At 42.9% G+C, this 267,816-nt stretch overlaps 3 protein-coding genes and 1 pseudogene across 10 annotated transcripts; 3 read left to right on the top strand and 1 right to left on the bottom strand.

Moving 5' to 3' along the window:
• The first annotated feature begins 36,587 nt into the window (after positions 1-36,587).
• Positions 36,588-164,676, top strand: LOC139538988 (heparan-sulfate 6-O-sulfotransferase 3-B-like). Its single transcript, XM_071341620.1, has 2 exons — positions 36,588-38,221; positions 162,013-164,676. Exons 1-2 carry the CDS (start codon positions 37,683-37,685, stop codon positions 162,746-162,748), a joined length of 1,275 nt encoding a protein of 424 aa, XP_071197721.1. The 5' UTR covers positions 36,588-37,682; the 3' UTR covers positions 162,749-164,676.
• A 5,302-nt stretch (positions 164,677-169,978) lies between these two features.
• Positions 169,979-176,997, bottom strand: LOC139538268 (2-oxoglutarate receptor 1-like; annotated as a pseudogene).
• A 3,804-nt stretch (positions 176,998-180,801) lies between these two features.
• On the top strand, positions 180,802-229,182 carry LOC139538987 (muscleblind-like protein 2a). Of its 8 annotated transcripts, none has more exons than XR_011667842.1 (10): positions 180,802-180,973; positions 188,695-189,484; positions 210,526-210,690; positions 211,515-211,739; positions 212,672-212,926; positions 217,055-217,108; positions 217,518-217,671; positions 219,129-219,164; positions 220,358-220,492; positions 223,906-223,955. XR_011667842.1 is itself a non-coding variant. In XM_071341612.1 (10 exons), the coding sequence occupies exons 2-9, from the start codon at positions 189,311-189,313 to the stop codon at positions 224,028-224,030; spliced, it is 1,188 nt and encodes a 395-aa protein (XP_071197713.1). In that variant the 5' UTR covers positions 180,802-180,973; positions 188,695-189,310; the 3' UTR covers positions 224,031-224,067; positions 226,109-229,182. The 8 variants fall into 8 exon arrangements, 7 of the variants coding, with proteins under 7 accessions (XP_071197713.1, XP_071197715.1, XP_071197718.1 ...); XM_071341612.1 differs by lacking the exon at positions 220,358-220,492 and adding an exon at positions 226,109-229,182 and having other exon boundaries at positions 223,906-224,067; XM_071341614.1 differs by having other exon boundaries at positions 220,398-220,492; positions 223,906-224,050.
• Positions 229,183-229,668: 486 nt separating this feature from the next.
• Positions 229,669-255,159, top strand: LOC139538986 (ras-related protein Rap-2a-like). The gene is made up of 2 exons (XM_071341611.1): positions 229,669-230,848; positions 252,486-255,159. The coding sequence occupies exons 1-2, from the start codon at positions 230,535-230,537 to the stop codon at positions 252,721-252,723; spliced, it is 552 nt and encodes a 183-aa protein (XP_071197712.1). The 5' UTR covers positions 229,669-230,534; the 3' UTR covers positions 252,724-255,159.
• Positions 255,160-267,816: the final 12,657 nt, after the last annotated feature.

The following is a 267,816-nucleotide window of genomic DNA, read 5'->3' as shown; positions in this document are numbered from 1 at the left end:
ACATTTATTTATATAGCCCTTCGTACATCAGCTGATATCTCAAAGTACTGTACAGAAACCCAGCCTAAAACCCCAAACAGCAAGCAATGCAGGTGTAGAAGCACGGTGGCTAGGAAAAACTCCCTAGAAAGGCTATGTATTATGTTGTTTCCTGTCACTGTTTTGCTGTCGGTTGTTGACTCTCACTGTGTGCACTGAGGAGGGAGAGATGCATTCTGAGAAGCAAAAGCATATGAGCATTACTCAAAGTGCTATTGCGGGAAAAATACAGTTTTCAAAGTGTTTCCACTAGGCACATACAGTACGTCAATTCAACATATATTCCACGTTGGTTCAACACTAACTTAATTGAAATGACTTGGAAACAACGTTGATTCAACCAGTGTGTGCCCAGTGGGACTACAGTTGTTCTAGTTACAGAGAGGAGGGTCACAGCTTTCTGTGAAAATACCATGAAGTTTTCACCTTATGGCTGCAGAGCAGTATTGAGTAGCTTGGATGAAAAGGTGCCCAGAGGTGCCCAGAGTAAACTGCCTGCTCCTCAGGCCCAGTTGTTAGTATATGCATATTATTAGTATATCTGGATAGAAAACACTCTTAAGTTTCTAAAACTGTTTGAATGATGTCTGTGAGTAAAACAGAACTCATATGGCAGGCAAAAACCTGAGAAGAAAATCCAACCAGGAAGTGGGAAATATGAGGTTTGTAGGTTTTCAACTCATCGCCTATCGAATACACAGTGGGATATGGGTCCTTCTGCACTTCCTGAGGCTTCCACTAGATGTCAACAGTCTTTAGAACCTTGTCTGATGCTTCTACTGTGAAGTGGGGCCGAATTAGAGGGGATTGAGTAAGGTCTACCATGACCTGAACATGCGCTGACCATGCGCATGTTCTGTTCTATTGCATTTCTGAAGACAAAGGAATTCTCCAGTTGGAACATTATTGAAGATTTATGTTAAAAACATCCTAAAGATTGATTCAATACATCGTTTGACATGTTTCTACTGACTGTTACGGAACTTTTTGACATTTCGTCTGCTTTTAGTGAACGCGCTTCGTGACTTTGGATTTGTTTCCCAAACGCGCTAACAAAAGTAGCTATTTGGACATAAATGATGGACATTACCGAACAAATCAAACATTTATTGTGGAACTGGGATTCCTGGGAGTGCATTCTGATGATGTTATTTCTGACTTCTGTTGACTGCACAATATGGCGGATATATTTTTGTCTTGATTGGGCTCTGAGCGCCGACCTCAGATTATTGCATGGTTTGCTTTTTCCGTAAAGCTTTTTTGAAATCTGACACAGCGGTTGCATTAAGGAAAAGTGGATCTAAAATTCCATGTATAACACTTGATCTTTGATCAACGTTTATTATGAGTATTTCTGGAAATTGATGTGAATCTCTGCAAAATCACCGGATGTTTTTGGAACTACTGAACATAACGCGCCAATGTATACAGAGATTTTTTTATATAAATATTAACTTTACCGAACAAAACATATATGTATTGTGTAACATGAAGTCCTATGAGTGTCATCTGATGAAGATCATCAAAGGTTAGTGATTCATTTTATCTCTATTTCTGCTTTTTGTGACTCCTGTCTTTGGCTGGGAAAATGGCTGTGTTTTTCTGTGGTTTGGCGGTGACCTAACATACTCGTTGGTGGTGCTTTCGCTGTAAAGCCTTTTTTAAATCGGACACTGTGGTGGGATTAACAACAAGATTACCTCTAAAATGGTATAAGATACTTGTATGTTTGAGGAATTTTAATTATGAGATTTCTGTTGTTTGAATTTGGCACCCTGCATTTTCACTGGCTGTTGTCATATCGATCACGTTAACGTGATTGCAGCCATAACAAGTTATACTTCGGGATTTTGGTATTTAGGGTAATTTCCTACGTATCCAGAGTCAGACGAACTCATGGGTGCAGTTTGAAGGAAATTGAAGGTATCATATCGTTAGCTTAGCACCAATTGCTGGAAATCTATGGGTATCTACTAGCCAACTCCTCTCAAAAGCAGGGAAATAGACATTATATACTCCTTCCTACTCCAATGCATGGGAGGTCAGGACATTGCACTCTAAGTATTCTTTACAAAAATGGAATTATAATATTTTGATTATAGTTGTTTGAAAAACAAACTATGCATTTCATTAATCCGCTGTGACCGTGGATGCAAGGATAGGCTATGCGTGAGTGTCAACTCAGCTGGCCAGTTTTTAACAAGTTTGGTAGATATCAAGTAAGCAAAGTGTGAGAAGAGCAGGAGAGGGGTAAGGCTTGTTTGAAAAATTAGACTGCATTTAGAAGAGGTGCGATGATGAGAAAGCGTAAGAATGTCACTAAACTTAGACCTTCGTCTCCCGAGTACACACTTTCAACTCCTAGTACATACCTTCCTCTCCTGAATACAAACCAAGTAATCTTACCCTTAGGTCTTCTTGCTCTCTTGATAATCTTGAGGATCTCGAAATTGAGTTGGTTGGCAGTTTTGAGTGCTCTGAAATTGAGCCAGACCAGGGTGAATTGGGCCTACCTGCGGCAAAAGGTGCGGTAGAGACTTCCAGTGTTTTCCCTGTGAATCCTACAGAGAAGATTTTGGACCGGTGGGCGTGAGATTTTTGGAAAGAGTGGAATCCTGCTTTTTTGGCCGACCCATACTTTGTGTCAAGCTGGGTAAAGGGCAAACTGGGAATGGTTACATCTGTTAAATTTTCGAGAAGTGGAATTGTCTTGATTTTATTGTGCATCCTCTGCCCAGAGGAAGCAGATTCTTTGCTCTCCGGAACAAGGCACCTCTCAAAGGAGGGATCAGTGGGGTAGCATTGAGTGTAGAGGTGGATCAATTGAAACATTATATTCCTGGTGTTCTGGTGAGATGTAGACCCGGTGGCAATGGCGAGACGGAGAATTCCCTGTCTGTCTTGTTGAGTTTTAACACCTGATAAGGTCAGGTTAGGTTATATTTGTTATTCTGTGAGGGCCTATGTTCTGAACCCGCTACGATGCTTTAAGTGCCAATGATTTGGACATTTGGTTGCGGCAGTGTGTAGAAGTGAGATCCCATGATGTGAGAAATGTGCAGGAGGGCATAGTCAGAGGGAGTCTACAGTTGGGATAGAGAAAGCACTGTGTCAACTGTTGGGGGTGGCCATTCAAGTGGGGATTCGAAGTGCCCTGTGAGAGAGAGACAGGTTGAGATTGCCAGAGTTCGAATGGGGCAGAAAGTTTCCTATCTTGATGCAGTAAAGACAGTAGAGGATAGTCCAAGGGTGAGTGATTCGACTGTGAGCCCCTCAGTGAGTAGGCCTGAAAAGAGAGATCCAGAGAGGATGAGTTTTAGTAAGGTTGGATTTCTTTGTGTTTATAGCCATGGTGATAGTCACGCTGGTATAAAGGATTCGGAGACAGGCGCATGAATACATCATCTGGGTTTTTAATACACCCAAAACAAACACGTAGTTTAGTTTATACCTGATAAGGTCAGGTTAGGTTATATTTGTTATTCTGTGAGGGCCTATGTTCTGAACCCGCTACGGTGCTTTAAGTGCCAATGATTTGGACATTTGGTTGCGGCAGTGTGTAGAAGTGAGATCCCATGATGTGAGAAATGTGCAGGAGGGCATAGTCAGAGGGAGTCTACAGTTGGGATAGAGAAAGCACTGTGTCAACTGTTGGGGGTGGCCATTCAAGTGGGGATTCGAAGTGCCCTGTGAGAGAGAGACAGGTTGAGATTGCCAGAGTTCGAATGGGGCAGAAAGTTTCCTATCTTGATGCAGTAAAGACAGTAGAGGATAGTCCAAGGGTGAGTGATTCGACTGTGAGCCCCTCAGTGAGTAGGCCTGAAAAGAGAGATCCAGAGAGGATGAGTTTTAGTAAGGTTGGATTTCTTTGTGTTTATAGCCATGGTGATAGTCACGCTGGTATAAAGGATTCGGAGACAGGCGCATGAATACATCATCTGGGTTTTTAATACACCCAAAACAAACACGTATACAAAACACTGGGATGTACCCAAACAAAAGAGTGGGGGTAAACCTCGTAGAACGACACGGGACGAGACCCGTAATACACAATGCACAAAACACGCAGCACAGGCTGAGACAACGCGTAGGTACTCACACGACCTGGGAACAATAATCCACAGCTTAATGGGGAAACAAAGGCCACATTTATACAAACACATTCAGTGAGGAATTGGAACGAGGTGTGTGTAATGACACAGTTCAGTGCAGCCTAGAAGGCCAGTGACGTCAACCTCCGGAACTGGTGAACAGAATGAGCAGCAGCACCGGGGCGATCCGTGACAGTGATCAACTGCACTGCGCTGATGGAGCGGAAATCACAGAAGATAGATGTGGTAGATGTAAATATTTTGCGGTGAGATTTTAGTGTAGAAGATCAACAGGAAGTTTGTAGAGAAGGGTTCCATCCTCCCAGGCCGACGGCCTGGTGTAGGTTATTTTAGAACCAAAGTAGTGGTACGGTGGGGGTGGGTTTTTGGGGATACTGTATAGATGCAAGATTAGATGGTGGTGCAATTGAAGAGTTTCTAATCCCCCTTTTCCAGTTTGTGATCAAAATATGCCATCCACACTCAACACAGTGTCTAGTCTGCCGGAAAGCCACACGAAGAAGAAGTGAGATGAGAACATGAATGACTAACCCCACAGAAGAAGAAGAGTATATATATATATATAAGAGTATATTGCTCGTCCAAAGCAATATTTTTAGCTCACAGATATAACTGTGAAGATTGTTGACATTGCTGGAAGTATTTTCAAGCTATTAGCTAGCTCTCCCCCTGAACAAGGCAGCTAACCCACTGTTCCTAGGTCGTCATTGAAAATAAGAATTTGTCCTTAACTGACTTGCCTAGTTAAATAAAGGTTAAAAAAAAGTGTAGTGAGACTTGTGTTACATCGACAGACTACCATCACAAACTTCCATTGAATGATCCAGACCGATTGAAATAATTGGCTAGTTCCATGAGCATACCAAACATTAGGAACACCTTCCTAATATTACATTGGCTGGATGTTCTTTGGTTGGTGGACCAAATCTTGATACACACAGAAGACTGTACACTCAGTGTAAATGACACCACCATTGACCTCAGAAAGTTAGTAGTTTGCTCTGAATATGTTTTACCAGGGGACTATTATGAGAGGATGGAACTGACAAGCCAAGATGAGATGTTGAGATGTTTCCTGAGGGATACAGCATTCTACGCATGCCAGAACAAAGTGGAATGGGGGTAAGTGTGCTGATGATCTAACATTATCTGACTGATTGAATTGTAGCTAGCTGTTAACTCTGTTTATTGTCTATGCATAATCACTTTAACTCTACCTACATGTACATATTACCTCAATTACCTCGACTAACCTGTACCCCCCCCACATTGACTCTGTACCAGGACCTCCTGTATATAGCCCCGCCACTGTTATTTTACTGCTGCTCTTTAATTATTTGTTATTTTTACTTAACTATTTTTTACTTAACACTTATTTTTCTTAAAACTGCATTGTTGGCTAAGGGCTTGGCTTGTAAGTAAGCATTTCACTGTAAGGTCTACACCTGTTGTATTTGGCGCATGTGTCAAATACAATTTGATTTGATAAAATGTGATAGGCTTGTCAATTTTCTGGTGGATAGGCTGTCCATGTCATTCGTTACATGTTTGTGAATGCCCTCCTTTCAAAGCCAAAGAATAGCCGAGTACAACAACACGACGAAGAATGCTCATAACTATATGCTGTCCTTTCAAATTGAGTAGTGACATTATTTTTGTATTTATTCAACTTGAATCAAATACTTCCAACTAATTATACAATTTCCACATCCTTCTTCAAGTGTGTTCTCCTTTGTTTACTTCAAATGAATACCAGCATTTCCTGTTTGCTTGTCCTTTATTTCTCACTCAGGTTGAGATAAGATACGTGCCCGCTGTGGACAGTCCGCAAGGAACGGACTCCATGCCTACTGGAGTATCACATTCAGAACCAGAATAGAGGACAAGCCTCAACCGTTGCTGATAAGTACTCAATGTTCTGGTTTACACTTTAGCACTTGTTTTGTCATATTGGAATGGTAATGAAATCATTGGCCGATCCAGACAGAGCTCTTCTAAAAGAAAAAGGACAGGGGAATGGCCCATCTGAGATAGTTTGGTCAACATGTTTTGTCATGGGATGGTATTGCAATCATTGGCCTGTCCAGACAGATCTGTTCTAACCAAAGGACAGGTAGCCTAATTGCCCTTCCAGGATAGTTTGTTTGAATTGGGGAAAGTGTGTGTGGGGGGGGGGGGGGGGGTTGTGTTCTTTGGGGGATGGTGCTCCTTTTCAAGTGTGATCAGAGGCACCCTTTTTCTCATGTGGCACCTGACTATATCCACTACACCAGGGATGGGTAACTCCGGTCCTCAGGGGCTGGAGTGATGTCACACTTTCCCCCCCATCTCTAGCTAACACAGCTGATTAAACTAATTACATTCTAAACTGAACATGATTAGCTCATTATTGGAGTCAGGTGTACTGGCTGGGGCCAAAGTGTCACACCAATCAGCCCCTGGGGACAGGAGTTGCTCATCCCTGCACTACACTAATTAATGTACACTATTGTACATTAATCTGACCAACTGCATCCAGCCTGAGTGCAATGTAGCAAACAAATAAGTGTCCCATATGTTCATTCAATATGTATGTCAACGTCATAACAATAAAAACAGTGTATATATCAGCCCACCACTCAATGATTCAGGAATGACCTGTTGAAGCGCGTCATAAAGAGATGCATGGACAAATACTTGGAGCCCAAATCCTGTGGAAGAGGCCATCTTCTGGCTGCAAACAGTATTTTAGGACTCTGCTGTCCTAGCTTCAGGGGGAAGCTGGTTCCACCATTGGGGTATTTGTATTTGTACTTGTAGGCAGCATCTACTCTTCCTGGGGTCCGGCAAAATTAAGGCAGTTATACAGTTTTAAAGTGCTCGGGTTGGGGTGTAGGATTTGAGCATAGCCTGAAGGTAGAGAGGGGCCGTTCCTCTTGCTGCTCTGTAGGCAAGTACCATGGTCTTGTAGTGGATGCAAGCTTCGACTGGAAGCCAGTGAAGTGTGCAGAGGAGCAGGGTTACATGGGAGAACTTGGTAAGGTTGAACACCTTACCAGACGGGCTGCAGCATTCTGGATACGTTGCATGGGGGTTGATGGCACAAGCGGGGAGTCCAGCCAACAGTTGCAGTTATCCAGACCGGATATGAAGTGCCTGAATTTGGACCTGCGCTGCTTCCTCTGTGAGTTAGGGTGGTATTCTACAGATGTTGTAGAGTATCAACATATCAGCTTGTCACTGCTTTGATATTTGCAGAGAATGACAGGGTGTTGTCCAGGGTCACGACAAGGTTCTTTACACTCTGGGAGGGGGAGTTGTCAACCGTGATGGAGATGTCTTGGAGTGGACAGGCTTTCCCCGGGAGGTAGAGCAGCTCTGTCTTGTCGAGGTTGAGCTTGAGGTGGTGGGCCGACATCCAAGCTGAGATATCTGCCAGGCATACAGAAATGAGTGTCGCCACCTGGATGTCAGAGGGGGGAAGGAGAAAAGTAGTTGAGTGTCATAAGCATAGCAATGATAGGAGACCAGTAGTGAGAGTACATGGTGCAGACACAGATCCTCTACCACGTCACCTGGTAAGAGCGGCCTGCCAGGTAGGATGCAATTCAATAGTGTGCAGAGCCTGAGACGCAGAGCCCTGAGAGGGTGGTGAGGAGGATCTGATGCTTCACGGTGTTGAAGGCAGCAGATAGATCTAGGAGGATGAGAATAGAGGAGAGAGAGTCAGCTTTGGCAGTGTGGAGAGCCTCCGGGACACAGAGAAGAGCAGTCTTGGTTGAGAGACCAGTCTTGATGCCTGACTGGTTAGGGTCAAGAAGATTATTCTAAGAGAGATACAGAGAGAGTTGGTCAGAGACAGCATGCTCAAGTGTTTTGGAAAGAGTAGAAAAAAGGATACTGGTATGTCGTTTTTTATTTCAGAGGAATCAAGTGTTGGTTTCTTGAGGAGGGGAGCGACTCGGGACATTTTGAAGTAAAAGGGGACGCAGCCAGTGGTCAGGGATGAGTTGATGAAGGAAGTGAGGAGTGGGAGAAAGTCTCCGAAGATGGTCTGGAGAAGGGAGGAGGGGATTGGGTCGAGTTGGCAGGTTGTTGGGCGGCCGGACCTCACTAGCTGCAGGATTTCATCTGGAGAGAGAGGGAAGAAAGAGGTCAAGGTGTAGGGTAGTTCTGTGTGAGTGAGACCAGTGGACTCAATAGGGTGAGTGAATTTGGAGCGGATGTCATCAACCTTCTTTTCAAAGTGGTTGACAAAGTCATCTGCAGAGAGGGAGGGGGGGGGGGGGTTGAGGATGGAAGAGAAGGTGGCAAAGAGTTTCCTAGGGTTAGAGGCAGAAGCTTGACATTTAGAGTGATAGAAAGTGGCTTTAGCAGTAGATGCAGACGAAGAGAAGGTAGAGAGGAGGGAGTGAAATTTTTGCTAATCTGCCCGCAACCCTGTCCTGTAAACTCGCAATGTCACTCAGCCACGGTAAAGGAGGGGAGTGCCGAGCCGGCCGGGAGGAAAGGGGACAGTGCGAATCATAGGATGCGGAAAGGGAGGAGAGTAGTGTCAAAGAGGCAGAATCAGGAGACTAAAGGGAGAAGGATTTAGCAGAAGGGAGTGATGGTATAGAAATGGAGAGAGTAGCAGTGGAGAGCGAAGATTGTGACAGTGCATGACCATCTGGGTAGGGGCTGAGTGGATAAGGTTGGAGGACAGGGAAGAAACTAAGTAGTGATCAGAGAGGATGGAGGAGGATTGCAGTGAAATTTGGTCCCTGTTTTTCCGGATTTGAACATTCTGCTTGCCCTGACCCTGAGCCTATCTGCCGTTCTGTACCTTGTGACACTGCCCTGGATTACTGACCTCTGCCTGCCCTGACCCGGGGCCTACCTGCCGTTCTGTACCTTTCGGACTACTGCTCTGGATTACTGACCTCTGCCTGCCCTTGACCTGTCGTTTGCCTGCCCCCTGTTTTTGTAATAAACTTTTGTTACTTCGAACCGTCTGCATCTGGGTCTTATCCTGAGGTTTGATGTAGACTTCCAGTCATTGTGCTAACACTAGTTAGCATTGGCTCAATAAACAACCTCTAACGTCCTCCATACTGGACACAGAGACATACAAATGGTATCCACAAGTTCATCTGACTCTGGGGAAGTAGATAAAGGGCCTCAATGCAAAAATCCCAGTATCCCTTTAACACAGTGTTGGGGTTAAGTGGGTTAAAATATTCCTAGAAGTCACAGAGGATGATAGAGGGACATGTCAAAATACTGAAATGTGGCACTTTAGCAAGTCTACATTCATGTTAAAAATCAGATTTATTAAATGTTATATACTGTATATTAACCCTCATACTACCAACTGGGGTATATTTTTCATTAATTCTATTAAATTCTTCATGCCTTTGTCAATTAACTTGTTCCTAATAAATCAAAATTGTTTAGTGTTTCTGTATCAATATGGACTTTTAAAAAATTTAAGTCTTTTGGCATCATTTTGACCCCAGCCTAATTCTGCCTATAGTAATTTGATAGTTAGGATTTTTATTTGAATCTAGTTCGGATTGGTGTGCCATGTACTGTAGCACGCTTCTGTCTATAACATGAGCTGGTCATTATGTGTAGGTAATCGTTTCTAATGCAGCTTTTTTGAAAGATATAATGTCGTAGAAGTGCAAAGGTGTTGCTCTCCACTTCTGGAGGACCGAGTTTTGAAATCAGTGGAATGCTTGGTGGAATATGAGTATGACAGCTAAGGAGATGGAGAAAATGCTGGCGTTTGATTGCAAATACGCAGACGGAGTTGAAAACAGAACACACAGAAGGCTGTTGTATAAAACACCTGTCTCCGGATTACATCTTCAAACTAAGGGCAACCATTGCATCCGTGACAGAGAGGGAGAAGCGTCTATCCATGTACTGTATACGGGTAAGATAGCCTAGCTAGCTACATTTTCAGATATTACACGTTTCTAATTTTGTCAGAAAGTTTTCATTTCAAGTTAAAGCGTACTTGTCACGTTCTGACCATAGTTCTTTTGTGTTTTCTTTGTTTTAGTGTTGGTCAGGACGTGAGCTGAGTGGGCATTCTATGTTGTGTGTCTAGTTTTCCCGTTTCTGTGTTTGGCCTGATATGGTTCTCAATCAGAGGCAGGTGTTAGTCATTGTCTCTGATTGGGAACCATATTTAGGTAGCCTGTTTTGTGTTGGGTTTTGTGGGTGGTTGTCTTCAGTCTTCGTGTGTCTGCACCAGACAGAACTGTTTCGGTTTTTCACATTTGTTGTTTTGTATTTTGTAGTGTTCACGTTTATTGTCTTTAATTAAACATTATGGACAATTACCATGCTGCGCTTTGGTCCTCTCCTTCGTCCACAGAAGAAAGCCTTTACAGTACTGTTAGCTAGCTAACGTTAGCTGGCCGGCTCGCTAGCTAATGTTATTTGTATGATCTGTGTATTAATATTATTCATATCTCAGAAACATTTCCATTGCTAGTTATAGCCTAATGTTATCTAGCTAACTAACATTGAACCTGGTTGGTTAGCTACCTGCAGATTCATGCAGGGTAGTAACGTTATGAGTTGGGATTATGGTTCATTGTTTAGCTATGTACATCTCTAAACAAAAGACTCCACTATGCAAGTAACCATTTTAATAGAATGTTCATGATGTCACTACAACAACTGTCGATAGACGTAGCTGTTGAATATGGCCGGTGTCAATAAACGTTGGCAAAAAAAACGTAATGAAATTGTTTCCAGATACACAGTTGCAGTCACCAACGCTCTGGATAACATAACAACAGCCTAACCAGCTCTGCTAGGGCGAGTAAAATGATCAGAGTGAGCTGTTCCCTCATTTGTGTCTGGAAGTAGCTAGCCAACGTTAGCCAGTTAGCTTGGGTGCTTGATTGCTATTGTTAGGGTCAGAACGCTCGAATCAACCCTACTCCTCGGCCAGAGCGTCCAGTGTGTGCTTTGAGCGCTCCGAGAGCGAAACGCTGTGAATTTATGAACTGACAATCTGACAACGCTCTGAAATTACAAAATGTATAAAAAACGGTTTTTGCTATGTCATTATGGGGTATTGTGTGTAGATTGATGAGGGAAAAAAACTATTTCATCCATCTTAGAATAAGGCTGTAACGTAACAAAAAAGTTAAGGGGGCTGAAAACTTTCTGAAAGCACTGTATCTTTAAGCATGGTCAAGTTAATTATTATGCTGTTGATGATGTATTAAACCACCCAGACACATCAAGATGCAGTCGTCCTTCTGAACTGAGCTGCAGGACAAGAAGGAAACTGCTTAGGGATGTCACCATGAGGCCATTGGTGATTTTAAAATAGCTACAGAGTTCAATGGCTGTGGTGGGAGAAAACTAAGGATGGATCTTTAACATTGTAGTGACTCCACAATAATGACCTAAATGATAGGGTGAAAAGAAGAAAAATATACAGAAGGCAAATCCAACACAACAAATCACTGAGTAACTGCCTCCTTATTTTCAATCATGGTTGTGGCTGCATCATGTTATGGGTATGCTTGACATCAGCAAAGACTAGGGAGTTTTTCAGGATGAAAAATAAATGTGATGGAGCTAAGCACAGGCAAAATCCTAGAGGAAGATCTGCTTCAGTCTATTTTGCACCAGACACTGGGAGAGGTATTCACCTTTCAGCAGGACTATAACCTACAACACAAAGCCAAATCTACACTGGACTTGCTTACCAAAAAGACAGTGAATTATCCTAAGTGGCCAAGTTGTGGCAAGACTTGTATCTATGGCAAGACTTGGAAATTGCTGTCTAGCCATGATTCCCAACACCTTGACAGAGCTTGAAGAATTTTTAAAAGAATAATGGGCAAATATTGCATAATACAGGTGTGTGAAGACTCACAGCTGTAATCGCTGCCAAAGGTGTTTCTAAACATGTATTGACTCAGCGGGGTGAATACTTACAGTATCTAATCAAGGTATATTAGTGTTTCATTTTCATTAATCCCCCCCAAATAAAAAATATTCCACTTTGACATTACACAGTACTTTGTGTAGATCGTTAAAAAAAAGACAATTAAAACATGTTAATCCCACCTTGTAACACAATAACATTTAAAGAAATCCAAGGGGTGTATAGACTTTCTATAGGCACTGTAAATATGACAAAATTCATATTTAGTTCAAAATTCTAAAAACTAAATGATACTACAACCAAATGATAGAGAATCAGCTCTTTAGTGGTAATGTGGAATGTACTTTGGAAAAAAGCTGCACATAATTTAAGGGAAAGTGTATACATGCATTTTAGTTTTACAGAATATGAAATAACATTTTGTCTTTTTTATTATTCAAATAACATTATTTACATGTTTAATTATGTTTTGGTACGAATTAAGTTGATTGTTGCTCTTTCCAAAAGTTTCTTCCTAGGGTCAAATTGACCCAGCTGTTAATCCATTTATGTAAAATATGTTGGTAGTATGCGGGTTAAAGGGCAATTCATTTAATACAAGAGGCTTTTAAAATGCTATTTTTGAGCACTATTTCTACTTAAAATATCAAAGTTTTGCAAAAGGCACTAATTACGTGGAACGACGCAACTATGCCTATACAGACAATGTTGTGGATGTCCTTGAAATGACTGTGCAGACAGGAGATTTGTTTTGGGAGTACGAGAGTCCACTAACTTTATAATATTCGTGTCTCATTGACAACTGTCTCAGTAGATTAGGTCATAATAACTGTACCTTCATAATAGTCTCAATAGCTTGCAATGGCCAGACCTTCACGACTCTGTTAATGGTCTTTCTCTTCTTATCTGCAGAAGTGAGTGAGGTATAACCTCTGGCTGGGTTTTTAAAACCACCATAGAATATTTATGTGGGTATTTATCAGAGAACAACAACTGCAGCCTGTGTTTGTTTGTTTCAGGCTGAGATGAAATGTGTCCCATGCAAGTTTGACATTTTAATTCCAGAAAAGTTTCTTCATACCTACTTTGTTCAACTACAGTTGAAGTCGGAACATTACATACCATCTTAGTCAAATATATTTAAACTCTGTTTTTCACAATCCCTGACATTTAATCCTAGTAAACATTCCCTGTCTTAGGTCAGTTAGAATCACCACTTTATTTTAAGAATGTGAAATGTCAGAATAATAGTATAGAGAATGATTTATTTCAGATTTTATTTCTTTCATCACATTCCCAGTGGGTCAGAAGTTTACATACACTCAATTAGTATTTGGTAGCATTGCCTTTAAATTGTTTAACTTGGGTCAAACGTTTCAGGTAGCCTTCCACAAGCTTCCCACAATAAGTTGGGTGAATTTTGGCCCATTCCTCCTGACAGAGCTGGTGTAACCGAGTCAGGTTTGTAGGCCTCCTTGCTCGCACATGCTTTTTCAGTTCTGCCCACAAATATCTATAGGATTGAGGTCAGGGCTTTGTGATGGCCACTCCAATACCTTGACTTTGTTGTCCTTAAGCCATTTTGCCACAACTATGGAAGGATTCCTGAGCGTTATGACGGCTGTGTGGTCCCATGGTGTTCATACTTGTACTATTGTTTGTACAGATGAACGTGGTACCTTCAGGCGTTTGGAAATTGCTCCGAAGGATGAACCAGACTCATGGAGGTCTTACATTTTTTTTTGAGGTCTTGGCTGATTTCTTTTGATTTTCCCATGATGTCAAGCAAAGAGGCACTGTGTTTGAAGGTAGGCCTTGAAATACATCCACCGGTACACCTCCAATTGACTCAAATTATGTCATTTAGCCTATCAGAACCTTCTAAAGCCATGACATAATTTTCTGGAATTTTCCAAGCTGTTTAAATGCACAGTCAACTTAGTGTATGTGAACTTCTGACCCACTGGAATTGTGATACAGTGAGTTATAATTTAAATAATTTGTCTGTAAACAGTTGTTGGAAAAATGATGTGTGTCATGCACAAAGTAGATGTCCTAACCGACTTGCCAAAACTATAGTTTGTTAATAACAAGAAATTTGTGGAGTGGTTGAAAACGAGTTTTAATGACTCCAACCTAAGTGTATGTAAATGTCCGACTTCAACTGTACATAAGAAACCACATTTGCATTGGTGTGGGGCAAGCCACTGCAGTGTAATTAATTTGAATTCCTAAATCAAATTGACATGACCGATCGGTAATACTGAGCAAAAACATTGGATTCTATTTTTTAGAATACATTATTATTTATGCATAGCTTAATTCATTGCTCAAAACTTTGCCAGTGAAAAAGCTTTCCTTTTTGTGTGCATTGTGTGGATAAGGGGAAGGAGGAGATGTGCAGTAGAGTACAGCAGCAGAATCTCACCACGTTTCAATGCGTTCAGCAGCAGTCTTCTCCCTGAGGCCTTTTCAAAATCTCCAATGATCCATGCTGTCACTCCATTAATTTCATCTTCATCTGCCGAGAAACATCCATTACTGTAGGGGAGAGTGGGGTAAGTTGAGGGGGGTGGGGTAAGTTGAGCAGAGTTTTTACATTCAGCATCACTCCGTCAAGGGAAATATAGTGTTCTTTCTAACAAAGATATCTACATACAGTATATTTCAGGATGTTGTGTATCCCTGGAAATAATCAGAATTCATGTCAACATTACAGTTCTAAAAACATAACTTGTCCGAAAAAGTGGTCTCTTGCCACAATTTACCCCGGGTTTTGGTTAAGTTGAGCTGCCTACAAAATATGTATACAGTATACTGTATTGTATTCTATACTACACCATTGACTGATAAACAGCCATCTCCAGCACATCAGAGGCTGATGCCTATAGACATAGATTAGGAATCACTGGCCACTATAAGGAAATGAATCACTAGCCACTTTAATAATGGTCTCTGTATCTTGCATTACTCATCTCATATGTATAAACTGTACTCTATACTATTCTACGGTATCTTAGACCAATGCCGCTCTGACATATATGTATAAATATTCTTCATCCATTCCTTACTTAGATTTACGTGTATTTTGGGTATATGTTGTGAAACTGTTAGACATTTTTGTTAGATATTACTGCACTGTCGGAGCTAGAAGCACAAGCATTTCGCTACACCCGCAATAACATCTGCTAAACACGTGAATGTAACCAATAGAATTTTATTTTATTTTTGATTTGAATTTCTGTATTGAATGAAATATTACCACTACCTTTTTAAAACCATGTCTTGTTGTATTTCCCACACACGTAGCTCACTGAGTGTACAAACATTAGGAACACCTTCCTAATATTGATATGCACCCCCATTTTCCCTCAGAATGGCCTCAATTTGTTGGGGGAATGGACTTTACAAGGAGTCAAGTGTTCCACAGGGATGCTGGCCTATGTTGACTCCAATGCTTCCCATAGTTGTGTCAAGTTAGCTGGATGTCCTTTGGGTGGTGGACCTTTCTTGATACACATGAGAAACTGTTAAACGTGAAAAACCCAGCAGTGTTTCAGTTCTTGACACAAATCATTGCACCTGGCACCTACCACCATACCCTGTTCAAAGGCACTTAAAAAATGTGTCTTTCCCAATCACTCTCTTAATGGCACACATACACAATCCATCTCTCAATTGTGTCAAGATTTAAAAATCCTAAAAAACCTGTCTTCTCCCCTTCATTTACACTGATTTGAAGTGGATTTATCAATTGATATCAATAAGGGATCATAGCTTTCACCTGGATTCACCTGGTCAGTCTATGTCATGGAAGGGGCAGGTGTTCTTAATGTTTTGTATACTCAGTATATATTCCGGACTCTGACATTGCATGTTCTGATATTATTTTATTTATTATTACGTGTGTATTGTTTTACATTGCTGGATATTACTGCACTGTAGCTCAAAACACAGGCATTTCTGTGCAAATCTGTGTACGTGACCAATTAACCTTGATTTGATTTGATGAGCTCTTCCTAAATATTTGGTCAAATTATACATTTTGTTTATGGTTTACTATAAATAATTTTTTTGTAATAAACCTTTATTTAACTAGGCAAGTAAGTTAAGAACAAGTACTCCAGCCAAACGACTCTGGGTCAATTGTGCGCCACCCTATGGGACTCCCAATCACAGCTAGATGTGATGCAGCCTGGATTTGAACCAGGTACTGCAGTTACACCTCTTGCACTGAGATGCAGTTGTGCCACTGTGCCACTCGGGAGACCAGTTAAGGTGGCTCAACTAACCCCACTCTCCTCTATAATGAAAAATTATAAATAGGTTGACTTTTCTGACAGCAGAAAAACGGCCATTGTCAAAATGCCCTGAATCACTTCAAATACTCAACTACACAGTGACTCAGCCAGTCTTGACATCATATGAAAAGCAAAAAGATGAAAGTATTTCTGACAAGGGGGATCTCAATCTAAAAGCTCCAGCTTGCCTTATAGGGGAATATTGTTAATCCCTTAAAAGGGTCTTGACACAGATCACCTACTAACAGTGGAAACAGGCAGTGAGAAGGGAAATTAAATCTGTCTCAAGTTTTGAGAGAGAGAGAGAGAGAGAGAGAGAGAGAGAGAGAGAAATTAACTCAGACAACTTCCCTAAAGGGCAATTTTACACATCCCTGGCCCCATACTAATATGTCAATATTATATCCATGTGTATAGAGTGAAGATCCACCTGGCGAGATGTTTAAGGAACAAACACTCCTCAGTTGTTCCCTGTCTCGTTTGAACTGCTCCGCTTTGTTGGAACAAAATTGTCTACATGTTCAAGTATACTGAACCATAAAACATTACAGCATGTACACTCAAGGGGAAAAAAATTACAAATAAAAAAAATTGTGAAAGAAATGATTTCTTGACTCTCACCATTTTGGGGAAATACTTCATTCACTTTCACATCAGTCTTGTGTATGAGAACATGGTGGTGTCCTCCCACTCATCTACATCTGAAAGGAAGCAGGGAAACAATCCATCATGTTAACAAACGTTGTGTAAGACGTATTTAAAGAACTGTATTTGTAAATATACACATCAACAGAGGATATCAAATTGTTTGTGTTACCTGGAGAAGCTGTGAGGTCCAGATGTGTTCTGTCTATGCTGAGAATGAGAGGGTTGATGCGTGGCACCACGTTGGCCTGGTCCATCAGATGTGTCACCATATCTGCCCTTTGAGCCAGCTGGACCTGGTCAGGTGAGTTAATCATATTCAGTCTATCCAGAGCCAGTTCTAGCATATTCAACAACAAAGAAAATCTATTTCCACAAATAGATCAAGTATTATTGCTCTTCTTCCACAAATGGACAATAAATGGACACACATTGACATAGTGTCCTTGTTCTTCTGCAAGAGTCATTAAATAAAAAATTACTACAATTTCCCCCAACATTCCCTTACCATACAGACGGCTCTCTGGGAGAAGTTGGTGGTGTCCATGATGAGCTGCAGGGTGACAGACGCAGATGAGCTGCAGGGTGACAGACCCAGATGAGCTGCAGGGTGACAGACCCAGATGAGCTGCAGGGTGACAGACCCAGATGAGCTGCAGGGTGACAGACCCAGATGAGCTGCAGGGTGACAGACCCAGATGAGCTGCAGGGTGACAGACCCAGATGAGCTGGAGACTCTCTCTTCAGCACTGAGTGGGACTCCGTTGAACAGAGGCAGGGGGCCCAAGGCACTCTTCTTGTACAACACTGCACCGGTATGCTCCCCCCAACACAGACCAGAGCCAGGGTTGATGGATGTGCATGCTATTTGATTAGATGTGTAACATGTTGTATCATATGTTTCATGCAGTGGAGGCTGCTGAGGAGAGAACGGCTCGTAATAATGGCTGGAATGGAGTAAATGGAATTGTATCGAAAACATGGTTTTCATATGTTTGATAACATTCCATTCACTCCCTTCCAGACATTATTACGAGCCGTCCTTCCCTCAGCAGCCTCCACTCGTTTCATGAGTTATGTATGTAGGCATCATGAACCAACCTTTAGAGGCATCAAATGTATTTTGAAACAACTGCATAATATCATTGTTTACATTTGAAAGTATACAGTGGCTTGCGAAAGTATTAACCCCCCTTGACATTTTTCCTATTTTATTGCCTTAAAACCTGGAATTAAAATTGAGTTTTTGGGGGTTTGTATCATTTGATGTACGCAACATGCCTACCACTTTGAAGATGCAAAATATTTTTTATTGTGAAACGACAAGAAATAAAACTTGAGCGTGCATAACTATTCACCCCCCAATGTCAATACTTTGTAGATCCACCATATGCAGCAATTCTATTGCGGCATGTCTCTATAAGCTTGGCACATCTAGCCACTGGGATTTTTGCCCATTCTTCAAGGCAAAACTGCTCCAGCTCCTTCAAGTTGGTGGGGTAATGCTGGTGTACAGCAATCTTTAAGTCATACAAATTCTCAATTGGATTGAGGTCTGGGCTTTGACTAGGCCATTCCAAGACATTTAAATGTTTCCCCTTAAACCACTCGAGTGTTGCTATAGCAATATGCTTAGGGTCATTGTCCTGCCGGAAGGTGAACCTCTGTCCCAGCTTAAATCTCTGGAAGAAAAATAGGTTTTCCTCAATAATTTCCCTGTATTTAGCACCATCCATCATGCCTTCCATTCTGACCAGTTTCCCAGTCCCTGCCAATGAAAAACATCTCCCCAGCATGATGCTGCCACCACCATGCTTCACTGTGGGGATGGTGTTCTCAGGGTGATGGGATGTGTTGGGTTTGCGCCTGACATAGCGTTTTCCTTGATGGCCAAAAAGCTAAATTTTAGTCTCATCTGACCAGAGTACCTTCTTCCATATGTTTGGGAAGTATCCCACATGCCTTTTGGCAAACACCAAACATGTTTGCTTAATTTTTTTCTTAAGCAATGGCTTTTTTCTAGCCACTCTTCCGTAAAGCCCAGATCTGTGGAGTGTACGGCTTAAAATGGTCCTATGGACAGATACTCCAATCTCCGCTGTGGGGGTTATATTTGGTCTCTTTGTTGCCTCTCTGATTAATGCCGTCCTTGCCTGGTCCGTGAGATTTGGTGGGCTGCCCTCTCTTGGCAAGTTTGTTGTGGTGCCATATTCTTTCCATTTTTTTATTATGGATTTAATGGTGCTCCATGGAATGTTCAAAGTTTCAGATATTTTTTTATTACCCAACCCTGATCTGTACATCTTCACAACTTTGTCCCTGACCTGTTTTGAGAGCTTCTTGGTCTTCATGGTGCTGCTTGCTTGGTGGTGTCCCTTGCTTAGTGGTGCTGCAGACTCTGGGGCCTTTCAGAACAGGTATATATAGTATATACACTGAGATCATGTGACAGATAACGTGACACTTAGATTGCAGACAGGTGGACTTTATTTAACTGATTATGTGACTTCTGAAGGTAATTGGTTGCACCAGATCTTATTTAGTGTCTTCATAGCAAAGGGGGTGAATACATATGCACAAGTATTTTTTTTCATTTCACTTCATTTCCCCAACAAAATAGGAAAAACGCCAAAGGGGATGTAACATTTGTCGTCGGAAGGAGACCAAGGTGCAGCGTGGTAGGCATACATTCTTTTATTTAAATGTTCCACCAAGAAAAACAGTAAACAATACAACGAACGAAAAAGCTTCGTCGTGCAAACTACATGCACTCAAACAAAGACAAGATCCCACACTGAAGGAGGGCAAAAGGGCTGCCTAAGTATGATCCCCAATCAGAGACAATGAAAGACAGCTGCCTCTGATTGGGAACCACACTCGGCCAAACACAAAGAAATAGAGAACATAGAATGCCCACCCAAATCACACCCTGACCTAACCAAACATAGAAAATAACAAGGATCTCTAAGGTCAGGGCGTGACAGGGGATGAATACTTTTGCAAGACACTGTATGCACCAGTGAAACATACTGTACATATCTTTCTTTTGTTATCAGAATCAGAATCCTCCCCAAGAATCCTTGCAGCACTGGCTTTGTGGAATTTCTTCTGGAGACATGCAGACACCGTATCGACAGATAATATCTCGCCGATCTGCACTGTTGTACTCTACATCTGCAAGTGCACAAAAAAGTTCAGTGAGACTTAACCATCAATCTCCTTTACATCACAGGCACTGTGGTTAAAACCTCTAACAACTATCCCCCCCCCCCCCCCTTCTTTCAATTTCCGCCTGAAGACATACCCAAATCTAACTGCCTCTAGCTCAGGCCCAGGAGCAAGGATATTCATATTCGTGGTACCATTTGAAAGAAAACACAATAGATCTGGTTTAGATAATACAATGAAGAAAAACATATGTTTTTTCTTTTTAATTGTTGTATCATCATCTTTAAAATGAACAAGATAAAACAAACATTCAGATATGAATATGGGGACAATTTCAGTGAAACACATAAGAGGGCAACAGTACTTGTGCAAAGTTTCAGAATGATAACTTCCAAAATGAGTGTGCTACATGACATTTATCATGAAGTCACCCAGGTGTCCCACACAAGTAGCCCAAATGTACCCAAGTGGCCAATTTGGTGAAGGTATACATTTTGAAACAAATAACTACATACAAAATACCAAAATGGTATTCTAACACACCCCCCCAAAAAATGGAGAGAAAAAAATGGGGGGGAAAAAATTGGAAAATAAATATAAAGAAAATAAATATATACATTTACAAAATAACATGGGTAACTATTTACACACTTTCAATATTTGGAAGACCCTCAGTCCTCTATCAAATCAAATCTATTTATATAGCCCTCAAGAGTAAATATGAACAGTTTACCTCTAGATGGCCCGGGAGGTGTGGAGCCAGAGACAGCAGGGGTCCAGCTGGATGAACCAGCTTCAGAGGGGGATGGACACACGTTGGGGATGGACACGTTGGCGGCAGACACATGCATCTCGACCATGCTCCCTCTAATCCATAATATGTAGACTGAGTTGAGGAAGCATGCGCTGGAGGAAGTATAGCCAATGTGTACTTTACACATTTCATTACATTTTTATATATTGCAAATAAAATGTAAAAACAATCACAAATAATATTTTATATTATTAATTTCAAACAACGGCATTAGCATGAGAAGAACTTACCAGTCCAAAACAATGTCCTCTCCGTTCAAAAAATATGCTTCCATTTGAGTCATGGTCGCTAACTGAGTCGTCTTCTAAAAGCATATGTTTCACTTTCACGATCAATTCCCTCTATAATTTTGTCTACATTCGTATATCTAGTCTTAGATTTAGCTTTCCCTGACTTATTCGCCATGCTTTTCGATATATAAACATCTGAAGATGCTTGTTACCGAAACAGTGCTGTGCGTAATGAGTTTGGCTACTTCCAGTATGAAACTTCAATGGCGAATGACGATCTTTACGGCGGAGTTTACTACATGGGTTGGTCTTCCAAAACACAAACATTAGATATTGCCGTTTACCTCTGCTCATTGGCTATCTACCCAGCTAGATTTCAAGACGATCAGTGGTCATTGGGTTAAAATACAGTCAATCAACGAAACAGCGGTCATATAATTGGTGCACAATGAGGTCGTTACTTGTTGTCTTCCAATCGTTTTTTTCGGGTCAATACGTCCCGCGAAATGACCCATCACGTTTGGTTGTTACAAACAAACAGTTGATTGCAAGGAAACCAAACATGACTGAATAAAGTCAGGTTTAGTCTGTGTATTTCCATCGAATGTTTCGTCGAAAATTGAATGACACGAAATTCAACGAGATAAGCGTTCGTGTTAGGCTATAAAAATGGATTTAACCAAACAAAAGACCATTCATTGTGTAACAATGATCCTTGGGATTGCAAACAGAGCAAGATCTTCAAAGGTAAACGATTTATTTCATTGCTATCTGTGATTTTGTTACGCCTGTGCTGGTTGAAAAAGTAGTTTGGTATGGGGCTCTGTGCTCAGATAATCGCATCGTATTCTTTCGCAGTAAATCCTTTTTTAAATCTGACAACGCAGTTGGATTAGCAAGATTCTAGGCTTTTGAAGCATGTGAGACACTTGTGTTTTCAGGAATGTTTAATATGACTATTTGTGGCGATCACCGTATGTTGTCGAATTCAAACCCGTATCCGGGATCCGTAGATCAGAGAAGTTAACTTCCAGCCCTGCCTAGAGAGGCTGATGCCTCAGGCAAACCCTCACTCGTCTAGTCCAATATTGGCTGAGACAGCGGCCCAACGGGACTAAGGGTACCATTATACAAGTGATAAACATCAAAGGTTGCATGAAGTTGCAAAAGATTGTGCTTAAATATTTCCACAAGAAAGTGCTCGCTGGAAATGGCAGAGATGTAAATGCAAAAGATACTCACAGAGACCATAGACATGACAGCCTGTGAATCATACTTGTCGGCGATGTAATTCAGAATCCGGAAAAATGCAACTCCAGCATCCGTAATGCCATCGACTTTCACTACTGACGACAAACACACATCCGATTCATAAATAAGCAGAAAAATTCATTGTTTCAGTTTGTAGAAAATGTATGATTCACCTTCTGGTGGAGTTGACAGGTGTGAAGATAAACATGTAGTTCTCTGCAGCCTATAAAGTAGCCGAGAGGAATATTGTGTTTGCAGAAGAGCTCTGACATTTTCACCAGCTCAATACTCTCTTCCTGAACTGGGTCCAGAAACAGCACCTGCACACAACAAAAAGGAAGTCCCAATGACTACTCTGCTAGAACAAACAACCTTTTATAATCTGATTGCTTTGACATGTAGTATCCACAAGTGCAAATTCACCTGACCTGGTCGCTACGCATTATACATGACTTCCTCTAAAAACCAGAACCAACTGTTCCAGTGGCTTTGTTTCACAAGCCCTCCCAGCTGTCCTCTCCTCTCCTCTGCTCTGCTCTGCTATCCTCCAGGGACTCACCAGATCTGGTGGATGACTCCAGGGAACATACCCCTGAACACTTGTGGGCCAGCTGCGGCACATAGTTAATCCTCTGAGAAAGACAAAGCAAGAGGAAAGCAGGTTTAGAGTATTAGGTTGTGAGAATGTTTCATTCGTTTTGTCTTAAACTGAGTAAAAGTGTCCTTAGGCTGACTTCAGAGTAATCAGTACAGTGAAAGCATTGGTAGAATAGCTGCATTTAATTAGAATGCAGTACTAAATACAAAAAAAAGCAACACTCACATCAGCCAGAAATGGGGTGGCAGGTAGCCTAGCGCTTAGCGCAATGGGGTGGCAGGTAGCCTAGTGATTTGAGAGTTAGGGTGGCAGGTAGCCTAACAGTTAGAGTAACAGTTAGTGTTAGGGTGGCATGTAGCCTAGCAGTTAGAGCAATGGGGTGGCAGATAGCCTTGCGCTTAGAGCAGGGCTGCCCAACCCTCTTCCTGGAGATCTACTGTCCTGTAGGTTTTCAGTCCAACCCTAATTTAGCATATCTGATTCAGCTAGTTAAGGTCTTGTTGAGCAGCTAATAATTAGAATCAGGTGTGTTAAATTAGGGTTGGACTGAAAACCCACAGGACGGTAGATCTCCAGGAAGAGGGTTAGGCAGCCCTGGCAGGTAGCCTAGCAGTTAGTGTTGGGCCAGTAACCGAAAGGTCACACGTTTGAATCCCCGAGCCAACAAGTTGAAAAGTCTGTTGATGTGCCCTTGAGCAAGGCACTTAACCCTAATTGCTCCAGAGTTGCCATTAATTTAGTTTTATATATATTTTTTAGCCTTTATAACCTCTTGGCGCACCGATCCCTTTAGCGGGATCATTTTCGTCAACATCCGCAGAATTGCAGAGTGCCAAATTCTTAAACAATTACAAAAAATATATAATTTCATGAAATCACAAGTGCAATATACCAAAACACAGCTTAGCTTGTTGTTAATCCACCTGGCGTGTCAGATTTCAAAAAAGCTTTACAGCGAAAGCAAACCAAGCATTTATGTGAGGACAGCTCTCAGTAGACAAAACATTACAAACAGCTAGCAGCAAAGTAGATTGGTCACGAAAATCAGAAAAGCAATAAAATGAATCGCTTACCTTTGATGATCTTCGGATGTTTGCACTCACGAGACTCCCAGTTACATAATAAATGTTAGATTTGTTCGATAAAGATTATTTTTATATCTAAAAACATCCATTTGGTTGGCGTGTTTTGTTGAGTAATCCACAGGCTCATGCAGGGCACGACGGGCAGACGAAAATTCCAAATAGTATCCGTAAAGTTCGTAAAAACATGTCAAACGTTTTTTATAATCAATCATCAGGTTGTTTTTACAATAAATAATCGATAATATTTACACCGGACGGTAAACTTTTCAATACAAGAGAGAAAGAATAGGTCTCGTTCCTGTGTCGCACGCATGAACAAATCTAAGGACATCTGGCTATCCACTGACGCGATGTGATCATTCTCGCAAATTTTTTCAGAATAAAAGCTTGAAACTATGTCTAAAGACTGTTCACACCCTGTGGAAGCCATAGGGAAAGGAATCTGGTTGATATCCCTTTAAATGGAGGATAGGCTTGCAATGGAACAGAGTAGTTTCAGAAAAACAGCACTTCCTGGTTGGATTTTCCTCAGGTTTTTGCCTGCAATATCAGTTCTGTTATACTCACCTACAATATTTTGACAGTTTTGGAAACTTTAAAGTGTTTTCTATCCTAATCTGAGCATTACAGAACATCCCACCACAAACGGACCAAGCAGCGTGGTAAGGAGGACTGGACATGGGAGGACATCCTGGACGGCAAAGGATCCTGGACGTGGGAGGAGATCCTGGCGGGGAATGATCGCCTTCCATGGGAACAGGTGGAAGCAGCTAGGAAGGCGGAGGAAGCTAGAAAGGGGGCCCAGCATTACGAGGGGACATGGCTAGCACGGAAGCCCGAGAAGCCACTCCCCAAATTGTTTTGGGGGGGCACACGAGTAGATTGGCTGAGTCAGGTTGGAGACCTGAGCCAACTCCTCGTGCTTACCGTGGGGAGAGTGTGACTAGTCAGGCCCCATGTTATGCGGCTCTGTGCAGTGTGTCTCCAGTACGCACTCATAGCCCAGTGCGCTATATTCCAGCTCCCCGCATCGGCCGGGCTAGAGTGGGCATCCAGCCAGGACGGATGGTGCCAGCTCAGCGCATCTGGCCTCCAGTGCGTCTCTTCGGTCCAGGATATCCTGCGCCGGCTCTGCGCACTGTGTCTCCGGTGCGCTCTCACAGCCCAGTGCGTCCTGTGCCAACACCCCGCAATTGCCAGGCTAGGGTGAGCATCCAGCCAGGACGGGTTGTGCCAGCTCTGCTCTCCAAACCTCCAGTGCATCTCCACGGCCCAGTGATGATCCATGGCACGAAGCCTCCAGTGATGATCCATGGCACGAAGCCTCCAGTGATGATCCATGGCACGAAGCCTCCCGTGATGATCAATGGCACGAAGCCTCCAGTGATGATCCATGGCACGAAGCCTCCAACGACGGCCTTTAGTCCAGAGCCTCCAGCGACGGCCTCCAGTCCGGAGCCTCCAGCGACGGTCCTCAGTCCGGAGCCTGCAGCGACGGCCTCCAGTCCGGAGCCTCCAGCGACGGTCTCCAGTCCGGAGCCTGCAGCGACGGCCTCCAGTCCGGAGCCTGCAGCGACGGTCCTCAGTCCGGAGCCTGCAGCGACGGCCTCCAGTCCGGAGCCTCCAGCGACGGTCTCCAGTCCGGAGCCTGCAGCGACGGCCTCCAGTCCGGAGCCTTCAGCGACGGCCTCCAGTCCGGAGCCCCCAGCGACGGCATCCAGTCCGGGGCCCGCAACGAGGGTTCCCAGTCCGGGGCCCGCAACGAGGGTCCCCAGTTCGGGGCCCGCGGCTAGGGTCCCCAGTCCGGAGCCTGCGGAGAGGGCCTCCAGTCCGGAGCCTCCAGCGAATGTTTCCAGTCCGGAGCTTGCAGCGACGGTCTCCAGTCCGGGGCCCGCAACGAGGGTTCCCAGTCCGGGGCCCGCAACGAGGGTTCCCAGTCCGGGGCCCGCAACGAGGGTCCCCAGTTCGGGGCCCGCGGCTAGGGTCCCCAGTCCGGGGCCTGCGGAGAGGGTCCCCAGTCCGGGGTCGGCGACGAGGGTCCCCGTACCAGAGGCGTCACCAAAGTGGGGTGAGCCAGAGGTGGAGCGGGGTCTACGTCCTGCACCAGAGCCGCCACCGCAGATAGATGCCCACCCAGACCCTCCCCTATAGGTTCAGGTTTTGCGGCCGGAGTCCGCACCTTTGGGGGTGGGTACTGTCACGCCCTGACCTTTGAGAGCCTTTATATATCTATTTGGTTTGGTCAGGGTGTAATTTGGATGGGCATTCTCTGTTCTTTTTTTCTAGGTTTTGTGATGCTATGTTTTGGCGAGAGGTTATGAGAGGTTAACTACATGTATACAGTAGACTCCATTGTTAGGAAGTAGAGAAGCAGACGTCTACTGTAGCTAAATAAATCCATTACAAGCCAAACTGGCACTTTCAGCACTCTCGACCTCAGAAGGCTGAGAAACCTCCCTGAGAAATCATAGATCCACCCTGGCATACTACTGTAACACTCCTTCCTGTCTATCTCTGCCCAGAGCAGACAAGCCAGAAGTAAACATTCTACGTGACAGACAGACAGCAAGCCTGGCTAGAAAAACACAACTACAGTATATTTAAATATGTCATACCATTTGTTGTTATTTTTTTCAATGTAATTTACATAATAATATGGCAAAGGGGCCTCATATTAAATTAAGGCTGGGCGATATGGCCAAAATATCATATCACAATATTTGTCCTTTTTTTGACAGTTTAATTGTATCTGATATTTGTGAATATTACCATTTCTACATATTCTTCATGACCCTAGGGTGGCCAGACATACATTCTACATTGTTTTAATGTTGTTTACCTTTATTAAACTAGACAAGTCAGTTAAGAACAACTTCTTAGTTACAATGACGGCCTACCGGGGAACAGTGGGTTAACTGCCTTGTTCAGGGGCAGAACGACAGATCTTTACCTTGTCAGCTCAGGGATTCGATCCAGCAACCTTTCTGGTTACTGGCCTAATGCTCAAACCACTAGGCTACCTGATGCTTTTCTCTCTTCTGATTGTTTTATATTATTCAAACAAACTTTTTCTGCATTTCTTCACTCATTTGTTATAATTTCCACACCGTACCACATTTGTTTTGTATTTGTACACCTCTATTTTGTGAAAAAGTATATTTTCCTTAATCAGAATCTTTGTCTATGACCATGTACATTATTTTCAATGGATTCAATGACAGTTCTTACTTTTGCCACTAGGGGCATTGTGACAATTTGTAGGGAGCTTTTGGCACCAGTATTGCCTCACAAGTAAGATTTATGGGAAAAAATATATCTGTGCACCTTTGCACCAGTGCTGCCTCACAAGCACTATTCATGGCAAAAAAACGACAAAGATTGTCTATTATATTGACAAGATAGTCAAGTGACCACTCTAACAATGGGAATACATGTCCTCAAAGATGGAAGACAGGCGAGACCAGGTGGAACCATTATGGTCATTGAGAGGGCAGATACGTGTGTGAACAACAAGCCATGAAGATTAATAGAGGACTCATCTTTATCTGTGTCATTATAGCATCTGTAACAGCGTGGGCAGTGCCATTGAGGCTATCTCTTAAAGTAGTCAGTTTAATTTTTCTTCATTGGCAGATTGCTCCCAACTCATAGGAATCCCCACTCAGTTGACAACTTTAAAATGGGGGAAGTCCTCAGTGGCAATGTCCATGCTGAAATGTGTTATATCCATGAGGTAGGCCTGATTACCAACAACGACGAGACAGCCTACAGGGAGGAGGTGAGGGCCCTGGTGGAGTGCTGTCAAGACAATAACCTCTGCCTCAACGTCAACAAAATGAAGGAGCTGATGGTGGTCTTCAGGAGACAGCAGAGGGAGCACGCCCCCATCCACATCGATGGTGCCGCAGTGGAGAGGGTGAAAAGTTCCACAGCATGCACATCACTGACAACCTGAAATGATCTATCCACACAGACAGTGTGGTGAAGAATGCTCAACAGCTCCTCTTTAACCTCAGTAGGCTGATGAATTGTGGCGTTGCCCCTAAAGCCACCGGAGCCAGGGCATGTTCACCCCGCTACCATATAGAAGGTGGAAACAGTACAGGTGCATCAAAGCTGGGGCCGAGAGACTGAAAAACAAGTCATGGACTTCTGCCCCATTTAAGCATGTGCATCGTTCTCGGGACGTTGTCAGTTAACCCATCTATATTATAGCTTTCCTTGGCTGGCTACCCAGTGCATAATTGAGGTTTTGGGCAGACTTGGACACGTGCAATTAGGGTTGCAAAGCTACTGGTAATTTACCAAAGTTATCAAAATCTTCTGTAATGTTGGTAATTATGTTGGTAATCCATGGAAAAATATGGTAACTTTGGTAATTTATACTTGAATACATTTGTTTTTTTTATTTTTATATCCGTGTCCATATTATCCATAGGTTTCTACTGTATAGACCATGTGGTTCAAGAGAAAATAGCCTAATTAATGAAAAAAAGCATCTAATTAACAATGGCTTAATTTTCTCTGCGACTCTTCCAACTATTGTCGTACTTCATAACTGCCACCTGTTTGTCCCCAAGACATTACCAACCAAGACATATTGACATATAAAGAATATTCATTGTTGAAACCCTCATATTAAGTACCAAATGTTTTCACTAAGTTGATGCTTTTTTTTCAGTATAATGTATCACAGCTTTGTCATTCTATTTTTTTATTTAAAAACTTCTTATTAGATTTTGTGTGCATTTTACATGTGATAAAGCCACTCGAAGCACCTGTGAAAATCTGAAGTGCCCAAAAAGGACACTAGACGCAATCTGATAAAATTCCATATATTCCTTGAAAGTTACCAAAATGATGTTAGTTTACTGGTAAACTTCAAAAGTTTCCAGTAATATACCCTTCCTTTGCAACCCAAACGTGCAATAGTTTAATCCACACCCCAATGCCAGCACTCAAGACAAAGCACCTGCAATGCTGGTCTGAGCCAGGCGAGATAAAAAAATAATTCACTTCCACAGGACTGTGTTGTTGGCACGGATTCATCTCTGACTCTCACCATTATACAGTGCGTTCCTTAGCTATTGGGACAATGGCCCATTTTGTGTTGTTTTTGGCTCTGTACTCCTTTGGAATTAAAATGAGTTTAAAGTGCAGACTTTGAGCTTTAATTTGAAGGTATTTTCATCCACAACTGTTTAGAAATTACAGCACTTTTTGTACATAGTCCCCCCATTTTAGGGGACCAAAAGTATTGGGACAAATTCACCTATACTGTATGTGTATTAAAGTAGTCAAAAGTTGTATATTTTCATAGTACGTAATGACTACATAAACCTTCTGACAAACGTGTTGGATGCATTTGCTGTTTGTTTTGGTTGTGTTTCAGATTATTATAATGTCTTGTGTCATTTTGGAGTCACTTTTATTGTAATTAAGAATATAATATGTTTCTAAACTCTTCTACATTGATGTGGATGCTACCATGATTATGGATAGTCCTGAATAAATCACAAATAATGATGAGTGAGAAAGTTACAGATGCACAAATATAATACCCCCAAGACATGCTAACCTCGCATCATTACAATAACAGGGGAGGTTAGCATTTTATATCATACCCCCAAGACATGCTAACCTCGCGTCATTACAATAACAGGGGAGGTTAGCATTTTTGAGGGGGTATGATATTTATGTTGTCTAACTTTCTCACAAAAAAGAAATGCTTCACTGTCCCAATACTTACAGAGGGCACTGTAGCTGGATGGTGGATGTTTAAGGTATAGTTTTCATGGGCAGTCTCGCTAGCTTGCCCAGGTTTACTCCCTTAGTTGCCAGGGTATGGAGGCCCTCTAGAATCTTGGCTTCTCCTCTGATGGTGGCACTCCCATCTGTAACCCTGAAATGCTTTGAAAGGCTGGTCATGGCTCACATCAATAGCATCATTCCAGACACCCTGGACCCACTCCAATTCACATTCTGCCCTAAAAGTGCCGTCAGTGCCGTTTAAGATGAGGATATTGGATGACTGTCATTCATATTCCATTCACCCAGTTCAAAGTAACAGCGATAGGTTTAGGCTACTACGTGATACTCAAATCTTCCCTATACCATCATGAAGTTGCTACAACCTAGTCTATGAATGAACGTTTACAACATAGGGGCAGACAGGTCGAGAGACAAATTTGAGACATGGACAGACAATGACATTCAATACCGCCTTGCACACTCTTGCCTGCATCAAGCTGATATAGGATGTAATTAGTAGTCCAACAGTTGCAAACTAGAGTTTTTATTGGACAAATTCAAGTATGTTTATCCCCATTTTGTTCCGTTTGCTTCCATTTAAGTAATGTTTTTCATCAGAATCGGCGGAATGAATACACCCCTGATCAAGCGTAAACACACAGGCACGTTGTATTCCTTCTGACATCCATGCACTCCAATGCACAACACATCAGCTGTATGTGACCAGGCAAAAAAACATTTCCAAGACAAAATGCCACACACTACATTGTTGTCACCATATTAGCTGGTGGGCCCCGGTGGCAAAAAAACCAAAAGCGTACCTTGACTTGGAAGTTCCAGTGTTGTGTTGGATAATCATAGCCAGCTAGCTAACATAGCATCCCTCTGTTTGAGCAGGGTGTTTCAGTAGGCTAAACTAGCTAGCTGCATTTGCTAGCTAAGTAAGTGAAACTGAAAAAAAATGACAATCTCTCTCTTGCTTCACCTTCATTTTGGAAGAAATACATTTGTTCAACTATTGTCTTTCTCTCTCACTTTGAGTCAACTACTCACAACATTTTATACACTGCAGTCCTAGCTAGCTGTATCTTATGCTTTCAGTACTAGATTCATTCTCTGATTCTTTGATTGTTTGGACAGCATTTCAGTTCATGCTGCAAGAGCTCTGATAGACTGGAGGACGTCCTTCAGAAGTTGTCATAATTACTGTAAGTCTATGGAAGGGGGTGAGAACCATGAGCCTCTTAGGTTTTCTATTTAAGTCAATGTACCCAGAGGAGGATGAAAGCTACCTGTCCTCCGGCTACACCATGGTGCTACTCTACAGAGTGCTGTTGAGGCTACTGTAGGCCTTCTTTGTAAAATAGTGTGTTTTAATGAAATATTTGGTGACGTGATTATATTTATTATACTTTTTAAATGTTTTACCATTTTTATTTTTATGAAATTCACTGAGCAGGATGGTCCTCTACTTTCTATTATTTCTCAATTTTCTTTCTCTCTGCATGGTAAGTAATTATTTCACTGTTAGTTTACACCTGTACAAAGCATGTGACAAATTAATATTTGTCACATGCCAAAGACAGAGAATCTAAGAAATCACAGGTCAGCTTTCATCTTCCCTGAACAGGGGAGCTGTCTGTTGATGGTGCGCTAAGCCAGCTCTGATCCTGCAGCCCTGGATCACTGAGCTGTGGGCAGCCAGCCAGCTCTGATCCTGCAGCCCTGGATCACTGAGCTGTGGGCAGCCAGCTAGCTCTGATCCTGCAGCCCTGGATCACTGAGCTGTGGGCAGCCAGCCAGCTCTGATCCTGCAGCCCTGGATCACTGAGCTGTGGGCAGCCAGCTAGCTCTGATCCTGCAGTCCTGGATCACTGAGCTGTGGGCAGCCAGCTAGCTCTGATCCTGCAGCCCTGGATCACTGAGCTGTGGGCAGCCAGCTAGCTCTGATCCTGCAGCCCTGGATCACTGAGCTGTGGGCAGCCAGCTAGCTCTGATCCTGCAGCCCTGGATCACTGAGCTGTGGGCAGCCAGCAGTGTTGCGGAGTAGTGAACTACGAACTACGTGTAAACTACCTTTTGCACACCGGAGGTTGCTGGCACCTTAATTGGGGAGAATGGGCTCGTGATAATGACTGGAGAGGAATAGGTGGAAGGGTATCACATGCTTTCCAAGTGTTTGATGCCATTCCATTTGCTCTGTTCCAGCCATTTAAGCCGTTCTCCCTTCAGCAGCTTCCTGTGCTTTTGCAGTAGCTCGGTGGTGGTTGAAATACATTCAAATCTTGGTAGTGTTTTTAGTAGTTAATAACTGTAGTGGGGTAGCTAACTACTGGAAACTACTTTTCAGTAGGAAAGAATTTCCTTTCTTTTTTGGTTACTTTAGTTCAGTAAACTATATTGTTCTTAAGGGTAGCTTAAGCGTAGCTTCACTTAATCCAGAGTGAAGTAATTGGTAGCTTCATACACTATATTTTCAGAGTAGCTTCCTCAACGGTGGGAGCCCGGGCTAAGGCTGAGGTGACCCAGCGAGAGAGAGAATAGAGCAGGAGAACTTGACTGCAGAGCTGAGCTGAGCAGAGCTGATCTCCTACTGTATCTGAAGAGGTTGTTGACGTCCAGATCGTTGTGCAGGCCATTAATGTACAGGAATCCTTCTCCTGGGTGGATCCCCATGGTCTCACTCACTCACTCGCTGCAACAGAGAACAACTCACTGCTGTTAGTCAGCCTCTGCAACAGAGAACAACTCACTGCTGTTAGTCAGCCTCTGCAACAGAGAACAACTCACTGCTGTTAGTCAGCCTCTGCAACAGAGAACAACTCACTGCTGTTAGTCAGCCTCTGCAACAGAGAACAACTCACTGCTGTTAGTCAGCCTCTGCAACAGAGAACAACTCACTGCTGTTAGTCAGCCTCTGCAACAGAGAACAACTCACTGCTGTTAGTCAGCCTCTGCAACAGAGAACAACTCACTGCTGTTAGTCAGCCTCTGCAACAGAGAACAACTCACTGCTGTTAGTCAGCCTCTGCAACAGAGAACAACTCACTGCTGTTAGTCAGCCGCTGCAACAGAGAACAACTCACTGCTGTTAGTCAGCCTCTGCAACAGAGAACAACTCACTGCTGTTAGTCAGCCGCTGCAACAGAGAACAACTCACTGCTGTTAGTCGAATACTATCCAAAACCTAGTATGCACTGAGTATACAAAACATTAAGGACACCTGCTCTTTCTATTAAATAAACTGACAAGTTGAATCCAGGTGAAATCTATGATCCCTTATTGATGTAATTTGTTAAATCCACCTCAATCAGTGTAGTTGAAGGGGGAGAGACAGGATTTTTAAGCCTTGAGACAATTGAGACATGGATTATGTATGCGTGCCTTTCAGAGGGTGAATGGGAAAAACGAAATATTTAAGTGCCTTTGAACAGGGTATGGTAGTAGACGCCAGGTGCACCTGTTTGTGTCAAGAACTGCAACGCTGCTGGGTTTTCACGCTCAACAGTTTCCCCACGTGTATCAAGAATGGTCCACCACCCAAACGACATTCAGCCAACTTGACACAACTCTGGGAAGCATTGGAGTTATCATGGGCCAGCATCCCTGTGAAACTCTTTCGACACCTTGTAGAGTCCATTCACCAATTTAATTAAGGTTGTTCTAAGTGCAAAAGGGGATGATAAGTGCACAGTTTTAGGGACAAACTGTCAGGGATCTATGGGAACAGTAAAACATGTACAGTCACCATCAGCTTTTTCTCCCCCATACCTGGAGTTGCCAGGACAAAATGGACAAGTTCCTTAGGATGTCCACATTATACAGTGAGTAAGCTAGTATCAAATATGAAGTTAACAACCTAATAACGTAGTTACTTATTTCTTCACAATGCCGAGTAACTTTCCAGTTTTATTTTTGCTAGCTTAACATCAGAGTAACTTTATAATGATGTGGCTTAGACAGAAGCAGTCTAGGCGTAGTCTGCTTTTGGCGATAAAACCCATTTTTAATCTCTAAAATCTGAGGGGCCCTCAGACGGTAGTATATCTTCAGCTGACTCTGTGAACATGAGCCACACCGCTGATTCAGCACTAGTGGGTTGTTGCTCATAACCGCTGTCTAAAACAAGTTACATCCTAGGATTGGATTCAAGTCTACAAACTGGGAGTACTTCTTAATTCATTTCAACAGGAATATTTATTCCTGTAGAATGTGCGAGGGGTTTGAAATAGAAAGAGTGTGAGGCGGTGTAAAGGTTTACCTTGGCTCTGCTGGAGAAATTCGGACTTAGGTATGCTACAGAGAATCAATCTTTGGTACAGACAATGGTGGAAGCAGCTGCCTGGAAGCTTAGATCTACAGAATGAAACATTTAGCATTTTCATAAAAAGAAAAAATTATTTTAAATTGAGCCAGTTGATTATTTTTCTTGGGAATGTACATCACCTTGGCATGCCTATAGTGCTTGTTGAAAATGTTCCATGCATAAACACAAATAATCGTACAGATTAAATAAAATATTATATAATATAATTATATACAATAAATCATATATTATTTGTTTTATTCAGAAGTACTCTGTGAAACTCTGTGTACTGCAAAGTCTGTACATATATCATTGGCTCAATGTCAAAAAATGTTCAAATAGAATCATACCATGCTGTGTTGAACTGATTGGGATTAAGGGTTATTGAGAGCTCCCTTTTCCTTTCCATTCATACAATCAAAGGCATAACACATGGGTGGTTGGAGCAACATGTGGCCAAGCCCGGTCCATTGATCGTGTGCTTGGCAATCTCTCTATTGTACAGAATAATATTGTCCATAATAACATGATTGATTGCTTTAGTAAACTCTATAGTAAGTATAGTGCTATGATTTCCATTTCATTCCCATTAATCAAACTGTTACCACAGCGATCCTCACAGTCACGGATTCAGTCGGTAGCCCTTTGCTAATGGGTAGGGCCATGGGTTTTACTGTCTAGTTTTAACTAGGGCCCTGAGTTTTTCCTCGTCAGGTCATGTGGTCAGGAAAAACTTGTAGCATAAATAATGGTTGTTCCAGTACTTTGAAGTTCCCACACTTTGAGAAGGGCCATGTCGTTGGAGCTCTCCAACAGATGCTTGCGGAGAGCCCCCAGCTGCTCCTCCAAATCTGGGTGTGATTTTCTGGGATGGAAGGAGGGAGAAGGTGATTATATTGTTCCGATCCTCATTATACAAATACATTGACTTACATATACATTGACTTACGTCAATTTCCCGACGAGAAAGCCCTGGACTTCATCAATGTCATCCTGTTCACTGTTCCTTTCTGTATAGAAAAGTAATAGAGTTGCCATTAATGTTCTTCAATTAGCATCTGTTGAATATATTTTAATACAGATATATTTTAATACAGAATAGACATGGACAAACACACTGTTTACTTGTGTGTCATTCACAGCTTTGTATTCAGTGCTTTCAACACCATATCCAGACAAAAGCATATTTTGAGACTTTGGCTCCTGTAGTGGAAATAAACAATGGAAAAATAATCTTAACCATAAAAAACATTTGTTTTAATCCAAAAATAAGAACCAATGATCCTGATGTTTCTGGAATACCGACACTGAATACGTGGGAAGAAAAACATTTACTTCTAGGACTTCAAGGCCTATAGGAAATCATATTTTTTCTTTGTGAGTGGACTGACCCTTTTCATTTCCATGACCCTTTGATTCTTAACATTTTCTCCACATCTCAGAGACTCTCTGAATGTGGCTCGGTGAACTCTGTGGTACATCTCTGAAAAGAACACATTAGTGGTGATCCTCACAGTGTCAGACCATCCGTTAGTCAGGCCTCAGCTAACTTCCTCTGCTTTTTCCGTGTTCTTCTGCTGAACACTGGCAGCTAATGCAATCCATGTGTAGTACAGTCCTGATGACTTTGTCCTTTTGTGGGTGTTGTTCTTAAAGCCGGCCTTCTGGCCACCCCTCCCATTCCATCTTCCCACAGGAGCTCAAGGTTGGGACCAGTGACCGCGTACCGTAAAGCACGAGCTTGCTGTCCATTGTCACTTCTAAGCCTTAATACCAACAACATCCGTCTAATATGGGTTTGAAATCACAATCAGATTTTCACATGTACAACAGCACAACCAACCATTATGAGGTGTAGCAGTTGCTGTGTGTGAAGTAGGCCTATTTAAAACTCATTTTGACTTGGAACTAGGCTGAATTTGGTTAATGTAATGTCCCCTATAGTTAGCCCACATAATGTGATTCCTGAAACAAAATAAGTAGACTGCAATATACATATAGTCTATTTGGATCTCGGATGTCTCTTTTAGAGGGATTCTAAAACATAGGCTATAACACAGCAAATAACAGGATTCACTAACAATGTCCTGTAGGCTATAGGCTATTTTCCCACAAAGTGTTCAGCGTGGGAATCAATCATCCTCACTACTACTGTCAGAACCATGAGTCAACAATTTATAGTAGACTCCATGCGTCAACAATTTGCAGTAGATTGCTTGCGTCAACAACTTAGAAAAGCCTAATGTATTGTTACGCGATACCTGGGATCTGTCCATGGTGCCTGAATTCGAAAGTGATGATGGTTCATTCCCACGAATGGTGATACTTAAAAAATAAATTTTTTCACGTCTATATTAATTTTTTCATTAATGTATTAATATCGTGCAAACTGTGTTTCAATTGCTTTTGGCTCTCATGAGACCATATGTCTATGCATGAAACATGCTGCATGAAGTTAGTAGCCTACAGTATTTGGATTGGACTGGATACATTTTCCCACCTTCGATTGGCCGTCGTTTTTTATTTTATTATTCTAACCACTGACTTTCGTAGAAAATTTTCAGCGTGCTGTTGGTTAAATTTTGTTGGTAAAAAAAATCTACTATTTGCTAATTGCCCAGCACTAAACTCACATTCCGTTCTCAATTGCTCATAGATTATTTTACGAACATCGACTTTCGGTTGTCCAGTCACTTGTGTGTGCTGACTGATCCGCAAGAGCTGAATGCAGGCTATCTGTTCTACGACTACGAGATAAGATTATGAGCCCTTTCTCCTATGCTAGCCTATAGCCAAGGTAGCCTACAATATGTCCACATAAATCGATAGATAGGATATGACAACGAAAAGTGCGTAACATGATCACCGAGTCTTGGATACAGAATATTCAAGTAGTAGCCTACAATATTTGAAACAAACTAAACCGCGCGATGTATGAGGAAGCTTCAGGACCCATCCCACTGTAGTCGGAGCTGCAGTCACTTGCCTCCTTTTGCGCACGCCTTGGACATAAGGAAAACGTCTGACGTTTCTCCAGTAACCTACAGCCTACATGCATGTTTGTGGTGCTGAATTTAAACATACGGGACTGTTTCACGAGACGTAAATTGTCATTTTGTGGGATCAGAATGAAACATTTTGAATGGCTCGTTTCCACTTGAAATTCAAGTACGAGGGACGTTAGTATGCAGCGCCGTCTGTGAAGTTCGGACAACCAACAGGGATATGTAACCGAAATATGACGTTTTTTTTTTGCAAACCTGCCTTGTTTTAAATGATCTGCGTTGAGGAATATGAATGCCGTATCATTAAAACATAAAGGTAGGCTACGTGCTTAGACCAGAATACCCTTTTTGATAGCCTAAATATATACTAAGTCTTGTCCATCAACATGTGGCACTTTGAAGGTCCGTAGACATTATTATGATGAATCAAGAAGAAACTAATGAAAGGATCATGTGTAATAATTCACACTAATATGAAAACACCTTATTGTTATAATGGATGAGAAATCCAATAAGCTGATCTTAGTTCCTATTTTAGCTGTTCTTTTTGTAATGATAGGCTATCAATATATCTGTCCAGCTGGCAGCAACTCTTGCCACTTTAATAGTGGGGAAAAATTGAGAGGGGCCAGTCTACTTTCTACTCAATATCGGGCAACCGAAGACTTTTACACAGAACTGGAGGATGACAGCCCACCGAAATTGCTGTCAAAATTCAACTTTACTGAACGAGACCTTCAGCGGCACGTGGATTTCAACATCAAAGGAGACGATGTGATAGTGTTTTTACACATTCAAAAGACTGGTGGAACCACGTTTGGAAGGCACTTAGTTAGGAATATTCGTTTGGAGCAACCATGCGACTGTAAGTCAGGGCAGAAGAAATGTACTTGCCACCGACCAGGCAAAGACGAGTCCTGGCTGTTCTCTCGGTTCTCTACGGGCTGGAGCTGTGGTTTGCATGCCGACTGGACAGAGCTCACCAACTGTGTACCTGTCATAATGGACAAGAAGAAAGCTCAAAAGAACAGAAGGTACTGTATAACATTCTATGTGATCTATGTGTGTGTGTATACACATTTTACTATACTCGAGAAATACCTTTACATTGACAATCACACCACTTTCAGTAGCATTGCCTTCAAGAAAAAGTGCTTCAACTTCTGAAATTGCTTCATAGCTACTTATAGTTAAACGTTGAACTTCGAGACTATGAACTGTAATGCAAAACAGATCTTTTAAGTTACCTGAAACAACACTGAGTTGTCGGTGATGCTTTACAGGTCTCAGGGTTAGAGACATCCAAATCAAATCCAAATCATATTTTATTGGTCACATACACATGGTTAGCAGATGTTAATGCGAGTGTAGCGAAATGCTTGTGCTTCTAGTTCCGACAGTGGCAGTAATATCTAACAAGTAATCTAACAATTCCACAACAACTACCTAATACACACAAATCTAAAGGGATGGAATAAGAATATGTACATATAAATATATGGATGAGCGATGGCCGAGCGGCATAGGCAAGATGCAGTAGATCAGTGGTCACCGACCTTTTCTGAGTCCAGATCACTTCTGCAGTGGAAAAGCAAGCTGAGATCTACTGCTCAGATTTGTATTTTTTTACATTAACCTCACACCAACAGTTTTGTAGGAATAATACGGTTTGGGCAGTAGGCCTAATACATTATCACAGCATATTGGCTATATGATTGGCCTGCCAATATTGTTAATCAGACCATATTATATTTCAAAACTCGAGATTTGATAACAAAATAGATCAGTTGTTTTAGCACTTGTGAGGCACTGTGGGGCATGAATTTAAATCATTCGCTTTTTTATTTTACTGGACTGATGGTACCTGCATCTGATGGTCAACGAGGTCAAATCATGATGTCAGTGATCTTCAGGTCGAAAAGTCGGTGCGACCACTGCAATAGATGGTATAAGATACAGTATATACATATGAGATGAGTAATGTTAGATATGTAAACATGATTAAAGTGGCATTATTTAAAGTGACTAGTGATCCATTTATTAAAGTGGCCAATGATGTGAGTCTGTATGTAGGCAGCAGCCTCTGAGTTAGTGATTGCTGTTTAACAGTCTGATGGCATTGAGATAGAAGCTGTTTTTCAGTCTCTTGGTCCCAGCTTTAATGCACCTGTACTGACCTCGCCCACTGGATAGTAGTGGGGTGAACAGGCAGTGGCTCGGGTGGTTGTTGTCCTTGATGATCTTTTTGGCCTTCCTGTGACATCGGGTGCTTTAGGTGTCCTGGAGTGCAGGTAGTTTGTCCCCGGTGATGCATTGTGCAGACCGCACCACCCTCTGGAGAGCCTTGCAGTTGAGGGTGGTGCAGTTGCCGTACCTGGCGGTGATACAGCCCGACAGGATGCTCTCAATTGTGCATCTGTAAAAGTTTGGTCAGAGTTTTAGGTGACAAGCCACATTTCTTCAGCCTCCTGAGGGTGAAGAGGCGCTGTTGCGCCTTTTTCACCACACTGTCTGTGTGGGTGGACCATTTCAGTTTTTCTGTGATGTGTACGCCGAGGAAGTTACATTTTTCCACCTTCTCCACTATGTCCCGTCGATGTGGATAGGGGGTGCTCTGTTGTTTCCTAAAGTTCACCATCATGTCCTTTGTTTTGTTGACGTTGAGTGAGAGGTTGTTTTCCTGACACCACACTCTGAGTGTCCTCACCTCCTCCCTGTAGACTGTCTTGTCGTTGTTTGGGAATCAAGCCCACTACTATTGTGTCGTCTGCGAACTTGATGATTGAGTTGGAGGCATGCATGGCCATGCAGTCATGGGTGAACAGGGAGTACAGGAGTGGGCTCAGCCCGCACCCTTGTGGTGCCCCAGTGTTGAGGATCAGCGGGGTGGAGATGTTGTTTCCTACCTTCACCACCTGGGGGCGGCCGGTCAGAAAGTCTAGAACCCAATTGCATAGGGCGGGGTTGAGACCCAGGGCCTCAAGCTTAATGATGAGCTTGGAGTGTACTATGGTGTTGAATGCTGAGCTGTAGTCAATTAACAGCACTCTTACATAGGTATTCTAGATGGCGCAGACAGAGATCTTCGCCTCGCTTCAAGTCCTTTGGAAACTATGCAGTATTTGGTTTTTCATGTATTATTGCTTACATTGTTACCCCAGGAAATCTTAAGTCTTATTACATTCAGCCGGGAAGAACTATTGGATATAAGAGCGACTTCAACTTGCCAACATTACGACCAGGAATACGACTTCCCCGAAGCGGATCCTCTGTTTGGACCACCACCCAGGACAATGAATCTAATCCCAGAAGCCGACCCAAAACAACGGAGCCGCAGAAAGGGCAGAGGGAGCGGCCTCCTGGTCAGGCTCCATAGACATGCACATCGCCCACCGCTCCCGAGTATACTACTTGCCAATGTCCAGTCTCTTGACAACAAGGTAGATGAAATTTGAGCAAGGGTTGCTTTCCAGAGAGACATCAGAGATTGAAACATTCTCTGTTTCATGGAAACATGGCTCTCTCGGGATATGTTGTCGGAATCGGTTCAGCCAACGGGCTTCTCCATGCATCGTGCCGACAGAGATAAACACCTCTCTGGGAAGAGGAAGGGAGGGGTGTATGCTTCATGATTAATGACTCATGGTGTAATCATAACAACATACAGGAACTCAAGTCCTTCTGCTCACCCGACCTAGAATTCCTTACAATCAAATGCCGGCCATATTACCTCCCAAGAGAATTCTCGTCAGTTATCGTCACAGCTGTGTACATTCCCCCTAAGCAGACACCAAGATGGCCCTCAAGGAACTTCACTGGACTCTATGTAAACTGGAAACCATATATCCTGAGGCTACATTTATTGTAGCTGGGAATTTTAACAAAGCAAATTTGAGAACAAGGCTACCTAAATTCTATCAGAATATTGATTGCACGACGTGCGGGGGTAATACACTCGATCACTGCTACTCTAACTTCCGCAATGCATACAAAGCCCTCCCCCACCCTCCCTTGGGCAAATCCTACCACAACGCTATCTTGCTCCTACCATCTTAAAGGCAGAAACTCAAACAGGGTGTACCAGTGACAAGAACCATTCAACACTGGTCTGACCAATCAGAATCCACGCCTCAAGATTTTTTCTATCATGCGTACTGGGATATGTTCCGGTTAGCCTCAGAGAACCACATCGATCTATACGCTGACTCGGTGAGTGAGTTTATAAATAAGTGCATTGGAGATGTCGTACCCACTGTGACTATTAAAACCTACCCTAACCAGAAACTGTGCATGGCTGGTGGCATTCGCTCAAAACTGAAAGCACGAACCATCGCTTTTAACCATGGAAAGAGGTCTGGGAATATCGCTGAATATAAACAGTGTAGTTATTCCCTCCGCAAGGCAATCAAACAAGCGAAATGCCAGTACAGGAACAAAGAGTCGCAATTCAACAGCTCAGACACGAGACGTATTTGGCAGGGTCTACAGAAAATCACAGACTATAAAAAGAAAACCAGCCCGTTCATGGACACCTACGTCACGCTTCTAGACAAACTAAACACCTTCCTTGCCCGCTTTGAGGATAATACAGTGCCACCTTCGCAGCCCGCTAACAAGGACTCTGCCCCCCCCCCCCCCCCCCTCCATGTGTATTTGACCAATACCATTTGATTTGATTTGATTCCTCTTATCCAGATGGGATAGGGCAGTGTGCAGTGTGATGGCGATGGTGGACCAGTTAACCGGGAGATTTTAAATGCAGCTGGTGGCAATCAATCAATCTCTGCACAGAGAGATAGTGCTGCAGAAGACAGTGGATGGATGTGATAGAAACCGGAAATATCATAAAGGTTTGGTTACAGTGATGAGTTGTGTAAGGCGGAGTGGAATGTGTAAGTCAATAAGATGTTACCAATAAAATGGACATCTCTGCAATAACAATTAACTGAACCATAAAATGTTGCCACTGCTAGGAATTGGCGATGCTTGCTATATGCCAAGAAGTGTTAAGTACGTGCTTTTTGTTTGATCTGCTTGTCACTTTCCCTTGAACTCGCCTGAAAACAAGGTAAGGAAGCGTGGGAAAAGTCACATGAAGTTCATCTGTCTTTAGTGTGAAGAGGGTTCTCTCTCCTTCACCACTATGAAAAGATAGCATGGAAATTGATGTAGAACATAAGGGATGTTGGCCAGTCACAAGGTTCAGAGCTTCCCTGGAGGATTATGAACGCAGCTCTGTTTCCTCAGAAACATTTCCACCACTATCGACCTCTTGAGCTGTAGTGAACACACACAAGCTGCCATTTACACTTCTGGCTTGTCTACAGCCAAGCCTTTCAAGTCGACATCTACAGTGTAGCCTATTCATTTTGCTATTCGTGTTCAAACATGATGTGGTCAGTGTATACACCATTGAGAAACTCTTCAATTTTATATTTACATTTTTTTTTCGGGGGGTGGATTACAGGAGGGCTATTCAAGAGGACTATCTGAAAGGCATGCCAGTTCATAGTGTGGGTTGTGTGAGTTTTACTCTTTTGTCTGGTATCTGTTTCTGTGCAAACGCTCTCTATAATCTTCAAGTCAACCATGTAATCTCTAATCTAATCCATTATAGCTTCCTTTTAAGAATTGTATCTCCGCTCCTCACTGTCTGTGGCATGAATTGTAATGTGTCCTCCAGACATGATGTTCATTTTCTTAAATAGTTCAGTGAAAATCTCACTTTATAAGTTCATATTATTTTAACTCATACCCAAATAATGTTGTTGACTAATCCTAAACTCGTTTTTGTGGCCTAAGCATAAATTGGAGAAAAAACACATAAAAAACCCTACCTCAAAAACTTGTATCTCGAACAGACCGTTTTAAAAATTCTTGCTATTTCCTCATACATTACCAGTCAAAAGTTTTAGAACACCTACTCGTTCAATGTTTTTTCTTTATTTTTAATATTTTCTCGATTGTAGAATAATAGTGAAGACATTAAGACTATTAAATAACACATATGGAACCCTGTAGTAACCAAAAAAGTGTTAAACAAATCGAAATATATTTTATATTTGAGATTCTTCAAAGTAGCCACCCTTTGCCTTGATGACAGCTTTGCACACGTTTGGCATTCTCTCAACCAGCTTCATGAGGAATGCTTTTCCAACAGTCTTGAAGGAGTTCCCACATATGCTGGACACTTGTTGGCTGCTTTTCCTTCACTCTGCGGTCCAACTCATCCCAAACCATCTCAAATGGGTTGAGGTTGTGTGATTGTGGAGGCCAGGTCATCTGATGCAGCACTCCGTCACTCTCCTTGGTTAAATAGCCCTTACACAACTTGGAGGTGTTTTTGTCATTGTCCTGTTAAAAACAATTGATAGGCCCACTAAGCCCAAACCAGATGGGATGGCGTATCGCTGTAGAATGCTGTGGTAGCCATGCTGGTTAAGTGTGCCTTGAATTCTAAATAATTCCTAGACAATGTCACCAGCAAAGCACCCCCACACCATCACACCTCCTCCTCCATGCTTCACGGTGGGAACCACACATGCAGAGATGCAAATGCGTTCACCTACTACTAGTTGATGTTAAGATGTGTCTATTACTTGAACTCTGTGAAGCATTTATTTGGGCTGGAATTTCTGAGGCTGGTAACTTGAATGAACTTATTCTCTGCAGCAGAGGTAACTCTGGGTCTTCCTTTCCTGTGGCGGTCCTCATGAAAGCCAGTTGCATCATGACGCTTAATGGTTTTTGCGACTGGACTTGAAGAAAGTTTAAAAGTTCTTGACATTTTCCGTATTGACTGACCTTCATGTCTTAATGTAATGATGACTGTTGTTTCTCTCTTTTTTAGCTGTTTTTGCCATAATATGGACTTGGTCTTTTACCAAATAGGGCTGTATTCTGTATACCACCTCTACCTTGTCACATCACAACTGATTATCTCAAACGCATTAAGAAGGAAAGAAATTCCAAAAATGTACTTTTAACAAGGCACACCTGTTAATTGAAATGCATTCCAGGTGGCTTTGGGATGGAGATGCAATATGGCAGTCGTGCCACCTGATAGAAGGGACTTTGTGGATCAGAGGCTCTTTCCCCTGTTGCCTCCGTCATCCTCCAAATCCCACCAACATCAGCCGCCTCAGAGTGCAACTGGTCCTTGTTTGGGAACACACACACCAAAGCACGCAACAGGCTGACGAATACAAGGGTTGAAAAATGGGTGGCTATCCGGGAAAATTTGAGGCTTTTTGAGCCTGACAACGAGCCATCCTCAACAAGGTTGGAAAGTGACAGTGAAGATGAGGCCTCAGTCTGATGTTCAAGAGGTGGACATTGAGGAGGTCCAGGGAGAATACATGGAAGCCTGAGAGGAAGACAACCAAAGCTTTAGTTTCTAGACTATCATTTTATAGATGTATGTTGAAAATGTTTTTGGGAGATGCGATGGATCATTGGGGATCATTCAATCTTCCCTTTCTTTTGTTGTTCCGTGAAATCATCACCTGTGAAGAGTCAACTCATTTAATTAAAGTTCAATTTGTAACTAAATCGTTTTTTAACATTTCTATTGGAAGGTTTTAATAATTTGCAATTATGTCTACTTATGATAAGGTCATGTTTATGTTTCTGTCTCCAATATGATTTGGTAAATATATCCAATGCAAAAAACATCTCCATTTAACTGGTATTAATATTCATTTGCATATATTTCCGTTAATTCCCATATATTCCCTTTAATTCCCACAGAAAGTTTCCACCTCTGAATATTCCCCAAAATGTGCAACCCTACTCAGAATCATATTTTTCAAGGAACTTGAAGAGACCCCACATCATTATATTATCGCTCTCAGAACAGTGTCAGATGGTGTTCTATTCAGCTGGAATGGAGCATGGTGTGATTTCCACACACCACCCCTGAAAGCTGAGAGTGTGTGAGCGCAAGGTGCTCAAGTCACCTTAGTTACTAACCAGAGAGTGGGAGAGTGAGAGCGAAAGAGAGTGAGAGCGAAAGAGAGAGAGAGAGAGAGAAACAGAGTGAGAGAGAGAAACAGAGTGAGAGAGAGAGAGAGAGAGAGAAACAGAGTGAGAGAGAGAGAGAGAGAGAGAAACAGAGAGTGAGAGAGAAAAAGAGAGTGAGAGAGACAGATAGAGAGAGAAACAGAGAGAAAGAGAGTGAGAGTGAGAGTGAAAGAGACAGAGAGAGACAGAGAGATAAACAGCGAGAGAAACAGAGAGAGAAAGCGAGAAACAGAGAAAGAGAGATTGAAAAACAGAGAGAGAGAGAGAAACAAAGGGGTGACTGTTGTTTGTGCCACTGCTACTGATTATCCAGCAGTCTCTCTGTCTTTGCTTAAATTATTGACAACATTGCTGCAAACTTTGGCGAAATGGCAAATCAAAGCCCCGCTCTGCCAGATGACTTTGTCATGCAAAGTAACAAGGTTCATGCTGTCTCATTGATTTACCAAATTAATACAAAGTTAATTATGGTCTTTAATGATTGTTTTCATCTCATTTAATGGAATGACATTCAATGTTTGACTTTGTCAGCATCTTCATTGGCTTGTTGCAGCCTGCAGTTGTTACACACAACTATAAATGTCAGCAAGAACCATTCATTTTAAAATGAAAAACTCTGTTTAGCAGTTGTCTTGACATTTAACAAATCACTGGCATAGCTGTGGGAAAATAAGTAGATTGACGTTCTATATCCCCATCTTAAATCTGCTTAAGATTCAATTATTAAAGTATTTGTATATTTGATATTAGCTACAGTGCTTCTTCTCATCTGTTGTCTTTTCAAAGTTTTCACATGTGATTGAGCTTAAATTTCACATGTATAAAATGTAGAGTTCACATTTTCACCTCATATATAGCATCTTTTCACCTCATGTGGAATTGCAAGTTCACATTTGAAACACATTAACATGTGAAAATCATTTTTGCAGTTTCACATCTAAAAAAAACTCCACGTGTAAATCTCACTTTCACATGTGGAATTGCAAGTTCACATGAGGGGTTAAAATGGTGTTATTCTCCTCACATGAAAAGGTGGTTTCAATATATTGCTGTAGCAATGTTTCCACATGTGGAATTGCAATGGCTGTAATGCCATTCTGTAAAATTAAAAGGTTACTTAGCCTACCTGAGTATAATAATTCAAGTGTGTTAAAAATGTCTTATTTCTGTGCCATCCACTCCACTATTACTGTCGTCATCCATGGTGTTGCATTGATACACATGTGTACTTAACACTACCACTAGGCGGAGGCATTCGGAGTGTTACTGCTGCAGGCGCATGCCTCTCTTCTTCGCACATTGGTCCGTGACTGTTGGAAGAAGTCTGGTGAAAAGAACAGAGAAGCTAGCTCTCCGTGTTTCCTTTTTTAAAATCCTGTTTTACGGTTTGTACGCGTAGATACGTATTCAACGTGTTTAAAACCTCTTGTTAATAGGGGGCGCTGTTTTCACTTTGGGAAAAAATTGTGCCCAAATTAAACGGCCTCGTACTCTGTTCTAGATCATACGATATGCATATTATTATAACTATTGGATAGAAAACACTCTGACGTTTCTAAAACTGTTTGAATCATATCTGTGTGTAAAACAGAACACATTTGGCAGCAAACTTCCAAATAGGAAGTGAAAATTCTGAAAATGGGTCTCTGTGTAAGGCCTTGCCTATTCAATTGCCTTTTATTTATGGATCTGTATGCACTTCATACGCCTTCCACTAGATGTCAACAGGCAGTAGAATGTTGAATGGGGTGTCTAGCTTGATGTGAGACCGAATGAGAGCTTTTTGAGTGACAGGTCCGCCATATTGGCAGTATTTTGCTGCGCACCAGAGAGCACCATATTGTTTTCTGCAATGCGTTAGGTAGACACGATGAAATGCTCCGTCTTGGACGTTATTGGATACATATGAGAAAAACATCATCAAGATGGATTTTCAACTGAGTTTGACCAGTTTATTCGACATTTATTATGACTTTTGGAATTTTTCGTTCCATGCGCCTAGCGTTCATGGACATGTGCGCTCCACCATGCTAGCCAAAGTTGCTAATTCGACAGAAGAAATGGACATTCTAAAACAAAACAACGATTTATTGTGGAACTAGGACTCCTTGCACTGAATTCTGATGGAAGATCATCAAAGGTAAGAGAATATTTATAATGTTATTTCGTATTTTTGTGGAATATGTTGGCTCCAACATGGCGGAGAATGGCTGGGCGCTGTCTCAGATTATTGCATGCTGTGCTTTGTACTAAAGTTATTTTTTTAAATCTAACACAGCGGTTGCATTAAGAACAAGTGTATCTTTCATTTGCTGTACAACATGTATTTTTCAGCAAAGTTTATGATGAGTTTTTTGGTTAGATTACGTCGCTGTGTGAAATTTCTCCGGACAATTTGGTGTTATTTGTGACGATGGCTGCGTTGTAAAACCCAGATTTGTAGCTATAAATATGCACATTTTCGAACAAAACATAAATGTATTGTATAACATGATGTTATAAGACTGTCATCTGATGAAGTTGTTCAAAGGTTAGTGATTAATTTTATCTCTATTTGTGGGTTTTGTGAAAGCTATGTTTGCGGTGAAAAAATGGCGTTGTGTGTTTGGTATTGTGGTGAGCTAACATAAATATATATTGTGTTTTCGCTGTAAAACACTTAAAAAATCTGAAATATTGGCTGGATTCACAAGATGTTTATCTTTCATTTTCTGTACAACATGTATTTTTCATAAAAGTTTTATGATGAGTATTTATGCATTTCACGTTGCTCTCTGTAATTATTCTGGCTGTTTTGGTGCTATTTGTGACGATGGCTGCAATGTAAAACTACGATTTATACCTATAAATATGCACATTTTCGAACAAAACATAAATGTATTGTATAACATGATGTTATAAGACTGTCATCTGATGAAGTTGTTCAACGGTTAGTGATTAATTTTATCTCTATTTTTGTGGGTTTTGTGAAAGCTATGTTTGCTGTGAAAAAATGGCGTTGTGTGTTTGGCTATTGTGGTGAGCTAACATAAATATATATTGTGTTTTCGCTGTAAAACATTTTAAAAATCGGAAATGTTGGCTGGATTCACAAGATGTTTATCTTTCATTTGCTGTATTGGACTTGTGATTTCATGAAATTATATTATATGATATCCCTGTGGCGCTAGGCTAGGCTATGCTAGTCAGCTTTTTTGATGAGGATGATCCCGGATCCGGGAGGGGGGGTCCATAGAGGTTTTAAGTAAACTGTGTTGAGTTGTCTGGTAATTTTGAGTGAGTGAAAAACGAGTGAGATTGACCCAGAGTAGCCAAGTAGCTAGCTAGCTCACTTTTGTATGCAAGTCAATGAGAAAATATATAACAGGAAATAAATGTGTGTGTATGTACAGTTGAGCTCCATGGTGCGTACAGCATGGTGATAAATGCCCCAACAATTTAGAAAATAATAGATTCACAACCTCACCATTTCCAGGACAATCAGAGTAATGAGCAACCTGCAGCAGCAGTAATGGTCTGTTATTACTCACATGGCACAGCGATGACACGCTTCTGCCCCACTCCTGGCTGAATAATACACCACATCATATTTGATTAATTATAGCCAATGCAGAGAGAGCTGCAATTACTGATTACACCTTGCCACTTAGATCAGATCACCCAGCCATGGCTGCCTGCCTCCACCTGTCCCTGGTATCACTGAGCCATGTCTGGCTGCCTGTCCCTGGTTTCACTCAGCCATGTCTGCCTGCCTCCACCTGTCCCTGGTATCACCCAGTCATGTCTGCCTGCCTCCACCTGTCCCTGGTATCACCCAGTCATGTCTGGCTGCCTGTCCCTGGTATCACTGAGCCATGTCTGGCTGCCTGTCCCTGGTTTCACTCAGCCATGTCTGGCTGCCTGTCCCTGGTATCACCCAGTCATGTCTGCCTGCCTCCCCCTGTCCTTGGTATCACCCAGTCATGTCTGCCTGCCTCCCCCTGTCCCTGGTATCACCCAGTCATGTCTGCCTGCCTCCCCCTGTCCCTGGTATCACCCAGTCATGTCTGCCTGCCTCCCCCTGTCCTTGGTATCACCCAGCCATGTCTGCCTGCCTCCACCTGTCCCTGGTATCACCCAGTCATGTCTGCCTGCCTCCCCCTGTCCCTGGTATCACCCAGTCATGTCTGCCTGCCTCCCCCTGTCCTTGGTATCACCCAGTCATGTCTGCCTGCCTCCCCCTGTCCTTGGTATCACCCAGTCATGTCTGCCTGCCTCCCCCTGTCCCTGGTATCACCCAGTCATGTCTGCCTGCCTCCCCCTGTCCTTGGTATCACCCAGTCATGTCTGCCTGCCTCCCCCTGTCCTTGGTATCACCCAGTCATGTCTGCCTGCCTCCCCCTGTCCCTGGTATCACCCAGTCATGTCTGCCTGCCCCCACCTGTCCTTGGTATCACCCAGTCATGTCTGCCTGCCTCCTCCTGGTATCACCCAGTCATGTCTGCCTGCCTCACCCTGTCCCTGGTATCACTCAGTCATGTCTGCCTGTCTCCACTTGTCCCCCAGTGCCTGGGCCTTAGCTAGTTAGTCTTAGACATGTCCCAGCATTTCGACATGTGGGTGGGGATGGACTGTCAGGATGAAGTCTGGTTGTGGCTATACAGTAGGTTGTGTTTTTTAGAATACTACACAGTACTGTGACCTAACTTAAAGCCAACAAAACATGGTTTGTCATTAACATATTGGTGGATTAGTAAAGGCAAGAAAACAGGGTTGACCGTTAACATATTGGTGGATTAGTAAAGGCAAGAAAACAGGGTTGACCATTAACATATTGGTGGATTAGTAAAGGCAAGAAAACAGGGTTGACCATTAACATATTGGTGGATTAGTAAAGGCAAGAAAACAGGGTTGACCATTAACATATTGGTGGATTAGTAAAGGCAAGAAAACATGGTTTGTCATTAACATATTGGTGGATTAGTAAAGGCAAGAAAACAGGGTTGACCATTAACATATTGGTGGATTAGTAAAGGCAAGAAAACAGGGTTGACCGTTAACATATTGGTGGATTAGTAAAGGCAAGAAAACAGGGTTGACCATTGACATATTGGTGGATTAGTAAAGGCAAGAAAACAGGGTTGACCATTAACATATTGGTGGATTAGTAAAGGCAAGAAAACAGGGTTGACCATTAACATATTGGTGGATTAGTAAAGGCAAGAAAACATGGTTTGTCATTAACATATTGGTGGATTAGTAAAGGCAAGAAAACAGGGTTGACCATTAACATATTGGTGGATTAGTAAAGGCAAGAAAACAGGGTTGACCATTAACATATTGGTGGATTAGTAAAGGCAAGAAAACAGGGTTGACCATTAACATATTGGTGGATTAGTAAAGGCAAGAAAACAGGGTTGACCATTAACATATTGGTGGATTAGTAAAGGCAAGAAAACAGGGTTGACCATTAACATATTGGTGGATTAGTAAAGGCAAGAAAACAGGGTTGACCATTAACATATTGGTGGATTAGTAAAGGCAAGAAAACAGGGTTGACCGTTAACATATTGGTGGATTAGTAAAGGTAAGAAAACAGGGTTGACCGTTGACATATTGGTGGATTAGTAAAGGCAAGAAAACAGGGTTGACCGTTAACATATTGGTGGATTAGTAAAGGCAAGAAAACAGGGTTGACCATTAACATATTGGTGGATTAGTAAAGGCAAGAAAACAGGGTTGACCGTTAACATATTGGTGGATTAGTAAAGGCAAGAAAACAGGGTTGACCATTAACATATTGGTGTATTAGTAAAGGCAAGAAAACAGGGTTGACCATTAAGATATTGGTGGATTAGTAAAGGCAAGAAAACATGGTTGACCGTTAACATATTGGTGGATTAGTAAAGGCAAGAAAACAGGGTTGACCATTAACATATTGGTGGATTAGTAAAGGCAAGAAAACAGGGTTGACCATTAACATATTGGTGGATTAGTAAAGGCAAGAAAACAGGGTTGACCATTAACATATTGGTGGATTAGTAAAGGCAAGAAAACAGGGTTGACCATTAAGATATTGGTGGATTAGTAAAGGCAAGAAAACAGGGTTGACCATTAACATATTGGTGGATTAGTAAAGACAAGAAAACAGGGTTGAGTAGTCAATAGGAAGACTTATGTAAATAAATAATTACTGTCGTGGAAGTTCAAAATGGATACGTTCCCTTCATAAGAAATACATTACTCTACACATTTAGCAAACACTCTTATATGTTTTACAGGAGACATTAGGGTTAAGTGCCTTGCACAAGGAGACCTTCTCAGATTTTTTTCAACTAGTCGGCTCGGAAACGGATACCTTGCAGTTACTGGCCCAACGCTCTTTACCACTAGGCTACATGCAACCATGCAACCATCAGCGAAACAAGAGCAACTGAAAAGGCCCCGGCGATGGTCTGACCAAACACATTACAGGAAGAGCAGCAGGCTATGGGCCAGAAGCCCAGGGACCACAGATAAACCTGCAGAAGTAAAGTCTTACAGATTTACGGCCCTGGCCGCATCAGCAGGCCTGCGAGGCGAGCGCTCCCGATTATGGGATGTTTATTATGTGTGGAGCTGAGTGTGCCCTTGTGGGCCCGGTCCTCTCGGGTGTGGAGATTGCTTTTCATGTGTCATTAATCCAAGCCGTCATCGCTGGCAGGGCAGAGCTGTAATCCAGTTGGTTCCAGTGGTGGGTTTACCATTAGGCAGAAGAGACAATTGCCTCAGGCCTCATATCATCAAGGGGCCCCATGAGCTGGGCATAATTTAAGAAAATAATAATAGTAAAATAATCATAAAATAAATATAAAAAGGTGCTTTCAGAGAAAATGTTAAGGCATTTATTTTGTAATAAACAGCTGCTGCTGACAAGACTGCCTTCGTCGTTGAGGTGGCTTCTCCACATGTTGTTGTGTTGCACCCATCTACACACAATACCCCATAATGAGAAAGTGAAAATGTTTTTTTTATTTTTTTACATTTCTGCAAATGTATTGAAAATGAAATACAGAAATATCTAATTTAAATGAGTACATATGTAAGTGTAATAATGGCCGCCGTTTTATGGCCCTCTAACCAGTTGTGCTATTGTGTGTTTTTGTTGCATTATTTGTATATTATTTTGAACATAATGTTTCTGCCACCGTGTCTTATAACCGAAAAGAGCTTCTAGATATCAGGACAGAGATTACGCACCCCGTCTTGGAGGATTACTTTTTCTTTAACGAGTCGGACGCAAAGGATTTACTTCAGACACCCGACAAGGCCCTCATCCCCGTCATTCGCAGGAGAAAGAGACGGAGGTATCGGGACGAAGGTCTGGATCCGACGGCGAGTGGCTAATCTCCTTTTACCATTTGTCCTATTAGACAACGTACAATCAATGGATAATAAAATAGACTGACTGCGATCACGTATATCCTACCAACGGGACATAAAAAACTGTAAAGAATTTTCATCTATATTTTTCGTAGCTGTCAATTTACCACCGCAAACCGATGCTGGCACTAAGACCGCACTCAATGAGCTGTACACGGCCATAAACAAACAGGAAAACGCTCTCCGTAGCCGATGTGAATAAGATCTTTTAACAGGTCAACATTCACAAGGCAGCAGGGCCAGACGGATTGCGAAGATGTGTACTCCGAGCATGCGCTGACCAAATGGCAAGTGTCTTCACTGACATGTTCAACCTCTCCCTGTCTGAGACTGTAATACCAACATGTTTCAAGTAGACCACCATTGTCCCTGTGCCCAAGAACACCAAGGAAACCTGCCTAAATGACTACCGACCCATAGCACTCACATCTGTAGCCATGAAGTGCTTTGAAATGGTGGTCATGGCTCACATCAACATCATCATCCCAGAAACCCTAGACCCACTCCAGTTTGCATATCTCCCCCAACAGATCCACAGAAAATACAATCTCTATTGCACTCAACACTGCCCTTTCCCACCTAGACAAAAGGAACACCTATGTGAGAATGCTATTCATTGACTCCAGCTCAGCGTTCAACACCATAGTGCCCTGAAAGCTCATCACTGAGCTAAAGACCCTGGAACTAAACACCTCCCTCTGCAACTGGATCCTGGACTTCCTGACTATCCGCCCCCAGGTGGTAAGGGTAGGTAACAACACATCCGCCACGCTGATCCTCAACACGGAGGCGCCTCAGGGCTGCTTACTCAGTCCCCTCCTTTACTCTCTGTTCACTCATTACTGCATGGCAAGGCACGACTCCAACACCATCATTAAGTTTGCTGATGACACAACAGTGGTAGGATTGATCACCGACAACGATGAGACAGCCTATAGAGAGGAGGTCAGAGACCTGGCCGTGTGGTGCCAGGACAACAACATCTCCCTCAACGTGATCAAGACAAAGGAAGATGATTGTGGACTACAGGAAAAGGAGGACCGAGCACACCCCCATTCTCGTTGATGGGGCTGTAGTGGAGCAGGTCGAGAGCTTCAAGTTCCTTGGTGTCCACATCACCAACAAACTATCATGATCCAAACACACTAAGACAGTTGTGAAGAGGGCATGACAAAGCCTATTCCCCCTCAGGAGACTGAAAATATTTGGAATGGGTCCTCAGATCCTCAAAAGGTTCTACAGCTGCACCATCGAGAGCATCCTAACTGTTTGCATCACTGCATGCTATGGCAACTTCTCAGCCTCCGACTGCAAGGCATTACAGAGGGTAGTGCATACGGCCCAGTACATCACTGGGGCAAAGCTTCCTGCTATCCAGGACCTCTATACCAGGTGGTGTCAGAGGAAGGCCTTAAAAATTGTCAAAGACTCCAGCCAACCTAATCATAGACTGTTCTCTCTGCTACCGCACGGCAAGCGGTACCAGAGCACCAAGTCTAGGTCCAAATGGCTTCTTAACAGCTTCTACCCCCAAGCCATAAGACTCCTGAACAGCTAATCAAATGGCTACCCAGACTATTTGCATTGCCCCCCCCCCCCCCCCCACTCTTTTACACTGCTGCTACTCTCTGTTCATTTTCTATCTAGCAAAATGTCCTGAGCCTGACAAACTACAAGGTTTCCTCCGAGGCATTGAACTTCCTGAGTTGACGAGCTCAGCAGTGACAGAACTAGATAGACCCATATCAGAAGTTCTCAAAAACTCAAAAATAATGAAAGTCTCGGTTCTGATGGGCATATTAATGAATTCTTTAAAACCTTCCCGGACCATGTCACTCCAATATTAGTGGAAGTGTTTTCAAATGTATTAGAAACCAGAGATCTACCTCACTGTATACTTGGAGATAATCTCTGATCAGTGGTTTAAAGAAGGCAAAGATGCTACTGATTGTAATTCATTTTGACCTATCGCTTTGCACCAAAACAATTACCAACTGCTTACTTCCATCTTGGCAAAGCGACTAGGAGAAGTCATAACAGATATTTTAAACCCTGATCAAACGGGGTTCGTTGCTGGTCGTCAACTATAAGAAGATGCCTAAATGTTACATCATCTGCCCAGACTCAGGGTGGGGAAAATGTGGCTCTGGCTTTGGATCCACAGAAGGCTTTTGATCAGGTATCATGGCCTTGTCTGTTTCAAGTGCTGCATGAATTTGGATTTGGTCCCAAGGTCATTAGATGAGTCCAAATCCTTTATTCAACTCCCCACCCTAGAGTCAGAGTAAATGGACATTTATCTGCAGATTTCATAATTTAAAGAGGGGTCTGGCAAGGATGCCCACTGAGTGCACCCCTTTTTGCCATTAGTAGTGAACCTCTTGCCCAGACAGTTAGATCCAGTACGGATATCAAAGGCATAGAAATTGTTGAGGAAGAGCATAAGATCTCTCTGTATCCTGATGATGTATTACAGTGCCTTGCAAAACTATTCCTCCCCCATGGTGTTTTTCCTATTTTGTTGCATTACAACCTGTAATTTAAATGAATTTTTATTTGGATTTCATGTAATGGACATACACAATAGTCAAGTAAAATGAAAAAAATAACTTGTTTCAAAAAAAAAATATATATATATATTTAAAAGTGGTGCGTGCATATGTATTCACCCCCTTTGCTATGAAGCCCCTAAATAAGATCTGGTGCAACCAATTACCTTCAGAAGTCACATAGTTAGTTAAATAAAGTTCACTTGCTGCATGATTTGTTACATGATCTCAGTATATGTACTCCTGTTCTGAAAGGCCCCAGAGTCTGCAACATCACTAAGCAAGGGGCATCACCAAGCAAGCAGCGCCATGAAGACCAAGGAGCTCTCCAAACAGGTCAGGGACAAAGTTGTGGAGAAGTACAGATCAGGGTTGGGTTATAAAATAATATCAGAAACTTTGAACATACCACTGAGCACCATTAAATCCATTATTAAAAAATTGAAAGAATATGGCACCACAACAAACCTGCCAAGAGAGGGCCACCCACCAAAATTCACGGACCAGGCAAGGTTGGCATTAATCAGAGAGGCAACAAAGAGACCAAAGATAACCCTGAAGGAGCTGCAAATCTCCACAGCGGAGATTGGAGTATCTGTCCATAGCACCACTTTAAGCCGTACACTCCACAGAGCTGGGCTTTACGGAAGAGTGTCCAGAAAAAAACATTGCTTAAAGAAATAAATAGGCAAACACATTTGGTGTTCGCCGAAAGACATGTGGGAGACTCCCCAAACATATGGAAGAAGGTACTCTGGTCAGATGAGACTAAAATTTAGCTTTTTGGCCATCAAGGAAAATGCTATGTCTGGCGCAAACCCAACACCTCTCATCAACACCTCTCATTTGGTCTTATTTCTTGTCTGTTTCACAATGAAACATATTTTGCATCTTCAATGTGGTAGGCATGTTGTGTACATCAAATGATACAAACCCCCCAAAAATCTATTTAAATTCCAGGTTGTAAGGCAACAAAATAGGAAAAATGCCAATTGGGGTGAATACTTTCACAAGCCACTGTACTGTTTATGTCTGATCTAACTCTGTGCCATGCTTGATGACATGGATAAAAACATGGGATTTACTCAGGATATGAACTGAATGTAAGTAAGACTGAAGCCTACGCTATGAATTGATTCACCCCCTATCAGGTACCCTGTCTGTCTCTCTTGACGATCTGTATAAAACGAACTATACCAAATTAATTGATGCGATAACCACAGGTCTTAGAAGATGGATGATTTTACCTCTCACTTTATCAAGAAAGGTAGAAACAATTAATTAATATTCTTCCCATACTGCTATTCCCATTTCAGACATTAACAGTTTTGGTTCCAGAATCCAAATTTTAACAACTAGACCCGCCTAATTTCAAGGTTCCTATGGCAAGGTAAAACAATGTGGGTGATGTACAAAACCCTCCAACTGTCAATCATGACAGAGTGAAAACATTGTTATAGATTTTTTTGCAAATTTATTGAAAATTAAACACATATCTAATTGACATAAATATTCACACCCCTGAGTCAATACTTTGTAGAAGCAGACCAGAAACAACCAGTGAATGCTGAAGAAAATGTGGGGAACTATTCACAAATGACCTACATATATTCTGGTCTTGTCCTAGAAAAATGACATTCTGGAATTATGTTTTGACTTTGTAAACAATCTATTTAAATGCTCCCTGGAAATGAACCCAAAGAGTGCTCTCCTTGGAGTAATACCTGAATGCTTTCCAAATGCCTGCAGTGTCTATTCATTATACTTTTGTCTGCAGCAAAGCAATGTATTACAGCACATTGGCTAAATAAGAACATACCTACCATGGAAGAGTGTAGAGTGAAAATAAATGTATTTAATGGAAAGGAATATTCATAAAATAATTCTGCAAACAGATATGTATGTGAAAAAAGATGGGAACCACTCCTTGTAAATAATATTGTGTTCACAAAAGCCTAATTTGTTTCGAAGAAACAAAACATAAGATAAATGTCATTTTTGCATTCATGTATTGTTATTGTTATTTTATTCTAATTGTTTTTCATTTAGTTGCTTAATTGTATAGTTATCTGGTTTGTTGTATGCCTGTTTGTATCTCAGAAGACCAGAACCTTCATAATATTCACCATATTTACGTCACAAACATTAGGTATACTAGTTGACTACATATAGCACACAGGCATAGTACTGACTCTGGTTGGGAAAGGGTATGGAGGCTTGACAAGCAGAGACCCAGACCCTGCTGCTATCGGAGATCACACATACTGACTCAAGGTAGTTAAGGAATGGGTAAGGGATATCTCTATAATTAATTGTTGTGACGTAAACTTGTGCTTGAAAACTTTATCATAATATATATACTGTATATATTTTTTTAAATACACTACCATTGCACAGAGAGTGAGTCCATGCAACGTATTACATTGCATTCTGAAAGGATTCAGACCCCTTGACTTTTTCCACATTTTGTTACGTTACAGCCTTATTCTGAAATGGATTACATATTTGTTTTCCCTCATCAATCTGCACACAATAGCTCATAATGAGAAAACCAAAACAGGTTTTTAGACATTTTTGCAAATGTATTTAAAATACAAAACAGAAATACCTTATTTACATAAGTATTCAGACCCTTCGCTATGAGACTTGAAATTGAGCTCAGGAGCATCCTGTTTCCATTGATCATCCTTGAGATGTTTCTACAACTTGATTGGCGTCCACCTGTGGTAAATTCAATTTATTGGAGATGATTTGGAAAGGCACACACCTGTCTATATAAGGTACCACAGTTGACAGTGCATGTCAGAGCAAAAACCAAGCCATGAGGTCAAAGGAATTGTCCGTAGAGCTCCGAGACAGGATTGTGTTAAGGCACCGATATGGGGAAGGGTACCAAAAAATGTCTGCAGCATTGAATGTCCCAAAGAACACAGTAGCCTCCATTATTCTTAAATGGAAGATGTTTAGAAACAGCAAGACTCTTCCGAGAGCTGGCCGCCCGCCAAACTGAGCAATCGGGGGAGAAGGGCCCAAGTCAGGGAGGTGACCAAGAACCCGATGGTCCCTCTGACAGAGCTCCAGAGTTTCTCCTTGGAGATGGGAGAACCGTCCAGAAGGACAACCATCTGTGCAGCACTCCACCAATCAGGCCTTTATGATAGAGTGGCCAGACAGAAACCACTCATCAGTAAAAGGCACATGACAGCTCGCTTGAAGTTTGCCAGAAGGCACCTAAAGGACTCTGACCATGAGAAACAAGATTCTCTGATCTGATGAAACCAAGATTGAACTCTTTGGCCTGAATGCCAAGCGTCATGTCTGGAGTAAACCTGTGAAGCATGGTGGTGGCAGCATCATGTTGTGGGGATGTTTTTCAGAGGCAGTGACTGGGAGACAAGTCAGGATCGAGGGAAAGATGAACGGAGCAAAGTACAGAGAGATTCTTGATGAAAACTTGCTGCAGAGTGCTCAGGACCTCAGACTGGAGCGAATGTTCACCTTCCAACAGCACAACGACCCTAAGCACACAGACAAGACAATACAGGAGGGGCTTTGAATGCCATTGAGTGGCCCAGCCAGAGCTGTTTAATCAGTTTATTGATATGCCACACCTGTCAGTTAGATTGATTATCTTGGCAAAGGAGAAGTACTCACTAACAGGGATGTAAACAAATTTGTGAAAAAACGTGAGCGAAACACGCTTTTTGTGCATATGGAACATTTCTGGGATCTTTTATTTCAGCTCATGAAACATGGGACCAACACTATACATGTTGCGTTTATATTTTTGTTCAGTATAATTAATTTAGACATTATGGGGTGTTGTTTGTCGGGCAGTGACAAAAAAAAATCTATTTAATCCATTTGAATTCAGGCTGTAACATAACAGAATGTGAATACGTTCTGAAAGTGTAGCCCATGTATCTGATGCTGTCTGGCCCAAAATAATTTGGCATGTCAGCTTGTCCTCTCCCTGGGGTCTCCAAATGACTAAGTCCGCCCCTGGTTGATTCGATAGTTAGGTGTTACCTAGACAGGGGATGGTTACAGCATAGGTAAAGCACTTGTTCACTGTCTTGACAAAGCAAATAAAAGGGAGGCAACCAAGCATGTGATTAAATATGATTTCAGAGTAGATACATTATCGGTATTATCAGTGTTGCAATTTGAAAACACGTTTAAAGATGATATAGTCAAGTAGTTCCAGTGTGCTCGTGCTCACATGAAATCCTATTGGCTCTTCTCATATGTGTGGTGGTCATGGAAACAGGCCACTTCTGCTTATTTGTTTTTGAGTAATGTCTCTGTGGGCCTTTAACATGTCTGTTTTATGATTCTGATGTTCATCTCTGTTAGGATGTGTAGGCTGAAACAAAGCATATATTCAGTACTTCAGAACTTTTTAATCTATTACTACTTTGATGAAGATTTGCGTAAGCACAGTGAAGTTTATTTTTTTAAGCAGAAACAAGACAGAAATGTGAGGCTTGGTTTGTGACGGATTAAAATGGTGCACGAAGTTGCCTTCACGTTTTTTGTTGTTGTTGTCTTGTGTGCTTTGATTAAATAGCAGAGAGCACTGATTTGAGTTTACAGGCTCTGGCCCAGTACTATTAGCATTTTGGGAAATGAAAAGCCCTGCATGTTTATGAGACCGTTCTGCATATTTGATGCTATTTCCTATGAAACTGTTTAATATGAGCTCATAGTGTATCTCTAAAAGCCACTCTGGGTAATGAAAGGCGTGCAGCTTTCCAGAACAGCCAGACAGGCAAACAGCTCGTCTGCTCTGACGCTGCTGTCAAATACTTGCTGGTCCGGCAAATATGAATCTCCTAGTATATGATTCAGCTCTTCTTCTCTGATAATTATTTTTTATTTACCCAGGCAAGTCAGTTAAGAACAAATTCTTCTTTACAATGACAGCCTAAGAACAGTGGGTTAACTGCTTTGTTCAGGGGCAGAACAATAGATTTTTACCTTGTCAGCTCAGGGATTCGATCTAACAACCTTTCGGTTACTGGCCCAATGCTGCTCTAACCATTAGGCTACCTGCTGCCGATATAGAGGGACTCCTGGACTGGACGAGTGGCTGGCCAGGACCTCTCTGTTTCCTGAAGCATCAACACTACTGGAGATGGCTTGTTGAGTGTTCAGGTCTCCCTGTTTCACTGTAGTCAGATAATCTTTCTGTATTTATCCATGTACCAAATACACTGTTGCATTTTAATATTTTGCAGCCTTATTTTGATGATGTTTGACATTTTCAGTGCTCCAGTTTTAAGACTTGTCTTAACACTCTCTTTTATTTCCTCTCATTGAGACCTCCTCTTGTAAATCCTGCAGTGCTTTTGAGGTGGAATGAGATGTAATATTTACAATAGGCTTGAACAGCTAGTGGGATAATTCTCTACTTCATAGGGCATATTGTGCCTGAACACAATATAGACACCATCCACACTGTTTCTCTTTTATTGGATAACAAGGAGATCATTGCCAGACGGGGAGAGGACGGAAGATGTGGCTGCACACTGGAAAAACAGATAAAGTCATCAATGTGATGTGAGTGAGTCTCTGCACACATAGTGGAGTGACTCAGAGTCAAGGTGCCCTGCATGTCCCCCAGAGTGACTCAGAGACAAGGTGCCCTGCATGTCCCCCAGAGTGACTCAGAGACAAGGTGCCCTGCATGTCCCCCAGAGTGACTCAGAGACAAGGTGCCCTGCATGTCCCCCAGAGTGACTCAGAGACAAGGTGCCCTGCATGTCCCCCAGAGTGACTCAGAGACAAGGTGCCCTGCATGTCCCCCAGAGTGACTCAGAGACAAGGTACCCTGCATGTCCCCCAGAGTGACTCAGAGACAAGGTGCCCTGCATGTCCCCCAGAGTGACTCAGAGACAAGGTGCCCTGCATGTCCCCCAGAGTGACTCAGAGACAAGGTACCCTGCATGTCCCCCAGAGTGACTCAGAGACAAGGTGCCCTGCATGTCCCCCAGAGTGACTCAGAGACAAGGTGCCCTGCATGTCCCCCAGAGTGACTCAGAGACAAGGTACCCTGCATGTCCCCCAGAGTGACTCAGAGACAAGGTACCCTGCATGTCCCCCAGAGTGACTCAGAGACAAGGTGCCCTGCATGTCCCCCAGAGTGACTCAGAGACAAGGTACCCTGCATGTCCCCCAGAGTGACTCAGAGACAAGGTACCCTGCATGTCCCCCAGAGTGACTCAGAGACAAGGTGCCCTGCATGTCCCCCAGAGTGACTCAGAGACAAGGTGCCCTGCATGTCCCCCAGAGTGATTCAGAGACAAGGTGCCCTGCATGTCCCCCAGAGTGACTCAGAGTCAAGGTGCCCTGCATGTCCCCCAGAGTGACTCAGAGACAAGGTGCCCTGCATGTCCCCCAGAGTGACTCAGAGACAAGGTGCCCTGCATGTCCCCCAGAGTGACTCAGAGACAAGGTGCCCTGCATGTCCCCCAGAGTGACTCAGAGTCAAGGTGCCCTGCATGTCCCCCAGAGTGACTCAGAGACAAGGTACCCTGCATGTCCCCCAGAGTGACTCAGAGACAAGGTACCCTGCATGTCCCCCAGAGTGACTCAGAGACAAGGTACCCTGCATGTCCCCCAGAGTGACTCAGAGTCAAGGTGCCCTGCATGTCCCCCAGAGTGACTCAGAGTCAAGGTGCCCTGCATGTCCCCCAGAGTGACTCAGAGACAAGGTGCCCTGCATGTCCCCCAGAGTGACTCAGAGACAAGGTGCACTGCATGTCCCCCAGAGTGACTCAGAGACAAGGTACCCTGCATGTCCCCCAGAGTGACTCAGAGACAAGGTGCCCTGCATGTCCCCCAGAGTGACTCAGAGACAAGGTGCCCTGCATGTCCCCCAGAGTGACTCAGAGTCAAGGTACCCTGCATGTCCCCCAGAGTGACTCAGAGACAAGGTAACCTGCATGTCCCCCAGAGTGACTCAGAGACAAGGTACCCTGCATGTCCCCCAGAGTGACTCAGAGACAAGGTGCCCTGCATGTCCCCCAGAGTGACTCAGAGACAAGGTGCCCTGCATGTCCCCCAGAGGACTTCCTGCCTGTGTGGTGGCTGAGCTCAACATTACTAACTGTAATGGCGAAAAACTGGAGATTGTGATTATAAATTCTTCATTGTACACTAATGAAAATATCTTGATCAGCAGTTTCTCACAACAACGTGCTTGAAGGATTTAGGGAAAACTGACATAAACAGCTGGAATGCTGTTTTTTAGCTTTCTTTTTCTGTCGTCTTGCACATCTCGGTCTTTGTTTAAGACTCTTACGCGTTTGTATCTCCCATTAAAAGTTTTAGTGTCACAAGCTTGCTCAATAAACTCAGTTAGTTTAGATTGTGTTAACCTCAACAGAAATAGAAGATATTTGAAAACCATGCAGATAACCACAGTACTGGGATAGGTAAAACCTTTAAAAGTCTAATCCATTGGGGGGAGGTTCAACTAAACTAAAATAGGCCTTTACTACTATAGCCCATAGAAACACATTGAATAAAACATTCTTAAATAGCAATGAAAAACTGTTTGTCCTATATCTGGGAGATATAAGAAAGATCAGGAAATATTTGTGTTTTTTTTACACATACAGTGGGGAGAACAAGTATTTGATACACTGCCGATTTTGCAGGTTTTCCTACTTACAAAGCATGTAGAGGTCTGTAATTTTTATCATAGGTACACTTCAACTATGAGAGACGGAATCTAAAACAAAAATCCAGAAAATCACATTGTATGATTTTTAAGTAATTAATTTGCATTTTATTGCATGACATAAGTATTTGATACATCAGAAAAGCAGAACTTAATATTTGGTACAGAAACCTTTGTTTGCAATTACAGAGATCATACATTTCCTGTAGTTCTTGACTAGGTTTGCACACACTGCAGCAGGGATTTTGGCCCACTCCTCCCTACAGATCTTCTCCAGATCCTTCAGGTTTCGGGGCTGTCGCTGGGCAATACGGACTTTCAGCTCCCTCCAAAGATTTTCTATTGGGTTCAGGTCTGGAGACTGGCTAGGCCACTCCAGGACCTTGAGATGCTTCTTACGGAGCCACTCCTTAGTTGCCATGGCTGTGTGCTTCGTGTCGTTGTCATGCTGGAAGACCCAGCCACGACCCATCTTCAATGCTCTTACTGAGGGAAGGAGGTTGTTGGCCAAGATCTCGCGATACATTGCCCCATCCATCCTCCCCTCAATACGGTGCAGTCGTCCTGTCCCCTTTGCAGAAAAGCATCCCCAAAGAATGATGTTTCCACCTCCATGCTTCACGGTTGGGATGGTGTTCTTGGGGTTGTACTCATACTTCTTCTTCCTCCAAACACGGCGAGTGGAGTTAGACCAAAAAGCTCTATTTTTGTCTCATCAGACCACATGACCTTCTCCCATTCCTCCTCTGGATCATCCAGATGGTCATTGGCAAACTTCAGACGGGCCTGGACATGCACTGGCTTAAGCAGGGGGACCTTGCGTGCGCTGCAGGATTTTAATCCATGACGGCGTAGTGTGTTACTAATGGTTTTCTTTGAGACTGTGGTCCCAGCTCTCTTCAGGTCATTGACCAGGTCCTGCCGTGTAGTTCTGGGCTGATCCCTCACCTTCCTCATGATCATTGATGCCCCACGAGGTGAAATCTTGCATGGAGCCCCAGACCGAGGGTGATTGACCGTCATCTTGAACTTCTTCCATTTTCTAATAATTGCGCCAACAGTTGTTTCCTTCTCACCAAGCTGCTTGCCTATTGTCCTGTAGCCCATCCCAGCCTTGTGCAGGTCTACAATTTTATCCCTGATGTCCTTACACAGCTCTCTGGTCTTGGCTATTGTGGAGAGGTTGGAATCTGTTTGATTGAGTGTGTGGACAGGTGTCTTTTATACAGGTAACGAGTTCAAACAGGTGCAGTTAATACAGGTAATGAGTGGAGAACAGGAGGGCTTCTTAAAGAAAAACTAACAGGTCTGTGAGAGCCGGAATTCTTACTGGTTGGTAGGTGATCAAATACTTATGTCATGCAATAAAATGCAAATTAATTATTTAAAAATCATACAATGTGATTTTCTGGATTTTTGTTTTAGATTCCGTCTCTCACAGTTGAAGTGTACCTATGATAAAAATGACAGACCTCTACATGCTTTGTAAGTAGGAAAACCTGCAAAATCGGCAGTGTATCAAATACTTGTTCTCCCCACTGTATTTAACCCCTTTTTTTTGGGTAGGCACAAAACTACCTCCATACTTCCATAAATGTTTTAACCGGTACCGGGTAACTTCAGACGAGTCCGGTACCGGGTACCTTCAGACGAGTCCGGTACCGGGTACCTTCAGACGAGTCCGGTACCGGGTACCTTCAGACGAGTCCGGTACCGTTTACCTTCAGACTGGTCCTATGGGGCTTGTGGGAGAGTCTCATCTTTCCATAGAACGGTCATATTATTTAGTAGGCCAAACCATTTGAACGCTACAAATGCAAAAAAAAACTAAACAAATTCTGTCAGAATTTGATGGAGTTTTATTTTTAATGTGTTCTGTAGATTGGCGCACGTCAATAGACTCTTAAGGATTTAATGGTGGTATCTTCCATTGCTGTCTACCGTGCAAGTTTTCAATTTCTGTAGGATTATTCTGTACATAGGTAGCAGTGTATGTGTTCAGTTTGAGTCATGTAGAGGTGTTATTGTATGACAGCATACTTATTATCTCACCAAACACAGTCTTAAAGACAAAGAAAACTAGATTGATTTCGCTGTTGATGTCTACAGCCAGGGACTGACTTTCCTCTCTGAAGCCGCGTGTTGTTCCTGCTTCGTTATTGAAGTGACAGATTGACAGATCAAACAGCGACAGGGAAAACGCCAGCTCAGATACTTTGCTGTGTTATTTTTCGATTGATACCTGTAAGGCCTGATGAAAGGTTTCTGCCAGGGAAAGTCTGATTTATCAGAACAACCTGGAGAAAGGTCATCTGTCCTTATTTGGGGCGTACTGCTGACAGATATGTTATGCTGCAGGGAGGAGAGGGGAGGAGAGAGGGGGGGCCGGGGTTGGAGAGAGGAGGGCCAGCGAGGAGAGGGGAGCGCCAGGGTTGGAGAGGGGAGGGCCGGAGAAGGGAGGTGAGGGGATGGCCAGGGAGGAGAGAGGAGGGCTGGGGAGGAGAGGGGAGGGGAGGGGAGGGCCAGGGAGAAGAGGAGAGGGGAGGGCCGGGGTTGGAGAGGGGAGGGCCGGGGTTGGAGAGGTGAGGGGAGGGGAGGGGCAGGGAGGAGAGGGGGGGGGGGGGGGGGGCAGGGAGGAGAGGGAAGGGCCGGGGAGTAGAGGGGAGGCTTGTGGGGCTGGTGCTCATCTTTACTGCAGGCCCAGACCCAGGGCAGGGCTCAGCTCTGCTCTGCTGCCAGGGGATTGGTTCATCCTGTGATGTCACTGTGCCAGCCTACAGAGCACCAATCGTTGTGCTGGGTACGGATTTCAGGAACCTCTATTCCACTGCGGGGTCGATCTCTGAGGAGTGATGCTTAAGGATGTTGACAGTGATTGACAAATATGTGGAGACACTGTCAGGGCCCCTTGCAGAGGCTTTTGACAGTGCTTTTAGTGGCTCTGACTAGAATCTCAGATTCTACTTTATTATGCACAGACCACCCCTCTACGACCAAATGTAATTCACAATGTTCTCTCCTCAAAATCTCCATGGCATTTTGGAAACATCTCCTTCCGTCTCTTCGTCATGTAGAAGACTGGCTGCGAGAGAGGCTAGAATGATCTCACTGAACAGATTGCAGCCCAGATTGCTTCTTAGACTCTTATGTTTATAAATAGATGCTTGTCTGTGTTCCTGGTTTCATTTTCTAGATCATTTCTAATATTTGATTAACAGTAGTGCACTGTATCTAAGGATATGCACATATTTTTACATCCTTTTAGTTTTACTGAAGACTCCATAGTTTTTTAACCACTCGACTTTTCGGAAAAAGTGAACACCTATTTTGATACGTATGCATTTGAGGATATAACTCTGATGCTTTCAATTGAAATGTTTTCTCTCCAGACATTTCTCTCCTAACTTCAGAATGTCTCTTCTCTTCATCGTTCATCATAGTGTTTTCAACTGACAGTATAAGAGAGGAGAATTTGGTACTGTATACATATCATTTTGTATGTTCTAAGTTCTTCTGACTAAAGTATAATGGCCCTATATTGCAGTATAGTTGCCCTATATTGCAGTATAATGGCCCCATATTGCAGTATAGTTGCCTTATATTGCAGTATAATGGCCCCATATTGCAGTATAATTGCCCTATATTGCAGGATAATGGCCCTACATTGCAGTATGCTGGCCCTATATTGCAGTATAGTTGCCCTATATTGCAGTATAATGGCCCCATATTGCAGTATAATTGCCCTATATTGCAGGATAATGGCCCTACATTGCAGTATGTTGGCCCTATATTGCAGTATAATGGCCCTATATTGCAGTATAGTTGCCCTATATTGCAGTATAATGGCCCCATATTGCAGTATAATTGCCCTATATTGCAGGATAATGGCCCTACATTGCAGTATAATGGCCCAATACTGCAGTATTCCCCTATATTGCAGTATAATGGCCCTATATTGCAGTATAATTGCCCTATATTGCAGGATAATGGCCCTACATTGCAGTATTCCCCTATATTGCAGTATAATGGCCCTATATTGCAGTATAATTGTCCTATATTGCAATATAATTGTAACGATATGCGCTGAGAGTCGGGAAGCAAGTTCAGGAAGTGAGTGTTTTAATAAAATAAACGGAACATAATACAAAACAAGAAACACTAACAGCACAACAGACATGAAACAATAACGCCTGGGTAAAGCAACCCAAGGGAGGGACATAAATATGGAAGGTAATCAGGGAAGTGATGGAGTCCAGGTGAGTGATTGATGATGCGCAGGTGCGCGTAACGATGGTGACAGGTGTGCGCCATAACGAGCAACCTGGTGACCTAGAGGCCGGAGAGTGAGCACTCGTGACAATAATGGCCCTATAATGCAATATAATGGACCTATAATGCAGTATAAATCGACTCCCAGTCCACTGTATCATAATTATGGACTGGAAATCCATCCAAACAACAGGAATGGCACTAGAGAATAGGGTAACTTCTTGTGGTATCACAGAGTGGTGGTGTGGAACAAATAGCATTGTACCCCAGTGTTGGCTGGGACACAGAACATCAACTTTATCATAGGAAATTAATCAAATGTCCCTCAATGTAAGCCAGTCCTGAGGCGCTAGCGCCAGGACTACTAGCTACAGCTAGAAATTCAGGGATCACTCTTCACTGGCAACACACTGGTTGAATCAAAGTTGTTTCCATGTCATTTCAAAGAAATGACATTGAACCATGGTGGAATAGAAGTTGAGTGGTAATCTGTGTCCGTGGGTCTGCTGTCATCAATCTGGGTTCTGCAGTGAATCATATACTTTTCCGCCGAGCGACTTGTGTGTTATTCAATATTCAAGCCCAGTTCCCTGTGTTCACTGTCTGGAAATTCAGGGAGGATTTGTTTGCTTGCTCTTCGAGGGCGGTAAAGGAACTGGCCCTATTGCTTCATGTGTTGAAAGTGCTTGTAATGCCAAGCATGCTTTTGAATCGTAATCAGGAACAGACGAACGTCATTACATATCTGGGTTTGAGTGGTCCCACTTCTTCTCAGTCTGAATGATCTCCAACAGGCGATCTCATCCCTTCTGTCAAGACAGAACGGCTCACTCTGTTGTCATGCCAACAAGTTAAATATCCTATGGCACATTATGAAGATTCGGTTCCAAACAGCCAGTGAGTGCATGGCATCGGAGCAGTGACACGTAGTCCTTGTCACTTTGCCACCAATTCCACAGCTGCCAAGAGTCCCTCTACCTCTGGCCGACACATTCTACAGTAATTGTGCACCCATTGAGGGCATTGCTTAATTTCTCATCCATGGGTCTGGACCTGTGTGGAGGAGGTGTAGGGAGGGCCGGGCCCCAGCCCCAGGAGCACGATGCAGGGTGCCAACATGACTAATGGGCCTCACCTGGACCCGCTATAAACTGCATAGAAAATATGCCTAAACCATAATCTGCCCTCCAATAATTTGGTTTCATGGAAATGTGATGTAAAAAATAAAATTCTGCTGCAGCAAGGCAGAAGGTGCTGTTAAGTATCATCCAGAACATCAAACGTGTAAAATGACCAGCGAGGTGTATTCTGACCCCTGCGCCCTGTAGCCCTTTTCTCTTCAGTCTCAGGTCCGTTTTCATGATGTTATTTTGGAATAGACTACAGTTTGAAATGATTGATTTCCTTTGACATTTTTTTCGTCTGTTTATGACAAGCGATTTGTTTGTTAGCTCGTTAGCTATTCCGAGTGTATCTCAGCTTCCCAGTTAACTCACCCGTTCCTCTTAGTTTTAAGAAATCCTCCAGTCTGTGAGAACAAGACTGAGCAGAACACATCTTCAACTGTACTTTCTTGGGTTCCAGTCCAGCAATTCTCTGTTCGGGAAGACTTTGCCTGAAGTCTGCGAATGACATTCCTAATCAGAAAATCATTATAATAGCAAAAGCCATGTGTACACAGCCGGTGTAAAACAGAGGACACGATACGTACACACTTCACCATGCTGTCAGGGTCAAAACATGATTGCATTGTGTGCTCTGCGCTTCCTCTTTGAGCCTCACTGATTACATTTCTGTGGCAATTCTCGTTTGTTTTCTCCTGCAAGTACAAGCACAGCCTCAAGTCAAATTAGCAAGCGCTGTCCAGTTGATGTGGAAACCAGATATGGCTGTGCCAACCAGGCTGTGCCAGTTTGATATGTAAATAGGATATGACTGTCCCAGGCAGGCTGTGCCAGTTTGATATGTAAATAGGATATGACTGTCCCAGGCAGGCTGTGCCAGTTTGATATGTAAATAGGATATGACTGTCCCAGGCAGGCTGTGCCAGTTTGATATGTAAATAGGATATGACTGTCCCAGGCAGGCTGTGCCAGTTTGATATGTAAATAGGATATGACTGTGCCAGGCAGGCTGTGGCAGATTCACATCTGTTTCTGGACACCACAGGATCATTCTAATGGCCACAGAGGATTTCACTTTCAGTGCCACTGTTGGTCTAACTAACACATTACATGAACATGCTATTATAACACTAAGTGCTGTGTAATGACATAGTAATGGCAGTGTACCACACTAGCTATTATGATTAATTGACTTTGTCCCTCTGTGAAGATAATATACTGCGTTAAGTCTGTTCTCGCATCAGTTAGTAGGTCTGTGTTTACGTGCGTGTGTGTGCTCAGCTATAGGTGTAGTTAGGATTGTGTTGAAAAAGCCACAGCAGTAAATGGGATATTTGTTATACCCGAGGGACAATCTTTAAGCAACACCAATATCCTAAAGCTGAAAGTCGGAGATGGAGCTGAACGCTCTAAGTTTTCTCCAAAGCTACAATGTAGATGATTGATTTAGGTACAGTGGACAGGGAAGGAGGGAAAGAAGGGAGAGGTTTTGGGCTGTGTTCATTAATTATGCTACATTACCACACAGAAAACATTCATCACACCAGACCATAGGCTTCAGTCTAAAGGAAATGTTGGACCCAATCTCACAGCTCACACACAATCCATTCAGGGACACAAAAAGGAAGGCAGGAGATCCAACCACATCCATTTATTGGATATGACGGGGAGTGCTCCCCTGAGTAGAAGAGAGCCCCTGGAAATCCAAGAGCCATTCAGTTCTTGTATTTCATATTTTGAGTTTAACTTTTGATCTATCTAACAGTTCTGAACCACAGTGCTACTGTATATATATTATATAGTATTATATACAGTACCAGACAAAAGTTTGGACACACCTACTCATTCAAGGGTTTTTCTTTATTTTTTACTATTTTCTACATTGTAGAATAATAGTGAAGACATCAACACTACGAAATAACACATATGGAATCATGTAGTAACCAAAAAAGCGTTCAACAAATCAAAATCTACTTTATATTTGAGATTCTTCAATGTAGCCACCCTTTGCCTTGATGACCGGTTTGCACACTCTTGGCATTCTCTCAACCAGATTCACCTGGAAAGATTTTCCAACCCAGTCAACAGGGTTGAAGTCAGGTGATTGTGGAGATCAGGTCATCTGATGCAGCACTCCATCACTCTTGTTGTTGGTCAAATGGCCCTTGCACATCCTGGAGGTGTGTTGAGTCTTTGTCTTGTTGAAAAACAAATGATAGTCCCACTAAGCGAAAACCAGATGGGATGGCATATCACTGCAGAATGCTGGGGTTGCCATGCTGGTTAAGTGTGCCTTGAATTCTAAATAAATCCCGACAGTGTCACCAGCAAAGCACCCCCACACCCCCACACCACCTCCTCCATGCTTCACGGTGGGAATCATCATCCGTTCACCTACTCTGCTTCTCACAAAGACATGGCGGTTGGAACCAAAAATCTAAAATTTGGACTCATCAGACCAAAGGACAGATTTCCACCGGTGTAATGTCCATTGCTCGTGCTTCTTGGCCCAAGTACTTCTCTTCTTCTTATTTTGTCCTTTAGTAGTGGTTTCTTTGCAGTAACTCGACCATGAAGGCCTGATTCACAGTCTCCTCTGAATAGTTCATGTTGAGATGTGTCTGTTACTTCAACTCCGTGAAGCATTTATTTGGGCTGCAATTTCTGAGGCTGGTAACTCTAATGAACTTATCCTCCGCAGCAGAGGTAACTCTGGGTCTTCCTTTCCTGTGGCGGTCTTCATGGGAGCCAGTTTCATCATAGCGCTTGATGGTTATTGTGACTGCACTGGAAGAAATTTGACTGACCTTCATATCTTAAAGTAATGATGGACTTTCGTTTCTCTTTGCCTATTAGAGCTGTTCTTGCCATAATATGGTCTTGGTATTTTACCAAATAGGGTTATTGTCACGTCGGTAACAATGATTCGGGAGACAGGCGCAGGAATGCGTAATATGGTTTTTATTCAGCCCAAATTACTGTGTGCCGTGTAAAGGCAAAGGGACGAAGACCAAACAAACACGTAACAAAATCACAGGGTTGAAACCCAAACAAAAGAGCGAGGAGTACCTATAATAAATACACATGCGCACAATGACTAACACATGGGACGAGACCCATAATCATCTGCGCAATCCACAAGGGCATGAAAGCCCAAAACACACAACACAGGTACTCACACGCACCAACAGACATAGTAACAATAATCGACCCCACCATGGTGAACAAAGGGCACATATGTACAAATACAATCAGAGGGAATAGGGGACAGGTGTGCGCAATGAATGTTCCAGAGGGATCCGTGACAGCTATCTTCTGTATACCCCCCCCCCCCCCCCCCACCTTGTCACAACACAACTGATTGGCTTAAACGCATTAAGGAAGAAAGAAATTCCACAAATTCACTTTTAAAAAGGCACACCTGTTAATTGAAATGCATTCCAGGTGACCACCTCATGAAGCTGGTTGAGAGATTGCCAAGAGTGTGCAAAGCTGTCATCATGGCAAAGGGTGGCTACAATGAAGAATTTCAAATATAAAATATATTTATTTTTCTTGAACACTTTTTTTATTACTGCATGATTCCAAATCCCTGGACTGAGTAGGTGTGTCCAACGTTTTGACTGGTACTGTATATTTAGGTGGTTTTGTGTTTGCAACATGCTTACTGCAACTTGAAAGTGTTTTTTTCTGTATTTGTTGGTGTTCTTTCAAAGAATCATATACATTGAGATGCGCCGGAAGGAATGGCAGCAGTTTTACAGGTGCCCAACCAATTGTGTTTTTTCCCACGATATTTGTAAATTATTTTCTACATAATGTTTCTGCAACCATATCTTACGGCAGAAAATAACTTCTGGATGTCAGGACAGCGATCACTCACCTCGGATTAGACAAAGATTTTATCAACAACAAGCAGGACTCACACGATATTCTCCAAACACCCGGCAGGGCCGACATCCCAGTTATTCGCAAGAAGAAGCGGCGCAGGTACAGAGGACAAAGAGCCGGATGCCTCGTCAAGACCCGCAGAAGGCGAGTAGGAAAGCTGCCGTTACCCGACAATATTATTCGCCAACGTGCAAATTGGACAATAAATTAGACGAGGTACGATCACGAATACCAACGGGACATCAAAGATTGTAATATCCTATGTTTCACATAATCGTGGCTGAATGACGACATGGATATTCAGCTACAGAACAGCACACTCCGGTAAGACGAGGGGGGGCGGTCTGTGCATATTTGTAAACAACAGCTGGTGCACGAAATCTAAGGAAGTCTCTAGATTTTGCTCGCCTGAAGTAGATTATATTGTGATAAATTGCAGGCCACACTACTTGCCTGGAGAGTTTTCAGCTATACTTTTCGTGGCTGTTTATTTACCACCACAAACAGATGCTGGCACTAAAACCGCACTCAGTCAGCTTTATAAGGAAATAAGCAAACAGGGAACCCCTCACCCAGAGGCGGCGCTCCTAGTGGCCGGAGACTTTAATGCAGGGAAACTTAAATCAGTTCTAACAAATCTCTATCAACATGTTAAATGTGCAAACAGAGGGGAAAAAAAGTATAGATCACCTGTACTCCACACACTGAGACGCGTACAAAGCTCTCCCTCGCCCTCCATTTGGTAAATCCGACCACAACTCTATCCTCCTGATTCCTGCTTACAAGCAAAAATTAAAGCAGGAAGCACCATGACTCGGTCTATAAAAAAGTGGTCAGATGAAGCAGATGCTAAACTACAGGACTGTTTTGCTATCACAGACTGGAACATGTTCCGGGATTCTTCCGATGACATTGAGGAATACACCACATCAGTCACTGGCTTTATCAATAAGTGCATTGAGGACGTCGTCCCCACAGTGACTGTACGTACATACCCCAACCAGAAGCCATGGATTACAGGCAACATTCGCACTGAGCTAAAGGGTAGAGCTGCCGCTTTCAAGGTGCGGGACTCTAACCCGGAAGCTTACAAGAAATCCCGCTATGCCCTGCGACTAACCATCAAACAGGCAAAGCGTCAATACAGGGCTAAGATTGAATCATACTACACCAGCGCTGACGCTCGTCGGATGTGGCAGGGCTTGCAAACTATTACAGACTACAAAGGGAAGCACAGCCGCGAGCTGCCCAATGACACGAGGTTACCAGATGAGCTAAACCACTTCTATGCTCACTTCGAGGCAAGCAACACTGAGGCATGCATGAGAGCATCAGCTGTTCCGGACGACTGTGTGATCACGCTCTCCGTAGCCGACGTGAGTCAGACCTTTAAACAGGTCAACATACACAAGGCTGCGGGGCCAGACGGATTGTCAGGACATTTGCTCCGGGCATGTGCTGACCAACTGGCAGGTGTCTTCACTGACATTTTCAACATGTCCCTGATTGAGTCTGTAATACCAACATGTTTCAAGCAGACCACCATAGTCCCTTTGCCCAAAAACACAAAGGCAACCTGCCTAAATGACTACAGACCCGTAGCACTCTCGTCCGTAGCCATGAAGTGCTTTGAAAGGCTGGTAATGGCTTACATCAACACCATTATCCCAGAAACCCTAGACTCATTCCAATTTGCATACCGCCCAAACCGATCCACAGATGATGCAATCTCTATTGCACTCCACACTGCCCTTTCCCACCTGGACAAAAGGAACACCTATGTGAGAATGCTATTCATTGACTACAGCTCAGCGTTCAACACCATGGTGCCCTCAAAGCTCACCACTAAGCTAAGGAACCTGGGACTAACACTTCCCTCTGCAACTGGATCCTGGACTTCCTGACGGGCCGCCACCAGCTGGTGAGGGTAGGTAGCAACACATCCACTATGCTGATCCTCAACACTGGAGCTCCCCAGGGGTGCATGCTCAGTCCCCTCCTGTACTCCCTGTTCACCCACGACTGCATGGCCAGGCACGACTCCAACACCATCATTAAGTTTGCAGATGACACAACAGTGGTAGGCCTGATCACCGACAACGACTAGACAGCCTATAGGGAGGAGGTCAGAGACCTGGCCGGGTGGTGCCAGAATAACAACCTATCCCTCAAAGTAACCAAGACTAAGGAGATGATTGTCGACTACAGGAAAAGGAGGACCGAGCACCGCCCCATTCTCATCGACGGGGCTGTAGTGGAGCAGGTTGAGCGCTTCAAGTTCCTTGGTGTCCACATCACCAACAAACTAGAATGGTCCAAACACACCAAGACAGTCATGAAGAGGGCACGACAAAGCCTATTCCCCCTCAGGAAACTAAAAAGATTTGACATGGGTCCTGAGATCCTCAAAAGGTTTTACAGCTGCAACAATGAGAGCATCCTGACCAGTTGCATCACTGCCTGGTACGACAATTGCTCGGCCTCCGACCGCAAGGCACTTCAGAAGGTAGTGCGTACGGCCCAGTACATCACTGGGGCAAAGCTGCCTGCCATCGAGGACCTCTACACCAGGCGGTGTCAGAGGAAGGCCCTAAAAATTGTCAAAGACCCCAGCCACCCCAGTCATAGACTGTTCTCTCTACTACCACATGGCTAGCGGTACCAGAGTGCAAAGTCTAGGACAAAAAGGCTTTTCAACAGTTTTTACCCCCAAGCCATAAGACTCCTGAACAGGTAACCAAATGGTTACCCTGACTATTTGCATTGTGCCCCCCTCAACCCCTCTTTTACGCTGCTGCTACTCTCTGTTTATCTTATATGCATAGCCACTTTAACTATACATTCATGTACATACTGCCTCAATTGGCCCGACCAACCAGTGCTCCCGCACATTGGCTAACCGGGCTACCTGCATTGTGTCCAACCACCCGCCAACCCCTCTTTTTACGCTACTGCTACTCTTTGTTCATCATATATGCATAGTCACTTAAACCATACATACATGTACATACTACCTCAATAAGCCTGACTAACCGGTGTCTATATATAGCCTTGCTACTCTTATTTTCAAATGTCTTTTCACTGTTGTTTTATTTCTTTATTTACCTACACACACACACACAAACAGACATACCTTTTCTTTTGGCACTATTGGTTAGAGCCTGTAAGTAAGCATTTCAATGTATTCGGGGCACGTGACAAATACACTTTGATTTGATTATATGTGCATTCCCTTTAAACTATGTTACATTTTTTTTTAAATCCTCTGTCTCCTCTAAAGTTTCACTCTACACCAACTTTTAATGAGTTGTGTTGTGACAGGTATGAGCTAATTACCAAAGTGTCATTTTAGCTGGCATGGAACTGATTGCCAGTGGTATAATGCCTCATGGTGCTACATGACATTGTTTTAGTGGAGCAGGAGAGCCCCCTCAGTGCTCCACGCCCCTCAGTCCCAAACGTGGGCAGTGGTAATGGTTCTGCCAGTGGGGGGATGCTTTCACTCCCTGAAATAATGGGCATGGAGCTCAGTGGGGCCTTCCCATTGTCCCGCCGAGGAAGCTGAGCTAAAATCCACTTAATACAGCTCAGCCAGTCATGTGAGAGGTGTTAAGCTTTTAATTGGGAGATACACTCATCTTAATGCTCTTGTTTACTTTAGTGTGGGCTTGTGTGGGTTTTGAAAAATGCCAGCACTTCATCTTTGGTGGTATTGATCAAATGTCACATTGGATTGGGAGGTGGGCCATACACTTTCCTCTTGGATGAGTAGAAGGGGCCTTATGTTCTCTTCTGTGTCATACATTTATTTACTGTACCTTAAGTACAGTAAATAAATCGGTCACTGGCCCCAACACCGCTAGCCTACCTGCTTCCCTTAAATTTCCCAGAATCACAGAGTGGTTCATTGTGTCTAATTGGTTGATGCATTAGGAGAGGGTAATGTAGTAAATCTCATTATCAAGATTATTCTTTTCATAAGCATACAACATATGTGGTAGTTTGTATGTTGTTAATTGTCAGCATTATAATGTTTTCCATACTTTTACACAAATGCTAAGACGGTGATAGCTTTAGAAAGATAATGTATATTTTAAATAACTGTATGGTTGAGACTTACGGTATGGTTGAGCCTTACTGTATGGTTGAGATTAACTGTATGGTTGAGACTTACTGTATGGTTGAGACTTACTGTATGGTTGAGTAACTGTATGGTTGAGTAACTGTATGGTTGAGACTTACTGTATGGTTGAGTAACAGTATGGTTGACATTTACTGTATGGTTAAGTAACTGTGTGGTTGATACTTACTGTATGGTTGAGTAACAGTATGGTTGACACTTACTGTATGGTTAAGTAACTGTATGGTTGAGCCTTACTGTATGGTTGAGACTTACTGTATGGTTGAGTAACTGTATGGTTGATAGTTACTGTATGGTTGAGTAACTGTATGGTTGAGACTTACTGTATGGTTGAGACTTACTGTATGGTTGAGTAACTGTATGGTTGAGTAACTTTATAGTTGATACTTACTGTATGGTTGAGCCTTACTGTATGGTTGAGTAACTGTATGGTTGAGACTTACTGTATGGTTGAGCCTTACTGTATGGTGAAGTAACTGTATGGTTGATACTTACTGTATTAGTGATACTTACTGTATGGTTGAGCCTTACTGTATGGTTGATACTTACTGTATGGTTGAGTAACTGTATGGTTGATACTTACTGTATGGTTGAGCCTTACTGTATGGTTGAGACTTACTGTATGGTTGAGTAACTGTATGGTTGATAGTTACTGTATGGTTGAGACTTACTGTATGGTTGAGTAACTGTATGGTTGAGACTTACTGTATATTTGAGTAACTTTATGGTTGAGCCTTACTGTATGGTTGAGCCTTACTGTATGGTTGAGACTTACTGTATGGTTGAGTAACTGCATGGTTGAGACTTACTGTATGGTTGAGCCTTACTGTATGGTTGAGACTTACTGTATGGTTGAGTAACTGTATGGTTGATTAACTGTATGGTTGAGACTTACTGTATGGTTGAGTAACTGTATTAGTGATACTTACTGTATGGTTGAGCTTTACTGTATGGTTGATACTTACTGTATGGTTGAGTAACTGTATGGTTGAGTAACTGTATGGTTGATACTTACTGTATGGTTGAGACTTACTGTATGGATGAGACTTACTGTATGGTTGAGTAACTGTATGGTTGAGACTTACTGTATGGTTGAGCTTTACTGTATGGTTGATACTTACTGTATGGTTGAGACTTACTGTATGGTTGAGACTTACTGTATGGTTGAGTAACTGTATGGTTGAACCTTACTGTATGGTTGAGAATTACTTTATGGTTGAGACTTACTGTATGGTTGATACTTACTGTATGGTTGAGTAACTGTATGGTTGATAGTTACTGTATGGTTGAGTAACTGTATGGTTGAGCCTTACTGTATGGTTGAGCCTTACTGTATGGTTGAGACTTACTGTATGGTTGAGTAACTGTATGGTTGATTAACTGTATGGTTGAGACTTACTGTATGGTTGAGTAACTGTATTAGTGATACTTACTGTATGGTTGAGCTTTACTGTATGGTTGATACTTACTGTATGGTTGAGTAACTGTATGGTTGAGCCTTACTGTATGGTTGATACTTACTGTATGGTTGAGACTTACTGTATGGTTGAGCCTTAGTGTATGGTTGAGTAACTGTATGGTTGATACTTACTGTATGGTTGAGACTTACTGTATGGATGAGACTTACTGTATGGTTGAGTAACTGTATGGTTGAGACTTACTGTATGGTTGAGCTTTACTGTATGGTTGATACTTACTGTATGGTTGAGACTTACTGTATGGTTGAGACTTACTGTATGGTTGAGTAACTGTATGGTTGAGCCTTACTGTATGGTTGAGAATTACTTCATGGTTGAGACTTACTGTATGGTTGATACTTACTGTATGGTTGAGTAACTGTATGGTTGATAGTTACTGTATGGTTGAGTAACTGTATGGTTGAGCCTTACTGTATGGTTGAGTAACTGTATGGTTGAGACTTACTGTATGGTTGAGTAACTATATGGTTGAGACTTACTGTATGGTTGAGTAACTATATGGTTGAGACTTACTGTATGGTTGAGTAACTGTATGGTTGAGTAACTATATGGTTGAGACTTACTGTATGGTTGAGAAACTGTATGGTTGAGCCTTACTTTATGGTTGACACTTACTGTATGGTTGATACTTACTGTATGGTTGATACTTACTGTATGGTTGAGCCTTACTGTATGGTTGAGTAACTGTATGGTTGATACTTACTGTATGGTTGAGCCTTACTGTATGGTTGAGTAACTGTATGGTTGATACTTACTGTATGGTTGATACTTACTGTATGGTTGAGTAACTGTATGGTTGATACTTACTGTATGGTTGATACTTACTGTATGGTTGAGTAACTGTATGTTTGAGAGTTACTGTATGGTTGATACTTACTGTATGGTTGAGTAACTGTATGTTTGAGAGTTACTGTATCATAGCTCCATGCCAAGATCCTAAGAATGTGAAGAATATTTAAAGAGACATCAAGCCCATCGCCAACATATGGACGTGTATGAAGCCCATCTGCACTGGGCTGTCGGCGCAAAACAGGTTGAGTCCATTTACATTGAAACGCACAATGTCAGAGTTTAGACAGTGTGTCTGGTCTCTCTCCCTCTCTAGTACCCCCTGTATATGTTTTAGAATTGTTTAAAAGCACGGCTGTTGCACTACACGCTCCCTTAGGTCCTAAGCACTGATGCTTGATAAGGTAACATAAACAGGTACTTGTTTATACGGGGCTTTGATGAATGTGCTGTGTTTTTCATGTTAGGAAGACGCACAACATCGACGGAAGGGTAACTACCGCATGTTTTAATTAAACTGACACACTTGCAATCACGGCAATAAACCTGTCCGCCGTCGCTGTCTGATGAAAGTAGATCACAGTCAAACCCATCCTAACAGTTTGATGTGGTTCCCTGACGTCTCTGAATGGGTGTTTGCCTGGAAATGAGGGAGGCAAATATATATTTCTGGAGTTTAACATCACTCCACATTCGGAGGCTTCCTGTTCAGTCAGGATTGAGGTGCTGTGACATTCCCCTCTGACTCAGAGAGTGGCAGGTCCTCCTGAAATGTTTATGCATGGAAACAAAAGGAAATTAAATGAGTGTGAGAGGTGTCCTGCATTGATGTGCGGTGGAGGGGAAGACAGTGACATTTAACTGTGTGAGGAGGAGACGAGCATTCCTCCTCCCATCTTGAGTGCACAGCTCAACAGCAACAGAGGCCTCCTCCACATACATTCTACAAGTCTCTGTCTGGTCATTATAGAGGAGAGAGAGGACCGAGGAGAGACAGAGGACCGAGGAGAGACAGAGGACCGAGGACCGAGAGAGAGGACCGAGGACCGAGAGAGAGGACCGAGGAGAGACAGAGGACCGAGGAGAGAGAGAGGATCGAGGAGAGAGAGAGAGGACCTAGAAGAGAGAGAGGACCTAGAAGAGAGAGAGGACCTAGAAGAGAGAGAGGACCTAGGAGAGAGAGGACTGAGGAGAGAGAGGACTGAGGAGAGAGAGGACTGAGGAGAGAGAGAGGACCGAGGGGAGCGAGGACCGATGATAGAGGACAGAGAAGAGATAGAGGTCCGAGGAGAGATAGAGGTCCGAGGAGAGATAGAGGACCGAGGAGAGAGAGAGGAACAAGGAGAGAGAGATGACCGAGGAGAGATAGAGGACCGAGGAGAGAGAGTGGACCGAGGAGAGGGTAAAGGAGCTACCCCAGCCTTGTCCTGCCAAAGTCGGAGGAGACAAAAAGGAAAATCAATAGTCCCACTCAGGACAGCTCACTACAACGACCTCCCTCAGCACCACTGTCTGTAACAGATAGTCCCTCAAGCAGGACGAGAACTGCTGACGAGAGTTGTAAGACCACTGAGAACACCCTCACAGAGAGATAGAGCGAGGAAGACAAAAACAGCGGGAGTTCAGAGCGTGAGAGTGAGAGAGTGAAGTTCGGATTTAAAGAGCGAGAGGTTTGACTAGAGAGAGAGATGTCTACAGAGAGACAAAGTAAAATGTGTCCACAGAAAGGTTTGTAGAGATAGAGGGCAGGTAAAGATAGAGGGGGTTGAGATATAGTGGCAGGGTAGAGATAGAGGGGGTACAGCTATAGAGGTGGGGTAGTGAAAGAGGTGGGGTAGAGATATAGAGGATGTAGAGATATAGTGGCGGGGTAGTGAAAGAGGTGGGGTAGAGATAGAGGTGGGGTAGAGATATAGAGGGGGGTAGAGAGATAGAGGGGGTAGAGATAGAGGGGGTAGAGATAGAGGTGGGGTAGTGAAAGAGGTGGGGTAGAGATATAGGTGGGGTAGAGATAGAGGTGGGGTAGAGATAGAGGTGGGGTAGAGATAGAGGTGGGGTAGAGATAGAAGTGGGGTAGAGATATAGAGTGGGGTAGAGATAGAGAGGGGGTAGAAATATAGAGGGGGTAGTGAAAGATGTGGGGTAGAGATAGAGAGGGGGTAGACATATAGAGGGGGTAGTGAAAGAGGGGGTAGAGATATAGAGGGGGGTAGTGAAAGAGGTGTGGTAGAGATATAGAGGAAGTAGAGATAGAGAGGGGGGTAGGGATATAGAAGGGGGTTGAGATATAGTGGTGGGGTAGTGAAAGAGGTGGGGTAGTGAAAGAGGTGGGGTAGAGGTGAGGGGATAGAGATAGAGATAGAGGGGAGGGGGTATAGATAGAGGTGAGGGGGGTAGTGATAGAGGTGGGGTAGTGATAGAGGTGGGGTAGAGATATAGAGGGGGTAGATATATAGAGGAAGTAGAGCTAGAGAGGGGATAGAGATATAGAGGGGATATAGATATAGAGGGGATATAGATATAGAGGGGATAGAGATATAGAGGGGATAGAGATATAGAGGGAATAGAGATATAGGCGGGGGGTAGAGATATAGTGCGGGGTAGAGATTTAGAGGGGGGTAGGGATAGAGGTTGGGTAGAGATAGAGAGGGGGTAGAGATATAGAGGGGATAGAGATATAGAGGGGATAGAGATATAGAGGGGGTAGAGAGATAGAGGGGGTAGAGATATAGAGGGGGGTAGTGAAAGAGGTGGGGTAGAGATAGAGAGGGGGTAGAGATATAGAGGGGGGTAGAGATATAGAGGAAGTAGAGATATAGAGGGGGTACAGATATAGGCGGGGGTAGAGATTTAGAGGGGGGTAGGGAGAGAGTTTGGGTAGAGATAGAGAGGAGGTAGAGAGAGAAGAGGTGCAGATATATAGGGGATAGAGATATAGAGGGGGGTGGAGATATAGAGGGGGTAGAGATGGAGAGGGGGTAGAGATAGAGAGGGGAGTAGAGATAGAGAGGGGAGTAGAGATAGAGAGGGGAGTAGAGATAGAGAGGGGAGTAGAGGTAGAGAGGGGAGTAGAGGTAGAGAGGGGAGTAGAGATAGAGAGGGGAGTAGAGATAGAGAGGGGAGGAGAGTAGAGATTGAGAGGAGAGAAGAGATTGAGAGGAGAGTAGAGATTGAGAGGAGAGTAGAGATAGAGAGGAGATTAGAGATAGAGAGGGGATTAGAGATAGAGAGGGGGTAGAGATATAGGTGGGGTAGAGATAGATAGGAGGTAGAGAGAGAAGGGGTAAATATATATAGGGGGATAGAGATATAGAGGGGTGGCGATATAGAGGGGGTAGAGAGGGGTTAGAGATAGAGAGTAGAGTACAGATTGAGAGGAGAGTAAGGATAAAGATTGGGTAGAGAGAGAGAGGGGAGTAGGGATAGAGAGGAGAGAGGAGAGGAGGGATAGAGAGGGGGTAGAGAGAGAGGGGAGTAGGGATAGAGAGGGGAGAAGAGATAGAGAGGAGAGTAGAGATAGAGAGGGGAGTATAGATAGAGAGAGGAGTAGAGATAGAGAGCAGAGTATAGATATAGGGGGGAGTAGAGATAGAGAGGGGAGTAAAGATAGAGAGGGGAGTAGAGATAGAGAGGAGAGTAGAGTTAGAGAGGACAGTAGAGTTAGAGAGGGGAGTAGAGATAGAGAGGGGAGTAGAGATAGAGGAGAGTAGAGTTAGAGAGGAGAGTAGAGATTGAGAGGGGAGTAGAGATAGAGAGGGGAGTAGAGATAGAGAGGGGAGTAGAGGTAGAGAGGGGAGTAGAGATAGAGAGGGGAGTAGAGATAGAAAGGGGAGTAGAGATAGAGAGGGGAGTAGAGATAGAGAGGAGAGGAGAGTACAGATTGAGAGGAGAAAAGAGATTGAGAGGATAGTAGCGATAGAGAGGGGAGTAGAGATAGAGAGGAGAGGAGAGTAGAGATTGAGAGGAGAGTAGAGATTGAGAGGAGAGTAGAGATAGAGAGGAGAGTAGAGATAGAGAAGGGGTATTGAAAGAGGTGGAGTAGAGATATAGAGGGGGATAGAGATATAGGTGGGGTAGAGATAGATAGGAGGTAGAGAGAGAAGGGGTAAATATATATAGGGGGATAGAGATATAGAGGGGTGGCGATATAGAGGGGGTAGAGAGGGGTTAGAGATAGAGAGTAGAGTACAGATTGAGAGGAGAGTAAGGATAAAGATGGGGTAGAGAGAGAGAGGGGAGTAGGGATAGAGAGGAGAGAGGAGAGGAGGGATAGAGAGGGGGTAGAGAGAGAGGGGAGTAGGGATAGAGAGGAGAGTAGGGATAGAGAGGAGAGTAGAAATAAAGAGGGGAGTAGAGATAGAGAGGGGAGTAGAGATAGAGAGGGGAGTAGAGATAGAGGGGGGAGTAGAGATAGCGAGGGGAGTAGTGATGGTAGAGAGGGGAGTAGAGATAGAGAGGAGAGTAGGGAGCGAGAGGGAAGTAGAGATAGAGATGGGGAGTAGAGATAGAGAGGAGAGTAGGGATAGAGATGAGAGTAGGGAGCGAGAGGGGAGTAGAGATAGAGGGGAGTAGTGATAGAGAGGGGAGTAGAGGTAGAGAGCAGAGGATAGATAGAGACGGGAGTAGAGGTAGAGGTAGAGATGGGAGTAGAGATAGAGAGGGGAGTAGAGATAGAGAGCAGAGTATAGATATCGAGGGGAGTAGAGGTAGAGATGGGAGTAGAGATAGAGAGGGGATTAGAGATAGAGAGGGGAGTAGAGATAGAGAGGGGAGTAGAGGTAGAGAGGGGAGTAGAGATATAGAGGGGAGTAGAGGTAGAGATGGGAGTAGAGGTAGAGATGGGAGTAGAGGTAGAGAGTGGAGTAGAGATAGAGAGGGGAGTAGAGGTAGAGATGGGAGTAGAGATAGAGAGGGGAGTAGAGATATAGAGGGGAGTAGAGGTAGAGAGGGGAGTATAGATATAGAGGGGAGTAGAGATAGAGAGGGGAGTAGAGATAGATAGAGAGCAGAGTATAGATATAGAGGGGAGTAGAGATAGAGAGGGGAGTATAGATATAGAGGGGAGTAGAGATAGAGAGCAGAGTATAGATATAGAGGGGAGTAGAGATAGAGAGGGGAGTAGAGATAGAGAGGGGAGTAGAGATAGAGAGGGGAGTATAGATATAGAGGGGAGTAGAGATAGAGAGGGGAGTAGAGATAGAGAGGGGAGTAGAGATAGAGAGGGGAGTATAGATAGAGAGGGGAGTAGAGATAGAGAGGGGAGTAGAGATAGAGAGCAGAGTATAGATATAGAGGGGAGTATAGATATAGAGGGGAGTATAGATAGAGAGAGGAGTAGAGATAGAGAGCAGAGTATAGATATAGGGGGGAGTAGAGGTAGAGAGGGGTGTCTGTCACAATGGTCAGCGCTACAGTCAGAATATAATGCATGGCAATAACAGTGTTACACTAGCATGTGTGTTTTACTGGTCTTTGAGGCCTTCCATTCTTTAGGTTGTAAATGTAAATAACTGTTACTATTTGTGTTTTTTGAAGGGCATACAGTAGCTCATTCAATGCAGATATTAGGCTACATGTGTAGCTTAACTATAAACGTTCTGCTTCTTCTGCTTCTCTGACGTCTTCAACTTTCCCTCGGTAATAGTTTCAACTTTCCCTCGGTAATAGTTTCAACATTCCCTCGGTAATAGTTTCAACATTCCCTCTGTAATAGTTTCAACATTCCCTCGGTAATAGTTTCAACTTTCCCTCGGTAATAGTTTCAACATTTCCTCGGTAATAGTTTCAACATTCCCTCGGTAATAGTTTCAACATTCCCTCTGTAATAGTTTCAACATTCCCTCGGTAATAGTTTCAACTTTCCCTCGGTAATAGTTTCAACATTCCCTCGGTAATAGTTTCAACATTCCCTCGGTAATAGTTTCAACTTTCCCTCGGTAATAGTTTCAACATTTCCTCGGTAATAGTTTCAACATTCCCTCGGTAATAGTTTCAACATTCCCGCGGTAATAGTTTCAACATTCCCTCGGTAATAGTTTTAACATTCCCTCGGTAATAGTTTTAACATTCCCCCGGTAATAGTTTCAACATTCCCTCGGTAATAGTTTCAACATTCCCTCTGTAATAGTTTCAACATTCCCTCGGTAATAGTTTCAACATTCCCTCGGTAATAGTTTAAACATTCCCTCGGTAATAGTTTCAACATTCTCATGGTAATAGTTTAAACATTCCCTCGGTAATAGTTTCAACATTCTCATGGTAATAGTTTCAACATTCCCTCGTTAATAGTTTCAACATTCCCTCGTTAATAGTTTCAACATTCCCTCTGTAATAGTTTCAACATTCCCTCGACAATAGTTTCAACATTCCCTCGTTAATAGTTTCAACTTTCCCTCGGTAATAGTTTCAACATTCCCTCGGTAATAGTTTCAACTTTCCCTCGGTAATAGTTTCAACATTCCCTCGGTAATAGTTTAAACATTCCCTCGGTAATAGTTTCAACATTCCCTCGGAAATAGTTTCAACATTCCCTCGGTAATAGTTTCAACTTTCCCTCGGTAATAGTTTCAACATTCCCTCGTTAATAGTTTCAACTTTCCCTCGGTAATAGTTTCAACATTCCCTCGGTAATAGTTTCAACTTTCCCTCGGTAATAGTTTCAACATTCCCTCGTTAATAGTTTCAACTTTCCCTCGGTAATAGTTTCAACATTCCCTCGGAAATAGTTTCAACATTCCCTCGGTAATAGTTTCAACATTCCCTCGGTAAAAGCTGTGTAACCATTGAGATCAAGGAGGAGGTACAGACAGTCAGAATCAAGTTCTTCCCACAGTATATTTCCACAGTATGAAGATGGAGGGGGAGCTCCCTCAGTGAAGGCTGCCAATGGTAATGAAGCCACCACTTTAAATAGGCTAGTCATTCATGATTAAGTGGCGTGTCATGCACAAAAGTAATTGCCTTAATTAGCTACTGAACAGGTTTCAGGGTTAATGGGACAACAGGTTGGCAGTGAATGTAATTTACCATTGGAACTTAATGATATCACTCTCATCTTCCCCCTTATTCCTCGAAAATGTTTAATTAACAGTAGAGAAGAAACAGATCCGCTTGTTTGTTCATACAAAATCAATTTCATGGCTGTCTGACAGTGTTTTTTGTTGGGTGAGCAAGGTCCTCAGTCAGCCTCCAGAGAGAAGAGCAGACAGACAGACTAGTCTACCCGAGTTTGCCTCCTTCCAGGATAGGGAATGGACTTTTCTTTGTCCCTTTGGGAAAACCTGGCATCCCTCATCTCATGTCCTGCCTGCTAGTTTACCTCACTACGTTTTTTGGGAAGAATTGCGGCCAATCCATTGTGTGTTCCTGTTAGACTGTGTCCGGGGTATAAGCCTATGTCAGTAATTGGAGAGCAGGTACTGTAGAGTCCCAGGAAGACTAGATCAACAGGCTTTGAAACATCAGGTGAGTTTAAAATGTAGGCAATAATATTACCTTTAAAACCACCATCAGCAGGGTCACCTAATTGGGAAACCATGGTTTTATATTGAACTCAAAATCGCACAAACTTTTTTGTTAACTTAATTTTCTCTCTAAATGGAAATACTTTGATAGTGAAACCCAATTTCGCCCTGCTTCCGTATGGCATATGTTTCCTGTGGCTTGACTAGAGTAGAGACACTATGCCTGGGGCATGACTAGAGTAGAGACACTATGCCTGTGGCATGACTAAAGTAGAGACACTTTGCCTGTGGCTTGACTAGAGTAGAGACACTATGCCTGTGGCATGACTAGAGTAGAGACACTATGCCTGGGGCTTGACTAGAGTAGAGACACTATGCCTGTGGCATGACTAAAGTAGAGACACTTTGCCTGTGGCTTGACTAGAGTAGAGACACTATGCCTGTGGCATGACTAAAGTAGAGACACTTTGCCTGGGGCATGACTAGAGTAGAGACACTTTGCCTGTGGCATGACTAGAGTAGAGACACTTTGCCTGTGGCATGACCAGAGTAGAGACACTTTGCCTGTGGCATGACTAGAGTAGAGACACTTTGCCTGGGGCATGACTAGAGTAGAGACACTATGCCTGGGGCATGACTAGAGTAGAGACACTATGCATGGGGCATGACTAGAGTAGAGACACTTTGCCTGGGGCTTGACTAGAGTAGAGACACTATGCCTGGGGCATGACTAGAGTAGAGACACTATGCCTGGGGCATGACTAGAGTAGAGACACTATGCCTGGGGCATGACTAGAGTAGAGACACTTTGCCTGTGGCATGACTAGAGTAGAGACACTTTGCCTGGGGCATGACTAGAGTAGAGACACTATGCCTGTGGCATGACTAGAGTAGAGACACTTTGCCTGGGGCATGACTAGAGCAGAGACACTATGCCTGGGGCATGACTAGAGTAGAGACACTATGCCTGGGGCATGACTATAGTAGAGACACTATGCCTGTGGCATGACTAGAGTAGAGACACTGGCTGGGGCATGACTAGAGTAGAGACACTATGCCTGGGGCATGACTAGAGTAGAGACACTTTGCCTGGGGCTTGACTAGAGTAGAGACACTATGCCTGGGGCATGACTAGAGTAGAGACACTGCCTGGGGCATGACTAGAGTAGAGACACTATTCCTGTGGCATGACTAGAGTAGAGACACTTTGCCTGTGGCATGACTAGAGTAGAGACACTTTGCCTGTGGCATGACTAGAGTAGAGACACTTTGCCTGGGGCATGACTAGAGCAGAGAAACTGCCTGGGGCATAACTAGAGTAGGGACACTATGCCTGGGGCATGACTAGAGTAGAGACACTTTGCCTGTGGCATGACTAGAGTAGAGACACTATGCCTGGGGCATGACTAGAGCAGAGAAACTGCCTGGGGCATAACTAGAGTAGAGACATTTTGCCTGGGGCATGACTAGAGTAGAGACACTTTGCCTGGGGCTTGACTAGAGTAGAGACACTATGCCTGGGGCATGACTAGAGTAGAGACACTATGCCTGGGGCATGACTAGAGGAGAGACACTTTGCCTGGGGCATGACTAGAGTAGAGACACTATGCCTGTGGCATGACTAGAGTAGAGACACTATGCCTGGGGCATGACTAGAGTAGAGACACTATGCCTGGGGCATGACTAGAGTAGAGACACTTTGCCTGGGGCTTGACTAGAGTAGAGACACTATGCCTGGGGCATGACTAGAGTAGAGACACTATGCCTGGGGCATGACTAGAGTAGAGACACTATGCCTGGGGCATGACTAGAGTAGAGACACTATGCATGGGGCATGACTAGAGTAGAGACACTTTGCCTGGGGCTTGACTAGAGTAGAGACACTATGCCTGGGGCATGACTAGAGTAGAGACACTATGCCTGGGGCATGACTAGAGTAGAGACACTATGCCTGGGTCATTACTAGAGTAGAGACACTATGCCTGGGGCATGACTAGAGTAGAGACACTTTGCCTGGGGCATGACTAAAGTAGAGACATTTTGCCTGGGGCATGACTAGAGTAGAGACACTTTGCCTGGGGCATGACTAGAGTAGAGACATTTTGCCTGGGGCATGACTAGAGTAGAGACACTATGCCTGGGGCATGACTAGAGTAGAGACACTATGCCTGGGTCATGACTAGAGTAGAGACACTATGCCTGGGGCATGACTAGAGTAGAGACACTATGCCTGGGGCATGACTAGAGTAGAGACACTATGCCTGGGGCATGACTAGAGTAGAGACACTATGCCTGGGGCTTGACTAGAGTAGAGACACTTTGCCTGGGGCATGACTAGAGTAGAGACACTTTGCCTGGGGCTTGACTAGAGTAGAGACACTTTGATTGGAATAGTTAACACCTACGAGAAAGGTGTTTGGACAATGAATGGGGACCAATAGTCTGACCATCTGTATCAGTTTACTCCGACTTACTTCATTAGAAGTTTTAAATGATTGTTCTGGATACACAGAAACACAGCTGGGGGTATTTGATCTGTTCATTTTGGATGCATGTGTTTTGTTCTATGGTTCTGTGCTTTATACGTCCAACAGACTATTTTTCCCCATGCAGAAATATCCTGTGCCTTGGGCTTTCATGGTTACGCCACATCAGGTTTGGTTTTCTATAGCGGTTGCTGTGGCCATCTTAGCATCTTGATGTCATCCCTCCCACACCACCTCGAGGTTGCCCTTGTGTGCTGGAGTATCATTCAAAAAGTGTTTGCTGGGATGGCTGCATCTAGGACATCATATTTTGACAGTCTCTGGTATATACAGTACAGTGCCTTGGGAAAGTATTCACACCCCTTGACTGTTTCTAAATGTTGTTGTTTTACAAAGTGGGACTAAAATGGATTCAATTGTCTTTTTTTCTCAACGATCTACACAAAATGACCTATAATGTTAAAGTGAAGATAATGAAACACTAATATACAGTGTCTTGATTAGATAAGTATTCAACCCCCTGAGTCAATACATCTTAGGCCCACCGTTGGCAGTGATTACAGCTGTGAGTCTTTCTGGGTAAGTCTCTAAGAGCAGTGAGTCTTTCTGGGTAAGTCTCTAAGAGCTATGAGTCTTTCTGGGTAAGTCTCTAAGAGCTGTGAGTCTTTCTGGGTAAGTCTCTAAGAGCTAAGAGTGTTTCTGGGTAAGTCTCTAAGAGCTATGAGTCTTTCTGGGTAAGTCTCTAACAGCTGTGAGTCTTTCTGGGTAAGTCTCTAAGAGCTGTGAGTCTTTCTGGGTAAGTCTCTAAGAGCAGTGAGTCTTTCCCGGTAAGTCTCGTAAAGAGCTATGAGTCTTTTTGGGTAAGTCTCTAAGAGCAGTGAGTCTTTCTGGGTAAGTCTCTAAGAGCTATGAGTGTTTCTGGGTAAGTCTCTAAGAGCTATAAGTCTTTCTGGGTAAGTCTCTAAGAGCTATGAGTCTTTCTGGGTAAGTCTCTAAGAGCAGTGAGTCTTTCTGGGTAAGTCTCTAAGAGCTATGAGTCTTTCTGCGTAAGTCTCTAAGAGCAGTGAGTCTTTCTGGGTAAGTCTCTAAGAGCAGTGAGTCTTTCTGGGTAAGTCTCTAAGAGCAGTGAGTCTTTCTGGGTAAGTCTCTAAGAGCTGTGAGTCTTTCTGGGTAAGTCTCTAAGAGCTGTGAGTCTTTCTGGGTAAGTCTCTAAGAGCTTTACACACCTGGATTGTACAATATTTGCCCACTTATTATTTTCTAAGTTCTTCAACTCTGTCAAATTGGTTGTTGATCATTGCTAGACAACCGTTTTCAGGTCTTGCCATAGATCTTCAAGTAGATTTCAGTCAAAACTGTAACTTGGCCACTCAGGAACATTCACTGTAAGCAACTCCAGTGTATACTTGGCATTTAGGTTATTGTCGTGCTGAAAGATGAATTAATATCCCAGTGTCTGGTGGAAAGCCGACTGAACCAGGTTTTCCTCTAGGATTTTTCCTGTGCTTAGCGCCATCCCTTTTCTTTTTTATCCTGAAAAACCCTGCAGTCCATAATCATACCCATAACATGTTGCAGCCACCACCGTGCTTGAAAATATGGAGCGTGGTACTCAGTAATTTTGTTGTATTACTTCAGTGCCTTGTTGCAAACAGGATGCATGTTTTGAAATATTTGTATTCTGTACAGACTTACTTATTTTCACTCTGTCATTTAGGTTAGTATTGTGGTGTAACTACAATGTTGTTGATCCATCCTCAGTTTTCTCAAATCACAGTCATTAAACTCTGGAACTGTTTTAAAGTCACCATTGGCCTCATGGTGAAATCCCTGACCGGTTTCCTTCCTCTCTGGCAACTGAGTTAGGAAGAACACCGTTGTCTTTGTAGTGACTGGGTGTATTGATACACCATCCAAAGTGTAATTAATAACTTTACAATGCACAAAGGGATATTCTATGTCTGATTTTCTTTAGCCATTGTTAGTTTTTTGAAAAAGTTTTTTGAAATATTTTAAGTGTTTGCCTCAGTATTCTTCATACATTCACACTATCAACTTCCTGGGATGTTTTTGTGTCTGTTGGAACACAATGTCTTATTCAAATACTTCAAGTACTTTAACTGAAAGAACAATGCCTCAACCTGACAGAGAGAGGAGGAGGAGAGTAAGGAAAGCAGTGTGTGCGTGCGTGCGTTCGGTGTGGGTGCGTGCCTGTGTTTGTTTGTGTTCCTCTGTCAATCCCAAAGTGTCTTTTTTTTTACTGATAAGGACTTTGATGAAGTTTGAATACCAACGATAAAAACAGCAGCAGCCAACTGCTCAGACTCACTATCTCTCCCTGTAGTCTTCTGATCAGGGTGTCAGCTCTGCCAATCCCTTCATTCATTAAACAAGTCTTTCTACTCAGATTGTCAATGAAACTTTGTAGTGTCTGTGCTATGCAGCGATGCAGGCAGTCAAAGCTTTTCTCATCTGTCAGACTGAGACTGAGCGAGGTTGTAGGGGATTTGCTGTAGCACTGAGGTGTCTGTTCAATTGTGCTGTTCTGTAAGAAATCATTTACAACCATTCCATGCCCTGAACTGGGGCTAATGCATGCCAGGGTAGGTCATGACACTCAATTAGCACGGGTGGGACATGACACTCAATTAGCATGGGTAGGACATGACACTTAATTAGTATGGGTGAGACATGACACTCAATTAGCATGGGTAGGACATGACACTTAATTAGTATGGGTAGGTCATGACACTTAATTAGTATGGGTAGGACATGACACTCAATTAGCATGGGTAGGAAGGGACACTCAATTAGTATGGGTGGGACATGACACTCAATTGCCATGGGTGGGACATGACACTTAATTAGTATGGGTAGGAAGGGACACTCAATTAGTATGGGTGGGACATGACACTCAATTAGCATGGGTGGGACATGACACTTAATTAGTATGGGTAGGAAGGGACACTCAATTAGCGTGGGTAGGACATGACACTCAATTAGTATGGGTAGAACATGACACTTAATTAGTATGGGTAGGGGATGACACTCAATTAGTATGGGTAGGAAGGGACACTCAATTAGCATGGGTAGGACATGACACTCAATTAGCATGGGTAGGGCATGACACTCAATTAGCATGGGTAGGACATGACACTCAATTAGCATGGGTAGCACATGACACTCAATTAGTATGGGTAGGTCATGACACTCAATTAGTATGGGTAGGACATGACACTCAATTAGTATGGGTGGGACATGACACTCAATTAGCATGGGAAGAAAATTACCCTCAATTAGTATGGGTAGGTCATGACACTCAATTAGTATGGGTAGGAAATGACACTCAATTAGCATGGGTAGGACATGACACTCAATTAGCATGGGTAGCACATGACACTCAATTAGCATGGGTAGGACATGACACTCAATTAGTATGGGTAGGACATAACACTCAATTAGTATGGGTAGGACATAACACTCAATTAGTATGGGTAGGACATGACACTCAATTATCATGGGTAGGAAATGACACTCAATTAGTATGGGTAGGATATGACACTCGATTAGTATGGGTAGGTCATGACACTCAATTGGCATGGGTAGGACATGACACTCAATTAGTATGGGTAGGTAGGGACACTCAATTAGTATGGGTGGGACATGCCACTCAATTAGCATGGGTGGGACATGACACTTAATTAGTATGGGTAGAACATGACACTTAATTAGTATGGGTAGGGGATGACACTCAATTAGTATGGGTAGGAAGGGACACTCAATTAGCATGGGTAGGACATGACACTCAATTAGCATGGGTAGGAAATGACATTCAATTAGTATGGGTAGGGCATGACACTCAATTAGCATGGGTAGGGCATGACACTTAATTAGCATGGGTAGGTCATGACACTCAATTAGCATGGGTAGGTCATGACACTCAATTAGCATGGGTAGGACATGACACTCAATTAGCATGGGTAGGACATGACACTCAATCAGTATGGGTAGGTCATGACACTCAATTAGTATGGGTAGGACATGACACTCAATTAGTATGGGTAGGACATGACACTCAATTAGTATGGGTAGGTCATGACACTCAATTAGTATGGGTAGGACATGACACTCAATTAGTATGGGTGGGACATGACACTCAATTAGCATGGGAAGAAAATTACCCTCAATTAGTATGGGTAGGACATGACACTCAATTAGCATGGGTAGGGCATGACACTCAATTAGTATGGGTAGGACATAACACTCAATTAGTATGGGTAGGACATAACACTCAATTAGTATGGGTAGGACATGACACTCAATTATCATGGGTAGGACATGACACTCAATTAGTATGGGTAGGACATGACACTCAATTAGTATGGGTAGGTCATGACACTCAATTGGCATGGGTAGATAATAACACCCAATTAGCATGGGTAGGGGCTAAAACTCAATTTGCATTTTCTCTTTTCGCACATAGTGAAGGATCTCTACAAATCAAAACTGTACACAAACACAGATCCCAAATGACTGCACTTACACAGTTATTCTACCACAATCCACCGTGTTTAAAGACATTGAACTGCTTGCACGCCTGTTTCCAGTAGTTTGAGTTACATTCCTGAGACTGTCTGTGCAGCCCATCCTGGAAGGGGAGCTGAATCAGCTGATTTGGTTGTGACTGAACCTGTGTGGGGTGCTGTGGTGCTGTCAGCACGAGGGCCAGGCTCTTTGCGGCCAGCCGGCTACAGGAGAAGGCCTGTAGCAGGAAAACATGGAGGAGATCAATCACTGATGTTATCCGGTGAAGAATGGGACCACGGGTGCTCCTTCACTCAAACTCTTAGCAGATCAGAGGAGCTGTCCAGCCTGGTTCCCTTAGAGATTCCCTGGTCTAAATGCTCCAGAGCAGCAGACGGACACAGACAGACGGACGGACGGACGGACAGACAGACGGATGGACAAAGACAGACGGACAGACAGACAAAGAAATACATACAGACAGCCAGACAGACAGGCAGGCAGACAGACAAAGAAATACATACAGACAGCCAGACAGACAGACAGACAGACAGACAGACAGACAGACAGACAGACAGACAGACAGACAGACAGACAGACAGACGGATGGACAAAGACAGACGGACAGACAGGCAGAGAAAGAAAGACAGACAGACAGACAGACAGACAGACAGACAGACAGACAGACAGACAGACAGACAGACAGACAGACAGACAGGCAGGCAGGCAGACAGACAGACAGACAGACAGACAGACAGACAGACAGACAGACAGACAGACAGACAGACAGACAGACAGACAGACGGACAGAGAGAGAGACAGAGAGACAGAGAGACAGAGAGAAAGACGGACAGAGAGAAAGACGGACAGAGAGACAGACGGACAGAGAGACAGACACATGCTGCTGTACGATAAAACGCTTTACCACTACTGCTAGCCACATCTGTCTGATAATGATGGTCAGATAAGCTGGGTTGTATTTCTCCTCGATCTCGGCGGACACACATCGTACGCATCACAGGGGGAGAGAGGGAGAGGATATGACGCAGGTTATAGGAAACACACTTAGACCTGACAAGAGGTTCACCTTGACCCTGTCAGTGTTCCTGACATACAGCTTCACTAACAAGCATCTGAAGTCTGCTCTGAAAGAAACAACACACAATAATGTAGATTCTGTATACTGTACTGTCTGAAGTTGGCTGTAGATTCAGACCTTTACTTTCATGATCCGTCATCAGCTTGATGAAGTTGAATGTGTGATTTATTGACAAGTAAATGTCTAATTGTGGGAGTTGGACCCAGATCTATGATAGCCTGCAGCATGACGTGTTGGCGGGGAGGCAGTATGAGCTGCGTCCATCTGTGTGTCCATCTGGTGTGATGGGCGGGCATGACAAAGCTAACAACGCCTGGTTATCCAGGAGGCTTCACTATGGATAACCAAGATGATAGACATAACATGACCTGACATGACATAGCACAACTTGACATAGAGTAGCATTATACCATGTTAGTCCGATAACCCTGAAAGGGCCTGAATGTCACTTTACACTATCACCAAATAACTTCTTCCTGACATCCACTAGCTCTAAGGAGAAACCTTGTGTTTTATCTGGGTGTGTTTTTAATAAGGTCTGTCTGCAGGCTACATGCTTGGATGATTAGCTCCAGTACTGTAACCTCAATCTCTATACCATATCTCCAAGGCAGAAATGCCACAATTGACTGAATGCTGGGAGGAAAGGCTTAGCAGTTTGTGAGGTATGACGTTTCCTATGGTTGTTTAAGATAAGCTCACACATTATGTCCATGAAGATCAGGGCTTATCTTACCCCTCTGGTATTAATCATGTATGGTTTTAAAAAGCAGCATATTACATGTTATGTGTAATAAGCTCAATGTTTTTAAAATGCCCCCGTCCCCCCGTCCCCCCCCGTCCCCCATCCTGAGATGGACAACATGCATATTGTAAAGCAGGATATCTCTCTGCCATCGTCGAAAACAATAAGAGCTGTCAATTAGGGTTGTTCCTGGGAGGCCTGGGGAAAACTCACAATGGCAGTTTCTTATTTTCACTGAAATGTCCCTCACATGGTCCGGAGCACAAGTTGAAACCCAATTTTTGTCACAGTAAGGGGAAAGAACAGTGAAATTTGAGCTTAATCCGCAGGAGGGAAACGTTTCTCTGTGATGATATCATGCCTGTCAGGAAGTGTGGGCTGTTAGCAGTGGGATATATTGGTGTAATGAGGTAACAGAGAGCAGGAGCAGAGTGAAAGTGTCCTTCCACCTCAAACAGCCAACGCCACTAGGATGGCAGAGACACTGTGAAACTGTGGAGATGGAATTAAACAGGACAGCAGATGCACAAGCAGTGTGTGTGTGTGTGTGTGTGTGTGTGTGTGTGTGTGTGTGTGTGTGTGTGTGTGTGTGTGTGTGTGTGTGTGGGTGTGTGGGTGTGTGGGTGTGTGTGTGGGTGCATGTGTGTGATTTGAGCATATAAAATCAAATACAATTTAGGTATGATAGGTTACATACACATGGTTAGCAGATTAAATGCTTGTAATCCATGGATGTCTCTTTACAGTAGTTAAGTTTAAATGCATGTCCACTGTGTGTGTCTGTGTGTGTGTGTGTGTGTGTTATACAGAACATGGCATGGATGTGTTTTGCTGGGAGGATTCATGTGTGAGCAGTGCTGTGGTCTGTGATCATGGCTCTGCAGGAGGGTGAAGATCAACCTTAGTCTCCAGAATGGGGCAGTATTATCTCTGCCTCACAGGACAACAGTGAGCAGGCAGGCATGGAATCAGACAGCGGCTTCTGCTCCACTGCCCTGCCATCCACACTACTGTAACATCCACGCTCTGCTTAGCTTCATCACTCCCATCTCAGAGATCACTGTTTAAGTATACATTTTTAGCCTGACACCCATCTAGTGATTCTGATTGATGCATAGTGATGTGCCAAGCCTTTTGGGGAATCTTGAAGACAATGTGGTTGTTTCTGGTAATGGTAGTGTTGGGGAGTAGTGAAGTACATGTAGTTCACCTAGTAATTTAACTACATTTTGCAGTAGCTTGGTGGTAGTTGAATTAACTTCTAATCTTGGTAGTGTTTTCAGTAGTTAATGACTTGTTAGCCATGTAGCGGTGTAGCTAACTACTGGAACTACACGCTACTGTTTTACCATGTAGCAATGTAGCTAACTACTGGAACTACACACTACTGTTTTACCATGTAGCAGTGTAGCTAACTACTGGAACTACACGCTACTGTTTTACCATGTAGCAATGTAGCTAACTACTAGAACTACACACTACTGTTTTACCATGTAGCAGTGTAGCTAACTACTGGAACTACATGCTACTGTTTTACCATGTAGCTGTGTAGCTAACTACTGGAACTACACACTACTGTTTTACCATGTAGCAGTGTAGCTAACTACTGGAACCACACACTACTGTTTTACCATGTAGCAGTGTAGCTAACTACTGGAACTACACACTACTGTTTTACCATGTAGCGGTGTAGCTAACTACTAGAATTACACACTACTGTTTTACCATGTAGCAGTGTAGCTAACTACTGGAATTACACACTACTGTTTTACCATGTAGCAGTGAAGCTAACTACTGGAATTACACACTACTGTTTTACCATGTAGCGGTGTAGCTAACTACTGGAATTACACACTACTGTTTTACCATGTAGCAGTGAAGCTAACTACTGGAATTACACACTACTGTTTTACCATGTAGCAGTGAAGCTAACTACTGGAATTACACACTACTGTTTTACCATGTAGCGGTGTAGCAAACTACTGGAACTACAGACTACTGTTTCACCATGTAGCAATGTAGCTAACTACTGCAATTACACACTACTTTGTTTTGCTAATTTAAAGAATCTCAATTATAAAATATATTTTGATTTGTTTATCACTTTTTTGGTTACTACATGATTCCATATGAGTTTTTTCATAGTGTTGATGTCTTCACTATTATTCTACAATGTAGAATAATAGTTAGGAATAAAATACATAGAATGAGTAGGTGTGTCCAAACTTTTGACCGGTACTGTATATATTTTTTCTCATTCAAAATGGACCATTATGATGGAAGCCTGGAGGCTGTTCCAGGCGCGAAGATATTTAAATTTCTCTAGGGATAGCCTAATATTGTCTTTCAGTTCGAAGAACATCCAAATAATATCAACAAGAACCATCAATTAATTAACTGACGTATTTGGCAGTTTATCAATTCAGTTGCGCAATATCATCCAATTTATCACTTGATTGGCACAATATCTTCTCTCAAAAGAGAAGTTGGCACTGTGAAAGTTTAGACAAGACAGATCATTCATCTGTAGGCTACATTTGTTTTAAGCATCATTTTGTAATAATTTATTACAAGGTAGTTTGGATGTAGTGAACTACTTTTTTAAAGTAACTTTAGTTAAGTAAATTATATTTTTCTCAAGGGTAGCTTTAGTGTAGCTTAAGTAATTGTTAACTTGGTAAACTATATTTTTCTTAAGTGTAGTTTAAGTGTAGCTTAAGTAATTGTTAGCTTGGTAAACTATATTTTCAGAGTAGCTTTTCTAACACAATATAATGGATACACTAAGGGCCAGCTGCGCAAAGTTAATTTAAATCTATGAGAGAAATAGTCCTGTCCCCAACACCTCTCAAAAATAGTCTCTTCAATAAATTATCGTCTAGCTGTTGAAATCCTTTGTGTATTTGCATGGTGCTGCACTGAGTAATATTTTGGAGAGAGAGAGAGCTTTGGAGGAGTTTTAATGTCAAGGTAAATCAGATATTCTCCATCAGATAAGAGAAAGGACGGATGTGATATTGCCCACATGATGTTTACAGGTTGGGGAGAGGCTTGGGAGAGTGATGATCAAAGAGCGTAAAAAGCAACACTTTTACACAAAACTTACGGAGATTTATTAACCATAATGCCTTTTTGCTCTCAAATCAAATCAAAATGTATTTGTCACACGCTTTGTAAACAACATGTGTAGACTAACAGTGAAATGCTTGCTTGCGGGTCCTTTTTCAACAATTCAGAGTTAGAGCAAAAAAAGTAATCGAAATATTGACACAAGTAATAAATACACAGTGAATAACAAATAACAATGACGAGTAACAATAACATGGCTACCAGTACTAGGTTATAACATGGCTATATACAGGAAGTACCAGGTAATAACATGGCTGTATACAGGGAGTACCAGGTAATAACATGGCTATATACAGGAAGTAACAGGTAATAACATGGCTATATACAGGAAGTACCAGGTAATAACATGGCTATATACAGGGAGTACCAGGTTATATAGTGGCTATATACAGGAAGTACCAGGTAATAACATGGCTATATACAGGAAGTACCAGGTAATAACATGGCTATATACAGGGAGTACCAGGTTATAACATGGCTATATATGAGAGCTCCAGAGTTTCTCTTTGGAGATGGGTGAACCTTCCAGAAGGACAACCATCTCTTCAGCACTCCACCAATCAGGCCTTTATGATAGAGTGGCCAGACAGAAGCCACTCCTCAGTAAAAGGCACAAGACACCGACACGGCCCGCTACCAAAGACTGTGGGCTCTCCTTCTCCGTGGCCGACGTGAGTAAAACATTTAAATGTGTTAACCCTCGCAAGGCTGCCGGCTTAGACGGCATCCCTAGCCGCGTCCTCAGAGCATGCGCAGACCAGCTGACTGGTGTGTTTACGGACATATTCAATCAATCCTTATCCCAGTCTGCTGTTCCCACATGCTTCAAGAGGGCCACCATTGTTCCTGTTCCCAAGAAAGCTAAGGTAACTGAACTAAATGACTATCGCCCCGTAGCACTCACTTCTGTCATCATGAAGTGCTATGAGAGACTAGTCAAGGATCATATCATCTCTATCTTACCTGTCACCCTAGACCCACTTCAGTTTGCTTACCGCCCCAATAGGTACACAGACGACGCAATCACACTGCACACTACCCTAACAAATCTGGACAAGAGGAATACCTATGTAAGAATGCTGTTCATTGACTACAGCTCAGGATTCACCACCATAGTACCCTCCAAACTCATCATTAAGCTTGAGACCCTGGGTCCGCCCTGTGCAACTGGGTCCTGGACTTTCTGACGGGCCGCCCCCAGGTGGTGAATGTAGGAAACAACATCTCCACCCTGCTGATCCTCAACACTGGGGCCCCACAAGGGTGTGTTCTCAGCCCTCTCCTGTACTCCCTGTTCACCCATGACTAAGTGAGCATGCACGCCTCCAACTCAATCATTAATTTTGCAGACGACACTACAGTGGTAGGCTTGATTACCAACAACGACCAGACAGCCTACAAGAAGGAGATGAGGGCCCTTGGAGTGTGGTGTCAGGAAAACAACCTCTCACTCAATGTCAACAAAACAAAGGAGATGATCGTGGACTTCAGGGATCAACAGAGGGAGCACCCCTATATCCACATCGACTGGACAATAGTGGAGATGGGGGAAAGTTTTAAGTTCCTCGGTGTACACATCACGGACAAACTGAAATGGTCCACCCACACAGACAGCGTGGTGAAGAAGGCACACCAGCGCATCTTCAACCTCAGGAGGCTGAAGAAATTTGGCTTGCCACCTAAAACCCTCACAAACTTTTACAGATGCACAATCGAGAGCATTCTGTCGGGCTGTATCACGGCCTGGTACAGCAACTACACCGCCCTCAACCACAAGGCTCTCCAGTGGGTAGTGCGGTCTGCACCACGCATCATCGGGGGGAAACTACCTGCCCTCCAGGACACCTACAGCACCTGATGTCACAGGAAGGCCAAAAAATAGCACCAAGGACAACAACCACCCGAGCCAATGCCTGTTCACCCCGCTATCATCCATAAGGTAGTTGTTGGGAATTTGTTAGAATACTTGTTAGATATTACTGCACTGTCGGAACTAGAAGCACAAGCTTTTTGTTATACTCACATTAACATCTGGTAACCATGTGTATGTGACCAATAAAATTCGATTTGATTTGTTTTGAAACAAGATTCTCTGGTCTGATGAAAGCAAGATTGTACTCTTTGGCCTGAATGCCAAGCGTCACGTCTCGAGGAATGCTGGCACCATCCCTACAGTGAAGCATAGTTGTGGCAGCATCATGCTGTGGGGATATTTTTCAGCGGCAGGGACTGGGAGACTAGTCAGGATCGAGGGAAAGATGAACAGAGCAAAGCACAGAGAGATCCTTGATGAACCTGCTCCAGAGACCTCTGAAGACTGAAGCGAAGGACAACAACCCTAAGCACACAGCCAAGACAACGCAGGAGTGGCTTCAAAACAAGTCTCTGAATGTCCTTGAGTGGCCCAGCCAGAGCTTGGACTTAAACCCGATTGAACGTCTCTGGAGAGACCTGGAAATAGCTGTGCAGCGATGCTCCCCATCCAACCTGACAGAGCTTGAGAGGATATGCAGAAGAATGGGAGAAACGTAAAAATATTTAACCTTTATTTAACTGGCAAGTCATTTAAGAACAAATTCTTATTTACAATGATGGCCTACTCCGGCCAAACCCGGACGGTGCTGGGCCAATTGTGCGCCGCCTTATGGGACTCCCAATCACGGTCAGATGCGATACAAATACAGGTGTGCCAAGCTTGTAGCGTCATACCCAAGAAGACTTGAGGCTGTAATCACTGCCAAAGGTACTTCAACATAGTACTTAGTAAAGGGTCTGAATACTTTTATTTATGTTTTCTTTAAAAAAAAGCTTTTTGCTTTGTCATTATGGGGTATAGTGTACAGTATAGATTGATGAGGGGAAAAATTGATGAGCAATTTTTTGTCTTGTTTAGCAGTCTTTTGGCTCGGGTGTAGAAGCTGTTCAGGGTCCTGTTGCTTCCAGACGTTGTGCACTGGTACCACTTGTCATGCGGTAGTAGTGAGAACAGACTATGGCTTGGGTAGCTGGAGTCTTTGACAATATTTTGGGCCCTCCTCTTACACGCCTTTCATAGAGGTCCTGGATGTTAGGAAGCTCTTGCGGTCGGGTGCCTTGCAGTTGCAATACAAAGCGGTGAGGCAGTCAAGAGGCTCTCAGTTGTGCAGCTGTACAACTTTTTGATGTTGTTTTCCGTTTTGCTCTGCAATCCCTACATTTGTCACGGAACTTGTCTGAAGGTAACCGGTACTGGTTTTAGAAAATAAATGGAAGTATGAAGGTAGTTTTGTGCCTACCCGAATAAAGAGCTTAAATGTGTGTAATAAAAACTTAAAATATTTCCTGAGCTTTCTGATATCTCCTAGATATTGGACAGACGCCTCAATACCTTGTTTCTTATGATACATTTTTTTTTACTGTCTTTTTGGCTATTTTATGAATGCTTTTCTCTGGGCTATATTTTAAAGGCCAAATTCAATATTTTCTATATATGTTTTATACCTTAAGGGGTCCTACTCTGGCAACAAGGCAGTTGCTTTACCTCTGGCTACAAGGCAGTTGGTTTACCTCTGGTAACAAGGCAGTTGGTTTACCTCTGGCTACAAGGCAGTTGGTTTACCTCTGGTAACAAGCCAATTGGTTTCCTCTGGTAACAAGGCAGTTGGTTTACCTCTGGTAACAAGGCAGTTGGTTTCCTCTGGTAACAAGGCAGTTGGTTTCCTCTGGTAACAAGGCAGTTGGTTTACCTCTGGTAACAAGGCAGTTGGTTTACCTCTGGTAACAAGGCAGTTGGTTTACCTCTGGTAACAAAGCAGTTGGTTTACCTCTGGTAACAAAGCAGTTGGTTTACCTCTGGTAACAAAGCAGTTGGTTTACCTCTGGTAACAAGGCAGTTGGTTTACCTCTGGTAACAAAGCAGTTGGTTTACCTCTGGTAACAAAGCAGTTGGTTTACCTCTGGTAACAAAGCAGTTGGTTTACCTCTGGTAACAAGGCAGTTGGTTTACCTCTGGTAACAAAGCAGTTGGTTTACCTCTGGTAACAAGGCAGTTGGTTTACCTCTGGTAACAAAGCAGTTGGTTTACCTCTGGTAACAAGGCAGTTGGTTTACCTCTGGTAACAAAGCAGTTGGTTTACCTCTGGTAACAAGGCAGTTGGTTTACCTCTGGTAACAAAGCAGTTGGTTTACCTCTGGTAACAAGGCAGTTGGTTACCTCTGGCAATAGAGTGTATTGTTGCGCAGCAGAGCTTTAGAGGTGAATCCTATGAAATCCTCCAAACAGAGGGCTCTCCAGACCCAATCACAACAGACCCGTTTCAGCTGTGGAGGGAGTTCATGGCCATATAGCAAATCAGAGATTAATATTTGATATGGCTACTGAAATACCGAGATACGTAATTCAGTTTGTGACAGAAAAGAATGAGAGTGATAATTCAGCTGCAGACCCAATAATCCCCTGAAATAACAAGCTTATGGGGCTAAACCCTCTATAATTTTATTTTCCGTACAGTGGGATTATATTTACATCAAAGCAGGACTGCTGATTCGCGTCTAACAAATCAATAGACAGAAGAGCCGCATTCATGCTTAGTACGTGGCAAAGTGGAGCAGGGGGAGAGCTGGGGTTTGGAGCTTGAGTAGAGCCTGGAGATAGTGTCTGGATGGGAGATATCCGACCTGCTAAGGCGCTACTCCCTTTGTGCTCTGCTCTGTGGATTACAGCTGCTGGGTGGACTTTGCACCAAAATTATTTTTTATTCCTGATGGGTTATTCTCCTAGGCAAAATGTACTGTGTTTCTTTAGTTCATTAGTTGTCATGCTGTGAAGGTTTATATTGGGGAAACCCCTTTAGGGCTAGAAGGGAATTAGTATGCTTACTACATATGTTTTGTGAATTATCAGATGAGGATTTCTGTGTTTCTACATTTCTGCAATACATTTTTTGCTGTACTGATTGTTGTTAGTAAAATGGATGAATACAGGTTTATCTTACACTGCTTACCATTTGAATTATTTTAAGCAGTCAAAGGTGACATAATGGATTTTCTTGTAACCAAATCATTCCATACATTGGGCTCCCGAGTGGCGCAGCGGTCTAAGGCACTGCGTCTCAGTGCAAGAGGCGTCACTACAGAGTCCCATAGAGCGGCGCACAATTGGCCCAGCGTCGTACGGGTTTGGCCGGTGTAGACAGTCATTGTAAATAAGAATGTATTCTTAACTGACTTGCCTAGTTAAATAAAGATTAAATAAATACAATACGAATTGATTGATTGGCACACTGCACTCAACAGGTCAAACCACAAGGCAGGGGTGAACGTGGCAAGGAAACATTTAACTGCAAATTCTTTGTGAAAATACATGCAACACATGCTATTTGAAATGTCACTGTCCGTTTTGATGACAGGGGCACTTTTTTGCGATGTCAAAATGTGCCCCTGTATGTAGAGTTGCCAGAGTTCCCATTCAGAGATCTGTTTCTGCCAGGCCAAGCAGCATAGCCTCTCTGAGGTAATCAGCCTGTGAGGGCTGCAACCCTGCCTGTCCCAAGGACATAGCTTTCCTTTCCTCTGCTCTCCTCTCCTAATCTCCTCTCCTCCCACTGACTGCCACTATTTTCCCATTCCAACGAAGCCATCTTCTTATTCCTCCTCTGAATATTCTCTGTTGCCTTAGGAACATGGGGGAATGGGGCCGCTTGGTTCGCTCTGTGTTTTTATCTGAACGCTACGTAATTTCATATGAGGGACTGTCTCCATGTAGGAATTGCAGAGGGAAGCAGCTCTGAGGAAATCAGTGATGCATTACGCTAGCAGTACATTTAATCTTCTGCTATCACCCTCCCTAGGTGCCACAGAGTATGTACGGAATGCATAGTAGCTCTTCAAAAGGGCTTTGGCGATTTTAAAAGAGTGCAGAATATGATTTCCAAAGAATTTTAATCAGTCCCTTGTATCAGCTATGTGTGAACACTGGTCTCTCTCTTTCCAGGAAAGACAGGGGAATAGAGGGAGTGGGACACACACAGGAAATGCTGTTGTGAATTATTTGTCTCACTTTGCATCAGCCTGTAGACCACTGGTTTAATAAGGCTGAGCGGTGAGGGCTAGGAGCTCTGCACAGGCAGAGACACGCGAAGACGAGTCGAGTGGAGATTGATTAGGGTAACGCGTCTACACGACCGAGCCTAGTCATCCCTGAACTGGGCCTGGCAGGGACCTCAAGTGCTCCACTAGATTAGGACGGTGCACAGCAGAAGTAATACATGGCTGAGGAACACCGATTCCTGATGGCAGGCTGGGCTGTTGGGAGAGAAGAGAGCTGGGCTCGGTAATAGGTCAAAGCTATTACTGGGGCATCATCGTGTAAGCTCCATCCCTGTGGGCTCAACCTGTACAAGAAAAAAAATGGAATATATCAACTCATCATATCCATCACTGAATAATATAACCTTTATAGAAAGGAACACAATGTGTCGATGTGTATTGAAATTAGTTTATAATAGCCTCAATCAATAGTTATTGATTTAAAGATGCCCCTAGAGGGCAATTCTGCCCCGACTTTTGACGTAATTCCTGTCCTAGAGCGGAAATGTTTGTTTAGTTCCACCTCCGAAGAATGACGCAGGCTCCTATTACATATTCACGAATTGGGGGTGTGAACGTCCACATGGAGTGGAGAGAAACATCAACAAATAGAGAGGGCAGTCAGTGTTGCTAGCTAGCATGCTAACCTTATCTAGCTAGCTAGCATGCTAACCTTATCTAGCTAGCATGCTATTTTGCTAACCTTAACTAGCTAGCTAATGTTATCTGTTGTTGCTGGTTTTTTAACTACACAGTGTTCAAAAGATTAGCCAGCTGCCAATGGCTGGTTCTGGAGCTGGATTTGTCATAAGCATTTAGGGAAAACTTTGCCACATATGGATAGGGGAAACAGGTATCTTTGACTTCGCCGTCTATTGTTTTCTCCAAAATTTTGGCATAATGCTTCCATAAATTGCGGCTGCGAAGCCACCATATAAATAGTTAAAAATAATAAGATGAAGCTCTGGAAATACAGATAACTATTATGCAGTTTGGGCTAAACTGTTTTTTATATTGTAATGGACAAGGTGCAACCTTTGGTAGACTGCTGGTAGGCTCCTCGGCTGCGGTACAGCAAAGCCAAGTCAAAGCAAACTGGCTCTAACCGGAATAGAAAGAAGATTGGGAGGCCCCAGTGCACAACTGAGCAAGAAGACAAGCACATTAGAGTGTCTAGTTTGAGAAACAGATGCCTCAGAAGTACTCAACTGGCAGCTTCATTAAATAGTACCTGTAAAACACCAGTCTCAACGTCAACAGTGAAGAGGCAACTCTGGGATGCTGGCTTTCTAGGCATGAAAGTTGTTTATTCTAACCTGTCACGTTATTCATCCTAACCTGCCACATTAGTTATCCTAACCTTCCACATTATTTATCCTAACCTGCCACTTTAATGATCCTAACCTTCCACATTATTTATCCTAACCTACCACGTTGTTTATCCTAACCTTCCACATTATTTATCCTAACCTGCCACTTTAATGATCCTAACCTTCCACATTATTTATCCTAACCTACCACGTTGTTTATCCTAACCTGCCACGTTAGTTAACCTAACCTGCCATGTTATTTATCCTAACCTGCCATGTTATTTATCCTAACCTGCCACGTTATGTATCCTAACCTGCCACGTTATTCATCCTAACCTGCATGGTATTTATCCTAACCTGCCACGTTGTTTATCCTAACCTGCCACGTTAGTTATCCTAACCTGCCACGTTAATGATCCTAACCTACCACGTTAATGATCCTAACCTACCACGTTATTCATCCTAACCTGCCACGTTAATAATCCTAACCTACCACGTTATGTATCCTAACCTGCCATGTTATTTATCCTAACCTGCCACGTTATGTATCCTAACCTGCCACGTTATTCATCCTAACCTGCATGGTATTTATCCTAACCTGCCACGTTGTTTATCCTAACCTGCCACGTTAGTTATCCTAACCTGCCACGTTAATGATCCTAACCTACCACGTTAATGATCCTAACCTACCACGTTATTCATCCTAACCTGCCACGTTAATAATCCTAACCTACCACGTTATGTATCCTAACCTGCCATGTTATTTATCCTAACCTGCCATGTTATTTATCCTAACCTGCCATGTTATTTATCCTAACCTGCCATGTTATTTATCCTAACCTGCCATGTTATTTATCCTAACCTGCCACGTTAGTTATCCTAACCTGCCACGTTAGTTAACCTAACCTGCCATGTTATTTATCCTAACCTGCCACGTTAATGATCCTAACCTACCACGTTATTTATCCTAACCTGACACATTAGTTATCCTAATCTGCCACGTTATTTATCCTAACCTGCCACATTAGTTATCCTAACCTACCACGTTAATGATCCTAACCTACCACGTTATTTATCCTAACCTGCAACGTTAATGATCCTAACCTACCACGTTATGTATCCTAACCTGCCACGTTAGTTATCCTGACCTGCCATGTTATTTATCCTAACCTGCCATGTTAGTTATCCTAACCTACCACGTTAATGATCCTAACCTACCACGTTATTTATCCTAACCTGCCACGTTAATGATCCTAACCTACCACGTTATTTATCCTAACCTACCACGTTAATGATCCCAACCTACCACGTTATTTATCCTAACCTGCCATGTTAGTTATCCTAACCTGCCACGTTATTTATCCTAACCTGCCATGTCATTTATCCTAACCTGCCATGTTAGTTATCCTAACCTGCCATGTTAGTTATCCTAACCTGCCATGTTATTTATCCTAACCTGCCATGTTATTTATCCTAACCTGCCATGTAAACAAACCATCTGTGGCAACAAATCATCAGTATCACCACAGGTTTCTTTATCCTGACTCTGAGACTGATTATCTGAGGTGAAATAGTGGCGTGGACCCCCGCACACTGTGTACTGTATACCTGCAAAAGGTTGACGTACACATCGTTTCAGCCATACAAACCTTAATCAAAGCAACAGAGTGTTTACGAGTATGTAACATAACAAATAAATACCTGTTTGTTGACAGTTGAACCAGTGATTTACAATGGCGTTCTCTGCAACCTAACAGGAACAACTTTGCCTGACATTATACTAACCGTTAGTAGGTAATTTCATCAATGTTATTGGTAATACACTAAACTGAACGGAAGTGAGAGTAACTGAATCTATGGACTTAAAACGACCACTCTATCTGAGCACAACATCTGAGCCACAGCACTCAGAGATTCTAGGTAATCTACAAGATAATGCTGTTGTTTATCTGTGCTGCTGTAGCTGTTATGTATGTAGCCATACACTGAGGAAAGTATCTCTGAGTGTGAGCTAAGGTTAAGCTGGTGGTAAAAGATGTATTATTAATTCATCACACATACATTTTTGTCATTCACCCATATCCCGCCAGGCTCATTTCCGTGTAGAGAAAACAATCTTCATTTGGGCATGATGAGCATTAATATCAAATCAAATCAAATTGTACTGGTCACATGCGCCAAATAGAACAGATGTAGACCTTACAGTGAAATGCTTACTTACGAGCCCCTAACCAACAATGCCCTTAAAAAAAAATACAGATAAGAAAAAGAAATAAAAGTAACAAGTAATTAAAGAGCAGCAATAGAATAACAATAGCGAGACTATAAACAGGGGGGTACCGGTACAGAGTCAATGTGCGGGGGCACCTGTTAGTTGACAGAGGAAAGGTGAAGGCCAGGAAGGAGTCTGGGGGTGTGGGAGGAGGCAGAATCCTGGACCCTGATTGAGACAAATAAATGAAGTTGTGAAACTGCCCCCCCTTTATCTCAAATGGAGAAACTGTCACCAATCACATTGACACCTTGATTTATTTACATTTACATTACATTTAAGTCATTTAGCAGACGCTCTTATCCAGAGCGACTTACAAATTGGTGCATTCACCTTATGACATCCAGTGGAACAACCACTTTACAATAGTGCATCTAAATCTTTTAAGGGGGGGGGGGGGGGTCAGAAGGATTACTTTATCCTATCCTAGGTATTCCTTGAAGAGGTGGGGTTTCAGGTGTCTCCGGAAGGTGGTGATTGACTCCGCTGTCCTGGCGTCGTGAGGGAGTTTGTTCCACCATTGGGGTGCCAGAGCAGCGAACAGTTTTGACTGGGCTGAGCGGGAAATTATTATTATTTGTCTCAATCATGGTCTAGGATTTTGCCTCCTGCTTCTAGATTCCACACTAGAAGGCAAACCAACCCAGGGCTTGATGCCGTCAAGGATTTCTGCTCACTGGTATTTACTTACCAATCCTGCTTTCATGTAAGCAAGAGCAGAATAAATGCCTACAGAAATATCTCAGAATATATCAGGCACACTGAATTTCTCACTCTTCTCACTCTTCATGAACGAGGACATGGAGCAGGGTAGTGGGTTTGATTCCTGGGACCACCCATACGTAAAATGTCTGCTAAATGGCATATACAGTATTATTATAGCACCCTGTGTTACAAACAGTAAAGGCCTTTTAAAGGAACTGTCCAGTGTTTCCCAATTTCTATGAAATATTACATAATTAATTATAATATTGATGAAATAGTTTTTCCTTCCAATTTTTTTTGTTAAGTATGTTAAAAAGCAGCATAACGGCCTCCCGAGTGGCGCAGCGGTCTAAGGCACTGCATCGCAGTGTTGCTGCGTCACTACAGCCTGTGGGACTCCCGGTCACGGCCCGTACCGGCCGTGACCGGGAGTCCCATAGGGCGGCACACAATTGGCCCTGCGTCGTCTGGGTTAGGGGAGGGTTTGGCCAGGGGGGCTTTTCTTGGCTCATCGCGCTCTAGCAACTCTTGTGGCGGGCCGGGAGCCTCCAGGCTGACTTCGGTCGTCAGGCTGACTTCGGTCGTCAGTTGAACAGTGTTTCCTCCGACACGGGTGCAGCTGGCTTCCAGGATAAGTGAGCAGGTGTTAAAAAGTGCAGTTTGGCAGTTTGTTTTGGAGGATGCATGACTCGACCTTCGCCTCTCCCGAGCCCGCTTGGGAGTTGCAGCGATGAGAACATTTTTAAGAAAAAGCAGCTTCTGTGTTGAAATGGTGTGGGCGTATCCAAACAACACAATCTTTGCTCATTACAGATATCCATGTGAGTAAACCACTGATTGGCCAGCTCAGCCAATGAGCCAACATGGTTTTTGAAGAATTTTTCTCCAATTTATGCTTTGGCCACAAATATGAGTATAAGACAAGTCAACGACATTATTTGGATATGAGTTAACGGAATATTAACTTTTAAAAGTGAGATTTTCCCTGCAGAATTATTTTTATGTACAATTAGTAGTCACTTCAAAATGAAGTGTGCCCAATCCCCTCTCAGGCCTCTCAAACCGTAGTGTTGATGCTGGGATTGTCAAGGACAGAGATCGATATCTGTTCTGCCTTGTGGCATGGTGCTGCCGCTGTGGCAGTGCCCTCTGTGCCCTCCGTTGCCTTGTGTAGACCACTACTCCTGTTACAGTACTACCGGGCCAAGGGGTGATTTAGCAAACCTTGCTTTTGTCTTGGTTACAGTGGACCTAAAGTCATCCGAAAGCAGGAGAGAGAAACCTCATCGATCCACATCCATTCTCTACAGAAAGCAGTGCTCACTGTATTTATCATTAGCTTGAATAAGTAACCGGCTCCAGGGGCTGATATTGTATTCCCTTACAGTCCTCCCTCTCCACTCAATAATAATAGAATTATTGAATGCCAGTCGAACAGAGAACAATGACGCACACACACAATACCAGACATTGCAACGTAATTGCCGAAGGAGTTTTCTGCTCATTTGAAAAATGATGGGCTATAGCTTCAGGGTAAATGATGACAATTAATGTCAGTTAAGCCATAAAAAGGTGTTTAAGCAAACGTTTGGAATAAAGATTCCTTTTTACTAACCCCTCCTCCCACAACCTTTTGATCTCATCTGCATTTAATCGCGCAAATGCTCAATTTTAAATCACCACACTTACATATTCATCATTCAAATAATTTTCTTGAAATGAATAGGCCTATTCAGTATAGGCATTTCATATGAACCTAGATTGGCATAGAGTGAGAGAAATTCAAACAGCCAACCTCAGTTGTACCTACATAAACAATCACAGGCTGCTGCTCAGTAACTGGACAGAGCAATGTGCTTACTGTGGGTATGGGAAGGGTAAATAAGGCATGGGTATTCCACAGGGCTTGTATATATAGTAGAGTCTCTGATGTATTAGGCATTGTAACGGCATTTTCCTGGAGTTGACTATTAATAACGTCCGCGACCTTGATTATAATGAATGAAAATTGTCTTGGCAAGGATTGATTTCAGGGTCTTAATTTCTCCATCGTAGCAGCTTGTCCAAACTATGATTTGAGGGAACAGATGGATAAAGTATTTAGGTTTCTGTTGCAACTGCTGAAAATCCATTGCGTTCCATTTACAAAGCAGACAAAGGTGACTTGGTTAATTTGACCATGAAAGACCATCTTTAGTTGTCAGCGAAAGTAAATGTCCAAAGGCAACAGAGCATTGGTTATGAGAACTGACAAATAATTGAATTATCCAAGCTCACATTTAAAGGTCATTGTGTTTCTACTGCACTGCAATGCTGTACTCAAATTATTATTTGAGCGAATACCAGTTTAGGAATTTTGAAATACAAGTCAGTTCCTTCACTGTAAATATAGAAAGTCTGAAAACTCCATGATTGTGTAATGAAACCATGAAAAGTAGTTCACCTAAGCTGGTGTTTGAATGTAATCCCAATGTTAGTGTTTCAATACACAGCATGTGTTTTAAAACATACATTAAGTACTCTGAAACAACCAAAGTGGTTCTTCGACCTGAATATTGGTGATTTTAAGAGAGTGTTGTTCCTCATACAATCAATGGTTTAGAAATGCAAATGGTTTATAGCCTAAATATTGATTGAGGATTAGGGCCAATGGAGAATATTTTTTGAGGAATTCCACCTTTATTCTTTCAATGCTTTATTTAGTCAGGTTAGAAACAGGAGGGGCAGTAAAATGATACATTTCTATGGGAATATGCCCACTCAGAAATCATCATCAGCCAGATGTGGAGGTCCTGGGCGGGCGTGGTTACACGTGGTCTGCGTTTGTGAAGCCGGTTGGACGTACTGCCAAATTCTCTAAAATGACATTGGAGACGGCTTATGGTAGAGGAATTTACAGTACCAGTCAAAAGTTGGCACACCTACTCATTCCAAGATTTTTCTTTATTTTTACTGTGTTCTACATTGTAGAATAATAGTGATGACATCAACTATGAAATAACACATATGGAATAATGTAGTAACCATAAAAGTGTTAAACAAATAAATATATTTTATATTTGAGATTCTTCAAATTAGCCACCCTTAACCTCGATGACAGCTTTGCACACTCTTGGAATTCTCTCAACCAGTGTCACGCTCGTCATAATGATTGGACCAAGATGTAGCGTGGTATGTTTCCATGCCTTTTATTAGGAAGAGAAAAACTCAAAGAACAAAAACAACAAAGCTCACAAACGAACCGTGATGCTGATATGATGCTCACTGGCAACTATACCTAGACAAGATCCCAAAAAGCACAATGGGGAAATGGCTGCCTAAATATGATCCCCAATCAGAGACAACGATAAACAGCTGCCTCTGATTGGGAACCATACCAGGCCAACATAGATATATAATCACCTAGATAACCCACCCTTAATCACACGACCTAACCAACATAGAGAATAAACAGCTCTCTAAGGTCAGGGCGTGACAACCAGCTTCATGAGGTAGGCACGTGGAATGCATTTCAATTAACAGGTGTGCCTTGTTAAAAGTTAATTTGTGCAATTTATTTTCTTCTTAATGCATTTGCGCCAATCAGTTGTGTTGTGACAAGGTAGGGGGGGTATAGTCCATATTATGGCAAGAACAGCTCAGACCTACTAGTAGACTAGTTCTGTTGTGATAATAACGTTAGCTAGACCTACTAGTAGACTAGTTCTGTTGTGATAATAACATTTGCAATTCCGACTAGTAGGCTAGTTCTGTTGTGATAATGACGTTAGCTAGACCTACTAGTAGACTAGTTATGTTGTGATAATAACATTTGCAATTCCGACTAGTAGGCTAGTTCTGTTGTGATAATGACGTTAGCTAGACCTACTAGTAGACTAGTTCTGTTGTGATAATAACGTTAGCTAGACCTACTAGTAGACTAGTTCTGTTGTGATAATAACGTTAGCTAGACCTACTAGTAGACTAGTTCTGTTGTGATAATAACGTTAGCTAGACCTACTAGTAGACTAGGCCTGTTGTGATAATAACGTTAGCTCGACCTAATAGTAGCCTAGTTCTGTTGTGATAATAATGTTAGCTAGACCTACTAGTAGACTAGTTCTGTTGTGATAATAACGTTAGATAGACCTTAGCTAGACCTACTAGTAGACTAGTTCTGTTGTGATAATAACGTTAGCTAGACCTACTAGTAGACTAGTTCTGTTGTGATAATGGCGTTAGCTAGACCTACTAGTAGACTAGTTCTGTTGTGATAATGGCGTTAGCTAGACCTACTAGTAGACTAGTTCTGTTGTGATAATAACGTTAGCTAGACCTACTAGTAGACTAGTTCTGTTGTGATAATAACGTTAGCTAGACCTACTAGTAGACTAGTTCTGTTGTGATATTAATGTTAGCTAGACCTACTAGTAGACTAGTTCTGCTGTGATAATAACGTTAGCTAGACCTACTAGTAGACTAGTTCTGCTGTGATAATGGCGTTAGCTAGACCTACTAGTAGACTAGTTCTGTTGTGATAATAACATTTGCAATTCTGACTAGTAGGCTAGTTCTGTTGTGATAATGATGTTAGCTAGACCTACTAGTAGACTAGTTATGTTGTGATAATGGCGTTAGCTAGACCTACTAGTAGACTAGTTCTGTTGTGATAATAACATTTGCAATTCCGACTAGTAGGCTAGTTCTGTTGTGATAATGACGTTAGCTAGACCTACTAGTAGACTAGTTCTGTTGTGATAATGATGTTAGCTAGACCTACTGGTAGACTATTTTCTGTTGTGATATTAACATTAGTTGTGTTGTGTCAGAGCTAAAGGGAAACTAGACAATATTTGGTGTGTTTTTCCAGTCTCCCTACATAATTATGATAGTGATAAAAGGGTGATAAAAGGGTGTTTCAGACATAATTCTGAGTGATGAGAGGGTGTTTCAGACAGAATACATTTTCGTGCCAGGAGAGTTGATGTCATTGGTTGATTGGGCCTGCTGTCTAATCTAAAAATGAAGAGAGTCATGTTTTTTTGCAATTATTGTGGCCTTTGTGTTTCGCCGATTGCACAATCACGCAAGTAGATAAGGTTGTCCTTGTTCAACAGAGCTATTGGACTTGTCTCAACAATGTTCATATCTGCCAGGACATTGCAGGATATCTAGGTTGACAAATTTCCCCAGGCTTTGTAAAGAGTACAGCCTGAAGGGAGTCATACTTCCTTGTTCCCACCCTCGAAGGCAGGCTGCTCAAAACGGGGGCGGTACTAGTTTACAGGTTCACTGTCTATCCGAGGCCGCTAAATAATTAGCTACAATAGCTGCTTCTGACGATTCCTCTTTTCAAGAAGAGCTGGACGACAATTTTTTTTTAGATGTTCTTCTACAAAGGAACATACAACCCTATTTATTTGAGCTGGAATACACTGAAGAGGAGTTGAGACGGCAAGAAAAATAATTGAGACCAGCAAGCAGCGGCAGCCTAGACCAGCTGGACCAGGACTCATGAGGGTAAATTACAAATGAGTAAGTTATTTTGCTGTCGGTAGCTAGCTACCAATATAATATATATTTTAACCGAGGCAGTGTTCGGTATAGTGCAATTTGGTGATCAATTCGGCCATAACAGGGATTGCTAGAATGACTACAAGCCAAGCTAGCCAAGTTTAGCTAGCTAGCTAGCTGTGTTTGCTATAAATAAAATGTACTGTAGTCTAACGTTATAGCTAGCTAGCTAACTAGCTTCAGTGCCTCTCAAAACTGGATAAATGTTTAGATGATGGCAGAGATTAAAGGAATTACTTTGACTTGATTATATTATTATTGGAGTAACTATACCTGTGTGTTGTAGCTAGCTAACGTGTGTCTGTGAGATGTCTCATATTCCACACCGTGCTTCTACTGAAGGAATACATACAGTAACTTTACACAACGATTGCCCATGAATGTGTAATGGTGTTTTCGTCTTTCTCACAAACATTACCGCTTGGATACAAAGAAGTTAATGAATCTCAAAATGAGATATGAATGGTCCGAAACACACCATATGCAAGTATTCCTTTTGTAGAACTGTAGTATTTATTATAGGCGTTAGTAGTATATTTCTACTGTATACATGTCATATAGTAAATTACAGTAGCTGTTCCTGCATACTCACCTTGGTCTCCAGAGCAAATAAACTTAGAATGGGGCCTCCCAAGTGGAGCAGCAGTCTAAGGCACTTCATCGCAGTGCTAGAGGCGTCACTACAGACCTGGGTCCGATCCCGGGCTGTGTCACAACCGGCCATGATCGGGAGACCCATAGGGTGGCGCATAATTGGCCCAGCGTCGTCCGGGTTAGAAGAGAGTTTGGCCGGGGGGGCTTTACTTGGCTCATTGCATTCTAGCAACTCCTTGTGGCAGGCCGGGGGCCTGTAGGCTGACCTCATTGGTCAGTTGAATGGTGTTTCCTCCGACACATTGGTGCGAATGGCTTCCGGGTTAAGCGGGCGGGTGTTATGAAGGGGGGTTAGGAAGGTCATGTTTCTGAGGACGCATAACTCGACCTTCGCCATCACGAGTCCATTGGGGAGTTGCAGCGATGAGACAGCATCGAAATTGTGGAGAAAAGGGGGGTAGAATACAAAAAAATACAATAAAATATGTTTTTTTTAATACAAGCCATGTATACTTATTTGCTATATTGACAGACTAATATACTGTTTTATTGAAACATGTTTACTTGCCAACAAATTGTTTTTAATGATATACCAACTCCCTGCATCCTTTGTTTCAGCAGTACGTTACATTTTATGAATATGACACTGAATTGATAAAGAAGTTAAGTCAACTCTTTAAATGTTTCTGATGCAGCTGGAAACATTTAGTCTCTTGTCAGAACACTTGTAAAACATATTACAGTGCATTCGGAAAAGTATTCAGACCCCTTGAATTCTTCTACATTTTGTTATGTTACAGCCTTATTCTTATTCTTATTCTTTTATCCCCTTATCAATCTACACACAATACCCCATAATGACAAAGCAAAAACTAGTTTTTAAAATGTGAAATATTACATTTACATAAGTATTCAGACTCTTTACTCAGGTCTTTGTTTATGTGCCTTTGACAGTGATTACAGCCTCAAGTCTTCTAGGGTATGATACTTCAAGCTTGGCACACCTGTATTTGGGGAGTTTCTCCCATTCTTCTCTGCAGATCCCTTCAAGCTCTGTCAGGTTTGATAGGGAGCATCGCTGCACAGCTATTTTCAGGTCTCTCCAGAGATGTTCGATCGGGTTCAAGTCCGGGCTCCGGCTGGGACACTCAAGGACATTCAGAGGCTTGTCCCGAAGCCACTTATGCGTTGTCTTGGCTGTGTGCTTAAGGTGGTTGTCCCATTGGAAGGTGAACCTTCTCCCCAGTCTGAGGTCCTGAGCGCTTTGAAGCAGGTTTTCATCAAGGATCTCTCTGTACTTTGCTCCGTTCATCTTTCCCTCGATCCTGACTAGTCTTCCAGTCCCTGCCGCTGATAAACATCCCCACAGCATGATGCTGCCACCACGCTTCACCGTAGGGATGATGCCAGGTTTCCTCCAGATGTGACGTTTGGCATTAAGGCCATAAAGTTCAATCTTGGTTTCATCAGACCAGAGAATCTTGTTTCTCATTGTCAGAGTCCTTTAGGTGCCTTTTGGCAAACTCCAAGTGGTCCGTCATGTGCTTTTTAATGAGGAGTTGCTTCCATCTGGCCACTCTACCATAAAGGTCTGATTGGTGGAGTCCTGTGGAGATGGTTGTCCTTCCGGGAAGGTTCTCCCATCTCCACAGAGGAACTCTGGAGCTCTGTCAGTGTGACCATCGGGTTCTTGGTCACCTCCCTGACTTTGGCCCTTCCCGATTGCTCAATTTGGTTGGGCGGCCAGCTCTCGGAAGAGTCTTGGTGGTTCCAAACTTCTTCCATTTAAGAATGATGGCAGCTACTGTGTTCTTGGGGACCTTCAATGCTGCAGACATTTTTTGGTACCCTTCCCCAGATCTGTGCCTCGACACAATCCTGTCTCAGTGCTCAACAGATAATTCCTTTGACCTCATGGCTTGGTTTTTGCTCTGACATGCGCTATCAACTGTGGGAGCTTATATAGACAGGTGTGTGCCTTTCCAAATCATGTTCAATCAATTTAATTTACCACAGGTGGACTCCAAGTTGTAGAAACATCTCAAAGATTATCAGTGGAAACAGGATACACCTGAGCTCAATTTCGAGTCTCATAGCAAAGGGTCTGAATACTTATGTAAATAAGGTATTTCTGTTTTTTATTTTTAATAAAAATTTAAAAAAATTAATGTGCAAAGAAAATAAAAAACTGTTTTACTTTAGTCATTATGGGGTATTGTGTGTAGATTGATGAGGGAAACAAATATTTAATCCATATTAGAATAAGACTGATATGTAACAAATTGTGGAAAAAGTCGTGGGGTCTGAATATTTTGAGTGCACTGTATATAAATCACCATTATATACATATGTACAACAGCTAAGAATATCTAGAATACTACGCATTCTGTATTATACTACCACATCAGTCTAACTGAATATGGATGTTGTGTTGGTTGAATGTTCCAGGCAAGTTCCAGAATGTTCTTCAGCTAGTGAACCTCTTCTTGTGTAGGGTAATGGCAGCTGATTTAGCAAGCTGTGGTGATGTTGGCAGGGATGTTGAGTTTGAGGGGCTGTGACTCTGGCTCCTTGTAGACAACCATCTGGTCCTTTCTGCAATCCACAGCCAGGTTGACAAACCACTCGTACCACTTTCTTCACCGTTCACTCCTTCCACCTATTGCAGAAGATTTGTCTGTGCTGCAAGTCTCCTGGAAAGACATGAAGACTGCTTTTGAGGATGTGTAACCATACAATAAACCATGTTTGTGATTGCGAGTGATTTACATTTTTCTAACGGTTTTCAATTGTTATTTTTCACTGCTCATCTCTCTGTCTGTCCTGTGCAACAATTTATCAAAACCGCCCACAAGTTCCCAACCAGGGGTACTAGGACCACTGGAGGTACTTGAGAAGACTCATGAAACCTTAAGCCCAGTGGCGATTTTAACATGTAAATCTTGGTGTGGGGGGAATGGGATGCATGCCAGCAAAGCCACTACACAACACGACACTAAACAATACATGAATCGCACTTTAATGGTGACAAACGGTGCCCACAAACTGTTAGTGCCTACATACATCTGTCCCAACACCTTACCGCTGCTACACCTGGCTATCAGCGGAGCCTTGTCTGGCAGTGAAACATTTCATGCAGCCTCATTTGCTGCCTTTAAAAAAAAACATAGCTGATATGGCTGACTTGCTTAAATGAATGTGGTTTCTAATGACAATTGAGATGTACAAACTGGCATAAGAGGATGACAAGCGGATAAGAGGCAATCCGTGATTTCGATTAAGACATTAATGAGCGAGCGACGACAGATGTAGTCAATATAATTATTTGTTCTGCACTTTTGAAATGTACAGCTACAGAATTCAGAACATGGGCCGTTCTTTCAGTGTACTCCCTGTACACCAAGTCAGAACCGTAAGATAAATAAAGGGGGCATATAAGCAGACAATGAATTCTTATAATATTCGATGATTACATTTCTCTAAAACAGGTTATATGCTACATGTGCACCACCAAATCAGAACAGTAGGTGAAATTAAGAGGTGAAAATAGATCAAATTATTAGGGTGAGGTACATTGAATGCCGTTTGGGTCTTTGCATGTCAAAAAAGATACATGTCAAATAACACTATTTGACGCGTTAAATAATCTTTTAATTTGACACGTCAAAGAACACAATTATATTATAGAATGTTGTGAGTGCTGAATTTGCACGTGCAAGCCAAGCGCCACCACTACTATCAGTAACACTGTCAAAGCTGTACAAAAATAATTCTGCAAACAAGCACACACCAGTCACGAACGATGTGTTTACAATACGGCGTTGGTGAAAATAGACCAAATTATTAGGGTGAGGCACATGGGCTACTAACAGCTTGCTACCCAACATACACTTAGTGTTACTTTCTTAGCTGCAGTATACATATCTCCCTTGCATTTTACATTTTAAGCAGCAGCATAAATGTTACAAGACATTTTTGGACACACATGGGCTGTGCTCACTTAAACAGGAAGGTGGAGTGGCCGTCCTTTGTGGGAAAATTTTGTCATCAAAGTCTGGCATTTTCTGGATTTGTGTTGGGAACTCGGGGAAAAAACCACACAGCCACTCCACTGAATAGCAGACTAGTAATTCCTCTTCATTATTTCTCTTCATATTACAAGGATTAAAAATGATTTTCCAGTAGATTGTCGACTTGATTCATGATGATGACTGCTAGCTAAGATCAGTCCAATCAAAGCTACTGTACATATGATGTGATTTGACGTGATTTTATCTGTGGCCAATGACATTGAGCCTTCTTGGAAGTGCTCTTCTAATGTAATTCTATGGCAGGACCCAAAGGGTTTAAATGTTAGATGACTACCCTTACTAAGGACTTAGACTTGGCCTGTGAGGTAGTGTCCCCGTGAGTGACAGAACACTGAGCCAATAGGAGCAATGCTCCTATTTTCTGCTGGCTTGCCCCACCACCACAGAAAGCACTGAGCTTTTTTTTGGATATTATTGTTTGCAAGTTAGTACACTACTCTAGTCTAGGCTGTAAACTACAGTGACATGTCATTTGAATAACCGCTCAAAAGCCTGGCATTTTGAATGCATAATCATAACTGCATCTAGCCTGCCTGATTAGGCAACCATTTGGGTCAGTTATGTGGATTTTTCTCAGCAGTTTAGCGTACAAGGTCCAGACACATTAGCTGTAATATGGTGTATTGTGTCAGAATGTATTGCCTAACAGAAACATGCTAATGCAGAGGTTTCTAGTGGTGCACATATGAATTATGATAATGTGTGAGCATGGGGTGAAGTTGTATCCATAGTCCTTGGCTTCCATGTTTTTAAAGCGTTTGAAAATGAGGGAGCCCTTGGTCTAGTGGTCAGGCACCTGGCTTAAACACATGTCCCCACCTCACCGAAGACGGTGTTCAATCTGTTTCTCCCACCTATCTGTATCCCCTCTGTCATTTCATAAGGGGGAGGAGTTGCAGTCTACTGTAGAGATAGCCTGCAAAGTTATGTGATACTTTCCAGGTCTATACCCAAACAGTTCCAACTTCTAATTTTAAAAAATGTATCTCTCCAGAAATAAGTCTCTCACTGTTGCCGCCTGTTACCGACCCCTCTCTGCTCCCAGCTGTGCCCTGGACACCATATGTGAATTGATCGCTCCCCATCTAGCTTCAGAGTTCGTTCTGTTAGGTGACCTAAACTGGGATATGCTTAACACCCGGCAGTCCTACAATCTAAGCTAGATGGCCTCAATCTCACACAAATCATCAAGGAACCCACCAGGTAAACCCTAAATCTGTAAACATGGGCACCCTCTTAGACATTATCCTGACCAACTTGCCTCATTGCCTGTATCTGCTATGGGTCCGCGATCAAACGACCACCCCTCATCACTGTCAAACGCTCCCTAAAACACTTCTGCGAGCAGGCCTTTTTACTCGACCTGGCCCGGGTATCCTGGAAAGATATTGACCTCATCCCGTCAGTCGAGGATGCCTGGTCGTTCTTTAAAAGTCATTTCCTCTTAGATAAGCATGCCCCTTTCAAAAAATGCACAAAAACATCCTGTAGCAGACTGCAATACATCGAATAGTCCCCGCGATATGCAACTGTTCAGGGAAGTCAAGAACCAATACACACAGTCAGTCAGGAAAGCAAAGGCCAGCTTTTTCAAGCAGAAATTTGCATCCTGTAGCTCTATCTCCAAAAAGTTTTGGGACACTGTAAAGTCCATGGAGAACAAGAGCACCTCCTCCCAGCTGCCCGCTGCACTGAGGCTAGGTAACACGGTCATCACCGATCCATGATAATTGAAAATTTCAATAAGCATTTTTCTACGGCTGGCCATGCCTTCCTCCTGGCTACTCCAACCCTGGCCAACAGCTCCGCCCCCCCCGCCCCCCGCAGCTACTCGCCCGTGCCTCCCCAGCTTCTCCTTTACCCAAATCCAGATAGCAGATGTTCTGAAAGAGCTGCAAAACCTGGACCCGTACAAATCAGCTGGGCTAGACAATCTGGACCCTCTCTTTCTAAAACTATCCACCGCCATTGTTGCAACCCCTATTACCAGCCTGTTCAACATCTCTTTTGTATCGTCCGAGATCCCTAAAGATTGGAAAGCTGACGCGGTCATCCCCCTCTTCAAAGGGGGTGACACTCTAGACCCAAACTGCTATAGACCTATATCTATCCTGCCCTGGCTCTCTAAAGTCTTCGAAAGCCAAGTTAATATACAGATCACTGACCATTTCGAATCCCACCGTACCTTCTCCGCTGTGCAATCCGGTTTCCGAGCCGGTCACGGGTGCACCTCAGCCACGCTCAAGGTACTAAACGTAATCATATTCGCCATTGATAAAAGACAGTACTGTGCAGCAGTCTTCATCGACCTGGCCAAGGCTTTCGACTCTGTCAATCACCGTATTCTTATCGGCAGATTCAATAGCCTTGGTTTCTCTAATGTCTGCCTCGCCTGGTTCACCAACTACTTTGCAGACAGAGTTCAGTGTGTCAAATCGGAGGGCATATTGTCCGGACCTCTGGCAGTCTCTGTGGGGGTGCCACAGGGTTCAATTCTCGGGCCGACTCTTTTCTCTGTATATATCAATGATGTCGCTCTTGCTGCGGGCGATTCCCTGATCCACCTCTACACAGACGACATCATTCTGTATACTTCTGGCCCTTCATTGGACACTGTGCTAACTAACCTCCAAACGAGCTTCAATGCCATACAACACTCCTTCCATTGCAATTTTCAACCGTTCGCTGCCCGCACCCTCCCGACGACTAGCATCACTACCCTGAATGGTTCTGACCTAGAATATGTGGACATCTATAAATACATAGGTGTCTGGCTAGACTGTAAACTCTCCTTCCAGACTCATATTAAACATCTCCAATCCAAAATCAAATCTAGAATCAGCTATCTATTTCGCAACAAAGCCTCCTTCACTCATGCCACCAAACTGACCCTCGTAAAGCTGACTATCCTGCCGATCCTCGACTTCGGCGATGTCATCTACAAAATAGCTTCCAATACTCTACTCAGCAAACTGGATGCAGTCTATCACAGTGCCATCCGTTTTGTTACCAAATCACCTTATACCACCCACCACGGCGACCTGTATGCTCTAGTCGGCTGGTCCTCGCTACATATTCGTTGCCAGACCCACTGGCTCCAGGTCATCTATAAGTCTATGCTAGGTAGAGCTCCGCCTTATCTCAGTTCACTGGTCATGATAACAACACCCACCCGTAGCACACGTTCCAGCAGGTGTATCTCACTGATCATCCCCAAAGCCAACACCTCATTTGGCCGCCTTTCCTTCCAGTTCTCTGCTGCCAGTGACTAGAACGAATTGCAAAAATAGCTGAAGCTGGAGACTTTTATTTCCCTCACCAACTTTAAACATCAGCTATCTGAGCAGCTAACCGATCGCTGCAGCTGTACATAGTCCATCTGTAAATAGCCCACCCAATCTACGTACCTCATCCCCATACTGTTTTTATTTAGTTTTCTGCTCTTTTGCACACCAGTATCTCTACTTGCACATCATCATCTGCTAATTTTTCACTCCACTGTTAATCTGCTAAATTGTAATTCTTCGCTACTATGGCGTATTTATTGCCTACCTCCTCATGCTTTTTGCACACACTGTATATATACTTTTTTTCCCCTACTGTGTCAGTGAGTTGTTTATTGTGTTATTGGCTTGTTTATTGTTTATTCCATGTGTAACTCTGTGTTGTTGTCTGTTTCACACTGCTTTGCTTTATCTCGGCCAGGTCGCAGTTATAAATGAGAACTTGTTCTCAACTAGCCTACCTGGTTAAATAAAGGTGAAATAAAAATAAATAAATAACTGTCTCAATAAATACCTCCAAAATGTCTTTAACCTGTCTCCTCCCCTTCATCTACACTGCTTGAAGTGAATTTAACAAGTGACGTCAATAAGGGATCATAGCTTTCACCTGGTCAGCATATGTCATGAGGTGTAATGGATCATTTACATTTACATTTAAGTCATTTAGCAGACGCTCTTATCCAGAGCGACTTACAAATTGGTGCATTCACCTTATGATATCCAGTGGAACAACCACTTTACAATAGTGCATCTAACTCTTTTAAGGGGGGGGGGGGGGGTTAGAAGGATTACTTTATCCTATCCTAGGTATTCCTTTAAGAGGTGGGGTTTCAGGTGTCTCCGGAAGGTGGTGATTGACTCCGCTGACCTGGCGTCGTGAGGGAGTTTGTTCCACCATTGGGGTGCCAGAGCAGCGAACAGTTTTGACTGGGCTGAGCGGGAACTGATCATGATGAAAGGATATCAACACCGTCAGGCAAATTGACGTTCAATGAGGACAGCACCCATTTCCACATTCATGATTGACAATGGAAGTGACAGGTGCAGAATCCTCAATTCTAGCAGTTCAACCTCCAGTTACTGACAATACCAGCAAAAAACGGTATAAAAATGGCAAATGATCAAGTACAAAAAAATTCAAACATTAAGACACCAGACAAAGGGATCTAATTCTGCACTAGACATGTTTCAAAACATTAGAATGGTGTTTGGAAGCTTTAGAGAAACGACACCAAAAGAGAAAGTATCAAATTTTGCACTAAACAGGACTCGAAACACCATTATAGTGTTTTCAACCTATTCTGTTAGTGCTCTCAGACCCTGGCAAGGTTTTGCACAGCACTTGATTAAGTGATGTTAAAACACAACATGTAATGTTTCAAAACATTTAGGATGATGTGTTTAAATACTGCAGCAAAGTTAAGGTTTCCTGTCCTTCAAGTTGGTGGCAGCTCAGTTGCCACTAGTTTTGGTGTTAGAAAGCACTTAATTTTAACAGTGTACAAGCTAAATGTAACTACTTTATAGCACAAGGCTATGATGTTAGTCTATATCAATCCCATCAGCTAATACATGGATTAATGAATTAAACCCTTATTAGGTAACTCTACCGCTCCAGGTTTTTCTCCATTAATGTTGTTTATGAGACTGACATAACCGTTTGGGGCAACCCGGGACAGGAGTTAACTCAGAGTTGATTTTCACAAATAAACTGGTCCCCCCAAAAAATCAATGCAGCCCTTCGTTGAATCCCAATGCTCAGTCTCCACCTTAATATGGTTAAATGGCGATTTTGAGTGTCACCAAGCTACCATAGCATCATTTATTTGTGTAAATCTCCTGGTTTAAGGACAGCAACGGTGTTTTTCACGTTCAAGACCTTTCCATCAGTGTCCAGCCCCAACATATGCATGAACAAGATATTACATTTTTTGTTGTTGTACTTTTACCTGTTTTTTTCTCACTAATTTTGTGATATCCAATTGCTAGTTATGATCTTGTCTCATCTCTGCAACTCCCCAACGGGGTGGGCGAGGTGAAGGTCGAGACATGCATCCTCCTAAACATGCCGGCGCTTCTTCTAAACACACTGCTTAACCCAGAAGCCAGCCTTGAAAACCTTCAATGAGATTTCAGCTCTGCTTTTAGAAATTCTGTGACATATTAATCAATATACCATTGGCTCAATAATTTAAACCATCAACATTACATCTAGGGTGAATATTTCATTGTCATGATTTATAGATTCAGATAGTCTTACTCTGCTCAAGCTGATCAAAACAACAACTTGGTCAATTGAAAGCTGTATCCATATTCACTGTGTTCACTCTTTACTGTATATATTTAAGTCAGAATCAGGGATGTGTCTTCAGTTTTATTAAACCGGTCGGTCTAGAAGTTGTCGATTTAACTCTGTGGGTCTGGTACCAGTGTAGTAAAATGAAGCAGGGTCAAATCAAATCAAATGTTATTAGTCACATGCGTCGAATACAACAGATGTAGACCTTACAGGGAAATGCTTACTTACAAGCCCCTAACCAATAATGCTGTTAAAAAAATAGGAATAAGAATAAGAAATAAAAGTAACAAGTAGTTAAAGAGCAGCAGTAAAATAACAATAGCGAGACTATATACAGGGGGGTACCGGTACAGAGTCAATGTGCGGGGGCACCTGTTAGTCAAGGTAATATGTACATGTAGGTAGAGTTATTAAAGTGACTATGCATAGATAATAACAGAGAGTAGCATCGGCGTAAAAGACGGGAGGGGTGGCAATGCAAATAGTCTGGGTAGCCATTTTATTAGATGTTCAGGAGTCTTATGGCTTGGGGGTGGAAGCTGTTTACAAGCCTCTTGGAACTAGGTTTAGCGCTCCAGTACCACTTGCCATGCGGTAGCAGAGAGAACAGTCTATGACTCGGGTGGCTGGAGTCTTTGAATTTTTTGGGCCTTCCTCTGACACCGCCTGGTGTAGAGGTCCTGGATGGCAGGCAGCTTAGCCCCAGTGGTGTACTGGGCCGTACGCGCTATCCTCTGTAGTGCCTTGCGGTCGGAGGGCGACCAGTTTCCATACCAGGCAGTGATGCAACCAGTCAGGATGCTCTCAATGGTGCAGCTGTAGAACCTTTTGAGGATCTGAGGGATCCATGGCAAATCTTTTCAGTCTCCTGAGGGGGGGTTAGGTTTTGTCGTGCCCTCTTCACGACTGTCTTGGTGTGCTTGGACCATGTTAGTTTGTTGGTCATGTGAACACCAAGGAACTTGAAGCTCTCAACCTAGACAGGAAGATCACGTCAATGACTCAACCCACTCAAGTGACGCACCCCCCTTAGGGACGGCATGGAAGAGCACCAGTAAGCCAGTGACTCAGCCCCTGTAATAGGGTTAGAGGCAGAGAATCCCAGTGGAGAGAGGGGAACCGGCCAGGCAGAGACAGCAAGGGCAGTTCGTTGCTCCAGAGCCTTTCCGTTCACCTTCACACTCCTGGGCCAGACTACACTCAATCATATGACCTACTGAAGAGATGAGTCTTCAGTAAAGACTTAAAGGTTGAGACCGAGTCTGCGTCTCTCACATGGGTAGGCAGACCATTCCATAAAAATGGAGCTCTGTAGGAGAAAGCCCTGCCTCCAGCTGTTTGCTTAGAAATTCTAGGGAAAATTAGGAGGCCTGCGTCTTGTACGTGTAGGTATGTACGGCAGGACCAAATCGTAAAGATAGGTAGGAGCAAGCCCATGTAATGCTTTGTAGGTTAGCAGTAAAACCTTGAAATCATTACAGACTCGGACAGGGAGAGGTTGAAAATGTCAGTGAAGACACTTGCCAGTTGGTCTGCACATGCTCGCTGTATACGTCCCGGTAATCCTTCGAGCCCTGTGGCCTTGTGAATGTCGACCAGTTTAAAGGTCTTACTCACATCGGCTGCAGAGAGCGTGATCACACAGTCGTCCAGAACAGCTGGTTTTCTCATGCAGCGCGGTTTCTTATAAGCTTCCGGGTTAGAGTCCCGCTCCTTGAAAGTTGCAAATCTAGCCTTTAGCTCAGTGCGGATGTTGCCTGTAATCCATGGTTTCTGGTTGGGATATGTACTTACGGTCACTGTGGGGACAACGTCATCGATGCACTTATTGATGAAGCCAGTGACTGATGTGGTGTACTCCTCAATGACATAGGAAGAATCCCGGAACATATTCCAGTCTGTGCTAGCAAAACAGTCCTGTAGCTTAGCTTCTGTTTCATCTGACAACTTTTTTATTGACCAAGTCAGTTGTGCTTCCTGCTTTAATATTTGCTTGTAAGCAGGAATCAGAAGGATAGAATTATGGTCAGATTTGCCAAATGGAGGGCGAGGGAGAGCTTTGTACTCGTCTCTGTGTGTGGAGTAATGGTGGTCTCGAGATGTTTCCCCTCTGGTTGCACATTTAACATGCTGATAGAAATTTGGTAAACAGATTTAAGTTTCCCTGCATTAACGTCCCCGGCCACTAGGAGAGCCGCCTCTGGATGAGTGTTTTCCTGTTTGCTTATGGCGGAATATACAGCTCATTGAGTGCGGTCTTAGTGCCAGCATCGGTCTGTGGTGGTATGTAGACAGCTACGAAAAATACAGATAAACTCTTTAGGTAGATGGTGTGGTCTACAGCTTATCATGAGATACTCTACCTCAGGCGAGCAAAACCTCGAGACTTTCTTAGATATCGTGCACCAGCTGTTATTTACAAAAATACATAGTCCGCCGCACCTTGTCCTGCCGATACAGCGTATAACCAGCCAGCTGTATGTCATCGTTCAGCCACGACTCCGTGAAGCATAAGATATTACAATTTATTTTAATTTTATTATTATAATGTTTTATATAATGTCCTGTTGGTAGTTTTATCTTCCTCGTAGGTCGTAGATTTTATTTTCTAATGACGTTAGCTTGTAGAATGGAAGGCAAATGGTTTTTTTTCGATCGCCTAAGAATTCTCAGAAGGCAGCCCAATCTCCGTCCTTTTGTTCTCCATCGTCTCTTCATGCAAATGACGGAGATTGCCCAAATTGTTCCTTCCCGGGAAAGCAGTATGTCGTTCATGTCGGGCTCGTTGGACTCGTTAAGGGAAAGCCAGTTTGTGGTGAGTAATTGCTGTTCTGATGTCCAGAAGTTATTTTCGGTTAAAGAAATTCCCACCAGTGGTGTTTTCACCAAACATACTTGTTGTGGCTAACAATCAGTGCATGATGACGTAGTGCACACAAAACGTAATTTCCGCTTAAGTTTGCCATGTATCGATTAAAAATCTAAAGTTCAATGTGTTTCCATCGGATGTTCAACTCTACCTATAGTTTTGTCACAAAAACTGTTAAATACCAAATGTGTCTACTCTTGTCTTAGCATGTGCGCTCTAGCCAACAGCTCGCAGGATCAAACCCTCAATATTTATTGGAAAGGAGCATCAATATCACAGTACATGTCACGTTCCTGACCTGTTTTCCTTTGTCTTGTATTTATTTTAGTTGGTCAGGGCGTGAGTTGGGTGGGTTTGTCTATGGTTGATTTTCTATGTTGGGATTTTTGTGTTCGGCCTGGTATGATTCTCAATCAGAGGCAGCTGTCAATCGTTGTCCCTGATTGAGAATCATACTTAGGCAGCCTGGGTTTCACGTGTGTTTGGTGGGTGTTTGTTTCCGTGTTTGTGTTTTTCACCACACGGTACTGTATCTGTTTTCTGCACTTCGTTTATTTGTTTTGTATTTTCAGTGTTCAGTTTTTCCGTTATAATAAATCATTCATCATGAACACTAACCACTCCGCGTATTGGTCCGATCCTTCTCGCCTCTCCTCGTCCGAGGAGGAGGAATATGACGACTACCGTTACAGTACACTTTCATCACCTTGTGAAGTTCAAGTTATTTCATCTATAGCCTAATAAACTGAAGGGTTGGGTTTATGGTTAGTGGTTAGGGAAAAATGGGTTTTGGGTGGGAATCAATTGTTTGGACCTCACAAGGATAGTAAAACAAACGTGTGGGTGTGGATCAATGGGCGTAGCAATCTGCAGCCTGGCGGCTGTGGATGAGTGACCGTGAGAGGTGGGTGTGGATCAATGGGTGTAGCAATCTGCAGCCTGGCGGCTGTGGATGAGTGACAGTGAGAGGTAGAGCGGTGAGGCAGTCGGCTGCAGTTGGCTTCAGCAAAGAGAGGGCAGGCAGTGAGCCTGCCCGGCTCCCTGTCTGACACTACCTACCTAGCTAGTGTCTTCCAGACAAGATCAGCCCTCGCCTCCTTTTGCTTTTCATTAATGTACAGAATAATTGCTGTGTCCCAAGCAGCTTTCTAGCACCACATAATAATAATAATAATGTATCCATGGTGATAATGATGTATCCATGGTGATAATGATGTATCCATGGTGATAATGATGTATCCATGGTGATAATGATGTATCCATGGTGATAATTATGTATCCATGGTGATAATGATGTGTTTCTATTTAGTCAATTGAATATTATTTAGATATTGTGGACAGAGCTATGCTCCGGTAATAATGTTTTTGAGGCCAAGTACATTGGAGCCCCCAAAGCCCTACTCTTCTCAATTTGAGAAATAAACCTACTGAATATTTCATTAAGTAACAGGCCAACGCACGCATCCCTCCACCAGTCACACACACACACACGCACACGCACGCACGCACACACACACACACACACACACACACACACACACACACACACACACACACACACACACACACACACACACACACACACACACACACACACACCACACACACAGGGTATCCCCCCCACCACACACATCGCTCTCTCCTCAGGAAGTCTGTTACAGATGTGAATAATTCATCCAGCTCTATTCCAGGTCCAGATATGTGTCTGTTGTTTGATTAACCTCCTGATCTGAGGAGTGAGGAGGAATTCCTGCTCCCTGGCTTTTAACAGTGAGACGCCTCCAACATCTACCCCCCAGCTCCCTAAACCTGCTAACCCCAGGCACTTCTAACAGACCCGGCCTTGGCTCAGACAGGAAATGAAAGGGCATCTGGACAAGATGGACTTCAGAAGAAATAGAGAAGAAATCTCAAAAATCCACCCAGAGAGAGATAGAGTGAGATCCTTTCCTCAGAAAAGCCAATCAGACATCTGACAGTGCAGACAGCAAGCCTCTCTCCCCCTGTATCTCTTTCTCTCTCTCTCTCTCTCTCTCTTGCTCCCTCACAGTAATCACTGTGGTAGGGCACTGGCCTCTGAGTAGGCAGCCAGGGAGAGCAGCTTAATGTCAGTCTACAAGCTCTTACACAAGCTCACAGATAATGACGCTACAAAGCTGAGAGACAGTTTTACCTACTGTATAGTAGCAATGCCTTTTCTTTTACACAGCATAAGAAATGTCCACATATTTCTTTAGAGCTAAGACTCAATGATATGTAGCATTTAGGTCCACGTGAATGTGATGAAATAATAGGAAGAATATCCTATTTTATTATATTCAGGAAGAAGATCACCAGATCACTGCAGTATTTATTACCATTCCAGTAGAGATTTGCCAGAGCTCATGGTTGCTGATGCAGAGTGGCATCAGGGATGATTTCACCACTAGTATGATAACTGCAGATTATTAAATAATGCATAATTGCTACATCAACCTTCCAGGAGAGCCTGGTCCTGCAATACATCCCAGTTTATAGCCATATATCACTGATGCCAATCAAACATGACTGATCTGATGCCAAAGCAATCTCATACTGGCTGTTACTTGTCATTATGACATGCAGAAGGAAAACCATTTCCCAACTTCAAAGACCTGAAAATCTATTTAGCATCAGAAACAGAACCGCAAATAAAAAGGAATGTTCTCTTTTTAGGGTCTCTCTCTCTCAGTGCATGCTGGGAGTGTTTTGTAGTTGAGAGGCCATGTGGAGGGTCTTTTCTTCCAATTTTTATTTTCTATGGTGGAGGTTTAACACACTGTTAGTTTAGCGGTGCCCACTGTTAGTTTAGCGGTACCCACTGTTAGTTTAGCGGTACCCACTGTTAGTTTAGCGGTACCCACTGTCAGTTTAGCGGTACCCACTGTTAGTTTAGCGGTACCCACTGTTAGTTTAGCGGTACCCACTGTTAGTTTAGCGGTACCCATTGTTAGTTTAGCGTTACCCACTGTTAGTTTAGCGGTACCCACTGTTAGTTTAGCGGTACCCACTGTTAGTTTAGCGGTACCCACTGTTAGTTTAGCGGTACCCATTGTTAGTTTAGCGTTACCCACTGTTAGTTTAGCGGTACCCACTGTTAGTTTAGCGGTACCCACTGTTAGTTTAGCGGTAACCACTGTTAGCGAGGAAAGGACAAAGTTTTAGTTTCCTGGGGTTTGAACGGTAGGGTGTGCGTTATGGCTTCACAGCCTAGCGCAGAGGAGACGCTGTGGTTACAGCATGGATTCAGGTGTGTTCCTGAGAATGGAGTTAAGGTGGAGGAGGTTCTGCTCGCGGTCGGTGAACAGGTAGGAGCTGAATTTATACATTCTGCATCCAGGATGAACAAAGCTGTGGTTGTGTAAAAATGAAAAAAAAATGAATTTGGAGGGTAGGCTGATAATTTGTGGAATATTTGTAAGGGATGCGTTGGTGCCGATTTCTCCTCTTTCGACTAACACTAGGGTGGTAGTTGCCAATCTGCCTCTGTTTATAACGGTGATCAAATCCATAAATAGCTGAGTGGTTTTGGTAAGTTTGCTAGTGGTTTTCGTGTACTGTCGGTAGGTTTTCAGGCAGATGCCGTTAAGCACGTTGTTTCGTTCCGGAGTCAAGTGTTCATGTTTCTGAACAACAATGAGCAACAGTTAAATGTGCATTTTAAAGTGAGGCATGGGGAGGGTCTCTACGTGGGGTTTGACAGCACAGATAGTCTGTGATGCTTTGAGTGCGGGGATTTGGGGCAAAAGATCTTTGCATGCCCACACTGACTTGCTTAGTTAAAAAAAGGTTAAATAAAACATGTAAAAATAAAGGCCGTAGACAAAGTTAGGGTACAAGAGCCCGTGGGGGAAATCGAGGTCAACGTGCAGGGGGCCATGAGACGCAGGCAGCAGAGGCTGGGTCTAGTCAGGCTATAGATCAGGCCTGGTCAACTCCAGTCCTTGGGGGCCTGATTGGTGTCACACTTTTTTCCCAGCCCCAGCTAACACACCAATAATCAACTAATCATGATCTTCAGTTAAAAATGCAATTAGTTTAAATCAGGTGTATTTGCTAGGGAAGGGGGGAAAGGGTGACACCAATCAGGCCCCCGAGGACTGGAATTGCCCAGGCTTGCTATAGATGGTGGTGTAGATGAGGCTGGGTTTTGTCAGGCTATAGATGGTGGTGTAGATGAGGCTGGGTTTAGTCATGTTATAGATGGTGGTGTAGATGAGGCTGAGTCTAGTCATGCTATAGATGGTGGTGTAGATGAGGCTGGGTCTAGTCAGGTTATGGATGGTGGTGTAGATTAGGCTGAGTCTAGTCATGCTATAGATGGTGGTGTAGATGAGGCTGGGTCTAGTCAGGTTATGGATGGTGGTGTAGATTAGGCTGGTCCTAGTCATGTTATGGATGGTGGTGTAGCGGAGACTGGGACTAGTCATGCTATAGATGGTGGTGTAGATGAGGCTGGGTCTAGTCATGTTATAGATGGTGGTGTAGATGAGGCTGGGTCTAGTCAGGTTATGCTAGTGGATGAGGAGAGTATGGTGGAGAAGGGGACGCGACTAGGGGGGGTGGAGGACGGTGTCATGTGGAAGAGGAAAAAGGGGGAGAAGAAAAGAGGTGGGAGGGGAGGGGCTGGTGTGGTCAAATGCATTAAGGAATCTTTGCCTGGTGCTGGGGGGGGGGGGGGGGGGGCTGACTAGCGAGAAAGGGCAGGTGGTCAGGATGGGAGATGGAGATGAGGAGGGAAATGGTGAGTCTGAGGAAGAGGATGATGAGGAGGCTTTCTTTTCAGACTCCTCATCAATGGGTCCAGAGCTGACAGCCAGTCAGGCAGAGGGGTCAAAGGACACGGTGAGGGAACTGTCAAGGATCCTGAATGAGACTAAAGGGAAAAAGGTTCATCTTCAAGCTTTTTTTTTTGCGATTCGGGAAAGTTTGTAAGATCAGTACAGCACGCTATGAAAAGGGGCATGGTGTCCTCTGACCCAGGAAACATTCTAGGTTGAGGAAGTGGGTCACAACCGTGTGTAAGGGTCTACCTTCAGTTCATGTCTAGATTTCTTTCTGGCACTGGGGCTTTTTGAGCTTTGCTATTGGTCTCTTTCTTTGCTGGCTTTTCTCCCACTTCTTATGGAGACTCTTCGGGTAGGCTCGCTTAATATAAATGGCGCCAAAGATGCAGGAAAGAGGAGTCTGTTGGGTGAATATGTGACACAAAAAAAATACATGTGTTGTTTCTGCAGGAGACGCATAGTGATCTGGTGAATGAAGGGACTTTTGTGTGGGCTCAATTGAGGGCTTTGGTGGAAAGGGGCAAGTGTGCTGAGCCATGGAACAAATGTGTATTTCAGGGGTAGCAGTTATTTTTGCACCGGGTCTGGCCGTTAAAATTTGCTCCTCAAAGGAGATGTGTAGGGGTAGCCTGCTTGTAGTAAAATCAGAAATTAACAACAGAGGTTTTGTCCTTAGATATGTGTATACGCCTAACACAGGGAGAGAGAGGGGGCATCTGTTTGGGTGTCTTAGACAGGAACTCTCACAGGTAGCGCCTGAGGAGACACTGGTGGTTGGCGGGGACACCAGTGTCCCAACACAAGACAGTATACATGGGTGAAGGTCTTTGGGGCTAGGGTGAGTGCAGCCCAACTCGATCGATTTTACATATCCAGGAATCAGAGCAATAGGCTGTTGGGCTCTACCATTCTCCCGGTGGGTTTTTCAGATCACCACATAACCATGGCTCGGCTGTCTATTTTACCAGGGCCGGGCAGGCATCCTATTGGAAGTTTAATGTAAAGTTCTTACAAAATGCCACTTGCTTAGGTTTCCAGAATTTTTGGGAAAGGTGGGTGCAGCGAAGAGAGGAGTATGAGTCTCTGAGTCAATGGTGGGATGTGAGAAAAGTCCAAATTCGGGCTTTTCTGTCAACATTATACAGATCTCTTATCGTCAGAGGCTAGAAGAGTATTGGGGGAACTCAAGCGTAGTATCAGTGAAGTGGAGGTAGAGATGGTGGGGCAAGGCAATGTAGGCCTCCAGGCTAATTTAGCTGAATTACATAGGGACCTGGAATTTTTTTTCTATGTTAAAGCAAAGGGAGCACTTGTAAGAGTGGTTTGGAAAGACAAAGCGGTGAAGCCTAGGGTATACATTGTCTATGACTGTCAGATAGAGGGGTGGCCTCTGTGGTGGGGGAGATGCGGGAGCGGACTGTGGACTTTTATACTGAGTTGTATAGGGCAGAACTGTGTGATCCTATGTGTGCTCAGGTTTTGTTTGCGGAACTCCCTAAGCTCTCTCTGGTACAGAGGGATGACATGGACATTCCTCTGTTGTCCCATGAACTGGCAGAGGCCGTAACCCATATCAAATCAAATCAAAGTTTATTTGTCACATGCGCCGAATACAACAGGTGAAATGCTTACTTACAGGTTCTAACCAACAGTGCAAAAAAGGTATTAGGTGAACAACAGGTAAGTAAAGAAATAAAAACAACAGTAAAAAGACAGTGAAAAATAACAGTAGCGAGGCTATATACGGTAGCAAGGCTATAACAGTAGCGAGGCTACATACAGGCACCGGTTAGTCGGGCTGATTGAGGTAGTATGTACATGTAGATATGGTTAAAGTGACAATGCATATATGATGAACAGAGAGTAGCAGTAGTGTAAAGGAGGGGTGGTGGGTGGCGGGACACAATGCAGATAGCCCGGGTTAGCCAATGTGCGGGGGCACTGGTTGGTCGGGCCAATGGAGGTAGTATGTACATGAATGTATAGTTAAAGTGACTATGCATATATGATAAACAGAGAGTAGCAGCAGCGTAAAAGAGCGGTTGGGGGGGGGGTTGGGGGGGGCACACAATGCAAATAGTCCGGGTAACCATTTGATTACCTGTTCAGAACTCTTATGGCTTGGGGGTAAAAACTGTTGAGAAGCCCTTTTCGTCCTAGACTTGGCACTCCGGTACCGCTTGCCATGCGGTAGCAAAGAGAACAGTCTATGACTGTGTCGTGTCTTTGGCTATGCCGGATTAAGTGATATGACATGCTATTCTATAAAATCCTTTCTCTGTAATTAATATTACCTGATTGAGCTAATCATGTAAATGTAATTAACTAGAAAGTCGGGGCACCACAAAATAATATTTATAGAGCAGTTATCTTCCGAATAAACTCTTAAAGACCTAGTAATATTTTACATCAAATAGCAGTCAATATTAATCGTCACCTTATTTCAGTCTCATCTGAAAGTTGTAAAGTCTTGGTTATCTTCACGAACCCTGGCTAACAAGTTGAATCAGAAAAACAAAATTGGGTTTAATTATTTATTTACTAAATACCTAACTAATCACACAGAATTACATATACACAGAATTAATCATACCTTGATTACAAATGATGTCATAAAGGAAAACGTCCCTAGCGGATGGAACAGATATGACAGCTGGTTACCCAAAGAAAAGGGGGTTGGGTTTGAGTGAAAGAGCGGGAAGATTGAAGAAACAAAGGGAGAAGCGATGTCTCTATCGGGCCGTAGGCAGCTACTCTATCGTAAATACAGAAACTTAAGCATTCTAAATGACCGCCCATTGGAAAAGGAAAATGCAATAAATATTTACTCTGAGCTGCGCTTCAATAGGTTGGTGGTAGATGGATGGCCGTGTTGCCCAACAGAGTCCTTTGTTCATTGAAGAGTGTCTCTGGTGGTGAACGGGAAACGTTGTAGTGTCGTTGTTGTGTGGTAGACGGGATACTCTGTCCGTCCTTTCCTAGCCCACGTTTACAGCGGCCGCTGCTAGCTCAACGGCTAGGAGGTATCACTTCTGTAGCGAATAAGAGTTCAAAGTTCATACCATTCGCAACCAAAGCTCACGCTGTGGTTGGTTTCGTTCTGTAGTTATTATCTGAATCCTTCTGACATTGGATCGTCATCCTAATGTACCCGGAACAGGAGGTTCCATTTCCGTCAAGGGCTTATATAGTGGAGGGAGAAGGGTGTGTTTCATAGTTTATAACCCATGTCTCTTCACAGGGGCGGGCCACTGATTGAGCAGAGCCCTAACCTTATGAAAACCCAAATCTCTCATTTGGAAGCTAAAATTACATTTCATCTGGTACAAAATAATTTTATATTTAAACATTTGAATTGCACAACAATTCCATGTGAATATGATAATTATAATATGTAGACTTTCCCAGATACAGTTTATGTCGTCCTGTCATCAGTCATAATGTCTTAGATGACAACCGAACTGACATCATATTCATTAAGTACCAACGCATATTGTCAACTGGTTCTATTACCGAAATATGGTTCCTTTCCCTCCACTTGTTTGATATTCCCAGACTCTCTATGTTTAACAAAGGCTATTCAAGAGAGAGAGGGAGGGGAGAAAGGTATTTATGGGGGGGTCATAAACCTTACCCACAGGCCAACGTCATGACAACTGGGATGGCTGGGGTCTTTGACAATTTTTAGGGCCTTCTTCTGACACCACCTGGTGTAGAGGTCCTGGATGGCAGGCAGCTTAGCCCCAGTGATGTACTGGGCCGTAGGCACTACCCTCTGTAGTGCCTTGCGGTCGGAGGCCGAACTATTGCCGTACCAGGCAGTGATGCAACCGGTCAGGATGCTCTCGATGTTGCAGCTGTAGAACCTTTTGAGGATCTGCGTACCCATGCCAAATCTTTTTAGTTTCCTGAGGGGGAATAGGCTTTGTCGTGCCGTCTTCACGACTGTCTTGGTGTGTTTGGACCATTCTAGTTCGTTGGTGATGTGGACACCAAGGAACTTGAAGCTCTCAACCTGCTCCACTACAGCCCTGTCGATGAGAATGGGGGCGTCCTGTAGTCCACAATCATCTCCACTATTCTGCCCTTCTCTGATTCACATCCAAAGAATCCATTTAGCCTCTTGACATGATACATGTTACAGGTTATGCAATATTCAGTAAACAGTCCTCCTTTTCCCATAATCCACAATAATCTCCTTAGTCTTGGTTACGTTGAGGGATAGGTTTTTTTTCTGGCACCACCCGACCAGGTCTATGATCTCCTCCCTATAGGCTGTCTAGTTGTTGTCGGTGATCAGGCCTACCACTGTTGTGTCGTCTGCAAACTTAATGATGGTGTTGGAGTCATGCCTGGCCATGCAGTCGTGGGTGAACAAGGAGTACAGGAGGGGATGTCCCCTGGCTGTGCACCGGGGATCGTCCCTGGCTGTGCCCCCGGCACAGCTGGTGGTCCCCTGGATGTGCACCGGGGTCGTCCCCTGGCTGTTCACCGGGGGTCGATGGACTCACAGTGGAGTTTTATAAAACATTCTGGGGAATTATTGGACTGGACTTCTTTTGCGTGTTGTGTGAGTGCGTCGGGGTAAGAGAGTTGCCGACTCTCCTACCTAAAAAAAGGGACTTGTGTGAACTTAAGAACTGGAGGCCTATGGCATTGCTCTGTGCGGACTACAGATATTTGCTAAGGTCCTCGCTAACAGACTAAAGTCCCATGTAGACCCAATAGTACATAAGAACCAGACATATTGTGTACCGGGACGCTCAATCACAGACAACTTGTTGGACTTGTCGAGATTTTCTAATGTGAACTTTGGACTGGTATCTCTAGACCAAGAGAAGGCTTTTTATAGAGTGGACCATGAGTATCTGTTTAATATGATGTCTGTGTTTGAGTTTGGGGAAAGGTTTTTGGCTTGTGTGAAGATGTTGTATGCTGGGGCATCATGTATGGTCAAGGTGGAAGGGGGCCTCAGTAGGCCAGTCTGGGTGAGGCGGGGCATTAGACAAGGATGCCCTCTTTCGGGGCAGTTATATACACTAGCCATTTAGCCTTTTTTGGGCAGGAGTCTGCAGGGAGTGTGCTGGACAGGTATGGGTGTGTTGACAGGCATAGCAGTGTCGGCATATGCAGATGACATTTGATGACACTGGAACGAACTGCAAAAATCACTGAAGCTGGAGACTCATATCTCCCTCACTAGCTTTAAGCACCAGCTGTCAAAGCAGCTCACATATCACTGCACCTGTACATAGCCAATCTGTAAATAGCCCATCCAACTACCTCATCACCATATTGTTATTTATTTTATTTATTTTGCTCCTTTGCACCCCAGTATCGCTACTTGCACACTCATCTTCTGCACATCTATCACCCCAGTGTTTAATTTGCCATACTGTAATAATGTATGCCACTATGGCCTATTTATTGCCTCACCCCCCTTATCCTACCTCATTTGCACACACTGTATATAGACATTCTCTATTGTATTATTGACTGTATGTTTGTTTATTCCATGTGTATCTCTGTGTTGTTGTTTGTGTCGCACGGCGTTGCTTTATCTTGGCCAAGTCGCAGTTGTAAATGAGAACTTGTTCTCAACTAGCCTACCTGGTTAAATAAAGGTGAAATTAAAATTACAATTAAAATTGAAGGAATAGTGTCCCCTCAAGTATTAGATAGCACAACAGTAGCCTTGAGCTCCAGGCCAGCGTTATTTTCATAATGCTGTGTTGAGTGTTGGCCTTGCGAGACTAGTAGAATAACGTTGTGTGACTAATTATTTGTGTCAGAGGGATATTTTCCTTGGTTGGATTGAGATTCTTACTTGATGCATGTCAGATTCTCTCAGTCTGAAAAGTGAGCGAGTTACCACCTTGACATACCAATCCTAAAGTGTATCTGGGAATGGATATTTTGTGACAGAGGTGCTTTATTTAACCACCTTTAGTGGAGGAATGTCTCATAAAAAATAATTCCTTTATAAATAGTGTGACTAGGGCTTCCTGAGTGGAGCAGTGGTCTAAGGCACTGTATCGGAATTGTTGGCTGTGCTACTAAAGATCCTGGTTCGAGTCCAGGGTCTGTTGCAGCCGGCCACGACTGGGAAACCCATGGGGCGGCGCACTATTGGCCAAGTGTCGTCCGGGTTAGGGGAGGGTTTGGCCAGCAGGAATGTCCTTGTCCCATTGCACTCTAGCAACTCCTGTGGAGGGCCGGGGGCATGCATGCTGACACAGTGGCCAGGTGTATGGTGTTTCCTCTGACACATTGGTGTGGCTAGCTTCTGGGTTAAGCGGGCATTGGCTGTGGTCCAAACACTTAAAAGACACACCCTATCCCCTCAGCCCTCAAGGTAAGTGGACACTTCTGATGATGTGTTATGATGTCTGACGAGTATACACTTACAGGGCAAGGAGTGAGGGATGAAGGAATGATTTTTAAATGGACCACCCTTGGCCGGAAATTCATCACTCGTTCATCCCGTAATGATTGTGTTTTCAGCCACCGGTGACTTGTGTGTGCATTATATGCGCTACAGTCAATTATGAGTGCATGTCTACATATATTAAATATATAATTATTAATATGCGCCTACTGTATGATGCCTAGCTGGAACTTCTGAAGAAGGAAAATGTTTTATTTCTACAATTTCCAAAAGATAACCAAACAAAAACATATTTACTTTTTACATAGTAGCAAAATGTCTAACTTATTTGCATTAATTTTTACTTACACTTGTATGTTGACTTCTCCATTGATGTTGTTTTTAAGTTTTCACAGACTTTTCTTGGCGGATGTACAATCTCGCGAATTGAATTATGGGGAGTTTCAGGCCCGGAGTGAACATTATTGTACACTTGCAAAGCCGACTAAAAACGAGGGCTGAGGGGCTTACGTTGCAAACATCCCTTGCTTGGCTAATCATTTGGACCACCCGCCAAGATGGCGACGGGGATTCCCCCAAGGGCATAAGGCGAGGGTAAGTGGACGAGGGTGTGTCTTTTAAGTGTTTGGACCACAGCCATTGTGTCAAGAAGCAGTGCAGCTTGGTTGGATTGTGTTTCGGGGGACGCATGGCTCACGTCCTTCGCCTCTCCCGAGTCCGTACGGGAGTTGCAGCGATGAGACAAGACTGTAACTACCAATTGGATACCACGAAATTGGGGAGAAAAAGAGGTAAAAGTTTAAAATATAAAAAATTGTGACTAGGATCTGCTTATTATTATATCCGTTATTAATCATTCTTTGCCGTCACATTAAAGAAGGATTTACTGAGTAATACCGAATCCAGCTACTACCACTTTCTCATGAATACATCATACACCTAAATCATGGTACTTTAAATTATGGTGGAAGGAATATGATGTTGATGATGATGATGGGAAGGGATATGATCTGTGGGTGTGGAGGTTTGTTCACAGGGCGGTTAGGAGGATTATACGTCTCCCAGAGTCACATGACTATCACTGTGATGTAAAGTGATGGGTGCCATGTTGAACCGCCGTCCACCTAGTGTACATACATCTCTTCTGGCGTTATTATTTATTCAGAGATTGTATGACGTGTGTGAAGGAAAGTCTATCAAGTCTCCTCCTCCTTCTTCCCTAGCCTCTTGGATAAAGAGAGAGAGATGAGAAATCGTGTGAAAGAGAGAAAAGAAAGAAAGAAAGAAAGAAACAGTGTTAGTTATAAATCAGGCTCAGGACATAATTAGACAGGAGGTTTTTCATGGTAATTGACTGTCAAATTAGAATATTTAATTGGCCTCAAATTACAGGAGATGAATCAGAATGACTGGGAGTAGAACTAAGAGTTCCTCTCACAGTCGACTGACTATTCACAGTGTGTTTCACCGCAAAACTTTTTTTTACTCTGTATAATTTACAATACACATACTTGTATTTACATGTTTCAGAGAATAGCAATTCTCTACCTGTGAGCTACATGAATAATGATACCCTTGCATTTATTTCTATAATACTAGAAAGTCGTTTTAAAGATAAGGAAAATTCCCAGTTGCACCTAGTATCTCCAAGCTCCCACTTACAGTATAGCCTTGGTCTGTGCTGGTAAACAAACAGGGGGTCGAGGAGACGCTGCTGTCCGTGTGCTTAATTAAACTTCTTATGGCTGCAATCCCGGTAACGGGATGATATGACAACAGCCAGTGAAAGTGCAGGGCGCCAAATTCAAAACAACAGAAATCTCATAATTAAAATTCCTCAGACATACATGTTTCTTATACCATTTTAAAGGTAATCTTGTTGTTAATCCCACCAAATTGTCCGATTTCAAATATGCTTTTCAGCGAAAGCACTACAAACGATTATGTTAGGTCACACCAAACCACAATAAGCATAGCTATTTTTCCAGCGAAAGATAGCAGTCACAAAAAGCAGAAATATAGCTAAAATTAATCACTAACCTTTGATGATCTTCATCAGATGACACTCATAGGACTTCATGTTACACAATACATGCATGTTTTGTTTGATAAAGTTCATATTTATATTTAAAAAACTGAGTTTACATTGGCGCGTTACATTCACTAGTTCCAAAAACATCCAGTGATAGTGCATAGCCACATCGTTTCAACAGAAATACTCACCATAAATGTAGATGATAATACAAGTTATACACATGGAATTATAGATATACCTCTCCTTAATGCAACCGCTGTGTCAGATTTTTAAAAAACTTTCCGAAAAAAGCAAACCATGCAATAATCTGAGACGGAGCTCAGAACAAGAGTCAAATTAGCCGCCATGTTGGAGTCAACAGAAACCAGAAATGACATGATAAATATTCCCTTACCTTTGATGATTTTCATCACAATGCACTCCCAGGAATCCCAGGTCCACAATAAATGCTTGATTTGTTCGATAATGTCCGTTATTTATGTCCAATTTGCTACTTTGGTTAGCGCGTTTGGTTACAATTCCAAAGTCACAAAGCGCGTTCACTAAAACGTGACGAAACGTCCAAAAGTTCCGTAACAGTCAGTAGAAACATGTCAAACGATGTATTGAATCAATCTTTAGAATGTTGTTACCATACATCTTGAATAACGTTCCAACCGGAGAATTACATTGACTTCAGATGAGCGATGGAACGGAGCTGCCTCTCACGTGAACGTGCGTGGTCAAAGCATGGTCACCTCATGGCAGTGGTTACTCATTCCTGTCTCCTTCGGCCCCCCTTCACAGTAGAGTCATCAGACAAAGTTCTATTGACTGCTGACATCTAGTGGAATCTGGAAGTGGAACTTCTCAGGTTTTTGCTTGCCATATGAGTTATGTTATACTCACAGACATAATTAAAACAGTTTTAGAAACTTCAGAGTTTTTTCTATCCAATACTAATAATAATATGCATATATTAGCAACTATGACTGAGGTGCAGGCCGTTTACTCTGGGCACCTCTGTGCACCTTTCATCCAAGCTACTCAATACTGCGCCTGCAGCCATAAGAAGTTAAATGAGACGTTAGATCTCATTACAGATAGACAGTCATTCAGATTCGACTGGAGATTAATAGAAAGGCTATTCCCTAAACTGCCTCCTCAGTTGATTCTCCTGGAAGTAAACTGTGTTTTCAGCATTAACAACGTTGGAACTAAACTCTAAAAGCATGTTTTCTCCTCTACTCAACAGCCTATGTTAGTTAGAAAGATGTTTAACATGTAGGAACCTATTGACCTAACATGATTTTATGTAATCTGTACTATTGTGCTTTTAGGTCAAATTCTCTTCCATTACAAAATTGAAAATGCATTCAACAACAACAAAAAATCTTATTCTCTTGTAGAGAACAACCACCTACGACTGCCCTTTGAAATCGTGTCTCTGTCACTAGACACTCACTGTGTTCAGACAGTAAATGTCTTTGCTTACTGTTGTCACCATCCAATAAGTGGATTCTCATGTCTCAGAGCAGGCAGACTGTTCCTTGATACTCACTGTAACTGCATCTCCCTTATGTAGAACCTGTCTGCCTGCCTGTCTGTCTGTCTGTCTGTCTGTCTGTCTGTCTGTCTGTCTGTCTGTCTGTCTGTCTGTCTGTCTGTCTGTCTGTCTGTCTGTCTGTCTGTCTGTCTGTCTGTCTGTCTGTCTGTCTGTCTGTCTGTCTGCATGCCTGTCTGTCTGCCTGTCTGTGGAACTGCTTTGGAAAATCCTTAGTCAATGGACATAATATTTTTACAGTCCGAAAAAGTCAAATAGACACTTGTAATTGCCATGATTTTATGACAGGTAATAATTGAGGGATGTCATATTTTCTCTCTCTCCCTTTTGATTCCATACCATAATCAATGCCCTAATACCTGGCATTGAACCCTTTTACTTTCAATGTGTCTAGTTTTTTCTAATGTATTTACAGTAGTTGAGTTCTATAGAGATAACATCTGCTGCACACTGAAATTCCCACCAGTATGGAAGAGGATGGAGTCTGTCTTTCTCAGCAGTTTTTCTCCTTGTTGATATCTGGCAGTAGAAGCACTTTCAGTTTGCGAACCATGTCAAGTCTCGTAAATGAAAGGCCCTGTCGTTCTTCTCCTCCTCTCTTCCCAGGTGACACACTGTCCCCATTCCGTCACCATCAGAAAGCTGAACAAGACGCAGATAAACTCAGAAGACGCTCCATTATGGGCTGCCAGGGGGAGCACAAACACCATTAGGGAGTGATATCGGTTACAAATAATGTATGTCTCCAGTCCCGTGTTCATCTGGTCTGAAGGAGAGAGGAGGAAGGGTAGTGCAGAGAGACATGCACCAATGAGTCGCCTCCTCACTCCCACACACCAAAGGGCATCTGAGATGCACAGAGCACCAAGGACATTTCAGGAAAATGTGAAGTCGTTTTTTTCTTCCATTCATCTGAATCTAGATCTATATTTTACTGTTCAGTCTTTATGTTGGTTAATGCCTTAATCTAATAACAAACATTGTTTAGTTTCTTTAAGCAGATACTGTAGATCACAATACGACTAACTGTGCTGTCTGCATATCTACAGTAGAGTATCTCCATCATGTGTTTGTGAATGCAGAGCCTGATGGGTACCGACTGTTTTGTGCTGTTTCGTAGACCGTCTAGATCAGAGATGGTTGTCTTAGTAACGACTTAATATCAGCAGTCATACAAAGTGACATTTAGAACACCGGCTGTAAGGTTTTTGAGACTTAGGTCGCACTGGAACTGTAATACAAGAAGCCCTCTGTGTCCTCACCACTGAATCGGCAGGCAGTATTGAGGTCTAATATCTGGCCACAGATGTGGTGTGGCCAAACCTCTGTATTCATTCTTTGTTTCGTCATTACATGAATGACTGTAGAAGCCCAGTATCCACTGAAGGAACACACACAGTGTAGCTCGATCAGCAATTTCTCTGTATTGCTAAGATGGGATCCTAGCATCTCACGTCTCCGTAATGTTAAGATGGGATCCTAGCGTCTCACGTCTCCGTAATGTTAAGATGGGATCCTAGCATCTCACGTCTCCGTAATGTTAAGATGGGATCCTAGCATCTCACGTCTCCGTAATGTTAAGATGGGATCCTAGCATCTCACGTCTCCGTAATGTTAAGATGGGATCCTAGCATCTCACGTCTCCGTAATGTTAAGATGGGATCCTAGCATCTCGCGTCTCCGTAATGTTAAGATGGGATCCTAGCATCTCGCGTCTCCGTAATGTTAAGATGGGATCTTAGCGTCTCGCGTCTCCGTAATGTTAAGATGGGATCCTAGCGTCTCCGTAATGTTAAGATGGGATCCTAGCGTCTCCGTAATGTTAAGATGGGATCCTAGCATCTCACGTCTCTGTAATGTTAAGATGGGATCCTAGCATCTCACGTCTCTGTAATGTTAAGATGGGATCCTAGCGTCTCCGTAATGTTAAGATGGGATCCTAGCGTCTCACGTCTCCGTAATGTTAAGATGGGATCCTAGCATCTCACGTCTCCGTAATGTTAAGATGGGATCCTAGCATCTCACGTCTCCGTAATGTTAAGATGGGATCCCTGTAGCAATAGCTTTATTGGCCATGTTTGTGATGTTTAAGATGTAGGGTGAAACTGGGGGGGGTTGTGGTGGATTAGCTAGAGAACCACACTATGCCACTCTGCTGTGTTAAATCCCATGCTCACTAGGGTCACTTCCTGTGGGCGTGGTGGAAAAACCACAATGAGTCAATGAAGACCATGCTCTTGTAAGCAGTGTAAATACAGCGGAGGAACTGTAGAAATAACAGTATATGAGATTTAATTCAGCATCCATCTGGCTGTCTCAGAACTTGATAGTCAAATAATTGGATGATTGCACGCTCCTACATTCGGTCATTTCCTTCTCAATTGAAATGATAAGGCAACGCTGCTGAGTTGATAATAGCACTTCCAGTTTTATAAATGTAATGATTTTAAGATTGAATCTGAAAAACTCTGAAGGCTTTGCCTTTTAGTTGTAAGATAACATTAGGTTCAAGGGGTATTTATGTATATTTAATGGAGGACCTAAATTGCCTTCATACGCATGTGATTTTCCCCCCAAATGAAAACTTTGCAGACTAATGGTTTATGAATGTCAAGCAGACTGCTAAATCTCCCCTGCCGCTTTATGGGCCATAGGCTATAGCATTAGGATACTCACTGACGACCATGTGAAAGACATCTGCAAAAGATTGGACATTTTATGCAGAAAGAGTCACATGACTATTGACTAATAGGAGGCCTCTCAAAGTTATAGGCCTACTGTTAATCGAAATCTGAAATGAAATACAAACTGTGTCAATGGTAGTATCCTCTGTCAGACATGGTAGCATACTGAATAAACACTGTGTAGTTCCTTTTAAACCTCTTCGGTGAAGCATCTGTTCCACAGGATAGTTGTCTGTGTTGATTTGATGAGTCTTTGTTTTTATCAAGGTTTGAATCTGCTGCACAGTCAGTACGGGAGAAAGAATATCTGGGGTTATTTCTTTTCCAGAGTAGTAGAAAACAAGGATTCACGTCATTTATTAAGGACATATGGACTGGAGACAGCTGGGTCTCACTTTGCTTGTATCATACAGTAGCAACATGGATCAGTTTGAATGGTTCTGTTAGTTCTGAGGAATGATGAGACATGATTCTTCACTATACCCCCAGAGCCATACGTATGGCTGTGATACGCCCTACATCCTCTAGACCATATAGATACAATATGTTCTAAGTCTCTTTCCATTCACTAACTACATTCTAAGAGGCACACATTGTGTATACAGGTTAGACCTCTTGTATTGGTCGAAAAGGGTTCTTATGACAAACTCATCTAGACCAGTGGTTCTCAACTGGTTTTCCCTCTGGGATCCAAATGGAACCAGGTTGTCTCAGTCGCAATCCAAATTTGAATTGTAATTTTTGTTGCCAAAATGCAATCTGGAGAACTAGGTTTAATGCAATATTGATAGTAAAAGTAACAATTATATGCCAAGGGAACAACAGTCCCACCTTTTTCATTGTCAATAATTACATTTTGCCCATATTCTTGATGAAGAATGTTAAGCTCACTAGTTTGAGACCAAGAAAATCAACCAAATTTGCTAAATAGCGCTGCTTATAACGCTATTGAATATACTGTGATTGAAGAAAATGTTTTGCATCTAATCCGTATATATATATATTTCGGATAAGTGACGTGTTGTGAAATGATGATTGTCAGGAAATTAATGTTTCAAGTGAAGAAAAGACAAGTTTGAAATTAATGAGATGCTGCCTGGCGGCTGTAAACTCTAATTAGTAGACCATGTCTCCTATCTCAGTTAACCCAGAACTAGAGTCTCACGTAATTGGTCAGCTGCTCGACTAAGTTCTGGGTTCATACGTGTTAAGAGAAGAGATGAAAAGATGCTAGAACGAGGAGTGGAACCAAAACTAGGAGCTCCACCCTCTCTCTTTGCAAGTTACAGGCCGAGTGTCCCCTCCCCTTCCAAAATTCTAAAGATGCTAACACCTGCGAAATCGTGATTCGTCCAAATTACCAGTGACAAAAAACCCACTCGTTATCCCACACATCCCATTCCTTCCCGACATATTCTACTGTTCCAGTTCTGTCTAATGTCTTCAATAACCAGGAGAGGAACATTTGGTACTTATACTGTAATAATGCCAGATTAAAAGTACAGGGGGATAGTTTCTGCTTCTTGATTGTACCTTAGGGAAGCTTTAGGGTGGCAGGTAGCCTAGCGGTTAGAGCGTTTGGCCAGTAACCGAAAGGTTTCTGGATCGAATCCCCTGGCTGACAAGGTAAAAATCTGTTGTTCTGCCCCTGAACAAGGCAGTTAACCCACTGTTCCCCGGTAGGCTGTTATTGTAAATAAGAACTTGTTCTTAACTGACTTGCCTAGTTAAATAAATTTACAAATAAAATTTAAAAATGTTGTGCTAATGTTGTCATGTCTTTTCGTCAATGGATTGGCCTAAGTAAATGCAAATACACTGATATACATTTGTAAAAAACAGGGATAGAAAAATGACATGTAGTTTAACCACTAGTAATACAATTTAAATTATAGTCTGCCCACACACAGTAAAATGTTTGTAATGCAGAGGTCTATATGGTGATACTGTTGTCGTGCTATTTGCCAGCATGCTTGACTTAAACAAGAGAAATAGCAAACTCTGACAACATTCACCGTTGGCAATACCGCAGGCTGAAACTGAGAGAATGATAAAAGATTGCTGCTCCTGGTGTAGAACCCATCTCTGTCAAGGTTATATATTACTTTTTCAGGGGAGTGGAAATTAAAATTTTCTCCAAACCCAGTGACGCAGTTGCATTGTTTGCTCTGGCTGCAGTTCAGTGCTCTTCTTAGTGTGTGTGTGTGTGTGTGTGTGTGTGTGTGTGTGCTCTCTTTGGGAGGGGAAGTGATAATGCCACCGGTTTGTATTCTACTATGTGACAGTGAAAGATCAGAAGGAACATGTCTGTCATCCTGACTGCTGTACATACTATAGCTGTTGAAAATATAAGGATGTGTTGTCATTGATTCAGATGAAAATGTTACCTAAACAAATTCAGGTCTGCCTTTTGTGCTGTGTAGGATGGAATGTAATAATTCCCCTGGTATCTCCTGTAGTGATCAAATGGTGTAGGAACTTTATTATGTACACTGGTATTAAGATCATGGTCAACAGAAACGCAAAATATGATCATATCCCTTGTTAGTTGAACAGCAGAGGATTTATTTGAGGTGGGAACTATAGCCTGAAACGCTGCAGGAGGCAGTTCTTATAGTTTTTATGCCAGGTCGCAGTTGTAAATGAGAACTTGTTCTCAACTGGCCTACCTGGATAAATAAAGGTGAAGTAAATAAAAATAGTGAACTACCCTAGGTTACTGGGCTACAGGGCTACTGGGTACAGTAGTACTGAGATTATGAATTGGCATCAGGCCAGGCAAATCCCCAAGGAGGTGCTTCAAGCAGGGCACCACTTGTATCTTTCTTTCACTCTCTAGCTGAGACCATAAGCCAGTGTGACTCCATGCAGCTACACTGACGAGGAAGCTTTTCTCACTCCTGCTGAGAAGCAGATTTCTCCCACAGGAGTCCTCTTCCGCGTTAATGACGCGAAGACGACGGTGGAAACAAGAGGACATTATTTGCCCTCAATAGAATCTGCCATCTGATGCTCCTACTATATTCATTGCCCGGCTTGTTCTACGTATAGAATATAACAAGCAGTTGAGTGTGTACAGAGGTCTATGTTGATGTGGCTCAGTTGGTAGAGCATGGCACTTGCAATGCCAGAGTTGTGGGTTTGATTCCCACGGGGGACCAAGGACAAAAAAAAAAGTATGCACTCACTACTGTAAGTTGCTCTGGATAAGAGTGTCTGCTAAATGATTCAAATGTAAAAATGTAAAAATGAGCACAGTGTGATTGGAATGCAGTTGTGTTTGCAGGCTGAGGATGATGAGTTCTCTTGAGGCTGGGCGAAGCAGTAGTTTAACCCAGGGCTGCACCAGCGGAACACCCCTATCTATCCCTATAATGTCCTGCTGTTGACTGGCTAAGGTGGGTTTGGCCTTTCAAAAGAAAAAATGCATATGCAGAACATGCCTCATCCCTACTGTAAAATATGGTGGTTGATGTTATGGGGCTATTTTGCTTTCACTGGTCATGGGGCCCTTGTTAAAGGTCCAATACAGCTTTTTTTTATCATGACTGGATAACGATTAAGTACCTAACTTTGATAGTTTTCAATTAAAATGGTCTTAAAGGAACCAAAATAGCTTATTAGCAAAGAGCAATTGCTATAGTAAGAATTTTGCTATGACTGGGGAGGGGAAAACTGAAAACTAGCTGTTATTGGCAGAGGGGTTTGGAACTATTTTTTCTTATATGTCTATTGACTAATTTATCGCCTGGTGAAGTCACTAGACAGGCCAAACTCCATCCCACCAAAACAGTCTGAAACTTCAGACGGTATTTTCATTCTTTCACTAAAAGGGCATTATCATAATTTTCACAATATTATTCCAACCTTATAATGTGGAAATATACACTGAGGGTACAAAACGTTAAGAAGACCTGCTCTTTCCATGACATTAACTGATCATGTGAATCCAGATAAAAGCTATGATCCCTTATTGATGTCACTTGTTGTATCCACTTCAATCAGTGTAGATGAAGGGGAGGAGACAGGTTAAAGAAGGATTTTTAAGCCTTGATGGCTGCATTCCCGCGGGATTTCTGCCAAACCTGCCGTGTCCCTACAGAGATCATTGCGGTGTGGTGTGGTGTGGTCGACATTTTTCATGCTGCAGGCGGGAGCGGGCGGTCAGTCAGACGACTTTGGGATAAAAATAGTTTTGTTGACCCGCCGATTATTTGGGAACTGTTGTCTTTCTGGTTTGTATACCTATTTTATTAAAAACACATTATTTTTGCATTATTCACACACTCAGAATTCACTGCTTCAACTTCAGTAGCCTACCTCTCCTAGTTTGGTGTGCGACTTCATTTGTGCCTAGTATGTGTGATCTCATTGAATTGGAGTAGGCTGCCTACATGGGCAGAGAATCACAGTTAACTGAAATATGATTAAACTGTAGTTTACAGTGTCTGTAAATAAATATTGATAATGAAGAGAAGTAGAGGACGTTCAACCAACGTGAGTCGAAGTGCAATCAAAACATGTAATCATGACTGAAAAGGAAAAGGCACGACCCGCACATAGGTTAGGTTACTATGGTGACCATAGGTTAGGTTACTATGGTGAACACATAGGTTAGGTTACTATGGTGAACACATAGGTTAGGTTACTATGGTGAACACATAGGTTAGGTTACTATGGTGAACACATGGGTTAGGTTACTATGGTGAACACATGGGTTAGGTTACTATGGTGAACACATAGGTTAGGTTACTATGGTGAACACATGGGTTAGGTTACTATGGTGAACACATAGGTTAGGTTACTATGGTGAACACATGGGTTAGGTTACTATGGTGAACACATGGGTTAGGTTACTATGGTGAACACATGGGTTAGGTTACTATGGTGAACACATGGGTTAGGTTACTATGGTGAACACATGGGTTAGGTTACTATGGTGAACACATAGGTTAGGTTACTATGGTGAACACATAGGTTAGGTTACTATGGTGAACACATGGGTTAGGTTACTATGGTGAACACATAGGTTAGGTTACTATGTTGAACACATAGGTTAGGTTACTATGGTGAACACATGGGTTAGGTTACTATGGTGAACACATAGGTTAGGTTACTATGGTGAACACATAGGTTAGGTTACTATGGTGAACACATGGGTTAGGTTACTATGGTGAACACGTAGGTTAGGTTACTATGGTGAACACATGGGTTAGGTTACTATGGTGAACACATAAGTTAGGTTACTATGGTGAACACATAGGTTAGGTTACTATGGTGAACACATAGGTTAGGTTACTATGGTGAACACATAGGTTAGGTTACTATGGTGAACACATGGGTTAGGTTACTATGGTGAACACATAGGTTAGGTTACTATGGTGAACACATAGGTTAGGTTACTATGGTGAACACATAGGTTAGGTTACTATGGTGAACACATAGGTTAGGTTACTATGGTGAACACATAGGTTAGGTTACTATGGTGAACACATAGGTTAGGTTACTATGGTGAACACATAGGTTAGGTTACTATGGTGAACACATAGGTTAGGTTACTATGGTGAACACATGGGTTAGGTTACTATGGTGAACACATAGGTTAGGTTACTATGGTGAACACATAGGTTAGGTTACTATGGTGAACACATAGGTTAGGTTACTATGATGAACACATGGGTTAGGTTACTATGGTGAACACATGGGTTAGGTTACTATGGTGAACACATAGGTTAGGTTACTATGGTGAACACATAGGTTAGGTTACTATGGTGAACACATAGGTTAGGTTACTATGGTGAACACATAGGTTAGGTTACTATGGTGAACACATAGGTTAGGTTACTATGATGAACACATGGGTTAGGTTACTATGGTGAACACATGGGTTAGGTTACTATGGTGAACACATAGGTTAGGTTACTATGGTGAACACATGGGTTAGGTTACTATGGTGAACACATAGGTTAGGTTACTATGGTGAACACATGGGTTAGGTTACTATTGTGAAGACATATGTTAGGTTACTATTGTGAAGACATATGTTAGGTTACTATGGTGAACACATATGTTAGGCTACTATGGTGAATAAACTATAAACTATCAAAATAAAGAAAGTCGCACACTCCATATATAAACTCCCAGCAATTTAATGGGTATTTACCAACGTTTCGGCATCACTGTGCCTTCCTCAGGGTGACCATAGCTTAAGTTACTATGGTGAACACATAGCTTAAGTTACTATGGTGAACACACAGGTTAGGCTACAATGGTGAACACATAGGTTAGGTTACTATGGTGAACACATAGGTTAGGTTACTATGGTGAACACAGGTTAGGCTACAATGGTGAACACACAGGTTAGGCTACTATGGTGAACACATAGGTTAGGTTACTATGGTGAACACATAGGTTAGGTTACTATGGTGAACACATAGGTTAGGTTACTATGGTGAACACATGGGTTAGGTTACTATGGTGAACACATGGGTTAGGTTACTATGGTGAACACATGGGTTAGGTTACTATGGTGAACACATGGGTTAGGTTACTATGGTGAACACATGGGTTAGGTTACTATGGTGAACACATAGGTTAGGTTACTATGGTGAACACATAGGTTAGGTTACTATGGTGAACACATGGGTTAGGTTACTATGGTGAACACATAGGTTAGGTTACTATGGTGAACACATAGGTTAGGTTACTATGGTGAACACATAGGTTAGGTTACTATGGTGAACACATAGGTTAGGCTACTATGGTGAACACATGGGTTAGGTTACTATGGTGAACACATAGGTTAGGTTACTATGGTGAACACATAGGTTAGGTTACTATGGTGAACACATAGGTTAGGCTACTATGGTGAACACATAAGTTAGGCTACTATGGTGAACACATAGGTTAGGTTACTATGGTGAACACATGGGTTAGGTTACTATGGTGAACACATGGGTTAGGTTACTATGGTGAACACATGGGTTAGGTTACTATGGTGAACACATAGGTTAGGCTACTATTGTGAAGACATATGTTAGGTTACTATGGTGAACACATGGGTTAGGTTACTATGGTGAACACATAGGTTAGGTTACTATGGTGAACACATAGGTTAGGTTACTATGGTGAGCACATGGGTTAGGTTACTATGGTGAACACATGGGTTAGGTTACTATGGTGAACACATGGGTTAGGTTACTATGATGAACACATGGGTTAGGTTACTATGATGAACACATAGGTTAGGTTACTATGGTGAACACATGGGTTAGGTTACTATGGTGAACACATAGGTTAGGTTACTATGATGAACACATAGGTTAGGTTACTATGGTGAACACATAGGTTAGGTTACTATGATGAACACATGGGTTAGGTTACTATGGTGAACACATAGGTTAGGTTACTATGGTGAACACATAGGTTAGGTTACTATGGTGAACACATAGGTTAGGTTACTATGGTGAACACATAGGTTAGGTTACTATGATGAACACATAGGTTAGGTTACTATGGTGAACACATGGGTTAGGTTACTATGGTGAACACATAGGTTAGGTTACTATGGTGAACACATGGGTTAGGTTACTATGGTGAACACATAGGTTAGGTTACTATGGTGAACACATAAGTTAGGTTACTATGGTGAACACATGGGTTAGGTTACTATGGTGAACACATGGGTTAGGTTACTATGGTGAACACATGGGTTAGGTTACTATGGTGAACACATAGGTTAGGTTACTATGGTGAACACATAGGTTAGGTTACTATGGTGAACACATAGGTTAGGTTACTATGGTGAACACATAGGTTAGGCTACTATGGTGAACACATAGGTTAGGTTACTATGGTGAACACATAGGTTAGGTTACTATGGTGAACACATGGGTTAGGTTACTATGGTGAACACATGGGTTAGGTTACTATGGTGAACACATGGGTTAGGTTACTATGGTGAACACATAGGTTAGGTTACTATGGTGAACACATGGGTTAGGTTACTATTGTGAAGACATATGTTAGGTTACTATTGTGAAGACATATGTTAGGCTACTATGGTGAATAAACTATAAACTATCAAAATAAAGAAAGTCGCACACTCCATATATAAACTCCCAGCAATTTAATGGGTATTTACCAACGTTTCGGCATCACTGTGCCTTCCTCAGGGTGACCATAGCTTAAGTTACTATGGTGAACACAGGTTAGGCTACAATGGTGAACACAGGTTAGGCTACTATGGTGAACACATGGGTTAGGCTACTATGGTGAACACATAGGTTAGGTTACTATGGTGAACACAGGTTAGGTTACTCTGGTGAGACAGCGTTGCGCCTTTTCATTTTCAATAAGTATGGATTATCCATTTATTTGTCTCTGCCTGCAAATCGTCCTCCTAAAAGGTAGGCTATATCCTATAGGACTCTGCAAAACGTAGCAAGTGTCGATGTCATCATTCATGCTGCTTCCAGTTCAGTAGCCATACCTGCAAGATCAGGTACTCATGTGGTCTTAATTAAACAGAGTAAGCTATAGCCTATGAATGGGCATTTCTTTCCAAGGAAATGTATTTCCTGAATATGATTAGGCTATAGTTTACTACATTGCCTAGAAATTAATAATGATCACCCATATTTCTCGTCTGAAAATCATCCCACTCCTAAAAGGTAGCCTATAAAAATAGCTCAAGAGACAGCGCAAGTCTCGCCAACTCTGCTCTTTTCAAACTACAACTAGGATATTTAAGCAATAAGGCACGAGGGTATGTGATATATGGCCAAGTACCTGGACATTTTAGCTAAAAACCTGGTTGTCTCTGCCAGAAGGCTGAAATTTGGCCGCAAGTGGATCTTCCAGCAAGACAACAACTCCAAGCACACATCAAAATCCACAAAGAAATGGTTAATTGACCACAAAATCTAACATTTTCCAGACTTGAACCCCATTGAAAACCTGTGGTTTGAATTAGAGGGATATCAAGGATCTGGAAGGATTCTGTATGGAGGAATGGTCTAAGATCCCTCCCAATGTGTTCTCCAATCTTATAAAACATTTTAGAAAAAGGTTCAGTGTTGTTATCCTTGCAGGGTGAGGGTGATGGAGCATTGAAAACAGGGGATCCAATGATATTTTACCTCTATCTTAAAAAAGAAAAAATTTATTACTTAAATATCTTTCTAGCATACAATATAGATCAGTATTTGTAAACAGTATTGTTTGCTCATCTTTATCAGAGGATCCAATAATTCCGGACCCCACTGTATATGACACACAAAGTAGTGTGTGTCTGTGGAGTTTCAATACAACTTGCTAATATGAATAATGAAACATAGAGTAATTAATCGTCCCTCTACTGGCAGTATGATAGAACTAATACACCGTCTAAAACAGTCAGCACAGTTCTTTATTAGGAATTGATTTCTCCTTGCTTTGGATACTGCGATCTCGGGCAAGGCAGGCATATAGCAGACTAAATGTGTTTGTCCCGATGAAATCAAACTGTCTGCTGGAATTTTGGTTATTATTTTTTAGTAAATCCCATGAGGTTGGTGGCACCTTAATTGGAGAGGACGGGCTGGTGGTGTTGGCTGGAGTGGAATAAGTGGAATGGGATAAAATACAATGCCATTCCATTTGCTCTGTTCCAGCCTTTATTGTGAGCCGTCCTCCCCTCAGCAGCCTCCTCTGTAGTCAACAGTGCATAGAGCAATTGTATCTTTTTAAACAACCAGATTCAACAAGAAAGCTTCACAGTTGTTCATATATATATATATATATATATATATATATATATATATATATATATATATATATATATATATATATATATATATGGGAATGTGATGAAATAAATAAAAGCTGAAATAAGTCATCCTCTCTACTATTATTCTGACATTTCACATTCTTAAAATAAAGTGGTGATCCTAACTGACCTAAGACAGGGAATTTTTACTAGGATTAAATGTCAGGAATTGTAAAAACTGAGTTTAAATTTATTTGGCTAAGGTGTATGTAAACTTCGGACTTCAACTGTGTGTGTGTGTGTGTGTATATATATATGAGAGAGAGGTAGTAGAGTGAAAGTGGGAGAGATAGACGACTGGAATCAGAAGCGTGATTAATCCGACAACCTTTAGAGGAAAGGTTGGGAATCCTGAGGGAGGAGGAGAAGCAGAGTGGAGAGTGCTGATGTCTGTAGGACATGGACATGGAGGAGAAGCAGAGTGGAGAGTGGTGATGTCTGTAGGCCCTGGACATGTAGGAGAAGCAGAGTGGAGAGTGCTGATGTCTGTAGGACATGGACATGGAGGAGAAGCAGAGTGGAGAGTGGTGATGTCTGTAGGCCCTGGACATGTAGGAGAAGCAGAGTGGAGAGTGCTGATGTCTGTAGGACATGGAGGAGAAGCAGAGTGGAGAGTGGTGATGTCTGTAGGACATGGAGGAGAAGCAGAGTGGAGAGTGCTGATGTCTGTAGGACATGGACATGTAGGAGAAGCAGAGTGGAGAGTGCTGATGTCTGTAGGCCATGGACATGGAGGAGAAGCAGAGTGGAGAGCGGAGGAAAGGCCAGGAGTCAAGTGAGGTATACATCTACAGGAAGAACCTCTCCTTAGGTAAAACCCTTGTGGTTGGACAGTCTTCGTGGATATTTGACATCAAAGGACTTGGAATGGAAATCATCACCGCTACCTGTAACACAGTGTTTGCTCTGTGGATAATGTCACTGATTGGTTTGAGTAAAATCAAGCTCAATAAGACTATTCTTGGCAGGACGGAAGAACAATGGCACCTGGTTCCCCTCTAGGTTTCTTCCTCGGTTCTGGCCTTTCTAGGGAGTTTTTCCTAGCCACCGTGCTTCTACATCTGCATTGCTTGCTATTTGGGGTTTTAGGCTGGGTTTCTGAACAGCACTTTGTGACATCGGCTGATGTAAAAAGGGCTATATAAATACTTTTGATTGATTGATTGACTTGCAAAATAAGTCAAGTTTACACAGGCACTCACAGTAATTGTCTGTCCCTAAAGCATGACTTGAAATGCATATTAAAACCAGATTTTCATGTGTTTTATATATATTTCCACACTATGAGGTTGGGATATTATTGTGAAATAGTGAAAATTATGATAATGCCCTTTTAGGATAAGAGCTGTTTGAAAAGACCACCTGAAATTTGAACCTGTTTTGGTGGGATGGTTTTGGCCTGCCTGGTGACATCACCAGTTAATTATTTTTATTGAAACAATCACAGTAATGTACTTAATTGTGACCCAGAAATTATTTTATATTGCGCTAAAAAATTGGCTGCATTAGACCTTAAAGCTCAGTTGAGTTTAAGCTTTATTTTGTCGTGTATATTTCTCTCTGATATATCTCTTTCATGAGCGGAGACTGCCTTTGAACGAAAGGTATCAGCACAGAGAGCTGTTTGACCCTTGTAATCCTGCTGGGCAGACTGTGAACTTCTGAGGATTCTGAAAAGCAGAGTCTGAGCAACACGCTTCATACAGAGAGAGGGAGCAGTAGGTTTGAGGCTTCGCCAGGTCCAAGATGAAACGCAGCGCTTGTCTGAAATGGCCTCGAGCGCAGGCCACTGGAGTTCGTTGCATATTCATTTATATTACATGATGCGGCACAGAAAAGGATGTCGAGCAAGTCTAATCAGCCACACAACATGGAGTTAGATTCAGCACACACTTCACGCTCCCTGTCTATTTCCAGCAGACTGCAGTGGGCTAGCAAACAAAGTGATCAAAGCTTTTCTTAAGTGGTTGTAAACCGTACATGGTGCAGTAAAACAAGTGAACAGATTGGGTGAGAACCTCAAGGGAAAGACAAGAGGTAATTTCTTATAAAACAACACTCAGGAGATCTCCTTGACACGAGATCAGTCGGCGCCGGTGCGTCACTTTCTGGACAAGGCTTGACTTGCTTACTTACAGAATCACAATGGTACACATTACAAGTCGACTGATTAATCGGAATGGCCGATTTAATTAGGGCCGATTTCAAGTTTTCATAACAATCGGAAATCTGTATTTTTGGACACCGATTTGACCGGTAAGAAGAATGCCCCTCTCCCCACAGGTGTGATTACTACCTCTGAGGTTTTAGAGCTTGAGGTAGTCACCTCATACCAGTACTTGGGAGTATGGCTAGATGGTACACTGTCCTTCTCTCAGCACATATCAAAGCTGCAGGCTAAAGTTAAATCTAGACTTGGTTCCCTCTATCGTAATCGCTCCTCTTTCACCCCAGCTGCCAAACTAACCCTGATTCAGATGACCATCCTACCCATGCTAGAATATGGAAACATCATTTATAAATCGACAGGTAAGGGTGCTCTCAAGTGGCTAGAAGTTCTTTACCATTCGGCCATCAGATTTACCACCAATGCTCCTTATAGGACACATCACTGCACTCTATACTCCTCTGTAAACTGGTCATCTCTGTATACCCTTCGCAAACGCCACTGCTTATTTCTAAAACCTTAGGCCTCACTCCTCCATATCTGAGATACCTACTGCAGCCCTCATCCTCCACATACAACACCCGTTCTGCCAGTCACATTCTGTTAAAGGTCCCCAATGCACACACATCCCTGGGCCGCTCGTCTTTTCAGTTCGCAGCAGCTAGCGACTGGGACGAGCTGCAACAAACACTCAAACTGGTCAGTTTTATCTCCATCTCTTCATTCAAAGACTCAATCACGGACACGCTTACTGACAGTTGTGGCTGTTTTGTGTGATGTATTGTTGTCTCTACCTTCTTGCCCTTTGTGCTGTTGTGTGTGCCCAATAATGTTTGTACCATGTTTTGTGCTGCTACCATGTTGTTGTCATGTTGTGTTGCTACCGTGCTGTGTTGTGTTGTCATGTGTTGCTGCCTTGCTATGTTGCTGTCTTAGGTCTTTCTTTATGTAGTGTTGTCTCTCTTGTCGTGATGTGAGTTTTGTTCTATATTTATATTTTTACTCCCAGCCCATGTCCCTGCAGGAGGCCTTTTGCCTTTTGGTAGGCCATCATTGTAAATAAGAATTTGTTCTTAACTGACTTGTCTAGTTAAATAAAGGTTAAATTAAAAACACTTAAAATAGTGTATAGTTCAAACAAAAGTTGAAACGTTCATTTAATCTGAGCAGCATCGCTCCCTCTCAGCCTTATTTGGATCCATATGTTCTTCTACGCTTCATCCATGATAATGACCCGTTAGTCTTCGCTCCAGTGACTCGTGCTGCTGCCTTTCAGATGAACATCCCGGAGCTGACTGAGATGCAATATGCTTCACATCCATTATTGATCCATGATTAACTGGGGTTCAACAGCCCTCCAACTTAAACACTTGGTTGGAACGTCAGAGAGATGTCTCTCTGCCTCCTGGTGACATTACGTCAACATATTAACAAACTCCAAATTATTCCATCTGAAGATTCAAGATAGCAAGTGCCAATTCAACGTGTGATTGCAGACGATGGCTATACGAAGTGATTAGGACGGAGGAAGGGAGAAGGGCGGAAGGGAGATAGCTCGCTGGGCCGACTCACCTCCCCTGTCTGAAGATCATCTATGGTATGCAGGGGCTCTTCTCTCTGAGGCGGCGATGTAGACGCTTTGATGCTGATGTTCCGCGACACTGATGGTGCACACGGATGACCTTTGAGCGTGTCGGCGTGCTCAGGCAACACTTGCTTCATGTGTTTATGTCCCTGAGACAGGCTAATGAGGATATGTGTGTCTGTCTGCTGCGTCGGGGGCTGAACAGCCACCTCCAGTATGAAGAGAAGAGCCAGGGTGCAGCTGCTGTCAGTGGGGCTCTAATCACAGCTTACTGCCTGACACACAGTGCCATCTCACCACGTGGTGGGAGAGAGAGAGGGTGCTCTCTGCACCCATGCATACTGATGCCATGGCACATCACAGGGGAGTTATTGGAGTGTAAGAGTATACAGTACTTTCAGAAACCTTTTCCCCACAATAGTTGATTTAGTGAAAATCGGAGTAATCCTGATGCATAACGAACAAACGCACCTTTTCAAGACTACGTGTTTAGTGTAATTTAATAATAATAATATCTTACTAATGTGAACATGCCATGTGTTGCCGAGAAAGAGACCGGGAAAAAAACTGTTATATTTGGCTTATATTCAGTGGATATTGTTGCCATGACTGTTGCTAGTGAGTAACGAGTCCATTTGGCAGGACAGTGTGTAGTCTTCAAGTGAAGTTATCTAGATTGTAGAAATACAATGTTACTGTGTGGTGTATCCTTGCAGACTATGACTATGGTCATGACAGTATTGTAATCTCAGCACTCTTATTTTTCCAGAGCAGGGGCTGATTTACAGTACTGACAGGGGGCCAGAAATAGGGCTGATTTAACAGTACTGACAGGGGGGTAGAAATAGGGCTGATTTAACAGTACTGACGGGGGCAGAAATAGGGCTAATTTAACACTACTGACGGGGCCAGAAATAGGGCTGATTTAACAGTACTGACAGGGGGCCAGAAATAGGGCTAATTTAACCGTATTGACAGGGGGCCAGAAATAGGGCTAATTTAACAGTATTGACAGGGGGCCAGAAATAGGGCTAATTTAACCGTATTGACAGGGGGCCAGAAATAGGGATAATTTAACAGTACTGACAGGGGGCCAGAAATAGGGCTAATTTAACAGTATTGACAGGGGGCCAGAAATAGGGCTAATTTAACCGTATTGACAGGGGGCCAGAAATAGGGATAATTTAACAGTACTGACAGGAGACCTGAAAGAGGGCTAATTTAACAGTACTGAAGTACAATGTGTAGTTGTTAGAGCAGAATACAAGGAACAGGGATAGAATACAGAAGACTAGAGAGTGGTTTGAAGTCCGCATTGGTTAAAATCCTGCGGGATGAGTGTGTGTGTCAGTGTGTGCGTGCCTCCGTGTGAATGTATCTGTTTACCTGTGTGTGTGTTTATGGTGTACCTGAAAAGCTGAGCAGCTTTGGAGTCAGTGTGAAGTCCCCTGGGTCACATCCCACTTTATCCAGCCAGTCTGTTCTCCTGGGTCACATACCACTTTATCCAGCCAGTCTGTTCTCCTGGGTCACATCCCACTTTATCCTGCCAGTCTGTTCTCCTGGGTCACATCCCACTTTATCCAGCCAGTCTGTTCTCCTGGGTCACATCCCACTTTATCCAGCCAGTCTGTTCTCCTGGGTCACATCCCACTTTATCCAGCCAGTCTGTTCTCCTGGGTCACATCCCACTTTATCCAGCCAGTCGGTTCTCTTGGGTCACATCCCAATTTATTCAGCCAGTCTGTTCTCCTGGGTCACATCCCACTTTATCCTGCCAGTCTGTTCTCCTGGGTCACATCCCACTTTATCCAGCCAGTCTGTTCTCCTGGGTCACATCCCACTTTATCCAGCCAGTCTGTTCTCCTGGGTCACATCCCACTTTATCCAGCCAGTCTGTTCTCCTGGGTCACATCCCACTTTATCCAGCCAGTCTGTTCTCCTGGGTCACATCCCACTTTATCCAGCCAGTCTGTTCTCCTGGGTCACATCCCACTTTATCCAGCCAGTCTGTTCTCCTGGGTCACATCCGAATGCGGCAATGTAATATTAATTTGCACTTAGAGGAGGTCACCTCTGCCTTGACTAACATTCCTGGAGTTTGGGAGCAGTGTTGTCATGCCCGGACAGGACACAGGGGCACATACCCCGTCAGATTTGTCCTGTTTATAAAAATAAATATAAAAAATATTTGGTTTATTTTGTTTCTCTGTAATACTAATAGCCACCTAGAAATGTTATGATGTTGGCTTTAGCTAGCCCAGATAGGTTCCCAAACTCTTAACACCTACCAAGAAGCCATTTCAGGCTATCAATCAATTTCAAGTAGCTAGCTTGTCTAACTATCTTGGTAGACTTTAGAAAAGCAAGCATTTACTAAATGTTCTGTATAAGACTCACATTCCTTTTGATCTTTGACCCACATTTTAGCAAAAGCAGAGAAGCATATTTAGTTTCTTAAAACAATATATATTTACCACTGTTCAGGAGGATACACAGCTGAAGAGGTACGCTTAGATATGCAGAAAAATAAACCTTTTTTTACATAGAATTAATCATAATGGTTATGGCTCTAGATTGCTAGAAAATGCTGTTTCCGGAGTTTTAAAAAATGATACATTCTCCACCCCTAACCCTTCCTCATGTACTTCGTGCCATTTCAGATTTTTGGTGTGTTTGGGAGTCTGATGTTTTTCCTTTGAAGTTGTCAAAAAGCCTTGTGGTAATTTGTATAAATGGACAGCTCTCTTTGCAAAGTACAGTGTGGAAAACATTATGAATCCTCTTATATGTGTTTGTCCATTAGGAGCTGGCCAGTATTGTGCAACTCTACTGTCTATCATTCCCACTAACTACATATTTTTAGAGGAAGTTTCAGGGTTTGTTCTCCATAGCTTTTAGACAGTGTTTTCACTTTGTTCTACGTTGCTTACTGGTCTCGATTTTCCAGCACATTCTCCGATTTTACTGTAGCCTTTACACTGTTCTTCTCCTATGAATATCCTTTAAGTTGGCACTACAGGAATCTGTTGAATTTAAAGATTCTACATTTTTCTTCTGTAGCAATGTGCGCTGAGAGCCAGGACGCAAGTTCAGGGAGTGAGTGTTTAAAAAATTTAAAAAACACACCAAAAAACAAACCAAGAAACACGACCAACGCACAGACTTAACACTGGAACCGAAACAATGATGCCTGGGGAAGGAACCAAAGGGAGTGACATATATAGGGCAGGTAATCAGGGAAGTGATAGAGTCCAGGTGAGTCTATGATGCGCAGGGGCGCATAACGATGGTGACAGGTGTGCGCCATAACGAGCAGCCTGGTGACCTAGAGGCCAGAGAGGGAGCACACGTGACATCTCCCATGTTCCGTGGCTGTACCTAGGCTAACATGGTCTGAGGAGGTAGTCCCTCTCTGCAGGAGAGGCAGTGATGTGTCTAAAAAAATCTTTAATTTAACAGCTCTCCTCTCCACCAAAGTGCTACTGGAATTTCTCCTATAAAACGTGTAGCTCAGTTTGGTCGTTAACTGATGGGTAGAGCACTTGATTAGGACTGCAAAATACTTCTGTCACAAATACCTCCTCCTCATTCAAATAAAGCAGGATGGATCTGATATGTTTTAAATACATACTTGGCCAACTAGGTTTGTGCTTCAGGCTATTTCTGATGACTTGACATGCTCATCAGTACTGTAATATTATCAAAGTATGAAGACATAACTCAGATGACTTCTAAAACATGACTTTGTTGATATTCACAGTATTGACACCATAAAGAACATACATGTTCAAGGACAGTAGGGAAACAGACCACTCTGAGCCTCTCTCAAGTTTCAGTTTGGTAATTAGCATCCAACCTTTAAGTGTACTACACAGACACAAAAGTCACCACCTGTCAGTACAATGCTGCATGGGCCTGTGTGATGTTTATGTGTTCACAGCTCTCTGACTGTTTATTTTGTCTGCAGGAACTTCTACTACATAACCATGCTGCGTGACCCCGTCTCCCGCTACCTGAGCGAATGGAAGCACGTGCAGCGTGGAGCCACCTGGAAGTCCTCCCTGCACATGTGTGACGGGCGCTCGCCCACGCAGGACGAACTGCCCACCTGCTACAGCGGGGACGACTGGTTGGGCGTCACCCTGACCGAGTTCATGGACTGCCCGTCTAACCTGGCCAACAACCGACAGGTGCGCATGCTGGCCGACCTAAGCCTGGTGGGCTGCTACAACCTGTTATCAATGAACGAGAGTGAGCGCAACCACATCCTGCTGGGCAGCGCCATGAACAACCTGAAGAACATGGCCTTCTACGGCCTGACCGAGTTCCAGCGCAAGACGCAGTACCTGTTTGAGCGGACGTTCAGCCTGCGCTTCATCGCCGCCTTCACGCAGATCAACAGCACGCGCGCCGCCAACGTGGACCTGAGCGAGGCTGTGCGTCGCCGCATCGAGGAGCTAAACTACCTGGATGTGCAGCTGTACGAGTACGCCAAGGACCTGTTCCTCCAGCGCTTCCAATACACCCGCCAGCGCCAGCACCAGGAGGAGCGCTTGAAGAGGCGCGAGGAGCGCCGTTGGCTGCGGGAGCAGAGGGAGCAGAGCAGGGACTCTCTCCCCAAACGACAGGTGGGCAGGGAAGGGGGGGGAGACGAGCTGGCCACCACCACCGAAGACTACACCAGCCAGGTGGCTCGCTGGTGAGGTCCCACTCCTGACCACACACCCAGAGATAGGTCACAGAACAGTCAGTCTCATATGGTACTCTCTCTCTCCCTCTCTCTTTTTCTCTCTCTCTCCCCCTCTCTCTCTCTCTCTCTCTCTCTCCCTCTCTCTCTCTCTTTCTCTCCCTCTCTCTTTCTCTCCCTCTCTCTTTCTCTCTCCATCTCTCCTCTCGCTCACTCTATCTCCTCTCTTTCTCTCTCTCTCCCCCCTCTGTCTACTCTCCCCCCCCCCTCCCTCTCTCTGTTTCTGTCTTCTATCTCTATCTATCTCTCTTTCTCAGTTTCAGCCCTGCTAAAGTTTCTTGGTTTGTTTTGGTGCTCCTGCACTTTCCTGCCTATCAGTCATAGTTAGCTATAATCATGCAGGTTGTGATAACTCTATCAGTCATAGTTAGCTATAATCATGCAGGTTGTGATAACTATATCAGTCATAGTTAGCTATAATCATGCAGGTTGTGATAACTCTATCAGTCATAGTTAGCTATAATCATGCAGGTTGTGATAACTCTATCAGTCATAGTTAGATATAATCATGCAGGTTGTGATAACTCTTAAAGAGAACACAATCAAAATGTGCTGCTTATAATTACTTTCTTAATTGCAATTTAGTGAGAGTTTACTTGCACACTAATAATACGATATTAAACAGATTATGGCAGTAGGCAGACTATGCGATAGTCATCTAAACACCTTACTCTGTGATCAGCTTTCGGCCCTCGTGCTCACGACGTCACACTCTGTTGTTTTCCCATGTTTGTGGAGCCCACGGCAACAGCACTGTTGGATCAGCCCCTGATGGGTTGTTCTGTTATGAGCATTCCAACTCTCCAATGACAATATTTTCATTAAAATATTAATCTACTTCTGATTTGATCGTTCTGTCTGATCACTGAGCACAGTTTTGGTCAATTAACCTTAACCTGTGAGTGGAATTGTTTATGTTGTTTAGTATTAGTATTAAATTAGTATTAGTATTACTAATCCATGATCCAAATTAGGCCTGCGCTTGGACTAAAAAGCCTGCTAAATTAATCATCTCTATTGAAAGTGCTTTTTTGACCAAGAATACGCAGCATCTAGTTGCGGGGAAACTAGTCCTTTGCGTTTTAAGTAATTGTATGAGCTAATAAATTATTATGGTTGTGTGTGTGTGTGTGTGTGTGTGTGTGTGTGTGTGCGTGTGCGTGCTCATGCATGTGTGTGTTTTTGTCATCATTGTATATTGGTCACAATGCCATTGAGCCAACACATCCACTATGTTAATACATTACCTCATCATTTTCAAATCAACATTATGGATACAATACCATGAGTGGTTTTTTTTCACTTTTCTTTCAAAAGGTTGGAATGTGCTGTGAATAAATCGCCCTGACAAAAACAACATCTTATTTTCATGTAGTTGTTATCTGCTCAAACTTACAGTCGTATGATGTATATATTGATGCAAAGTCTGGAAAGTCTGAAATGAATATTTCAAAACCTATGATCTCTGTGTAAATGAAGTGATGAAACTGGACCTAAAAAGGTCATGTCACACTAGATATTGTACTGCCATTCCCTGATCCCTGTGATAGGCCATGTTGTGAAAGAGTGATTTGAATAAACTTCAACTGTCATTCAATTTAAGTGCACATCTTTGAATAACAGATAATCTTACATTTATGTATTGCAAAAGAGGTTTTGTCTTAAAGGAAAAAGGTTATATACCATCACTCTGGGAAGTGGTGTTTAAGGTTAACTTTCTAAATGTATGAATCTGTATGTTCCTATTCAAATGATTGTGTATGAAAAGGGCAGTCTTGATTCCACTTGACGTGTCATACTTTATCAGCAATTTTCTTGTCAGGTCTACAAAGCTGGGTGAATACTACTTCAGATATTAGAAATAAATGCCTTGATCAACCATGACCAATTTCTGACTGGAATCACTTGTATAAAACCAGATTCATTAGAAATGTTATTGAAGGACATTTCACCGCATACATAGAGATCTCAATATTTAAATGTAATTCCAGTTACAAGCACTTGGTTCGGCCATGTTAGTAAACAGCACAAATAAACACTGTCCCAGTAATGTGACCAGGCATCCACCTCTTCTTCATCAGTAGGCTATGCACTACTGTCAATATGCATATATAACCATGTTTACATGAATTATTAGCATTGGTTGTGTTAGCAAAATGTTGGCCTTTATTATTTCCATCAATATTTTGATATTCATGGATCATAATGAAGTATCCTTTTAGTTTATGTACTTCATGTCATACTGTGTCTGTCTCCGGTGGGCTATATTTCAATAAGAGGTCCGACCTGGGTTCAAATTAAATGTGAATTGAATTATTTGTTCTTTAAATACTTACTTTCTGTGTATTTGAGAATTTTCAAAAAATGTGGCCAAAGTCAACTACTTCAATTGGAAATATTTTTAAAAATGTATTTAAAAAATCCCCAAATACTTTCCTATAAATAGCGTACTATTTGAAAATATTTGAAAATATTTATTTCCAAATACATTATTTCAAATACTCCTGGGTTCAAATGCATACCAATACTTTACAAGTGCATTTACAAAAAATATCAGAATACTTACTTTGAAATGTATGTGAAAGTAATTTAAATAATTAAAATGGTATTTGAACCCAGGTCTAAGAGATCTACATGTAAGTATTGTAAAACACCAAAATTAGGCAAACAGGAGAGGACCATTGAGAGGAACACTAAATATTTAGTGTCATTTCCTCCTGCTATAGTAAGATTATCGCTAAGGGACAAGGGAAAATAATTCTGAATGTTCTGGTCCAGAAATGGTAGTCAATATACAGTATATGAACTAGACAATCACCAGTCTCTTCCACTTGCTGTTATTCAGCAGTAACAAGGTAAGGATATATTGGTCTGCTTATCAGACACTGATTCGACTACTACTGTACCTGCTTAAGACAAGCTTCTCTCCATGCAGAAAATGTACTTTTTTGGGGGGGAAATGTAACCTTTATTTAACTAGGCAAGTCAGTTAACAACAAATTGTTTTTTACAATGACGGCCTACCGGGGAACAGTGGGTTAACTGCCTTGTTCAGGGGCAGAACAACAGATTTTTAGTTGTCAGCTTGGGGATTCAATCCAGCAATATTTCGGTTACTGGCCCAACGCTCTAACCACTAGGCTACCTGCCGCCCTTAAACACTACAATGTGTTTATTTTAAGGTTCTAATCAAGACAGGAAAAACTGACTGTCCACAACACAACTGGACAGACAGACTCCAGTGTCTACTCTCTACAGATCCCTCTGTCTTCCTCTAACCCTCCCTGAACTTGATGTTTAGGAGGGGAAATGACTCCTCCCCACAAACAGGGAAAGTAAACAGAACATGTCCTGTATTCTTCTCCGTGCTCCTTTTCTGTGGACCCAATCTTACTGCATTCATTTGAGCAAATTCAGATGACTGGGTTATTATTGTGTACAGACTGGCAATGTGAAATAGCTATTGATTTATTACGATGTTGGCTGTTGTGAAGAAACGGGGTCCACCTGCACAAATGGATCCTTATACAATCAGGTCATTTTGGCATCTAAAATCCATTGACATACATACAGTTGAAGTCGGAAGTTTACATGCACGTAGGTTGCAGTCATTAAAACTAGTTTTTCAACCACTCCACACGTTTTTGTTAACAAACTATAGTTTTGGCAAGTCGGTTAGGACATCTACTTTGTGCATGACACAAGTAATTTTTCCAACAATTGTTTACAGTGTAACGATTGTCGTCGGGAGAAGGAGAGGAGGACCAAGGTGCAGCGTTCATTATTTTAATAAAACAACTGAACACTGAACAAAACAACAAAAACGACAAACGAACAGTCCTGTAAGGTCACGAAAAACACTAAACAGAAAATAATCACCCACAACTCAAAATAGGAAAACAGGCTACCTAAGTATGGCTCTCAATCAGAGACAACAATAGACAGCTGCCTCTGATTGAGAACCATACCAGGCCAAACACATAGAAATAGAAAACCTAGACCTATAACATAGAATACCCACCCACATCACACCCTGACCAAACTAAAAATAGAAACATACAAAGCAATCTACGGTCAGGGCGTGACATACAGACAGTTTATTTCACTTATAATTCACTGTATCACAATTACAGTGGGTCAGAAGTTTACATACACTAAGTTGACTGTGCATTTAAACAGCTTGGAAAATTCCAGAAATGATTTATTGGCTTTAGAAGCTTCTGATAGGCTAATTGACATAATTTGAGTCAATTGGAGGTGTACCTGTGGATGTATTGCAAGGCCTACCTTCGAACTCAGTGCCTCTTTGCTTGACATCATGGGAAAATCAAAAGAAATCAGAAGAAAGACCTAAAAAATGTGGTTCATCCTTGGGAGCAATTTCCAAATGCCTGAAGGTACCATGTTCATCTGTACAAACAATAGTACGCAAGTATATACACCATGGGACCACGCAGCCATCATACTGCTCAGGAAGGAGACGCGTTCTGTCTCCTAGAGATGAACGTACTTTGGTGCGAAAAGTGCAAATCAATCCCAGAACAACAGCAAAGAACCTTGTGAAGATGCTGGAGGAAATAGGTACAAAAGTATCTATATCCACAGTAAAATGAGTCCTATATGGACATAACCTGAAAGGCCGCTCAGCAAGGAAGAAGCCACTGCTCCAAAACCGCAATAAAAAAGCCAGACTACGGTTTGCAACTGCACATGGGGACAAATATCGTACTTTTTGGATAAATTTTCTCTGGTCTGATGAATACAAAAAAATAACTGTTTGGCCATAATGACCATCGTTATGTTTGGAGGAAAAAGGGGGAGGCTTGTAAGCCGAAGAACACCATCCCGACCGTGATGCACGGGGGTGGCAGCATCATGTTGTGGGGGTGCTTTGCTGCAGGAGGGACTGGTGCACTTCACAAAATAGATGGCATCATGAGGTAGGAAAATGATGTGGATATATTGAAGCAACATCTCAAGACATCAGTCAGGAAGTTAAAGCTTGGTTGCAAATAGGTCTTCCAAATGGACAATGACCCCAAGCATACTTCCAAAGTAGTGGCAAAATGGCTTAAGGACAACAAAGTCAAGGTATTGGAGTGGCCATCACAATGTCCTGACCTCAATCCTATAGAACATTTGTGGGCAGAACTGAAAAAGCGTGTGCGAGTATGGAGTCCTACAAACCTGACTCCGTTACACCAGGTCTGTCAGGAGGAATGGGACAAAATTCACCCAAATTATTGTAGGAAGCTTGTGGAAGTCTACCCTAAACCAAATACTAATTGAGTGTATGTTAAACTTCTGACCCACTGGGAATGTGATGAAAGAACTTAAAGCTGAAAAAAATCATGCTCTCTACTATTATTCTGATATTTCACATTCTTAAAATAAAGTTATGATCCTATCTGACATAAGAAGGGACATTTTTCTACGATTAAATGTCAGAAATTGTGAAAAAGTGAGTTTAAATGTATTTGGCTAAGGCGTATGTAAACTTCCGACTTCAACTGTATATTTCTTGCCTAAAGCACTGATTAATTATTCACTTGTGTAACAATATTGATGGACTTTGTGCCCTGCTGTTGACTTCCTTCTCCAACCCTGAGTTTACTTCCTTGAGAGGATGTTCCCCTGTTGATTTACACTACTCGGGTAGTCACGTGTCTACTGGCTCCATGATGTACACACATTGGGGTCACTGTATTACTTTGAAAATTCTCCCTAATACCATTTCTACTGACATCCGTCCTCCTCAAGCTCCATGGATCGTAGGCTCAGCCCAATAGATGATGTCTTCAGCATGTCATTTACACCCAGAAGGCCCAATTGTATTATACTCTCAAGTTTAACAGCAGGAAGTGTGTAATGACTTGAAAGAGACACGACTAGACTACTTTCTGCTTTCTGGGCTTTTCTACTGATCTTCCCCCAAGGTGTACACAAGCCATATGTGAGGAATGGGTTGACAGCTTTTCTATGTGAATCACAAGGGCAATCACCCTGCATCAAAGTCTGATATACTTATTGAATCTATGGCTCTATAGCATGTTCATAGGTGACAGTGTTTAATCCTGAGTCCGATATTTTGAGGCAATATTTTAGTCCAATATTTACTCACACAGTGATTACATTTTATTGATTTAATTTCAGCTTACCAACAGTATAACAACATGTTAACCTCATTGTGTTGCATGGTTTTGCAGCTTGTATGGTTATAATGCCATTTGAAACACTATTGCCAGGACTGCCCCAGAAAAACTATGCGAAACCCAGAATTTCCTAACTGAATCCAGTCTACTCAATATATGATCAGCCAGCTGTGATTTATCTATCACTGCAGTCAAAAGAACCAGTTTCATGGCAATAACATGTTGACAATATGAGTAATGTTTAGAATCACAGTCAGCCTAGAAAGGCAGCATGACCAATATTTTATTGACATTTTCACTTTGTTATAGAGAAACAACAGCATACAACAAATACAAAATTACAGGAGCCAATGAATACTAATGAACTCACTACCCATGAGAAAAACTAAATAGAAAAGAAAAAGGATGACAGCAAACAAAAACCAACGGAAAACTGGAATACATTAAAATAAAATCACTGGCTAATCACGTCACACTGGCAGAGAGAACAGGAGAAATACATCAACCAAGATTCTAGAACACATTGAAAGAGTTTGGCTTATGGCTGAAATGTAACACTCCATTTTCACTGAGGTCTCCTGAACCACTGTTATGATCAAGATATGTATCTAGCGTCAAATAATATTTCGCCACATGGTTGATAAGTCGTAAAGAATATTTCTTGTATGGTGCTAAAGTACCCAGTTGGAAGAACCATACATTTACTGAGGGTAAATCAGAGGCTTTCCATTCTCTAACCAGACATTTTCTTCCAAGCATAAGGGCTGTATGTACCCAGTCTGTATGGGATTTTTTTTTGCAGGACAGGACAATATAAAGGGAACCAAAGAGCCATCACTCTCCCTGCATCTCCAACACTCTGCACTAGAAAGCCTGCATCTGATAAAGTTACTCAAAGGCAGTTCGAACCATAAGTTAGTGAAGAGAAAATTGCCATGTTGTCAACATCCAAAAGCCGACTTCTATGTGTTTTGGAATGAAATAAGACAACCGTATAAAATGTGTAGTATTTTTGAGTTAACTTCTTTAGCATTTTAGCCTGTGAAATGCTGTCGCTGCCTGGTTGGCCGATCACTGCAGCCACGATGGGCCTCTTGGTCTTGAGAAACTGGAATCTCCGGTGGAGGAGGCCTTTCTCCAGCCAGTGTGTACAGAGCCAGGTTGAAGAAGGTGTGGAGCACTGGAGATGGTATAGGCTGCAGTATAAACTGGGTGGTTCGAGCCCTGAATGTTGATCGGCTGAAAGCCGTATACCACGGGTATGAAAAAAAAAAAATATATTTTATTGCTCTAATTACGTTGGTAAACAGTTTATGATAGCAATAAGGCACCTCGGATGTTTGTGATAAATGGCCAATATTCCACGGCTAAGGGCTGTATCCAGGCACTCCACGTTGCGTTGTGCATAAGAACAACCCTTAGCCGTGGTATATTGGCCATATACCACACCCCCTCTGGCCGTATTGCTTAGTTGACGCCCCTCAGCAGTATACAGGGCACCAGTGTTTTGGCTTCCATCCGGGTATACATCCGCATGGCACGGAGGATGTAGAAGAGGATGAAGCACATTACAAACACAACCAGGATCAGCACAGCCAGCCTGCGGGCATGCACACGGCTCAAATCAAATCCAATTTGATTGGTCACATACACGTGTTTAGCAGATGTTATTGCGGGTGTAGCACAAATGCTTGTGTTTCTAGCTACACGGGTTCAGTAATATCTAACAATTTCACAACAATACACACAAATCTAAGTACAAATTATGGAATTGGACAGCCTTCGTGGGGCCCATCGGTCACCGGCATAGCTCAGGCACACCACCACCAGGGGGAGTAGGTAGCCCAGGACTGGGAATAGCCAGGCATAGACCCACTAGGGGGAGTAGGTAGCCCAGGACTGGGAATAGCCAGGCATAGACCCATTAGGGGGAGTAGGTAGCCCAGGACTGTGAATAGCCAGGCATAGACCCATTAGGGGGAGTAGGTAGCCCAGGACTGTGAGTAGCCAGGCATAGACCCATTAGGGGGAGTAGGTAGCCCAGGACTGTGAATAGCCAGGCATAGACCCATTAGGGGGAGTAGGTAGCCCAGGACTGTGAGTAGCCAGGCATAGACCCATTAGGGGGAGTAGGTAGCCCAGGACTGTGAGTAGCCAGGCATAGACCCACTAGGGGGAGTAGGTAGCCCAGGACTGTGAGTAGCCAGGCATAGACCCACTAGGGGGAGTAGGTAGCCCAGGACTGTGAATAGCCAGGCATAGACCCACACCTCTTCTGGATCATTACTAGCAAAATCCAAACATGAACATCATTGTAAATAAGAATTTGTTCTTAATTGACTTGCCTGGTTAAATAAAGGTTAAATAAAAAGAATACATACATAAATGACGTTCTCAGTCTTCTCCACAGTGGTCATGTAGACCATGGTTGTAATCTTCAATATAGATATGAACCATACAGCCGAGCAGTCGATGACAGCCCAGCTCTTCCTCTGTACCTGGGCTGCCCTCAGCGGGTGGACCATGATGACCACATAGTGGAACTCACTCAGGCAGGTGAGGAAGAGGATGCTGCCGTAAAAGTAGGAGCTTAAGCCTACAAACATGTTCCAAGTTGACAATCCCACAATGCTGTGCGGTTTACAGTAATGTACTGTTAACACACCTTGTTTGGTTGGTTCACTTCAGACCTTGATGTCTCTCAATCCTTTCACTCAAGAATTGTTTGAAAAAGTTCCACGTTGACAATCCCACAATGCTGTGCGGTTACAGTAATGTACTGTTAAACCAACATTTCTTTGAAATGTATGGTATCATTTACTGTTTACGCCTAAAATCACCCAGAGTGCATTGCCTTTTATGGCAATTTACCGTAAATAATTAATACAGTACTTTACTGTTTGCTTTATTGTATAATACTGTCAAAACAACAATACAGTTTTACACTGTACGAATGAAACCAATTAGTCCAACTTACTTTTACATGTTTTGTTGCCGAGGATGCTGCCATACAGGTTAAAGTGAGAGCTACAGCAGACGATGGGACACATGACGTCGCCCATGATCCAGTCGTCCTGGATGTAGTAGTGGACCAGGAAGGACTCAGAACGTACAGGAGGTCTGCCATGGCAAGGTTCACCATGATGATGCTGCTGCTCTTCCATGGCCACAACCTGACCACGTAGATAATGATTGAGGTGATGTTTCCCACAAGCCCCAATACCAAGATGATCCCATACGTGACCGGGAGATAGTACCTCCTACTGTTCTCATCAACTGGGAAACAGTCAGTGGCCTCACTGTTCACTTTTTCTCTCTGTGTTGTAATATCCAACAAATTGACCTAAGACACAAGTAGAGAGACAATCTGTGTATAATGTTATCCCATTAGAAAATGACTAGTTGAATTTATCTATGTGGTTTAAGAAAGTGTTTATTGACACCATAAACTGCGGTGTTTCTCTAGTATCCGTCTGTCACTCCTGAATTTCCTGAATCTTCAGGCAGCAGTCAGTTTTAAGAGCATCCCAGAGCCCTCCCACACAGATTTAGTACCACTGCCTACCAACAGAGGAAGTAGTACACCCATAAGAGTCATACAGCAAATTGTAACAGGTTTAAAGTTCTCAAATGTGTACTCAAGCTAATCAGGCACGTGGTTAGATTTTGGTATTTTATATCACTTCTAGAGGCCTTATCAAAGGCCAAAGGACATGGAAAATACTCAACCATTAAAGGTATAAGACTTCCTGCCACTGTTCCCTGTACACATTACATTTTTTGGGTCACTACTACCACATATCGGTTCAATTGGTACAGCACTCTCATTAACGTCTGGCACAAATGTAGCCTATTACAAGGCACTCCCCAAAATATTTAAATTAGCCAGAAACAACAATACCATGTAATTTAGTAAATCGTAGAAATGTTGTACACACCTTGTTTGGTTGGTTCACTTCAGACCTTGATGTCTCTCAATCCTTTCACTCAAGAATTGTTTGAAAAAGTTCCACGTTGACAATCCCACAATGCTGTGCGGTTACAGTAATGTACTGTTAAACCAACGTTTCTTTGAAATGTATGGTATCATTTAGTGTTTACGGCTAAAATCACCCTGAGTGCATTGCCTTTTACGGCGATTGACCGTAAATAATTAATACAGTACTTTACTGTTTGCTTTATTGTATAATACTGTCAAAACAACAATAAAGTTTTACACTGTACTAATGAAACCAATTAGTCCAACTTACTTTTACATGTTTTATTGCCGATACACAAGTGCTAAACTGTAGTAAGCAATGCCTGCAGTATTGGGATTTGATAAGAATTCAGACTTCTCCGACCCTACATACTTGAAAGATGTGTCATGTATCCCTCTGCTTGACCAAGGACACAAGTGGCAGTCATACTCCACCTCCAGGTTAGTGTTCAACTATTGACCACACACTAATGGTCACATAGAATGTCCTTTCATTTCCTTATTAGAATACCACGGAAACAAGCCATCAATTGTCCTCTGAATCGTCCCTCGACACAAAAGGAATATTGATGGGACATACCTCTGGGACATTTCAATAACATTTTTATAATAGAACGTAAACTTTCAAATAACTTGATAGAAAGCATTCCACGGTGATTATGAATGATTCTCCAGTGGTGGTCCAGTTTCTTGTGTAGTCCTAAAAAACAGACAGGAGGAGAGTGACATCTAGCGGCCATAAGCTGAAATTGCCTCTTTGCAATATAATGAATACAGTATGATTATAATTTGATATTTTCAATACACTAAGCCAAAATATGTTTTATTTATTCGTTTTTTTAATACATTTTCAGTCAAGCTATTAAGTCCGTCCAAACCCATTTTTGTACAAATATTAGGTCCTTACATTCTTGCAATAATAAAGTATAACGCAAAATTACATCTACATGTGATGTATGGGACAAATTCTGAAGTTATCGTTAACTACATTTTTTACCGTTTTTAACCATATTCACTATACTATACAAATATAACAAATATATTGTTGTCAACTTGTCAATAAGAAAGTGATTTTTTACCACTAAATGGGGCATAATATCAGAAACTGATTCTGAAGGGAAAAACACTATAATTGTATTGTAGTTTATGGAATTAATATTACGTTAAAACTTGACAGTATAATAAAATCATATCATATTTTTTCCTCTCATCTGAGAAGTATCAAACAGTACAAGATATACAGTGAAGATGAGGAAGTGTGTATAACAGACAATGACTAGTAGGTAGATGGATGAAGTGATATTCATGGGTGTGCAGACTGGCACCGACAAGTGTAGGAGGGACGTGGACACTGACCAGCCATCACTTTCACATTGACCTTCTACCCACCTTCCCGTTGGCTCCGGATAAATGAGAAGTGCTGATACACAAACTGGAGAGGTACTGTCTCTCTCATTTCCTGTTTCTATTTCTATGTTCAGTACTTCTTCCCTCATCTATAGCATTCTATTTCTATGTTCAGTACTTCTTCCCTTATCTATAGCATTATATTTCTGTGTGAAGAACTTCTTCCCTCATCTATAGCATTATATTTCTATGTTCAGTACTTCTTCCCTCATCTCTAGCATTCTATTTCTGTGTGCAGTACTTCTTCCCTTATCTATAGCATTATATTTATGTGTGCAGCACTTCTTCCCTCATCTATAGCATTATATTTCTGTGTGCAGTACTTCTTCCCTCATCTATAGCATTCTATTTCTATGTTCAGTACTTCTTCCCTCATCTATAGCATTATGTTAGTGTGTGCAGTACTTCTTCCCTCATCTATAGCATTCTATTTCTGTGTGCAGCACTTCTTCCCTCATCTATAGCATTATATTACTGTGTGCAGTACTTCTTCCCTCATCTCTAGCATTCTATTTCTATGTGCAGCACTTCTTCCCTCATCTATAGCATTATATTTCTGTGTGCAGCACTTCTTCCCTCATCTATAGCATTATATTTCTGTGTGCAGTACTTCTTCCCTCATCTATAGCATTATATTTCTGTGTGCAGTACTTCTTACCTCATCTATAGCATTATATTTCTGTGTGCAGTACTTCTTCCCTCATCTCTAGCATTCTGTGTATCTCACTCTCATACAAATAAACACAAGGAGGCAAACGGGTTTGAATAGGCTTTATAGGACCTTACCCTTATCCAGTAATTTTGTCTCAGAGTTGTAATGCTTTAATTGCTCTGAACGTATTGATTTAGCACATCGACTGTAAATATTTTCAGCAACTGAACTGAGAGAAATTATGGTTACAGTTTTTCTCAATTGCTAAAACACAATTTCTGAAATCTTGCTCCATTTCCTGAAAACATTCAACACAAAACCTCATCTTCAAGCACTATTTACATAACCTCTGACTCCTCTCGCAAAATGAAACATTCGCCTCAAAACAGTTTTACCTGGGTTCAAAATCAAACACTGCTCTCAAATCATAAACAAAGTGATCAAAATGATATACACTCTCAAGCAGTCAGTAAACAATACACCGAAAAATAGAAAACACATTGTTCAAAACATACAATTCTCAGGGAGAAGTACATTTTTAATCTAAAACAATATTAATATTTTTCCGTCATTGTCTATTGATGAACGAAAACATGTTCTATCATAGTAGCTCAAAATTGATCAGAAATTACTACTCTGCTTTGCAATTTTGTTTTTTGTTCTTCCTCCTCCTTGTACCCCTATTTTTACAGTACTTTACCCTGCATCTCACAAACTTGTCCTTTGTCTCTGTGATACTGTAATTCTTGTTCTTTGTTGATATGAACCTGCAACCAGTCAAAATCTATTGAGCAGTCAGTACTGTTAATAAATGGAAAGCACAATGTTCAGGGCCATACAATTTGTCCATTGTACAGTATACAGCCTACAATGCACTGTACTACAGTATACAATACTAAAAGGTACAAAAATCAAAGAAGTAAACATGTGATCAATGTGCTTCTTCTTGTCTTTGGGCTGGGTCAGGCCAGAGCACTTCGTCGACATCACAAGCAATATTGTCCCTCCTGAGGCAACGGGGGAAGAAGCCTCTTGTGTGCCGTATCCAGCCCTGACATGATTTCTCACCTATATCACCACAGGCTAAATCCATGGCTTGCAGCAGATTTACTCTGGTGTAGGGTTGTCTATCATACACTTTCCATCTCCAAGAGGAGAAAAACTCCTCAATCGGATTCAGGAAAGGCGAGTTTGGAGGGAGGTACAAGTTCATAAACTGCCCATTGATGTTAAACCATTCCCTTACCTGAGCAGCTCGGTGGAAACTGACATTGTCCCACACTATCACATAGGTGGGAATGGGATTCTCATTTAGCTCTTGACCCTGCTGCTTTTGAACCTGCTGCTAAAATAAAATATCTCTTAGATTGGCAATAAATCTTAGAAGGTGCTGGGTGTTATATGGCCCGAGTGTAACATGGTGATGTAGAATACCATGGTTGCTGATAGCAGCACAGATTGTGACATTGCCACCTCGTTGACCAGGGACTTCAACAATGGCCCGCTGTCCAATCATGTTTCGGCCTCTCCTTCTCCTCTTTGTTAGATTGAAGCCTGCTTCATCGACAACGATGAACTCATGGGGTCTGTCCAAGGATTCCAAGTTAAATATTGTCTGTTTAGAAATACAATATACTGTATGTAGGATTTTGTAAGTCGTACAGAGACAGTGCTATACTGTAGAGTACAATTAGGCTTCTGATTCACATACATTGTATGTACTGAAGAGTAATGTCATTCACATAGTATGTGTTAGTACTGTAGACAATCTGGATTACAGTAAATGTTTCTGAATGTACACTTACTTGCACATACTGAGCTCGCAGTTCTTTCACCCTTGGTGAGTTGCGCTCAAAAGGTACTCTGTATACTTGTTTCATTCGCATCCTGTTACGATGGAGGACACGGTCAATTGTGGAAATGCTCACACTGTCGATTCCCTGGAAGTGTGTGTTGTCTTGTATCACTCGTTCCTGGATTTCTCTGAGTCGTATTGCATTATCTTGAAGGACCATGCCAACTATAACGGCCTCTTGCTCCCGAGTGAATATAGCTGTCCTTCCACCTGCAGCCTTGCAATTCTACAAAAAGTAGTTGTGCAGTTACAAAACATATTCATGCAGTACAATACATACAGTGATTAACTTTACAAATGTCTATTGAAACAGCTGCATATAGTGTAGTACAGTAAATTTGCAATTACAAAAATACAGTAGTATACTGTACCTGTTCTCTTCTCTGAATGTCCTTACTATGTTGGACACAGAAAATCGGCTCAAATTGGGTTGCACTCTAAGTCCTGCTTCCCTCATTGTCAGTCCATGGACAAGAACATGGTCTATAACTGTTGCTCGAATTTCATCAGATATTTCCACTCTTTGTCTTCCTCTTCCTCTTCGTCCTCCTCTTCCTCTTTCTTGCCCTCCTCCTCCTCGTCGCCCACCTCGCATACTCACTCGTCCTCGTCCTCTCATATTGTTTCTTCTATCCATTCTCAGACTTTCTCCTTCCCACCTTCAACAACCTGTTTGCTCTCTGAACTGGCTTATATTGGTTGTGTCGCATCATTTGAAACAGGTTAAATCAATTTTGAGTGGTTGTGTTCGATCAATGACATGTGTTCTCTATTTGTATTTGATTGTTGCCACTTGTGTTTACCAGTATGGATGACATGTGCATTAGAGTGCAGAATGTGTTTTGAGAATGAGAATGTGTTTAGAGTTTTGCTGAAAAGTCTAAGTGAGATCTGCAAATTGTATTTTACCATGTGAAATGGTTTAAGGTATTGACAACAGACTCCATAATTAGCTAAATGAGTCCAGGCAACTGAGAACTTTGTTCAGCCAATGGGTTTTAGTGTTTTAGCAATTGAGAAAAACTGTAAGTCCAAATACATCCAGCACAGGAGTGACTGCTGTTGGAATAGAGAGTGCCTCAGAGTTGCTGTAATACTTCAATACAACAGAGTGTGTAGTGTAGGCTACTATCAAACTAGTATTAACAAATGACCTAAATAATAATCATAACAATAATACTAATAATATATGTGTGTTGGTGTGCGTGGATGCCAGAGAAGGTTGGTAATCACTCATTATTAGGGAAGGAAACATTTTAGAACAACCACTTTTTCAAAAATATTTTTTTGGGGGGGGAACATTTAATGACAAAAATTTATTGATTGCATTATTTTACAATTTTTTTATCTTATAAATTAGCTCATAGATTCCAATATAGCACACAGAGGAGGATAAATCAGTTTGATGCCTCAACAAAGTCAATGGGTAACTGTTTTCACTCTCATATTGTCTCTTCCATATCTCAGTCTGTTTGACCAACCTGGTCAGCGACAGTGACATTTCTCCAGTCCAGAAGTGAGAAAGGTGGTGACCTTTCCACACACAGCTCTGATGTCTCTGCTTCATTCTTTTGAAGGGGAGAGTCAATGTGACAAGATCAAAGATTGGACCTCTCCTGGTGGTCAATATTGAATCTCAAAGCTACATATGACATCTGAATCAAGAGTCTAATTAGTCTGACTTAGTTTTAATTTAGCTATCCTTCTCAGAGACTGATCCAGTTTAATGTAGCTATCCTTCTCAGAGACTGATCCAGTTTAATTTAGCTATCGTGCTCAGAGACTGATCCAGTTTAATTTAGCTATCCTTCTCAGAGACTGATCCAGTTTAATTTAGCTATCGTGCTCAGAGACTGATCCAGTTTATTTTAGCTATCCTTCTCAGAGACTGATCCAGTTTAATTTAGCTATCCTTCTCAGAGACTGATCCAGTTTAATTTAGCTATCCTTCTCAGAGACTGATCCAGTTTAATTTAGCTATCCTTCTCAGAGACTGATCCAGTTTAATTTAGCTATCCTTCTCAGAGACTGATCCAGTTTAATTTAGCTATCCTTCTCAGAGACTGATCCAGTTTAATGTAGCTATCCTTCTCAGAGACTGATCCAGTTTAATTTAGCTATCCTTCTCAGAGACTGATCCAGTTTATTTTAGCTATCCTTCTCAGAGACTGATCCAGTTTAATTTAGCTATCGTGCTCAGAAACTGATCCAGTTTAATTTAGGCATTATTGACCGGTAGAAGGATGGCATGAATGGAATTTCATCGTAGTAGATGACTTTAGATGACAATTTATATGGCTCTATCATTTGACAGTGTGTTCCTCTGCCGTTTTGCCCCACCTCTTCTTGACAGTCACATGATTGGTGGGTTGTGGAGTGGCCAGGATAGCGAAGCCCAGTCAGCAGGCTTCCCCCACCACCAGTCTGACATTCCAGTCTGGTTATCTTTGTTCCTATGCCTAGAACAATACCGGCTCATCATTCCACACATACCACTTTCAATTTAGTGGAAGGAATGTGTTTGTCTCCATAAATACCTCCATAATCCCATATCTGACACTCAACAAATGACAGGGAAAAGACATGTTCCATGGTTACGTGACAGAATATAGGCGGTCTGTCAGAAGAGATTAAATAAATAACAAGAACGTCCTGTGACTTCCTGACTAGAAATGGACCATCTGTGTGTAAATGTCTTAACAAGCAAGAGTCACATTAAATCCTCACAATCTTCCTCAGATATACTGTCCTTGGAGAAAATGTCACAGGCTTATGCAGTGTTCTACCTTGTAGAGATTTCCATAAATACAAAGGTTTGCTAACCGTGTACATCATTAGTGTGTGATGTCCCCAAGACCGATGTTATGGTTGATACATTAGGTACAACTGCTGGTGTGTGTCCTGCAGGCATGCATGTGTAACAGAGTGGCCACACAGGCCCTAAACATGATGTCAGTGGTAAAGTTCCGGGCTGATAGATTTCATTGACCACTTCTCCTAGGTTAACAAGTTCACAATAAATACTGAACACTTCCTATAGCCATTGTAGCAGATGATTTCATTACTCAATTTGCCTGATCGAAACGCTTTAACACATCCTCTCTGAACACGTTTAGGTTTAGCCCTAGTTATTTGTCTGCTTCTAAACTGTCCTGATTTCAACAAGGTATAGATGGACGTTGTATCATTGCCGATCCTCTTACTATACTATAGACAACATCCCATCAATCAACAAGGTGCAGCCTTAATCTTGTCCACAGCATTCTGCCCTGGTCATTCTGCTGCGGTGGCCTTGTGGTGACCTTGAGTGTAATGCAGGGTCAGGAGGATGCTTGCTGTTCATTCCCTCAGGCTGTGGGTGAAAAAGAGCATCAGTAAGCATAGTATACGATTTCAACTCAGATTCAGATTTAATCAGAGTGAATTGTTTTTTTTTCATGAATTTCATAATGACTAAATCTGTTTTGGGACAGCTTTTAAAACATCTCATAGACCAATTGTTTTATGTTCAATACCTAGCGGTGAATAATATCACGAACAGAGGAATAACAAAAAATGAAATGTTTTCTTCCCAGAAAAAAAGGAGATGGATGATGGCTTGATTTTTTTTCAGAAATCCTTGAAATAAAAACCTGTAATAAACTAAAAACAAAAAATCCCTGTAATTTTCCTCTCGATTCCATTGCTGTTCCCTTGGTAACAAGCAAACCCTTGCCCTTCTGGAGCCTCCTGACATTCGCTTGGAATGTACCATTATGGCTGCTGTGGGGAGATAGTAGATTTCCATTTCACTAATACTTTTGTTTGACCAAAAAGAGGTTATTTGAATGACAAGGAATGACGTGCCATATCTGTTAACATTTCAAAAAGATTCATATTTCCAACGAATCTTCAGATTTTAGTATGCACATTGGCACACTGTGCCAGAATGTTACCCTTCAAATAAATCAAACTGGCAGTCGTAGAGCGAGCTGTCAAATGCTTGTTGCTTGTGTCAAATCTGTGCTACAAAGTAACGAAGAGAAATCAAGCACCTGGTTGTTTTCCTCTGAAAGTGTCTATAGCTAACTAATACGACAATAATTAAGTGGACCATTGAACAGCACCCTGTCCTCTTTACTTCACGTGATGATGAGGTAAGCAGGTAGAAATGCTAGCTTCACCTTGTCAGACATGTTGTCTTGCTAGCTCGCTAGCTTGCTAGGTCCCCCACATACGTGTTGTGTCATGTATTGCATGTTAGTAAAAGTGAGTGCCTAGTAATAAAGTGTTATCCCTAACAGACTAGCTAAATTGGAGTATAGAAGATAGCCTATTCTGCGTGTCATGTTAGCGCTTGCTAGCTATCAAAGTTCCAGCTACTGTACAGTAGCTAGCTAGCTGTGACGTGTGGTGGTAGCTCGTTCACTGACTTTGGTAGATAGCTTGTAGCCTATTTTCCTTGCTAGCTCATGATGAATACAGTAACGTTAGCTCCCAATACTTCAGATACCGATACTTATTGTTGGTGTTTATTGTTGTTTATTGCCAGCTATAAACTCACATTACAAGTTACTTTGATGACGTCTCTTGGGGGGGGGGGGGGGGGGGGGTGACTGTGGGGAGGTGACTTTAAATAGAGAGAAGTTTACGTTAAAAACCTTTAGCCAGTGTAAACCTTTTTGGTTGTTCACCTTATGAGAAAGCATAGAATGAGCTAGTGTAGAAAGTACTGTTATGTTAGATATGTTCTTGATTACACATCCAATATTTAGTTTAGTAAATTATTATATGTATTTATATGTAACAGTGAACAATAATGCTTCCAAATCAAAGGAGGAATTATGTTAAGACTTGGGTCTAGAGATCATCTGACATAATCACAGGAGGTTGGTGGCACCTTAATTGGGGAGGACTGGCTCATGGTAATGGCTGGATCGGAATCGGTGGAATGGTATCAAATACGTCAAACACATGGTTTCCATAAGTTTGATGCCATTCCATCTGCGCCGTTCCAGACATTATTATGAGCCGTCCTCCCATCAGCAGCGTCCATTGGTAATAATGCTTATCAACAGAGCATACAGGTTTGGCATCAGATCAGTGTCTGCAGCTAGCCTGGCTGTCAGTCTGAGCCTTGCAGGCATTTTCTTGCACAGCAAATCTGTTCCTGATATGCTATTGGCCAGAGCCTGCTGGGAGGGTCTTCCTGTAGGTGGGTGGGCAGGCCGGAAAAGAGGTGGCTGGAATTGTTTCAGCCAGAGAGTTAAGCAGACAGTCTTTTACTGCACTGTCGTGGAAACAAAATCCCTTTCTAGGCATGGGCCTGAGCACACAGCGCTGAGAGGGGAATGACAACTATTCACATGGTGATTATATTTAGACAGAAAGTAATTAGGAGAAGTCGGACTGCTAACCCAGACTGTGGTGGAGGCTAGAAAGACTGGAGAGCTCCAACACTGCATGAGGTGAGAGGATTGTTTCCCTGGCTGCTCCTGTTTTCCTGACTAGTTCATAAAGGAATTTGCTGCATTATGCTGCATACCATGCGGAGAGAGGGAGAGATAGAGGACTTCACTCGTAGAGATGGTTAGAATCTGCTTCTCTTGAAATTGCTGCTGCTTATAATGGCTGTTTATCTCAAATGTTCAAATTTAGCTGGGCAGTGTGGGGAATTTACCTCTCCCATCCTGCCAGGAAAGAACAAGGTGCTCCCTTTATGCCTGCCTGCTCTGCAACTTCCTGTGGCGTTTCACTACTTACCCAGGCTGTCTGTCCTGTGTCTGACTGACTTCAAGTGTGTGTGTGTGTGTGTTTGTACAAGGTTTGTAGGAGTGTTAAGTACAGGGTTGTGGAGGACTGAGGGCCAACACATCTCATAAGCATGATTTATTCTCTCAGGCAACAGGTGTTAACCTGTCATCAAAGCAAACACAGACAGAATATACCAAGGAAAGTAACTGGAGAAGGACTCTCACAAATAGGGACATGTAAGGTTTACCTACTCTACATTCCCAATACAAAGTTGGTTGTAGGTTGGGCTGGTGTACATATTTTTTTTTTCTAGGGCTGGGACCTCACGATACGATATTATCACGATTCTATACAGTATGCATTGCGATTCGATCCTGCCATTTTATTGCAATTTGCTGTTCCAAACGCAGTGCTCTGTATATGTCTGCTGCAGAGAGACAAGTGAGAGTATGAGACAATTAGTTTTGATGAGTCATGGGAATAAAAGTGCTAAGAACATGTTGGCTCACTTTAAAAATAAGATGGAGAACAAACTATAGGTTTAAAAATACCTGAGTTTTGGCGCAGTTACAGACGACTAGCGCTAGCTAACACTGCCTATCAAAACAAAAAACGAAGTATCGATATAATATCGTCCAAAATGATTCTGCGATATGTAGCTGAATCGATTCTTTCCCCATCACTCGTTTTCTCCTGTACTATAGGGTAATTTTTGAAGCTAGGCTATGATCTTTTTTTATTGGAAGTTATTAATGTTGCAACTTTCAATTCCATTATTTGACAGCAGTGCTTGAATGACAACTTTTTATTTTCACTCTCAACCAGTGCTTCTAGGTTGTGCTATTTCAAACTGTTTTGGAAGCTAAACTTTTTTTTCTTTTTTTTTCTCAAGCCAAGAAAATTACAGCATACACTATAGGAAGGGTTTATTTAATGTTGTATTAGTTTGGTCTCCCTGGTTACTGTAGATACAGTAAGTACTGCTGATTGTCTCATACAGCAGTGTGATTGGAGCCTTAGTAACATTAAGAAAATTCAAGTCACGCCAGTTCAGTTGGTAGTTAAGACTATTATAATATGAAGTTCATGCTCCTGCAGACTCAGTAAATAGCTACCTGCATTGCGCCTGGCTGAAAGCTGGATGGTTTACAATAGTAACCTCTGTAAATGTTAGGCCCTAGAGCCAGTTGCTCATCCCAAACAGACATAACAGGATGCCAGAGTTCACACTGACCAAACTAGCCCATCAATCCATAGATAGGCCTAGACCTAGTTTCATTTGTATGCACAGCGGATAATTTGACTCCATTAACAAATTGAATGAGAAATTTGCCAAGACCTGTCACATGTTATCAAACTAGAGTCAATCTTTTCATGAGATCAGTCTTTCAGTCTGTAGGAAAGTAGGCTATTTTTAAGTGTCTAAGTGTCATTCTCTGGTCCATAGGATTATTTAAGGCTGTCCCTTAATTTGCATTTTACAGCTGCCTTTAGGGGATCCAGCTGCCTTTAGGGGATCCAGCTGCCTTTAGGGCATCCAGCTGCCTTTAGGGCATCCAGCTGCCTTTAGGGAATCCAGCTGCCTTTAGGGAATCCAGCTGCCTTTAGGGAATCCAGCTGCCTTTAGGGGATAAGTAGAAACACTCAAAACCAGGAGCTGAACAGAACCAGGACTACTGCAAAGCAGGATGAGCCAGGAGCAAAATAAGAGTCTCTCTCTCTCTCTCTCTCTCTCTCTCTCGCTCTCTCTCTCTCTCTCTCTCTCTCTCTCTCTCTCTCTCTCTCTCTCTCTCTCTCTCTCGCTCTCTCGCTCTCTCGCTCTCTCGCTCTCTCGCTCTCTCGCTCTCTCGCTCTCTCTCACTCTCACTCTCACTCTCACTCTCACTCTCACTCTCACTCTCACTCTCACTCTCACTCTCACACACACAACCTTCCAACTGAATTCACAAGTGTTGCAGTGCAGAGCCTCCCACACTAAAATAAAGGTCAAACTATTCAGTGATACTGTTGTATTTCCGTTGCCCCTGATATGTTTTGTTAATCACCGCAAAACCACACTCACTTTCTCTACAGTACAGAAAATACAGAATACTTACTGTTTACAATAGAATAATACCTCTCACGAGAGATGCGCATGTCTACCTTCTTCAGTTATTCCTTACAAGCTATTTAAAGTTGCTTGAGAAAGAAACATATCACAATTACCCCAATTACATACATTTCTGTCTATGAATTAAATTGTAATTTTTTTTCTGTGACTTGGTGTCCTACTTTTTTTTTCCACCAGCGACAGCAGTTAGAATGTGAAGGATATTGTTGTAGGCACTTTAATAATTTACTTCAATTGTAAGTAGCTTAGGTGTCAATTTATTTACCTTCAACCTTTCGTTCATGATGTAGCATAATAAAATGCATTCAGTAGCCTACGCTCTGGCCATGCCCCCCAAAAAATAGTCTTATCAGAAATATCATGCTGACATTGAGGCTAACATTTTATTCTCTTCTGCCCTTCCAGGATGTAAACAAAATGTATATTGTTGCCTGTGACTATTAGACTCAGGCCCAGGGACCTTTACTCTTTTTGGGCTCCTCCTCCTGGGATACCCCCAGCTGCTCTGGCTCCCCCCAAGCATATTGATACATTTGTCTTATTGGACTTGTCGGTTTGAATAGAAAAGCTGCCTGGAGATGGAGTGCACAGATTTAAAATGTCATAATTCAAAGGCTGAACACAGATTCAAGGTCAGAAGCATTAATCAGTCAAATATGTCACTCTGATTAGATGATGGCTGCTGTGTGTGAGGCTGGTGGCTGGGCTGTGGATTTATCACAGAAAACGCATGCACTCATCTCTTGTAATGTCAAAACAACATATCAGATTGTAAAACTGTTTTAAAAAAATACATTTTCGGGAACGAAAAACACTTTCAGTGTAAACCTAAACGACTAAAACCAGATGTGCGTTCGGAAAGGATTCAGACCCCTTGACTTTTTCCACATTTTGTTGTTACAGCCTTATTCTAAAATGTATTAAATCATTTTTTCCCCCTCATCAATCTGTTTGCAAATTTATAAAAAACAAAAACAAAACTGCAATATCAGATTTACATAAGTATTCAGATGCTTAACTCAATACTTTGTTGAAGCACCTTTGGCAGCTTTTACAGCCTCGAGTCTTCTTCGGTATGACGTAACAAGCTTGGCACACCTGTATTTGTGGAGTTTCTCCCATTCTTCTCTGCAGATCCTCTCAAGGTCTGTCAGGTTGGATTGGGAGTGTCGCAGCACAGCTATTTTCAGGTCTCTCCATAGATGTCCAATCGGGTTCAAGTCCGGGCACTGGCTGGGCCACTCAAGGATATTCAGAGACTTGGTCCAAAACCACTCCTGCGTTGTCTTGGCTGTGTGCTTAGGGTTGTTGTCCTGTTGGAAGGTGAACATTTGCCCCAGTATGAGGTCCTGAGCACTCTGGAGCAGGTTTTCATCAAGGATCTCTCTGTACTTTGCTCTGTTAATATTTCCCTCGATCCTGACTAGTCTCCCAGTCTCTGCCACTGAAAAACATCCCCACAGCATGATGCTGCCACCACCATGCTTCACCGTAGTGATGGTGCCAGTTTTCCTCCAGACGTGACTCTTGGCATTCATGCAAAATAGTTCAATCTTGGTTTCATCAGACCAGAGAATCTTGTTTCTCATGGTCTGAGAGGCCTTTAGGCAAACTCCAAGCGGGCTTTTACTTTTTACTGAGGAGTGGCTTCTGTCTGGCCACTCTACCATAAAGGCCTGATTGGTGGAGTGCTGCAGAGATGGTTGTCCTTATGGAAGGTTATCCCATCTCCACGTAGGAACTCTGGAGCTATGTCAGCGTGACCATCTGGTCCTTGGTCACCTCCCTAACCAAGTCTCTTCTCCCCCAATTGCTCAATTTGGTCGGAGAGGCCAACTCTAGGAAAGGTCTTGGTGGTTCAAAACTTCTTCAATTTAAGAATGATGGAGGCCGATGTGTTCTTGGGTTCCTTCAATGCTGCAGAAATGTTTTGGTAGCCTTCCCCAGATCAGTGCCTCGACACAATCCTGTCTCGGGGCTCTACAGACAATTTCGACTTCATGGCTTGGTTTTTGCTCTGATATGCACTGTCAATTGTGGGACCTTATATAGACAGATGTGTGCCCTTCCAAGTCATGTCCAATTAATTGAATTTACCACAGGTGGACTCCAATCAATGTGTAGAAAGATCTCAAGGATGATCAAAGGACACAGGCTGCAGCTCAGCTCAGTTACGAGTCTCATAGAAAAGGGTCTTGAATACTTATGTAAATAAGGTATTTCTGTTTTTATTTTTTATTCCTTTGCAAACATGTCTAAAAACCTGTTTTCGCTTTGTCATTATGGGGTATTGTGTGTAGATTGATGAGGATTTTTTTTTATTTAATCAATTTTAGAATAAGGCTGTAATGGGAGAAAAAAATGGAAAAAGTCAAGGGGTCTGAATACTTTCCGAATGCACTGTATGTAGAAAAGATAATGGACCTATATAATTTTTTATTAATTCATCTTTGAGAACTAACAATCACCAAAATAAAAGCTAGACAGTCAGGGGAAGTTATACAGTATTGATTTTGGTATTAAGTTTGAGCAAAAGAACACAAAATGCATTGAATTGCAGGAAATTATCTTTAAAATTGCAACATTTTCTCTCAGTTCAATGGCAGAATATGTAGAAAATTTGGAAATGAGCTTTAAAACTGCAAAAATGTATCTCGCCTTCATGAAGAAATTCTGAGAATTGCAGGAAATTGGCAAAATTATTGCCGCTACGCAAAGAAAATACTGAACATGAAAAAATATTTCTGCCGAGGCGCACGTTGAAGATGGTAGAACAGTCCACATTTACTTTTCCTCTGCAAAAAAACAAGTAATTTAATAGAAAAATCTGACAACCCCATAGTAGAATAGTTTCTCTATTTACCTAGTCGGCTTGTTGTTGTTGGGTTCTATGGGGGAGAGAGAGAGTCTTCTCGTAGTGCATTCAAGTTATGAATACCAGAACTTCTTGCACTTGCAAAAACAGCAGTTTTAATGGCCGTTGTTAAAAAGAGGGGGTTTCCAGCTTACCATTCCTACTTTATTTATTTCTCAACTCCTAGATATGCGTGAACTGCGCCATTTTTAAACCCAGAGTTTTTAGCAGCAGCATGGTTAAGCATGTTACCGTTCTGCAATTAGCAGTGAGAGCATAGTGGAGAGGGGCTAAATGTGACACTGGTCAATTCTAGCGTAACTTGGGGATACAATGCCACTCTACCTCAAAACAATTTTGGGGGAGTGACTTAAAAAATTGTGATGAGACGGATCATATTTTTAGTTGAGCAAGAGTAATTGTGGCAGGCCGGGGGGTGTGTTTCCCTGGGTGGCGAGTTACCCTAACAGATAGGCCTACATTATATTCACTGTGTTTAGGCAAGTTGTTTTGGCACATAAAATTAATGAATAGGATAATAACTAGTTAAAATATCACATTTGGAATCTGGCTAATGATTAACCCAATAGGGTAAATGCAGATAGGCAACCCCATGCTTCAGCCTATTTGTTTGTACTTTGCTGCATCAGTTGGGCTAAAGCTGATCATGTTTATTGCTAATAGCATACCTGATAATATAGACCATGCATAGGCTAAATACAGTACATGGTCCAATATGTTATAATCATTTTAACAAATAATTTTAACAATGTGTTATTGGGCTAATTTCTGGAGGTGGACATTCTATTTTAGATGGTATCAGCATCCTTTTATTTTCATTCATTTTGTAGTGTAATGTCCCTTTTTAAAAAGTCACCGGAACAGAGCTTCTGAGTCCTTTCACATACCCCCCCCATCAGCCCCCCTCTGCAACCTCTTTCCCACCACTGCTACACATTTTTCCAGAGTAAATACTGTTATGCTGTACCCCACCCTGCTTTCACAACTAGCTTTGAGATTGCCTCAGTTTCATCAATTGAAAAGAGGCCTTAGCAACTCGAGCAGCATAACATGAAAGTAAGCCTATAGTATAGCAATAACTATAGTATAATAAGAGCAATAATAGTATTTTAAACAAATAACTATTTCCTATCTTCCAGATCACCAACGGAAAGTGCTTTTCAGAAAACATCTCCAACTTCAACCTGCTCTCTGGTCTAAATGTGCATGGGAAGCCAGCCCTCCCTTCTAGGCCAGGCCTGAGCAGTGACGGGATACTTCAGCTGCAGATCTTCAGCCGCCTCCAATTCATTTCTGAACAACTCCAGTGGCAAAGGTATCCCAAGGGGAAAGATTTACTGGAGGGGAGAACTAACGAAGCACAAATTGTGAGAAGTTGGCAAAGTCAATACCAGGCAAGTCTTCATTAATATTCTTTCAAGCAGCTCCATTGCCTCGACATACCATTAATGAGAGAGTCCTTGTCAGTGGAGGAGGATAGACACACAGTTGTCACAGAGCAAGCCCTCAACCCTTCCAGAGGTCTCCCATTGGTGCAAACTGATTGATGAGTGATTTCTCGTTGATCGATTAGCCTTCCTCCCAGCTGATGCAGTGAGGCCAGTCTGGTTGCTTCATATGATTTGAGAACTTTTCAAGCACTAATCAGACAGAGACAAAAGTTGTGAACTTTTTTTAATGTGTTGCCGTTTTTTGAGTTAAGAGTCAACTCAACTGATACATTGGACTGGCAGCATTCGATTGGAACCTGTTGACATGGCTCTCAATATATCTTCAGTAAGGGACACAAAATGGCTGACGTTGGAAGTGTGTCGGCAGTTTCAGAGAGGAACTTGCTCACGGAGTGATGAGGAATGCAAATTTGCACACCCACCAACGAGCTGCCAGGTTGAAAATGGAAGAGTTATTGCCTGCTTCGACTCGTTAAAGGTAAGGAATGTCATGCGCCATTCTTCTGTTAGATTCATGACTCTGCTTTATGTACCAGGAGACTGATATGTAGGAGCCTAAACAGATAATTACATTCTAAAGTGTTTACTGTACGGAAATGGAGACAGAACCTGTACTGTACTGTTTATTCTAAGCGAATGTGGACATCCCACACTACTAAGCCCCATGGGGTGCAGGCTATAGCCTTGTGCTGGCTTCCAGTGGGATTACTGCATTCTCCCTCTCACCTGCTGCTGGGCCTGGCTGTCTGCTGCTGGGCCTGGCTGTCTGCTGCTGGGCCTGGCTGTCTGCGGCTGGGCCTGGCTGTCTGCGGCTGGGCCTGGCTGTCTGCGGATGGGGCTGGCTGTCTGAGGATGGGGCTGGCTGTCTGCTCCTGGGCCTGGCTGTCTGCTCCTGGGCCTGGCTGTCTGCGGCTGGGCCTGGCTGTCTGCGGCTGGGCCTGGCTGTCTGCTGCTGGGCCTGGCTGTCTGCTGCTGGGCCTGGCTGTCTGCTGCTGGGCCTGGCTGTCTGCGGCTGGGCCAGGCTGTTTGCGGCTGGGGCTGACTGTCTGCGGATGGGGTTGACTGTCTGCGGATTGGGCTGGCTGTCTGAGGATGTGCCTGGCTGTCTGCCGCTGGGCTTGGCTGTCTGTGGATGGGCCTGGCTTTCTGCGTCTGAGCCTGTGGCTGGGCTTCGCTGTCTGCTGCCGGGCCTGGCTGTCTACGGCTAGGCCTGCGGCTGGGCTTGACTGTCTGCGGATGGGGCTGACTGTCTGCGACTGTGCCTGCTGCTGGGCCTGGCTGTCTACTGCTGGGCCTGGCTGTCTGCGGCTTGGCCTGGCTGTCTGCGAGCCAAGCCCAGCCGCAGGCCGTCTGCGGATGCTGGGCCTGGCTGTCTGCGGATGCTGGGCCTGGCTGTCTGCGGGCCTGGCTGGGCCTGGCTGTCTGCTGGGCCTGGCTGTCTGCGGCTGGGGTTAATCCACAGAGAAGCTCACACTGCCACCGCAACACAATGCTGCCCATTGGATTATTCTGATGTTCAATCATCTCCTTACCTCCACTGGCCATTTTAAACACACTGTGACAGGGCAAAGGGCCTGATCCCTATTGGTCAAGGCTGGTGCTCAGCCAACCATCAACAGAAATTGCTACAAAGGACCTATTTTCCAAAATGCCTCTTTAGGTTTTGGTCCTTTTTTGAAGGGTTTAAAAGACGGAAATAGTGTTGCAAGTCACTCTTTCTTATTGCTATGGGTGGCAGGGCAGTGGTGGCTGCTGAGGGGAGGACGGCTCATAATTATGTCCTGAACAGAGTCAATGGAGTGGCATCAACCACGTCTTTGATGTGTTTGATACCATTCCATTGACTCCATTCTAGATATTTATTATGAGCCGTCCTCCCCTCAGCAGCCTCCACTGGTGGCAGGGAATTTAGGGCCTGACTAGTTGCCCAGCCATTCATCTTATAAAGAGTCACACTGTTGCCCAAGCTCATTCCAGAACAGTGTAGGCATTGAACTGCTTGTCCTCCAATTCTTGTATACCTACCATCCAACTCATGTGACAGCCTACTTACTGGGCCCTCTGAGACTGGAGTCATCACATCACAAGGCTGGTGATAGAACCTTGGGGGAAGTCTACCCAGAACTTACAGGTTTCTTCAAAACAGAGACTTATCTGCATTAAGTTTGAAGTGTACCGGTAGGTGGACAAGGTTTTACGGACAGTATATTGAGTGTACTACTCTCGTTTCCAAAATAAATAATTTTCTTAAAGCTGCAATATGTAACTTTTTGGACGATCTGACCAAATTCACATAGAAATGTGTGTTGTAGATATGTCATTCTCATTGAAGGCAAGTCTAAGAAGTGGTAGATCTGTTCTATGTGCTGTTTTTCTATGCTTCCCGTTCTTAAGTTTCGTTTTAGCGTCTTTTACTTTTGGTTTTGTACACCAGCTGAAAATACAAGAGTTTTGGTTTAATTAAAATGTATTTCACAGTAGTTTAGATGGTACAAAGATTCTCTACACTATACACAGCTTGTTTTGGCACATGAACAGAAATTAGGAAAACAATTTGGAATTTTAGCAACCAGGAAATGACACAGCTATTTCTGCATATTGCATCTTCAACTTTTTTGTTGTTGTTTATTCTGAAATATTGAGGTGTGCTAGCAAGGCTACATTAATGCCTTTAGCAAACAGGGTTAACATCCTCTCTTGCTCAACCCACCCACACGCTTCAATTCAGCCAGTATTGTCTGAATTGTTATGTCACCGTTGCTCTTCTAATGAGAGAGTATTCAGTTGTTGTTTTTTGACGACACTTGAACTGATTTGAATGACACTAGGCTAAATGTCATCACTTCTGGGTCCTATAATTTATGTTAATTTCTAAGGTGAATTGATTTCCTGCTGAGGTTCAATTGGAATAGGCTAATGATTCCTAATCATAATCAGGATTTTGATTTGCTTAAACGACAATCCCTGATGATATTAGGGGATAAATCTTAGCCGGAAACGTGTAGAACTATCTGCACTGTTTTGAGTGAGTGAGTGAGTGAGTGAGTGAGTGAGTGAGTGAGAGAGTGAGAGAGAGGATCTGTTGTTAGCCGAACGAAGGGGGATGGGAAGAGATTGGCTAGAAAATATACAAACGCCTCAGTCATGTGATGATGTCACTATTCTGTTGAATAGCCTGTTGTTTAAAGAGAGCAACTTGAGTGTTGTCTGTTCCCGACACTTCCATTGGCTCAGCTTTGACAGGGGTTTCCACTGTGATTTAGTCTAGCCCACAATTCATATTGATGATGATGATAATAATTCATAATTTGGTCTGTGTTTATATTTGACCTATTTCACATGTGTAAATTGGAAATGTGTTTTTTGCATGTCCCAGCTCCCCCTGAGAGATCCTCGTAGAGCGGTGTCATGGCCAGGCTCTTCCATTATTAATGGCAACTCTGGAGCAATTAGGGTTAAGTGCTTTGCTCAAGGGCACATGAACAGATTTTACACCTTGTCAGCTCGGGATTCGATCTAGTGACCTTTCTGTTACTTGCCCAATGGTCTAACCGCTACCTGTCGCTCGAGTTATGTGTGCTTCAGTAAACTGCCATATTTTTTATTATTATTTTTTTTACTTGCTATATTGTATTTACTTCGCCACCATGGCCTTTTTATATTTTTATTTATTTATATATATATTTTGTTTGCCTTCACCTCCCTTATCTCACCTCACTTGCTCACATTGTATATAGACTTATTTTTCACTGTATTATTAACTGTATGTTTGTTTTACTCCATGTGTAACTATGTGTTGTTGTATGTGTCGAACTGCTTTGCTTTATCTTGGCCAGGTCGCAATTGTAAATGAGAACGTGTTCTCAATTTGCCTACCTGGTTAAATAAAGGTTAAATAAAAATAAAATAAATAAAATTCACACAGTCTCCTCTGAACAGATTGTGTTGAGATGTGTCTATATACAATGTGAGCAAGTGAGGTGAGATAAGGGAGGTGAAGGCAAACAAATATATGTATAAATAAATAAAAATATAAAAAGGCCATGGTGGCGAAGTAAATACAACACAGCAAGTAAAATAAAACTAAAAACACTGGAATGGTTGGTTTGCAGTGGAAGAAAGCGCAAAGTAGAGACAGAAATAATGGGGTGCAAAGGAGCAAAATAAATAAATAAATACAGTAGGTAAAGAGGTAGTTGTTTGGGCTAAATTATAGATGGGCTATGTACAGGTGCAGTAATCTATGAGCTGCTCTGACAGCTGGTGCTTAAAGCTAGTGAGGGAGATAAGTGTTTCCAGTTTCAGAGATTTTTGTAGTTCGTTCCAGTCATTGGCAGCAGAGAACTGGAAGGAGAGGCGTCCAAAGGAAGAATTGGTTTTGGGGGTGACTAGAGAGATATACCTGCTGGAGCGCGTGCTACAGGTAGGTGCTGCTATGGTGACCAGCGAGCTGAGATAAGGGGGGACTTTACCTAGCAGGGTCTTGTAGATGACCTGGAACCAGTGGGTTTGGCGACGAGTATGAAGCGAGGGCCAGCCAACGAGAGTGTACAGGTCGCAGTGGTGGGTAGTATATGGGGCTTTGGTGACAAAACGGATGGCACTGTGATAGACTGCATCCAATTTATTGAGTAGGGTTTTGGAGGCTATTTTGTAAATGACATCACCGAAGTCGAGGATTGGTAGGATGGTCAGTTTTACAAGGGTATGTTTGGCAGCATGAGTGAAGGATGCTTTGTTGCGGAATAGGAAGTCAATTCTAGATTTAACTTTGGATTGGAGATGTTTGATGTGAGTCTGGAAGGAGAGTTTACAGTCTAACCAGACACCTAGGTATTTGTAGTTGTCCACATATTCTAGGTCAGAGCCGTCCAGAGTAGTGATGTTGGACAGGCGGGCAGGTGCAGGCAGCGATCGGTTGAAGAGCATGCATTTAGTTTTACTTGTATTTAAGAGCAATTGGAGGCCACGGAAGGAGAGTTGTATGGCATTGAAGCTCGCCTGGAGGGTTGTTAACACAGTGTCAAAAGAAGGGCCAGAAGTATACAGAATAGTGTCGTCTGCGTAGAGGTGGATCAGAGAATCACCAGCAGCAAGAGCGACATCATTGAGCAAATCAAATCAAATCAAATCAAATGTATTAGTCACATACACATGGTTAGCAGATGTTAATGCGAGTGTAGCGAAATGCTTGTGCTTCTAGTTCCGACAATGCAGTAATAACCAACAGTAATCTAACCTAACAATTCCACACTACTACCTTACACACACACACAAGTGTAAAGGGATAAAGAATATGTACATAAAGATATATGGATGAGTGGTGGTACAGAACGGCATGGCAGATGCAGTAGATGGTATAGAGTACGGTATATACATATGAGATGAGTACTGTAGGGTATGTAAACATAAAGTGGCATAGTTTAAAGTGGCTAGTGGTACATGTATTGCATAAAGATGGCAAGATGCAGTAGATGATATAGAGTACAGTATATATACATATGAGATGGGTAATGTAGGGTATGTAAACATTGTATTAAGTGGCATTGCTTAAAGTGGCTAGTGGTACATTTTTACATAATTTCCATCAGTTCCCATTTTTAAAGTGGCTGGAGTTGAGTCAGTATGTTGGCAGCGGCCGCTAAATGTTAGTGGTGGCTGTTTAACAGTCTGATGGCCTTGAGATAGAAGCTGTTTTTCAGTCTCTCGGTCCCTGCTTTGATGCACCTGTACTGACCTCGCCTTCTGGATGATAGCGGGGTGAACAGGCAGTGGCTTGGGTGGTTGTTGTCCTTGATGATCTTTATGGCCTTCCTGTGACATCGGGTGGTGTAGGTGTCCTGGAGGGCAGGTAGTTTGCCCCTGGTGATGCGTTCTGCAGACCTCACTACCCTCTGGAGAGCCTTACGGTTGTGGGCGGAGCAGTTGCCGTACCAGGCGGTGATACAGCCCGACAGGATGCTCTCGATTGTGCATCTGTAGAAGTTTGTGAGTGCTTTTGGTGACAAGCCGAATTTCTTCAGCCTCCTGAGGTTGAAGAGGCGCTGCTGCGCCTTCTTCACAACGCTGTCTGTGTGGGTGGACCAGTTCAGTTTGTCCGTGATGTGTACACCGAGGAACTTAAAACTTTCCACCTTCTCCACTACTGACCCGTCGATGTGGATAGGGGGGTGCTCCCTCTGCTGTTTCCTGAAGTCCACAATCATCTCCTTTGTTTTGTTGACGTTGAGTATGAGGTTATTTTCCTGACACCACACTCCGAGGGCCCTCACCTCCTCCCTGTAGGCCGTCTCGTCGTTGTTGGTGATCAAGCCTACCACTGTAGTGTCATCCGCAAACTTGATGATTGAGTTGGAGGCGTGCATGGCCACGCAGTCGTGGGTGAACAGGGAGTACAGGAGAGGGCTCAGAACGCACCCTTGTGGGGCCCCAGTGTTGAGGATCAGCGGGGTGGAGATGTTGTTACCTACCCTCACCACCTGGGGGCGGCCCGTCAGGAAGTCCAGGACCCAGTTGCACAGGGCGGGGTCGAGACCCAGGGTCTCGAGCTTGATGACGAGTTTGGAGGGTACTATGGTGTTAAATGCTGAGCTGTAATCGATGAACAGCATTCTCACATGGGTATTCCTCTTGTCCAGATGGGTTAGGGCAGTGTGCAGTGTGGTTGCGATTGCGTCGTCTGTGGACCTATTGGGTCGGTAAGCAAATTGGAGTGGGTCTAGGGTGTCCGGTAGGGTGGAGGTGATATGGTCCTTGACTAGTCTCTCAAAGCACTTCATGATGACGGAAGTGAGTGCTACGGGGCGGTAGTCGTTTAGCTCAGTTACCTTAGCTTTCTTGGGAACAGGAACAATGGTGGCCCTCTTGAAGCATGTGGGAACAGCAGACTGGGATAAGGATTGATTGAATATGTCCGTAAACACACCAGCCAGCTGGTCTGCGCATGCTCTGAGGACGCGGCTGGGAATGCCGTCTGGGCCTGCAGCCTTGCGAGGGTTAACACGTTTAAATGTTTTACTCACCTCGGCTGCAGTGAAGGAGAGCCCGCAGGTTTTGGTAGGGGGCCGTGTCAGTGGCACTGTATTGTCCTCAAAGCGGGCAAAAAAGTTGTTTAGCCTGTCTGGGAGCAAGACATCCTGGTCCTCGACGGGGCTGGTTTTCTTTTTGTAATCCGTGATTGACTGTAGACCCTGCCACATACCTCTTGTGTCTGAGCTGTTGAATTTCGACTCGATTTTGTCTCTGTACTGAGACTTGGCCTGTTTGATTGCCTTGCGGAGAGAATAGCTACACTGTTTGTATTCGGTCATGCTTCCGGTCACCTTGCCCTGGTTAAAAGCAGTGGTTTGCGCTTTCAGTTTCACGCGAATGCTGCCGTCAATCCACGGTTTCTGGTTTGGGAATGTTTTTATCGTTGCTGTGGGTACGACATCGTCAATGCACTTCCTAATGAACTCGCTCACCGAATCAGCATATTCGTCAATATTGTTGTTGGACGCGATGCGGAACATATTCCAATCTGCGTGATCGAAGCAGTCTTGAAGCGTGGATTCAGATTGGTCGGACCAGCGTTGAACAGACCTGAGCGCGGGAGCTTGTTGTTTGAGTTTTTGTTTGTAGGCTGGAATCAACAAAATGGAGTCGTGGTCAGCTTTTCCGAAAGGGGGGCGGGGGAGGGCCTTATAAGCGTCGCGGAAATTAGTATAACAATGGTCTAGTGTTTTTCCAGCCCTGGTAGCACAATCGATATGCTGATAGAATTTAGGGAGTTTTGTTTTTAGATTAGCCTTGTTAAAATCCCCAGCTACGATGAATGCAGCCTCAGGGTGTGTGGTTTCCAGTTTACAAAGAGTCAGATAAAGTTCGTTCAGGGCCATCGATGTGTCTGCTTGGGTGGGAATGTATACGGCTGTGATTATGATTGACGAGAATTCCCTTGGTAGATAATGCGGTCGACATTTGATTGTGAGGAGTTCTAGATCAGGTGAACAGAACGACTTGAGTTCTTGTGTGTTGTTATGATGATCACACCACTTCTCGTTAATCATAAGGCATACCCCCCCGCCCCTCTTCTTACCGGAAAGATGTTTGTTTCTGTCGGCGCGATGCATGAAGAAACCAGCTGGCTGCACCGACTCCGTTAGCGTCCCTTGAGTTAGCCATGTTTCCGTGAAGCAGAGCACGTTGCAATCCCTGATGTCTCTCTGGAATGCTACCCGTGCTCGGATTTCATCAACCTTATTGTCAAGAGACTGGACATTGGCGAGTAGTATGCTAGGGAGTGGAGCGCGATGTGCCCGTCTCCGAAGCCTGACCACGAGACCGCCACGTTTTCCCCTTTTTCGGCGTCGCACAGGGTCGCCGGCTGGGATCAGATCCATTGTATTGTGTGGAAGGCAAAACACTGGATCCGTTTCGGGAAAGTCATATTCCTGGTAGGAACGATGATGAGTTGACGTTAATCGTATATTCAGTAGTTCCTCCCGACTGTATGTAATGAAACCTAAGATTACCCGGGGTACCGATGTAAGAAATAACACGTAAAAAAACAAAATACTGCATATTTTCCAAGGAACACGAAGCGAGGCAGCCATCTCTTTTCGGCGCCGGAAGTGAGTGATGTATACAGAGAAGAGAGTCGGTCCAAGAATTGAACCCTGTGGCACCCCCATGGAGACTGCCAGAGGCCCGGACAACAGACCCTCCGATTTGACACACTGAACTCGATCAGAGAAGTAGTTGGTGAACCAGGCGAGGCAATCATTAGAGAAACCAAGGCTGTCGAGTCTGCCGATGAGGATGTGGTGATTGACAGAGTCAAAAGCCTTGGCCAGGTCAATGAATACGGCTGCACAGTATTGTTTCCTATCGATGGCGGTTAAGATATCGTTTATGACCTTGAGCGTGGCTGAGGTGCACCCATGACCAGCTCTGAAACCAGATTGCATAGCGGAGAAGGTATGGTGGGATTCGAAATGGTCGGTAATCTGTTTGTTGACTTGGCTTTCGAAGACCTTAGAAAGGCAGGGTAGGATAGATATAGGTCTGTAGCTGTTAGGGTCAAGAGTGTCCCCCCCTTTGAAGAGGGGGATAACCGCAGCTGCTTTCCAATCTTTGGGAATCTCAGATGACACGAAAGAGAGGTTGAAAAGGCTAGTAATAGGGGTGGCAACAATTTCAGCAGATAGTTTTAGAAAGAAAGGGTCCAGATTATCTAGCCCGGCTGATTTGTAAGGGTCCAGATTTTGCAGCTCTGTTAGAACATCAGCTGACTGTATTTGGGAGAAAGAGAAATGGGGAAGGCTTGGGCGAGTAGCAGAGGGGAGGGCAGTGCTGTTGTCCGGGGTAGGGGTAGCCAGGTGGAAAGCATGGCCAGCCGTAGAAAAATGCTTATTGAAATTCTCAATTATAGTGGATTTGTCGGTGGTGACAGTGTTTCCTATCTTCAGAGCAGTTGGAAGCTGGGAGGAGGTGTTCTTATTCTCCATGGACTTTACAGTGTCCCAGAACTTTTTTGAATTTGTGTTGCAGGAAGCAAATTTCTGCTTGAAAAAGCTAGCCTTGGCTTTTCTAACTGCCTGTGTATACTGGTTTCTAGCTTCCCTGAAAAGTTTTTTAGGATGATATCTATGAGGGTACCCGTGTTTACGGAATTGGGGTGGTACCTGGTAGGTTCATTGATAATTTGTGTGAGATTGAGGGCATCAAGCTTAGATTGTAGGGTGGCTGGGGTGTTAAGCATGTTAAAATTTAGGTCGCCTAGCAGCACGAGCTCTGAAGATAGATGGGGGGCAATCAGTTCACATATAGTGTCCAGAGCACAGCTGGGGGCAGAGGGTGGTCTATAGCAGGCGGCAACGGTGAGAGACTTGTTTTTAGAGAGGTGGATTTTTAAAAGTAGAAGTTCAAATTGTTTGGGAACAGACCTGGATAGTAAAACAGAACTCTGCAGGCAATCTTTGCAATAGATTGCAACACCGCCCCCTTTGGCCGTTCTATCTTGTCTGAAAATCTTGTAGTTGGGGATGAAAATGTCAGAATTTTTGGTGGTCTTTCTAAGCCAGGATTCAGACACGGCTAAAACATCCGGGTTGGCAGAGTGTGCTAAAGCAGTGAACAAAACAAACTTAGGGAGGAGGCTTCTAATGTTAACATGCATGAAGCCAAGGCTATTACGGTTACAGAAGTCATCAAAAGAGAGCGCCTGGGGAATAGGAGTGGAGCTAGGTACTGCAGGGCCTGGATTCACCTCTACATCACCAGAGGAACAGAGGAGGAGTAGGATAAGGGTACGGCTAAAAGCTATGAGAATTGGTCGTCTAGAACTTCTAGAGCAGAGAGTAAAAGGAAGTTTCTGGGGGCGATAAAATAGCTTAAAGGAATAATGTACAGACAAAGGTATGGTAGGATGTGAATACAGTGGAGGTAAACCTAGGTATTGAGTGATGATGAGAGAGATATTGTCTCTAGAAACATCATTGAAACCAGGTGATGTCATCGCATATGTGGGTGGTGGAACTGTGAGGTTGGATATGGTATAGTGGTCAGGGCTAGAGGCTCTACAGTGAAATAAGCCAATAAACACTAACCAGAACAGCAATGGACAAGGCATATTTACATTAAGGAGAGGCATGCTTAATCGAGTGATCAATAAGGGTCCAGTGAGTAGAGGTTGGTTGGGGTCACGGCGATCCAGACAGCTGGCCGGGTAGATGGCTATCGGTAGCAAGATAGCATAGTATGGAAGTCTATTTGTAGATACCTCGTGCGTTTCCGTCGGTAGGTTAGTGGGGTTCCGTGTGGTAGAGGGGATCAATCCAAATTGGCAAAACAGATATAGTGACCCAAGAAAAAAATAAAAATAAATAAATAATAATAATAATTGTCCGATATACTTATTCAGATAGCAGCCGATAAGACAGCTAACGGTTAGCGGGCCCCAGATGAGCGTTCAGGTAACGTCGGGACGGAGGTGCCAGTTGGATAACTCCCTCGGGCAGATAACGTCGGCAGTCAGTCGTGAAGGCCCGGTGGGGCTCCGTATCTGCAGCAACAACAAAACAACAAAAAACGGGTCCGGATAGGTGGCTGTAGCCCAGGAATGGCTGATGGAACTCCTCAGCTGGCTAGCTCCGGAATGATTTGAGTTTGCTCCGGGATCGACGTAAGCCAATAGTCACACGGTTTGCAGCTAGCTAGCTGCAAATGTCCAGAGCCTGCGGCTGAAATCCGGGGAAACTGAGAGAAAAAAAGTCCCGGAATGCTCCGGTCCGAGTCGCGTTGCACAAAAGTGCCGGTAGATTATCGAGCTAAAGGAATAGCTGATGACCACAAAACGTGGGCAGCTGAAACACCAACGCTAGCCAGCAGACCGGCTAATTTCTGGGCAGCTACAGATTAGCTTCTGGCTAGCTATCGGATAGCTTCTGGTTAGCTTTCTGGCTAGCTTCTGAATTAGCCCCTGGCTAGCTTCCACGGTGGTTTTTCAGATTTGAGGTAAATAATACTTTTTTGTAATTGGTGAAGCGGGTTGCAGGAAAGCTTTTGCAGGGAAGCTTTTGTAGTTGAGTTCTTGGATAATAAAATATATAAAAGATATGCGAAGAAAGGTGTAAATATATATATATACAGGACACGACAATACGAAACAGAAATGACGTCTGAACTGCTAAGCCATCTTGGATGGCCTTCAGGCCTTCATGGTCAAATTGCTGCAAAGAAACTACTACTAAAGGACACCAATAAGAAGAAGAGTTTTGCTTGGGCCAAGAAACACGAGTAATGGACATTAGACCGCTGGAAATCTGTCTTTGGTCTGATGAGTCCACATTTGTAATGTTTGGTTCTAACCGCCGCGTCTTTGAGATGCAGAGTAGGTGAACGGATGATCTCCGCATGTGTAGTTCCCACCTTGAAGCATGGAGGAGATGGTGTGGGGGTGCTTTGCTGGTGACACTGTCTGATTTATTTAGAATTCAAGGCACACTTAACCAACATGGCTACCACAGTATTCTGCAGCAATACGCGACCCCATCTGGTTTGGGCTTAGTGGGACTATCATTAGTTTTTCAACAGGACAATGAACCAACACACTTCCAGGCTGTGCAAGGGCTATTTGACCAAGAAGGAGAGTGATGGAGTGCTGCATCAGATGACCTGGCCTCCACAATCCCCCGACCTCATCCCAATTGAGATGGTTTGGGATGAGTTGGACCGCAGAGTGAAGGAAAAGCAGTCATCACGTGCTCAGCTTATATGGGAACTCCTCCAAGTCTGTTGGAAAAGCATTCCAGGTGAAGCTGCTTGAGAGAATGCCAAGAGTGTGCAAAGCTGTCATCAAGGCAAAGGGTGCCTACTTTGAAGAATCTCAAATCTAAAATATATTTAGATTTGTTTAACACTTTTTTGGTTACTACATGATTCCATATGTGTTATTTCATAGTTTCGATGTCTTCACTATTATTCTACAATTTAGAAAATAGTACAAATAAAGTAAAACCCTTGAATGAGTAGGTGTTTTCAAACTTTTGACCGGTACTGTAAGTATTCAGACCCTTTGCTATGAGACTCGAAATTGAGCTCAGGTACATCCTGTTTCCATTGATCATCCTTGAGATGTTTCTACAACTTGTCCACATACTTTTGTGTATATATAGTGTATGATTATGAGCTTATTGTGAAACTAGTTGCACCAGTTGATGCAAAAGCAGTGAGTAGTAAACATTTAATTCAGTTGGATGGCTGCTTAAGTCGTTGTGCCTTGCCTAGGTTAGGTTAGCCTACAGGTTAGCTTAGCATACAGGTTAGCTTAGCCTACAAGTTAGCTTAGCTTACAGGTTAGCTTAGCATACAGGTTAGCTTAACCTACAAGTTAGCTTAGCCTACAGGTTAGCTTAGCATTTAGATTTTACAGCCTACGCAAGCCTATTAGGTTGTACATGTGTTATTACCAGCTATAAACTGGGTGGTTCCAGCCCTGAATGCTGATTGGCTGACAGCCGTGGTATAAACATTTATTTTTTATGCTGTAATTACGTTGGTAACAAGTTTATAATGAGCAATAAGGCACCTCGGGGGTTTGTGGTATATGGCCAATATACCATGGCTAAGGGCTGTGTCCAGGCACTCCGCGTTGCGTTGGGCATAATAACAGCCCTTAGCCGTGGTATATTAGCCATATACCACACCCCCCCGGGCCCTATTGCTTAACTATAGCACTCGGAAAATTTTAAATGTAGGACATGCTTTCCTCAACTACTGTGTAGGTCACTACAGTTACCTTCCAACACAACAGGATGTAGCCTAAGCTAAACCATGCCATCTGACCAACAGAATGGAGTCCTTCTTTACTGTTTCTGAATCATTGTGCTGACAGCTATATTGAAAGTAGCAGCCGGAATATTAATGGAACATCCATTCCATGCCTCTTGAATGGCTGTCAATTTAGCTAGCTGTGAAGTGTGAACTGAATCTAGGCCTAATTTTCTCCTGACACATTTTGGGGGGGAAATGAGATTAGAAGACTTTAGGTGGTTTAAACTAGGCTGACACCAGAATGACTGACTATTCTTTTGCTGGAATGTGGTGAGCAACGGCAATTTTTATTCTGCACTGAGCATGGGACTAAAGCTGAAAGCCTTATTACATGTCTCTGCTCAGAATCACTTTTAATCCCCATTAACCTGCATCCCAAACAGGACTGAGGAGCAAATATGAATTGTGTATTTTGTGCTCAGGCTGCTCCTTCAGCTTTTCGGCCGGTCTTGTTTATTGCATGGTGTTTAACATTCAGTGTGTGGGTGGGGTGGCCAGCGCAGTACAGCACAGCACGCTGTTATACTGAGATTAGTCTGATTTGTCTGCTCCACGTCTGCTGCCGTGCTAGCGAAAATTTATGTACAGAGCTACTACCAGATACAGTACATCACAAAAATGGCTCTTGTGTTTCATGGGCTTGTACTTTCAGCACCTGGTAGATCATATATTGTGAAGCCTGTTTTTAGATGTGGAGGGTTTACGCCAAGGGAAAAATAAAACCTTCTCTTGTTACTCTGAGTTATATCTCCTCCAAATAGCCTAGCAATTGTGGAAGTCAGCTATTCGCCTCATACTCTGTAATCTGAGACAATGTGTGATATGACAAATTGATAATCAATGTGTAAATTGATCACTGAACATCTGCCCCATATTAAAAGGTGACTTTCTTTGACATTAGATGGATGAAACATAATTTAATTCTAATCTCAGAATGATACATTATTATAAGCCAGTGTAGCCTAAATCCTGTTCTGTCAATACAAGATTTTTAACGTTTGTTCTACCTCTGCAAATCCTTGTGCATTATTCTAGAACAGCAGTGCACTGAGGGCTAGCCAAGGACACCAGAGGGGTGGACCAGGGGTTGACAGAGTCCACTTGTGAAAGGGAAGGGAACTCAACCAATGTTTAACATTTCACACTTGGGACAAAGCTGTCACAGCAAACAAGCAGGCAAAAGAAATAATGGAGCCGAGGCGGACTGAGAGAAGGACTACTTTACAGAGGCGGACTGAGAGAAGGACTACTTTACAGAGGCGGACTGAGAGAAGGACTACTTTACAGAGACGGACTGAGAGAAGGACTACTTTACAGAGATCAGATCTACAGTACATTAGAGCTTTTTTATGATGGGGGGGGTGACTACGTCACCCCTAATTCACCCCTTTCCTCTCAGCAGTCAGCACCTGCTTCACCTTCTTTTCAGAAGTAGGCTAAAGCAAATTGAGGCGCCTGTGCGTCACCCAGGGTCGTTATTTCTGATCCCTCATTTACGGCAGTGTTTTGACAGCAGCTGAGACTGCCAAGTCGCCATAAAACCGTGCCGTGCCCCCATAAAACCGTGCCGTGCCCCCATAAGACTGCCCCGTGCCCCCATAAGACTGCCCCGTGCCCCCATAAGACTGCCCCGTGCCCCCATAAGACTGCCCCGTGCCCCCATAAGACTGCCCCGTGCCCCCATAAGACTGCCCCGTGCCCCCATAAGACTGCCCCGTGCCCCCATAAGACTGCCCCGTGCCCCCATAAGACCATGCTGTGCCCCCATAAGACTGCCCCGTGCCCCCATAAGACTGCCCCGTGCCCCCATAAGACTACCCCGTGCCCCCATAAGACTGCCCCGTGCCCCCATAAGACTGCCCCGTGCCCCCATAAGACTGCCCCGTGCCCCCATAAGACCATGCTGTGCCCCCATAAGACCATGCTGTGCCCCCATAAGACTGCCCCGTGCCCCCATAAGACCATGCTGTGCCCCCATAAGACTGTGCGCTCCCTTTTAATGTGTTGAGGACCAGTAAATATGTAAGCAGAAGAGCTGAAAGGCCATGGATTGTACAGATTAAAATATTATCGTATTAAAATAATGGCATTAAACCCAGAATGACCCCAGACATTTACAGTACCTCATCTATAACTGTTTTATGCTCACCCAATTTACATAAATCTATAGGCTAGTACTGTATCCGCACGTTTTGCTTGGGTCTCCCAGAGACCTTTCATGCTGCTAATGTCATTATCATTGGTTATTTATCCACTCCTGGCCTAAGCACTGCATATTGATTTGACATTTCATCTTAACTTGAATAATGTACACTGGCATATGGCATATGTAGGCATATGTCACTACATACTAATAATGTACACTGGCTAGGCATATGTCACTACTTCACAGGAGAGGCATTTGAACGGCTTTATTTTTTTGTTGCAAAAATGCGTTTCATGTGAACTTTCATGTGCCTTAATAACAAACTTGTATTCCATCTGTAAATACAAATAAAATTGTTAAATTAAGAGCCTAGTTGGTTTAGCCACCGAAAAGGCAGGATCCTTCCCACTAGCCATGATTGGCTGACATAATGGATGGTCTGGACATGCCAGGAGATGAGTTTGGATTGGTCTGACATGTAGCATGCTTCTATCTATAATGTCAGCTGCTCAATATATGTTGATAGCCCTTTTTACCGCAGCTGTTTTGAAAGATATAACGTTAGCCATCGAGAACTACACAAGTTTTGTTTATTTTCTCAACAACATTGATGCCCTGAATTTAGCAGGCGCTATAGACAGATCAGTTGGGAAAAGTTGTGATGGGCTACTTTCTGCACACACCACGGTCAGCGTGAACCGGAGTAACCTGACACAACGCTGGTTAAACGAGATGTACACTACTGTTCAAAAGTTTGGGGACACTTAGAAATGTCCTTGTTATTGAAAGAAAAGCAATTTTTTTTGTCCATTAAAATATCATCAAATTGATCAGAAATACAGTTTAGACATTGTTAATGTAAATGACTATTGTAGCTGGAAACGGCAGATAATTTTTTTTTTTGAATATCTACATAGGCGTACAGAGTGCCATTTATCAGCAACCATCACTCCTGTGTTCCAATGGCACGTTGTGTAGGCTAATCCAAGTTTATCATAAAAAGGCTATTTGATCATTAGAAAACCCTTTTGCAATTATGTTAGCACAGCAGAAAAGTGTCGTTCTGATTAAAGAAGCAGTAAAACAGGCCTTTAGACTAGTTGAGTATCTGGAGCATCAGCATTTGTGGGTTTGATTACAGGCGCAAAATGGCCAGAAACAAAGCACTTTCTTCTGAAACTAGTCAGTCTATTCTTGTCTATTCTTGTTGTTAAATTTATTTCACCTTTATTTAACCAGGTAGGCTAGTTGAGAACAAGTTCTCATTTGCAACTGCGACCTGGCCAAGATAAAGTATAGCAATTCGACATGGAATAAACAAAACATACAGTCAATAATAGAGTAGAAAAATAAGTCTATATACAATGTGAGCAAATGAGGTGAGATAAGGGAGGTAAAGGCAAAAAAAGGCAATGGTGGCGAGGTAAATACAATATAGCAAGTAAAACACTGGAATGGTAGATTTGCAGTGGAAGAATATGCAAAGTAGAAATAATGGGGTGCAAAGGAGCTAAATAAATAAATAAATACAGTAGGGGAAGAGGTAGTTGTTTGGGCTAAATTATAGATGGGCTATGTACAGGTGCAGTAATATGTGAGCTGCTCTGACAGCTGGTGCTTAAAGCTAGTGAGGGAGATAATTGTTTCCAGCTTCAGAGATTTTTGCAGTTCGTTCCAGTCATTGGCAGCAGAGAACTGGAAGGAAAGACGACCAAAGGAGGAATTGGCTTTGGGGGTGACCAGTGAGATATACCTGCTGGAGCGTGTGCTACGAGTGGGTGCTGCTATGTTGACCAGTGAGCTGAGATAAGGCGGGGCTTTACCTAGCAGAGACTTGTAGATAACCTGTAGCCAGTGGGTTTGGCGACGAGTATGAAGCGAGGGCCAACCAACGAGAGCGTACAGGTCGCAATGGTGGGTAGTGTATGGGGCTTTTGTGACAAAACGGATGGAACTGTGATAGACTGCATCTAGTTTGTTGAGTAGAGTGTTGGAGGCTATTTTATAGATGACATCACCGAAGTCGAGGATCGGTAGGATGGTCAGTTTTACGAGGGTATGTTTGGCAGAATGAGTGAAGGATGCTTTGTTGCGATATAGGAAGCCGATTCTAGATTTAATTTTGGATTGGAGATGCTTAATATGAGTCTGGAAGGAGAGTTTACAGTCTAACGACACCTAGGTATTTGTAGTTGTCCACGTATTCTAAGTCAGAGCCGTCCAGAGTAGTGATGCTGGACGGGCGAGCAGGTGTGTGCAGTGATCGGTTGAATAGCATGCATTTAGTTTTACTTGCGTTTAAGAGCAGTTGGAGGCCACGGAAGGAGAGTTGTATGGCATTGAAGCTCGTCTGGAGGTTAGTTAACACCATGTCCAAAGAGGCCAGAAGTATACAGAATGGTGTCGTCTGCGTAGAGGTGTATCAGAGAATCACCAGCAGCAAGAGCAACATCATTGATGTATACAGAGAAGAGAGTCGGCCCGAGGATTGAACCCTGTGGCACCCCCATAAAGACTGCCAGAGGTCCGGACAACATGCCCTCAGATTTGACACACTGAACTCTATCAGAGAAGTAGTTGGTAAACCAGGCAAGGCAATCACTTGAGAAACCAAGGCTGTCGAGTCTGCCAATAAGAATGTGGTGATTGACAGAGTCGAAAGCCCTGTTCAAATATGTTGGAATAATGAGTTGTACACATCATGCATGCTCTGCACTTTATTTGGCTAGTAGGCAAATAGGCTTACTTTAGGATATAATGACTCTGGCTGAATCCCTCCAGAAGGGCAGGGAGGCTGAGGGGTGCTTTTCTGGAGGTGCATGGTGCTGTGGTGCTGTGTGGAGATCTCAAGCTCTTCAACTCGGCAGCAGTATTGTGATGGAGGGAATAGCCTATACAGAGACTACCTAAGACCTCTGCGACAGAGTTATTGTAAAGTGTGGGAGTAAGCTTATGCCAGACTTAGCCTACGTTTTAACCTCTCCCTATATATATATATATATATATATATATATATATATATATATATATATAGTATTTTGATATAATTTTTTTAACTCAAAATCTTGCCATATATATATAGATTTATTTTTATTTTAATTTTATTATTATTATTATTATTATAATAGATTTATTTTTTTGTGGCAAAGACTCCAGTTGTCATACATAATTAATAGATTCACCAAACAGCTAATCTTGTCCCGTACATAGAATATAGTTGTGGAGAGTGCCTGTAATCCTAGATTGAGATCATTCAGGCGAGAAAAAACATCACCCAGATTGTCCAGTCGTGTGAGAAACTCGTCATCATGCAAGCGGTCAGACAAGTGAAAATGATGGTCGGTAAAGAACTTTAAGCTCTCAATATAAAAAAACATGTCAATACTTTGCCCATTGATAACCAATGCACTTCTGTATGTTGTAAAATCATTACATGGTCGCTGCCCATATCATTGCATAGTGCAGAAAATACACGAGAGTTCAGGGGCCTTGCTTTAACAAAGTTAATCATTTTCACTGTCGTGTCCAAAATGTCTTTGAAGCTGTCAGGCATTCCCTTGGCAGCAAGAGCCTCTCGGTGGATGCTGCAGTGTACCCAAGTGATGTTGGGAGCAACTGCTTGCACGTGTGTTACCACTCCCCTATGTCTCCCTGTCATGGCTTTTGCACAATCAGTACAGATTCCAACATATCTTGACCACCAAAGTCCATTTGATGTCACAAAGCTGTCCAGTACTTAAAAAATATCCTCTCCTGTTGTCCTGGTTCGCGGAAGAGGATGTCTTCCTTAATTGACCCCCCATAAACGTAACAGACATACAGTTGAAGTCGGAAGTGTACGTACACCTTAGCCAATTAAATTTAAACTCAGTTTTTCACAATTCCTGTCATTTAATCCTAGTAAAAAATCCCTGTCTTAGGTCAGTTAGGATCACCACTTTATTTTAAGAATGTGAAATGTCAGAATAATAGTAGAGAGAATAATTTATTTCAGATTTTATTTCTTTCAGCACATTCCCAGTGGGTCAGAAGTTTACATACTCAATTAGTATTTGATAGCATTGCCTTTAAATTGTTTAATTTGGGTCAAATGTTTCGAGTAGCCTTCCACAAGCTTCCCACAATAAGTTGGGTGAATTTTGGCCAATCCCTCCTGACAGAGCTGGTGTAACTGAGTCAGGTTTGTAGGCCTCCTTTCTCGCACACGCTTTTTCAGTTCTGCCCACAAATTTTCTATAGGACTGAGGTCAGGGCTTTGTGATGGCCACTCCAATACCTTGACTTTGTTGTCCTTAAATTTTTTGCCACTACTTTGGAAGTATGCTTGGGGTCATTGTCCATTTAGAAGACCCATTTGCGACCAAGCTTTAACTTCTTATGGCCGCAATCCCGTTAACGGGATGATATGACAACAGCCAGTGAAAGTGGCATACATGTGTCTTATACCATTTTAAAGGTAATCTTGTTGTTAATCCCACCAAAGTGTCCGATTTCAAATATGCTTTTCAGCGAAAGCACCACAAACGATTACGTTAGGTCACCACCAAGAATGCCAAGAGTGTGCAAAGCTGTCATTAAGGCAAAGGGTGGCTATTTGAAGAATCTCAAATATAAAATATATTTTGATTTGTTTAACCTTTCTAGCGCAGGCATTCCGCTAGCGACCCACCTCGACAACATCCGGTGAAATTGCAGAGCGCCAAATTCAAACTACAGCTTAACACTTTTGGTTTCTACATGATTCCATATGTGTTATTTCATAGTTTTGATGTCTTCACTATTATTCTACGACGTAGAAAACAGTAAAAATAAAGAAAAATCCTTGAATGAGTAGGTGTTCTAAAACTTTTGACCGTTAGTGTGTAACACACTGTGGCTGAGGAAAGACACTACTCCCAATATAAGTGAACCCCAAATCAATGTAGTTCTCGTCATATTTGCGCCTCTTCGATGGTCCAACGTCCCTGTCTGTTGTTTGGTGCTTTCCCGGATAAGAGGGCAGTAGCTCTTCGGCTGCATCAGATTCACAACTATCAGTGTCCATGCTAGCTGGGCTAACAACAAATGTAGAATTACTGATGCTAGCATTGGATGTGCTCGTGGAAGCAGAACAACTTGTCGTTATTGCTGGTAGTAGCAGTACCACCAGTAGAGCTGGGCCTTACTTTTTTTAACCATTTATCCATTTTCGAGCAAACGGAATGTGCAGCAGCTACGTTTGGCAACATACAGACCGTTAGTGGAATTCCTGTGAGAGAGTAACTGTTAATGTGATTGGATGTTAATTATTTGACTAGGCTACCTGTATTTGACATTGTGTTGTTATTTTGCTGAACACTAGATGGTTTAATTTTATTTTTGCCATTGAAACAAGGCTTCTCAGGCGAGGAAAAAAACTCACACAAATGTATAGCCCTGTTGGAAAATATAAATGGACTGTGATTTTTAAAAAATTATAATAATTTGAATCACATTTTTATTTGGCGTACCACTGACGGCATTTGCGCGTACCCCAGTTTGGGAATACCTGCTCAACAGGCATCCATCTCTTGTGTGCATTTGTCTTGGGGCGCAGTGTGCTCCTCTCTGTCAATCATACTGCCTCTGCAACAACAATAGCATCAGCCAAACTACCATACTATCTGTCCCCACAGAAAAGCATTTCAAGTGTGAAGGTGTGATTCTGTGTCAATATGATTGAGTTTCCTGGTATTGCATTAGTGTCCTGTCCTCTGAGCTGAATGGTCTTGGTCTGTTAGGGGCGTGGGCTACTGCATCTTCAGGACATGATTGAGGCTCAACATGAATCTTTCATGAATGTTCTGGGAATGGTATTTTGTGTCTTATTTTTATGGACGTCTTTGTCGCTTTCCTTGGTTGTCAATGAATTCTAGTGACCCTGTCCAGTAAGGATGCTTCACTTTATGTAACATAAATATGTATATTATATTTATAAAGCTGTAGGCATAGACTACTCATGGTAGGCTTAGGCCTATGTTTTTAAGGGATTTATCTTGTCTAATATTTAGATTTCTTTTGTGTTCTTACTCTTATTCCAGGGTCGTTGTTCAAGAGAAAACTGTAAGTACCTTCATCCGCCTTCTCATTTAAAAACCCAGCTAGAGATTAACGGACGCAACAACCTCATCCAGCAGAAGACGGCAGCAGCCATGCTGGCCCAGCAGATGCACTTCATGATCCCAGGCACGAGCATGCAGCCTGTAGTAAGTACAGTTTATTATAAACTGGGTGGTTTGAGCCCTGAATGCTGATTGGTTGAAAATCGTAGTATATCAGACATTATAAACTGGGTGGTTCGAACCCTGAATGATGATTGGCTGACAGCTGTGGTATATCAGGCCGTACACCACGGGTATGACAAAACATTTATTTTTACTGCTCTAATTACGTTGGTAACCAGTTTATAATAGCAATAAGGCACCTCGGGGGTTGGTGATATATGGCCAATATACCACGGCTAAAGGCTGTATCCAGGCCTTTTGGGAATGAAATTGGCCACTTAATTTCTTTAGGCTACTTGTAGTGCATTGCATGTGATACACATTATGACCATAAGGTGTCACTATTTGCTCAGACAGTGGCAGAGAGGCAGTTTTGTACATTATGTGCTCAGTAGGCCTATATCCTAGATGTATTGCTTTCAAAGAAAACCAATTATTTTTTTCTTCTTTTGAGTATATTGAAAAGTGAAAGACTAAAGTTACATACATGGGATGCTTTGGTGAATTTCAGAATGTCTGGAATAGAAAAGGCAGAAATTAAACAATTCAATAAGCATTCGCAGGCAGTCATCCAAAACATAGTCTTATGCAGTCATTAAATTCCTATAGAAGGTGGCAAAGGCTGAGGATGTGTGTTCAACAGGCGTTGCGTTGTGCGTAAAAACAGCCTTTAGTCGTGGTATATTGGCCATATACCACACCTCCTCGTGCCTTATTGCTTAATTATACACCATCCCAAAACTCAGATCCTTCATTTCAGATGTGTAGTAGTGTCTGTACTGACTGCTGTCCCTTCTCTTTTACAGCCTGCGTTCAATGTCACCCAGGGGCTTGGTACGAGCCCAGGTCTCAGCTACTCTCCTTACCTTACTCCCATGACCTCCATGAGCCATGGGATGAGCCTGATACCCACGGAGCTGCTCCCCAGCACCCCAGTCATGGTCCCTGGAAGCCCCCCGGTCACACTCCAGAGCTCTAACTCGTCCTCCTCTTCCCCCTCCCAGAAGCTATTGCGCATCGACAAACTGGAGGTATCAAATCACCTTCACACAAACAAGAACAAGGCCGTATCATTGTCTGAGATATGCTGTATTAATAAACGGAATATACAACACATTGAGAACACCTTCCTAATATTGAGTTGCAGCCCCCCCTTTTGCCCTCAGAACAGCCTCAATTCCTCAGGGCATGGACTCTACAAGGTGTCAAAAGTGTTCCACAGGGATGCTGGCCCATGTTGCCTCCAATGCTTCCCACAGTTGTGTCAAGTTGGCTGGATGTTCTTTGGGTGGTGGACCATTCTTGATACACACGGGAAACTGTTGAGTATGAAAAACCTAGCAGCATTATTCTTCAGAGACTAGATACATGTCTGTTTTGTGAGGGGTGAACATGGAGCCTGAGTTCTTACCACAGCTGCATTAATGCTCTTCAAATCCCTTCACATGTCTTCACATGTCTTCACATGTCTTCACATCCCTTCACGCCCCATGGCTTTATGTCCTTTGGGTGGTGAACCATTCTTGATACACACACGAAACTGTTGAGCGTGAAAAACCCAGCAGTGGTGCAGTTCTTGACACAATCCGGTGTGCCTGGCACCTACTTCCATACCCTGTTTAATGGCATTTAAATCTTTTGTCTTGCCCATTCACTCTCTAAATGGCACACATACGCATGCCATGTGTCAATTGTATCAAGGCTTAAAAATCCTTCTTTAACCTGTTTCCTCCACTCCATTTACACTGATATGAAGTGGATTTAACAAGTGACATCAATAATGGATCATAGCTTTCATATGGATTCACCTTGTCAGTCTATGTCATGGAAAGAGCAGGTGTTCCTAATGTTTTGTACACTCAGTGTATATTCATTACGGAATGCCTGTTGACTGTCGAACAGCGTACATTTCCAGGGTGCTATTACTTCATCCATCTCTTCCTGTGTGGTTGTCCTATTGTAGGTGTGTCGTGAGTTCCAGCGGGGGACCTGTGCGCGAGGCGAGACGGACTGCCGCTTTGCCCACCCCAGCGACAGCCCCATGATCGACACCAGTGACAACACGGTCACCGTCTGCATGGACTACATCAAGTCGCGCTGCTCCAGGGAGAAGTGCAAGTACTTCCACCCCCCTGCACACTTACAGGCCAAAATCAAATCCTCTCAACACCAGGTCAACCATACGGCTGTGGCAGCCCAGGCAGCAGCTGCAGCCATGGTAAGATGCTTCCCTCCAGACCCATGTGCAGCAGCATAGAACACACACCATTGGCCTATATAGCTACTATAATACTGTAGCATCCCTTCTGATTAAGGGCAACTTGTCCTATTCATTTTAAAATGCAACACATTCTTCATTCACACCAGTAGGCCTACTATCTTAATCCTATTCAATTACCCTTTGTTGGTTGATTAGCTAACGTATTGAATGTGGAGCACTGCTTTATTTATAATAATAATAATTTGGGTGCTTATATTTGTCCTGTTTCACACATCTACAAGTGTGTATTATACGCATGTTTGAATTGGAAATGTATTTTTTGCTTACCCCAACTCCCCCTGAGAGAGGGGGTCACAGCCAAGGTCCGCCATTATCAACGGCAACCCTGGAGCAGTTAAGGATAAGTGCCTTGCTCAAGGGCACATCTGCAGGTTTTTCACCTTGTCAGCTCGGACATTTGAAATAGCGACCTTTCTGTTTCTGGCCCAATGCTCTAACCGCTAGGCTACCTGCCACCCTCTAACCGCTAGGCTACCTGCCACCCTCTAACCGCTAGGCTACCTGCCACCCTCTAACCGCTAGGCTACCTGCCACCCTCTAACCGCTAGGCTACCTGCCACCCTCTAACCGCTAGGCTACCTGCCACCCTCTAACCGCTAGGCTACCTGCCACCCTCTAACCGCTAGGCTACCTGCCACCCTCTAACCGCTAGGCTACCTGCCACCCTCTAACCGCTAGGCTACCTGCCACCCTATTTTTATATACAATGTAGCTACATTATAGATGAAAGATTGTTGCATCTAATATATGCTCTTAAGACTCAAAATGTAATTTGCCAAGTAAGTAGTAGTCCTCAATTGCCTTTAAACTGTCACATAGCATAAACATACATTTGTGTATCTCGTTATGTGACGCTAACCTTTTACCTAGCTGTTTAACTAAAGCTTTACCTAGCTGTTTAACTAAATATAACCTTTACCTAGCTGGTTCACTAACCTTTACCTAGCTGGTTCACTAACCTTTACCTAGCTGGTTCACTAACCTTTACCTATTCGTTTAACTAAACTGTATCTAGCTGTTTAACTAAATGTAACATTTACCTAGCTGGTTAACTAACCTTTACCTAGCTGGTTCACTAACCTTTACCTATTCGTTTAACTAAACTGTATCTAGCTGTTTAACTAAATGTAACATTTACCTAGCTGGTTAACTAACCTTTACCTAGCTGATTAACTAACCTTTATCTAGCTGTTTAACTGAAGCTAGCCTTTACCTAGCTGTTAAACTTAAGATAACATTTACCTAGCTAGTTAGCTAACCTTTACCTAACTGTTTAACTCATCTTAGCCTTTACCTATATGTTTAACTAAAGTTATAATTTACCTTGCTGGTTAACTAACCTTTACCTTGCTGGTTAACTAACCTTTACCTAGCAGGTTAGCTAACCTTTACCTAGTTGTTTAACTAACCTAGCTGATTAACTAACCTTTACCTCGCTGATTAACTAACCTGTTCCTAGCTTTGGCCGTTTTGCTTTCATGCTTTTTGAAAATCTATGTTCGATTTGCCAGCTGCTGCAAAGTGAACCCTGTTTCTACAGTTACTGTCTTGTTTCATTGTGATCTATTGTCTGCTGTTGGTTTTGCCTTCATCTTAAACTTCCGAGAAGTTCCTAAGAATAAAGCCCTATCTGCTAAACATCCATAGTCACATTCTCCAGCAGCAGCATTTGAATAGCTGATTCAACAGTTAACATTACTCTCATGTACACAATGTACACATTTCACATAATGGCACATTCAGACTTCTATTTTGGCTGTTAAAAACAACGACATGCATGGCCTTACATAAACTGTTCTGTATCCTCCATCCTAGCTCTGCTATTTTCTGTTCCTCCATATATTTTATTATCAGTTATCATCTGTTTTCATTTTTTGCATGGTCTCAGAATTACTTAAATACTGTTGTATTACAGCACTAGTATTACTAGAGTTGGTAAATGCTTTAGTACCTTGATACACTATATATGCAAAAGTATGTGGACACCTTCAAATTAGTGGATTTTACTATTTCAACCACACCCTTTTGCTGACAGGTGTATTAAAATCGAGCACAGAGCCATGGTCATTAAAAGATCCCATGACACTTATCGTAAGAGTAGGGGTGTTAACCCCGGTGTCCTGGCTAAATTCCCAATCTGGCCCTCAAACCATCACGGTCACCTAATAATCCCCAGTTTATAATTGGCTCATTCATCCCCCTGTTACTGTTCCCCAGGTTGTTGCTGTAAATGAGAATGTGTTCTCAGTCAACTTACCTGGTAAAATAACGGATACATTAAGTAGACAAACATAAGCAGTAGATTGGCCTTACTAAAGAGCTCAGTGACTTTCAACAGGGCACCTTCATAGGATGCCACCTTTACAACAAGTCAGACCGTTGCCCTGGTCAACTAAGTGCTGTTATTGTGAAGTGGAAACTTCGAGGAGCAACAATGGCTCAGCTGTAAAGTGGTAGGCCACACAAGTGGTAGGCCACACACTTCATGAAAGAGCTTCATGAAATGGGTTTCCATGGCTCAGCAGCAACACACAAGCTTAAGATTACCATGCACAATGCCAAGCGTCGGCTGGAGTGGTGGAAAGCTTGCCGCCATTGGACTCTGAAACAGTGGAAACGTGTTCTCTGAAGTGATGAATCACGCTTCACCATCTGGCAGTCCGAGGGACAAATCAGGGTTTGGCGGATGCTAGGAGAACGCTTCCTGCCCCAATGCATAGTGCCAACTTTGGTGGATGAGGAATAATGGTCTGGGGCTGTTTTCATGGTTTAGGCTAGGCCCCTTAGTTCCAGTGAAGGGAAATCTTAACGCTACAGCATGTAATGATTTTCTAGACAATTCTGTCCTTCCAACTTCGTCAACAGTTTGGGGAAGGCCCTTTCCTTGTTCAGCATGACAATGGCCCTGTGCACAAATCGAGGTCCATACAGAAATGGTTTGTCGAGATCGGTGTGTAAGAATTTGACTGGCCAGCATAGCCCTGACCTCAACCATATCAAACTCCTTTGGGATGAATTGGAACGCCGACTGCGAGCCAGGCCTAATCGCCCAACATCAGTGCCCGACCTCACTAATGCTCTTGTGGCTGAATGGAAGCAAGTCCCCGCAGCAATGTTCCAACATCTAGTGGTAAGCCTTCCCAGAGAGTGAAGGTTGTTATAGCAGCAAAGGGGGGACCAACTCCATATTAATATCCATGATTTTGAAATGAGATGTTCGACGAGCAGGTGTCCACATACTTTTGGTCATGTAGTGATACGTCTGTAATGCTGAGGAATTTTGTAGTGTAGTGAAGGTATGGTTTTTGACTGAAACGATGAATGGGTTTAATAAATTTCACAAAAAGTGCAAATTTGACACCTAATCTCACAATAAACAGAGCTCCACATTCTGTACATAAGTCATCAATTCAGTGGGTATATCATTCTCTCTGTTCCCTATTTAGTATGACATGTAAAACACTCAAGATTACATGAATCAGACCTAGCTCTCAGTCGAGAAAAAATTCACAAGGGTGACCATTCACAGTAGCCTAGCTTATGTCAGTTAGCCTTTTACCTCTTGTCTCTATTTCAAATTGATGTGTATCATGTACAATCTTGGTATAGCAATTGTCTGTCAATTAATGCATTACTAGAAAATTTATTTAGTAGCCTAAACTGTATATTCAATTTGATAATGATTTGATAATGATGAACATATTTTGATCTACTGCTGTTTCTGTTTTCTACATTAGCAGATAACCTCAGTCCTAATGTCGTTGCACAGTATTGTTGTAATTCTAAATTAGATTAAGCTATTAATGAGTATGGTAAATGCTTACATACTAATTCAGGAGTCAGTCGTATGTTTCCTTGAATCAGTTACATGTGTTTATTGTGCATGCCTATTGTTTTGTATGTGGTGGTAAACTGCATTCAGATTATTTTTGTTTTCTCCTTCTCACCTATCCACAATGCAATGCTGTCCCCATGACGCACCTCTGCTTGCTGTTACCTGTATGTTAATACGCTTGAATCCCATTGGCCCACTGCCATCATGTGCTCGCTGTCTGCTATTAAAAGACTCAGTCGACTGCCAAAGCAATGAAGCGACCCCTCGAGGCAACTGTAGACCTGGTACTTTGACCTTTCACCTTTTGCTTTGCATGTAGCTATTAATTGTACTGTAGCAACTCACATAATTTAATTTGTCATTTTAGTTTTTATAACTTCTTAAGACTCCTCTAGTATGTGTACAGAATCATTCACCGGCAGTTATCGTTCAGTCATTTAATAGGTGTTAAAGTAACAGTATGAAGTTTTAGCCATTCACTAATTTGATCATAAATACCTTTATTTTGTGATTTAATAGTTGTATACAGTTTTGCTCTACCATTTGGCAATGATTGTAATATTATTTACATACAGTATAAAGCTCACAGCCAGTGATATTATTTACATACAGTATAAAACTCATGTGGATTTTTGAGAGCTACTGTTAAGTGTTTTATCTGTGTTGTGTTAACATGTCCTTTGTCCTCGGCAGGCATTCCCTTATGGCTGCCTGCAGCCCCTTCCAAAGAGACAAGCACTGGAGAAGAGCCACGGGGCCAGCTCCTTCTTCAACCCCAGTATGTTGCACTACCAGCAGGCTCTGGCCAATGCACAGCTCCAGCAGACAGCTGCGTTCTATCCCACAGGTATGATCCATGGCTCCACAGCCCAGTTTTCTGAGGATGATCCATGGCTCCACAGCCCAATTGTCTGAGTATAATCCATGATCGATAGCTATTTTATTTAATCCAGCTCTCTAAATATAATCCATGGCTCCACAGCCCAGCTGTCTGAGTATAATCCATGGCTCCACAGCCCAGCTGTCTGAGTATAATCCATGGCTCCACAGCCCAGCTGTCTGAGTATAATCCATGGTTCCACAGCCCAGCTGTCTGAGTTTAATCCATGGCTCCACAGCCCAGCTGTCTGAGTTTAATCCATGGTTCCACAGCCCAGCTGTCTGAGTATAATCCATGGTTCCACAGCCCAGCTGTCTGAGTTTAATCCATGGTTCCACAGCCCAGCTGTCTGAGTATAATCCATGGTTCCACAGCCCAGCTGTCCCTTTATGACTAATGAGGACTTTATAATTATAATTCACTCCTCAACTGCTAATATTTGGTAGTTATATCTATTTAAGGTGGTTCATTGTGAGTCAGGTGTCTTTCTTTGTTTTTCTGCATTCCTAGCTATGACGAAGTAATGCAACACCTTGTAATTTGAGCTGTTAATTATTTGCAAATAATGCACATTCAATGTCACTGTCACATACGTAATAGTTCAATGTCCTGGCAGTTAGATATATCAGTGCGTCCAGATGACATCATCCAGGTTGGTTGAAGAAGACCTGCTTTAATCAAATGTATCAAATTCAGGCTATTGGCCTACATTGTTGTGATACAGTAAGTACATGGCTAAGTAGAACCCTATATTTATATACCATTATAAACTGGGTCGTTCGAGCCCTGAATGCTGATTTGGCTGACGGCCGTGGTATATCACGGGTATGACACAACATTTATTTTTACTTCTCTAATTACGTCGGTAACCAGTTTATAATAGCAATAAGGCACCTCGGGGGTTGGTGGTATATGGCCACTCCACTTTGCGTCGTGCATAAGAACAGCCCTTAGCCGTGGTATATTGGCCATATATATACCACACCCCCTTGGGCCTTACTGCTTAATTATATCATGAGCTTAGCTCTTTCTCTCAACATGGCCTTCCTCTGACAGCCATAATCAACAGTAACAGCCACTGTGCACTCTTGTTAGATGCTTTATCGCGCTACTAAATTAACTACTGTACTGCCTGGCTGCCCTAGCACTGATTCCCATGTCAGTCGACAGGAGCTATTTTCTTATGCAAGTCTCATCTACACCCTACACTTAAACCCACACACCATACTTCTAACACGCATCGGTTGTCATGTGCTTGTATCTGTGTATGCTCACCAAGCTAAATAACCCTTGGTTTCCATTGAAGGGTTAATGTCTGACTTGTATTTGGTTTTTGAATGTGTAAAAGCATGCTGAAAACTAGCTAACCTGTTTTTTTTCTCCCTCATTTTCCTCTACTCACTTCCCACTGCAAAATCACACAGGGTCCGTGTTTTGCATGTCTCCTGCTCCCGGCGTTGGTAGGTCCCTTGTTTCTTTTTTCTGATATCACCTCTAATGACTGGAGAATATGGGTGGAATGTTCTCTCTGTTGGTTTCAAATTAATTTCCTGTTATTCCAATGTTCTCTTGGATAAATATTCTCTGGGGCAGGGGGTAAGGGTGTTTTATATACGTTAGGAACCAGTACATTTTTAAATCACCTGTGGGAAAGTCTATTTATAACAAGTTTTTTTCTCGGTTAGCCATGTCCGTGACAAAGCTCTGGCCTTTATTTTATACTCTTCGCCATCACTGATTGGCCTACTTTTTTTCTTATGATTATTTAGTTTATTTGTTTTGTGTCTGTTGTTCTCTGCAGTGATAATCATACCGTTGTAGATAATACAAGTATTCAAAATATGTGACATCAGTTACGAGCGCTGCTGGTTGATATTTATAGTTCTTTACTGCTCTGTGGATTAGGATCAGTTTGATCAGTTTCCCAGAGATTTTATTGGACATGTCTTGGTCTTTCCATATCAAATTGCTTTCCTCTATTTGTATGAAAAGGGAAGTTATTTCTAACACAGCAGTGAAGATACCATCCTAATGAGGATATATGCTATAAGCAAAACATCATTTTTCCATGTCGTAATTGGAAGCATTTAGTTTCAAATTGTCTTCTCTGGGAATCAGACAAATACCTGACAAATTTCCTGACATGTTACTTAAAACAGCTTTCCTCCATTATTTTTCCAATGCTTTCTTGCTTTGCACTGTGATTGTATAACCCTTTGCACTATGATTGCATGACCCTTTGCACTGTGATTGCATGCCATCTGCTGGTCTAACCTAGGGATCCTGAGTGGCGCAGCGGTCTAAGGCACTGCATCGCAGTGCTAGAGGCGTCACTACAGACCCGGGTTTGATCCTGGGCTGTATCACAACCGGCCGTGATCGGGAGTCCCATAGGGCGGCGCACAATTGGCCCAGCGTCGTCCGGGTTAGGGGAGGGTTTGGCCGGGGGAGGCCGTCATTGTAAATAAGAATTTGTTCTTAACTGACTTGCCTAGTTAAACAAAATAAATATATAAAAAAAAAAAAAAAAGTTAAATAAAGGTTACATTAAAATAAAAACCTAATGATGGCTTGCTGCTGATGATGTTGTACTGTATTCACCATGCGAAGAAGAAATAGACTAAACGTTGCTATGGTTACCATAATGCTCCAGCTACCTGTTCATTGCTTCCATGGTTCCCTTCCTGAAAAAGTACCCATGATGTACAGTGCTACGCCTGCTACTGTCTCTGCAGCAACTACTCCTGCCACAAGTGTTCCCTACGCAGCAACGGCACCAGCCAATCAGGTTTGCTCCTTTTTCTAAAGCTTTCTTTCATGAATCCCTGAGCTCTGAATAAGTGCTGGTCATGACATCATCAAGGCTCTCCTGCCTGTTGCCTTGCTTATTAGCAAGCTTGACTAGAATTATTCTACATGCTGTATTAAATATAGTAATGACAAAAAGCACTTAGAGAGCTCTCATCTGCAAATAGTAGTTTGTTGTGCGTTGCAGAACTTCCTTAATAGTTTTTTATTTAGTGACAATTGATTTTTTTTAAATGCAGGTGTTTCTATAATTCTGTCAAGTGAGAGAGAAAAAAATAAGCTATAGATAAGCCTATGGGTTGAACCAGCCTAAATTAGCCCCTCAGACTAAAGAGACCAATTGAATGAATTAAAGCTTAGAATTTGCTGTTATTATCACAAGAAGGACTTGTGTGTGTGAGAGAGAGAGGGCTGGGCGTTATGGACAAAATATATCACTGTATTTTTTTTCTAAGTCGGACTGTATTCGATGGTAATTTTATGTTTTTGAATAATAAAAGTTAATTTGCTTCATGAATAGTGCGTGACCCTAGGGTGGCAACACATACATTATTAAGTGATTTGAATGGGTTTTCAGCCATTCTGATTGTTTGATACAGTTCAATTCAATGTCAATCAAAAATAATTGTTGACATTTTCATAAATTTCTGCATTTCTTGTACTCATTTGAGATCATTTCCACACAATGGGCTGGACGATATGGGCAATGTTCCAATTGTGATTTTACTTGTGATTTAGGGCAAAACATTTGGGTGAACTTTTGAAATCATGGAAATATAATGACTATTCTAATTCTGTAGTTAGAATATAATAGTGGGCACTTTGAATACAGTGTTGTTTGAGATGACAATTAATTAAAATGCCAGGGAGGAGTTATTGTGACAGGGTAGGAACCAACGTGTTGGTCAGTGTTTCCTAGGGGACCCTATACTATTTGGTTACATATCGAATGTATTCTCTTAGCTACTTCATGTAGTGAACATATTCATGCTTCCTGTTGCACAAACAACATGCTGATTTAGGTGTACACCATCACCGGTATTATCAGGCTAACAAGATTTAGGCCCAAATTGCTAAGAAAAGACAAACTAGTTGTTTCAAGAGGTAAGAAACACAAACTAATAGTGTAGTTATAGAATGTTAGTGGATTTATATTAAGAAGCAAAGTGAAAACAGCCTTGATGTGGTTTAGTGGATGGTATACCCACTTATTTTTCAGTGGGCATTGCGTATACTCACTTCTTAATCCCCACTGATACGTATCAAAGTAGTGTAGTGGAGGTATTTTATGTATAAATACATTTTGCAAACTCCATCTCATGTGCTAGAGAAACACTGCTAATCAAACAGTAGTGCTATGTGCCTGCACACTTCAATTAAAGGGGAACTACTCTCAGAAATCAAAATGTATTAGATTTTACTTGGACCGCAAAAGTGGTCTCCCTGATGTGGTTTAAGCATTGTTATGGACTTAGAATATACCATTTTGTTGCTTAAAAAATAAATAGAAAAAATAAAAAAGGTCTGACTTTGAAAACGAAAATCTGAAAAAATTCGGGTAAAAATCTGAACCTGTGAATTTCTGACTCAGTTTATCTGTTTCAATAGTAGGCCTACTATTATCCTACTGAACAGTACAGCTTGGGTTGGCCTGATTGTGAAAGACCAATATGGGCTTCATCATTTTAGATCATTCAGAGTGTATGTCACTGCTTCTCATAGAATGATTCACACGGTGTGCCTTTCCTTGGCCCGAACGGGCCATTCGGCAAAAATTGTGGCAAAATTAGAGTATACCCACTTCTCAAGGCATCGCTACACCACTGGTTGTCATCAACAGTGTTGCATGTGCTGCATTGACCATGAAGACTGAACGCAAGTGTCTCGTGGTCGAGCAACAACAAATGCGCTCCTTGAGTACCAGGGGGCGGGGGCTAGGTCTGTGTGGAAACTGGTATGGAGAGAGATGACTCGAGTAGCGAAAGTAAACTATAAAAATGGACGTTACACACAGCGTATCCCATTTAACAAACCAAACGTTCAAATACCGTTATAGAAAGTAAAGTAAAAACCCAAACCGGTCCTGCATCAATACCGATATATAGTACAATACGGTATACCGCCCAGCCCTAGTGTGTGTGTGTGTGTGTGTGTGTGTGTGTGTGTGTGTGTGTGTGTGTGTGTGTGTGTGTGTGTGTGTGTGTGTGTGTGTGTGTGTGTGTGTGTGTGTGTGTGTGTGTGTGTGTGTGTGTGTGTGTGTGTGAGAAGGCTGTCACATTCGCCTGTGACTTTCCTGTGTTGCCTCTTTTAGACACTTCCACTTGGGGGGTCAGGTCAGATTCTGGGAGAACATTAAAACATACACATACTTGCAAACCACCAGCCTTGTCCTGAAGCTTATTCTGCTGGATGTTTTGGTATTTTATTTCACCCAGGTTGTTAACATGGAATATACACTGAATGTATAAAACATTAGGAACACCTGCTCTTTCCATGACATAGACTGACCACGTGAATCTAGGTGAAAGCTATGATCCCTTATTGATGTCACTTGTTAAATCCACTTCAATCAGTGTAGATGAAAGGGAGGAGACGGGTTAAAGAAGGATTAGAAAGCCTGAGACAGTAGAGACATGTATTGTGTATGTGTGCTATTCCAATATTAGCAAGGTGTTCCTAATGTTTGGTATACTCACTCAGTGTATGTGTCTGTCTCCCGAGTGGCACAGTTATCTAAGGCACTGCATCTCAGTGCAAGAGGTGTCACTGCAGTCCCTGGTTCGAATCCAGGCTGCATCACATCTGGCTGTGATTGGGGCGGCGCACAATTGGAACAGAGTCATCTGGGTTTGGCGCGGGTAGGCTGTCATTGAAAATAAGAGTTTGTTCTTAACTGACTTGCCTAGTTGAATAAAATGAATATACAAAAAAAATCTCTAGCTAGGCTATACATCCTTTTTTAAAACTTTCTCTGATTTCAATTAGTTTTTGTTGAGATTTGCAACATTTTAGTTTGCGCTTTTGTTGTCTATTTTATTTGTATTTTCAATGTTATTACAATAACCTGGGTATGTAGACTACTGCCTCAGCTCTGAATCTTATCTGAAAGATGTCTCAACTCAACAGAATTATGTTTGTTTTACATGCAGGATTTAAATGTATATTTTACCCACGGTTTTCTTTGTTTCGTCAGCATTGTTTGATTATACTGGTCACAGTTTTGCTACTGTTCTACTTCTGCAGATAAGAACCCTTTTTCTTTCATCATTTCCTGCCATGAATCTTGTACAGAACTGCATCAGTACTGTTTTTATCTTCCAAAAACTCACTGGCACTGTTACTTGGACCTAAGGGCAATCGGTAACATGATGTCTCAATCTGCTCCTAAAACAGATCATCCTCAAGTAACTAACAGGAAAGGAACAGAGTGTCAAGACGCTGCCCTTAGAGATCCCAAACAGCCCGTCTGTAAATACTACATTTGCTCCACAAGAGAACTACAGCAACCTGCATGCTGAGAAGAAGATTAGAGGCAATGTATAACATTGAGCTATGGTAAAATATATATACAGTGGGGAGAACAAGTATTTGATACACTGACGATTTTGCAGGTTTTCCTACTTACAAAGCATGTAGAGGTCTGTAATTATTATCATAGGTACACTTCAACTATGAGAGACGGAATCTAAAACAAAAATCCAGAAAATCACATTGTATGATTTTTAAGTAATTAATTTGCATTTTATTGCATGACATAAGTATTTGATACATCAGAAAAGCAGAACTTAATATTTGGTACAGAAACCTTTGTTTGCAATTACAGAGATCATACGTTTCCTGTAGTTCTTGACTAGGTTTGCACACACTGCAGCAGGGATTTTGGCCCACTCCTCCCTACAGATCTTCTCCAGATCCTTCAGGTTTCGGGGCTGTCGCTGGGCAATACGGACTTTCAGCTCCCTCCAAAGATTTTCTATTGGGTTCAGGTCTGGAGACTGGCTAGGCCACTCCAGGACCTTGAGATGCTTCTTACGGAGCCACTCCTTAGTTGCCATGGCTGTGTGCTTCGTGTCGTTGTCATGCTGGAAGACCCAGCCACGACCCATCTTCAATGCTCTTACTGAGGGAAGGAGGTTGTTGGCCAAGATCTCGCGATACATGGCCCCATCCATCCTCCCCTCAATACGGTGCAGTCGTCCTGTCCCCTTTGCAGAAAAGCATCCCCAAAGAATGATGTTTCCACCTCCATGCTTCACGGTTGGGATGGTGTTCTTGGGGTTGTACTCATACTTCTTCTTCCTCCAAACACGGCGAGTGGAGTTAGACCAAAAAGCTCTATTTTTGTCTCATCAGACCACATGACCTTCTCCCATTCCTCCTCTGGATCATCCAGATGGTCATTGGCAAACTTCAGACAGGCCTGGACATGCACTGGCTTAAGCAGGGGGACCTTGCGTGCGCTGCAGGATTTTAATCCATGACGGCGTAGTGTGTTACTAATGGTTTTCTTTGAGACTGTGGTCCCAGCTCTCTTCAGGTCATTGACCAGGTCCTGCCGTGTAGTTCTGGGCTGATCCCTCACCTTCCTCATGATCATTGATGCCCCACGAGGTGAAATCTTGCATGGAGCCCCAGACCGAGGGTGATTGACCGTCATCTTGAACTTCTTCCATTTTCTAATAATTGCGCCAACAGTTGTTTCCTTCTCACCAAGCTGCTTGCCTATTGTCCTGTAGCCCATCCCAGCCTTGTGCAGGTCTACAATTTTATCCCTGATGTCCTTACACAGCTCTCTGGTCTTGGCCATTGTGGAGAGGTTGGAATCTGTTTGATTGTGTGTGGACAGGTGTCTTTTATACAGGTAACGAGTTCAAACAGGTGCAGTTAATACATGTAATGAGTGGAGAACAGGAGGGCTTCTTAAAGAAAAACTAACAGGTCTGTGAGAGCCGGAATTCTTACTGGTTGGTAGGTGATCAAATACTTATGTCATGCAATAAAATGCAAATTAATTATTTAAAAATCATACAATGTGATTTTCTGGATTTTTGTTTTAGATTCCGTCTCTCACAGTTGAAGTGTACCTATGATAAAAATTACAGACCTCTACATGCTTTGTAAGTAGGAAAACCTGCAAAATCGGCAGTGTATCAAATACTTGTTCTCCCCACTGTATATACTGATGATATACCAGTGTTGCTAGGACTACTACCATTACTGATATGTAAATGACTGATTTTATTATATGTATACACACGATTGGGGATTCTGAAAATGTAATTGTAAAGGTATTCAACAATTACTTTTTTATGACCTTTTTAATGTTTTGCTAAAACTACACAACACTCACCGAAATCAAACTTTTTTTTTTTTTTTTTTTTTTTTGCAGAAATGATTGTGCATCTAAGTGTTTGATTCCTTTTATTTAAAACACAGACCGTTGAAAAGCTCTCTTGTTTTTACTACCCCATATACAAATGTACACTTGGCCTGTGCATCAGGCCGGAAGGAGTGCTCCTGTTGTTCTTGTAAAGGATGAATGTGACAGAGGATGGGATAGTCTGTTGTTTATCTGATGGTTGTTCTCTGATTATAGGATCACTGCTCCCCCTCCCGGTGTGCCTTGGTCCCTTTATGATGAAGGAATAAGACATGATAATAGCAGAACATTGAATTCTTCTACCTTATGGTGGCCAAATGGCAGTGATTATAATCAGCCACTAATTCCAGAATTGATAATGAATCTAGCGATCACTGGTTCCAAGTGTCTGTTTGCGCTGCACTGTTTGCGTTATGTCTATTGGGCCTTGAGTATTTTAGCATTCATCCAAGAAACACCATCTACCAGATGTGCCAATGACCTAGCAGAGTGATTTGGTGGGCTGAAAATAAGCCACCTTAGAAGAACTGAAAGGCTGAGTAAGAGTTTGGTGAGCTATTAGACATTTAAAGGGTTAGGTAGTTATACTCCGAGGCCACAGACATTAAAACAAAGGTACGTGTGGTGATCTTTGTTAAAAAGGCTTACTTACACATGATGGGAGGTCACTTGTTAATCTGGTCTTATTCTAACTGTAGAAGTGCCTAAAGTAATGTATATAACATGCATCTTGAAAAGGCTCTGTGTGAAAAAATATTCCACATTAAATAGAAAACCCTCACAATTTCTCAAAACACTCCACAGTCTCACAATAATCACTTCTGGAAGAAAATGAACACCTGTTTTGTGTGATGTGAATTCAGTGCATTGGTACTCTTTGTACAGTGGGTTAGTTTTTACTGCTTTAACTTTTCATTTGATCATTGACTTTTATTTTATTTTAAATGTCAATATCTGACAGATCTGAACATGACTGCTTTGGCATGATGTTCAGTGAGGGTTCATTATGTAACATGGTTTAGCTTCATGCTTAATGAGTTGAACGTTTTTTGCGACTAAAAAATGTGATTGGAGATGAGATTAGAAAACCGGATATGTATCGTAATTCTATGTTGCTAACTCATTCTTCTCTTTATACAGCTGTCTTTATCATATCCTCACGTTTACTGCATTGATATCATAGTCTAACATCTTTCAAGTAGAATGTATCACAATACATGTTTTAGTGGTAGGACGTGGTCACATTACAAATGTAATGAAACTCATATAACTCTACATATGTTATTGTCAAAGCTTCATTGTATTTACAAACTGGTCTATAAAACTAGCACTTACAAGACAGATTTATCCACCAGTGCAAAGTCTATACCTGTTATTTACAGTAGGGTATAGAAGACTAATGAAGCCAGTTATTTACAGAAGGATATAAAAGACAAAAATAAAGGAAAAAATATTGAACTATTTACATTTTATCTACACGTACCATTATTTTACCTTTTTGCTCAAACTTGTATGTTTTATTTGCTCTTGAAATAACATTTAAAAACTTCACACAGGTGCAAACTGTTACCCAGTCTTTCATTCTCCCCTTTTCATTTTGTGTGTGAGTGAAATCTGTAGGTGTAAAAAAAAAAAAAAAAAAAATCTCAACAGTTTCAAGGAGATTTTTTCCATGATGTTTGATCAATTCAGACAATCAACAGTGAAGTCTCCTTTACGCATGTCCTTACCATCTTTGTCCTTTTCATTTTTTTTTTAATTTAACATTTTCAAAAAAGTTAATTTTTATGTAATGTTTGATGGAAATAAATGGAATATACTTAGTTTTATTTGTTTAACATTGTTCAATAACTAATGTTGTATTCTATTTTAAAATGAATGTAATTTATTAAGCTGAGCTTTGCTCTGCTGGTGGTTCCTCAAAGGACCTGTCCTGTCACGTTAGCCTATGAAAAACCGTCTGTGATCAGGGATGGAATGTTGGAGCTACCAATGGCAAGCTTCCACATCTCATCCTTGTCACTGCCTTGTCACTTATACAGGACAACACACTGCAGTACGAGCAAGGTTGTAGAATTGCTTTTACTATGTATAAAAACAGTTTATTGTATAGGTCACAGTCTACCAAAAAATAAACATTTAAGTAAATGTACTTTTCATTGTAGTACAGTATCATTTCATAACTATATTAATTTGTCTCCTAAAGTTGCAATTACGGAAGCTCTGTATTTTTGGAAATTATGTAATTGTTACGCTTTTCTAGAGCACTGCAACACACTAGATTGTATTGCCGGAATCTAAACATTTCCTATTTTATGGCAAAAACAATATTTTCACTATCATGTTGCCTTGGTATCACAGTACTATATTAATTTTGCATTTGACAGCCTACCCATGGCATTTACATACCCATTAATACATGCTCTAATCGTTCTATTCCACCAGATAAAAAGTGTCCCTGGACTCATACAGACGAGGGAAAACTCAAAAACGCACTTTTGTTAAACATATAGTCGTGGGTATGGCTAATGTGGCAGTGATTGTCCTAAATTATGTCAATTGTTGACCGAAAGCGTCTTTCACAAGAAAAAAAATGTTTCTATGAAAATGTTTATTTCAATGTTAATTTCAACTTGATTTTTGCTAAATGTTTTGAATGTTATTATAGCTAGATAAATCTGCACCTGGAAGTCAGTTGAGATTTTAGACCACCCAATCAAAAGAGTTGGACAGTCAGAATGTGTTCACTTTTACTGACCCAATAGTAACAGGATTCCTTAGCACTTTGTGAACAGTTGGTAAACTGATCTGAGCAGACTAGCTTATTAGTGATCTTTGCCTTGCCTTTTGATGTATTGTTCTTAAGTTGTTATGTGTTAGGACTCATTAAATATAAGGATTGTAATTAGTCTTATTGCAATTTGTGAAATATGCTGTTTTAATTCTCAGTACATTTTCATTTTGAGGTCAAAATGGTAGATTGTAAAGAGTGCAGTCAAATATTTCACTGAGAAAAGCTTGATGATGAGAAAACTGACAGGTGCCATTCTAAATGGTGGTGCTACAGTTACTGCAGGGTTATGTTTAAACTGCTGTGCTGGTTCACATATGGTTCCATCTGTAGTGCCGTACTCTAGAACAGAGGGGAAAACCCTTACTAATTTTGAATCTGTTCATGTGGCAATTTTAAATGTTTTATTTGTGCTCATTTATGTTATATACAGTAGTTTTGGTAAATGCTAAATTGTGTAAAATCTAATGTTAAAAAAATAAATAAAAGTTTAAGTAAATGCCAAGTTTCTGATTCCTTTGTTTTGGTGATTCACATAGGAAATAATAAGCCTATTTATTTGGGGTATTTTATATAAGCAGAGGACATTGTTTCACAAGCCCCAAATAATGAAATGCTCTATCTCAGGAATTCAATGTACATGTTAGGTTTATTAGTCTTATCCCATTTCCTATGACAAAAACACATGAATTGTTGGGTATTTTTGGATGAATATGCTAAATTGTTGCCATTTGTATCGAATAGTCTGTCTATGCACATATGCATCTGATAACACAACTTTGCAGATATTGCAAAGACATTGACTTATCCAAATGCATCCACATCCTACTGTCTAGTTATTTATAGTCCTCTATACAGTCTAGTCCAAGATGGTATTTTGCTAGCCTCCACTTTCACATTGTACTGCTGTTTGTTTGAAACGCAGCTACTTTTTCGATGCATGTACACGGCTGGTAGCGTTACCATCGCAACAGCATCCAGGCGCACAATCCTTGTCTTGGATATACATCCTCAAGCTGCTTCTGTGATTGGATGAGCGCCCCGAGGATGTCACTTGGCTACCGAATGATGAGAAATTGAACACATGAACGGAAATACAGTCCTTGAATTTTACTGGCCGTTTCCGTGTGGCATTCAGATAGCCATGAGTGAGGTTTACAGCAAATAAAGGTAGCCATTGGGCTCTTGGTACATATTTCTAGTGGCGAAGACCCGTTTCCTTTTCGTTGGTACGGAAGCCGAGAGAAGACTGGTTGGTTACGCGGCGGCGGTGGGTCTCCACCCGAGAGTATGGCGGCCAGGATTGTATTGGTGAGCGCATAAGGAACGGGAAGAGATGGTGAAAATAATCAAAGAAGAACGCTTGTATTATTAACTTTTAAAATAGGATTTATTTATCAACATTTGTTGAGTTAATACGCGACAGTCTTCTTGCAGAATCCATCATCAGGAGCCGTCCTGTTTTTTCTCCAATGTCTTCGCTGGAGCAAGTTTTGTATTTATGATCCATAGAATGGTAAGCGAAGCAGATGAAAAACCGCACGTTTCACATTGTCCCGCGTTTTGATAGCTTGTAATGCACATTTTGAAGTTGCAATAGTTTGGATGCAAATTGTCATGTCTGGAATGCCTGGGGGAATTTCTACAATGAAATCCATCTTCGGTCAGCAAGGCTTTGTGCTCTGCTTTTGTATTTGCCATTGCTGAACGGTGGTAAGGAAGGCAATATTTTTTATATCCGTTCAAAATGGAACACGAATAAATGCCATTTGCGCGGGGATATTCTACTCTGTCTCGCGGAGAGTGATAGCTTTCGACAATCTCTTGAAATCATCAACTAACAAGGGAGCAATGCGCGAGTACAAAGTGGTGGTCCTTGGCAGCGGTGGGGTCGGGAAATCCGCCCTCACTGTTCAGTTTGTCACCGGGACTTTTATTGAGAAATACGACCCGACCATAGAGGATTTTTACCGCAAAGAAATCGAGGTGGATTCCTCACCCTCTGTTCTGGAGATTCTTGACACTGCTGGTACTGAACAGTTCGCATCCATGCGGGACCTTTACATAAAAAATGGCCAAGGCTTCATACTGGTCTACAGTCTTGTCAACCAGCAGAGCTTCCAAGACATCAAACCAATGAGGGACCAGATCATCAGAGTGAAAAGGTGGGTGGTTTTGGATCAAATTCATGTAATATGGAAGGCCTACAGTAGGCCTATTTCTCATTGTAAACATGCATAGATGTAAATGAATGATAATGCCTGGTTGTATTTTCCCACTGATAGCCGACAACTCATCTGTCACATTGACAGAAAACATCATTAATATCTCAAATGGTACTACACAATCTATGAAGGAGCACCTTTGTGCAGAGTAGACACAACAATGACACTACTTTTGAGGATGTGGCCTTTGATGATACAACACGCAGAACCACTGCCTACTCTGGCCTATTGAAGCATGGTTTAGCCTACTGCTGCAAACCCATTGGGCACAGACGTCAATTGAACGTCTATTCTACGTTGGTTCAACGAAATTTCATTGAAATGATGTGGAAACAGCATTGTTTCAACCAGTATGTGCCCAGTGGGTAATCTCTTCATGTGGTGCTGTATCATACAACACTAGCCTATCTCTCTGAAGGCAGTTCAACCGGGTTCTTCAACAATATAAATGATATAGCCTATTTAGCATAGTTTTTACGACATGTCTGTGTCTTATATTGTATGGTAGGAGGCATATGGTTGGGCATCTTCTATTTTTCCCCTATAGCTCTACAGCCATTTTAGTAAGGCCATGCTGTTATTTCTCCTCTGTTAGACTTTACTGTACTACTGAACTACACCAGGCCCTGGCCATCAGTAGATCTGAGACCAGTTTCCCCTGCACTTATTACAGTGGAGATAGTGTCTGACTGGCGGGCTTTCTGTCTGTCTGTCTGACTGGCTACCTCAAATGCAGGTCTGCTCTGTGTGTTTGATGGGCTGTCCATAAAACTGTATGCTGGATGAGCCTGGATGCTGCAACCCCAGTGAAATAGACAGTTGGAATACCCAGGAGTCACAGCTCCAGTGGCTCTGCAGAGAGAGACAGAGGCCTGATTCTAACAGACCCTCAAAATGGCAAGAGTCACAACGTTTGGAGGATCACACTGGGCCTGTTTCTGAAGAGAGGAAGTTATGTTTATAATTAGTGACGCAATCTGTTTGGAAGGAACGAAACAGGCAGGACTCAGGCAGGACTCATGCGTGTGAAAAGCACTGATCAGCACTGTCATTATATGGGTGCTCCAGGCCATCTTTAGTGTCCGCATGTATTGTCCTTACATTGTCCTTACATGTTTATAATCATGCTACAATAATGAGACATGCTATATATACGACTCGGTTATCCCTTAGCTTAGCAAAGTAATTCATAAAGGCAGAGTGTGCAGTGGCCTAATTTGTGGCAGACTTACAGTCACACAAGAAATGAGTCATCCACTCTCAAGACCTGGTTAAAACCTTATACAAATGCACTCACCATATGAATGCCATAGTATCGTCAAACCTGGGCTACATTCACATGTTGGTGTTTCCCTCTTCTAGAGTTGGTGTGAAGTGGGGATTCAGCCTGCACTGAGCTGTGGCGCTGGGTGCATCACCCATTGTAGGTGTCAGTGTATCTGACAGGGTGAACGGAGGGAGTCTGATGACCTACCTTGAGACGAGGCTTTCTGCCCACCGAGAAGCCTCTCAATGGAGGAGTCTGATGAGCTACAAGAGACGAGGCTCTCTGCCCACCGAGAAGCCTCTCAATGGAGGAGTCTGATGAGCTACAAAAGAGACGAGGCTTTCTGCCCACCGAGAAGCCTCTCAATGGAGGAGTCTGATGAGCTACAAGAGACGAGGCTCTCTGCCCACCGAGAAGCCTCTCAATGGAGGAGTCTGATGAGCTACAAAGAGACGAGGCTCTCTGCCCACCGAGAAGCCTCTCAATGGAGGAGTCTGATGAGCTACAAGAGACGAGGCTCTCTGCCCACCGAGAAGCCTCTCAATGGAGGAGTCTGATGAGCTACAAAGAGACGAGGCTCTCTGCCCACCGAGAAGCCTCTCAATGGAGGAGTCTGATGAGCTACACACGAGACGAGGCTCTCTGCCCACCGAGAAGCCTCTCAATGGAGGAGTCTGATGAGCTACAAAGAGACGAGGCTCTCTGCCCACCGAGAAGCCTCTCAATGGAGGAGTCTGATGAGCTACAAAGAGACGAGGCTCTCTGCCCACCGAGAAGCCTCTCAATGGAGGAGTCTGATGAGCTACAAAGAGACGAGGCTCTCTGCCCACCGAGAAGCCTCTCAATGGAGGAGTCTGATGAGCTACACACGAGACGAGGCTCTCTGCCCATCGAGAAGCCTCTCAATGGAGGAGTCTGATGAGCTACAAAGAGACGAGGCTCTCTGCCCACCGAGAAGCCTCTCAATGGAGGAGTCTGATGAGCTACAAGAGACGAGGCTCTCTGCCCACCGAGAAGCCTCTCAATGGAGGAGTCTGATGAGCTACAAAGAGACGAGGCTTTCTGCCCACCGAGAAGCCTCTCAATGAAGGAGTCTGATGAGCTACAAGAGACGAGGCTCTCTGCCCACCGAGAAGCCTCTCAATGGAGGAGTCTGATGAGCTACAAAGAGACGAGGCTCTCTGCCCACCGAGAAGCCTCTCAATGGAGGAGTCTGATGAGCTACAAGAGACGAGGCTCTCTGCCCACCGAGAAGCCTCTCAATGGAGGAGTCTGATGAGCTACAAAGAGACGAGGCTCTCTGCCCACCGAGAAGCCTCTCAATGGAGGAGTCTGATGAGCTACACACGAGACGAGGCTCTCTGCCCACCGAGAAGCCTCTCAATGGAGGAGTCTGATGAGCTACAAAGAGACGAGGCTCTCTGCCCACCGAGAAGCCTCTCAATGGAGGAGTCTGATGAGCTACAAAGAGACGAGGCTCTCTGCCCACCGAGAAGCCTCTCAATGGAGGAGTCTGATGAGCTACAAAGAGACGAGGCTCTCTGCCCACCGAGAAGCCTCTCAATGGAGGAGTCTGATGAGCTACACACGAGACGAGGCTCTCTGCCCACCGAGAAGCCTCTCAATGGAGGAGTCTGATGAGCTACAAAGAGACGAGGCTCTCTGCCCACCGAGAAGCCTCTCAATGGAGGAGTCTGATGAGCTACAAAGAGACGAGGCTCTCTGCCCACCGAGAAGCCTTTCAATGGAGAACTAGATTAACTTCTTATGGCTGCAAGGGCAGTATTGAGTAGCTTGTATGAAAGGTGCACAGACGTGCCCAGAGTAAACGGCCTGCTCCTCAGTCATAGTTGCTAATATATGCATATTATTATTAGTATTGGATAGAAAACACTCTGAAGTTTCTAAAACTGTTTGAAGTATGTCTGTGAGTATAACAGACATAATTCAAAGGTTCCACTTCCTGTTTGGATTTTTTCTGAGGCTGGTAGATTTTCAACCAAGCTCCTATTGAAATTACAGCGAGATATGGATGAGTTTTCACTTCCTACGGCTTCCATTAGATGTCAACAGTCAATAGAACTTTGTCTGATGACTCTACTGTGAAGGGGGACCGAATGAGACAGGAATGAGTAATCACTTACATGAGGTGACCACGCTTTGACCATGCGCGTTCACGTGAGAGGCAGCTCCATTCCATCGCTCAACTGAAGTCAATGTAATTCTCCGGTTTGAACGTTATTCAAGATGTATGCTAACAACATTCTAAAAATTGATTCAATACATCGTTTGACATGTTTCTACTGACTGTTACGGAACTTTTGGACATTTCGTCACGTTTTAGTGAACGCGCTTTGTGACTTTGGAATTGTTTAACAAACGCGCTAACCAAAGTAGCTAATTGGACATAAATAACGGATATTATCGAACAAATCAAGCATTTATTGTGGACCTGGGATTCCTGGGAGTGCATTGTGATGAAGATCATCAAAGGTAAGGGAATATTTATCATGTAATTTCTGGTTTCTGTTGACTCCAACATGGCGGCTAATTTGACTCTTGTTCTGAGCTCCGTCTCAGAATATTGCATGGTTTGCTTTTTCCGTAAAGTTTTTTTGAAATCTGACACAGCGGTTGCATTAAGGAGAGGTATATCTATAATTCCATGTGTATAACTTGTATTATCATCTACATTTATGATGAGTATTTCTGTTGAAACGATGTGGCTATGCACTATCACTGGATGTTTTTGGAACTAGTGAATGTAACGTGCCAATGTAAACTCAGATTTTTTTATAGAAATATGAACTTTATCAAACAAAACATGCATGTATTGTGTAACATGAAGTCCCATGAGTGTCATCTGATGAAGATCATCAAAGGTTAGTGATTAATTTTAGCTACATTTCTGCTTTTTGTGACTGCTATCTTTCGCTGGAAAAATGGCTGTGCTTATTGTGGTTTTGTGTGACCTAACATAACAACACACAACTACTAAATTACTCCTCAACTTTTCATTGGCACCCTACCATTGGCATGTTACAGTCCCCTCAGTCTTTGCATATGAACAACGTGGTCTCAAGTAATCTGATTACTCCGAAATATCATTATCTGGAGCTGAAATTGCCTTCTCCAATATTTACTGTCACAATTGCCATGACCAATTTATGAGTTAGTCTTCCTGGATATCTTGGCGTTTGTTTTGTTTTCAGTAAGCTCACGATCGCGCTGAGTTTGAATTGCATTTAAAACCATTCACATCAATTCCTGTCCTGACTAGATGAAAGAATGAGGTCAGCATGTTTCCCCATAAAGAGGTGAGTACAGGGAGAGATATGTGAGGGGAGGGAGCCTGCCTGGCTGGCGGGGAATCATCCCCTAGTGTGTGTGTGTGCGTGCGTGCGTGCGTGCGTGCGTGCGTGCATCAGGTGTGGGCCAGCAGTTTGTGGAGTCAGACACACACCCAAGGACTGTCTCAGAGTCTCTCCTCAAGTCTGGTTGCACTTTCCTAAGGCATCCAGGCTACTTATTATTCCACTGTAAGACACACCAATACCCCATCACAGCCCCACAGGAACAAAGGCAATGCCCATTTATGGACAAAAAACCAACCCTTTGCATGACAGTTGCCCATATACAGTGTGTAGTCACACTGTAATCATAAATGAATCAACAACATGTTATGACTTTGTAATTACCTTATAATTATGTAACACCTCTGTTCTACTCTGTTAAGCAACTACAAAATGGTAACACAATGTTGTTACTGGGGTAATTGTAGTGTTATTACACAGGTATAACAACAGTAAAGTGTAGCGAGGACATACAGTATTTCTATTTTGCAGATCATCCTATGTCCTATGTGTTTACGCCCTGTAGCCGTGACATCTGTACTTATGAAATGTAGTGAAAAAAATCATTCTAAAAACGAATTCTGTCTGGTCTCTCATTCCAATTAGACTCAAACCAATTGGCCTACTGTGCCTCCAGGGGTGTTGATGATGCGTTAGTGGTCATGCTGGTCAATATCTTCCAACATTTAGAAAAGGCAAATAGCCTAGTGAAAATTGTATTCATTGACTTCAGTAGCGCGTTCAACACCATCCAACCCCGCCCACTGGTGGATAAGCTGGTGAATTTGGGTGTCAACTCTCTACTGACCAAGTGGATTAATAGTTTCCTTGTGAACCGTACTCAACAAGTGAAGTTTAACTCCGCCATCTCTACATCTAGAACGGTGAATACGGGAGCCCCTCAAGGTTGACACCGCTGTTGTGGGTTACCTCCACCCAGACCAAGCCTCTCTTCAAGGTTTTGACAGAGAAATGTTTCCTCCACCCAGACCAAGCCTCTCTTCAAGGTTTTGACAGAGAAATGTTTCCTCCACCCAGACCAAGCCTCTCTTCAAGGTTTTGACAGAGAAACGTTTCCTCCACCCAGACCAAGCCTCTCTTCAAGGTTTTGACAGAGAAATGTTTCCTCCACCCAGACCAAGCCTCTCTTCAAGGTTTTGACAGAGAAACATTTCCTCCACCCAGACCAAGCCTCTCTTCAAGGTTTTGACAGAGAAATGTTTCCTCCACCCAGACCAAGCCTCTCTTCAAGGTTTTGACAGAGAAACGTTTCCTCCATCCAGACCAAGCCTCTCTTCAAGGTTTTGACAGAGAAACTGCAAAATTCTTCCAGTGGTGTGCAGATAACTTTCTTGAAATAAACGTTAAGAAAACAAAATAGATGGATATGGATTTGAGAAGGAACAAAACTCCACTATCCCTGCGAAGATCAATGGGGAATCAGTCAATAGAGTGACCACATGTAAGTACCTGGGAATCGAAATAGACAAACTGAAATTCAATGACTGTGACTTTGCATAGATAAAGAAATTGCAACATAGAATGTAATTTTTTATGCAAACTGAACCATTTACATGTTGATCGCCATATTTTACAAATGTTCTATAAATCTGTCCTGCAGAGTGCTGTCCTTTGGTCTGATATGTTATATAAATCTGTCCTGCAGAGTGCTGTCCTTTGGTCTGATATGCGTGTTCGGGAACATGTGAGTGCAAGACCAAGTCAAGCTTCAGCGCTTGATTAAGACTGCAGGAAGGATAATTGGTATAGATCAAGAATCAGCCAGCTATCTGTACACATAACTCATCCTCCTAGAACTTGAAAGCATTTTACAGGACAGTAATCATCCCCTTCCCTCAAAATTCAGTCACAGCAGCAGCCAGACAAAATAAAATGAAAACAGATAGATATACGGTCTCTTTTAGTCTGTTGGTCCCTCGAGTATACAGCATATTGCACTTTCACTGTACATGTGTAGCTATAGCACTTTGAATTCATTATTTTGTGTAGTTTCTGTGTTTTCATGTTTTATGTACTGTCTTTTTAAGCACATGACCAAATGAATTTCCACCTGGTGGGATAATAAAGTTGATCTGAATCTTTAGGGTTGGTGGGATAGAGTATCGCTGAGATTGTGGTGACCCTTGTCTAACATGCAGCTCTCTCCCGTCTTAAGCAGTGAAACAGTGTTTGTTTGAAGAGAAGAGCATGGGAACCATGTTCTCTGGAGTTGAACAGTGTGTTTACAGTGAATGTTTACACAGTAGAGGTTACGTTGGGGATTCTCTGTGCTGGGGCGTCCAGACCATGACCCCCCTTAGCTGTTCCCATGGTTGCCTCGGATGACGGCACCACTACAAAGATGAGCATCATATCCACAGATGGTGTTGACTGTCCACTTTGTTTAGGGACATAAAATGACATTCTACTACAAAATGGGTGAAAATACAATCATACTGACACCATCTAAAATATAATTTCCACCTGCAGAAATGAGCAAAATAACATGTTGGTAAAATGATTTGTTTAAATGATTTGTACATTTTGGTCCATATTATCAGGTAGGCTATCCTATTAGCAGTAAGCGTTATCACCTGTAGCCTAATAGGCTGACCACACCGCTCGCAACGCGTGCGAGAGCATTGCAAAATAAATTTAGAAATCTGTGTTATTCAATTATTGCACCCACACTGCTCGTGCGAGCCAACGAGCGTCTGCATTGCCACGGGCTAAAATAGAAGTCATTCCTATTTCTGGCGCAGATCCCGCTGCAAGTCCTGCCTCTCCCATCTCCTCATTGGTTATACCCACGTGGGTGATTGAAAGACGAAATGTTTTGCCTGTTGTCGTGGTAATACTATGAAAGTGTAGATGCCAATCACCATATAATTTCAAAGATGAAAAAGCTTGGAAGGAGTAGAGATGACTAGAAACGATCCGGTTGACCATTTTATGTGTGGATTAATTGTAGGAGTAGAGGACCTTGTGCATTTCAGGTATAATAACAACTCAATGTTTATATCCCAGGACAAATTAGCTAGTAACAGCAAGCTAGCCAAATAGGAAATATTAGCTAGCAAGTGCAAGCTAACTAGCTAAATTGCCATAAATGTTTAATGCTTTTCGACCTGTCCCCAAATTAATGTAATTGGTTCAGAGTTTGTTTTGGTATTTTAACCTGCATGTCGTGATCGCGTTTGGTGTAGGGGGACAAAATATATTTATGCACGATGGCGCACGCGGTTTGGGTTCTGTGTAACGGATACAGCATAGTGGCTATAAATAAATAGGCTGAATCTACATTTATCCTATTGCGCTAATAATTAGTGAAGTCCTGCATCGCGTCCTATATCCACATTTCCCTGCAGGTGAGTCGCAAAAAAATCAGCTGGCGGGTAGAATGAAAACATTCTTTCAACCCGTGGGTCTGCTCGCTGTTCAGAACAATTACATTGCGGTTCGGGAACATTTTAAATCAAGATAATACACATTTAAAAAACCTAGGTGCTTGTTGTGTCCATTAGCATTATTTTGTATTTTAAGCATACGCTCTTATCCAGAGCGATTTACCAGGAGCAATTAGGATTAGGTGCCTTGCTCAAGGGAACATCGACAGATTTTTCACCTAGTAAGCTCGGATTCTAATCATCAACCTTTCAGTTACTGGCCCAACGCTCTTTCCGCTAGGCAGACAAGGCTACCAGCCACCCACGCATTGAGTCTGGAGCAGGGAACGTTCCCTTATTTGTGTGGTGAGGAGCCTTGGAGGACAGACATGGGGCCTCCTTGCAGAAATGCTAATTTGTCAACGCGCAGAGTTGAGGTTCACTCTCCCCACATGAGAATACGAGAAATTGCCAAATTTACTTTCCCTGGAAAGCTCACACGAAAATGGCTAATTTAGGCCTAACCGGATAAATAAAAAGAAAGGTTACGAATAGAGAATAGGCACCGAGGAACGACACTGAAATCCCCAGTTTGGAAGGACAACACGGTAGATGGTTACACAGCCTGCACGAAGTGCAAGCAGTTAGGTCTATTTGTTTTCGATAATTCAGTTAATTATCAGTAAATGGTTGCATTAATTTAGTTAATTAGACCATACTCAGGCTGTATAAAGTGTAAACCAGTGCGGATGGTAACAGCTTGAGCAGCCTCCTGAATAAATGCAACCTGTATTATATTCTGTGAATTTTCTCCCGATTGCACTTGCAATTTATCTTGCATAGAACACACAACAAGCCGACTAGGTAAATAGACAAACTATTCTACTATGGGGTTGTCATATTATTCTATTCATTTGCAGAGGAAAAGTAAATGTGGACTGTTCCAGCACTTTGTGCAGGCTGTGTAATCATCTAATTTACCGTGTTGTTGTCCTTCAAACTGGGGATTTCACGGTGTCGTTGTAGCCTATTCTCTTTTCGTAACCTTTTTATTTACCCGGTTAGGCCTATGTTAGCCATTTTCGTGTGAGCTTTCCAAGGAAAGTACACTTGGCAACTTATCGTATTCTCATGTGGGGAGAGTGAACCTCAGCAGAAATATGTTCATGTTCCATATTTTTTGGGGGCCGTGGCGGCAAGGATTTTGCTGTGGCGCATAGCGAACAGCTAAATGACTGCACATGGAAACACTGATTACATTCTGATCCTAGTAGTAGATCAGGAAATGACTCAACCTCTTGTCTGAATCGTTAGCCAATTCATTTACCATCATATTGTAATGGAAGAGTAGGCTGTCAAATAGTGTAGTTGAATGATTCCTAGTCATCCAGCTTTTCTCAAACTGTCCTCCCCGGACTCCAAGGGGTGCACTGTTGTTTTTTTGCCCTAGCACTACACAGCTGATTTAAAATAATCAACTAATCATCAAGCTTTTATCATTTGAATCGGCTGCGTAGTATAGGGAAAATAAAAAAAAGGTGCACCCTTTTGGGGTTCCCGAGGACCAACTTTGGGAAGCGCTGGAGTAATCAGTCTATATATAGAGTATAACATAGGAGTGTAATAATATCAGTGTAGAGGATATTAAAATACGTTCTGGGCACTGCTGGATGTCACCACACCCTCCCAACGTACAGAGGGGTGAAAGTAGAGTGGGGCTTTAGTGCACAGCCCAGCCGGCAGTCCTGACATCTCCTCACGACCACGTGGCCAAGGAGGCCCCATGTCTGTCCTCCAAGGCTCCACGCTGCACTGGGGATTATGCAGCTGTCACTGCTGTTCACTTAGCCTCTCCTGTCCTCGTCACTGTCTCACACAGGAGCCGTCACCGCCGCCTGCCTAGTCGGAGGCGCTGGTGTGTGCCGCGCCAGTCCCGAGCCCTGTCAGCGCGTATCAGTGTTTGGCGCCCGTCAGTGGCACAGAGCACCATTAACAGAGGTCATGTGGCCAGATGATTAGCTCCTTCCCTATGCCTGCTGGGGGATCATCACTCCCCAGCAACAGTTAGCTATGCACAGGTTATACCAGCTGACGGGTGACACAGATGGAGCGCATGGAAATGGAGGAGGGACAGGGATGATTTCCCTTCTGGGTAATGTTGTACTTCTTGCCATTGTCAGCCAGAGGACTTAGGTTGTTATGGTGACAGGGTCAGAATGAGACCACAGAAGGTTGAAGGCAGGACTCGCCCTATGTCGCAGTGATCTACAACTAAAGAATATACCAATCAAGTCAACAGAGTTTGCCATGTGTCGATTAGTTAAAATGATCATGGCTATATGGTTTTCCAATAGTCCTAATTTCTCTTAGCACAGCATTCAGGTGTATTACTTTGGCCTGTATCTTTGTTATTGTCAAGCCCTTGTCTCAGTGTGTTGAATGCTGTAACAGAGAATAACACTATTAGTAAAAGTCCCATGATGGTAGTGGCTGCCCGTTTCTGCTGATCACTTATTAACCAGCATTTATTCACATTACTAACATGCCATGAATTATCTCCTGCTAGCTGGATATTTCTATAGCAATCAATCAAATGTATTTATAAAGCCCTTTTTACATCAGCAGTTGTCACAAAGTGCTTATCCAGAAACCCAGCCTAAAACCACAAAGGCCCCAAACAGCAAGCAATGCAGATGTAGAAGCACAGTGGCCAGGAAAAACTTTCTAGAAAGGCAGGAACCTAGGAAGACACCAGGCTCTGAGGGGTGGCCATAACACCTGTGTGATTAGATGGAGGAATATCCTATTTGATAAAATGTCAACTTGTAAAAAAAAAAAAACACAGATTCATCGGTTTCATGTGAATTTCTATAACCCTGTCAATGTTACCCCTGTCAAGACCACCCACACATTTGTTTCACCCAGATCAAGTTGAACCTTTTTCTAAGAACTGATGCAGGGAACTACTTGTCTATTCTTCTAAGCCTGGCTTCAGCGTCACACAAACAGAGCTACTCAGAGATGATTGAAGTTCAGTCACAAGCGAAAAGGGCAAGGCAATAGAAAATAATGACATAGTTTGCATTGTCAGCCAAGCAGTTTAATAGTAGTGGCGATATAAGTGATTGTACTGTTGTTGAGAGAGACAGTAATATTTGACGCTTTTACTGGTATTGTTGAAGATGACTGAGCGGGAGAGAAAATAACAATTACAAACAGAGAAACATGCAGCCTCAAGCGCACTTTTTATTTTATTTTGTTGTTTTATGTCACAAATGCATCACATTTCTATGTATCCTTAAATGAAGTGGTATGCCTACGACGTGTTACCAGATAAAACGTCATGTGTTTGCTGCATTTCTACGTTTTATTGGTGACAATTTACAGTTACCGAAGGTTATCTATACTTTTATTTACTTCATTATTATTTTGATAATGTGTATAGGTTCATGCTCCATTGTGTGTGCCACTGTCAAATGAAAATCCAATTGATTTATATAGCCCTTCTTACATCAGCTGATATCTCAAAGTGCTGTACAGAAACCCAGCCTAAAACCCCAAACAGCAAGAAATGCAGGTGTAGAAGCACGGTGGCTAGGAAAAACTCCCTAGAAATGCCAAAACCTAGGAAGAAACCTAGAGAGGAACCAGGCTATGAGGGGTGGCCAGTCCTCTTCTGGCTGTGCCGGGTGGAGATTATAACAGAACATGGCCAAGATGTTCAAATGTTCATAAATTACCAGCATGGTCAAATAATAATAATCACAGTAGTTTTCGAGGGTGCAGCAAGTCAGCACCTCAGGAGTAAATGTCAGTTGGCTTTTCATAGCCGATCATTAAGAGTATCTCTACCGCTCCTGCTGTCTGTAGAGAGTTGAAAACAGCAGGTCTGGGACAGGTAGCACGTCCGGTGAACAGGTCAGGGTTCCATAGCCGCAGGCTGAACAGTTGAAACTGGAGCAGCAGCACTGCCAGGTGGACTGGGGACAGCAAGGAGTCATCATGCCAGATAGTCCTGAGGCATGGTCCTAGGGCTCAGGTCCTCCGAGAGAGAGAAAGAAAGAGAATTAGAGAGAGCATACTTAAATTCACACAGGACACCGGATAAGACAGAAGAAGTACTCCAGATATAACAAACTGACCCTAGCCCCCCGACACAAACTACTGCAGCATAAATACTGGATGCTGAGACAGGAGGGGTCAGGAGACACTGTCATCTTTATGTGGAACCAGAGATCAGGGGAGAGAGGGTGAAACCTACTAACTGTGTCACTCCAAGCCACAGTTTCTATTTATAAAACCCAGAAATTAGACCCATCTAATCTTAGCTACTGTACTCCTCCTCTCCCATATTTTCATCTAGCATGGGGGGAAAGTAGAACACATTTCAAATTAAACACAGTCAGTATTTATTTCAGATTTGGTGAAGTTGATTAATTCAGATATGTTATGTAATTTGTAAGTGTTTGGTTTCTTTCCTGCCCTTTTTGATTTAGCAAATTATTCAAAAATGTCACAGAACGTCCAATAAGAAACCATGACTGTGAGGTGCCCCAATGTGGGTGTGTTTTTGTCTTCTGAGAAGAGCAACAAATCAGCCTTAGAGCTGCAGTCAGTATATACAGTTGAAGTCAGAAGGTTACATACACCTTAGCCAGTTTTTCACAATTCCTGATATTTAATCCTAGTAAAAATACCCTGTCTTAGTTCAGTTAGGATCACCACTTTATTTTAAGAATGTGAGATGTCAGAATAATAGTAGAGTGATTTATTTCATCACATTCCCAGTGGGTCAGAAGTTTACATACACTCAATTAGTATTTGGTAGCATTGTCTTTAAATTGTTTAACTTGGGTCAAACGTTTCAGGTAGCCTTCCACAAGCTTCCCAAAATATGTTGGGTGAATTTTGGCCCATTCCTCCTGACAGAGCTGGTGTAACTGAGTCAGGTTTCTAGGTCTCCTTGCTCGCACACGCTTTTTCATTTCTGCCCTCAAGTTTTCTATAGGATTAGGGTCAGGAATTTGTGATGACAACTCCAATACCTTGACTTTGTTGTCCTTAAGCCATTTTGCCACTACTTTGGAAGTATGCTTGGGGTCATTGTCCATTTGGAAGACCCATTTGCGACCAAATTTTAACTTCCTGACTGATGTCTTGTGATGTTGCTTCAATATATCCACATAATTTTCCTGCCTCATGATGCCATCTATTTTGTGAAGTGCACCAGTCCCTCCTGCAGCAAAGCACCCCCACAACATGATGCTGCCACCCCCGTGCTTCACGGTTGGGATGGTGTTCTTCGACTTGCAAGCCTCCCCTTTTTCCTCCAAACATAACGATGGTCATTATGGCCAAACAGTTATATTTTTGTTTCATCAGACCAGAGGACATTTCTCCAAAAAGTACGATCTGTGTCCCCATGTGCAGTTGCAAACCATAGTCTGGCTTTTTTATGGCGGTTTTGGACCAGTGGTTTCTTCCTTGCTGAGCGGCCTTTCAGGTTATGTCGATATAGGACTCGTTTTACTGTGGATATAGATACTTTGTACCTGTTTCCTCCAGCATCTTCACAAGGTATTTGCTGTTGTTCTGGGATTGATTTGCACTTTTCACACCAAAGTACGTTCATCTCTAGGAGACAGAACGCATCTCCTTCCTGAGCGGTATGACTGCTGCGTGGTCCCATGGTGTTAATACTTGCGTACTATTGTTTGTACAGATGAACGTGGTACCTTCGGGCATTTGGAAATTGCTCCCAAGGATGAACCAGACTTGTGGAGGTCTTGGCTGATTTCTTTTGATTTTCCCATGATGTCAAGCAAAGAGGCACTGAGTTTGAAGGTAGGCCTTGAAATACATCAACAGGTACACCTCCAATTGACAAAAATTATGTCAATTAGTCTATCAGAAGCTTCTAAAGCCGTGACATCATTTTCGGGAATTTTCCAAGCTGTTTAAAGGCACAGTCAACTTAGTGTATGTGAACGTTTGACCCACTGGAATTGTGATACAGTGAGTTATAAGTGAAATAACTTATAACTTATAACTAACTTATAAAATAATAAACTAAAATGACTTGTGACATGCACAAAGTAGATGTCCTAACCGACTTGCCAAAACTAGACTTTGTTAATGAATCCCCTCTCCCCTGGACTGTGGTGGATCTCATCAGCCTTAATGAATCCCCTCTCCCCTGGACTGTGGTGGATCTCATCAGCCTTAATGAATCCCCTCTCCCCTGGACTGTGGTGGATCTCATCAGCCTTAATGAATCCCCTCTCCCCTGGACTGTGGTGGATCTCATCAGCCTTAATGAATCCCCTCTCCCCTGGACTGTTGTGGATCTCATCAGCCTTAATGAATCCCCTCTCCCCTGGACTGTGGTGGATCTCATCAGCCTTAATGAATCCCCTCTCCCCTGGACTGTTGTGGATCTCATCAGCCTTAATGAATCCCCTCTCCCCTGGACTGTGGTGGATCTCATCAGCCTTAATGAATCCCCTCTCCCCTGGACTGTTGTGGATCTCATCAGCCTTAATGAATCCCCTCTCCCCTGGACTGTGGTGGATCTCATCAGCCTTAATGAATCCCCTCTCCCCTGGACTGTTGTGGATCTCATCAGCCTTAATGAATCCCCTCTCCCCTGGACTGTGGTGGATCTCATCAGCCTTAATGAATCCCCTCTCCCCTGGACTGTTGTGGATCTCATCAGCCTTAATGAATCCCCTCTCCCCTGGACTGTGGTGGATCTCATCAGCCTTAATGAATCCCCTCTCCCCTGGACTGTGGTGGATCTCATTTGTGCCCCTGCCCTGATTCATCTCCAGTCAGATGCACTTCACCTCAGCTGGGCGCCATTGTGTGAACTCACTGAGACAGACACACAGCCAGCTTGAGGTACAGGAGACTCAGGACAAACTCCATCTCACTGTGCAGGGACCTTGCTGGCCCTCTTTCACCATGTAGGCCAGGCTGGCTGGCTTTGTCTCAGCTAGGGCCTGATAAACCCTGCGGCTGGGCCCAGAGACCACCACGCAGCTCCCACCCTGCCTCCCTCAGCTAGGCCCAGGACTATATCAGTTGATGCATCTTGCATTATAAATAAGGGGTGTCTGGGAGAGCTGCGCTGGGTGTTTTGCAGCGACAGTGCTTTAGCCACATGCAGTCAGACTGACAGACAGTGGGAGTGGAGTGTTTGCATGCTCGGCCGTGTATCTACGTTGAAGACTACCGCTCAAGACTTCAGAGTGGAGAATGTTGACCCATCAGGCTCAAAACCTAAAATAGGGGCATAAGTATAAGCTAACCTGGACCTTTTCTGTCCACCCTCATCCTCCCTTCCTTCACCCAGCGCCTGGCCCAGAGAGCCCATTGTGCGAAGTCTCTGTGAGGCTTTGGTATCCGTGGCAGCCGTCCTCACACACCTCCTGGGATTGCAGGATTCCCCTCTGTTATTACAGATATTTATAGCCCTTCTCCAGATGATAAATATTTTTTTGGTTCTGCTCTCCTGCATGGTGGAGTGGCTGTTCTGCCGTTAGACCGTTAGGTAGCCTCTGAAATCTGTCATTATTTTAATGGATGCATATGTTTTCATTTTACTTATTTTCTCCCGTCCCGGCTGCTCCTCTCTAACTCATCATCCATAATTATCTGGGGTTGTTTGGGGTTGTTCCCCTTGAAGTATAGAGTGCTGAGAAGCAGACAGCTGTGACTATAGCAGCAGGGAGAGATGCTGTGTTTGTAAGCTCGTCTGAAATCATTTTCCATCAGAGCTCAGTGAGTCTCAGAGCCAGGCTCAAGTCCTTTACCAAATAGTGTTACTTTTTCTCTTACCTCTGCATAAACACAGAAACACACACACACACGCTCTAGAATAAACACACGCTTCCATACCACTGTTGTCCATGTTCCCTGGGCTGTTCCCTGGGCTGTCCAGGGCATGTCTTCCCATGAATGAGTGTTTGGACAGCAGGCTGTAATCCGAGGTGGTGAGGCAGTTGAAGTCATGTGACGACGGCCACAGGCCTCCATATGAGTTGGGGCTGGTAGAGATGGCGCCGCCACCACAGCCCTGTTCGGAATAGAGACGCCCGCCCGTGGAGGGGACTGCCATTACCCTAAACGCTGTGCCCCCTGTGGGTTCTCTCTAAACGGGCACAACCTCCACAGAGGCAGGGCCTGGTCAGGCCCTCCAATCTAACACCCTCAGCACTATGGTTAGACCTTCTCAGCAGCACTATGGTTAGGCCCTCTCAGTGATCATGGGGAGGGAGTGTATAGTTGGACTGCATGTTTTTACTGTCGCCACAAAAATGTGTTCCTAACAACGTTGCCCAATCAGGGGCCTCCAATAACTTGTTGGAGTTAGTAATGCTGTCTCCAGCTGTTTGAACAATCGAAGGACTGTACATTTTGGGTTCAAAAGGTTAATGTATTCCAGCCGTTCTGTAACGCTGTGTGGTGGCTGACTGTATTGTGCGTCACAGCCACACACAGTAGCTCACAGACGCCTGAACTCTGCTGTTTTAACCCCTGTAGTTCTTGGCTTGCCCACAGAATGAGGAAAGTGGAAATTAGGGTTCATTCTGGTTAATATATTCAGGAGTAGATCAAAGTGAGCTTCTTATTCTTTGCCAGTTGAAGTTTATTTAGCACTGGAACCTGCAGACCGTGGACCTCGTGAGAAGAAGCTCACGTTCCTCTCTAAAGTCACTGATTTTCTCAATCTCTCCAATACTATGCATTTCCTTGTGTACCTGTTACCATAGCAATCAAGGACAAGTGTTTTTCTGTCACATAGTGTTAAATCATTTAGAGGAATTAATATTTCATACAAATCAAATCAAATCAAGTTTATTTTATATAGCCCTTCGTACATCAGCTAATATCTCGAAGTGCTGTACAGAAACCCAGCCTAAAACCCCAAACAGCAAGCAATGCAGGTGTAGAAGCACAGTGGCTAGGAAAAACTCCCTAGAAAGGCCAAAACCTAGGAAGAAACCTAGAGAGGAACCAGGCTATGAGGGGTGGCCAGTCCTCTTCTGGCTGTGCCGGGTGGAGATTATAACAGAACTATGCCAAGATGTTCAAAATGTTCATAAGTGACAAGCATGGTCAAATAATAATCATGAATAATTTTCAGTTGGCTTTTCATAGCCGATCATTAAGAGTTCAAAATAGCAGGTCTGGGACAGGTGGCGGTTCCATAACCGCAGGCAGAACAGTTGAAACTGGAATAGCAGCAAGGCCAGGTGGACTGGGGACAGCAAGGAGTCATCATGCCCGGTAGTCCTGACGTATGGTCCTAGGGCTCAGGTCCTCCGAGAGAGAGAAAGAAAGAGAGGAGGAGAGAATTAGAGAGAGCCAAGATTTTCAAAATGTTCATAAATGACAAGCATGGTCAAATAATAATCAGGAATAAATGTCAGTTGGCTTTTCATAGCCGATCATTAAGAGTTGAAAACAGCAGGTCTGGGACAGGTAGGGGTTCCATAACCGCAGGCAGAACAGTTGAAACTGGAATAGCAGCAAGGCCAGGCGGACTGGGGACAGCAAGGAGTCATCATGCCCGGTTTGCCGTGACGTATGGTCCTAGGGCTCAGGTTCTCCGAGAGAGAAGAAAGAAAGAGAGAACGAGAGAATTAGAGAGAGCATACTTAAATTCACACAGGACACTGGATAAGATAGGAGAAGTACTCCAGGTATAACCAACTGACCCTAGCCCCCCGACACATAAACTACTGCAGCATAAATACTGGAGGCTGAGACAGGAGGGGTCAGGAGACACTGTGGCCCCATCAGATGAAACCCCCGGACAGGGCCAAACAGGAAGGATATAACCCCACCCACTTTGCCGAAGCACAGCCCCCACACCACTAGAGGGATATCTTCAACCACCAACTTACAATCCTGAGACAAGGCCGAGTATAGCCCACAAAGATCTCCACCACAGCACAAACCAAGGGGGGGCGCCAACCCAGACAGGAAGATCACGTCAGTAACTCAACCCACTCAAGTGACGCACCCCTCCCAGGGACGGCATGAAAGAGCACCAGTAAGCCAGTGACTCAGCCCCTGTAATAGGGTTAAAGGCAGAGAATCCCAGTGGAGAGAGGGGAACCGGCCAGGCAGAGACAGCAAGGGCGGTTCGTTGCTCCAGAGCCTTTCCGTTCACCTTCACACTCCTGGGCCAGACTACACTCAATCATATGACCTACTGAAGAGATAAGTCTTCAGTAAAGACTTAAAGGTTGAGACCGAGTCTGCGTCTCTCACATGGGTAGGCAGACCGTTCCATAAAAATGGAGATCTATAGGAGAAAGCCCTGCCTCCCGCTGTTTGCTTAGAAATTCTATGGACAATTAGGAGGCCTGCGTCTTGTGACCGTAGCGTACGTATAGGTATGTACGGCAGGACCAACTCGGAAAGATAGGTAGGAGCAAGCCCATGTAACGCTTTATAGGTTAACAGTAAAACCTTGAAATCAGCCCTTGCCTTAACAGGAAGCCAGTGTAGGGAAGCTAGCACTGGAGTAATATGATCAAATTTCTTGGTTCTAGTCAGGATTCTAGCAGCCGTATTTAGCACTAACTGAAGTTTATTTAGTGCTTTATCCGGGTAGCCGGAAAGTAGAGCATTGCAGTAGTCTAACCTAGAAGTAACAAATGCATGGATACATTTTTCTGCATCATTTTTGGACAGAAAATTTCTGATTTTTGCAATGTTACGTAGATGGAAAAAAGCTGTCCTTGAAACAGTCTTGATATGTTCGTCAAAAGAGAGATCAGGGTCAAGAGTAACGCCGAGGTCCTTCACAGTTTTATTTGAGACGACTTTACAACCATCAAGATTAATTGTCAGATTTAACAGAAGATCTCTTTGTTTCTTGGGACCTAGAACAAGCATCTCTGTTTTGTCCGAGTTTAAAAGTAGAAAGTTTGCAGCCATCCACTTCCTTATGTCTGAAACACAGGCTTCTAGCGAGGGCAATTTTGGGGCTTCACCATGTTTCATTGAAATGTACAGCTGTGTGTCATCCGCATAGCAGTGAAAGTTAACATTATGTTTTCGAATAACATCCCCAAGAGGTAAAATATATAGTGAAAACAATAGTGGTCCTAAAACGGAACCTTGTGGAACACCGAAATGTACAGTTGATTTGTCAGAGGACAAACCATTCACAGAGACAAACTGATATCTTTCCGACAGGTAAGATCTAAACCAGGCCAGAACTTGTCCGTGTAGACCAATTTGGGTTTCCAGTCTTTCCAAAAGAATGTGGTGATCGATGGTGTCAAAGGCAGTCTAGTAGCACGAGGACAGATGCAGAGCCTCGGTCTGACGCCATTAAAAGGTAATTTACCACCTTCACAAGTGCAGTCTCAGTGCTATGATGGGGTCTAAAACCAGACTGAAGCATTTCGTATACATTGTTTGTCTTCAGGAAGGCAGTGAGTTGCTGCGCGACAGCTTTTTCAAAAAAAATTGAGAGGAATGGAAGATTCGATATAGGCCGATAGTTTTTTATATTTTCCGGGTCAAGGTTTGGCTTTTTCAAGAGAGGCTTTATTACTGCCACTTTTAGTGAGTTTGGTACACATCCGGTGGATAGAGAGCTGTTTATTATGTTCAACATAGGAGGGCCAAGCACAGGAAGCAGCTCTTTCAGTAGTTTAGTAGGAATAGGATCCAGTATGCAGCTTGAAGGTTTAGAGGCCATGATTATTTTCATCATTGTGTCAAGAGATATAGTACTAAAACACTTAAGTGTCTCTCCCGATCCCAGGCCCTGGCAGAGCTGTGCAGATCCAGGACAGCTAAGCCCTGGAGGAATATGCAGATTTAAAGAGGAGTCCGTAATTTGCTTTCTAATGATCATGATTTTTTCCTCAAAGAAGTTCATGAATTTATTACTGCTGAAGTGAAAGCCATCCTCTCTTGGGGAATGCTGCTTTTTAGTTAGCTTTGCAACAGTATCAAAAAGAAATTTTGGATTGTTCTTATTTTCCTCAATTAAGTTGGAAAAGTAGGATGATCGAGCAGCAGTGAGGGCTCTTCGGTACTGCACGGTACTGTCTTTCCAAGCTAGTCGGAAGACTTCCAGTTTGGTGTGGCGCCATTTCCGTTCCAATTTTCTGGAAGCTTGCTTCAAAGCTCGGGTATTTTCTGTATACCAGGGAGCTAGTTTCTTATGACAAATGTTTTTCGTTTTTAGGGGTGCAACTGCATCTAGGGTATTGCGCAAGGTTAAATTGAGTTCCTCAGTTAGGTGGTTAACTGATTTTTGTCCTCTGACGTCCTTGGGTAGGCAGAAGGAGTCTGGAAGGGCGTCAAGGAATTTTTGTGTTGTCTGAGAATTTATAGCACGACTTTTGATGCTCCTTGGTTGGGGTCTGAGCAGATTATTTGTTGCGATTGCAAACGTAATAAAATGGTGGTCCGACAGTCCAGAGAGGCTAACCTCTGAAAAGTCTAATGAAGGTGTCTGGGAGCATGATTCTCCTGGGATGTTTGTGCTCAATAACATGAGAAGAGTAGTGTTCATAGCGGTGTGTTCTGGTTCATATTATAACTAGTGAGAGAGCTACTTACAGATAAAGAATAAAAGCAGAGCCTTTATTCTCTGTGATGTGTCCAAAATAGAGCTGCCTAATTCATATCAGTAGCTCCTCCCAACATGTCTCCAATTAACTGAAATGCTGTCAATATAACCAATTTATTTGTGTTGATCAATAAGATTTTGAATCATGTTCAGTAAATGTTTGTGGTACTCTTTATTTAGAGTGTTAGTATTTTTTTACCAGGCAAGTCAGTTAAGAACAAATTCTTATTTTCAATGACGGCCTAGGAACAGTGGCTTAACTGCCTGTTCATGGGAAGAACGACAGATTTGTACCTTGTCAGCTCGGGGATTTGAACTTGCAACCTTTCGGTTCCTATTCCAACACTCTAACCACTAGGCTACCCTGCCTCCCCAGTATTAAGACCTCAGGTCCTTCATTAGGAATATGATGTAACACTTGTCTTTCTGGCACTCGTGCAAGTAGCCCATTTCCTCAGTGGCAGCACTCGCCCAATATGGCCTCTTCCTGCCTCCAGGGGATTGTGGGTGATTTTGCCCACTTCCTGTTGACTGCTAGGCTGGTTAAGTACTTGAGTTGTCATTGATAGTAATATAGTATGTTGGCGGTATAGATTTCTTTCTCAGCAAGACACGTCTCAGAACTGAATTTGTCAGGCCTTTTAGATTATATATTTCAGGAAAATGTGCCACACGGATTTAATGTAATTATTTATGGTTTCGATGATTTATTGTCAACATGATGTGGCAGCAGAGAAGCTTTCATTATGCCTATTAAATTATTATTTAGGAGAGTGCAGAGAGGATGTCAGGTACAGGAAAACACAAAGGCTGAGCAACGAGTCAGCACCCCTATATCTTAGTTCAACATCTCAGCAAATCACATCTCATTCTGATCTGCCTTGACAGTGACTGACCATGTATTCATGTCACATGATGGTTTCTGGTCATTTTCTGCATCTGTTTGTGTGTGTGTCGTCTGCAGGTACGAGAAGGTCCCAGTGATCCTGGTGGGGAACAAGGTGGACCTGGAGAGTGAGAGGGAGGTGTCGGCCAGCGAGGGCCAGGCTCTGGCCGAGGAGTGGGGCTGCCCCTTCATGGAGACCTCGGCCAAGAGCAAAACCATGGTGGACGAACTGTTTGCCGAGATTGTTCGGCAGATGGACTACGCCGCCCAGCCAGACAAGAATGACCCATGCTGCTCCTCCTGCAATATACAATAGCCCCAGGGCCTAGGGGGACGCCAGGGGAGAAAGGACATAGCCCCAGGGCCTAGGGCGACGCCAGGGGAGAGAGAGGACGTAGCCCCAGGGCCTAGGGCGACGCCAGGGGAGAGAGAGGACATAGCCCCAGGGCCTAGGGCGACGCCAGGGGAGAGAGAGGACGTAGCCCCAGGGCCTAGGGCGACGCCAGGGGAGAGAGGACATAGCCCTAGGGCGACGCCAGGGGAGAGAGGACGTACCCCCAGGGCCTAGGGCGACGCCAGGGGAGAGAGAGGACGTAGCCCCAGGGCCTAGGGCGACGCCAGGGGAGAGAGAGGACGTAGCCCCAGGGCCTAGGGCGACGCCAGGGGAGAGAGAGGACGTAGCCCCAGGGCCTAGGGCGACGCCAGGGGAGAGAGGACATAGCACCAGGGCCTAGGGCGACGCCAGGGGAGAGAGAGGACGTAGCCCCAGGGCCTAGGGCGACGCCAGGGGAGAGAGGACATAGCCCTAGGGCGACGCCAGGGGAGAGAGGACGTACCCCCAGGGCCTAGGGCGACGCTAGTGTCCAGTGGAGAGAGAACATAGCCCCAGGGCCTAGGGTGACGCCAGGGGAGAGAGGGAGTCTGCATACAGGAAGATTCACAGAGAGGAGGACAATACTTACACCAACAACATCGACGATTAACAAACTCATGGTAGAAATGTGGTGGAATTGAACTCTTTGGTGCATAAAATCAGTCATGATGTAGTTAATAATAATGATATGTTCATAATTAATAGAATTAAATGAGGAATTCAAAGGATTTGCCTCAAGAGAAATTGACAAACAAACAGGACTAAAGAAAAGTGCACTCGCTTTATATTATCCTGTTTTCTCTGTCTTGAGTCGTCTGTCGGCATAACTGAACAGGATGTGTACTCTTTATGCTATTCTGCGATCATTAATATGTTTCTTTAACAGTTTTAGTTTTGTTGATATGACCCAGTTTCTCTCAGCACATCGATCTGGAGCCTTCTTTCTCCATTTTAACTGACAGAGCAGAGCAGAAGATAGCAACTGCACCGACTCAAGAGGAGGTAATCCCTCAGATCCACTTGTTTGAAACATTGATGAGTAATTGATTTGTGTACTAGGTTTCTCTGTGCAGGAAAAGAGAAAGTCTACCTACCTTTATCCAATGAGATGTTTTGTACTCATCACTAGGCCAGAATCAAAGAGGTGACTTGAAAGAGCCTCTTTTTAATTTTCTCTTTTATTTGTTTTGAGGAAGGGGGAAAAAACTGGTGGAAAAGACAGTCTTGCTTCCTGCTTTCTCCTTTTGGAGGTGTTGTATTAAGTGGAGCAGAGGTGTCTGTCACATAATCCTGTCATTTGTTTTGGTTTCAGAAAGTTCTGAAAACAGATTGCTGAATATTGTAACCGTTTCATTCAGATGGGACTAGGAGGACTCCATCTTTCAGTATTTGAATATCTCTACAGACTCTAGAAACGGTTTACTTTTCAGGAATGGGTGCCATCCCTCATCATCCTCTCCATTGAATTTTATTTTGATTGGGTATCACAATGAAATGGGTCGCAACGTTTTTATCAACTTCCCACTCCTCTTTAAGTATTCAGAGTATTCAAATGTATAGTAGTAACAGTAATGATGATGATGTTGATAATTATAATTGTTATTTAACAGTAGTGTAAATATTTTGTCTGGAAAATGCCAGCTCCTATGAAGACACTGACTGAACTGCTGTCAACTGTATGAGTGGAGGCTGCTGAGGGGAGAACAGCATTTTAATAATGGCTGTAACGGAGCAAATGGAATGGCATCAAACACCTGGAAACTATGTGTTTGATATCATTCCACTGATTCCGTTCCAGCCATTACCACGAGCCCATCCTCCCCAATTAACGTGCCACCAACCTCCTGTGAACTGTATGCATGGCTAGTAAACAAAAAAAAGCTTACTTTATCGTTTGAGATGATTATAGGCTGTGTAAACTTACAAACCAGACACATACACATCTGGGTCCGGACACTGTCTCAACTATACATGGTTGTAGGCCACGGGGAGCCAGACCTTCCCTGGGTTACCATTTTCATTGCTCATTTGATCTTTTTTTATGTCACCATTTACTCTTTCTCCCTCCCTAAATGAATGGATGAATGACACTTTCATTTAGCACCTAAACAATAAAAGTGTGTTTAACACAATGCATTGCAGCGTGAATGACACTATTTCTATGTTTACTTATTGGAGTGACAGGCACTCTACGCCATCGCCGGGTTCTCTCTAAAGTGTTCTGGGAGAGAGACATTTATTTGGAAGGAAATGGTTTCTGTTCCTATGGCACCTCCAGTTGTAAATAGCACAGTCACTTTGTGAATTACAAGAACCCAACGTTGATAGCTCCAGCAAGTGCACAATGCTTGATGAATTAAACTTTACTTTCTTTGTTTATATGGGGGTTGTGTTTTTGTGTTCCTTGATGATGATGATAAGAATTATGATAATAATAATAATAATATGAAGAATACTTTATCTAAGGGCCCAATACACACTACTGTTTAGCTTGCAGGTTGGTATTTACTTGGATGACTCATGTACTGGAGGCAGCTCTGCACGGTAGTCACTAGCTGGCACAGCCACAAAGTCATACGATCTGATTTTATGCCTAACCCTAACCTTAAATGAAGACCAAAAAGCAAATTGTTGTTTTAATTCATATTTACGATATATTTAACAATAAGGCACGAGGGGGCCAATATACCATGGTTAAGGGCTGTTCTTAGCCACGACGCATTGCGGAGTGCCTGGACACAGCCCTTAGCCGTGGTATATAGGTCATATATCACACCCCCTCGTGCCTTATTGCTATTATAAACTGGTTACCAACGTAATTAGAGCAGTAAAAATAAATGTTTTGTCATACCTGTAGAATACCACGGCTGTCAGATAATCAGCGTTCAGGGCTCGAACCACCCAGTTTATAATACCAATTTTGACTTTGCTGCTGTCCCATCTAGTGGAAACCGCTCAGCTCTGCCTCCAGGACAAGATTCATCCCAATAAACATCGACCTGCGTTAAGCTCTCCCTAGCAAGCCCCATGTGGCAGCTCTTCTCTATTCTACTTAATATAGCCCTCATTAGATTAAACTAAATAGTACTCTGAAAAGAACGACTGCACCAATGATGCTGAACACTGGTCGCCTTGGTTTCATTTTCAGGCTGAGCACTAAACAATTGCATGGTGAGCCTCACTAAATCTCTCTTGATCTGTCTAATAACATAGATTTCACCCTAAGACTTTACTCAACACAATTTTCCAATGATTGTATTGTTTAGCTGGGCCCAATGCTGCTTGTCTCCAGTAAGCCAATAATGTCATGGGAAAATGGTGTCTTGGATAATGAAACACATGAAGGAAATGATAAAAGGTGTACTCCCTTATGTATCGGTTTCCCTCCTTCTTTGGTTTGCCTTGTGTCTAATTTTAGAGATTGAGATTGCCTTGCATCACTGGTGCAGTCAGACATGCAGGGAATCACCTGGTAATAGATCCAGAGATGTTCCTGCTAGTTTCATCCCTCTGAGACACCTGTCAACAGTCGGTGCCCACCTCCAGTTGCTGCTCTGCTGTATATGAAGACTTCACTAAGACTTCACTGTCTGTGGTCGTGCTGTGGTTTGGTTGGGAGACTCCAAATCATCAAATGTATTTATATAGCCCTTCTTACATCAGCTGATATCTCAAAGTGCTGTACAGAAACCCAGCCTAAAACCCCAAACAGCAAGCAATGCAGGTGTAGAAGCACAGTGGCTAGGAAAAACTCCCTAGAAAGGCCAAAACCTAGGAAGAAACCTAGAGAGGAACCAGGCTATGAGGGGTGGCCAGTCCTCTTCTGGCTGTGCCGGGTGGAGAATATAACAGAACATGGCCAAGATGTTCAAATGCTCATAAATGACCAGCATGGTCAAATAATAATAATCACAGTAGTTGTCGAGGGAGCAACAAGTCAGAACCTCAGGAGTAAATGTCAGTTGGCTTTTCATAGCTGATCATTGAGAGTATCTCTACCGCTCCTGCTGTCTCTAGAGAGTTGAAAACAGCAGGTCTGGGACAGGTAGCACGTCCGGTGAACAGGTCAGGGTTCCATAGCCGCAGGCAGAACAGTTGAATCTGGAGCAGCAGCACGGCCAGGTGGACTGGGGACAGCAAGGAGTCATCATGCCAGGTAGTCCTGAGGCATGGTCCTAGGGCTCAGGTCCTCCGAGAGAGAGAAAGAAAGAGAGAATTAGAGAGAGCATACTTAAATTCACACAGGACACCAGATAAGACAGTATAAGTACTCCAGATATAACAGACTGACCCTAGCCCCCCGACACATAAACTACTGCAGCATAAATACTGCAGGCTGAGACAGGAGGGGTCAGGAGACACTGTTGCCCCATCCGATGATACCCCCGGACAGGGCCAAACAGGCAGGATATAACCCCACCCACTTTGCCAAAGCACAGGCCCCACACCACTAGAGGGATATCTTCAACCACCAACTTACCATCCTGAGACAAGGCCGAGTATAGCCCACAAAGATCTCCGCCCCGGCACAACCCAAGGGGGGACTCCAGACTGATACAAATTAGGCAGGATGCAGGAATACCTCCAGATGAGGTCAGTTAGGGGTCCTGAGACACTCACTCCTCTGTCCTTAAATGTCCCAGTCAGACAGTTATAATATATACATATAATGTATCTTATATCTAAAGTACAGTATGTCTCATACAGCGATGGAGAATATTTATTTGGGGGGGTATTGATCTATCTGATCAAGTGGAGAAAGAATGTGTAGGCGTTTGTTTTCAACTTTAGCAGTAGCCTGCTTGTAGTTGTACAGTACTGTATGTTCCAGTGTTTTTTTTCTATGAGGAATATAGCCGTGGGTCTGGTGTATCACTGCAGTCCTCTCAGAGCCACCCCCAGCAGGTCACTACACTGCAGTCTGACTACTCCAACCCACCCACAGTGTTCAGCACAGAGTCACTGGGAGACTTTCAAAGAAATCCGAGCACAATAAGAGTTTGGCATCATCTATGAAGAACAGGCGGCAGCAAAAATGCTTGAAAAGAGCGGCCATAATCTGTGGAGTGTAGGTGTATGAATTAAATAGGAGCTGACTCATGGTTACCTATTCAGGTCCAGACCGGAGTCGTACTCTGCTCTCGCTGCTCCCAGCAGCTATGACACTCTGTGGCATGTTTGTTCCAGCTGAGATCCCCGTCAGTATGTCAAATGTCAAGATGAAGAGGAGGGCTGCATGAGTCACACCATCCTCTGCCTCCCTGCCTTGAACTCAGTCACTGGGGGAACTAATAGTGACACTATGGAGAAGGCTCTCTTTCTCCTCCCCTTTTAAAAACACACGTTCCCCACACCGTGAACTGGAAAGTAAAGGAGTTCACGGAGCCCGGATCAGGAGATCAGGGAAAACTCTGGAGATCAAAGAGATTCCAATGGATGGACCACACAAAAAGGGTTTCATTACATTGACCATTGGATAAGCCTTACATTGATCAGTGGAACATTACAAAGTCTCAATGTGGTCCTGTCTTTCACATAACCCATAGATAAAGGCTAACATTTATTTTGTGGAGAATAAAAGTCTCAGTAGCTGAACAGGTTCACATTCAGGATCATGGGCGGTAATGGGGTTAGATGTAGAGAGATAAACCACAGATCAGGTAATAGCATCATAAAGTCATCCAGAAATCGAACATGGAATGAACAGCTAATAGTTATAGGGTTTTTTGCTGAACTAGGTACGTCTGTAGAGTGCAGGGCCAAACACATGCTTGGACAATGTGACAGCGTTCACAGCTCGCATGTGTTGATACGTTTACTCCTCACTCCTCACTGTTAGAAAAAAGGCTTTCAAACGGGTTCTTTGGTTGTCCCCATAGGATAACCCTTTTTGGTTCCAAGTAGAACTATTTTGGGTTCCATGTAGAACCCTCTGTGGAAAGGGTTTTACATGGGGTGACAGGTAGCTTAGTGGTTAGAGCATTGAGCCAGTAACCGAAAGGTTGCTAGATTGAATCCGCGAGCTGACAAGGTAAAAATCTGTTGTTGAACAAGGCAGTTAACCCACTGTTCCTAGGCCGTCATTGTAAATAAGAATTTGTTCTTAACTGACTTGCCTAGTTAAATAAAGGTTCAAAAAATAAACTGTAACCAAAAAGGGTTATCCTGTGGGGACAACAGAAGAACCCTTTTTATAAGCCTTTTTTCTAAAAGTGTATGATGAGGAGTAAACACATCAACACATTTGGGTTTTCCTATGGGGGCAGCTGAATAACCGTTTTGGTTTTAGATAGCACCTTTTTTTCTAAGACAGTGGAATTCATTCAGCTCAACTGCAGTCAGAGCACCCCCACCTCCTGTCCAGTGCCAAACCCCCCCACAACGTTTCACGCCTTTCAGAATGGGAACAATGTGGAAGAAAACGAGGGAGAGAGAAAGAAGATGCGATAGAAAGAAGTTAAGAGAGAAGGAAGATGAGGGAGAGAGAAAGAAGATGAGGGAGAGAGAAAGAAGATGAGGGAGAGAGAAAGAAGACGAGGGAGAGATAGAAAGAAGATGAGGGAGAGAGAAAGAAGACGAGGGAGAGAGAAAGAAGACGAGGGAGAGAGAAAGAAGATGCGATAGAAAGAAGATGAGAGAGAAGGAAGATGAGGGAGAGATAGAACAGAAGATGAGAGAAAGAAGACGGGGGGAGATAGAAAGAAGATGAGGGAGAGAGAAAGAAGATGAGGGAGAGAGAGAAAGAAGATGAGGGAGAGATAGAAAGAAGATGAGGGAGAGAGAAAGAAGATGAGGGAGAGAGAAAGAAGATGAGGGAGAGAGAAAGAAGATGAGGGAGAGAGAAAGAAGATGAGGGAGAGATAGAAAGAAGATGAGGGAGAGATAGAAAGAAGATGAGGGAGAGAGAAAGAAGATGAGGGAGAGAGAAAGAAGATGAGGGAGAGATAGAAAGAAGATGAAGGAGAGAGAAAGAAGATGAGGGCGAGAGAAAGAAGATGAGGGAGAGATAGAAAGAAGATGAGGGAGAGAGAAAGAAGATGAGGGAGAGAGAAAAAAGATGAGGGAGAGATAGAAAGAAGATGAGGGAGAGAGAAAGAAGATGAGGGAGAGAGAAAGAAGATGAGGGAGAGAGAAAGAAGATGAGGGAGAGAGAAAGAAGATGAGGGAGAGATAGAAAGAAGATGAGGGAGAGAGAAAGAAAGAAGATGAGGGAGAGATAGAAAGAAGATGAGGGAGAGAGAAAGAAGATGCGATAGAGAGAAAGAAGATGAGAGAGAAAGAAGATGAGAGAGAAAGAAGATGAGAGAGAAGGAAGATGAGGGAGAGAGAAAGAAGACGAGGGAGAGATAGAAAGAAGATGAGGGAGAGATAGAAAGAAGATGAGGGAGAGAGAAAGAAGATGAGGGAGAGAAAAAGAAGATGAGGGAGAGATAGAAAGAAGATGAGGGAGAGATAGAAAGAAGATGAGGGAGAGAGAAAGAAGATGAGGGAGAGATAGAAAGAAGGTGAGGGAGAGAGAAAGAAGATGAGGGAGAGATAGAAAGAAGATGAGGGAGAGAGAAAGAAGATGAGGGAGAGAGAAAGAAGATGAGGGAGAGATAGAAAGAAGATGAGGGAGAGAGAAAGAAGATGAGGGAGAGAGAAAGAAGATGAGGGAGAGAGAAAGAAGATGAGGGAGAGAGAAAGAAGATGAGGGAGAGATAGAAAGAAGATGAGGGAGAGAGAAAGAAAGAAGATGAGGGAGAGAGAAAGAAGATGAGGGAGAGAGAAAGAAGATGCGATAGAGAGAAAGAAGATGAGAGAGAAAGAAGATGAGAGAAGGAAGATGAGGGAGAGAGAAAGAAGACGAGGGAGAGATAGAAAGAAGATGAGGGAGAGATAGAAAGAAGATGAGGGAGAGAGAAAGAAGATGAGGGAGAGAAAAAGAAGATGAGGGAGAGATAGAAAGAAGATGAGGGAGAGAGAAAGAAGATGAGGGAGAGAGAAAGAAGATGAGGGAGAGATAGAAAGAAGATGAGGGAGAGAGAAAGAAGATGAGGGAGAGATAGAAGAAGGTGAGGGAGAGAGAAAGAAGATGAGGGAGAGATAGAAAGAAGATGAGGGAGAGAGAAAGAAGATGCGATAGAAAGAAGATGAGAGAAGGAAGATGAGAGAGAGAAAGAAAAGAAGATGCGATAGAAAGAAGATGAGAGAGAAGGAAGATGAGGGAGAGATAGAAAAGAAGATGAGGGAGGGATAGAAAGATGAGGGAGAGATAGAAAAGAAGATGAGGGAGAGAGAAAGAAGATACGATAGAAAGATGAGATAGAAAGAAGATGAGAGAGAAGGAAGATGAGGGAGAGATAGAAAATAACATGAGGGAGAGACAGAAGACGAGGGAGAGACAGAAGACGAGGGAGAGATAGAAAGAAGGCGAGGGAGAGATAGAAAGCACTGGCCTGAGGCCCTAATGATTGTTTGTCATGGCAACCAGATGGCAACACATGAGTTGTGAATCTCACAGTGTAATTTGCAGTGTGTAGGGGGATGATCTTGGCATGTGGTTGGCCATTTCTTATTTACAGATTTAAATCCATGTTTTCCCTTTTTCAAGGCTGACATCTAGCTTTCAACTTGAAAACATCCATAACAGCATCTCTTCGGAGCATTTGCTAAGAGTGTGGTAAGCCTATTTGTAGATTAATTGAGAGCGTTCATAAAGATTGATTTGGGGAGATTGCTAGTGCCCAATGATCTCAGACTGGTTACTCATCATCTATCTACCTATGTTTCCTCTGAGTTACTGTAAATGTATCATGCTTGAGAGAACATTAAATATGATGCATAATTCATGTATGAAAACAAAGAGCTAGTAAAGAGCCAAGCCTACAGTCCCCTGAGCAACAGCCCATTCAACCAAACATTAGAATAGAATACAATTGAATAGACATATCATTCTAGAGCACAACACAACTTTCACACCAATGTAACATTGTATGGGCCATTTCTGTCTGAAAAAGAGATGGCCTGCGAGAGAGAGAATGAGGAAGGTATTATGTTGTCCCGAGAAAGGGGCAGGGTAAATTATGCCCCTAACTAGGAGGAATATTTTTCCCTCTGGTGTATTAACAGGTTTTGGTGGACATACTGTATTTGAGTAACAGGTTTTAGTAACATGTTTGAGTAACAGATTTGAATAACATGTTTTTAATAATATGTATTTTTTTTATTTAACTAGGCAAGTCAGTTAAGAACAAATTCTTGTTTACAATGACGGCCTACACCAGCCAAACCCGGACGATGCTGGGCCAATTGTGCGCCACCCTATGGGCCTCCCAATTATGGCCGGTTGAGATACAACCTGGAATCCAACCGGGTTGTCTGTAGTGACGCCTCTAGCACTGAGATGCAGTGCCTTAGACCGCTGTACCACTCGGGAGCCCTAAAGTAAGTAACAGGTTTGAGTAACAGGTTTAAATAACAGGTTTTAGTAAACTAGCCATGTGACTAGCCATGTAAAGGGCAAGTTGGTAGCCTACTGTCAAACATTCCTTTTCTCCCGCACCCCATAACTAACTCTCCAAAACTCAGTCACCCAGACAGAGTAAAATAATAATATGTGAATGTTATCCATCTCTCTGGTGTTAATGACTCAGCAGCACTGGGAGGAGCAGACGGTTTCTAGCAGGGTTAGGGTTCGTTTTTGGCAGAGATAAGGTTAGGGTTCGTTTTTGGCAGGGTTATGGTGAGTTTTCATCAGGGTTAGTGTCCGTTTTTGGCAGGGTAAGGGTTAAGGTTCGTTTTTGGCTGGGTTAGTTTTAGGGTTAATTTTTGACAGGGTTATGGTGAGTTTTCATCAGGGTTAGTGTCCGTTTTTGGCAGGGTTATGGTGAGTTTTCATCAGGGTTAGTGTCCGTTTTTGGCAGGGTTATGGTGAGTTTTCATCAGGGTTAGTGTCCGTTTTTGGCAGGGTAAGGGTTAAGGTTAGTTTTTGGCAGGGTTAGGTTTAGGGTTCGTTTTTGACAGGTTAGGGTTCATTTTTGGCAGGGTTACCTTACCTCCATACCTGAGAAGCAGGGTATCACAAACATGGAACAGGACAGGAACAGCGCCAGAACCGGGTAATACAAAGACATACGACAATTAATGCTGAAGCGGGGAACAGAGCTGGGGAACAGACAGATATAGGGAAGGAAATAACAAAGGTGATTGAGTCCAGGTGAGTGCAATGAATCGCTGATGCGCGTGACGAGGGAAGCAGGTGTGCGTAATGATGGTGGCAGGAATGCGTAATGCAGGGCAGCCTGGCGCCCTCGGGCGCCTGGGGGGGAGAGCGGGAGCAGGCGTGACAGTTAGGGTTCGTTTTTGGCAGCGTTAGTGTTAGTTTTAGTTAGGATTAGTGTCAGTTTTTTGCAGGGTTAGTGGTAGTTTCTTTTGGCAGCGCCTCTCGTGTTTGAGCTTTCTTAATGGAGCATGTTAGGTGCTGCTCACACTGCTTTCCTGGTCCTGTGCTGGGGTAGAGGGCTCTGCAGGTGGCCTGTGATGAACCACTCTGGGGAGAGAGAGTCTCCACACTCCCCATTCCTGCCTCCTTTTAATGGCCTCTATCCACAAATACTGTACTTCCCCTCCCTCTCTGCTTGATCCTTCTCCTCTCCTTAAGTGCATTGCCAGATGCTACCAGATGTGGCCAGATGCTGCCGGATGAATACAGTAGAAAGGGCGATATTAAATTAATGCACAGAACTATTCTGATCTATGTAAGTAATTGTGTTTAAGAAATTAGATGGGAAAACAAATGCATATTTTAGTAGCATGTCAAAGTCAAGTAGAACTGTAGTAATTGGCTACTTGTTTGACTGACAGTTGAGTCAAACTGCCTCAGCTCTATCATTGGCTGATTGTATTCTCCAAAAAGTGATGCAATATTTTGAGACTAGCTGTAATACATTAGTTGCCCGATCAACATTATGAGACATTTATACAATAAAAATATTTATCTCCTATTGTTTGAGAATGAAACCTTCTATTGTCTAGCATAATTGTTAGCTGATTTTATTAAGGACAGCTCTGGTAATAGAATACAAACAACCAGTATATTTCAAATGGAATGGGACTAATATTTTGCTTGACTGTCTAGCTTGACTGTCTAACTTGACTGTCTAACTTGACTGTCTAGTAAAATGAAAAATTAGAGAGTCAAAGATTCAGACTGTAATAGCAGGAGGCTAGGGGGATTTAAAAGTTGTATTTCCAGCTCTAATAACTTGGTATTAAAGGTAGAGGAACATTGTGACATGCTCGGAGATGCTAATGTGGATGGAGAGATCACAACATAAAGAAAGTGGTGGAGAGACTCGGAAGATTTGGAGCGCAACGCTGTACGTGAATGTCGTTTTACATCACAAAAATGGGGGGGGTCCTTGTAGAACATGGTCCTGCCTATAGATTTTTGCACAGCTCTAAATCTGTGACTCCATGGAGAGTTCATTACGCTGCCATGGGGGCAGTGTTGTGTAGGCAATGAAGCTGTTGCTTGGTTCTTTTATCTGATCTAGATTTTGTTACATTTTTTGTAATTTAGCAGGCTATTTTGAAACTTGGTAGCCATGTGCTTTTTCTCCTTGATATTAAGCAGCATATCAACATGGGATAATGTTGTAGGTTACACTGGCAATTATAAGAATAGTTGCCGGAGCATATTATATTTAACTATAAATCTGATTATTTCACATGGAGATGTGGGAAGCTAAAAAGGCTAGCTAACTTGCTATTTCTAGCCATGCTATAGCCAGCTATCTACTACCAGAGATATTGTATATAATGAAGAAGAGATGAGCAAGAAGGCAGGTGGTCTGCTTATCACTGTATTCTCATATGGACAGATTTTGACGGGAGTGGACCCTCTCTCTTTGCCTCTTCCTCTCTGCTACTACTAGCAAGGAAAGACGAAGTGTTGCAAACACATTTTCAGTGAGGATAACGTCACAGCACACAGCTGAGGCACGGCTGCGGTCTTAGAATTTCCCTCTCCAGCCACACACCTACCACCCCTTGTGCTTGTCTGCCTGTTGTGTGTCATTGCTGCGACTTCTGTTGCACAGACAGCTTCTCCCGAACTCTCGTTTGCGGCAGAATTTTGTGGGAAAAGTTGCAGAAACTCACAGTGGCAAAACTCCCCAAAGGCAGCCTGAAAAGTAGCTGAATTTGTCACTAGACTCTTTTACCAATAAAAGTCGCTGGAGAGGTCTGAAAACTGGCTAAATATAGTGACAAAGTCACTAAGTTGGCAACACTGAAGATGATTGTGACTCTTACTTGCTTTCACCACAAATGAGAAGACAACAAAAAATCTTCTGCTATCGCCTCCTTGTGAATGGGGGTCTAGGAAACAGACCGGTGAGGGTATTATGGTACCAAAAGGTGTCCGCTGCTCCAAAAATCTGATTCCACCCACACGCGGGTAGAGGATAGATCAACGGATGAAGCTTGTATCAGCCTTTAAAACAACCATACACGTTAAGTTCATAAATGTAGGCTATACTCTACAATATGATGAAAGATTCATTCACTCATTGGGTTGTATATATTTTGTTTTTGTTTCATACAAATCAAATTTATTTATATAGCCCTTCTTACATCAGCTGATATCTCAAAGTGCTGTACAGAAACCCAGCCTAAAACCCCAAACAGCAAGCAATGCAGGTGTAGAAGCAATACAAGCTTATAAGCAGAAATACGTTTCTACAATATCTGTACATAGGAACACTTGCCTATTGCTTCTGTAACACATACTATTCCAACCTAAGATTGATTCATGAAATCCTACATACAGTGCATTCAGAAATATATTCAGACCCCTTGAATTTTTTCACATTTTGTTAGGTTACATCCTATTAGTGGGACTATCATTTGTTTTTCAACAGGACAATGACCCAACACACCTCCAGGCTGTGTGAGGGCTATTTGACCAAGAAGGAAAGTGATGGAGTGCTGCATCAGATGACCTGGCCTCCACAATCACCCGACCTCAAACCAATTGAGATGGTTTGAGATGAGCAGCCAACAAGTGTTCAGCATATGTGAAGACTCCTTCAAGACAGCCGGAAAAGCATTCCAGGTTCCAAAATGTGGCTGGTTGAGAGAATGCCAAGAGTGTGCAAAGCTGTCATCAAGGCAAAGGGTGGCTACTTTGAAGAATCTCAAATATAAAACATATATTTTGATTTGTTTAACACTTTTTTGGTTACCACATGATTCCATATGTGTTATTTCATAATTTTGACGTTTTCACTATTATTCTACAATGTAGAAAATAGTACAAATTAAGAAAAACTCTTGAATGAGTAGGTGTGTCCAAACTTTTGACTGGTACTGTAAGTATTCAGACCCTTTGTTGTGAGACTTGAAATTGAGCTTAGGTGCACCCTGTTTCCATTGATCATCCTTGAGATGTTTATACAACTTGAATTGAGTCCATCTGTGGTAAATTCAATTGATTGGACATGATTTGGAAAGGCATATACCTGTCTATATAAGTTCCCACAGTTGACAGTGCATGTCAGAGCAAAAACCTAGCCATGAGATCAAAGGAATTGTCCGTAGAGCTTCGAGACAGGATTGTGTCGAGGCACATATCTGGAGAAGGGTAGCAAAAACAATCTACAGCATTGAAGGTCCCCAAGAACACAATGGCCTCAAGCATTCTGAAATGGAAGAAGTTTGGATCCATCAAGACACCAAGCAATCGGGGGAGAAGGGCCTTGGTCAGAGAGGTGACCAAGAACACGATGGTCACTCTGACAGAGCTCCAGAGTGTAACGGGCGTCGTAATCCTCCTCCTCGGACGAGGAGGAGAGGCGAGAAGGATCAGACCAATATGCAGAGTGGAAAGTGGTCATCTTTTAATTAACGTAGACTGAACACTTATACATACAAAACAACAAACCGAAAACAGTCCCGTGTGGTACTAACACTGACACGAGATACAAACACCCACAAACACACACGTGAACTCCGGCTGCCTAAGTATGATTCTCAATCAGGGACAACGATTGACAGCTGTCTCTGATTGAGAATCATACCCGGCCGAACACAGAAAATAACACATCGACAACCCACCCCAACTCACGCCCTAACCAACTAAATAAATACAAGAAAAAAGGAAAAACAGGTCAGGAACGTGACACAGAGTTCCTCTGTGGAGATGGAAGAACCTTCCAGAAGGACAACCATCTCTTCAGCACTCCACCAATCAGGCCTTTATGGTAGAGTGGCCAGACAGAAGCCACTCCTCAGTTAAAGGCACATGACAGCCCGCTTGCAGTTTGCCAAAAGGCACCTAAAGGACTCTCAGACCATGAGAAACAAGATTCTCTGGTTTGATGAAACCAAGATTGAATTCTTTGGCCTGAATACCAAGCGTCACCTCCTGAAGAAACGTGGCACCATCCCTACGGTGAAGCATGGTGGTGATGTTTTCCAGCGGCAGGGACTGGGAGACTAGTCAGGATCGAGGGAAAGATGAACAAAGCAAAGTACAGAGAGATCTTTGATGAAAACCTGCTCCAGAGCGCTCAGGACCTCAGACTGGGGCAAAGGTTCACCTTCCAACAGGACAACGACCCTAAGCACACAGCCAAGACAATGCAGGTGTGGCTTCAGGATAGGTCTCTGAATGTCCTTGAGTGGCCCAGCCAGAGCCCGGACTTGAACCCGATCGAACATCTCTGGAGAGACCTGAAAATAGCAAAGAAGAGGATCTGCAGAGAAAAATGGGAGAAACTCCCCAAATACAGGTGTGGCAAGCTTGTAGCGTCATACCCAAGAAGACTCAATGCTGTAATCGCTGCCAAGGAGCTTTGACAAAGTACTGAGTAAAGGGTCTGAATACCTATGTAAATGTGATATTTCATTTTTTTTTTTATATACATTTGCAAAAATGTCAAAATATCTGTTTTTTGCTTTGTCATTAAATGGTATTGTGTGTAGATTGATGAGAATAAAAAAAACAGATTTAAACCATTTCAGAATAAGGCTGTAACGTAACAAAATGTG

Source organism: Salvelinus alpinus, chromosome 14, assembly GCF_045679555.1.
Source record: "Salvelinus alpinus chromosome 14, SLU_Salpinus.1, whole genome shotgun sequence".
Taxonomy (NCBI): Eukaryota; Metazoa; Chordata; class Actinopteri; order Salmoniformes; family Salmonidae; genus Salvelinus; species Salvelinus alpinus.
This window is presented reverse-complemented; position numbering and strand designations above follow the sequence as displayed.

What these genes read in the sequence shown, in the direction of transcription:
- LOC139538988 (XM_071341620.1), top strand. Translation starts at nt 37,683, where the DNA reads ATGGATGAGAAATCCAATAAGCTGATCTTAGTTCCTATTTTAGCTGTT. An exon ending in AAAGCTCAAAAGAACAGAAG is followed by an intron (nt 38,222 to 162,012) that starts GTACTGTATAAC and finishes TTTTGTCTGCAG; the next exon opens with GAACTTCTACTACATAACCA.
- LOC139538987 (XM_071341612.1), top strand. Translation starts at nt 189,311, where the DNA reads ATGGCTCTCAATATATCTTCAGTAAGGGACACAAAATGGCTGACGTTG. An exon ending in AGGCAGCAGCTGCAGCCATG is followed by an intron (nt 212,927 to 217,054) that starts GTAAGATGCTTC and finishes TGCTATTAAAAG; the next exon opens with ACTCAGTCGACTGCCAAAGC. An exon ending in AGCTGCGTTCTATCCCACAG is followed by an intron (nt 217,672 to 219,128) that starts GTATGATCCATG and finishes AAAATCACACAG; the next exon opens with GGTCCGTGTTTTGCATGTCT.
- LOC139538986 (XM_071341611.1), top strand. Translation starts at nt 230,535, where the DNA reads ATGCGCGAGTACAAAGTGGTGGTCCTTGGCAGCGGTGGGGTCGGGAAA. An exon ending in CAGATCATCAGAGTGAAAAG is followed by an intron (nt 230,849 to 252,485) that starts GTGGGTGGTTTT and finishes TGTCGTCTGCAG; the next exon opens with GTACGAGAAGGTCCCAGTGA.